Source organism: Oryctolagus cuniculus, chromosome 1, assembly GCF_051225735.1.
Source record: "Oryctolagus cuniculus isolate XC-2025 breed Fujian yellow rabbit chromosome 1, ASM5122573v1, whole genome shotgun sequence".
In the NCBI taxonomy this organism is placed as follows: Eukaryota; Metazoa; Chordata; class Mammalia; order Lagomorpha; family Leporidae; genus Oryctolagus; species Oryctolagus cuniculus.
The window spans coordinates 162,994,185-163,282,542 of NC_142867.1; the positions used below are offsets into that span (position 1 = coordinate 162,994,185).

Consider the following 288,358-nt stretch of genomic DNA (forward strand, 5'->3'; position numbering starts at 1 on the left):
CTTCCCAAGGTTAGCACTTGAGCACCCCAGCTTCCTGCTCAGGTACCACCAGGTCATCCTCCCTGCAGCTCCAACTTCTAGACATGAAGGAACAGCCGTCGAGGCTAAGGGTGAGGGGGGCAATGTCCTCAACTGGGCGTCTTTTTAAGCCTTCCTTGCTCCCCTGAGCTACCCTTCTAAGGAGAGGGTTGGGGATGCTTCACTTGAATTCACAGCGACAAACCTTTTTGGGTTGCATGCTTGCTTCCACGGCAGTACAGGGAAAAGGGGCCTAACTGTCGGGACAAAGGCCTCTTTGCGGCCGCGGATCTTACCTTGCAGCGGACTGGTATATGTTCTCACGGGGCATTCTAATCGTCCACACCCGCCAGGAGATGAGTTTATCGTAAGCTCTTAGGAGCAAGCGGGCAGATGGCTCCGGAGTGCCGTCTACCCTTTCGCACAGTTTTGACGGTTTTGCCTGTTGATGGAGTTGGGAACTGTAGTTGCCAGTGTGTGCACGTAGGGGTGGTATGCATAAGGCCAAACTAGGTACTCGCAGGACATTGGAAAAATGCAGATAACCAACTGAACAAAATTTTATGCCATCATCTTGTGCAAAGGCGCCTGCCACTACCCACGAAAAGAAGTCTATGAGTGGAGTCGACGCCCCCCCATCCCTCATAGAGAACTTAATCACTGAATCCACTGGGATTTTAACTGGAAGTCTTGGGCCTCTGATGGTTCAATGGCTGAGAAAGGGCATCAAGTCCCATAACTTTGGGAGGCAAATGTGACTTCTGCATCTGCTCTCTGAAAGTTTAGTTACTCTGGCCTTAAAAAACATCAGAAGGAGGGTTTGAAAAATTAGCTTGCAAAATGAGTTGTTACCGTTAAGTCTGCAGATTTTCAAACATTCATTTTCTTCTACAGCAACAAAAGAAAAAAAAATACGTGGTAAAAGGAAATTTAAAAACCCCCAAATGTTCCGAACTAATACCACCCACTATCCCAACTCCACCCGCCAGTGGCCAGGGGACGGGCTTGGCCCCACCTGAAACCCCTTGGGCCCGCTCCGGGTCGCGCGCGCACCCGCAACTCTCGGGTAGGCTCCGGTAATCCAAGAGTCGACTTTCTGCCGCCGAAAGTCTGGATAGAAGCGGCCCTGTGCTCCGCGCCGCCAAATCCGGGCCGGAGGGAGAAGGCAGCGGAGGGGAGCGGCCGCCTCGCGCACTCCCTGGCACCCCCACCCTCACTTCCGTGGGTCCTCCCCTTCCCCGCCCCCTGTGAATCGCCGCGTTCCAGAGCGCCGCAATCCCTCCCGCCGCGGGCAGGGGTAGCCGAGGATTTGGAGGAAGGGGCCTTGAGCGCCCCCGCGACAGTGGCCTGGCTGCAGGTGGCAAGGAAGGTGAAGTGCAGGGACGCAAAGGGGCGCAAGAAAGAAGGGGAGTGCCAGGAGACGGAGACCCGGGGTGGGTGGGGGCGGCGGTGGGAGGGAGGAGGAGTTGGGGGAGGGGGTGGAGGAGGTGTTGGGCCCGGCCAGTGAGCCCGGGAGCTGCAGACGAGCTGGCTCAGACCTTAATCGGAGCTCTGGCCGGCTCTTTGCCGCCGCCGCCGCCGCCGCAGCGCCTCGGCGAAGAAGGACGGGCTGGCCGGGCTTCGCTTCCAAAGCAGCAGCCAGTGGAGACGCGGCCGGCGCGGGGATTGGCTGGGCCGGAGTCGGGAGGCCGAGGCTGTGGACGCCGCGGGAACTGAAGAAGGAGCTGCTGCACTTCCTGCCGCCCCGGAACGCACGCGGCCGCCGGGGCTGCGGGACCAGGGGTTGCGTGCCGGGAGTCTGCCCCTGAGCGGGCCTCTTCAGCCCGGCCGTCCAGCGCCCCCTGGCCTGCTAGGGCCGCTAGCCCGCCAACTCTTCCGGGAGCCTAGGGCATGAACGGCTACGGCTCCCCCTACCTCTACATGGGCGGCCCGGTGTCGCAGCCGCCGCGGGCGCCCTTGCAGCGCACGCCCAAGTGCGCGCGGTGCCGCAACCACGGCGTGCTGTCCTGGCTCAAGGGCCACAAGCGCTACTGCCGCTTCAAGGACTGCACCTGCGAGAAGTGCATCCTCATCATCGAGCGGCAGCGGGTCATGGCGGCGCAGGTGGCGTTGCGCCGGCAGCAGGCCAACGAGAGCCTGGAGAGCCTCATCCCCGACTCGCTGCGCGCTCTGCCCGGGCCCCCGCCGCCTGGGGACGCCGCCGCCACTCCGCAGCAGCCGCCAGCCTCGCAGCCGTCTCAGCCGCCGACGCGCCCCGCCGCCGAGCTGGCCGCGGCCGCCGCACTGCGCTGGGCCGCTGAGCCCCAGCCCGGGGCGTTGCAGGCTCAGCTCGCCAAGCCAGGTAAGGGCGTCTTCGGTAAGACAGGCTGGCCGCGCGCTTGGGAAACTAATTGAGTCCTTGTTGTGGCTGTGCTTGGGAGGCCCGGAGGCAAGTTTCTGAAAAGTTGGCCTGGTTGGGCCTGCCTTCTCTATCGCCGGCAGAATGATTCTTAACTTTCCCGGGAGAAGTTGGTATTAAGTCTGGACCGCGCTCAGTGGCCGGGGAGAAAGCCTCTCCCTGGGCAGTCACCCCTCGGGACAGTGCGTCGGGGTGGCCTGGTGCCTTCCTCAAGTTAAAGGTGAGGTGTCAAGTGTAGCTAGGAGGCAAAAGATCAGAACGGGAGCCAATTAAAACCCACGCACGGGCATTCGCCACCGTGCTGCTGGCTCTTCCCGGCTGCGGAGTTTCGAGGGCCTCGCATCTGGCAGGGAAGTGGCCAAGGCCCTCCGACATGGGTGTGCTTTTCGCCAAGTTGGAGCAGGGACTCTAACTTGGGGGAACCTGTCGCCTTTAAGCTGCACTCGCTTTCGGAGGTCTCCAGTCTCTAGCAATCTGGTGGGGAAAAGCCCCATTTAGGAACAATAGTTACAAGGCCCAAGGCTCCCAAAACCGATAAACGGGACAGAGAATCTGATGAACCCACAATCAGTTCCTAGTGCGGAACCGCTTAGCTCCAGTAGCAGTAGTCGCCAGGCTGCCCTCAGCTGCCTTTGTATTAGATAACTAACAACAAAACTTAACAGTGAGGAGGGCTGCCTCTGGCAAACTCCTTCCCAGCTTCTATGCACATTTAGACCTCAGGCTGCTAATCGGTGGGCTGAGAGCAAAGGCTGTCTTCTCTCTGACTCTGCGTGCTTTAAGGAGTGTGGGTCTGAGCTGAGGTTTGGAGGGGGGCAGAAGCCCTTCCCTGACTCTTCTTTGGCTCTCTCACCTCCAGGCTTCCTGAGCAGGCCCTAGCATTCTCTCCAAGTCTTTCCTCCTGCGGAGTCTCTACCTTGCCATCTCGTCCAGCCTCAGCACTTCCTTGACAGCCCTGGGTGTTTGCCTTTCGCTGGGGCAGATGTGCAGAGGGAAACAAGCCAGGCTTCTCAGGAATATGGCTGACAAGGAGCGAAAGGCCCTGGAGCTGTCCTGTAGGTAGGGCCCTGGTGAAGCTGCTACCCCCAAAGGCAGTGCCCCTGAGTTCTGGAGGGAAGCTGTGAGGAGCCGCAGACTGTCCTGAGGAGCTGGGGACACCGTGCACACTCCCTTGCTGTGGGCCGGGTTCTGGTGCTCACACTCCCTAGACCTGAAAACAGCTTCGGGAATAGCAGAACTGGGCATTGTAGGGCAGAAGAGAGTTTGATGAAGTGGTCTCTGTGACTGTTTAAGGTGGTCTGTAAGCATTTCTCAAGAAAGGAGTCCCTGCACCCTCAGTTGTCTCTTTCGTCTGTGTCATCTCTTCACATTTATGAATTTGTCCCCCAGAATGGGAAAATAGAGGTTTTTGTTTGTTTTGCTTTGTTTCCCCTTCATTTTTCTCTCTTAGGTTAGAACAAGTAACTAGGAGAGTCTGGTTCCAACTCTAGAAGTGGATCTCCGTGGCAATATCTGTTCTTAATTTTTCTATTTCCAGTTTCCCTGGCTTGCTTTCTCTCTGGACCTAAGGCAGGAGTCTGAGTTCGTGTCAGCGGTGGCATTTTGTAACAGCCCCCTGCCCAGCAGCACCCCCTGTAGCAGGGCTTTCAGATCCCTTCCATATCTTGTGCTCTTCAAGCTATTCTTCGGGAGACGCAAAGTTCACGGTCTGTAGAATCACAAAACCAAAACAACCTGGGAGGAGGAGGAGTGAGGGCAAGACGGTGAGCCGAGCTGCAGCTGCTGCAGAGGCAGCTACAGGCTTTAGGAGAATGAAACAGGGTGAGGCGTTCACTGGGCAAACCATTTACTCCCAGCAAGTATTCAGGGATAGCCTGAGCCTTCCAAATTGAAAATAAGCAATTGCAAAGGAGAATGGGATTAGTACAAGGAGAGGGCAGAGTGATGACTTTGGGGAACTAAGCTGCCAGGGATGGGGGTGGGATAATTTCAAGCCATTCACCGCACATACCTTGTACACATTTACACAACTTTTGTTTTCTGTTAGTTTTATCCCATAATTTCATTCTTTAAAAAAAAATTACCAATCCTGTGGGGTGGGGGAGAGGACAGACCAGATAGTTGTTTTCCACTAAGAAGATGAACATACAAGTGGATCCCTTCTTATGCAGTACTTGTAAGGAGAAATTCCATGTGGGATTTATTTTTTTATTTAATTATTTATTAACCATGTAGGATTTAAATTCAAGAAAACTGCTGGATGAGACTGCCTGTTGCTGTGTGCTTTTTTCAGCTGCTCTTAGAATGTATTTCTATGTAATGTATCTTGTGTATTAAAAAGCATATCCGATATTTCTGCATAAGTAGCTCACCACTTGCAGAGTAAGGGAAGCTGTGATAAAATTGTAGGTCTACATATACAGTAAGTATAGAGACTCTCAGGAGTCTCTACATGTCTGCTGGCAAATCCTGTAGATCTGTTTGGTGTTTTTGGTGTGTGTGTGCACACACATGCACGCAGGTGTGCTTTGATTTAAAAACATAGTTGGTCTTTTTGTAGGGCAAGGAACCTCTTTTTTACCTAGTTTTAGAGGTTCTCTTCCCGCCCCGCCCCATTAGATACAAAGGTAGGTGCACCAGGAGCACAGGGAAGCTTTGCCCCCTGCAGATTTCTTTGAGAAAATCACACGCTTTAGGGAAGAGTGTGTTTGCTGGACTCTACTGGAGAAAAACCTCCGGGTTCAGGGAGTGACTAACACTGAAACTCGGTTGTGTAACTGGAAGAAATCTTTCCAAAATTTTGTTTCAGAATCTTGAAAAGAATGAGTTATTTTATCTAACAATGAAGTATATTGAACAGCCCTTTCAAAGTGGAGGTGGATTTAAGGAAAATTTTGTATTTTTATGGTTATAACTTCCAGTTATGGATTGAAGTATTCTTTCTTTTCTTTTTGATTGTAGATTTCACCTGCCCCCTGATTATCCTATGATTGCCTGGAATTATTCATTTTGACTGAGCCCCCAAATTCTAATTTAAGCTTCTTTATATGCTGTTGAAGTTATTTCTCCTAAATCTCCCCTACACCCTTCTCACCCTTGTCCCACTGCGGAAATACCACAGGAAGCATGGTGGACCTCTCCGCTGTTAGCTTATCCTGAGCCAGCAGTCTCAAGCAGCCAGGGGCCTGTCAGGACCTGGCTCAGGAACTGAAGGAGTTAGGGGTCACAGCCAAGGTGAGAAGCTGAAGTTACATTCCTGTGTCCCCAGCTCCCTTCCCCACCCCCAGTTTTTCCTTCCTAGAGGGTAACAGGGGCTCTGGACCCTGGAGAGGCAATGTCTTGTTCCTGTAGATTTCTTTCTAAGCCTCCATATGTGTATAAATACTTGTAAATGTTTTTGAAATGAAAAAAAAAAAAGATTGGTTAAGAATGGAAGAGAAGCTTTAGCTCCAGCTAGTCTACTTATTTTTAAATTTACTTAAATGCATTGTCAAAGAGGTGCACCTGTGAATAAAATGGGTGTCAGGGAGAGACTCGTTGTGGCCAGCGTGGGACACTGTGACTCTAGGATAGGCGTAGAAGATAAAGTGGGAAAGACTGACCAGCCGTTTATGAACTGCAAAATGCGGTCTGGTGTTACAGAGGCCTGATTCAGAGTTGCACTTAAAAGCACAGAAAACGGCCAAATCAAAAGGCAGAGTTTAAGGCATTACTGGTCCCTTCCAAACCCGACGCCAGAGCCGGCGCTTGTCGTAGGGACGCCGGGATGGATATTTCCAGCCGCAGGCCTTGCATTTGGTGGTCGTGGGGCGGTTTGTGCCCAATAAAGGGCAGAGAGCGGAGGACAACTGGCTCAGGACAGGGACTGTAGCCGCTGTGGGCTGGCCCTGGGGCTCTTCTCTCCCAGGGCAGAAATTTCGGGTTAAGCCAGAAAGCAAGGGGAGCGGTGCGCGCAGCTTCCCCGTGGCGCGGGCCCCTCGCACGGACTGCCGGGGCAGTGTGAGCAGTCGGGCGCGCCCGGCTCGGGTCCTGCTCAGCGCTCGGGCAGCGCCAGCGGCCCGGACGGTCGAGGCGCAGGCCTGCGGAGTCTTCCTCGTTCAGTCCCCTGAGGAAGAGCGCCCTCCTCGCTTGCTCCCGAGCTTCCCGACCCTCTCCTTCCGAAAGCAGAGTTGCGGGACTGAGCAACACTCGCACACACGCACGCAGCTTGCTGACTACGGCTTGGGGGCATAGCTGTACTCAAAAACCATTATTTGTTTGAAGGTCCAGTTCGACGGGGCACTGCGGTTTTAACAGGGGCACCTTAGCCTAGGCCTGCGGTCCCTGTCCCCCGCGCGCTCCAGAGCCACCCAGAACTGGCGTCCGGGGAGGCGCTGGTGTCGTGTGGCTCTGAGCCGCGGGCCTGGCCGGAACCAGTTCCACTGCCACAAGCACACTCCCTGGGGTTATCAATCTGGTGGGTAGCCCTGCTCAAGACTTATACAACCAACTTTTCTTTTCCCTGATGGATGAACTCCTGAGTTTAAAAGATTACAGTAATCACAGGAGGACAGTGTAAATCGAATCTGATAGCAATAACTTTCGGGGAAGGTCAGGCTCAAGTGAAATGTTACCAAGCAACAGGCATTTTGTTTGCAAAATACAATCAAAGAGCATTGATGAGAAATTCTTTGCTGCAGCCGGTCAGCACTTTCTGCTAACAGCTTACAGGGGGAACGGGAGTAAATCTTCATACATCAAAGTCCCCGAGGACGTTTCTGGAAATGTTGCACTTCTTCCTGACAGGGAGGAGGATGGAGCTCAGTAAAATCCATTTGCCTGCCTGCTGGCTGCCTCCTTCCTCCACTTCCCTTCTTCCTCCCTTCTCTCCTTTCATCCTTGTCTTCACCTTTGAACCTATTGCAGCCCTCTTGGCCCTGGGCTGCTCAGGTCCTGGGACACCTTGTGGAGTCCAGTGTGATTCTGATGGCACGGTGGGCTTGGAGCAGGCGCTCCCTGTGGACGATGGGGAGTGAGGGGAGGAACCGCTGGGCAACACAGCTCCCTCTCCTTGGAGGGTGTCACCTTGCTTCCCAAGGGTCCCACTTGGCTTCAGTGAGTCAAACCTCTGACCCAATAGTGCGCACTGCTGTTCCCAGAAGCAAAACTGAAGCATGACATGGTGCATTTTCCTTCTTCCATTACTATATAAACAGCTGTAAATAAGCACAACTAGCAAATACAAATATATTATGAAAAACTGAACATTCACAATAGCAGCTCTATGCAGGAGTTCCCAATCTCTTGATTACCATGACGAGGCAGACAAGTTTTATGAACTAAGGTCCGTGTTCCAGTTTTCCCACTGGCTGTTCCTTTGCTTAGGTCTGTGTGTGTATCTGCAGCACCCATAGTCTTTATGCGCAAATGTTTTACAACAGTATCCCCTCCCGTGAGGACATCATAGTTGGCCCAGCTGCCTGCCTTTGAGCTATGTGTTTTGTGCACACAGTAGAATGTGACCAACTCTGCGGATAACTTGGAATTTTGCAGACGATCAGCTGGTAAACTAAGCCTCTTGGTGGCCAAGAAGCAATGCTTTGAGCACTGTGTGAGTATAATCTCCCCTAGCACAGTACTTGGGAGGGTAGGAAGGCACTTAAGAGTGTTTATCAAGGAGATGGACACGTGACTAGACAGCTGCATCTTAGAAAAACCAATAAGCTTCTAGATTGATAGCTATATTCTCCCATGCTTCTTGAAAAGTACTCCTTTCTAAGAAGAGAGCAAAACTAAAATGTTTAAGACATGTAAAATCCGTAGTTACAAACCATATTCCCTTAAGTCCAGTGCTTTCCACACCCTTTGTATCCCAAAAATATTGGTCCCAAGGACCCATCCTGATTCCTTCATACATACATCATGAAGCCAGTGTTGTTAATGATTTTTTAAAAGCAAAGCATGACTTGTTACTGTTTTAGTTTTCACAGGGTCTTTCCACCCAGAAACAAAAGGAAAGTTTTTAGACTGAGATGCATTCCCTGGTGTACTTCAGATTTCTTACCATTTGGGTTTTTTTGTTTTTGTTTGTTTGTTTGTTTGTTTTTAATGATTCATTGCTTCTAGAGTGAGACAAAACAACAGAAAGGCAGTGGTCTCTTCTGGAAGCCTTATTCTACATGGACTGCCCTCCACATCCACCTCACTGCTGCAACATCTGTGTGCTTTGAAGAGGACCCCAAAGGGACCTCTTATTTAGAGGGTGTTCCCCAAAGCTGAAGTGAACAAAGGAGGACATCGCAATCTGTGTCAACGTGTATGACCTGATTGCAAAAGGGGCAACGTCCAGCATGCCACTGTTCTCGTGTCTTCATTCTAGATATAAGATATATTTTGTTTTGTAGACACAACTAAATACAATGGCTAAAACCCACCATCTGGGGGAAGTCAGAGAGATTTTCCATTTTTATGTGCCTTGAGCAGAATGTTTGTTTAACATATGTGGGAGGCTTTCTCTGAATGTTTGAAATGAATACATAGATTTTTTTTTTTACTAAACTACGGTTTCATATGAAAAAATCCTTTAAAGTAAGCTTGATTTTGCAAACTGTAGTTTTAGATTAAAAAGTCACTTTTTGTATGAATGCTGTTCCTTTATTTCTAAGTCATGTAGTAAAAAAAAAAAGCAGCCTTTAGTAGCTGCTTTTTAGCAAAATTTTGAGTTTGGTAGTGTTGTTATCCATAGAAGAAATTTCCTTCTTACTTAGATAGTTATTCCTTTTAAAAACCTTTACCACAGTGAAAAGTTTATTTTGGGTCAGAGATGGCAATGACTGTTTCTGTCTCAAGAAATATGAAATTAGAGCAAATTTATGGTAAGATATCTAGATATTTAGCATTAGAAGCAGCATATTCTGTCACTTCCAGTTACTGCTTTGTGCTAACATAAAATCTTTTTCACTATTTGGCTGGTAGTTTTGACTTTCTATACTTAGATTCTAGAGGTAAGCAATATTATTGGTTGAAATATACTCTTATTCTTTATGATCTAGGAATTAGAGTCTCAATTTCAAGAAGAAAGAAGGTCAAGTGTTCTGGGAGTATTTCTCACTTCATTTTGTTAGTTGGCAGTTTCACATTTCCATATCTAGAAAGGCCTTTGTGTTTTAAACCAACTTGAAAGACTTATAAAGTTCATTTGGGAAAAAACCTGGAGATGTAAAGAAATACCTGTTATTAAATTACACTTTATCATTGGACTCAAAACTCACCCTCTATAATTACTTGTGAAAGTCTATATTTATAACAGAGTAACTTACAATACATTTAGTGTAGGTACAGTAATACAACCGACCCTAGACACCAGCATGCCTCAGAAATGCAGGGACTGTATATTCTGTCCTGCAGAAATTATTGCTGGGTGAGGAGGAAATCCCGGTGCAAGGTGAGAGGCTGATCTTTTGCCCAGTTAGGAAAGCTCAGTGACCTTAGATGTTGACGGGGATTCTGCTCACCCAGCACTTTTCACAGGACTTGCTGTGCTGCTCAGGTGTGTGAGCCTCATAGGTGAGTCCCACTTCCTGCTTCTTTCTTCTCTACTGTCTTCCCTTTGAACACAGTGGGAACAACGCTGAGCTCAGTTGGTTGGAATGGTCTGAATTTGCAGGCCTGCTCCCTGTTAGCCTTTCTAATTTTTTTGGCCATAGAGAAACTGCTCAGACCAGACACCTATGGAGAGAGTGTGTGGATGATTCAGCACCATCTACCACAACTCCTTGAGAAGTAACCAGCAATACATGGTACACTGGCATGTCCCACTCACCAGAAGGAAGCTTGGTACAGCAAAATGAGGAAATGGCTTTTGCAATCTGGGGCCTCATAAGGTTCCATTGTAGTCTGTTGTGCAGAACTTAGGAAAATAGGCCGAGAAGTGAAATTTTTTTACTTATCAAACTTAGACTCCTGCCATCCGGCATCCGATGCATTGGGAAGGTCTATCTGTTGCCAGGTTGAAGATGCAATACCACATTTTTGTAATGGCAGGTGTGTGAAATTAAACATCATGTTTTAGTTTTTCTCTCACTGACCTGCTCTTTGAGTCACTCTCCTCTGGAGCCTCAGTTTTGCTGTGGGGGAGTGAATTTGATAGACCTAAAAAAATTTCTGAAATGTCTTCAGTGTTTGAAACTCATCCAAGGTGGAGAAAGCTAGGTTCACACATTTTTTTTAAACCACTGTGTTTTGACTTTCTAGCTGCATTCATGCACCTGTGTTGCTAAGAAGGACTGGCTGTTGCTTGTGCTTTAAACAGTCCTGTCATCCGCTGTACTGCTGTGACACTGTGTGTAATCCTTAATATACAGAATATTAAGGTTATGATTTTAACCATTTTTAGGTGTATGATTCAGTGGCACTAAGTATGTTCACAGTGTTGTACAACCATCACCACCTTCCATTTCCAGAACTTTTTCATAATTCCAAACTGAAACTCCATACCCAATAAACAGTAACTCTGCATTCCCTCTTCCCTACCCCCAGTCCCTGGCAACCATCATTCTACTTTTTGTGTCTATGAATGTGCCCATGCTATGTATCTCATGTGTGTGACATCATACAGTATTTGTCCTTTTGTGTCTGGCTTGTTTCATTTATCATCATGTATTCAAGTTCAACCGTGCTGTAGCATACATAAGAATTCCTTCCATAATATTCCACCATATGTATAAACCACATTTTATTTATCCACCCTCTGTGGATGGACTTTTGGGTTGCTTCCACCTTTTGGCTATTGTGGATGATGCTACAATGAAGAGTGTTGCACATTGTGCATCAAATGTGATGCTTAGAAAACCCTGCCTTATTAAGAATTTTTTTTGCCCCTGCCCATGTGTCTTGTTTCCCCAACTAGATACCAAGTTTGACAAGTTAAAGGTGGGTCTTAGACAATCCGATAGTTTCTGCCTTCTCTTCTGTTTCCCCCAGTACCTGGCACATTACATGGATATCAGTATTTGATACTGGTAATAATAGACAATGTGGGCTAAAGTCAAAGAAATAAGAAAATTTCTGAGAAGTACATAGTATTTAAAACATTATATTATGTCCGTGTGTATGTAGGGAGTGTATTTGGCTTGTCTTCTCCAGCTCCATTGAGCATGGCCGGGATGCAGTCCTGTGTCCCTTCAGGGCTGAGAGCAGACATTCACTGTCCACTCCTTTTCAGGTTTTCAGTAATCATGGAGTAACAGCTCAGTGGTATGTATGGGGTCTTGAGTCAGGAAACTAGGTAGATCTAAAGCTGAGCAGATTGTGAACCTGTAGGAGCTTTTTCATTGCAATTTTTCTCTTTTGGATTGAGGCTGTGGAGTTGAGATACTTGAACTCAAGGGATGAAAGCTGGGTCCCCTGTACTAGGAAGCTGCAGGAGAGAATGTTAAATAATCCTTTGTGCATCTCAGAGTTACTATAGAAAGAAAATATGTCTTCATATTTCTGAGCTGAAAATAACCCCCATGATGGACACTTTATATTTTATATTGGAAAAAGATGCAGTTTCATTTGGGATAAGAATCAGTTTCTATTAGACTCATAATTGAAAATTGCTCTGATGTAACTTAGACATATTTTAACACGTATGTATTTATGCTTGGCATGTATTTATTGCTTTGTAAAGAACCAAAATTTTATTTTTCCATTATACTTAGGATATATCTTGTGTTAGAAGAATGTTCACAAGCGAACCTTTGTTTAAGGTTTTAAGATAAACAAAAACAAATGGGAGGAGAGGGTTTCTAGAAGGAGCTTTGATGAAATTTCACCGGCTAGCTATCTGCACTGAATCAGGTGTGCCCAAAGAGACAATGAGGCTATTCAGGCCGGCAGTGGAGAACACAGGCAAACCAATTGTTTACAACCTGACAACTAGATCATTAAGAATTTTCATCTGCAGATCAGTTAACCTGGCTCTGGGTAACCACAGCCTGTTTGTGTTTTTAAAAGGATAAAAATCTATTTGCATATACGTTGCCACTAAACATATGTTCTTTTATTATAGAAGTATGTTAGATAAACTACTGCAAAACAAACCATTGTTACAGCTGGACACATGCTTAGTCCCTTTGGGTCAACATGTCAAATTTGTAACTGGGTTATTTCATGGCAAATCTCTGCTTTATTTGGAAGCCTTTTTCTTCCTTTTTAAATATAATTCAAAAAGGTGATTTTTAAGTCCTTTCCATGAACTTTACTAGCAAAACAGTATAAACCAATGTACCCACCACTTGCTGCCCATGGTCCTAGAGTTGTGATACATTGCTTCAGGAGTGGACAATGCCCCCTAACAGTCTCACAAACCTTTTCCAGATACTTCCTTTTCCTTCCAGCAACGAGGCCAGCCATCCAGAATGCACAGCTGGTTCTGTTTGCCCTTGGTTGCACGCAACCAAGTTTGACAGTTCCTCAAGTCTGTGTGTGTGTGTGTGTGTGTGTGTGTGTGTGTGTGTGTGTGGTGGTGGTGGTGGGAGTGGTGGTGGGAGTGGCCATTTGCCAATGGCATATTTTGGAGATATATATATATTTTTCAGGCTGACAGTGTGTTCTAAGCCACATTTCCCCTTCCAAAAGCCTGTGTGCTGTTCCCTTCTGAGCACATCTGTTCCTCTTTATGCACACTGGGAAAGGATTAACCCAGCTGTTGTCTGCTTTCCAGATGTGACTGAAGAACGACTTGGGGATGGCGGCGCAGCAGACACCACGGAGGCCTTCAGCGACAAAGACACAGACCAAAGGAGCTCCCCCGATGTGACCAAAAGTAAGAGCTGCTTCACCCCCGAGAGCCCCGAGGTCGTGGCTGTGGATGAAGGTGGCTACGCCGTGCAGAAGAACGGAGGCAACCCCGAGAGCCGCCCCGGCAGTCCCAAGTTCCAGGCCGAGCAGAGTCAGCTGCTGATCGAGGGCCCCACGGGCACCGTCTCGCTGCCTTTCAGCTTGAAAGCCAACAGACCTCCACTTGAGGTGCTTAAAAAAATATTCCCCAACCAGAAGCCCACGGTGCTGGAGCTCATCCTGAAGGGCTGCGGGGGGGACCTGGTGGGCGCCGTGGAAGTGCTGCTGTCCAGCCGCTCGTCGGTGGCCGGCGCCGAGCGGACCGCGGCCGAGCCGGACAGCCTCGTGTTGCCCTCCAACGGGCACATCTTTGAACACACCTTGAGCTCCTACCCCATCTCCTCGTCCAAGTGGTCCGTGGGCTCGGCCTTTCGAGTCCCAGACACGCTGAGGTTCTCTGCGGACTCTGGCAACGTCGTCCCCAGCCCCCTGGCCGTGCCCCTGCAGCACCCGTTTCCCCAGCCGCCCCGGTACCCCCTGATGCTGAGGAATACTCTGGCCAGAAACCAGTCGAGCCCCTTTTTGCCCAACGATGTCACCCTATGGAACACCATGACGCTGCAGCAGCAGTACCAGCTGAGGTCCCAGTACGTGAGCCCCTTCCCCAGTAACTCCACCAGTGTCTTCAGGAGCTCGCCGGTGCTCCCCAGCCGCCCCGCCGAAGACCCTCGCCTCTCGGTCCCCGAGGATGGATGTCCCATCGTGTCGAAGCAGTCCATTTACACCGAGGATGACTACGACGACAGGTCTGACTCCTCGGACTCCAGAATACTCAACACGTCATCCTAAGCCGGTGCCGGATGGGTGCTGACCAGGTGACCTGTGCTGTGCGCTTGAACCCTGGGGACCCCCAGGAGAGGCCACGTCTCGCACATACCCTTTCCTTCTGTCTGACAAAGTGACTGCTTGATTCTATACATTAGCAATAAAAACATAACTTATTTAATTTCTTGCACTTCACTGGAAAATGCCAAATAGCTTTGCTCTGTGGCTTTAGTGCTGAATGTCTGTTGTAAGAGAGTCTCATGCTAAGGGTAGTCTTGGGAAGGCTGGGTCACGATGTAAAGCTCAAGTCAGCCTTGCTCTAAGCCCAGCCTGGAATGTTACATAAAATAGTATACATGAATGCAGTTTTGCAAAGGAGGACCCCTCAGGATGTTCGCAACCTAAAGGAAGTGGTTCAGTTGCGAATGGACGATAAATAGGGACATTATGCGCCTCCTCTAAAAATCCTTGCATCCTAAAGAGAGACTGCACTTAAGAATAGAGTGAACTGCTTATATGCTTATTTAAGCTTGGACAGTTGTCAGAGTCAAGCTCCATTAGGAATTATTCTTTTCACATGTCTGAATTGAAACATGTGTAATGTCTATGTAAAACCAATCACAGCTGTGAGCTGCATGAAATGTGTTGTGAAATGAACACAAGAGTAAGCTTTGTCAGGTTAATGTAGCATGCTAAGGACTCTAGAAAAAAATAAACTAAGAAGATGATCTTGGTTTATGTCATTTCTACTTGTGAAAGATGGTCTCTAAAAATAGAAACGATGTGGGTTAAGAATCAAGGTATCAGGTAAATGAGACATGACTTGAGAGACAGGAATGGCTAACTTTTAGGGCTGTGTTCAAAAAGAACTTATTTAGGAAAAGACATCATTCATTCCTTCTTTCCATCCATTTGTTTCTTTTTCTTTAAAAAATTTTAATTTTGAAAGGGTTACAAAGAGAGAGAAGAGACAGAGATCTTCCATCTGCTGGTTCACTCCCCAAATCCCTTCATTCATTTCTTCCACAGATACTTACTGAGTGCTCACAATGCCTAAGACAGTGTGCTTTGTGTGCTGTTTTCCACGTTACCTATGGACCTCACCATGGTAAGCAGGAATTACCATGGAGAATCCCATTAAAAACAGAAGTGAAAACAGCCAACGATGCACAGCTGAGTGTGGGAAGGATGTGAATGCTTAGCGTGGTACCTGACATAAAAAGTACTCAGTAAATGAGGGCTATTGATCTTCAGTTCATTAAGTTCAGCAGCTTTGCATTCAGAATATAGATGTGGCTTTCCTCCTCCTCACTGGGAAAAGATTCTATTCTACTTTTAGGCTGAAAACACTGAAAATCAGAACATTTTTCCTTCATTTACCAAGCATTCTAGGATGTGCTAAATACAGCAGACTTCTTGCTGAGGTCTTTTTTTAGAGGGAATTTTCAAACTGTAGTGTTCAGAGATGCCCACAGCAACTACTTCCCTGAAGTACTGTTTCCATTCTTCAAAGTGCTTGAAAGTAGATGGCTGCTTAGGTCAGACAGTAAGCTTATGAATGTGGAAGGGAAACTGAATAAGCAAATAAATAAAAGCCTCTGCCTGACAAGGATGCAGAGAGAGAGAGAGAATTCCCAATGCAAGAGAGTCTTAGGCTCTGCAGTCCCTCTGCCTGAGGTGCTCTCCATCAGTGAATGGGTCCCAGGGGAAAGGGTGAGCTTAATAACAAAAGAACTCTCATTTCTACCTCCAAGGGCACTTTTGGAATGAGAAATATTTGAGGGGTAAATTCCTTATATGAGTCAAATTAATATGTATTTAATTGACATGGTTACATACCAGAGTGTTTAAATTGAGTTTGTTGTTAAAGGGTTTTAATCTTTTTTAAGAGACGGAGAGAGTTCCCATATGTTGGTTCACTCCCCCAGATGCCCACAACGACTGCCCAGGGCTGAAGCAGGAAGTCAGGAACTCGATCCAGGTCTCCCATGTGAGTAGCAGGGACCCAGTTCTAGAGTCACCACTGCTGCCTCCCACGGTGTGTGTTAGCAGAAAGCCAGAGTCAGGAACCAGAGCTGGGTAATGAACCCAGGTACTCCAGGGTGCGCATACAAGTGTCTTAACTAGCATCTTCACTGCTGTGCTAAATGCCTGCACTAAAGTTAACATTTGTTTTTTAAAATTTTTGTTTATTTATACTTTATTTGAAAAATAGAGAAAGATCTTTCATCTGCTGGCTCATACCCCAACCAAATCCTTGTAACAGTCAGCGCTGGGCCAAGCAAAAACAGGAGCCTAAAACCCAATCCATGTCTTCCACATGAGTGCCAGGGACCCAAGTACTTGAGCCATCACCTGCTGCCTCCTATGATGCACACTGGTAGGTATCTGGATCAGAAACAGAGCTGAGATTTGAGCCAGGGATTGTGATATGGGATGTGGGCATCCATTGCCGCGTGTTAACTGCTGAGCTAACACCTGCTCCTGTATTTAGTTTTAATGATTACTTATTTGAGAGATGGAGAGAGGGCCCACATCTTGTTCAGTTCCCAGCTGAATGGCCAGGCTAGGCCAGGCTTTCATGTGGGTGGCAGAGATCCAAGTTCTTGAACCACAGCTTGTTATCTCACATGTTGTACATTAGCAAGAAGATCAGGAGCAGACCCGGGACTCGAAGCCAGATACTCAGATACAGGCTGCAGGCAACACAGCCGGCATCAACCACTCCAATCTGAAATAATGCTGGTGTCCCAACTGGCATCTTAAACGCTAGGCCAAATACCTGCCCCTGAAGTTATATTTAAATATCAGTGTTTACACAGGAAAAGAAAGTGAAGGAGTAGAGAGAAGAATTTTCCCTCTAATTCTGAAAATGCACATCCTGAACATTTTATGTGGCTTTGATAGGCTAATGTCTGGGCCTACCTTCGACAAACGTATTTCCGAAGGCATTTGCACCTCCAAAGTGTACCTGCATTTAACAAGCAACAGTGCAAACCAAGATGCTACAAGGTCTGTCCTGCATCTTCTCCAGGTCAGATGACCCAGACTGAGCACAACATGGCTGACAAAACATCCTACCCTCTCCCCCAAAGGGAGGGCCTGTTCTCGGTGCTCTGATCCCTTCTAGTTTTCCCGTGATTCCCAGGTCACTAATGCCCTGGAAACTTTTGACTTTTAGTAAATATCAATATTTCTGATGATGAGGGGAAAAAAAGTAGTTTCATAGGTAAATTGAGAAGCAAGGCATTTGTGAATCAGGCACATGGCTATGTTTGAAACCAACACCAGGGAAAGGGGGCAGGTGCATCGCTGGAGCACTTGTTCAGGCCATTAAGTCAAGCGGCTTCTAAGAGGCTCCAAATATTTTTCTTAAATTTTTTTTAGTAAATATAAATTTTCAAAGTACAGTTAATGGATTGCAATGGCTTCCCCCCCTATAATTTCCCTCCCACTCACACCCCTCCCATCTCCCGCTCCCTCTCCCATTCCATTCACATCAAGATTCATTTTCAATTCTCTTTATATACAGAAGATCAATTCAGTATATATTAAGTAAAGATTTCATCAGTTTGCACCCACACAGAAACACAAAGTGTAAAGTACTGTTTGAGTACTAGTTATAGCATTACTTCACATTGGACAACACACTAAGGACAGATCCCACATGAGAAGTAAGTACATAGTGACTCCTGTTGTTGACTTAACAATTTGACACTCTTGTTTATGGCGTCAGTAATCTCCCTAGGCTCTAGTCATGAGTTGCCAAGGCTATGGAAGCCTGTTGAATTCGCCAACTTTGATCTTATTCCGACAGGGTCATAGTCAAAGTGGAAGTTCTCTCCTCCCTTCAGAGAAAGGTACCTCCTTCTTTGATGGCCCCATTCTTTCCACTGGGATCTCACTCGCAGAGATCTTCCATTTAGGTCTTCCTTTTTTTTTTTTTTTCCAGGGTGTCTTGGCTTTCCATGCCTAAAATACTCTCATGGGCTCTTCAAAAGGCTCCAAATAATAAACTTTATGGAAAAAAACTGGACTAGAGCCGGGCGAGGGGAGCAGTCATAGTACAGGGTTTTCTCTCCAGAGACTCAAGTCCTGAGGTCTGCAGCATGCCCTATGGACAGATCAGGTGAAGGTAGCAGGAGGGGTCATCTTGAGAACATTGGTTGGGTGCCCAGGAAACAGGCTCTGACTGCATCTGAACTGACACACTTGAAAAATGAACTTGATTTCACTGCATACTGTTTCAGTGATTCATTCTTTATATGGGCATTTACTCAGCAGAAGCGAGTGGAAAAAAGATGGATGCTAAATTTATATGTTAATTTTAATATTGAAGCTATCCTATATTTGAAGAATAAGATCAATGCTTCAATTTCATTTCTTATGTGGTACTGAACGTTGTCATTACTGGAAAAAAATTATTTCCAAATGCATCTTTTCCAAATTCCCATCTCAGAGGGCGGAGGAGTCCCAGAAGAGGCAGCCTTCCGTCTCTGATGTCTCCCCGGGCTGTGCATCACTGACCATCTCAGATTGAAGGGTAAACTGCAAGGGTGGTGGTGGTCTTGCTTTGAGTTACAGTGCAGTGTATTTACTAATTAGATCCTTTAGCGTTTGCTGTGTCAAGAGTTTCAAATATCCCACAAGGCGGAGCCCTTGGGCTTGGCCAGAAGTAAACTCAGCAGGGGTGGGGACAATTATCCCCAGCTGAAGACTTGGGTTTGCCTGCTGGTTTCAGACCACAGCCGCACACTTACGTGGGAATGAGTGAAGGATTCTCCGCAAGTTCTCTGGTGGAAACAAAGCAATCTCTGTCTTTTAGCATATGTGATGGAACCAGACGTGTCGCCACGTCTGTGGAAGAAGGCAGGTGGCTTGGCCCCAAGGTCTTTCTCAGCCCCAAAGGCTGCTATGGCAATACAAGTGCACGCTCTCTGCTTCTTCCAGGGCTGGGCCTGCCTCAGTACTCCTGCCTTCCTGGAGCACTGGGCTTCTGTGGTGACTGTGCATTTTGTGTACTGAGCAAGGGGTCCTGCCAAGGTAGCACATGGGTCTGAGCCAGAGTGGTGCTGTTCTCAAATTTGGCCAGAAGCATCACTGTTTGGGGAGGAGCCTTCTTTTCCATTTAGCATAAAGGTACATCAAAGCCTAGCAGAGACCCTAGGAAAAAAGATGGGGAGGAGGAGTGGGTGTGGAGGAGTGGGTGTTTGGCCTAGGGGTTAGGACGCTCATATCCCATACCAGAGTGCATGGGTTTGAATCTTGCCTCTGGCTCCTGATCCCAGCTGTCCTGCTAATGCACACCTTGGGAGGCAGCGGTGATGGGTCAAGTGGCTGGGTCACCCTGTCTCCCATCTGAGCTCCTGGCTTTGGCCCAGATCGACACTGACCATCGTAGGGTTTTTTTTTTGTTTTGTTTTTTTGTTTTTTTTTTTTTTTACAGGCAGAGTGGACAGTGAGAGAGAAAGACAGAGAGAAAGGTCTTCCTTTGCCATTGGTTCACCCTCCAATGGCCGCCGCGGCCGACACATCACGCTGATCTGATGGCAGGAGCCAGGTGCTTCTGGTCTCCCATGGGGTGCAGGGCCCAAGTACTTGGGCCATCCTCCACTGCACTTCCCGGGCCACAGCAGAGAACTGGCCTGGAAGAGGGGCAACCGGGACAGAATCCGGCGCCCCAACCGGGACTAGAGTCCGGGGTGCCGGCGCCGCAAGGCGGAGGATTAGCCTAGTGAGCTGCGGCGCCGGCCGTAGGTGTTTGAGGAGTGAACCAGCAGATGGGACCTATGTCTCTCTGCCTCTCAAATATTTTCCCTTAAAAAGAAGAGGGAAAGGGGGAAAAAGAGTGAAGGAGTTGCAAGACAAAAGCTTGAGTATTAAAAGGAACCACTGATAAATAAATCTATTGCCCTATGGCCTTTGGCCTGTCCTCTTTGAGAAAATAGGAAGTAGATTCAGTTCCTTTGAGTTTCCAAAAAAAATCTCCTCAGTGGAGTTAAGATGAGAAATAGAGGGGTGTTTTGGAAATGGAGGCAGGAGAAGCAGCTTTTACTGAGCATTCACTCCTTAGATTTGTTGGGTCAGCCCTACGTTCGTTGGCATGTCTCTGCCCTTACTGTACAAACAGGTCATACCACCCACAGATCTCTCTTGGGATTGCCTGAGTGGACAGCAGATTTGTCTGGAAGGCAAAGCAGGTGAAAGCAAATACTATGCAATTTCCTGTCTCCACGAGAGCTCTGGGAACCAACCATCTGCATATTTCTAATACCATAATAGCCACAACACGGGCTGACCCTGAATCTTCAAGAAACATTATGACTAATGAAGCTTGGTGTTAAAGATCTAGAGTTTTGAACACTGGAAATATTCTCTGGATATTGCTCTTTATACCCATAGAGAAAAATCTTATTAATCCAACACCAATTTAATCAAAGCAGCAATTTAAAGTGTCTATAAGGTATTATTTTGAAACATTTGATAATCTAAAACCGAAGCAGATGCTAATTAATTTATTAATATCCAGTTGGACCCAGAATCCCACATTCTCCAAAAGTGGAGTTCTGTGTGATGCAAGAGCAAGCATCTATACAACACTTGCTCTGTGCAAGCACTTACTCTGAGTGATTGACATCTATTAATTTATTCAATCTTCTCATCGCAGTTGGTAGATTTCTATTTCCATTTGATCTGCAAGCAGAGACGTAACTCGCCGAGTCCAGAGCCAGCAGAGTGGCTTTGGATGTCTCGGCGTTTTCCCTGGGCCTTCGTCCAGCCAGCTGGTCTTCCTCTGGGCCTGAGGACACCTCCATCAGCGGTGGGAATTTCAGCCGCAGCTGCTGCCAGCAGCCTCTGAGAACCAGAGAGGCTGCAGCATACTGCGCGGTGGAACGGCCATAGCCCTCCTTGTCCCGTACTGAGCCAGCCAACCAAATACTGCCAGACCAGCCACACGCCGCAAAGGTAATGAATGGTCTTCTTGGCTCTGCTGCCCCCTGGAGGTCACAGGCGGGAAAGGGGGTGAAACCAGCGTTCCCGATCTGCTTCCTGGTCATCATTAATCCCTCGGCCAAACAAGGAAAGTGTGAGGCCATTTCGTGGGCACCTTTGCTATATTTTACTTCTCTCAGATTCAAGGACCCCTCCCCCAGGACTGCCGTGACTGTAGACCCTGGCATTTTCACACACACACCCAGGCCCCACTCGGTACCTGCCGGGGATTCCTAAGAAACCGCGCCCACTGAGAGCGAACCCAAGCACCCAGAAGTTTCTCTGCCGCGGATAGATACGCGGGCGGACCTCAAGTTTCCCCAGTCAGCTGACGGTGAATGACGCCCGGATTAAACTCAGGTAGGCAGTATTTCATGCCATTAGGGAAGATGTAGAACTTTAGGTCACCACATCGTTAATCCTGTTAGATGAAAACCAGGAAGATCATTTCTTTTTATTTTTATTTTTAACTTCATGTATTTTGTTAACTTATATTAGCCTCTATAAGCTGAAACACAGGGCCTTCTGAGACGGACTGGTTCTTCAGACTTTGAAGGTAAGGCCGGGCCACTGTGGTACAGCTAGTACATTCTCTGTCCTCACCACCTGGTAGGGAGCACCATCAATCATGTCCACGCAGGTCTGCATGTTGGCCCCATCTATTTATCTGTTTACTTATTTGTTAAAAAATTATTCATTTATTTGAAAGAGTTACAGAAAGAGAGAGGCAGAGACGGATCATTCATCCCCTGGTTCACTCCCAAGATGACTGCAACAGCCAGGGCTGGGCCAGGCCTAAGCCAGGAACAGGGAACTCCATCCAGGTCTCCCACATTGGTAGCAGCAGTCCAAGCACTCAAGCCACCTTCTGCTGCTCTCAGGCACACTAGCAGGGAACTGGACTGCAAGTGGGTGCCAGCGCCTCAAGTGGCAGCCGAAACAGTTGTGCCACAGCTCCAGCTCCCTACTTTCGTGCATAAAAACATTGCTAACAAGCTGTCCTGTCTTTCCCTGGGACTCCCTGCTCTTGCTGGCTGATTCACCCGCTGGTTTCACCATGCCACCAGTGACTTACTGTCTGCCACACAGCCTTTCTTCACTTCTGCCTTTAAATCACTTTTTTTTTTTTCACCTTTTCATTCTTGCTGCTACAAATCACACACTCACTCACACCTGGACTCCTGCTAGCTTTACCTTCAGTTCCTACTGCCACAAAAAGTTGACTCAGGGTTGGTTTTCCTCAGGTGTATTTGTACTTTTTCTCGAGGCTTAATTTAAATCTTACTTTTTGGTAAAACCTCAAGAAGACTATTTCACCCGGAGCACAGCTTTCGACTCCTGGATCTGGGTTTCCTGGTGACCCTTGACAGTGTAGGTTGTGGCAGTCACCCTAGACCTTCGCAGTTGGAACTTCTGCAAGGGGACCCCCCGCTCTTCCAGGAACTCTCAGTTGCAGTGAGAACCCCTGAGGTGCACTCCCGCCCCGAGAGCACCTTTGGGACACCTGACCCAGCCCTTCATTGAGTGGAAGAGGTGGCCATCATGTTCAGTGTTTAATTGCCCACGCAGGTGAATAAAATGCGTTGTCATGGAAGGAGCAACTGTGACAGGCCCCGCTCCTGCCGTAAGGCCCCAGGGGAGGGGTTAAGGCCACGACCCAGAAGTGAGCAGCTACGCTGAAGAAGTTGTCGCAGACTGAGGTGAGCACACTATGTCACAGCTATGGATTGGTGTTTATCAGTTACAAGGAAATTTGAGAGTAAAGTCTGTGTTTATTTGTTTAACTTGTGAGTGAGACCCAGTTGGTGAGTGTTTTGAAACACAGGCAGAGGTGGGGGTAGGTGGGTATCCAGTGGCCTTACAGGTGGCTCCAGGGGACAGGAGGTAGAAGAGGGAAGGGTAGGAGGCCATGAAACGGAGACCTTGTGGGTGTAGAGGGGGCTTCCACCCTCCGCGGACTCTGACACTGTGGGCTGGGGGAGGGGTATGGCGGCAGCTGGGATCTCTGCTGGGAGCAGCACGGACAGCATGAGATGACCGAGTCCATGGGAAAGAGAGGGGCTGGTCTCTCTCAAGGGGTAAGAGAGCGGGGTCAACCCTAGCCGAGTGCCACAGCACCTCCTGTGTGGGGACCATGGGTGCAAGGAGCATTCAGAGGCAGAGCTGAGTGCACCTGTGCCCGGGGGTTCCAAGCATGACTGCAGAGATCTTGGGAGAGACAGGGAGGGAGTCAGGAAGGGGGTGGGCTTGGCCCCACAGGGTGAAGGGATGGAGAAGGTGTTGGACTGCCGTGGGTTCAAGGCCAGCCAGAAGGAGGGATAAGAGAGCCGGTGCAGTGGCCCCTTTCCTGGCAGGTGGGACTGCATCCTTTCTGCACTGACCCAGGCAGCCATGCGCAATGTGGGGCTCTGGTCACCTGCTGTGAGATCGGTTCATCCCAAACACCTGTGGTGTCTTCATTTCCTGGCTAATGATGCCAAAGGAAGGAGAGCTTGTGAACAAGACGCTTTGACCCAGACATAAGGCATTGGTTAAACTTCAATTTCAGAGAAATAATTAATATTTTTGGTGAATGTAGGTCCTAGGTTATATTTGTATAGCATCTAGTGGAGTTCTTCTTAAAGTTACCAGAAAATGGGTTTAAAAGAAAATTTATTTTGTTGCCAAAATTTTAAAATTCTAGTTTTTTTTCATAAAATACATTTTACATGAAGTTTTTTCGAAGATCCTTGTATAGATAAATTTCAAATTTTCATACCAAAATAAAAAATTTTAAAGCAAATATTTTTCATTGGAGAGACAGACAGAGATTAAAAATATAGACAGAGAGACATATGCACAGAGATGAATAGAACTACCATCACTGGTTCTTTCCCAAATGCCTGCAGTGGCCAGGGCTGAGCTGAGGTCAAAACTGGGAGCAGGGAACTCAGTTGAGGTCTCAAGTGGGTGGCAGGGATGCAATTTTTTAAAAGTATTTATTTATTTATTGCAAAGAGTTACAGAGAGAGAGAAGGAGAGGCAGAGAGAGAAAGAGGTCCTCCATCTGCTGGTTCACTCCCCAGTTGTCCCCAACGGCCAGAGCTGCGCTGATCCTAAGCCAGGAGCTTCTTCTGAGTCTCCCATGTGGTGCAGGAGCCCAAGGGCTTGGGTCATATTCTACTGCTTTCCCAGGCCATAGCAGAGAGCTAGATCTGAAGTGGAGCAGCCGGGGCTTGAGCCAGAGCCTGTATGGGATTGCTGGCACTGCAGGCGGTGGCTTTACTATCTACGCCACAGCTGGCCCCAGGAATGCAATTAGAGCCAGCACTTTGGCTTCCTGGGTCTGCATAAGCAGGAATCTGGAATCTGGAGTCAGAGTTGGGCACTGAACCCATGCAGGTATCTTAACTGGGAGGCCAAATGTTCATCCCCAAAATAAGCTTATCTTTTAATTCCATTGTTTTCTACATTTTTTTGAAGTACCCCTGTATTTGTGTGTGTGTGTATGTACACATCTATTAGTATAAGTATTTGTAGCAGATAAGTATATCTGGGCAATATTATGTAAACACATGTACACAATTTATGATATATAATCCTTGCATCTAATATACATGATAAGAATTAAAAAGTAGTGATCATTTATCTGAGGTTAGCTGGGCATCCTGGGATTTTTGCTAGCTGTGGTCACCTGGCCAGGAGAGGCTGTGTATCTGGGGCCCTCTGGGACCATCTCCGGCAGTTCAAGGTCACAGCAGAGGGTGGTTTTGGCTGGAGGGGCTTTTGGCCTAAACCAGGCCTCAGGGGTATTTTGCTTGGCCAGGACAGAGCTGTTGCTTTTATTTTCAAATGATTGTCAACATTTCCCAGCTGGGAGACACAAGCTGATTTTTCAGGTTTTTATGGACCAAGTGTTAGATCTGGTGATACTGTATGGAAATACGTCAGTTGGTACCTGCTGAACTTGCTATTTTGTGCCCCCCCCCTTTTTTTTAAAGAATTATTTATTTAAAAGGCAGGAAACTAGAGAGCAGGAGAAAGAGAGATAGCTTTAATCTGCTGATTCATTCCTCAAATGGCTGTAATAGCCAGGGCTGGCCAGGCCAAAGCCAGGAGCCAGGAGCTGCTTCTGTGTCTCCACATGGGTGCAGGGGCCCAAGCACTTGGATAGTCTGCTACTTTCCCAGGCGCATTAGCAAGGTGCTAGATCGAAAGTGGAGCAGGAGGGACTCGGACCAGTGGTCATATGAGATGCTGGTGTCCCAAACAGCAGCTTAACCAGCTGCCCCACAGTGCAGGCCCCTGTGCCTGGTTTCTGTAGTTGAATTTGAGACAGAGCCGTCTGCAGAACTCAATTTCCTGAATTTTGCCAGAGAACAGGGACGATTGTTTTTGTTTTTGTTGCTGAAATTCTTGAGGAACTGTTGGCTGTGACCAGGCTGATCTGAGATCTGAATCTGGTAATAAGATGCTCACAAGGGCTTATGTGTGGCATGGAACAGGTCATTGGCTGTGCCCTCTGGTCTCCAGTTTCATCTCTAAAATGAGGAAATGAGCATTCATGTTTCCCAACTTTTTTTTTTTTTGCATCAAAAGTTCTGCTTGATCACCCTTAAGCCACTGTGGATCCAGTGTTTTGGAGAAGGTCTGCCAACAGCCTGTGAGCTCTGACCAACCTCCCCACACTACATGGGTCAAATTCCCTCTAAAAGCAGCCAGTGCTGTGGCATAGCAGGTTAAGCTTCTGCCTGTGGCGCCGGCATCCCTTATGGGCACCTGTCCCAGCTGCTCTTCTTTCGATCCAGCTCTCTGCTGTGGCCTGGGAAAGTGGCAGCAGATGGCTTAAGTGCTTGGGCCCCTGCACCAGCGTGGGAGACCTGGAAAAAACTCCTGGCTCCTGGCTTTGATCTGGTCTAGCTCTGGCCAGTATGGCCATTTGGGGAGTGAACCAGCAGATGAAAGATCTCTCCCTCTCTCTGTAAATTTTGCCTGTCAAATAAACAAATTAATAAATCTTAAAAAAAAAATCCTCTAGAAGGAAAGTAATTTTGTGAGCTCACTTGGCTTAGCTGCAGATGCTTTTGGGTCGCTGTTGACATCTCTAGAGACACTAAGGGCTGGGTGTCAGCCAGGCAAGGCTGGGCCAGGCCGTGGTAACAAACTCCAAGCTCTCAGTGGCTGAACACTTTGAAGTTCATTTTAAAGACATGCAAAGTAAGCCCCGGGTTTGCAGCTCTCCAGAGAGCCGACAGCAGTGCAGCAGGATTCAGTCTCCTGCTGACCTGTGGCTGACCATCCAAACCTGGGCCTTTGGTCGGCAGGGGGAGCGTTTGCTGGAGGACTTTTCATGGCTTCACCTCTGCTCCCTTTTCACTGGTGGCATCCAGTCATGTGGCTTCCCCTGGGTGCATGGTGCCAGGAAGCAGTTTTCTGTGTGCCTGGGAAGGAGTGGAGGAAAGCACACAGGGAACATACCGCGTGGAGGCCCTGAGGTGGGCTGTGGGTGTGTAGTTTAGGATTTCTGCCTGACAGCTGAGCCGCGCCAAAACACACCGAAATCAATTTCAGAAACCCTCCTTGCTTTGCCTTATGAGACACGATTCAAGGCTGCCCTGCCTCAGTGTACCTGGATTGCTATTTTTTTTTAAGATTAATTTATTTATTTGAAAATCATAATAACACAGAGAGAGGGAGAGGTCTTCCATCCACTGGTTGACTCTCCAGATGGCCTAAACTGCCAGGGCAGGGCCTGCCTGAGGCCAGGAGCCCAGAGCTGCTTCTGGGTCTCCCACATGGGTACAAAGGCCCAAACACTTGGGCCATCTTCAGCTGCTTTCCCATACCATTAGCCGGGAGTTGGATTGGAAGTGGAGCAGCCAGGACTCGAACCTGTGCCCCTATGGGATGCTGACATCACAAGCGCTGGCTCCATGATTTGCAATTCTTTTTTCCCCAGATAAATGTCCTGCCCTTTGACCTCCATCGCAATCTTTTTTTCTCTTTTTTAAGTTACACGCTTAACCTACCAAGCAGTGTGGTTAAGTCTATCCTACTTTAAACAGGACACTTACATCAGCCTACAATTGGGCAAAAGCATCTAGCAAAGCCGGTTTTATAAGAAGATGTTGATTCTCTCCTGTGGTCTGTTGAATACCGCAGTCAAAGTGAGCAGCGGCAGGGTTGCCTGGGTGCTCACCATTAACTCGCACAGCTGAAACCGCTGAAGAATGCTGTAAGCACTGACCCAGAAGGGACTGCAGGGTGTTGAGGATGTTAGGGCAAAAGGGCTGATTTCTCCTCTGACAAGACTCAACCAAGGCTGGGAGAAGCACTGCTGAGAGTTTAGCTGGTGTAGTGTCCTTTCAGGAGTCACCAAGTTATGACTGTGTAACAAGTGTGTGCCTTCACATAGCTGGGAGGAGGGAGAATGTTCAAGGCCAACCCTTTTATGTCTTTTGACCTTTGAACCCATTTCCTAACAACAGAAAAAGAAAAGGGAGTCATTTGACTTTTAAACCAAGCTTAAAGCTTTTGAATTTGGGGCTGGGATGGGACTTGTAGCTGGAAATTGGGCCAGGAAGCAGCGAAAGGACCATGTGGTTAAAGCTCTCCTCAGGGGCAAAACAGAATCCGCTTTCCATGCGACTGAAGCAAGGCAGGTTTTGTGGCCCCGTGGGTTAAGCTGCTGCTTGGGACATCTGCATCCCTGTCACGGTGCCAGTCAAGTTCTAGCGTTTCTGGGACGCTGCTTGTGATTCAGCTTCCTGCTTATGCATCCTTGGAGGCAACAGAAGATGGCTTAAGATGCCACGCACATCGGAGACCTGGATGGAGTCCCAGGCTCCTGGCTTCAACCTGGCCCAGCCCTGGCTGTTGGGGGTATTTAGGGAGTGAACCAGCAGATAGGAAATCTCTCTGTTTCTGCCCCTCTGCCTTTCAAGTAGATGAAAAAACATACATAAACATAAAAAAACCAAGGCAATGTCACTGATCAGATTAGTGCCATAATACTGCAGCCCAGATGGTCTCTAGACACCCTCCTGCCAAAGCCCTGTGCCTGGTGCTCCTGGTGTCTGCACCAGCAAAGGCATTGAGCCAGGCTCTGCAGGCAACTCTCTGGGGGAAGGGAGATGTGCAGCTTCTCCCTGTGACCCTGAAGAAGCCATTGAGTGACTCTGGCCTTCTGCTGAGCAGTTGCACAAAGGAAGGAGTCCTGAAACAGTGTGCAGTGGAGTTAAGCTTGTGTCTTCCACAATCAGACAATACCTGTCTTATAAGTGTTCGACTCACAATTTTTCCACTTTATGATGGTGCAAAAGCAGCAGGGCTTTAGCAGAGAAGAATCTGGATTTGATCTTTTCCCCGGCCAGGGATATGTGATGCAGTACTCTCTCGTGATGCAGCTGCAGCTCCTGAGCAGCCCACGGCTCCGAGTGCAGACTGACTGCACAGTGTGCGGTGTGGCCAGCACTTTCCAGGTGATGTGTTTTCACATCCCATCCTGTCTCCAGAAGGCCAGTTGTGTCTGCTGCTCCTCGGATGAGACTCACACAGTTGCCCCATGTGAAGGCGGCATGTCAGTAACAGCCATCACACACAAGCTAGGATTTTTGCCATCCATGATCTCGATCACCTTAGCAGGTCAGAATTGAATCAATCATGCAGTGAAGTCATCAGGATCAGCTGAATCCATTGTATTTACAAAGAAAAGAGTTGGGTCAGTTGGTGAGCTGAAAAAAATTACTCATCATGTGGATGGAAAACAAGAGAGATTCCCAGAGCTGCTTAGCGTGCTGGAGATTCTGGCTAAGGCAAGAGTTCTTTCTGATGTACTGACCGTGTGTCCGTGGGCGTGAATGTTTTTGGTACAGTGGCTTAAGTGACTGGGATGCCCATATCCCCTATCAGATATCTGGTTTGAGTCCTGGCTACTCTGTTTCTGATCCAGCTTCCTGATAATGCATATCCTGGGAGGCAGCCAGATGATGGCTCAAGTACTTGGGTCCCTGCCACCACGTGAGCAACCTGGATAGGGTTCCAGGCTGGTGGGTTCAGGTTGGTCCAGCCCTGGGTCTTGATGGGTATTTGGGGAGTGAACCAGCACATGGAGATCTGCTATACTGCCTCTCTGTCCTTCTCTGCATCTTTACCTTTCAAATAAAATGAAAATAAAGAAATACATTTTTTTAATGAGAGTGGCTGTGGCCCTAAGTATATGCAGTTATTTATAGCATGTCGTGGGTGGTTCCGGACACAATTTTCAGAATGTGAAGGTCAGTGGGGAAGCAGCAGGTACCAGCACTGGCTGAAGGTGCCATAGCTTTGAAGGAAGACCTGTAGAAAAGGATTTTGTGTGAGTAAATGCATTCACAGCATTTGCTGGAATAGCTAATGTTCAGGAGCTGAGCTTGTCCTGGAAGCGTGTCCTGGCTATATATACATTCATTAGGGTCTAAGACAATGCTGGGATCCAGGCATTCAATGGTCACACGGTGCTACTTTTGGGGGAAAATTTTCAAGGTTCAAATTAAAATCTTTTTGAATCTACCCCTTGGAGACTCCTGGAGCCTTCCAGAAGGTGTCCTGCTTATTACTACCATAGCAAGGAAGGCTAATGACACCAGCAGTGTTTGAAGGCTGGCTTTTGAACTGCTTTATTCTATTTTTTTTTAAATTTTTTTTATTTTTTGACAGGCAGAGTGGACAGTGAGAGAGAGAGACAGAGAGAAAGGTCTTCCCTTTGCTGTTGGTTCACCCTCCAGTGGCCGCCGCGGCCGGCGCGCTGAGGCCGGCGCACCGTGCTAATCCAATGGCAGGAGCCAGGTACTTCTCCTGGTCTCCCATGGGGTGCAGGGCCCAAGCACTTGGGCCATCCTCCACTGCCTTCCTGGGCCACAGCAGAGAGCTGGCCTGGAAGAGGGGCAACTGGGACTAGAACCCGGTGTGCCAGCGCCGCTAGGTGGAGGATTAGCCTAGTGAGCCGTGGTGCTGGCCTGCTTTATTCTAAAGACACAAGAATGTTGTAGGCAAAACAACGTCCTATCCAGGATTCTTCCCATCTTGGCCAGGGCTGCAGAGTATGCACAGTGTGTTGGCACCATATGTCCCCACGTGATGGTTGTGGACATAACTATACTCCTTCAACCAATGGACCAAGGCATTGCAGCTGTGTCTGAAGCACACTGTTTATGCTGAATGTTGGCAGAGCTGTTGAAGGGGCAGCAAGTGGCTGACTGGTCGGTGAGTTTGAGGGGGGTTTTGCCATCGCTGGGCTGTGGAAAAGTCACACAGCCCTGTGTGGATGGCATTTGGAAGAAAGTTTCGAAGACAGATGTGAAGGTACTCAAAGGCTTTCGCAAAGATGCCGCGGAAACAGGGTTTCTTTCTTGGATGTCAGATGAACTTGCGGCTTTCAGCAGGACAGAACGCTGACCCAGGCTCACAGGTGCTAGAGCCCACTGGCAACCGAGTGTCTCCAGCAGGAAAGCTGTTCTCTGTGGTGCATTCCCGGCTGAGATGCTCAGGCACCGATCCAGTCCTAACTGGGCCGACGGCGCCATCTGTCTTCCTTAGACGGAGAAACAGGACACGTTGCAGTCTGATAAGAGACATCCCTCTGGGACCCAACGCTGACAAGGCTTAGCTCTGTGCTGCCAGTGTCTTCTGTCAAAGCTCAACATCATCTTGTTGACCTACTGTGTGTTCTTTTGTTCTACTTAGTATCACTGAAGTAAGCATAGCTTAGTTGACTATTATAAAGACATTTTAGGGGCTGGCATCATAGTGCAATGGGTGAAGCCTGACACTGGTATCCTAGATGACCGCTGTGGCTCTGTGTTAATGCGCCTGGAAAAGCAGTAGAAGATGGCTTGAGTACCTGGACCCCGTCACCCATGTGGGAGACCCAGATGGAGTTCCAGGCTGTTGCAGCCATTTGGGGAGTGAACCAGCAGATGGAAGACTCTGTGTGGGTTTTTCTAATGAGTGGAAATTTTTATAAAAATTATTATGAAAAATAAAAACTACACATACAGAATAGGAATATGGGGGATGGCATTGTGGCATAGTGGGCAAAGCTACCACATGTGATACTGGCATCCCACATGGGTACAGGTTCATGCCCTGGCTACTCTACTTTTGATCTAGCTCCCTGCTTAATGGCCTGAGAAAAGCAGTGGCAGATGGCTCAAGTACTTGGGCCCCTGTCGCTCCACATGGGAGATCTGATTGAAGCTCCTGGCTTTGGCCTGGCCCAGACCTGGCGATTGCAGTCATTTGGTGAGTGAAGCAGTATATGGAAGATGTTTCTCTCTGTCTCTGTCTCTCTCCCTCTCTCCTCCCTCCCTCTCCTTCTCCCTCTCTGTCTCTCCCCCCTCTCTGTAATTCTGATTTTCAAATAAATAAATAAATTTTTTAAAAAAGAAGAGAAAAATCAACATCAACCCCAATCTACTCATTGCTGACAGTCATCAATCAAGAAAATTATGCCACACTTGATTGATCTACCCCATTTTCTCTTTATTCCTTTAGGCTGAGGCAAATAATGTCATCCACCTTTCAGACTTCAGTAAGCATCTCTAAAATCAGGCATCACCATACATAACACTATGCTATTACCACCTCTAAAAAAGTACTATCATCAAATTACTAGTTCTTGGAAAAGTTCTCTATCTTCAGTCTCTCCACATTTTCTAAAATACAATTTTACTTTTTTCCCCATGTAGGTATCTTTATACAATTTAAAAAATTTTTTAATTTATTTTTATTTATTTGAAAGACAGATCTCTGCCATCCACTGGTCCACTCCCCTAAATGCTAGAAACAGCTGGGGGTGAGCCAGGCTGAAGCCAGGAGCCAGGAAGTCAGTATGGGTCTCCCAAGTGGGTGTCAGGGATCTCACTACTTGAGCCATCGCGGGCTGCCTCCTAGCATGCATGTAGCAGAAGGAGGCTGGAACCGGAACCAGGTTTAGGACTGGAACCCAGGCACTCTGATGCGGGGTGCAGGCATCCCGGTACCACACACCTGGTCCTTTTTCTTCCTTCCTCTTTGGTTGTTTGACTCAGGGGCCCACACACTGCATTCGGCTCTGAGTTTCTTCAGTCTCCATTACAGATGCTTCTCCTCTGTGAAGACACACAGCCCACTGCTCTGCAGCCTGGCCATCCATTCTCACTTTGGGTGTTTGTTTGTGTATCCTGCATGCCTTCTCGGGAGTGGAGCCAGATCTAGAAGCTTCTGGGATGTGAGATCAGATGTTCCATATAGCAGGAGTCCATCATGGGCATGGCTGGCCGCTGCCCACCGCCTCTCCCTAGAAGGCGCACTGTGGTCTTTGGTTTCCCAGTGCCGAAGCAGTCAGGTCAATGAAGTCAGGCAGACCCTCCACTGCACGTTTCCCCTTCAGTGTTTCCTCTCCAGACTTCTTGAAAAAACTACTTTTTTACCTACTTGGAAGGCAGAGTTACAGAGGGAGGGAGAGGTAGAGGTAGAGGTAGAGGTAGAGGTAGAGAGAGAGAGAGAGAGAGAGAGATCTTCCATTTGTTGGTTCACTCCCCAAATGGCCCAGCTGGGCAGATCCCAATCCAGGATCCAGGAGCTTCCTCTGGGTCTCCCATGTGGGTGCAGGGGCCCAAGCACTTGAGCCCATCTTCCACTGCTTTCCTGGGTGCATAAGCAGGTAGCTGGATTGGATGTTGAATAGCCGGGACTCGAACCAGTGCCCATATGGCACAACTTTACCTTCTGTTTCACAGTGCCCTGTGAGTTGGTTATTTCACTGGGCTTGGAAAAGAGGGGTCTTCCTACTCTCTTCTACCTTCTACCTTTCTACCTCTTCATGTAAAGAAAACAAGAGTTATGATCACCCCACAGTAGTCAGTGTCATCCATGACATGGCCAATTTTTCCTTGGGTTTCTTAACTAGCCTATCATTTTCCACTTAAAGAAAGTTTTTAAAAAGTAAGAAAATATTCTATCAGGTCAGACCATGGAGTTAGTCTAGGGAAGAGAGCGCTTTCTTCATTAACACCACTCAATGCCGAGTGTGTGTAGAATTTCAAAATTACCAATGGATTCCTCTTAACAGCTGGCCTTGTCCTTGCCCCAGCCCTTGGACTTTGCCCTGGATCTGTCTCCATGAAAAAGCCAAGTGGTGACACGTAAGCAAGCATGCAGACCGAAATATCAACACGCAGTATTCCTCTAAACACCTCTTACTTAGCTAACATCACAGCAGACATCAGGCGTGTGTGAGAACGAATGCAACTAGCCCACCTCCCATTCCACTGATTAGTTTACTGAGGGAAAATAAATTGGGAGTTAACTGCGGCGAGATGGCCTTTGGCGGGCGGCTGCAGGCAGAGGGGGTTTAACCACTGCCTGGGTGACTGTGCGAAGGCTGAGTTTCCGATCAGCAGTGGCAGCTAACAGCATTTCACGCTGTAAAGAAACAAGGAAGGAGAGAGGGATGCGGCTCAGGAATGGTTGGGTGCTCCTGTGATGGGCACCTGAGGTACCCATTCTCCCTCCACCACTGTGTTGGCTAAGATGCCTGTGTTGTGAGTCGCACAATGGCGGACCAAGACAGAACACTGCGTGGGCATGCGCATTTGTGAGCAAACGCTGACCCGGAAGCTGATCCACACCGTAGTTCCGGTCCCAAGCTGTGGCGGCAGTCGGCCTGGGGTCAGGGCCTGGCTTCGCGGTGTCGGTGGACTGCTTGGACCCCTTCAGCCCTCAGCTTCTTCGTCTGTAAAATGGGGGATAATCCTAAAGCTTCAGGGTCTTCGTGAAGATTAAGTGAAAGAACGGGCTTAAAGCGCTCAACACATTCCCATTCACGTAAGTTGTTGGTAAATAATAACGTTGAAAAACATTTGAATGGAAGCTTTTAAAACATTTTTTTATTTGCAGGAAAATTTCCGTTTTCACTCCTACACCCAGCACACAAACGCCTGCAGGGGCCTTTGTGTCACGCAAGCAAGATTGACCCAACAGCGCCCCCAGGTGGATGTCACTAGACATTGCAAGCGGGGGTTGCGAACCTCAGAGGTTCCTGGATTCAGTTTCCGGCGGTCGGCGTGCCGAGGGTTTCCGTGTTCCTCGAGCCAACAGCGCCATCGTGTGGTGGCTTGGCGCTAACACAGCTTGGCGCTGGTCCCGGGTTTTGTGTCTGCTCTAGTGTTCGCCAACAATCCTTGTTTTAGAGACCTCTTTCATTCTTACACAGACAGCGCATCCGAGTGCCTGGGCTCCCGTCAGCTTCTCAGAAGGTGCAGTATTGCTTGTGGTTCTTCCTGGCCCCGCCTCGCGGGTGGGCCCCTCTCTGGGGCAGCTGGAGCCACACGACAGGTGCTCTCTCTTTCTGCAGGAGGCATGATGCCGAATCCCAGGAACCAGGTAGAAACGAAATGCAGCCTGTCCTGGAGTAGGATGTCACGCGTCCTTCCTGGAGTCCTAGGAATGTGTGAGCCTCCATCTAACACCAGCGTCCAAGGTAGGATTCTTTCTTACTCCGTGAAGAGCAGACCTCCCTCCATGCCAGTTCCTGGCCGTTTGCAGTCTTCAGATATGTGTCAGGCGGGGCATGTGCCACACTAAGGGGAAGGGATTAGCTGGGTTAATTCCAGAATCCTCCTGTGCAGAAGAACCACACCCTAGCTCTGCTAATTCATGATCTGCACTTTAGCCAGGACCCCACTGATTTTAAGGGTGTTAGCACGTGGAAAGCCCTGAGCTGGAGCAATGGCTGTCGGCCCTGGTGGCCCATTAGTGTAACCCGGGGATGGGTTAAAGATCCTGCCCCAGACTGAGTTCACTGGAATCTCTGAGGGCGGGACATGCATTTAGAAGGGTGGTGGTTTGGAGTGGGGCCAATTAGTGATAGGCCTCTGTGTCTTAATGATGATCGGGCAGGAGAACTGGACCAAAAATCCTTCCTGGAGATCTCAGAAGGAAGATCAGGATCTCAGAGGAACAAGGGTGCTGAACACCACAGCGATTGTTCGTATCACACACACCAAGAGAAGTACAAATTCTTGCTGGAGGCTTAAAACATAATGGCCGACCAGCGCGGCAGCTCACTAGGCTAATCCTCCATCTTGCGGCGCCAGCACACCGGGTTCTAGTCCCGGTCGGGGCGCCGGATTCTGTCCCGGTTGCCCCTCTTCCAGGCCAGCTCTCTGCTGTGGCCAGGGAGTGCAGTGGAGGATGGCCCAGGTGCTTGGGCCCTGCACCCCATGGGAGACCAGGAGAAGCACCTGGCTCCTGGCTCCTGCCATTGGATCAGCGCTGTGCGCCGGCCGCAGCACGCCGGCCGCGGCGGCCATTGGAGGGTGAACCAACGGCAAAGGAAGACCTTTCTCTCTGTCTCTGTCTCTCACTGCCTGTCAAAAAACAAACAAACAAACAAAAAAAACATAATGGCCACGAAAGTAAACAGAAGATTTTGGTGTGGCTCAGAAAGGTTTCTCTCCTTCATGTCTCTCTTGTTAAAATGTCTTCTTAAGACATTTTTCTTATCGTTTAAATAGCTACTAACATAGCTAGATATAATGTGGTGAGCAACATTTAGAAATGGGCTTTGAATGGAACACATATGGAGGTAAGAGCCCCACCCCTGTGTGTTTTCACAAGCTAAACACAGCCCGTGCTCTTGGTCGTCAGCTCCTCCACCCCGTGTGCCTCCTAATGTGATCTGTAACATCAGACTCAGGGATCTGTTTTGCTGTTGCAGAAATGGAATTGTTTGGTTACCTCTGCGTCACACACTACTGAACGTGGTGGAGTGTGTTCCGTTTCTGTGTAGTTTTCTGTCTTATGAACATACCTTAGTTTTTTCCATCCTACTGACAGGGGACATTTGAGGTATTTCTGAGCTTTGGCTCCTTCAACCAGGACGGCTGTGGATGTTCTCACGTGTGCCTTTTGGTGAGCATCTGTGCACATGTGTGTCATGCGTGTTCGTGGAAGTAGAATTGCTCAGGCAGGGTCCACATCTGCCCCTGTTAAGTAGATGCTGCCGCGCAGTGAGCCGCGAGCCTGCAGCCCCGGGTGCTTCCGCCGGCACTGCGGGAAAGGTGCAGATGTTCCGTATCCTTGCCAACAGTTGCTGCTGTCAGTCTTGTTCATTGCATCCATTCTGCTGGGTGTCCCGCGATCCTCTCAGTGTTATTTTATGTGCATTTCCCCAAAGGCTAATGATGTGGAGCTCTTTTCCATGTTTATGAACCGTGTGTTTATTTTGTTTTACATAGTGCATACTCTTGTTTTTGTTCCCATTTCATTGGTTATCTGTCTTCTCCCTATTGATCTCAGTTTCTAAGTGTTGTGCATTTAAGGCTGTCATTGGCTCTGTCAGTAACAGAAAATGTTAATTAAGTTTTTAAGTTTTTATTTGAAAAGCAGAGCTGGAGCAGTAGAACGCAAACACGCCTACTCTCTGGTTCACTCCCTACGTGCTGATGGAGGGTTTGCGTAAGCTGAAGCCAGGAGCCCAAATCCAGGTCTCCCACGAAGGTGGCAGGGACCCAGTAACTGGTGCCATCACTGCTGTCTCCCAGGTGCTGCTTTAGCAGTATGATGGTGTCAGAAGCTGGAGCTGAGAATCAAGTGCAGGTACTGCAGCGTGGGATGCGGGCAGCCCACCTGTGAGTCTAAATGCCTACCCTGGACGTTTCTGATACAAGCAGAGGTTATGAAGGCTTTCTCCGAGGTGTTCATCCAGAAGCCTTACTGTTGCACATGTCGCAGTTAGAACAGCAGGGTTTTTCTCTGTGTAGATTGTACAGAAATCTTTTTGATGTGTAGATTTCCAGCTGACCCAGCACCACTTCCCGAAAGACTGCCTTTCCCCCACTGCACTGCCGTTCTGTGATGAATCAAGTGACCGTGTGAAGGTTTGTTCTGGACCATTTTAGGTCCATTGATTAGTTTGTTTATCCTTCTGCCAATATCACATCACTGTAATTACCATGCCTTTGTAATCAGTCTTATAAGTCTTTTAATTTGGTTAAAATTTAATTGACTTTTCTGGGTCATCTGTATTTCTATATACATTTTAGATTTAGATCAGGAAAGAAAAGCTTGCTAGAGTTTTGATTGGGAATAAATTTAATCCATATCTCAATTTGGGGGAAATTGGCAATTTTACAACATCAACTGTTTCAACTCAGAATGTCCCTGTCCATTTATTTAAGTTCTCTAATTATGCTCCGTAATATTTTCTTAAAAAAAGTTTATTTATCTATTTGAAAGGCAGAATTACAGAGCAAGGGAGAGACTGAGAGAGGGATCTTCTATCCGCTTTTCCCTCCCTAAATGACCTCAACAGCCAGGGCTGGGCCAGGCCAAAGCCAGGAGTTTGGAACTCCATGTGGGTCTCCCACATGGGTGGCAGGAGCCCAAACACATGGGCCATCTTCTGCTTTCCCAGAAACATTAGTGGGCTGAACTGGAAGTAGAGCAGCTGAGAGTCAGTTGGCACCCTTATGAGATGCGGGTGTTTTCAGGCAGCTGCTGAACCAGCTGTGCCACAAAGCCTGCCCCATAATTGTCCTCAGTAACATTTTTGTAGTTTCCGTAGAGAAGTCTTGCATATAATTTGTTGGACCTATTCCTAGGCATTTGATATTTTTATAATATTATAACTGGTATAAGCTTTTTAGATATAATAGTTTGTGAGGTGGATGCTGGTCACGGTGGCTTAGATTGCAGCTTGTGCATCCCATAATTGGAAAGCCTGGCTGGGGTCCCGGCTCCTCCATTTCTGATCCAGCTTCCTTCTGATGCACATCCTGGGGGCCAGCAGATGATGGCTCAGTGTGGGAGACCAAGATGGAGTTCCAGGCTCCTGGTTTTGGTCTGGTCCTAAGCCAGCTGTTGCAGGAATTTGGGGAGTGAATGAGCAAATGGATCATCTCTCTCATCTATTTTTCTGTGTCTCTCAGTTCCTATGCCTTTCAAATAATTTTTTTTCTTAAAGATTTATTTATTTATTTGAAAGGTAGGGTTTACAGAGAAAGAGAGAGAGAGGGAGGGAGGGAGAGAGAGGGAGGAAGGAGGGAGGGAGGGAGGGAAGGAGAGAGAGAGAGAGAGAGAGAGAGAGAGAAATGAATCTTTCATCTGCTGGTTCACTCCCCTAATGGCTGCAATGAGCAGGGTTAGGCCAGGCTGAAACCAGGAACCAAAAACTCCAGCCGGGTCTCTCAAGTGGGTGGCGGGAACCCAAGTCTTTAAGCCATCATCTGCTGCCCCCAGCCTGTGCATTAGCAGGAAACTGAGTTGGAAGCAGAGGCAGGACTCCATCCCAGGTACTATGAGACAGGATTTGGATGTCCCTTTTAGTAGCTTCATCTACAGCCCCACGTAGGCCTCATTTTCTTCATGGTATTTCTTGTAGCACAAAGTTTTACAGTTTTTTAAATTCTTGCAACTTAAAAATTTTTTATTTGTTTGAAAGGCAGAGAGAGAGAGAGAGAGAGAGTGAGGGAGGGAGGAAGGGAGGGAGGGAGGGAGAGAGAGAATCTTCCATCTGCTGGCCACAATAGCTGGGGCTGGGTCAAGCTAAAGCCAGGAACCTGGAACTCAACCCAAGACTCCATGTGAGGGCCGGTGCTGTGGCTCAATAGGCTAATCCTCCACCTAGCGGTGCCGGCACACCGGGTTCTAGTCCCGGTAGGGGCGCCGGATTCTGTCCCGGTTGCCCCTCTTCCAGGCCAGCTCTCTGCTGTGGCCAGGGAGTGCAGTGGAGGATGGCCCAGGTGCTTGGGCCCTGCACCCCATGGGAGACCAGGAGAAGCACCTGGTTCCTGGCTTCAGATCCGCGCGGTGCGCCGGCCGTGGCCGCCATTGGAGGGTGAACCAACGGCAAAAGGAAGACCTTTCTCTCTGTCTCTCTCTCTCACTGTCCACTCTGCCTGTCAAAAAAAAAAAAAGACTCCATGTGAGTGGCAGGGGACTCAGTGAGCTGTCCATCACCCTGCCTTGCAGGGTTTGCATTTGTGGGAAGCTGAAATGGAAGCAGAGCTGGAACTCAAGCCCAGGAACTCTGGTGTGGGATGCAGGTGTCCTGAGCAGCATCTTATCCATGGCACCAAATGCCTGCCCCATAGTTTTTTTTTTTTTTGTTTTTTTTTTGTTTTTTTTTCTTTCAGGGGAAAGCGCGAACGCAGTCCCCCACTACCACAAATTATGCAGTCGAGTTTCCCACATTTGGGGAAATCGCAGGGGTCAGCACATCCGGAGTGCAATGGATGAGCCTCGCCCTGGGAAAACCACCTTCGTGATCATGGTATCTCCCCTGCCAGGTAAGTATCCATAGTTTTGAAGTCCGGCTTGTCGTTCCCTTTGTTGTGTGTGCTTCTGGTGGTATATCTGAGACATTGCCTAACCCAAGGTTTCAAGGGTTGACTCCTGTGTTTTCTTGTAAGCATTTTATAGTTTTAGCTCTTAAACTCAGGTCTCTGATCCTTTTGAGTTGATTTTCATGTGTGCTGTCAGGATGGAGTCCAGCCCTATTCATTTGCATGTAGATAGCCGGTCGTCCTGTCACCTTCTTGCCAGGGACTCTGGGGTCTCCTGTTTGTTTGTGGGCCACTGACTTCTGGGGCCTTTCCCTCAGGCTGCAGGGATTTCTACTCGGTCTCTCCAGGACTTGGAGGAGAACAGAAGTGACTTCCCCCAAGTGTTGTGCTCAGAGTGTGTGTTGGGGTCTTCATGACTTACTACGAAGTAAGGAGTGGGAGAGTTTGGCGTGGAATACATGTAATTTCAGAGAAGACCTCAGGATCAGGCTGGGCTGCAAAGGAGCCCCATCCCGGGAGCCCCCATGTGCTCTGTGGTGCAAGAAAGCACACGGCCTGGAGAGCGGCACCTGCTCTTCCCTGCACCTGCACTTCCTCTGAAGCCCAGAGAGTCAGCTCGCCCCTCTGCCCCTCCCATGGGCTCTGATGGGGCACTGACTCTTGTCGCTTTGGTCATCAAAGCAAAATGACCTTTTCTTTCCCCAAAGCAGCCGTCTTGAATGCAGGCAGAGGCTGGACGTTTCCTGGGAGCCCAACACCTAGCCACAGGAGGTTTGCTTGTCACGCTGTGTGCAGCTTGCTGTGTAACGTTGAGCCTTCCATGGCTGCTTCTCTTTCTGTAAAGTGAGGATTTGTCATTCAGCTGCAAGTGTGGAGACAAATAGGCGGCCACCTTGACGGTACGAAGGGCTTTGTTCCCGCACATGACTTCCTCAGAGCCCTTCTTTCAACAGTCATGGACAGTCGTGGGGCTTTTCTGCGAGATTCACAGAAACTCTAGCTAGTGAGGAGGGACCATGCACCCTGTCCTGCTACGCTTTCTCAGAAAGCAGGGGCAGGCGTTTGGCCGAGGGGCCAAGTTGCTCACGTCCCATACTGGAGGGCGGGGTTTGGGTCCTGACTCTGGCTCCTGTTTCCAGGTTGCTGTCTATGTGCATTCTGGGAGGCAGTGGTGAAAGTCCGATTGGATCCCTGATACCCACATGGGAGGTCTGGCCCGAGTTCCCGGTCTCAGCCTTTGCAGGCTTTGGGAAGTGAATCAACAGATGAGACATTTCTCTGTCTCCATGTCTGTTTCTCTGCCTCTTAAATAATAATAAAAATATTTATTTTTGTTAAAAAAAGCAGAAAGCAGAGCAGGCACTAGGAGGGAGTGTTTAGCCACCAGAGGGAAGCCTTTCTGGCAAAAGTTTTTTGACTATTGTTGCATTTTTAACTTATTTCTGATCTATTAGAGAGAGAGAGAGAGAGAGAGAGTGAGACAGCGAGACAGCGTGCACACGCAAGTGAGCTACAAACAAAGAAAGACTTTCCAGCCACTGGTTCATTCCCTAAGTGCCTGTAACAGCCAGGGCTGGGCTGGGCTGGGCTGGGCTGAAGCTGGGAGCCAGGAAGTTAACCTAGGTCTTCCATGTGGGTGGCAGGGACCCAGCTACTTGAGCCGTTACCTACTGTCTCTTGGGGTACGCACTAGCAGGAAGCTAAAGTTGGAAGCAAAGCTAGGACTTGAACCCAGGCACTCTGATATGGGATGTGGGTATCCCAAGTAGATCTTAGCTGCTGTGCCAAATCCCTACCCCATTAGTCTTTGGTCCTATGAAGTCTCAGAGCTGCATCAGGCATGTGATCCAAGAGGTAGGGCCTAGATTCCATGAACATGAAAGGAAAGAACATGAAAGGAAAAATAATAAGAAATTTAGATAATGTATGAGTGACAAGTAGAAAAGATAAAGCAAAACTTGTATCATTTAGGAAATTATTCTATATTAGCATCTGATCTATTTTTTTTAAGAAAGATTTATTTACTTATTTATTTGAGAAAGTCAGAGTTAAAGAGAGGGAGAGACAGAGAGGTCTTCCATCTGCTGGTTCACTGTCCAGTTGGCTGCAATGGCCAGGGCTGGATCTGGTGAAGCAAGGAGCCAAGAGTCTCATCCAGGTCTCCAGCTTGGATGGCAGGGGCCCAAACACTTGGACCATCCTCCGCCGCTTTCCTAGGCATATTAGCAGAGAGCTGGATCAGAAGCAGAGCAGTTGGGCCACAAACCAGCACCTATATGGGATGCCCGTGTTACAGGTCGTGGCTTTAGCCGATATGCCATAATGCCACAGTGCTGACCCCTGATCTGCTCTTGAATGCCAGTGAACCTGTGGCAGTATGTACCTATTATGTGCCTGGAATGGTGCCAGGAACTTAAGATATCCAGGAACAGAAGAGTTCAGAGGTTGTGGATCTTACTGTTCAGTGGAGAAATCTGGAAGTAAACATAAACTGCAAACTGGAAACATCCTGAGGGCAAAAAAATGATTGCAAAGGACTGCTTTATTGGCAGAAGACTTTTTGCAGAATGCACTATTTAAGCACGAGTTGAGATGGGCAGAGGGGCAGGAAGAAGTCTCCAGGGAGAGAGAACATCAAGTGCTAAGGATCTGGGGTCTGTGAGAGGTCCGTGTACCTGAGGAACCGAGGAAAGCAGTGTGCCTGCACGAACACACAGAGAGCAGTGAGTTGGGACCAAAGGACTTTGTGAGACTGAGCTAAATGTTACCCTGTGGGAAAGTGTCCTGTGGTTTCCAGGGGCATGATGAGAGCCTGCCTTGTTAGCAGATACACCTGCCCTATCATCCTACCCTGAGAAACTGCCCATAGTCGCATCCGTTAATGCTTTATACCCATTAGCTCTGGTCAGCCACTCAAATGGCCCACAGCCTGTGTGCGGTCATGCCATTCCTGATTACCACTGTTCCTCATTCCTACCCCCATCTGAGCAAGCACTCCTGTCTCCTGTTTTGAGCGCTGGTTAGTCAATGATGGGTAAGATCCCCTGGGGGACAACCTAAGACAGGCACAGCTGTGTATGGAGACCACATGGAAATGGGGTCAACAATGGTATGGCCAAGAATCATGCCTCCCATTGCTCAAAAATAAATGAAAAGGGGGAAATGTGGTGGAATGAGAAGGCCATGCCAAGATGGCTGCTGGCAAGTGAGTGTCAGTTACTCAGGAATGGCTTTGAAACCCACCTGGCAAAGGAGCCTGCCTGGCAACAGGCTGTGATTGGATGGCTTTGGAAACCACATGGCAGTGGAGCCTGCCTGGTAACATGCTATGATTGGATGGCTTTGGATACTGCCTGGCAACAGGCTGTGACTGGTTAGGGCATAAACCGTCCCTTGACCGGATTGGCTGCCTTGGCTATTTAAGCTGCTGTAGCAACTGAAATAAAGGAGTCTGCAGGCTGCTCGCCTCTGGCCCGCTTTCACCCAACTCCCAGGGTCTGTGTGGTGACTCTGTGCCTCTTGCCGCCACCACGCTTCTCCTCTCAGAACAAATCCACCTCAACAGAATGAGAGAGAGAGAGAGAGAGGGAGGCAGGAAGGGAGTGGGGGAGGGAGGAAGGGAGATAGGTAGGTATTTTTCATCTACTGGTTCATTTCCAAAATGTCCACAACAGCCCAGCCAGCACTGGGTCAGGCTGAAGCCAGGAGTCCAGAACTAAATCTGGACCTCTCATGTGGGTAACAGGGACCCAAGCCTTGGAGCTGTCACCTGCTGCCTCCAAGGCTGCACATAAGCAGGCAACTGGAATCGGTGCAGGGCTGGGACTGAAACCCAGTCCCTCCAGCATGGGATGCCGGCGTCCCTAGCAGCGTGTTAACCGCTGTGCCACACGCCCACCCTGGGCCACACGTTCTTAAGCTCATCCAGCATGTCTCCTTGAGGCAGGGAGAGCTTCCGAGCATGGCTGGGCCTCCTGTTTCTCTATCTGTCCCACACAGCTTGCACTGTGCTGTGCATATCACACAGGCCTGGTGGGAATTTGTGTAAGAATCCATTCTGGCTCACAGGTTTGTTTGGTGGTGCTGTATGAAAATTAGCCTATCTGTGGTCCCTGTGTCGCAACGTGGGAGTGCTAGGGTTATTTTGTGTAATAAAAGGATAAATGCTTTCTCTTCGTGCGTACATGCATATATATATATATATATACATGCTAGTGTTTGTATATGTGCACATGGACATGTATGATGTGTGCGTGCATATATAAGGGTATTTCAAAAAGCTTATGGGAAAATGGAATTAGATAAACTTATTTTGGTGCAGATATATTTTTAAAATTCATGCATACAAGGGTCTTCAAAGAGTTCATGGAAATTGTGTATTATGGAAAAGCAATGCATAAATTTCAAAAATTTTGTACCAAATAAACTGATCTTTTAACTACATTTTTCTCTGAACACTGTAGAATACCCTCAAATATGTTAACTTTCTCAAGTGAGGCCATTTCTTACCACTGGAGATTCACCTATAATTTATAACTTTCCCTAGCCCTCTCTGTTTCTACTTGAAGATTATTTCTTTTTTCAGTTTGCCCTCAGAAATTGTTGGGCTAATAAATAGGTTCAAAGGCAGACAAAAGGAGTTTCCACAGGTTATGAGAAATACCGGGCTCTGGACAGACCTCCATGGGTACAGAAGCATAAATCACCACCAACTCTTTTGAAATGTCATTCACTTTTCTTTCCCATAGGAAATCAGGGTCCGGAGAGAAATTAGGCCACGTCACAGTTCATCTGGATCTTGTTACTTAGCTGGGGTGAGGATGTTCCAGGAGGATAGGCCCAGCAGAAGCAAATCCATTTGGAGTTTTATAGTTTCCCATTAAAAAAAAAAAAAAAAAAAAAAACTCCTGAACTTTCCAGTAAGACAAATGTATTTATCCAACATTTAGCACCTGGAAAGTATCACTCACCAATGACAATCCAGAGAGGGTTCTCTGTGAGCCAGGGTTGGGATGGCAGACTAACAGCATGGAAGCCAAAGTCCTCCTCACTTGGTTCTCAAGCCGCAGACTCTTAAAGACATAAAGCCATTGGGGGCTCTCTCGTCACTATGCCCGAGCCCGTGGCAGGCTGGAGGAGTCAGCTTCATGGTCCTATGGTAACTATCATTAGTATTTTTTTTTTTTTGACAGGCAGAGTGGACAGTGAGAGGGAGAGACAGAGAGAAAGGTCTTCCTTTGCCGTTGGTTCACCCTCCAATGGCCGCTGCAGCTGGCGCGCTGCGGCCAGCGCACCGCGCTGATCCAATGGCAGGAGCCAGGAGCCAGGTGCTTCTCCTGGTCTCCCATGGGGTGCAGGGCCCAAGCACTTGGGCCATCCTCCACTGCACTCCCTGGCCACAGCAGAGAGCTGGCCTGGAAGAGGGGCAACCGGGACAGAATCCGGCGCCCCTACCGGGACTAGAACCCAGTGTGCCGGCGCCGCAAGGCGGAGGATTAGCCTAGTGAGCCGCGGCGCCGGCGCTATCATTAGTATTTTTAAGAAAATGGAGGTCTTGCTCGTGTACTTCTTTGCTCATGTCCTCTCCCTTTGGTCCATCTGCTATGTTTATTGGCTGATGTATAGGAGATGCTGAGATGGATGCACAGAAATTCAAGCAAGGCTCCTGGCCTGTATAGAGATTCCATCCTTGTGGGAACTGAAGCTATGAAGTGTCTGCTAGGCAGAGCATGGAAAGTGCGACAAAGGAGTTCAGAGCAGGGACCACCAGCTCAGGTTGGTGGGAAGAGGCTATGAAGGGTGATGAGGCTGTGTGTCCAAATCCTGTTGGGAAGCAGGGGTTCCCAGGGGGTCCTTTGACATTTCCCTGTGCTCTGGGAGGGGCTGGTGCATCTTCACACATGGCTTGTGTGGGAAGACATCCATGGTCAGATGACTTTATAGGATGTCTGTAACGAAGGTTGGCACCAGGGCTGACCCTACTGCATCTCTGCCCTCAGTAGGCATCAGAGAGGGGCATTAGGCCTTGAGATTTGTTTTTCTTGTCTTTCTGCTGAATCTTTGGCTGCACATGTGTCCCCACATGTCATCTCTGTCCAGTGGGCTCTTGGCCTCACCCAGGGGCATGTGGTGAACTCTTCCTTTCTTACTGCTTTTTTCCCTCAGGTTTCTTCACATGGCCCTTGCTTGGGACTCAGTACATGGGCCCAGGCATGTGTCTTCTTTACTCACGGCACAAATAAGCCTTCTTACAAACTCCAGCAGAGACAAGGGCCGGCCAGGGACTGACAGATGTTATTCCAGCCTGTTCTGCAGAACATGGGGCCTGGTAAAGCCCATTCTCATTCAAAGAGCTTCCGATAGGAAAATCTACTGAACCTCCTTGGAAGTTCCCCCTCCTGCCATTTGGAGCTATTTCTAGTGTTGGCTGCTGTTCCTAGGAGACCTTTTTTAATTCTGGCAATTTAAACTCCCTAAGAGCAAAACGTGATCCTGTCCAAGAGATACGGTGATGGAGAGTGGTTAAGGAAGAAGGTTCCTGGGGCCACCCTGCCTGGCCTGATTCTACCTCTGTCCTGTGTTAGTCAAGGCCCCTCCTACCTGGGGCATCCTGTGTGCCTGGGTCTATGTAGCTCCCGAGAGGACTGACTGCCCGGGGTGTCTGGATCGGGGCCTGGCACGCAGTGAATGCCCTGTAAGCTTTCCCCATGACTGTGTCAGCTCAGTCACAGGAAGTAACTATTTGTAGGCTGTTAGCTATTCGCGATGTCTTTATTAGACCATTATTAGACTATTAGCTATTCTTAGTTTCTATTAATTACTGGGTAAAAGTGAAGAGGAACACTAATAATATATTTCAAGCCAAAGAAATACATGCATGGAGAAACATGAAATTTCTTTTTAAAAACTTTCGCATTTATTTATTTACTTTCATTTTATTTGAAAGAGAAATAGAGGCAGAGACAGACAGATAAATATCTTCCATCCACTGGTTCATTCCCCAAATGCGCGCCATGGCCCAGGCTGGGTGAGGTTAAAGCTGGGAGTTGACAGCTCCATCTTGGTCTCCCATATGGGTAGCAGGGGCTCAAGTACCTGGGCCATCATCTGCTCCCTCTTAGGTTCTGCATCAGTGGGAAGCTGGGATCAGGACTGGAGCTGGGACTCAAACCTGCATGTTCCCATATTGAATCTATCTCAAGCAGTAACTTAACTACTGTGCAAACCTACCTCCCCCTCAGCACTCTGCCTTTCAATTAAATAAATAAACTTAAAGGAGCGAGTAGTCCAACTCGAAGAAAATTAAGTAAATTTTTTTGAAAGATTTATTTATTTGAGAGGCAGAGAGAGAGAGAGAGAGAAAGAGAGAAAGAAAGAGAGGTCTTCAATCAGCTGGTTTGCTCCCCAGATGGACGCAATGGCTGGAGCTGTGCTGAGCCAGAAGCCAGGGACTTCTTCCTGGTCTCCCATGTGGGTGCAGGGGCCCAAGCACTTGGGCCTTCTACTGCTTTCCCAGGCCTTAGTAGAGAGCTGGATCAGAAGAGGAGCAGCTGGGACTCAAACCAGCACTCACGTGGGATGCTGGCACAGCAGGCAGCAGCTTTACTTGCTGCGCCACAGCACTGGCCCCTAGGTAAAATATTTTTAACAGAAATTTACTTGAAGAATATACACAAATTTATAATAAACCCCCAAAAATATGCTCAACAGAACTAGTTACCTGGAAAATGCAAATTAAATTCATAATGAGGCACTGCAGTACACTTATTATAATGGCAGTGATTAAAACAAAACCAAACCTGACAATACCAAGTGCTGGTGATGATGTGGAAGAACTAGAATTCTCTTACATTGTAGGTGAGAATGAAAAATGGCACGACTAGTTTGAAATCTGCTTATAAAGTAAAATATACACTGACCATATGACTTAGCAATCCTATTCATGAGGTTTACCCAAGAGAAGTAAAAAAGCATGTAACACATAGGGATTTCTACATGAATGCTCATAGCAGCTTTATTCATAGTAGTCCAAAACTGAATGCAAAACAAATGTCTATCAACAGGTGAATGACTGTTGCTGTAATAAAATATCTGAGACTGGGTAGTTGTAAAGAACTGTATGTGGCTTGTGATAAAGATGGCTGAGAGGTGCATACAGGATGATACCAGTGCCCTGGTGAGGGCTCTGTGGCAGAACAGAGGTGAGGTGGATCCCAGGCACTCCCATGTAGGACACCAGTGTCAAGAGCAGTAGCCTAACCTGCTGTGCCACAGTGCCCGCCCCTGCTGCCTCTTTTCAAGAATATGTGTGTTGTGTTTGTTTTCTTCCTGGCAGGCCTTTCTGGCTTTTACAGCCATTGTTCTTTCCCAGCTCTATTTGGTGTTGATGAAAACATACTCACCATCAGGTCGTCTCAAACCAGAGGATCCCTTAAAACAACACTGCGTAATTGCGTGCTCCTGCAACCTGGTATTTCTTCCACTTTTGGAGCTGTTTACATTTGGAGTTGAAAAGACACCCGGCGTGGGCACAGAAACAGCACTCCATCTAGTGCTGTCAGAAAAAACAGCTCCCAGACCCAGCATTCCCAAATCTGCAAGATGGAACAAACAGATGTCTTGTCTGTCCAGGAGGGGGCCCAGCACGTTTCTGAAAAGTTGCTGCCTCTCTTCTGTATCGCCCTGGCTTTGATTAGGGAGCCGTCTGTCCAGATGGGCCTGCCTTCCCTGGCCTCCCTGGGCTTTACAGCAAACACTAAACTTACTTAGTACCTGCAATGTGGGTCCTCAGCGGAGAGACGCTGGGGGTCACCCTGTGTCCACAGCAGTAAAACCTCAGAGGCAGCAGGAAGACACCTCTGAACCAAAAGCAACTGAAGGGAAAGTGGAGGTTTAGGCAGCCAGGCAGTTTCCTTTGTTAAAGAAATTATTTTTATTTATTTGAAAGCTAGAGAGAGAGAGAGGAGGTGGGAGAGCAAGAGATATCTTCCATCAGCTGGTTCACTCCCCAGATGCCTGCAGCAGCTGGGGCTGGGCCAGATCAAAGTTAGGAGCCTGGAACTCTGTGGTCTCCCAGGTTGGTGGCAGCGACCCAAGTACTGGCGCCATTACCCTTGTGCATTAGCAGGAGCTGGAGCAGGAAGCAGAACCGGAAATCAAACCAGGCACTCTTGATAAGGCATATTACCAGCTGTGCCTAATGCCTGTGCTGAGCCAATTTCCGATTTCCATTATTCCCTGATAGTAAAATCATACACAACCCTGCTCAACATTGGCAGAGTACTTACCGCTGGTTGCTAGGCACTGCACTCAGCAGTTCCCACACATCTCACTGAAACTGTATGGCAGCCAGGTGAGGGAGGAACTTGTATCTTTCCCAGCTTTAGATGAGCAAAGCAGGTTTGATAGAGATACTTTTGCCAATAATTGCAGAGCTGGGCCCTTAACCCATGTCTGTCACCAAACCTGAGCTTTTTGCGCAGACAGGTGTGCTCCCGTATCTGTCACTTGTCAAGCCCTCAGACCCTGTTTTAGCTCACACTTTGTCTTTCCTTCGCTGACCCTGCAATTCCCCAAGGAAGGGCTAAGACCACTGCCATTCTAACTCCTAGGCTGAGGACTGAGTTCCTGATGGGAATGGGGGTTGCATGTCCACACTGAGCCATTCAGGTGGCTCTGAGCACATAGCTCCCAGGACCAAATTCTTTATCCCCCCAACACACGAGGGGTCTGTTTCCTGATTTCTTTATTACAGAAAGTGGGGGCTGGCACTGCGGCTCACTTGGTTAATCCTCTGCCTGTGGCACCGGCACCCCAGATTCTAGTCCTGGTTGCTGTCTGCTGTGGCCCGGGAGGGCAGTGGAGGATGGCCCAAGTGCTTGGGCCCTGCACCCGCATGGGAGACCAGGAGGAAGCATCTGGCTCCTGGCTTCGGATCGTACAGCGCGCTGGCTGTAGCAGCCATTTAGGGGGTGAACCAACAGAAGGAAGACCTTTGTCTCTGTCTCTCTCTCTCACTGTGTAAAGAGGGGCCGGCATGGTGATACAGCATGTTAATCTGCCACTTGCAACACCTGCATCCCAGATCAGAGTGCCAGTTCAAGCCTCTGCTGCTCTGCTGCTGATCCAACTCCCTGCTAATGTACCTGGGAGGGCAGTGGACAATGACTCAAGTACTTGGGCCCCTGCCACCCACAAGAGAGACCTGGATGGAGTTCCAGTCTTCTGGTTTTGGACTGGGTCAAACCCATCTGTTGCAGGCATTTGGGGAGTGAACCAGCAGATGGAAGATCTCTTGTTCTCTAACTCTGCCTTTTAAATAAATAAAATCTTTCCTAAAAAATGGAAAAGAAGCTGAACCAGGGCATTCTGAAGTTACATTTTAAGACCTTCATGAGAGCCACATAGGCATCATACACAATCTAAAGTTTGAGAAAAGAGCCACAATGCTGGGCGGAGAGGTACATGCTGGGTGGTCAGCCAGGCTCACTCACTGTCAGTGAGGGCCTCATTTCCATACCACCCATGCAGTGGGTCTGATTCAGGCTTATGTTCCAGGAACATCACCAGCATCCACACCTCCTTCACCATCACTCGCAGAGAGATGGAGCTGTGGACGTCAAAGCAGGGAACACCAAGCATCCACACTACTCAGCCCACAATAGCCCTTGGTTTCTGTGCCAAATAACTTTTTCCGTGCCATGGAGTATTAAGTTAAAGAAGGGATGATGAGGCTGGCGCCGTGGCTCACTAGGCTAATCTTCCACCTAGCAGTGCCGGCACACCGGGTTCTAGTCCCGGTCGGGGCGCCGGATTCTGTCCCGGTTGCCCCTTTTCCAGGCCAGCTCTTTGCTGTGGCCCGGGAGGGCAGTGGAGGATGGCCCAAGTGCTTGGGCCCTGCATCTGCATGGGAGACCAGGAAAAGCACCTGGCTCCTGGCTTCAGATCAGCGCATTGCGCTGGCCGCAGCGCGCCGGCTGCGGCGGCCATTGGAGGGTGACCCAACGGCAAAGGAAGATCTTTCTCTCTGTCTCTCTCTCTCACTGTCCACTCTGCCTGTCAAAAAAATAAATAAATAAATAAATAAAGGGATGATGAAAGGTTTTTTTCAAAAGGGAAAAATAACCATCCAGAAGTGGGGGCTCATGGGGCCTTTCCCATGTGCCCAGCCACCTGCCAGCAGGTCCTCAGGGAAGGTGTGCTTTCAGAAGTGAGCGTGTGGAGCAGGAAGGCAGGAGTGAAGCAAACTGGAGAGGAGAGAGTATATGTGTGGGCAGGCAGGTGCATGCACGAGCAGTTCTGCTGGCTGGGAGGTGGAATGTGGTTTCTGTGCTCTTCCATTTGTGAGCAGTGGGCAGGAGGTGATGTGGGAGGCCGCTGCCGATGGCAGGCCCAGCCTGCCTGTGCTCTGTGCCCTGGCCTGGCCTCTGGCATGACTGACAAGGTTAGGGGTGCTGCTCAGCAGCCTGCAATCATGGTCTCTGCTTGGCTGCCGAGTAGCCCAGCCTGAGGTTTTTGGATCAAAGCCTATACCAAAAGCTGTCAACATGTTCCTTTTCAGAAGCCAGGCAGTGGATAGAAGGTTTGGTTTGGTTTGGTTTATGGCTTAGTGGTTCTAAGGGTTTGGAGAGGAAAACATGACACACACCCAAGTCAGGAACTAGATTAGTGTCTGCTTGCTTCTGGTTTTGAAGGGTAAAAAGGAAGATGTAATGAGTTTGATTCTGGGGATAAACAGGGGATCCAGACCCAGTACAGGCTAAACTGGTAAGTCAGCACCTACATCTTCTCCATCTCAAAACTGTGCGGGAGGGGCTCTGCACATGAGCCACTTGTGCACAGTGTAAAATCTGGTGATGTTATTGTCCTTCTAAAGAGGTAGAAGGATGTAGTGGTTGAGGTGCTAGAACCAGCCTGCCTGTTACACAATCGCGTAAGTAAACGAATACATGAATTAGCGCTTCTCCACCTGTTGCTCTTGTTTCCAGCTTTTTCCTGTGTTAAATAATGCCACCAGAAGTACATTTGTAGATAGAGATTTCCCCTCTTCTGGGTTGATTTACCTCTGGGTGACTGTGACCTGGCAAGTTACTCGGTGTCTCCATGCTCTGGTTGCCTCTCGCCCTGTGTGAGACGAGATTGACAGTGCCAGTGCTTTCCTCGCACTGTCCTGGACTTAAATGCATTGCTCCCTATAAAGTCCTTAGAGCAATATCTAGCACATAGCAAGTATTCCCCTGAATTCTAAATTTGTTATTTTGCCCCTCTTCTCTTTGCCAGGGGAGTCGGTTTTAAGCCTTATTTCTAATTATGAAATGAAGCCTCGCTGCTCACTCACTGAAAAAAAGGCTCAAGTTTTAGGGAGAAACGATTTTTTTAAAATTTCTGACACAGGTATCTCAGCTGAGATGCTGATCACAGCCTGGTGGTGGGGCCACAGCTGACAGCAGCACCAGGAGTGGCCACTTTCCCAAGAAGGTTCCGCTTTCCATAGCTTGGCAAGGCGAAGCCATTGTGCACAAGTGGCTCATGTGCGCAGCCCTTCCACAGCAGCCGGGGGCCCCAAGGCTGAACTGCTGTCTGTCTGCTGTCCTTCCTAGCACACGTGCTTCTCCCTGACTCTCTCTGGACGGACACTCAACGGGGCCTCCAGAGAGCTGGGGTGCAGGCCTTGGCTCATGGTCAGGCAGAGGGCATGTGTTTTGAAGAAAGGCACCCCCCTCAACTCTGGGAGGGTGAAGTTGTTTCACCACCTGCTTCTGCCTGTCCCCTCCGTGGCCCCCGGAGACCAGGTGTCCCGTAAACATTTATAGTGCTCTTTGAAGGCAACTGCCCGCCTGGCTTGGGGGCTGCAGGACACCGAAGTCTCTTAAAGCAGAGGATTCTGGGCTACTGGGAGCCTTTGACCTAATTGTCTACCCTGACTTTTACAAAGCTCATGTCTAGATGCCTTAAATAGAAAAGGGGGCCTTGCAGACAGTTGCCATCAATTTCCTTGATACTACACTGGGCCTTTTATTGTCTGATGATATGGCAGGAGGCTCACGTTGCCTCCACCTGCCCTTGATGCAGACCAGGAAGAAGGCAGGAGAGGAGACGGGCAGCTGGCTTGAGTGGTGCAGGAAGGAAGAGGATTAGTGCCCTGAAATGCATCTGGAGGAAACCACTACCTTCCAGATGAGAAACACGGAAAAGAGGAAGGATGGAGTCAGTATTTCTTGGCTCTTGGCGTAGCTGGCCTAAGAGGTTAGATGGGGGTCTGTGCACGGTGAGAATGTTTGTGCTGGCGCCAGTGTGGAGCTGTATTAAGTGAAAGGTAAGAAAGTTAGCCGTGAAAGCAAGCTGGAAATGTCGGGCCACTCCTCTTTTAGTTGTACCTGCCAGTCAGCACATGCAGCTCTAAATGCTCATGTCTGCGTGAGAGCTGAAGGCCCCACGTCCCCAGGTTTCCCACACTCTGCGGTGTTTCCTGTGGCTGCTGTGTGCAGGGAAGGGGGTGCTGCTGATACAGAACCAGGCAGGTCCCAACCCCCCAAGTGCCGGGAACTGCTGTCCAAGCAGTTCACATGGGAATGAGGGGGCTAAAAATTCTGTGTCTCAGTTGGTGAGCCCTACTTTCCCTTGTGTTATTTTAAGCATTAAGCTCCCATTACCTTGTGGCCTGACCCCGGAATGTGGCTTGTGTGATGTATTTTAACAAAAAACAATTACTCGGGTGAGTGGCATAACTGACCTAAAAAGCCATGAGGATTTAACCATTCCTACAACTCCTTTGGTTATGTTGTGGGCTTGGGACAATTAGGAATTGTAAATCAGAAGTTATTATAGGAAGGTACTTTAAAAGGTTTGTGGAAAAATGAAATCAAAGGCCAGTTTATTTTGCTGCAAAAAAAAAAAATCTGAAAGCCATGTGTACTGGAGAAGTCTTTTAAAAAATCCATAGGAAATGTGCAGTGTGAAAAACTAGATTTGAAAATGCTTTATACCAAAATAAACATATTTTTTCAAAAGAATTATTTATCTGAGAGGCACAGAGAGAGATGATAGACACACACACACACACACACACACACACACATGATCTTGCCCATGTGCTGATTCACTCCCCAAATTCCCTCAATGGCTGGGACTGGGCCAGGCTGAAGCGAGGAGCCAGGAACTCGATCTCAGTCTTCCAGGCGGGTGGCCGAGACCCTGGTGCTTGAATCCTCACCGCTGCCTGTCAGGATGTGCATTGGCAGGAAGCTGGAACTGGGAGCAGGGCCAGGACCTGAACCCAGGCACACCAATATGGGATACAGGCATCTCAACCAGTGGCTAAACTGCTAAGCCAAAAGCCTGACCCTCCCCTTCTTCTTTAACTTGACTATGCATGAAATTCTCGTGGTCCTCTTGTATGAGGTTACATTACTTCGGAGCTCCTTAGGTACAGTGTGAAACACACAACCGGGGATTCGCAAAGGGTTAGTGACACTGAACATGAATTAAGTCCACGTGTTTTTTCTCAAGGCCAATTATGTCTGATGCTCCAAGTCAGCGCCATCAGCTCCTGTGTCTCACGGGCCCCGGGGAGCCCTTCTGGGAACACACCTTTGTTTAGGCAGGGGCTGTGGTCTTCACAGTGTGATCTTTGTTTAGAGGTAATGGCCCTGGCCTCTTGGAACTGACTAGAATAGCTGATACTAGTAAATTCTAGGCAACATACTGAAGTCCTCAACGTAGTGGTTCTCCCAGTGCGGACTCTGCACCGACCACTTCATCATCACCTGGGAACTTGTTTGAAACGAAAACCCAGGCCCCCACCCAGGTCTGGTGGATCAGAAACTTAGGGGGTGGGGCCCAGCAAGCCGTGTAGGGAGCTTTCTAGGTGACCCTGATGGACCCTGCTGTTTGAGTAGCCCTGTTTGAGGATTTGATAAGAAAGTATTTCATCCTTACAACTTTCTTGTAGAACATAATCCTTTTAAAGCCTTTTTTTTTTTCCGTTGTATGTAGGTGCAATTGAAAAATAAAATTGCCTACAAAGGGTCCTCAAAAATCTCATGGGAAGTGGGTATTATGAAAAAAGAATGAATGAATTTCAGATATTTTTTGCACCAAAATAAGCTTGTCATGTAATTCCACTTAGTCTCCTGGCATATCTAAAGGGCACAGTGGGGGTGAGCTGATAGATGTGTACGTCCTCCATCGAGTTCATACACTGTCACATCGTACAGTTACCTTGTGGCGGGCTGGGGGGAGACTGCTTACGAGCCACTTCCCTGGCAAATCCCAAGTATGTAGTACCATACGGTTAAAATCAGTCTCCATGTTGTGCCTCAGGATCGCCAGAACGCATTCATCTCACAACCGAAGCTTTGTTCCCTCTGGCTGACGCCCCTTCATCTCCCCCACCCCGGCCCCTAACTACTCCTCTGCCCTTTTTTTAAAAGCCCCATGTTGTAGGCGAAGAAGGAAACGGAGGGATACACCTACAGTTTCTTACCAGCTCGGCTGGGATTTGAACCCAGATAAGCTAACTTAGGGCCCAAGATCAGAGGGGAAAGGAGGAAGACAAACTTCACAGCGAGAGAGGAACAGCAACGCTTTTCATCCCAACTTGTGCTGGTGTGCTGATCTGCTCCCACCAGCTTTTGGGGGTACATGGTAAACGTATCTTCCCTCCTCTGCGGTCAGTGATGTCGGAGTGGGGGTGGGGGTCGGGGGCGACTCCCAATGGGCCGTGGTGGGAATATTTAAAACACAGAAACTGGCACAAGCACCGCAACTTGGGGGTCCTTCTCACCCCCCAACCAGTTATTAAATATTGGCCAGCACAGCAGCACCTAAATGTATCTGCCAGTGGGTATATAGTTACAGACATTAGTAGGCTTTATATACAAATTACACTGGCTAATTTAAAGTCAGCACCATTCGTGGACTCGTTAATGTTTTAGCTACACTTATATTTTCTCACATTTACAAACATGTTTTGACAACAGGAAAATTCCAGCACCCTAAAATCAGAAAGGAGCTTCGAGCTTATCTTCCCTAAAGCCCTCAGATTAATAAGAAATACAGTCATTTTTAATGACTTCCAAGTGTTAATCGTCAATCGGGCCTTGATGACGCCTGCCTCTGTGGAGTCCCAGGGTTTGCAGTGTGCCTCGTGGGTGCTGGGTGCCCCCTACGCTGAGCACGGGGTAGATGCAGCTGGGCCAGGCCCCAGGGGCAGCAGCTGCTGGGAAATTGGTAAGAGGCATGGCAGAGTCGGAGTTCCCTTCTCTGAGGCCTGGCGAGGGTGTGGGAGCGAGGGGGTCGAGGGCTCTGGGCTTCTGGAACAGGGCAATGAATTGAAATGTCAGCCCTGAGCCTTCTCTGAACCTGGGTCTCAGAGGGATTCTCGTAGGAACAACTGAGGATTTGAGATTTCAGGGTTCCCAGGCCAGGGGCCCGGCTTTTCTGTAGTTTCCCGCCAGCCTCTAATTCCATCTCTGTCTTGGATGACAGGTTACACCCCTCGTGGCGGATGGGGTGTCCCTCTCCCCAGACGGTATCAGGAACGAATTAGCATGTTTCCCTCCTGTAAGTGATCCTCTTTTTGAGTAAACATCCCCTGGGTTTCTGTGATGTGTAACTAATGGAGTGCTAAACTCTCAGGGCTGGTTTAAGACTCAGAGCGCACACGTGTTGCCAATCCATCATGCTCCTAATACTAATTAACATAGCAGGGACACAATAAAGACACAGATCTTACACACATTACCCGGCTCGGGTTTCACTCTCATAACAATTTCACTATTGACCCAACCAGAGTACACGTTGGGAAAAGGAGCGCCTAGCCCCTTCTGCCTGGCTCGGTCTGTCATGCCCAATAGAAAGTGCTGTTGGGCATCATTCCTGTTGGGGCCACTGTCGCCTCCTCTGTGCTCTGGGTGACTGCATGAGCCCACACGGCGGCGGGCTGGCCGCCTGGAAGCCTGGGTCCCGAGCTGTGCCTGAGTGGGAGGTGGGAATATTTTTCTGATGTTCTGGGCTACTGGGCCTACTGGAGTTTCAGGCCCTGCCTGGTCCACAGCTCTCGAGTGAGCCTCACAAGGAGACTTCATGTCCGGAGGATTACTCAGAAAGTATTGATCTCCCAACCCAAAGTCAGCCAAATAGAGATGCAGGCCTCTATCTCTTGATTTGGACGTGGGTCATGTGAGTCTGTGTATTTATCAAAAATCACTGAATGGTACACTTCATATCTGGGCTTCCCCCTGGACGAGGGTACTTCAAAAAGTTTTATGGAAAAATGGGATTAGAAGTTTATTCCAGCCTGGAAATTTTGAAATCCATGTATAGGCATTTTTCATGGATGTTTTGAAGACTCCTTGTGTGCATGATTTTTCAGTTTTTTGTTCTAAACAAGCATGTTTTAGTTCCATTTTCCTCAAACTCTTTGATGTACTCTCATACAGAATTTTCCCTTAGTAAAAAAAGTTTGAAAAATTACCTTTTGCAGCAACTTTTCTGAATGAACCAAGAGTTTCTGAAAGTCTTATAATATATATATTTTTTTTTTGACAGGCAGAGTGGACAGTGAGAGAGAGAGACAGAGAGAAAGGTCTTCCTTTGCCGTTGGGTCACCCTCCAATGGCTGCACGCTGCGGCCAGCGCACCGCGCTGATCCGAAGCCAGGAGCCAGGTACTTATCCTGGTCTCCCATGGGGTGCAGGGCCCAAGCACCTGGGCCATCCTCCACTGCACTCCGGGGCCATAGCAGAGAGCTGGCCTGGAAGAGGGGCAACCGGGACAGATTCCGGCGCCCCGACCGGGACTAGAACCTGGTGTGCCGGCGCTGCATGGTGGAGGATTAGCCTATTGAGCTGTGGCGCCGGCCAGAAAGTCTTATAATATAAATAGTATATAGAAATGGGTGCTGACGCTAATGTGACACCCTTAACTCTGGATATCAAATCTTGTGGTTAGTCTTATTAATGTAAATGGTTATGGCTGTAAACATATATATATATATTTTTTTTTGACAGGCAGAGTGGACAGTGAGAGAGAGAGACAGAGAGAAAGGTCTTCCTTTTGCTGTTGGTTCACCCTCCAATGGCCGCCGCGGCCTGTACGCTGCGGCCGGCACACCATGCTGATCCAATGGCAGGAGCCAGGTGCTTCTCCTGGTCTCCCATGGGGTGCAGGGCCCAAGGACTTGGGCCATCCTCCACTGCACTCCCTGGCCACAGCAGAGAGCTGGCCTGGAAGAGGGGCAACCGGGACAGAATCCGGCGCCCCGACCGGGACTAGAACCCGGTGTGCCGGTGCTGCAAGGCGGAGGATTAGCCTAGTGAGCCGCGGCGCCGGCTGTAATATATTTTTAAAAGAAGTACATGTTCAAAGCCCATTCATGGTGGAGGATCATATTCTAGTCATGGTAAATATATAAAATACAGATTTAGCATCTCTAATCTGAAAACCCCAAATCTAAAATACTTAAAAAACTGAAAAGATTTGAGCGCTAACATGAAATCTCAAGTGGAAGATCCCACAGCTGACATGATATGATAGATTATACTCAGAACACAAGTGCACTAAGGATATTATATGAAATTACCTTCAGGTTATGAGCAGAAGTTGTACACAAATCATAAAGAAATCCAGTGCTTTGATTTAGGTGCTATTTCTAAGATTTATCATTGTATATATGCAGATATTCCAAAATCTGAAACATATCTGGTCCCAAGCATTTTGGATTAGGAATACTCAATGTGTGTTTAAAAGGTTTGCTAAAGCAGGCATTTGGGCTCCTGCTTGGGCCTGGCCCAGGATTGGCTGTTACAGGCATTCTGTAAGTGAACCAGCAATGGAAGATTCTTTTTTTCTCTCTCCCACTTCTTCCTTTCAAAAAAAAAAATTAAATAAAAAAATGCCTGCTTTAAAAGCCTTTCATTCAGGAGTAATCCAAGGGACCCATGATGAAGTGTTCATGGTCGGGTGTTGAAATGCTCAGCGAAAAAATCCTGCACAATACAGCATCTGCCTAAAGCTCACTTTCCTAAGTCCACTTCTGTGATTTAGGAAGCACTACCCTGTGCCAGGCTGGGGGAAGCAGGGAGGCAGCTTGGATGCCCACTCCTGTCTCAACTCAGGGTGGCTCAGAGTTCAGCTGCTTCACACGGGACCTTCTGGGTTACTTTCTTTTGTAGAAAGCATTCTTGGGCTAAGTGTGTTTGAAAGGCACTTGAGTATATTCTCTAATGTTGCCCTCGATTCTCAGTTTTATCCATCTATCCTTCTGTAGCATGATTAGAAGTTGTTTGCATGTGAGATGTTTGTTATTATCTTTGCAGAATCACACATCTTTTCATGTTGAAGTATGCCTAATATGTTAATGCAGAAAAAACATAGTTATGCGTAATGTAATATGTTGCAATATTTTAAGAAATCATGTACTGACGAGTTAGAAATAGGAAATAATAAGTGTGCATCATCCATGGTATTGCATTTTAAAAATTATACATAACAAATATTTCCAGAAAAAAAAGAAGAAAAAATAAAAATAGTTTTAAGAGTTGTATTGCCTGGTGAGAGAAAGGTAGTCTCAAAATGGTTTGTTTGTGTCTCTCTGCCTACATATTTTTAAAAAGATCAGGGTGTTGCTAAGTGATGGCTTTTTTTTTTATCATATCCTCAGCCTAAGGATTTATTTATTTATCCCACAGTAGGCATGTCGGAAAAATATTACAGCCAATTGGAAACAGGCCTGGGGATCAAAGTAACAAAAACAAAAACTAAAAAACAAACGATGTCACACTCACACTACCAGACTCAAAAGCCATCAGAGGAAGAAGCTAAAAGCCCCATAATGAACAGTAGTCAGCAGTTAAATAAACAACCCATTATATTAAGGAGACAGTGTCAGTGCAGTGACAATTTGATAGCTAGCTAATTGTTGACGGTCTTTATCCAATTGAAGGTTTCTGCTAAAATAGTCTTACAACCACAACATGCCTGGTAAACCACATGATAACTAAGTTTAGACTTCTTCTGACATATTTGCTTTATTAAGTAAACTAATAAGTAATAAAGACTGGACCTCCACTTGGGATTGCATACTGAATGCTTCCATGGTTGAGAATAGATGGAGTTTTACTTGCTAAATATAAATTTTGATGTTTCCTGCTGTTTAATTTCTTTTTTCAGTTAGAACAATGAAAATGCCTTTTTCTAACCTGATACCCTCCCACTTAACTCATATTAAGTGTGTTTCATCTGCACATCCACGGCAGGCATTGCTCATCAGCTGTTCCATCTTTCCTGCCCAGCCGCGGAATCCTTGCCATGGCACACGCAGTTAACCCACTTGCCTTCCTGCTACTGCTGTTTTCTGATTCACAGATACAGTTGGCCAGTGGGTCTCTCTGCAATAATAACACTTCCTACTCTTTTTTTTTTTTTTTTTTTTTGCTTTTTAGAGTACCTGCCAGTGTCTCTTCCTTTTACATATCCAGACCTAAATACTGAGTTTAGAAGTTCACCTGACTGATACAATGTTGTATGACTTTTGATGCAGAAAAGGGAATTTGTGGGATACATATTTGCCTAGTGAGCCTTTCAGGTATTAACTCAGCTGCCCCCATTCCCTGTATCCAGTAGCACAAACAGACTTCTTGACCTCTTGTCCACAATTTTTATTGTTTTTTTTTTTAAAGTATTTATTTATTTGAAAGTCAGAGTTACAAGGAGAGAAGGAGAAACAGAGAGAGAGAGAGAGAACGGCTGCAATGACCAGAGCTGGGCCAGTCCGAGAGAGAGAGAGAGAGAGAGAGCGAGAGAGAGAGAACGGCTGCAATGACCAGAGCTGGGCCAGTCCGAAGCCAGGAGCTAGGAGCTTCTTCTGGGTCACCCACATGGGTGCAGGGGCTCAAGCACTTGGGCCATCCTCTGCTGCTTTCCCAGGCATATTAGCATGGAGTTGGATCAGAAGTAGAGCAACCAGGACTTGGACCAGCGCCCATATGGGATGCTGGTGCTGCAGATGGTGGCTTAACCTGTTACACTACAGGGCCAGCCAGTTTTTACTCTTTGGTGGGCATCAACGTACATGATTCCCACTTCAAAGCTGCTGATTCAGTACCTGTGGGGGTACTGACCTTTCCCAAACTTCACAGATCATCTCCATGTTTTCCACAAGTTGAGGATGTGTGGCTTAGGGGTTAGGCAGTGTTTGCCCCTTTGGGCATTGTGCAGGCAAGTGGACCAGCTACAGTAAGAGGGTGCTGGAGCCTGGGTGCTGAGGAATGCTAGGCACAGGGCTCTTGGTCTCCAGACTCCACATGATTTAGAGCCATAGGAGAACTGCTGTCAGTAAGTTCACGGCAGTTAATGTGCCACTTGCCTCTGCAGTACCACCTGCCAACCATCTATGTGCAGATCCTCAAGGGCCAGTGATACTGAAGGGGCATGCACGCAGATGACGCTAACTATTTTATGTACGAATCATCTGTGCTCAAGTGTATACACACAGAAGCAATGTGTGTTTGAGGTTTCTTCTGTTTTCCCAGATGGTGGTGAAAGGCCAGTCTGGGGTTATGTGTGCTTGGGTTTGAATTCCAGGCCCACCACTAACTGATCAGATGTGTGATTTTGGGCACGCTTCCTAACCTCTGTAAATCTATCCATTCGTCTATGAAATAGGCATTATGCTTGACTCAGAGCACTTCTCTGAGAAATCAATGAGATAATCTGTTCTTGCATCTGGCCTAGGTGAGTGCTCTATAAATGTGGCAGTGTTTTTGTCTTACACTGAGAGCCTGAGTGCTGGTTTCATCTTGGACACTGATGTTCATGCTGAATGAAACAAACTGCTTTGATGTTTACGTGTCTGTTTATGTGGGAATTGACACTGCACTACTCAGCTGCAGTTCCCCAAGGATTCTCCATCTCCTTCAGAGTGACAGTGCTATGAACCATCCTTCCCCACCCCCAAACACTCATTCACCACTACTGTCTTCCTTGCTCACTCTGATACAAATGTGCTTAACACTTCCTGTAAAATGTTCATCATGTCAGACACATTCCTACTTCAGGGCCTTTGTACTTCTGTTTTCTCTAGGTAGAATATTCTTACATCTGATATCAACACCTCCCTGAGATCTTTGCTCGAATGTTCCCTAACTGGGGCTAGCATTGTGGCACAGTGGGTTAAGCTGCTGCTTGGATATGATGCCAGTATTCCATATCAGAGTTTCAGTTTGGGTTACTCATAGTCTTTTTTTTTTTTTTTTTTTTTTTGACAGGCAGAGTTAGACAGTGATAGAGACAGAGAGAAAGGTCTTCCTTCCGTTGGGTCAACCCCCAAATAGCCGCTATGGCCAGCATGCTGCACTGATCCGAAGCCAGGAGCCAGGAGCTTCCTCCTGGTCTCCCATGTGGGTGCAGGGCCCAAACACTTGGGCCATCCTCCACTGCCTCCCCGGGCCACAGCAGAGAGCTGGACTGGAAGAGGAGTAACTGGGACAGAATCCGGTGCCCCAACCAGGACTAGAACCCAGGGTGGCGGCGCCACAGGTGGAGGATTAGCCTAGTGAGCCACGGCGCCAGCCTGGGTTACTCATATTCTGGTCCAGCTTCCTGCTAATGCTCCTGAGAAGGGTGGATGATGGCCCAAGCACTTGGGCTCCTCCTGTGTGGGAGACTGGGATGGAGTTCCTGCTCTTGGCTTTGGCCTGGCCTAGTCCTTGCTGTTGTGGCCACTCAGGGAGTGAACCGGCAGAGGGAAGTGCTCTCTCTCTCTCTCTCTCTCTCTCTCTCTCTCTCTCTCGGTATATGTATGTCTCCCTTTCTCTTTGTTACTTTGCCTTTCAAATAAATAAATAAACTTAAAAAAATGCCCCAATTGGTGAGGCTACTCTGCATAAAACACCTTCTTCCACCCAGCCACCACTTCTCTCCCTTCCTCAGGTTTTCCTTTGTGGAACTTGTCACCATCTGGCACATTCTGTGATTTCTTGTTTATTTGTCTGTCTGTCCTGTATGAGGCAAGGAGACTGTGTCTGTTTTGTTCACTGTTGTGTCCCCAGAGCTTAGAACTGGCTCAATCCATAGGAAGTGCTTGATAAATGGGTGTTTCATTAATGAATGAAATCCTTTTCCTGGCCACCCATCAATTAATGACTTAATTAATAAACAAATATTCACCAATGACATATTTTCTTTAATGTATTATTCTCAGTACTATTGGGAGCATGATGAGTTTTAAGATGTGGTCCCTACCTTTAAGGAGTTTACAGCTTAGATTTTTGAAAATGACCGAAATGATAGAAACTAAATAAAATGATGTAAAAATATCTACATATACAAGGTGGTATATTTAAAGAGCAAGGACAGTAAGATAAACAAAGGTCAAAGGAGGAGTTTTTCATAAAATGTGGGATCTGAACAAAGCCTTCAGAGATGCTGGAAGTGCAAATAAAAACTACAGTGAGGTTCCCCATATCCCAGTTATAATGGTGCTCATAGAGAAATCCAAAGACAATAAATACAAGCAAGGATGTGGGTAAGAGGTACCCTAATATATGGTTGGTGGGAATGTAAACTAGTACAGCCATTGTGGAAGACAGTATGGAGATTTCCTCAGAAATCTGAAAATAGATCTATCATGTGACCCAGCCATCACACTCTTGGGAATTTACTCAAATGAAATGAAATCAGTATGTGAGAGTTATTTGTACCCCATGTTTATTGCAGCTCAATTCACAATAGGTTATAGAATCAACTCAGATGTCCGTCAACCAGTGATAACACAGATCACAGCAACTGATAAAGAAAATGTGGTATCTATACACTGTGGAAACCTACTCAGCCATGAAAGAGAATGAAACTGGAAACCTTTATATATAGTGAAATAAGCTAGTCCCAAAAAGACAGATACCATATGTTTCCCATTACCTGTGGTAACTAATAGAGTAGAAAAAAAATGTACATGAGTGAAATTAACACTTTGAGATTTGATTATTGTTTACAGTTCTTGTCTGTACTGTTTAGTAATGATTTTTTTTTGTTTCTTCTTACTATTTGCTGAATTCTTCATGAAGTGGAGGGTTCACCTTATGATTATAAAATAAACAAATTATGTCATTGCCAGAGTATGGGCAGGAGGGAGGGTAGAGTGCGAAGTATCACTATGCTCCTACAGTTACATATATGAAATATATGAAATTAGTTCACCTTATATAAATAAAAATATTTTTTAAAAGAAGAAAACCTGAGGGGTGGGCATTTGGCACAGTGGTTAAACTGTTGCTTGGGGCAACAGAAGCTTGGGGCATCTGCGTCAGAGTGCTTGGGTTCAGCTTCCTGCTAATCAATACCCTGGGAGATGGCCGATAATGGCTCAAGTACTTGGGTCCCTGCTGCCATGTGGGAGACCTAGAATGAGTTCTGGGCTTTTGGTTTCAGCTTGGTTTAGTCTTGGCTGTTTGCAGCATTTGGCAGTGAACCAGCAGATGGGGGATTTCTCTCTTTGCCTTTCAAATAAATACTTTTTAAAAAAGAGAGAAAATACACTTGATTATACAGAGGCTGATTAGAGAGTGTTAGAGAGTGTTGGACTTATCCAAGCTTATTGTCTTCTTTTGTCTTTCTTATTTTAGTTTTTAGTCTTTTGATCACTTCATAGCTCATCAGTGCCTTTATCTTGAAAAGAAGGGGGGAAACTTGTCTTTTAAAACCTTTCTTGGGGCCAGCACTGTGACATAGAATGTAAAGCTGCCACCTGCAGTGCTGGCATCCCATACAGGCGCTGGTTTGAGACCCAGCTGCTCCACTTCCGATCCAGCTCTCTGCTATAGCCTGGGAAAGCAGCAGAAGATGGCCCAAGTCCTTGGGCCCCTGCACCCACATGAAAGACCCAGAAGAAGCTCCTGGCTCCTGGCTTCAGATGGGCTCTGCTCTGGCCATTGCAGCCATTTGAGGAATGAACCAGTGGTTGAAAGACATCTCTCTCTGTCTCTGTCTCTGTCTCTGCCTTTTTCTCTGTAGCTCTGTCTTTTTGGATCTACAGAGTTTATAAACATCTTGAAAATGAGCATTAAAACAGTAATTTTTATGTTTTATAAATTTTATTATGTTCTATCAACATTAGTTACATCAGGAGCTTCATGCTTAGCGAGGCTGGTCCAAGCCACCTGTCTATCCCAACCCCAAGTCCATGGAGACAGAGACAACGGCCCCTCGTCCAGACTGTCTCAGCTGTCTCACATAGTGCTTTGCCAGGAAACCACTCTGCTGGCCTGGCCTAACAAAGGCATTGAGCAAGTGTTCTGCTGGTCCCTGAGGCCCCGTCAGGTCAGTGCATTACTGCTTGTGGGAATTGGCTCTTTCTGTCTGTGTGGAGATGGGGCCTGTTCCCTGCCTCCCCAGACCCAAGTGTGAAAAGCAGAGCAGTCTGAGTCTCTGAATTACTCAGCTTGATGTCACAACTGCCCTCTGGATGTGAATTTCTCAAACCCATTAGGATGATTTGGTTACTACTTGGAATCCTGGAGCACCATCATGCTATGGCCTTAAAGTTCTTCTTACAGTCTCAGGAACGTTGAATTAGAAATAAACAAAATCCCTAAACAACTTCACTGCGTACAAACGAAACACCTTTAAGTGTTTTTTGCTATTCAGGAGACTGAAGTGAAAACAACAAAAATGAGAGTGAAAATAAATGTGTTTGTACAAGTGTCCACACACTTTAGGCTCTGTTCTCACTGAGGAAATGAATTGTTGGATATCAAGGTTTTCACTCCATTTTCTGTAAGCAGCTGCCCCAGATTTCAGCATGACTCTGCTGTGGTGTAGGGCTATGTGGGTTGAAATGAATTACTTCTTGGTTGGATGAGACTCCAAACCAAGGTTGGATAGGAGCTGAGTCCCCAGAAATGGTTATCAAATAGCACAGTAGCAAGCAGCACCACCTGAAATATCACTTGTCCATCCCATGGAATAACTCTGGTGTGTGTGATAAATCACACTCCAAGTTCCTTTGCTAGAATGTCGTAATTATTGAATAAGTTGAAAAGCTACTTTGAACTTCTATTTCTGATTTGCATAAAGTATGATAAATTTGGCTAATAGAACTTTAATGCCTTGGCCAGTGCTGTGGCATAGTAGGCTAAGCCTCTACCTGTGTTGAGCGCCGGTTCTAGTCCCGGCTGCTCCACTTCCAGTTCAGCTCTCTTCTATGGCCTGGGAAAGCAGTAGAAGATGGCCCAAATGCTTGGGCCCCTACGCCCATGTGGGAGACCTGGAAAAGACTCCTGGTTTATGGTTTCAGCCTGGCCTACCCTCTGGCCATTGCATCTATTTGGTAAGTGAACCAGCAGATGGAAAACCTTTCTCTCTGTCTCTTTGACTGTAACTCTACCTCTCAAATAAATAAATAAATAAATAAATTTAAAAAAATAAATTTTAATGTCTTTTGAACTTATAGACAAAAGCAAATGTAACTTGATTATTACTAAAAAAAAAAAAAAAAAAAAAAAAAGCGAGCCGGCACCGCGGCTCACTAGGCTAATCCTCTGCCTTGCGGCGCCGGCACCCGGGTTCTAGTCCCTGTAGGGGCGCCGATTCTGTCCCGGTTGCCCCTCTTCCAGGCCAGCTCTCTGCTGTGGCCAGGGAGTGCAGTGGAGGATGGCCCAAGTACTTGGGCCCTGCACCCCATGGGAGACCAGGAGAAGCACCTGGCTCCTGGCTTCGGATCAGCGCGGTGCGCCGGTTGCGGCGGCCATTGGAGGGTGACCCAACGGCAAAGGAAGACCTTTCTCTCTGTCTCTCTCTCTCTGTCCACTCTGCCTGTAAAAATAAATTAATTTTAAAAAAAATTTTAAAAAAAGCAAATTTGAAGTCAATCACATTATCATGTAATGGGAACAAAATTTCTAGACAGAATCCCACATTTGAGAATAAAGAATAAACAACTTCCCAGAAAATGCTGTACATCCACAATATAATATTTTAGGTGAATATTCTAAAATGGACTCATTTTATATTTCTGTGTACAACACATATTAACCAAAGCTTCTTTTACTTCCTGTGTTTTTTTTTAAATAGAAAAGTTATTTCAAAAAAACACTAATAAAAATCTTTCTGTAGCTGTGATAACAAAATTATAGTTATTTATCAAAGTCTCCCAAATACATATGTGCCTGTAGCAATGAATACTTACAATTATTGGAATACTTTAGAGAAATGGAAATAATTCTGTCATCCTACATATTTAATATTGTTATGGAATCTGTAATCTAAAATGATCAACAAACCGGTTACTTTTGCTTTTACTCCTAAGTCTTTGGAGAGTCTTTCTTATTCCAGGCTAAACACACCACTATTTATCAACATATGCAAATTAGCTTAAAACTAATATGTGTATTAATTCCCTCAAGTAACTAAGGATTACTTTTTTCAAATTCCTTTAAAAAAAATCACTGATCAATCTGAGTTTATGCATGAAAAATTTCATCCCAGAAGGATAATATTTTTGGAAAGGAGTGAAAACAGGAGCTTTGAATGGAAGCGTGGGTATAACTCAATGTAGGGTGAACTGACAGTTCCCTTCCGTGATGTAAGAGACACCATTACAGAAACAGTAAGCTACATTCAATTAGGCGGTTGTTTCTACTTGTGTCTTGACTTTAATAACATCTGAAACTCAGGAACCATGATGCTGTAGCCAGAATGGAAAATTAGAACATGTGGTAAGCGAGGAAGTTCAGACTCCTACACTAATTTATCTTCAGTCGGGAACAGAGAGAAAAACTTATTTTTAAAAAATGTTTTAAAGCACCAACCATCCGCAGGGACAAATAAAAATTTTTTAAAAAATAGGAAAACATTATAATGAAACTCTGCATCTGGTTGACATTTAAATAAAGCTGCCAGAGTAGAAACCAATTTCAGGACAACAACTCCAGTGACATATTTTTAAAAGAGAGTGCAGGAAAAAAATTTGGTTTTGGCTGAGCAACTCTTAACACCACTTATCAGGGAACCATCAATATTTATTGCATTGTAGATATGTATGCCAAATAACACATCTGGGAATACGGAAGAGAAAGCCGCAACTGGAGACTTGATTATGTGCTTTCATGTATTGCACTGTTTCCTGAGGCCAGATCTAGTTCTTTTGGAAAAGATAAGCCAAGTCTACTGACTTTGTAATTCCTAAGTGGATGAAAGTTAAGTGCACAGATGTCTGCATGCATTGTGCAAACTGGGATGAAGAAAAACTGCAAGAAATAAAACACAACAGCAATGATAGCAACCCTGTTCTTTGAGATCCCAGGATGTGGCTGCTAACATGATGGAGTTGGAGAGGTCTCATGCTGGGCTCCAGAGGTGTTTTGCTCCGACCAAAGAGTAAAGCCTCTGAGTGCGGAGGAATCCAACAGGTTCACAGTTCTAAAACCAGGGTTGGATCAACTCTTTACTAACAGAGCAAACTCTAAGCCCTGACAGTGTAACAATCTCAAACCCTTGGAGGAGGTAGTTACTGTGTACTGTAGAGGAAAGCTCGGAGCTTGGTTAGAAAATCAAGCTGTGCAGAATTCAGTTTGTAGACTCTTTAGCCATCATTCACTTCTGCTACCTGTGTCTCTGTCCCCAGTCAACTAGCATAATGTTGGCGGCTCAGTTAATGAGCATCTCATCCATTTGATTCATGGCAAGGTGATAAGTTCTACCAGGTCTGAGGTCCCCGAAATTCCATTCCATTGCTATAACTAAATCTACCCACTCAGTCAACAGGGCTGTCAGTTTTAATTGACAGAAATGGAGTGGACTTTCTGAAGCATTCTTGTGTCCTGGGAGGGGCAGAAAGAATGACAATTGTTGAATCTGGCTAATGGATTATTATAAGAGATTATATATCCATATAGATATAGAGCGATAGTGGATATTTATTGGATTATAGTAATGGATAGTGTACTACTTGGCCTACATTTGTGCACTGTTTAAAATTTCTATAATTAAAAAATAAGGAAAAGAAAGAGGAGGAAAGCAGTGCAACTTATAGTTCCTACGGGCATCCAGACTTAGCCAACTAAGACAGGGAGAGCTGAGGCAGGGCCATTCCTTTCCTTCACAGGAACACCACACTTCTTTGGAAGAGAAACAAAACGCATTGGGATCAACCTGTTGACTCAGAAAGGTTTTGTTACCATGCTGCATCCCGCCTCCTCTTCCAAGTGGGAGTATTTCCCTCCCAGTCGCTTCCACAGTGCTAAAGAAGTCCATGCAAACATTCTACCTGAATCCTTGTTCCCCATTGGCCAGGAGGGAGGGGGTGCGTTGGATTTTCTGTTGGCCAGTGAAGGAATATAATGGCAACTTCATCTGAGGGAAAGGCATTGCCTAAAAGTCATTTATTAAACAGCACCTGGTATTCCCCTCTGTGGCCTCTCATGGACTTAATCTTATTTTTATTTATTAACCTGTTACATAATGGTCTGAACATGAAAGCCAACGGATGAAGACATGGAGACCTCGTGAATACCTTGTGCTCAAAATGCTTTTTAATTTTTTCAAGGGTTTATTTATGTATTTGAAAGGCAGAGTTACAGAGAGAGAGGGAGATAAATCTTTTATTTGCTAGTTCACTGCCCAAGTGGCAGAAGTGGCCAGTGCTGGGTCAGGCTGAAGCCAGCAGCCTGGAACTCCTTCTGGTTCTCCCACATGGGTGCAGGGGCCCAAGCAGTTAGGCCATCTTCCACTGCCTTTCCAGGCACATTGGTGGGGAGCTGGATGGGAAATGGAGCAGTGGGACTGGGATGGTTCATATGGGATGTCAGTGCTGTGGCATTACTTGCTGTGCCACAAAACAGGCTATCTTTCTGATTTTCAAAGAATTTCAATCACCCCCCTCCCCATTTTGACCTTAGAACCTTAGGAAACTATTGATGTAGGCAATGAAAAATATTTATTATTTCCATTTTACAAATGAGGAAACTGAAGCTTAGGTTAGGAATGTGCAGAAATTCTTGGGTCTCCAGAAATGATGTGGGGTCTTCCATGCTTTCAGAGCCCAGGCTGATCTGCACAGCTTCCTGTCACCTCTGCCACGCACCCATTTGTCTTTAGGGTCATTTGCTGCCGCCAAACTTTAAATCTCTCCTTGGCTCTAAAGTCCTGTTCAGAAAACCTGGTGGCCTCAGGAAAAGCGTTGTGTTCCTCAAAACCATTTCTGCACGGAGAGCTATGCAGGAGAGGAGGGTGTGGAGGGGAGAGCGTCGAGGCACCAGGAAATGGGGCCCCTGGGCCTGGCAATGGGGCGAGGACATTCTGCCGCAGCTGTGCGCTGGCGATGGGAGACGCAGGCAGCTTCTTCTGGAGGAGGAACCTGGGGGCCAGGGCAATCGGGGGTGGTATAGAGCTGAAGCATTTTCATCCGCCGCTCCAGTTGACTCCTGCTGGGAGTTGCAATCTGGGTTCTGTTGCTTCCAGAACCGTGCCTGCGACAGGACGGCTTCTCCGGACCTGCTTGGGTAACTGGAGGATGAAAGATGTGAAGGGTCGGGAATGCCAAGCTGGAAGGGTCTGGCTCCGAACATGCTAAACGGAGGGCCCTCAACGACGGTGACTGATGCCTTGGCAAAATCATCGCAAGACTCAGCTCGAGAAGGGCCCCTCCCCATTCCTTGGAGAACGCGCCAGAAGGCTGGAAGGAGCAGTGGTCTGAGCCTCCAGGCGCGCAGAACAGCTCCGCAATCTCCCCTCAGTCTACCGATGCCCCTCCGAACTGCCACACCGACCACCGCTCGCCGTGGGCCGTCCACGGCAAGCAGACCAGAGGGCAAGGGGCAGGCGAGACCGGACACCCGCCGCGGCTGCACCTGGCTCCCTAGTGCGGGTCTGCGGGTTCGCCGCACAGCGCCCCCGCGTGGCCTCTTTCCGCCGTTCGCGGCCCCGGGTTTAGGAAGTCGGGCCGGCAGCAGCGACCGGCTGCGGGGAGCCCTGGCGTTTGGCGAAGCTGTCGCCTGGGGACCGCTAGACTCTGGGGAAGGATCAAAGCATTCTTGTGGCGCCTGAAGTGCCCGAGGTTGCAGTTTTGTTAGCCTGGCTTCACCTCGTCAATAAATTTTCTGCGAAAGAAGGGGCAGGGGTGCAGGGCTCAGGGGGTCTTGGTGGCTGGGAGGAACAGGGGCCGGGTATTTCTTGCACCTGCACTCTAGCCGCGTTAAATCAGTGTGAAACAAGTGACATGTCCCCTTGCCCGCCCTCTCCCAACTGCACATCTCCCTCCTTTGGAAAACCCGCCTGCGCTCTGGGGTCAGCGTTTTCAAAGCGATTTCCTCTTGACAATCAAGTTTACATAGAGACTGGATCTAAGGAGCTCCAGCCCCAGCTGGTCCCTGCTTGTCCCCTCTGTCTTCCCCCACACAACCCTGGGGAAATGCCAGCCTGCAAGCCTTTTCCATTTTCTCATCCCACCTAGAAATAGGCTCCACTTCAGTTCCTTCATTTCGCAGAAGCTTAAGGGGGAGATAGCAGGGGAACTGCCCCCAGGTGAAGGGTTACTTTTGTTGGGAAACCCAAGAATAGAAGAGCAGGACCCCTTGAGGATCTCACTGCCTTTGCTGCTCATTTCACCACTGGACAGAATCCTGCCCTTCACAGATCCAGAACTCCATAAAGGTGTCTGTGTTCTTCCAACTGGCTGCAAGACACAGGCTCACAGTTTAGTCCCTGGAATTTCACATTCTGGACAGTCCCTGCTATCCAAAGACAGCCAAACACAGGGCGAGCCCCTACACACTCCCTTCCACTCCACGCCATTGGGACAGACACCGTGAAGCATCTGTTCTGCAGCTCTCTTCCCCAAGGCTGGGGTACGCCTTCAGCACAGGGATGTTTCTAGAATTTTTTTTTTTTTCAGAGAGCCTAATAGGCCCACTTCCTGCAGCTAACAACAAAGGAAATATTTTGGCCCAAATCGAAGCCCAAACTCAGGCCCCAGTATGAGCATCACATAGGACAGGGCTCAAGAGGCCTGTTGAATAGACCTGGTGATGTTTTGCTTAAAATCCAGCTGGAACAGGCCTAATCTAGAAGCAATAGGGTAGTGGAAGCTTTGAGATGCGTGGGTACCCACCCTGTTACTTGAAGGAATCTTTGCTGAATCTTTTGTGAAGAGCTCCATGTTTTCACTGGTAGGCAGATCTGGTGTGTTTTTCACATTGTTCACTGGGCTTCCGATGGGATAGGGTCAATGGCAGAACTACAGAGAAGCAGAAATGTCACCAAAGTGGCAGAAATTGCCTTTTTTGTCCCATCTGCCTCCTTTTTTCGTCCTCCCTGTGTCCCTGGACTTTCTTCGTGCCCTGGGTCTTGTTACCTGAACATGCAGCCCATTATAGAGAAAACAGCATTTTTTTAAATAATTTTTTTTATTTGAAAGAGTTACAGAGAGGTAGAGACAGAGAGAGAGGTCTTCCATCTGTTGGTTCACTCCCCAGATGGCCGCAACAGCCGGAGCTGAGCCTATCCGAAGTCAGGAGCCTCTTCCAGGTCTCCCACGTAGGTGCAGGGGCCCGAGGACTTGGGCCATCCTCTGTTGCTATCCCAGGCCATAGCAGAGAGCTGGATCGTAGGAGGAGCAGCCGGAACTAGAACCGGCGCCCATATGGGATGCCGCAACTTCAGGCCAGGGCATGAAGGCAGCATTTATTACAGATGTTAGTATTGGGCAGAGAACTTAGAAATTACTGGATCTTGGGGCTGGCGTTGTGGCGTAGCGGGTTAACACCCTGGCCCAAGAAGGTGGAGTGGTGTGCTCAGTGGCTGATTCAGGGAAGGGGTTAAATTGCCACCACAGTACCTGCCCAGCAACACCTGGCTTCCCTCTCCCTTTCCTGGTTCCCACCTGGTGGCTGGACTGTTGGGAAAATACGGAGAGTGATTTGAGAATGGGTCAGATCTGGCCCCCCCCCCCTCGAATTGTTACACGATGACCTGGGATAGGAGCAGGGGTGGAAAGTTCTCAGGGTTATGACCTTCTCTCTTCAGTTAGTCCTGAGGGGGCTGCGGTGCCCAGCGCATCCCCGGGTGCCTCACCAAGACAGTAGCCCTCTCACCACTGCCTTCTGGAACAAGACCACCGCCCCTGCGGTGGAACCCAGGTCCTGATAGCACCTCCCCCGAGGACCTCTTGGAACGGCTACTGAGAGGTTAAGGAAGTCTGCGGTTGCCTCATCTCCTGGCTGCCCCATGACCCCCAAGCGAACTGACCCGCGTTCCCCAGCGCGGAGGATGGGCCCGCAAGCTGGCAGGGTCTCCAGAAAGCTCTGGGCGGGTGGTCGCTCTGCACTCCCTGCATCTGACCGCGCGGCCCGCCGCAATGGGCACAGTGGGCAAAACTGAACGGAGGCACCGCCCTGCAGGGGAGGTTGCTGTGGACTCCTGGGACGGCGCAGCCCACTTAGTTGCCGTGTGCTCCCACATTTTCCCTTTCCGCTTGTAAACCACGGAGCGTGGACTACCAGGATCCCTTCCGGTCCTAAACAGCCATAACTTCAGCCCTGCCTCCGTCGGAGAGAGACCCAACCCGCCTCATCCTTTTTTCTCCCAGCGTCTTGGACACGCGAAGCCGGCCAGGGAGTCTTCTCTGAGCACGGAGGACAGCAGCCATCCCCCGCGAGCTCTCCTCCGCACCGCCCCTGTGGCTTGTGACAGGTCGTATATTTGATTACGCAAAGTACATTGGGAAATCATCTCTCGGTAGTCCCATCTGGGATTATTTATTTCGCCGCGTCCACCGCGAGTCAGAGTCGCGAGGCGGTACAACGCTGAGAGTAGCTTTCTGCAGAGGAGGTGTACCCGGGGTCATCTCTGGAGGAATCAGAGCGTAGCGGTCAAGGGAGAAGCGCCTTACCTGCCGCCTGCGCGCTCTCGGCAGGTGGTGAGGCGGCGCAGGGGTGGGGGGGAGGGGCGGGCAGGCGGCAGCGGGCGCAGCTCCTCGCGGCCCCCCTTCCTCATCTCCAGGCCCCAGGAGCTGGAAGTGCGGCGGGGCTGGGAGGAAATCGGGCCTCCAATTTCTCCCGCTCCGAGCTCCCCGCAGCCAGATGGCGGGAGTTAGAATGGCAACAATGGGAAATGGAATGTTCCAAGCTCCTGGCAGCTCGGCAATAGTATCTGAAAGCAGGAGTGCTTCATAGTTTGTCCCGAAATGGGGCACATGTAATTTAGGGACACTGACTTGTACACTTTGTCTTTTTTAAACAAACACGTGAAAGGCACACACGTTGAGGGAGAGAGAGAGGAGAGCGACCTTCCACCAACAGATCCACGCCTCCAAAAGTCCACATCAGCCAGGGCTGGGCCAGGCCGAAATCAGGAGCCAGGAACATCATCAGGGTCTCCCACGTGGGTGGCAGGGGCCCAAGCACTTGGACCATTACCAAGTGCATTACCACTATTGCTGCCTCCAACAGTGCGCATCAGCAGGAAGCTGAAATAGGAAGCAGAGCCGAGGCTGTGAGCAGGCACTGGGACCAACGATGCTCACCGCTTCCCTGTGCATTTTTAAGGGAGGGAATAAGCATGATGTGTGGATAATATCTCAATAAAGGCTGCTATAAAAATAAAAGCGCGATAATAGAAATACTACAATAACTCTCTGGTACTGAAAGCTCCCTACGCGCGGGCCAGGGCTCCAAGGGGTCATTGTTTTTGAGGTTAAATTCTCTTTGCAGTTGAGGCTAGTGAGGCACAAAGGATGATTAAGGACCCTGCTCGACGTTTTCCGGACGAGGCATGGCAAATCCCGCACTGTATCAAGCGGGTCGAACTCTGGGACGCGGAGCTCCGATTCCAGTTGAAGTGCAGCTTACAGAATCCGCGCTGGGCGACGGGGCTTAAAGGCGCGGGGTGCCGCGGGGCACCCAGACAGTTGCGCGGGAAGGATCCAAGCCTGTTGCATGGCCAAGCTGCCAGCCAGGTGGGATTGTCGCGAGGAATTGGATTGATGAGCAGGAGCCTACTTGAAACAGGTTTCCCTCCTTTATTTTTAGAGGGGTAGAGAGAGAGAGAGAGAGAGAGAGAGAGAGGAAAACCCTTAGCAAGAAAAGAAAAAGAATCATTCTGTTGGGGTTCCCTTTTTTAATTTGGCTAAAGGAAGGCTTCCCACTGCGTGGGTCTGCGCGGTGCCCTAACGGGAAAGGGTGCAGGATGAGAGACATTTAGGAGAGAGAGAGGGAGGCAGAGGGTGAACCCGCCCACACTACGCTCAGCGGCCAGCTAGGAGAGAAGCACACCCTGCCGGCCGCCCTCACCGAGCTCCCCGGGGCTGAGTCCTCTGCGGGGGCCCCCGCTGCTTTGTAATTTGCAAGAGGGACTCGGAATGGTACCTTGCAATTTGGTGTCGGTTTACAAGTCAAAAGAACTTCTCTGTTTCCCCACCTCCGAAGTCTTCAGTCCCACCAGATCCCTTTTAAGAGAAGGACCTGCGGAGAGCAGGATTCCCTGCGCCTTCGCCTGTCCGTCTAGCGGGCAGGGGCCTCCCTGGGCTGCAAGAAGTAGCACCCTCTCCGGAGCGGACTCAGGACTTAATCGGAGCTTCTAGTATGCGAAGACGTCCTAGTGTCGCGATTATTGAGTCTTCACAACGAGCTGGGTCAAGTCGTGGCTGGTCTCCCCATTTTGCAGATGAAGCATCCCGGGCGCCCGAAAACAACTGACCAAAGACACGTACTCCGTGGAACGATCAATTTGAACCCAGGTTCTTTGGCCCCTATTTCCTGAATATTTAGTTTACTGAGCAGTTTGGGCAACCGTGAATTCGTTTCACAATTCGATCAAAAGCTAGGATCATCCCTGCTGCCCCCACCCCAGAAAAATACACATAATTTCTCGATCAATTTCGGAGGTCTCGGGAGGACCTCCACTCCCTTATCGTCCCAGAGGTTGCTGGCCTCGAGGTTCCCTGGGGGCCTTCAGGGCAGCGGGCTGGAGTACAGTTCAGCTGGATCCTGACTGCAGCTGCAGATGGGGTGCGGGAAGGGGGCAAGTGGACGGAGGGCGCTGTGGGGTTGTTTCGCGCGGCTTGCCAGGGCTGGGGAAATGCAGGACGGCGAATTCTGGGCCCTGAACTCCTGGGAAGCCCTGGGGCGCCGCCCTCCCCACCTCCGGGCCCGAAGACGCGCTCTGGAGGAAGGCCCGCCCCTTTCCATCGGAACTTTGGGAAGGCCTGGTCCTCTCGGTCCAGTCCAACCTCAGGTCTTGCTTCAGCCGGCGTGGTTTACTGTACACAAACCCCACTTGTTTCCTTCTTTTTATAGTAGTCTTCGAAGCTCAAACTAGTTCCAGGGCGTGTGGGCTCCTGGTTTACTTTCAGTTTAGGAGATTCGGCCGTTCACACCCGTTTTCCTCTCCTGCTCCGTCCCCTCCCCCGGGCCCGCTTTCCCCTCCGTCTTAGTTACTCGGAGCTAGCAAACTCGCTGTCTTGATTTGATTCCTTAATATTTAAAAATCGCTGGTGAAGCGCTAATGACTTGAACTCCTTACCCCACGCCCGGCGGTATAAGCCATAAATAAAATAACAGAACAGCCTGCCCAGCGCCGTGCGCTCACGGCCCGCGCATGCATGGTGCGCGGCAGAGGCACCCAAACGCCGGTTTGTAAAGGCAGAAGTGTGGCTTAGCAGGGGGAGACGCTAGGAAAAACCAGAATGATTGATAAAAACGTGCTGAGTCTTGTTCCAGGAAGCCTGCGCCTAAGGACGGGTACTATCGTCAGAAAGGATGCTAGCCTAGTACAATTAATCCGCATACCCACAGAGGCCGAGTTAGGACTGTGGTGCTGGCCAGTTAACTGCTCCCCTCCGGACTACTGCGAGACCCCAGGCTCCCCTCTGGATCTCTGAAGATTTCGGGAGGAGAACACATTTCTGCTTTGGTCAAGAATTCGAGCTCTCCAACGTGCGTGAATACAAAGCACATTGATGAGTGGAGGAAAATGCAAAAGCTGAAGCGTGTTATTTGGTGGTGCTAAGGGGGAGACACCCACGGGCCGTGTGGCCCTTACTCCCGTGTCCCAGCCAGCACCTCTTCCAAGACGCCCAGAGACACTGAGGAGCCCAAGGGAATTAGCTTCGGTGGGCACTGCAAGCCGTCCTGAAGGAGCACTCCTAAGGATGGCAATCCAGTGCCGGGGCCCCAGGGGGAGAACTTCCCCACGCGGCTGCCTTCGTCTCTCGGTCATTCCTCCTCAATCGCCTTTGTCCCTGTTTTCCGGAGCATCGTTAACTTTTCACCTTTTCACGGGCTCAAAGAGAAGCAACGTGAGAACCACGGCAGCAGTTCCCTTCCTCCAGCAGACAGGTACAGCGGGACCACTGTGTGCGCGGTGCAGCCATGTGCAACTTCCTAATCTGTCTCTTAAACCCACCCTACGCGAGGGGCCGTGGGTACTTAAAACTGCAACTATGCCAGCGTCTATGTGATTGTAAATTTAGTTCAAGAAAGAGAAGGCAGCACTGAAACGCGAAAACGAATTCCTTTTTTCAGTATGTTGGAAATGGAACTTTGTTTTGAATGTTTTCATGAAGGATTTTTGAGGGAGACGCTTGAAGGGTCACTTTGTTTATAAATATATTCGTGCACGCTAAAAGCAATCTTTTTTTAAGAAAAAAAAATCTTGTTCACATGTAGTCTTAGAGCAAATATAATATACATAAGTCTCTTAATGGCGTGCATTTCCTTTCTTCCGAAAATGAACTGAACCAGCCGTTGATTGATGTAGAAAAAAAATAATAATGTGACTGGTGGTTGATTTGGCCACCTTCCTCACGAATCCGATGAAAGTTAAAGAGGAACCAGTTTGCGCTTCAGGGATGAACGGAACTAGCCGCACACACACAGCCACAGGTCGTTTGTAGGCTGAACGCAGAGATGCAAGGTAACGACCGAGTTACTCTATAAACAGGAGAAAGGAAGGAGCTACGGCGCGCCCATCAGAGGCCTCCTGTCCGCGCTCAACTCTGGGTTAATGATTGGGTCGCAGAAACACTGTTGGTGCTGATTTCAAGGGACCAACGATAGCCTTTCTGATCTCTGCCTCACTTTTAATTACCTTCTGCTGTGGACAGCGCGATTTCTAAGAGTGTGTCTCCGCGAGGTAGGCGACTCTTCAACCCGCAGCAGGCGCCTCACTCTTCGGGGTTAGCTTCGGCACGGGAGACCCGGTTGTAGCGAAGGCCCAGCGGGCGGACTCTGGCAGAGCGCGGCGGGGAGGAGCGCGTGGATCGATCGCGGGGAGGCGGAGGGCGGCCGGCCGGCGCGCGTCGGCCAATAGGCGTGCACACCGCCTGACGACCATCCAATCAGAGGGCACGGAGCTCGGAGGCCCGAGCGGATAATACTAGGGAGGGGCGCGGCGGCGGCTGGAGACTGCGGCGAGTGGCACTGCGCTGCACGCAGCCGCTCCCGCCCGCCCGCCTGCCCTAGGAGCCGGTCATCTGAGCTAGGCCCGGCACCTTCCCGGCCCGGCTTGGGTCAGAGGAAGCCGAAAGTGACCTCAGAAGCACGCGAGGCTGCAGAGGACCAGTTTCACCTTTGAAGAGCTCGGGATGTGTGTGGGGCTAGGTCACTGAGAACTTAAGTCGCCTACTCCCCGCCCTTCTCACCCCTTAAGTCCCCTGTACAGCTGCCCGCCCCCAATTTCGTGACCGGAGTGGCGAACTGGGTTTCCGTTTGCCTTTGCTGCTAGCAGCCTGACAGCCAGATCCCAAAGCTGGATATCCTTTGACGCGGCTGCTCGCCGGGGCTGCAAAGTCTTGGTGAGTGTTGTGATGCCTACTGGGGTCTCCGGGAGGGTCAAGGGCAGGAGCCACCTTTCCTTGCCGGTTGTTAGGCTTTGATACTTCAAGAAGATGTCAGTCGTAGGTCCCGTGCGGCGCAGCCCTGTGCGTCCAAGTGCTGTTGATGCTAGGCTGGCATCTGCAGCTTTGTGGCTAGCGTCCCGTGGGGCGCTGATGACAGTGGAACTTTGGTTACCAGTGGATTTTGGGGAGATTAGGGGAGAGTTCCAAGGAAGGTCCTGGTGGTGTGTAGGTGGATGAGGGGCCTTGGGAGGTACTGTGTTGTAATGAGGAATAATGATTTCATTGACATCGCATATTCTTCACGGCCGTTTAAGACGGCTGTGGAGAAGGCTGACAAGTGTCCTAGGTCAGCCTAGTTGAACACAAGAATTTTGCGTGTGTGCTCATGATTTATCTAGGAACTTGTACAATAAACCTGGGTAGAGTCACACGGGGCTCTGTTAAAGGTCAGGTGCTCACAAAACACCAATAATAATAATAATCCTTGTTGAGTTTGGATCCCTGGGCACGTGTGGTCTGGACATAAGGGGCATGGAGAGAATAAAGGGTAACTCCAGGGTGGAGGCAAGCAGGCCAGAAGCTCTGGGGCCCGAGGCTCGGTGACGGTTCCTGACGGCGGCCGATGGATCTTTGGGTCTCTGTGTCTCTCTAGACTGCGGTCCTAGATCGCGAGCCGGAGCCAGGCATTGCGCACTATGGCCGACCGACAGGCAGGCCCGGCCGCTGGAGACTGGGAGATCGACGTGGAGAGCCTGGAGCTGGAGGAGGACGGCTGCGGGGGGCCTCCGTCCACGCCGCCCGGACCCAGCCCGCCGCCGGCCGACGGCGAGGACGACGAAGAGGAAGACGACGCGGAGGAAGACGCGGAGGAAGAGGGCTATGGCGAGGAGGCGGGCACGCCGCAGGAGGTGCCGGGCCGGCCGGAGTCGCAGGGAAGACAGCTGCCCAGGCCTGCGCCGGCGCCGCCGGCCTTGCCCGCCGCAGCCGGGGCCTCGGAGCGCGCCGCGAACGCGGGGGGCGTCGCGGAGCCGCGCAAGCTGAGCCGCACGCCCAAGTGCGCGCGCTGCCGCAACCACGGCGTGGTGTCGTGCCTCAAGGGCCACAAGCGCTTCTGCCGCTGGCGCGACTGCCAGTGCGCCAACTGCCTGCTGGTGGTGGAGCGGCAGCGTGTCATGGCCGCCCAGGTGGCGCTCCGGAGGCAGCAGGCCACCGAGGTGCGTACCCGGGGAGCCGGCGGGGAGCGGGCCTGGCGGCGCAGAGTACGTCCCAGGAAGGGCGGCGAGGACGCTTCCCGGCCCTCACGGGCCTGCGGGGTCGGGAGGGAGAAAGCCGCGGGCGTCGCGGAGGGGGCGGAATTCGGCAGAGAAATCTTTTGTGTTAAGCAGGTCTTGAAAGTGGGCAGGCGCGTTTGGGACGTGTCGAGAACGTCGTTTTATTTTTATTTATTTATTTTTTAATCCTTAAGTTTATATTGGTGATGCTGGGGGGCTGGTGGAAGAGACGGCTTGGTCCGGTTCCCCGGGCGTCCAGCAGTACTGAGGCGCGCACGGTGCCCTCGGTGCTGCCCTGGGCACCGGGCCGTTGGGGATGGGCAGCACGTGCTGTCCATTCTAAGGATGGGTCAAGAGTGCGTGCGCAGCGAGGTGCCCTCAGCCCGAGGTCGCGCGATGCGCGCGGACGGCCCGAGTGGCGCTGGCGGGCGAGCTGTCTGCGGCTTCGCGCCGCGGCCTCCCACTGTGCGGGTTTCCTGGAGGAGATGGCTTTTTCTTGTCCTTCCCCGTGCTCCCCTGCGCGTCGACCGCCGAGAGGCTTCTCGGGGCCTCCTCCCAGACTCAGGGCGAGCGGAAGGGATCGCCACACAGGCTGAAGGACCCGCACGGAAAGCCTTGAGAGCCAGAGGGCCTCAGGCTCCTGGGCAGTCCCGCGCCCTGCGTCTGCTGCCGTTTCGGCAACCCGCTGGGTTGGATGGAGAATCCGCTCAGCCAGGTGGTGACAGCCAGGGATCCCTTTGTCCGGCGTGCCTGGTGGTCTCCAAAAGCCTTGTACCAGGAACAATGTGCAGTTTGCAGCCGCACCCAGAGACCCTTATGATTGTGCCCTCGCTGGCCAGCAGGCCAGCCCTCTGACCAATTGCAGGGGACCCCTGCCTACGGTCGCCGTCCGATAGGATCTGGGCTCCTTCCGCCCAACGCGTGAACTCCCGGGCCAAAACTGAGGGCCGCAGTCCTCTTCGCTCCAGGTGTCGCCTTGCTTCTGGTCCCAGACCCTCTGTGGGCGAGTCTGGGCAGAGGCCAGGGGCAGATGGAGGAGGGCCCTGCAGCTTGCCGCCCAGAGACGAAGGGGTGACATTACCTCATTTGGCGTCAGTTTTCACCAGGCATGGGGAAAATCAGTACATTCAAACAGGGGAGTGGTTTCAGACGATCTTCCGACGCCTCTCTTGTCTTGTTTTCTCTCACTGATTGTGTTTCTTATGTTTCCAGGACAAAAAGGGGCTTTCTGGGAAACAGAATAATTTCGAGCGCAAGGCCGTGTACCAGAGGCAAGTCAGGGCGCCCAGCTTGTTGGCCAAAAGCATTTTGGAAGGTAACGCGACGCAAAATCGATCCTTTGGTTGGTTTGGCTGAGTTGAACTGCAGTTCTCGTTTAGCCACATGGCGTTTCTGTTAACCTGTGAAGAAACCGTCTGAGGCTTCCACACTCTTTATTAGCGCCCTCCTCTTCAAAGGAGGTCAAGACCAGAGAAAATAGGGCTCAAACACCTGCCAAGGTTTTTGTCACCGTCACTTTGAGAATCTTGATGATTCTGTGGCCTCACAGTTAACCCGTCAGCATGAAGTGATGTGAAATTTGCCCCAGTAACTAACATACACTGCCAAGTGAGCCGGGAGCAGATGTCCTGGACAGAAGGAAAGAAATAAAAAAGGACAACAATAACAAAAAACCACATATGCTTTCCTTAGTCGTTGGCAGGAGCTAAATGAGTAGAGTTAAATGAGGAATTTAACAGCTGCTCTTGGCCAATAAAGACCTCTTAACTGAGTGTTCAACCTCAGACCCCATTCTGTTTCATTGTACTGTTTTCCTTCCTGCATTATCTAGATGATTGCTCTTGTTCCACATTTCATTTCACCATTTTTGACTATCGAGGTTGCAGAAGCCTAAAAAAGGTTTTAAATCAATCAAGAGAAGTGTAGATTAAATCTGAGCGCTGTGAAGTCTCAGTCCACTTTCTGTGAAGCCTGGTAATACATTAATTTTCCTTAAAATATTACTAACTCTTAAAAGCATCTCTATTTAGGAATGGGATTTATGTATTGTCTTGCTAGATAATATATTGACTACCTTTTATTGTTGTCTTTAAAATTTTTCTTACGATTAAATAAAATTTATGGTTGCTTTAATCATTGCCATTTAGTGAAATTCAGATTGAAAAGTGCATTTTTTTTAAGTTAGACATTTGAATTTGTTTTTTCTTTTGTGACTTTTAATTTATTTGGTTGGTTCTGGGAAGGTTTTAAGGTTTATTCCTGTCTCACCCTGTACTGTGTATGTACTTCTAACTCCACAGTTGTTTCTCATGAATTAAAAATTAAGTTGGTTATGAACTGGTAAACAGATTTATAGCCGTAGGGGCCACATTGATAAATTGAAATTGTGCCAAAGCATCTTGAGAAATACAAATACTAAATGAAATAATAAATTTAAGTAAATAACTTCCTGGCAAAAACTTACAGTAGAAATAGAAATGTTAGTTTTCACATTTTATTTTATTTGCAAATGAGTATGATGGGTTTGTCACTATATAAGCACAAATATAATGGATCCTTCAAACATTGATAGTGGTGAGTGCTTGGGTGTGATGAAATACTCAAAGTATTTCATGCCATCAGGAATTCTATTTAGGTTACACTAGTCTTTGCTTTTGATTTTGTCTCTAGTCATGAAAAGTGCAATGACTTAATCTATGTTCTAACGATAGCTGTTCAACCATATTGGCATCTGGCCAACCTGATTAGAGCTTGAGAAAGATGTTTTGGACTGATTATTTTCAGTATGTAGGGAATATCACCTCTCTTTGTTTTATTTGTAGCAGTAGCCAGGGAAGGGCCTGGTTAAATTGCTCACTGCAGAGTGTGACTGACTAGTTAACATCTCTTTTCAATTTTCTATGCTTCTCTGTTTCCTTAATCTTTTTCTTTTCCTCCTTGCCAGTTTTCTTTAACTCTCTTTCTCTTTTTTTCCTAGTTCTCCTTGGATTATTCTACAACTGTAGCAATGTGTACATAATGAGCCATCTTTAGAAAATAAGTGACATCAGATCTAGGTATAGATATCTTTTTTTTAATAATGAAAAGATGACTTGGATAATGAAACATTGATTGAAACTACATGAACAGCCTTATTGTACAGGGGCCGGGGAAGAACATTAAAATATTAAAATTTCAATCAATAAAATACCCTCATCAAAGCAGGCAAGCAAACAAACCTCTAGCAACAAAAACAACAATGACAAAGTTAAAATATGGATATTCTTCCTTCCAAAGGGAAATATTTAAAATTGTGCCTATACTTTTGCTTTCTGTATAAAAATATTCATAATATAGAACTGAAAATCGTTGCTCTGCACATTTGTAGTGTTTCTGTTGCCTGCTGGCTTTGGGATCTTTCTTCCCTAGATGTTAATCTCTTTCCTGTGCCATGTGTGCTCATTTTAGGCTATCGTCCCATTCCCGCGGAGACTTACCTAGGAGGAACTTTACCTCTGCCTCCCCCAGTTAGTGACAGGATGAGGAAAAGAAGGGCCTTTGCTGATAAAGAGTTGGAGAACATTATGCTGGAGAGAGAATATAAAGAGAGGGAAATGTTGGAAACCTCCCAAGCTGCTGCTTTGTTCCTGCCTAACCGCATGGTGCCTGGACCTGACTACAACTCCTACAAGAGTCCTTATAGCCCCACCCCGGTGGAACCAGCAAGCAAAGACTTCTGCAGTTTTTTGCCCACCTGCCTTGATCTAACCATGCAGTATTCAGGGTCTGGGAATATGGAACTAATTTCTTCTAATGTAAGTGTGGCCACAACTTACAGACAGTATCCCTTGTCTTCAAGGTTTTTAGTGTGGCCCAAGTGTGGCCCCATTAGTGACACCCTCCTCTACCAACAATGCCTCCTAAATGCTACCACCTCAGTGCAAGCCCTGAAACCTGGGACCAGCTGGGACTTCAAGGGGACACGAGTCCCGGATGAACACGGTGCAGACCATGACGTGATGCCGATGAAACTGGGAGGTTCCCTGGTGCTGCCTCACATGCCCGAGGTCCAGACCTCCAGAAGTGACCTTCAGGCTCACCAGGCTGTCCCCGATAGGTCTGCATTCTCCCCACCCCAGCGGAATTTCTCTCCAATTGTTGACACGGACTCCCTGGCTGCTCAAGGGCACGTCTTAACCAAGATCAGCAAAGAAAACAGCAGGCACCCTCTGCCACTTAAACATAATCCATTCCACTCGTTGTTCCAGCAAACGCTTCATGACAAATCAGGCCCCGAGTTGAAAACCCCATTTGTCAAAGAGGCCTTTGAAGAGACCCCAAAGAAACACAGAGAATGTTTAGTCAAGGAAAACCAGAAGTACACATTTACAATAGATAGATGTGCCAAAGACCTTTTTGTAGCCAAACAAGTTGGAACAAAACTCGCAGTAAATGAGCCGCTGTCGTTTTCTGTTGAGTCTATTCTTAAGAGGCCTTCATCTGCCATCACTCATGTCTCTCAATGAAAGCTGCTAACTGGAAAGCTGGATTTTCTGTAGTCTCAGAGGGTTCTTGCTATTTGTTAATGTTTTTTAAAAGTGAAGATGTTTGTATAAAGAAATTTCTAATGTAAATGATGATGATTTCTAGAAATTCTGTATATTCCTATGCATGTACTTTTTCTTACCAGTAAATATATTTAAACTTAAAGATGAAAATTGCCTAATGTACAGATTGTAAAGTTCTATGTTTTACATAGCATTTCAAAAAGCAATAAAGTTGACACTGTCTTCTAAAGGACCTAGATTTTGCTGAAGCAAACAGCTGTCTGTCTAAATGAAAAAGCTACTGTCTATGGAGTATGTTCTTTATTTTTCTGTGATTCTGTGCACTTTCAGGTGCTCTTACTTGTCCCTGGGGACCACAGGAGACCACTTATGATGTTTATGTTTTGTACTTTGGAAAGCATATAAATTTAGCTGTTCAAGACTAAGGCAAAAAATAGCTTTAAGAAGAACATAGAGCTATTTGCATGTTTACTGAGTCTTAATTTCATGACCGGACGAAGTTGAATTAATTTGAAAGGAAGTCAAGTGTAGTATTTGGATAATGGTGAGAGGTGGCAGTGTATGTGTGGGGGGCTCAGATCTTCTATCTGGAGATCGAAGCATTCCTTTGACCATTAATAATTCTTTTGGATATTCTAGAGTTTTAGCTTACTGGGACCAACAAAGCAGATTCCCTTGTAAGGTGTGGTCAGTTCTGCCCCGATTGTGCTCCCAGCTCTTGTCCACTGTTTTCACAGGACTGGTGGCAGTAGGCATTTAGATGCAGACCCAGTCACAGCTCGCAGGCGGTCCCTGAGTATCTAGCTTTTTGGCTCCCACATTTGCAGCAGAGTAAAACCTTTCAGTGTAGCTTTCTTCCGAGATAAAAACATTTACCATTCAAATTGTTTTGACTTACAGTTGCTGAAACCTGCAGATGTTTATCCCAGCTCCTTGATTCTTACAACTTTTACGAAAGGTACAAGATATCTGTTATACCTGTTTTACGTTCTTTGTCACTCTTGTTTTGCTTAACAAACTGTTAACTGTTGTTCCATCTGACTGACAGAATGAGTTAAGATATTTGTGAAGTTATTCATCCCTTAAGACCTCACCTGTGTACCCCAAATCCAGTCCTAATAAGTCATAGTCACCTCAATAGAGAACCAAGAGTCAAATAAATCACCTCTTTGTTATTTTAATTTCAATTTTAGTTTTTAACAGATTCAATGTGATTTATAGATACAATTCTAAAAACATAATGATATTACTTTTCTCCTCTCTCCCTTCTTCCCTACCCTCTTTCCTTCTCCTTCCCCTCTTTTTTATGTTTTTGAGATAACATTTTAAAATTAAATTATAGTAAAAAAGCCTAATACTTTAGTGAATAAGAATTTTAATTAGTAAAGAGCAGAAAGACCCTAGTTTAGTGGCATCTATAAACAATAATTGAATGGAAAAATGACCATTTCACCCACTTACAGTAAATTTTAAAGTAACCATAAATCATTAAAACTATAGTAGTATAACATTTTTTTAAGATTTATCTATTTATTTGAAAGTCAGAATTACATGGAGAGAGGATAGGCAGAGAGAGAGAGAGGTCTTCCATCCAGTGGTTCACTCCACAGATGGCTTCAATGGCTGGAGCTGTGCCGATCCAAAGCCAGGAGCCATGAGCTGCTTCCAGTCTCCCACATGGGTGCAGGGGCCCAAGGACTTGGGCCATCTTCTACTGCTTTCCTAGGCCATAGCAGAGAGCTGGATTGGAAGCAGAGCAGCCGGGATTAGAAATGGCACCCATATGGGATGCTGGTGCTTCAGGCCAGGGCGTTAACCTGCTGTGACACAGCGCCGGCCTTAGTATAACATTCTTAAGCACTGGTTTGACCTGGTTTGACAAAAGTATACAGTAAAGCTTTATAAAACTATTTGCAGCAATACTGGTACACACATTTCTTTGTTGTTTAAATTTTAGCTCCCACATCTAAGGGTGATTATGTGGTATTTGTCTTTTTGGGTCTGGCTTATTTCACTAAACATGATGTCCTCCAGTTATATCCATTTTGCTGCAAATGGTAGAATTTCATTAATTTTTATGGCTGAATAATATTCCATTGTAAATATATGCCACATTTTATTTATCCAGTCATCTGGTGGTGATGAATGCCTTGGTTCGTTCCAGATTTTGGCTGTTGTGAACGGTGCTGCTATAAACATGGTGGTTTAGATATCTCTTTGATAGATTGTGTGCAAGTCTTTTGGGTATATACCCAGTAGTGGAATTTCTGAAAATATCTCACCTTTAATCTGTTGTGGAGTGAGGTGTTATTTCTAGCTCTGTTCTCATCTGGGTAACAGGAATATTAGGTGGACATGTGGAATGTGGCAAATGAGTCAGCAGCTTAAAGACTTTCTTCCTTGCTCTTAAAAACATGAATAAATATTATTTTGCTATTGATGAGTTCACATAAACCTCTGGGGGGTGTCTCTGAATGATTACCTAAAATTAGCATTAATTTCAAAAACAAAAAGCCAAACCTTAGGTTGGGTTCACTCTGCACTTATAAAATAGTATTTGATTTTGTTGAGTCAGTTTTATTTATTTTTATGATTGCCAAATCCAGAGCTTTTGCAAAATGAAAGCAGGCAGAGATTCCAACAACTGTTGAAGATGTCATTAAGTGGACAAAATGTTTTCTAGCCAAGTAAGCCCTGGTGTCAGAGATAAACTTATTCCTTTTTTCCCTTCCAGTCATTTCTGCTTATCTGTACCGTCACTAGATTTTAATATCTCTATCACAAGTTTAGTTTTGGTTTCAAGTCTTAATTGTAAACAGTGCTGAATCAAACTACTTGAGAGGTAATGAGGAGAGATACATTAGAACAAAATCATATTGAAAAGATCCTACTGGGAAAGCCTTCTTATTCCAAATATGAACTCTCTCTTATTCCATTTTATATTTTGGATACTTAGAGATGTTGAATTTTTATGCTTTGTATTTAGTGAACATATTGGGACTTTTTTTGCTGTTCTAGTATAACATTATGTGTATTCAGTTTGCTGTACTGGTTTTTCTCACATTACCAGTGACCAGAATTTTCTTGTTAGATGTTTATGAGGGTCAATACTTTGTGTAGAAAATTTATTGTTAGGATTGTTTATTAGTTACGCTGAAATGATGAATTATTGGAATTTCAAACTTATCAAATCTGTCGCCATATACTTAATCAGAGCTTTGAAATTGGTCTCTGCTTTTCAGAACACTTCATTTCTATGAAACCTGCTGGATAACGTTTTCAAGTAATACTGTCAACAACATATTAATTCAGATATGTTGTTCAGTTTAAACATTTTTCAGGGTTAAAGGCAATAAATAAATAGATTTGGCTTTAATAATTTTTGAGAACTTAAAGTAAAGCATCGACCTTTTCTTAATTTAACTCACAGTACAATAAGGCAACTTTAATGACATGTTTTCTTTCCATCTCAGCTGATCAAGTGATTTTGTGTGTATATGTAATTTGTAATTCTTAAAAATGTGTTACAACAGTGCTTTTCAAACTTTGGTAGATGATTGAATCACCTGGGAATCTTGATAAACTGCAGATTCTTATTTTATCTGTGTTGGTGGAATTGAGAGTCTACATTTCTTTTCTTTCCTTCTTTTCAAGTTTTATTTATATAAAAGGCAGAGTTACAGAGAAAGGGAGGGACAGAGAAAGAAAGAGAGAGATATCTTTCATCTGCTGGTTCACTCCCCAAAATTGTTTGAACAGCCAGGGCTGGGCCAGGCTGAAGCCAGGAACCCAGACTCCATCTGAGTCTCCAGCATGGGTACATGACCAAAGACGGGCCATCTTCCACTGCTTTCCCAGGCACATCAGCAGGGAGCTAGATTGGGAGTCGAGCAGGCAAGATTTGATCCGGCACCCATTTGGGATGCTGGCATTGTGGCACTGTGCTTACACCACAGTGCTGGCCCCAAGAGTGCATTTCTAACAAACTCCCAGATGCTGGTGCTGCTGGTCCTCAGATCACACTTGGCAACTGCAAACGTTTCAAACATATCTGTTTTTTAATGCACATTTAATGGAATCTGCCTTGGATTTTGGGTTCTAATTCAATAATAGCATTCTTAACATGAATATTATACATGAATAGTTAAAAATCATTTCCCTTTGTCTTAATTCTTTGGTGGCAGAAGTAGGAGGAGTTGTAGGCAAAGTCATGCAGTATTGTTCTCTCTTTTCTTCCCAAAGGCAGCAATTGTTTTAACTTGGTTAAAACCATTTAAATAAGGGTACTTCAAAAATTCTGTGGGAAAATGGAGTTAAAACACAAGTTTATTTTGGTGCAAACGTATTTTTCATTATATGCATTTTTTTCTGTGAACTTTTTGAAGAACCCTTGTATGTACAAACTTCAAAATTTTTTTGTGCTTAAATAAAACTTGTCTTTTAATTTTTCACAAATTCTTGAAGTACTATATATATTTATAATATATATACATGTCCATACATATATAGATGCATATATTTCATATTTTATTTATACATTTACTCAGCCATCTGTTTGTAGACTCTTACGTTGCTTCCAGCTTTGGGGAATTGTGCATAATTCTGGTATGAACATGATGTTTATATTACTCTAGTTTTGGTTGCTATAACAAAATATCTGCAGCTGGGTAACATACAAAGGATATAGGTTTCCTTTGCTCTTAGTTTTGGAGGTTGAAAATCCCAAATTGGGTGGCCCCATTGGTTTGATTTCATGTGAAAACCTTTTGGCTCAATCACAACACAGTGAATGGTGTCATGATGGGAACACAGGTGAAAGAGGGACAGAGACAGAGCAATCATGGCCAAGACAGGAATCAAGGGATTCAGGGGCCAGGCTTGCTCTTTTGTAGCAGCCTGCTCTTGTGGTGAACTTCACTGGGGTCCTGTGAAAACTACATTAATCCCTTTCAATTGTGGAGCCTCCAGTGATCTAACCGCCTTCTACTAGATCCCACCTCTTAAAGTTTCTGACACCTCAATAGTGCCATTCTGAACCATATCCAGACGGTATCAGTGTGCAAATATATGTTTGAAATCCTGCTTTCAATATGTGTGGGTATATATGCCTCTCCACCCCGTCCTACTGACTAATTTCACTGGTGTTCAGGTTTCAGGAACTGAGTTTTCTCATGCATACATCTCTTCCACACCATCCTCCTCCCTCAGTGCATGGAACTTTCTACTCAGCACTGCTATTGCATAGTGAGGCTCCAGTATTTGTGTGTCTTTTAAGATGAATTTTAGCATCAGATCATCTGCAGTTAAAAGCTTAATTCTATTGTGTAATGAAAGACTCTAACTTGTATTAAGAAACTTTCCGGAATTCTTTCTGCAAAGTCTCAGAAGAGCTAAGAAATGCCTGAAGGTCAAGATGAAGAAATAAAGAGAATTCGCAATTCCCTAGCGAATAATAAAGACATCCTTTAGTGTCAACTGGGCTTCCAGTTGGAACTAGATTTTTTTTTTTATTTGAAAGGGAGAGAAAGAGAGAGGGAGTGAAAGAGAGAGCAAGTGAGAGAGAGAGAGAGAGTCGGAGAGAGAGATCAAGAGATGTTCCATTTCGTGGTTCATTCTGTAAATGGAGAGTCACCAGCAGTACTGGGTGAGGCTAAAGCCAGGAGCCTGGAACTCCCTCTGGTCTCCCACAGGGATGGCCAGAATCCAAGTACTTGAGCCATCATCTGCTGCCTCTTGGAGTGAATATTAGCAGGAAGTTGGAATTGAAAGCAGGGCTAGGACTCAAACCCAGGCACTCAGATACGGGATGTCCTAAGTGTGTCTTCACCACTTGGTCAAACACCCACTCCAGAATTAGAATTCTTACTGGTGTACCTGGGTTCATTAATTTTTTTCTACTTTTCTCTGTTCTTATTCTAGATGTATATGCTCAGATTTATTTCTATAAATATAGTATAACTTGTAGGACTGATAGTTCTTGAAATGGCTGGCCCTTGCTTTGTATAAACTGAGGTCTGTGGCATCCACTTACGTTTATTTTAATGATTATCTTAAGCTTTTTTTTTTTTTTTAATATCATGCTCCACTCTCTTTGTTCTACTTTCTGATTTGTGATCTCTGTGTTTTGGTAAAGCTGAACAGAGACACCTGAAAATAGTTGGCATGTGGTATAGTGGTAAATGTAGTAATAATAATTAACATGTGTCTAGAGATTTCCAATTTACACAGTCCATTCACTTGATTATCTTTTTTTTTTTTTTTTTTTTTTGACAGGCAGAGTTAGACAATGAGAGAGAGAGACAGAGAGAAAGGTCTTTCTTCCGTTGGTTCAACCCCCAAATGGCTGCTACGGCCAGTGGGCTGCGCCGATCTGAAGCCAGGAGCCAGGTGCTTCCTCCTGGTCTCCCATGCGGGTGCAGGGCCCAAGGACTTGGGCCGTTTTCCACTGCCTTCCCGGGCCACAGCAGAGAGCTAGACTGGAAGAGGAGCAACTGGGACAGAACTGGCGCCCCAACTGGGACTAGAACCCTGGGTGCCAGCACCACAGGCAGAGAATTAGCCTAGTGAGCCATGGCACCGGTTGATTATCTTTTTATTATTGATATAAATTATATAGAAATTTGGCAAGTGGCCATATCAGGAATTGAATCTAGGGCTGAGTATTTTGTCCCCTTGTTAGGATGCCACTTTGGATGCTCACATCCCATATAGGAGTGCCTGGTTCAAGTTCTAGCCTCAATTCCAATTCCAATTTCTTGCTAATGCACTACCTGGGAAGCAGCACATTGTGGCTCAGATAATTGGGCCACTTCCACCCTTATTGGAGATCTGAATTGAGTTCTGAGCTCCTGCTTTGGTCTAGTCCGGCATTGGCTGTTGCAGGCATTTGGGGGAGTGAACCAGAAGATAGAAGATCTCTTGCTGCCTGTCTCCATCCATCTCTTTATTTCTGCCCTTCAAATACATGAAAATAAATTAAGAATGTTGAATTTACATTTTTGTGAATGTACATGTATAGAAAATTTTTAAAAAGAGTTACTTATATGAAAGAGTTAGAGAGAGAGAGAGAGAGAGAGAGAGATCGATCTTCCATCCACTGGTTCACTCCCCAGATGACCACAATGGCCATGGCTGAGCCAGGTACAAGCCAGGAGCCAGGGGCTTCCTCTAGGTCTCCAACATGGGTGGCAGGGACCAAACACTTGGGTCATCTTCTGCTGCTTTCTCAGGCCATTAACAAGAGCTGGATCAGAAGTGGAGCAGCTGGGACACAAACCAGTGCCAATATGGGATGCTGGCATCTCAGGTGGTGGCTGTACCCACTGTGCCACAGTTCTGGCCCCCAGAAATCTTTTCTTGTAAACAAACTGACTTGAAATGAACCAATCTATCTCTAAAATTTTGTATGTAGATGTTACATATTTAGATGTTAAGTGCACATAATGATTACATGCATATATGATTCATTATATATGTATAATTTTACCTGTATGACTACATACATTTCCATAATTATGCTACCTTCATTATGTTGTACACACAGGCACACACACAATCACATACCCCCAGGTGTCCCACTGTTGTGAGACTAACTGAGGTAAAGAATGAGAAAGGGGCTGGTGCTGTGGTATAGTGGTTTAAGCTACCACCTGCAGCGCTGGCATCCCATATGGGTGCTCCTTTGAATCCTGGTTGCTCCACTTCTGATCCAGCTCCATGCGGATGTGCCTGAGAAAGGAGTGGAAGTGACCCAAGTCCTGGAGCCCCTTGCAACCACATGGGAAACCCAGAATAAGCTCCTGGCCCCTGGCTTCAGGCTGGCCTAGATCCAGCCATTGTAGCCATTTGGGGAGTGAACCAGCAGATGAAAGATATTCTCTCTCCCCCTCTCCCTCCCCTCCCCCCTCCCCTTCCCTCTTCCTCTCCGTATCTCTGCCTTTCAACTAAATAAATAAATCTTAAAAAAAAAAAAAGAATGAGAAAGCATTTACTTGTGAGACATTATTGATAGCTCTAGTTGTCACACCTTTGGATCCACTGTGGCATTCACACCAATGTCATACTTTTCCTGGGCTGCTTGTAGCACATAACTGAACAGAACAGGGTTGCTAGAAAGGAACTATTTCTGCTCCCAACAGGCTATGGCTGGGAAACTCCCCATCCAAATATGTTGTTAAAGTTGTTGAGTCTAAAAATTAGCACTTCAGCTCCATGTATAGGGTTCTGAACCAATCAAGAAATAATACTAAAACATTGGCATTTGGAGAATAGAACACTCTTACCTACCTTTACTACTGATTACTATTACATTGAGAGCATGGCTTGTATCTACGAGCAAGAGAACTTCGTAATACTGCACTCCAGAGTTACACAGGCTACCCGCCTGGAAACAGTGCTGGCCTACCACACCTTCCCTGCTTACACCAATGATTGAGAGTCTGGATTCTATGTGTGCAGATTGGATCTTGAAAGGAAAGGGAGAGGAAGAGAAAGAGCTACCCATGCCCCTTTCCCTATCTCCAAACCACTGTCAGGCAAGTTACTCTTATTTTCTTTCAAAATTTTATTAGGCAGAGAGAGCATGCCCATCCATTGGTTCACTCCTCAAATGTCCTAAGTGGCTGGATAGTATTGGGCTGGACTAAAGACAGGAGCCCAGAACTGAATCCATGCCATGTAGGTGGCAGGAACCCATTACTTGAGGCATCACTTGCTGCCTCCCAGAGCCTGCATTAACAGAAAGCTGCAGTCAGGAGCTGGAGCCAGGTATCAAACAGATACTCCAATATGAAACATGGGCACCTTAACCAATATCTTGACTGCTAGGCCAATTTCCTGCCCTTATTTTCTTTGTTTTGAACTGAGATCAATCCAAAAACCATATTCACTTCAATTTGATGACTACAGCCAGAGTTTAAGTCATTGCTGAAGATACAAACTGGGGAACAGGGAATGGTGTAATTTCTTTATTTGTTCTAATGAGATTGAAGACTGTGTGTATTACCTTTTAGTACAAACAAGAAAACTGGAGAAATGACTTCATCTACCCTAGTGTAGCTTGGTGGCAAGCTCTGAAGTATCATTTTACTGATGAATGCATCATTTGATGTTATTAAGTAGCACAGCCCCAAGTGGACTGCTGCTTCTATTAGTCATCACCAGATTGTTTAATGGAATGTCAACATGTAAGGTGATAAGAAGGTATCTGAGATGTTATGAAGCTGTGAATCCAAACTCACGCTATTTTCTCTTTTGTTGGAGTTACTGAAGAGATACCATGAGAATGTCATAGACAAGTTTTGGCTTGAACAATATCTTTTATGATAGGTATTTTAGGATGGGTAACAGTGAAATCAAGGATTTTGTAGTTTTTTGAAGTATTACTTTCAAAAGATATTGAGTAATCAATCAATATCAACTTCAAGGAAGGTAGTCAGTGTCATGATTCATGGATCCTCTTGTTTTGTACCACATCCTAGCAGGCAAATGAAGGCATAAAAGGTATGCTTATCACATCTGTAAATGGCATTAAGTTGGAAGGTCTGGCCAATATTGTTAATGGTAGAAGTGGTCTAGTCTAGCACTGTAGATCAAAGGCAAAATCTTATATTCAGATTTTAAGAACAGTCATACAATTATGAAACTTTACACTGAGTGAGACTTAAGGTTAGTTTCTGTGAAAATGATCTGGGAGTCATAGGGAACCATAAAGCTCAAAAGGAATCAAGAATGAGTTATGACTATCAGAAATTTCAAATATAAACTTGGACTCCATTAATCCAGCCTCCAGATCAAAGGAAATACCAACTACAGTTCATTTTCCTCTATTAGACTGTGTCCAGTTTTGAATATTGCATTTTCAGTGAGGACATTAATGAACTTTGTGATGAGCATGGGGAAAGGATAGCAAGACTTGCCTAACTATAAGCAGTTAAGGATTTTGTGGATGTAGTCTGGAGAAGAGATAGCTTAAAGAGAAAGGGCTTGATTTGTGTCATTATATATTTGAAATTTTGTCATTTTGAAGAGGGAATTACAGTCCCTTGAGAGTCTCTGGAAGATACAATCAGGACTAAGCAGAGAATGTTACAGGGGGTTAAGTATAGCATGACAAAAGGAAAACTCTATTTCATTTTGGTTTGTTCCATGTATGAACTTGTCTGCCTCGTGAAAGAGTACATTTGGAGGTCTTCATGTAGAACAAGCAAGGAAACTTTGTACTGAGTATGAGATTGAGTTAGCAAGCAGAAATGCCTTCATTTATCTTCATATGTCAGGACCTAGCACACAAATGTCAAGAAATATTTGATAGGTGATTGGTGCAGCTACGAATTGCAGCCTGAGGTGCACTCATCCCACATCCGATACCTGACTTGCGTCCTGGCTGCTTCACTCCTGATTCCAGCTTTCTGCTAATGTGCATCCTAGGAGGCAGCAGGTGATGGCTCAAGTATTTGGGACGCTGCCACACATGCAGGAGACTGTGATGAGGTTCTGAGATCCTGGCTTCGGCCTGGCCCCACCCTGGCTGTTGCAAGCAGTTGGGGAGTGAACCAGAAATTGGAAGATCACTCTATCTATGGCTATTTTTTTCCAAATAAAATGAAAATAAAATTTTTAAAAAAGGAATATTTGCTGAATGAGGAGAGTCTTACTCAATTCTGAGAATTGCTGATATTATGAAAAATTATCACAGGAAGAATTAGATGAAGTATTTTTTCCTCCCAGCCACAGTCTTTAGAAAGTACACCACAAATTTGTTCTTTTTATTTTTATTCCTTAAAATGTTATGTACATTTAAGGTACACATCATGATTTTTTTGATAGACATAGTGAAATAGCTAATATCATCAAGTAAGTTAATATAATATCTATGTTATATACGTGTCACTTTTATGTGGAATCTGAAAAGAAATGTCAAATACATAAAAACCAAGTAGAATGGTAGTTTCTAGGGGCAGGGCATAAGGAGGTATGGGGAGATGTAGTGTAAAGAATTGCAGTTCTGTGGAATAAATAAATCCAGAGATCTAATGCACAGCAAAAGGACTGCAGTTGACACTTAGCATTCATTAGTAGAAATTTGTTAAGAAAGTAGATTTTAGGTGTTTTTATTATAGAATTTATTCTTTTGAGGTAAAAGATGGAGTAAAGAAACAACACACTTAAGGTCTTAAGTCAGATGTCAATGTCAAAAAGAACATTGCACCTTTATTGAATATAATCCCAAATGAGTGATGAAATTCTCAAAAATGTCTGGGTAGACAAATGCCCTAACTTTGTTGATTTCCCCCAATTGTGATGTTCTCTGGGGTTTAGTGGCATGGAAGGCTCTATTATATTTAAGCAGTTGGTTTGTGTTTGAAAAACTAACCTTATATATGAGTTCTTAGAATTAATTAAATTAAGATCATTGTATGTTGATAAATATGGAATCTTGAAAATGGTTTCTCCTATGGTTTAGCTAATTTAATATCTGGTTAAATTTGATTGAAAATGATACTCAATATGGTTAAAAACCAAAATAGACTTAATTGAGATTATTAAGCTAGGTAAAGTCTGGGTCTGTTCAAGAATAGTGAAGTTGAACTTCGATAAGTCTGTCAATCTTGTTCTTGAGATTTGACTTACTGTTCTCATTTAATTCAATGAACATTTATAACTATCAGGCACCAAATATTGGCTGAGCAATGCTGAGCTCTGAAAGGTAGTGCCAACTGAGACATGGCTTTCAAAAATCTATAGTCAGAGGTTAATGCAGGTGATGTTGACTATTTTCTCTCCTTATGTGTTGTGAATACTCAGACTGTCAGCCTTTCTCTTTGCCAGCCTCTTCTGTCTCCAGCCTGGAGCCATTCCACAGCTATCTCCTGTCTCATCAGGTGTGGATCTCTGGGATGTGACTCAGCTCTCTTTTACTCTCTTTGTCTCCATGCTGATCAGAGTTTTTAAAACGAAACTTGTAGATTCAGAAATTCCCTGCAACAAAGTAGTGGATTTAGTTTCAGTTGTCCCAGTTGGTTATGAAACTTAAGGTTGATGACCTTCTCTATGAATACAACAAATGGCCATTATTTTTAATCCATACACTAATGCAACTAGTGACCCAGTGCAATCCTCAAGCCAGAAAGCACCTAAACACTTGGCATGATGAAAAATAATGAAAATATATTCTTTTTTTTTTTTTTAAAAAAACCCTCATGTTTATTTTCCATCAACCTTATTTTCATTTTACTTAAGAGCTAGCGGGAGAGCAGCTTAAGCCCACTCAGTGGTTGTGCCAATCCATTCAGTGACCTGAGCAGTGGAAGTTGCAGCAGTGGGAGTTCAGGGGTCCAGTCTTTGGTAGGAGCCTGCTCAGTAGGCATGGAGAGCACCTGTGTCTTCAGACCAGCTTGCAACCTTAGGGTGAGCTTGCAACCTTAGGTGAAGCTGGTGTGGTCCACTCACCTTGGAAATCCTCCTTGATCACAACTTTGTCACCAGCATTCTGCTCTTCCTTTTCTGTCACCTCAGGAAGCCTGGCTTCAGACTGCCTCAGCCGTTGTGGTCATTTGGAGAGTGAACCAACAGATGGAAGATCTCTTTTTCTCTCTGTCTCTTTCTCTCTCTGTCACTCCTGCCTTTTGAAAAAATAAATAAAATGTTAAATAAAAAAAAGACAACACTATGTGGACCATTCTTTGGATAACATGGAAAGATGATAATTTTGCACCAAACATTTGCAGAATTCACAAAGCCCCAGCACTGTCTTCTGTGATACTGTGTTTGGAGCTTCAGGGAAGGCAGAGAGCAGGTGTATGTGACAGAGCTGTCCATGTAAAATGGGAAGTTCAGGTAGTGGTTAGTTTCATGTTATACTTGAGGATAAGGACACAGGCTTACAACAGTGATGCAGCTTGCCCAGTATCATACATCTGCAAGTACTTGAGTAGAGAAGAATTCCAGGTCATCTGAACTTCAGAATTCATCTTGTGCCCTGCACCATCTCTCAGGCATGAAAAATGGCTCATGGAATTCAGCTCAGTTTAATGAACATTTATTGAGAAACTTCTGTGTGTTGAAAAACATGCTTGTATCTGAGCCATGTATTATTTAGGTTCTTTTAAGTAGAAAAAATATAGGCCCATTTAAGTTATTTTTTGAAAATAATGGTTTGGAGTCCACATTGTGGCACAGTGGGTTAAGATGCCACCTGTGATGCTGGGATCACATAAGAGAACTTGTTTGAGTCCTGGCTGCTCCACTTCTTCTTTTTTTTAAATTAATTTATTTATTTGAAAGTCAGAGTTACACAGAGAGAGAAGGAGAGGCAGAGAGTGAGAGGTCTTCCATCTGCTGGTTCACTCCCCAGTTGGCCACAACTGCTGGAATTGTGATAATCCAAAGCCAGGAGCCTGGAGCCAGGAGCTTCCTCTGGGTTTCCCAGGTGGGTGTAGGGACCCAAGGATTTGGGCCATCTTCTGCTGCTTTCCCAGGCCATAGCAGAGAGCTGGATCAGAAGTTGAGTATCCGAGACTGGAACTGGCACCCATATGGGATGCCAGCACTGCAGGTGGTGGCTTTACCTGCTACGCCACAGTGCTGGCTCTGTGCTCCACTTCTGATCAAGTTCCCTGCTGATGGGCCTGGGAAGGCAGCAGAAGATGGCCCAAGTACTTGGGACCCTGTAACCCTATGGGAGACCCATGTGAAGTTCCAGGATCCTGGCTTCAGCCAGACCCTTGCCATTGCTGCCTTTTGGGGAATGAACTGGCAGATGGAAGATCTCTTCCTACCTCTCCCTCTCCCTTTCATTGTGTAACTGTGCCTTTCAAAGAAATAATAAATCTATAAAAATAAATTAAAAACATAATGGCTTATTTTAAGGAGAGAGAATAGAATAAGGAAGATTGGCATGTCAGCACTCAGCAGGCCTCTCAATGACTAGAACATAGTCTGGGCACTAGAAGGGGGCTCAACCTCACTTCCTTGTTCCCTGGGCAGCTAAATGCTTGATCTAGGGAGAGGACCAGAAACTGCTGATTGCCTCTTCACTATCCATTCTTCTCTTCTTTAGTAATAGAGCCCTGGTTTTATTTGGACTGGCAATGCGCCATCTAAAAGGCTGCATTTCCCAGCCTAATTTGCATTTAGGTGTGGCTGTTGGTTGCAGGTGGACACCCATACACGAGGCTTCAGTAAATCTAGAAGGGACTGAAACAAGAGGGAGAAACACATTTTTTTTTTTCTTTTGCCTTCTTTCCTCCTGGAATTTGGACCTCTTTTATCATCTTATGACCTTGAGGTTGGCAGCCATGTTCAAAGGAGCTTGGAGCAGCGAAATCAAAGGAGGCTGGGTGCCTGTTCCCTTTGAGGATCTGCCATACCAGCCATGGATTGCTTTCTTCTGTTCCTTCCTGTTTCATAGGAGATAATAATTCTTCATGTGCATCAGCCATTGTCATTGGGTTTCAGTTACAAACAGCTGAGCATAATTCCTCCTGATACAGGAGGCCTCCTCCATTTGGATGAAGCATCTACTGACTTTATTTGCTTATCCTAAGGTTCTCACTGACTCCTCTCTAGTTTTCTTCCCCGTGTAGCTTCTTTCTATGTGTACATATTTGGGATTTTGTTACTACTCTCTACTGTCCCCTCCAACTGCAACTGTTTAGTAAAGTCTGGGAGTGAGATCTGATGAGTTCAGTTAATTCCTGTTACCTCCTTTGGGTGCACAGTTACAGGTAAAGGAATCTGTATTTGGCCGGTATGGAGAGTCCTGTGTTATAAGGCAGGGTAATCTCCCATATGAAATTCCTCACCGAAGGCCTGCCTTCGGTGGGTGGGTGCAGTGGGTTCTTGGAATAGGACAAATTCTTCTCTCAAGTTAGTTTCAAAGATGAATAAGAAATACACAGTACCTGCATTTTAAGAGCTCGGAGCCAACTGAAGGGGAAACACCCACGTATCTCAGGTGTTTTGCAAAATCTAGTTCCAACTGTAAGTTAGGTGGTAATAATAATATAGGTGTTAAATAACCCAATCAGAGTAATTAGCATATCCATCATCTCAAATATTTATCGTTTCTCTGTGTTGAGAAAATTTAAAATAGTCCTTTTTAGCTATTTGGAAATGCACAATATAGTATTATTAACTATAGTCATCTTTCTGTGCAATAGAACATGAGAACTTTCTCCTCCTATCTAATTATGAGTTTGTACCCATTGATCAATATCTCGCCTTTCCTTACCCCCACCTCCAGCCTCTGGTAACCACCATTCTACTCTGCAGTGAGATCACATGACATTTGTCTAACTGTGCCTGGCTTATTTCACTTAACAGAATATTTTTTCAGGTTTATCTGCACTGTTATGGACTAATTATAAAAGTGGAAAAATTCAGCCTAAATATTCTGCAGAGTTGTAACCTTTGTCATTTAATTTTTAAATATTATCATAAACATAAAACTATTATAAATGCAAAATTCATGATGGTAGAAATACACTGTCATGATAATTACCCATTTTGCACCCCCTTGTAGTGTGGGCCTCTTGTATAGATTTTAAATTATTATCTAAAAAAACAGGTGATGAATGCACATGGTATAGGACTGTGAAGTACACAGTGCAGTCAGTCTTCTTCTTGTGTCCTCTCCCCAGAGGACACCCCTTTGCCCAATCCTTATATATTCCTCCACAGAGAACCTATGGACATGTGAGCTATTTAGCCTTTTCTTTTTACATGACATGGAAGCGAAATCTCAGAAAAAAACAAAGAAACATCTGTGTTTTCTGAACAACCGGAACCAGGACATTTATTTCTCTGCAGGAGCCCCTCCCATCTGTCTCCAGTCATTCCTTCTTTGTTGCATTTCTCCATTTCTCTCATTGCAGACCAGGATTCTCTCAAGCACCATGTTTAATCATATTTATCCCTTATAATACTGAATTCCTGCTCTTGTTCCATTTAAAAATCCTGAAAAAGAACTCTGATTGGCCAGGATTGAGTAAAGTGTCATCTTTGGATCAATCCTTCTTGGCTGGGAAGGTGAAGACACAAGGCAGAGGCAGGGCTATTGGAGACCAGAAGAGACTGTTGAGCCAGGTGCACCACCATTTGGTCCCCCAGACTACTGTGCTGGTCCTAATTCTCTCTAGGTACTCAGGCATCTCCGCACTTCCTGAACTGGGTTGGAGGTGGGGCACAAAAATAAAGACAAAACTCCGTGCTCCTGATGGCCAGGTGTCTGTTGATTTCCAGGCGCAGAAACCCAGAGGCATTCTGAGTGATACACCTGGAGACCACATATAAATCTGTGGGACAGGGGGAGAGTTTTTCTTAGCTAAAGGAGAAAGCATGGGCAATATGCAGGAAATTCTGAAAGACCATGCCTTTCTTAGGGCCAGGGTGAATACAAGCATATTTACCTTTTCTTTTCCCTGTGAAATACAGATCAAACTAGTCAGTTATTCATTCACTTTGCAGTCCTTCAGAAAGACTCAGCCCCTCCCCCCATCTTCGAGATACTCATTGGAGACACTGGGTTTTACACCACAAATAATTTGTTCTTTCAAATGCAAGTGTTTGCTGAGGCAGCCGATTTCTTTCATTATTTGTGCTTAGTGTGTATAAAATATTTGTGCTTTAAAATATAGTATGTTTTAATCCTGGACCAGAAGAGGCATAAAAGCCCTCAGATGTCTGGTTCACGATGGTGCTCTCAGGGTCTTGGATAGATTGTTTCTGAATGGGTGCTGTTTGCCTGGAATTCGAGCGAGTGCTTCCGGGTCAAGGATAAACTCTATCCTGAGATGAAAGGACAATTGTTTTCCCCACAAAGCCTCATAAATCATTTTCCTTATTATTTATTTATTTTCTGGCACATCAGGGGAGTTCGAGGCATTTAACTAAAAATGTTTGCAGAACTTCGGCTTTTCCCTTGCAATGAAAAATATTACCTCAAACAAACGAGCCGATAAACTAAGAGGCAAAGCGAAGTCAGCCTCCCTTCAGTACCCTGCAGAGAATCCCACATCTGATTGTACTTAGTGGGGAGGAAACTTAAAAAAAAAAAAAGCAAAACCAACCAACCAACCTAACTTTCATTTCTTACTTCTTTTATCCTTAAGCTCAGCAATAAACTAGCACTCTCTGGTTAAAAAGTCAAGATCACAGATACTTAACTCTGATACTTCAGCATCTACGGAGCAAGTGCGGTACGAGAACGCCGCTCGGCGCCGGGAGCTGGAGAGCGGCCAGGAGCATGCGCGGCGCAGCCGTCAGTCATCCTGCAGCCCGCCCCTCTCGGGAAAGGGCGGCTCCCGCAGGCTGCAGGACTGCGTTACCGGAGCCCGGCCGAGGACGCTGTTGGTACCCCAGGAAGGAGGCAAGGGGGTGTTGAGCCGCGCAGAGCTGCGCCCCGGGGACTCGGCAGGCAGGTTGTAAGCAGAAACACGACACTGCTTCTAGCTAGGGACACACCTCAGAGCCTGTGGGAAAAGGCAACGGCCCGGGTTACGTTCCGGCGCTTTCCTTGTGTGCACTTAAAGTGTTCTGCCCTGAAAACCTCCCCTGGAGGACTGGGAGGGTGGACGAGGAAAGAACGTGCGTAATAAACCGCTTAGCCCAGTGTTCCAATGTAGGCGGCTACTCCCTATTTGACAAAAATCAAATCTACTGTTTAAACACGCGAACTTAGAATAGTGATTGCCGGAGGCTGGAAGGGCGCTCGTTTTTCAAAACCTTTCTACTACCGTATTTCAGTGCCACCAGGGCAGGGTCCCCAAAGGTGTGTTCAGCACCTGCTGCAGTGCCTGGCACTCGTAAAGATTGTGCTGTTGGCGAAAGAAAATAACGGGTTCTAGACATGTCAGCAGAAAAGATGAGTTTTTTTTTTTTTTTCCTTAAGATTTATTTATTTGAAAGGCGGAGAGAGAGAAAGAAAGAGAGAAAGAGAAAGAATCTTGCATTCTCTGGTTCACTCCCTAAATGGCTGCAGTGGGGCAGGCTAAAGCCAGGAGCCTGGCAATACATTTGGGTCTCCCACTTGAGTGCAGGGGCCCAAGTATTTGGGCCATCTTCTGCTGCCTTCTCAGGGAAATTAGTAGGGAGCCGGATGGGAAGTGGAGCAGCTGGGACTTGAACCCACACCTCTCCAGGCGGCAACTTTGGCCGTAAAGATGGCTTTTTGTTGTGTTTCAGGTTCTTTCTGAATAGTAAACGAACACAATTTTGCTTAATACATGGCAGGTGTTCAGCAGTTTAAAATGCGAACTAAGGAAACAAATGGGCTCCTTTTAAGAAAAACTGCTGGCCGGAGCCGCGGCTCACTAGGCTAATCCTCCGCCTTGCGGCGCCGGCACACCGGGTTCTAGTCCCGGTTGGGGCGCCGGATTCTGTCCCGGTTGCCCCTCTTCCAGGCCAGCTCTCTCCTGTGGCCCGGGAGTGCAGTGGAGGATGGCCCAGGTGCTTGGGCCCTGCACCCCATGGGAGACCAGGAGAAGCACCTGGCTCCTGGCTCCTGCCATCGGATCAGCGCGGTGCGCCCGCCGCAGCGCGCCGGCCGTGGCGGCCATTGGAGGGTGAACCAACGGGAAAGGAAGACCTTTCTCTCTGTCTCTCTCTCTCACTGTCCACTCTGCCTGTCAAAAAAAAAAAAAAAAAAAAAACAAAAAAAAACTGCTAATTGACTTGAAAATACAGTTCAACCCCCAGCTCATTGTTTAGCCATCAGAAAATGCTTTTTTTAGAGGCTTACTTTATACCTAAAATCGTATTATATTAAATGAGTCGAAGATGGTTACAGAATTACACATTTCCAGGTAACCCACAGAGATATACCCAAACAAAAGACCAAATATTTCTCTTGATATTCCCAGAATGCCTTTAAGAAGTGGTAGTGGGGGCAGGCTCTTTTTCTTCTTTTCTTTCTTCTTTCCTTTTTTTTTTTTTTTTTTTGAGCAGAAGTGCTTTTTGGGTAAAGTGCTGCTAGGAATGCCTGCATTGCTCTGGCTGATGCTGGTTTGAGCCCCAGCTACTCCCTGCTCTGGATCCAGCTTCCTACTAATGTGTTTCGGGAGGGAGCAGATGATGGCTTGGGCCCCCACCACTCTTCTGGGAGACCTGGATGGAGCTCCTGACTCTAGGCTTCGGCTTTGGCCCTGTCCCAGCTCTTGCAGCCATTTGGGGAGTGAATCAGCAAATGGAAGATCTCTTTCTTCCTCTCCTTTTCAAACAACTAAATAACTAAAAATAATTAGTAGTGCACTATCTTTTTCCTAAGAACTAGCATAAAATAAAGGCCCCTGTTTTTTCAAAAGTTTAAGGGCACTTCAAAAAGTTGGTGGAAAATAGAAATGAAAGTTACACTTATTTTGGTCGGCGCCGCAGCTCAATAGGCTAATCCTCCACCTTGCGGCGCCAGCACACCGGGTTCTAGTCCTGGCCGGGGTGCTGGATTCTGTCCTGGTTGCCCCTCTTCCAGGCCAGCTCTCTCCTGTGGCCCGGGAAGGCAGTGGAGGATGGCCCAAGTGCTTGGGCCCTGCACCCCATGGGAGACCAGGAGAAGCAACTGGCTCCTGGCTTCGGATCAGCGCGGTGCGCCGGCCGCAGCGCGCTGGCCGCGGCGGCCATTGAAGGGTGAACCAACAGCAAAGGGAAGACCTTTCTCTCTGTCTCTCTGTCACTATCCACTCTGCCTGTCAAAAAAAAAAAAAAAGTTGCACTTATTTTGGTGGAAAAATGATTTTGAAATCTATGCATAGTTTTTTCATACTATGCATTTTCATGAACTTTTCTGAAGACCTTTTTTTAAAAGGTTATAAATATTTATTTTAGTGTACATTTTGATTTAAATTTTGAAATTTAGAGGGAACAAATTTCATATATTTCATATATACAGTTTTTTTTTTTTTTTTTTGACAGGCAGAGTGGACAATGAGAGAGACAGAGAGAAAGGTCTTCCTTTTGCCGTTGGTTCACCCTCCAATGGCCGCCGTGGCCAGCACACTGCGGCCGGCGCATTGCGCTGATCTGAAGCCAGGAGCCAGGTGCTTCTCCTGGTCTCCCATGGGGTGCAGGGCCCAAGCACTTGGGCCATCCTCCACTGCACTCCCTGGCCACAGCAGAGAGCTGGCCTGGAAGAGGGGCAACCGGGACAGAATCCGGTGCCCCGACCAGGACTAGAACCTGGTGTGTTGGCGCCGCAAGGTGGAGGATTAGCCTGTTGAGCTGCGGTGCCAGCGTATATATACAGTTTTAAGAACATAATGATACTTCCCACTCTGCCGTTCCACTCTCCCTCTCTTGCTCCTATTCTCCCTCCCTATTCCTTTCTTATTTTTTCTCTTACTTTTTTCAATGACACATACTTTCAATTTATGATCACAAGCTTAATCCTCCACTAAATAAAGAATTCAACAAGTAGTAAGTGGAAAATCCACTGTTCCTCAGGAATGAAGACAAGGGCTATAAACAGTAATCAAATCTCAAAATGTGAAGACCTCTTATGTCTGTCTCCTTGCATAGATTTCATATTTTTTTAAAAAATTTTTTGACAGGCAGAGTTAGAAACAGAGAGAAAAGTCTTCCTTTTTTCGTTAGTTCACCCTGCAAATGGCCGCTACAGCTAGCGCACTGCGCTGATCCGAAGCTGGGAGCCAGGTGCTTCTTCCTGGTCTCCCATGCGGGTGCAGGGCCCAGGGACTTGGGCTATCCTCCACTGCCTTCCCGGGCCACAGCAGAGAGCTGGACTGGAAGAGGGGCAGCCGGGACAGAATCCGGTGCCCCAACTGGGACTAGAACCTGGTGTGCCGGCGCCGCAGGCGGAGGATTAGCCTAGTGATCCGCAGCACCGGCCCAGATTTCATATTTTTGAACCAAGATAAACTTAGATTTCAATTCCATTTTCCCATGAACCTAAAAAATATTTTTTGATGTCTTCAACTTATTTGAAAGGCAGAACAGAGAGAATGAGACAAAAGAGACAGAAGGTGTTGCTATTCCTTGGTTCACTACTGAAATTCTGTGATAGCCAGAGTTGTACCAGCCTGCAGCTGGGAGCAGGAGCAAAATGCAGCTCTCTCACATGAGGGCAGGGACCCAGTTACTTGAACTATCACCTCTGCCTGTCAGGTTCTATGTTTGCAGGAAGTTGAGAATTGAACCCAGGTACTCTGATATGGGATTCAGACATCTTAACTGCTAGCTAAATCCCTGCCCCTCCATGGGCTTTCTGGAGTACTATGGTACCCTTTTGTTTACTTGGCTAGCTTGCTTTGCTACCTTGGCAAATGCAGCCCATAGAAAACCTCTTTACCAACATCCACTCTTCCTAATTTTTCCTGCCACTTAAGGTAGGATGGCCAGATTAAGGACACAGTGAGACTCTGAAGGCCTGTCACATGCTGGGTGTGACATATGGGCTTCAACGTTTTAACATGGAGGATCTTCTGTCTTCCCTTATTTAGGAACAGATCCAGAAATCAAGAAATAAATAGGTAATACCCCCCACTCTCCCCACAGCCCAGTAATTTGAGCCTTTCTGGTCTTTTTTTTTTTTCTTTTCTTTTTCTTGCTGGTCTTTAAATATATATCTCCTAGTTACTTAGGCTGCATGGAGGAAGGATAGGAAAGAAGGACCATCAGCAGCTCGCTCAGCTAACCCTCTCTTCTCCCAAACAGTTCAACTCTAGTGTAAACCACACTTACTGGATTCGCAAAACAAAAGCCCTGCATTCTTGGTTGAGTGGGATATATGTTCACTTAATAGTTAGGTCACTCTCTGAGAGGCAGTTAAAACAGGGTCATCTGTAAAAGACATCTGCTGAGCTTGGGTACAACTCTGCATTGTGGCTTTGTGACCCTGTGTTTAAGTAACTTCCATTATTATTCATGTACTGACCTCAGAGAGGGGCCACACACAACCCCCCCACCCCCAAAATTTATAACTGGGTTCTTCTGAACCTCGCAAAGTGCTCTCGGTAACAGGCGTGCAAAGAAAAATAACTCTTTCCATCTTGCTATAATTCTGGTGATATTTTTAGCACCTCTTAAATACTAGCACCCCAGGCAACTCCTGTCTGACCCACCCTTTAGTCAGGCTCTGCATAGAACAGAGTATAAAAAAGAGGGAAGAAGAAATGTGTGGTAATGAGAGATTACTGGAACTATTTAAAAGCTCATAAAATGCAGATAAACTTCCAATGTGTGATGCTTAGCCAATGTGTAAATCATATTTGTCAGAATACTGTGAAGATCCAAGATATTAGGAATAAGATCTATTTTGGTTCATTTCACTCCTCTTCAAATGAAGGAAATAACAAAGAATAAACTATAAAACTTTATATCCTTTCAAAAGGTTTTCATGGGTATGATGTCATTTCTTTTTAACTGAAAATGCAAACTTCTCAGTTCGTAATACCTTATTGTCATTTGTCATTCGTCCATGTAATACTCTTACTGCATGATTTTTCCCTCTTTACTCCCCAACTTCCTTCCCTAGTTCCTTCTTCCCAATAAGTTTCTGAACTAATATGTTGGTAATGAATCTTTGCAGATGCATGCGTTCTAGTAAAATATGGGGTATTGTTTGTAACATGTTCCTGTTTTATGTTTATAATTCAATACTGTTTTAAAGATTAATGTTGCTACAACTACAGTTAGTTCATTAATTTTAACTCTTGTATGGTATCCCACAGTGTACATTCACTCTACTTTGTATGTCTTGTAAAAACTGTGGTAAAATACACAGAGGAAAACATTTACCATTGTACCCATTTTTATACATACAGTGTCTGGCATCAGGTACATTCATATTTTTCTATAACTGTCATTACCAGCCATCTGCAGAATTTTCTCATCTTTCCAAAATGAAACTCTGTTGAGCAGTAACTCTTCTCCTCTGTACGCTTATCCTTTGGCAATCACTATTGCATCTGTTGCATTTTACTGCTCCCCTCCTGATGGACACCTAGGTTGTCTTCAAGACACAATACCACAAAGCATACCACAACCAGTGACCTCATGCAGATCCCCTGTGAAGCTGTGTAGACCCAGAAGGGGGTTTGGGATCACAGGGTCCATTGCTTTCTAGAGTGACTGTACCAGTCCACAGTGTCCTCAGCAGCCTTACAGTGTTCCCATCTTACTCCTCCTGCCTTCTCTGCATATATCCCATTTTTTAAAATTCCGATAGTCTTTTCACTTGAAATTCTTTGTTTATTAGGGAATTTGGTATTTCTTAATATTTGTATTAGTCACTTGAGCTTTCCTTTCTGAGAATTTGACTATTTAATACTTTTGTTATTTTAAAATTCAGTTTTGTACGTTGTTTTTGTTAACTTTTTTTAAGATCTATTTATTTATTTGAAAGAGTTAGAGAGAAAGAGGGAGAGACGGAAATCATCCACCTGCTGGTGGTTCACTCTCCAGATGATCACAATGGCCAGAGCTGGGCCAAGCCAAAGTGAGGGGCCAGGAGCTTCTTCCAGGTCACCCACATAGGTGGCACAGAACCAAGCACTTGGGCCATCTTCTGCTGCTTTTCCTAGGCCATTAGTAGGGAGCTAGATTGAAAGTGGAGCATGGGGCTGGCACTGTGGCACAGTGGGTTAAAGCTCTGGCCAGAAGCACCAGCACCTCATATGGGCACTGGTTCTAGTCCCAGCTGCTCCTCTTTTGATCCAGTTCTCTGCTGTGGCCTGGGAAAGCAGCGGAAGATGGCCCCAGTCCTTGGGCCCCTGCACCCATGCGGGAGACACGGAAGAAGCTCCTGGCTCCTGGCTTCAGATCGGCGTAACTCCGGCCGTTGTGGCCATCTGAGGAATGAATCAGCGGATGGATGGAAGACCTCTCTCTGTCTCTACATCTCTCTGTAACTCTTTCAAATAAATAAAATAAATCTTAAAAAAAAAAAAAAAGAAAAAAGAAAGTCGAGCAGCTGAGATACCAACTGTTACCCATATGGGATGCTGGCATTGCAGGCTGTGGCTTTACCTGCTGTGTCGCAATGTCAGCCCTATGTTCTGTTAATTTTAATGAGATTTTGTACATTATAATTGGTAAGTTTTTGCTGGTTTGGGGTATTAAAAATGAGGGTGTTTCAGGGCTGGTGCTGTGCTACAATGGACTGAGCTGCTGCTTGTGGTGCCAGCATCCAATATGGGTGCTGATTTGAATCCTGGCTGCACCACTTCTGATCCAGCTCCTTGGCCTGGGTGCTTGGGTCACTGCACCCACATTGGAAACCTGGGTAAAGCTCTTGGCTCCTGGCTGTGGCCTGGCCTGGCCATGGCCATTGTGACCATTTAGGGAGCAACTAGTAGATGGAAGATCTCTTACTCTCTCTGCCTGTGCCTCTCTGTTAAAAGAAAAAAAGACGGCCGGCGCCGTGTCTCAATAGGCTAATCCTCCGCCTTGCGGCGCCGGCACACCAGGTTCTAGTCCTGGTCGGGCGCTGGATTATGTCCCGGTTGCCCCTCTTCCAGGCCAGCTCTCTGCTATGTCCCGGGAGTGCAGTGGAGGATGGCCCAAGTCCTTGGAACCCTGCACCCGCATGGGAGACCAGGAAAAGCACCTGGCTCCTGGCTTCGGATCAGCGCGGCGCGCCAGCCGTGGCAGCCATTGGAGGGTGAACCAACGGCAAAAGGAAGACCTTTCTCTCTCTCTCACTGTCCACTCTGCCTGTCAAAAAGAAAAAAGAAAAAAAAAAAAAAGAGAGAGAGAGGAGAGTTTCCCCCTGCAAATCATCACTTACCTGTTTGTTACTTTGTCTATGACAGTCTGCATCTTAACAGAATCAAATTAATTTTATTGTTAAGAGTTTGTGTTTTTTAATTAATTAATTTTTGACAGGCAGAGTTAGACAGTGAGAGAGAGACAGAGAGAAAGGTCCTCCTTTTTCCGTTGGTTCACCCCCCAAATGGCCGCCACAGCCGGCGTGCTGCGCCCATCCGAAGCCAGGAGCCAGGTGCTTCCTCCTGGTCTCCCACGTGGAGGATTAGCCCAGCGAGCCGCGCCACCAGCACCCCACGTTCTAGTCCTGGTTGGGGCGCCGGATTCTGTCCCAGTTGCTCCTCTTCCAGTCCAGCTCTCTGCTGTGGCCTGGGAAGGCAGTGGAGGATGGCCCAAGTGCCTGGGCCCCGCATCTTCGCCAACCTGCCCATCGGCATGCCCTACTCTGCCTCCTTCAAGAAGTACCATGTAGACCACCACCGCTACCTGGGCGGCGACAGGCTGGATGTGGACGTGCCCATGCGCCTGGAGGGCCGGTTCTTCTGCACGCCGGCCTGCAAGCTGCTCTGGCTGGTGCTGCAGCCCTTGTTCTACTTGCTGTGGCTGCTCTGCGCACACCCCAAAGCCATGACGTGCATGGGGTGTTCAACGCCCTGGTGCAGCTGCCAGTGGATGCCGCCATCCTCAGCCTCTGGGGGGTGAAGCCCATGGTCTGCCTGCTGGCCAGCACCTTCTTTTTTTTTTTTTTTGAAAACAAACGCTGGATTTAATTTAGAGCACGGGGCACCAGTGAAGTCAGCTCCATGGAGACCACGGGCACAGGGCCAGCAGGTCAGGGTGGGGGGTCTGAGCCTTACCTGGTAAGGCCCGGAAAGGTGCCCAGCGAGTCCACGAGCAGATGGGCTTCTCTGGCCACTGGGTGCGGCCTCCGATGGTTGCTCCCAGGGCTCCCTGGGGGCCAGATGCAGCCAAGCCTGCACTGGGCCTGAGGCGGTGGGGCGTGCGTGGCACTGGCTGTGCAGTGGGGCCGGTGGAGTCCAGGGCGCCCACTCAGGATGGAGACCCGGAGGCAGGGTCCTCTGCCAGCTTGCACACCCACTTCACCCTGGCGAAGGGCCTCAGGGAGTCCTCGAATACAAAGTCCCAGAGCACCTTCACCCACGAGTGGTGCCGTGGCAGGTGGTCGTAGTACTCCGGCGGTGGTAGTACTCTGGAGAGATCTTCCGCACCAGGGGCAGGTAGCAGCTGGGGATGCTGGGGAAGTCGTGGTGATCCTCGTGGTAGCCCATGTTGAAGGTGATGTAGTTGAGGGCCCCATAGTAGGAGTAGGTCTCTTGGCCCTTGAGGAACATGTAGTGCTCAGCAACAAAGTGGCCCGAGATGGGGTACAGCCCAGGCCCAGGAAGGTGCTGGCCTGCAGGCAGGCCATGGGCTTCACCCCCCAGAGGCTGAGGATGGCGGCATCCACTGGCAGCTGCACCAGGGCGTTGAACACCTCCATGCACGTCATGGCTTTGGGGTGCGCGCAGAGCAGCCGCAGCGAGTAGAACAAGGGCTGCAGCACCAGCCAGAGCAGCTTGCAGGCCGGCGTGCAGAAGAACTGGCCCTCCAGGCACGTGGGCACGTCCACATCCAGCCTGTCACCGCCCAGGTAGCGGTGGTAGTCTACATGGTACTTCTTGAAGGAGGCAGAATAGGGTATACCGATGGGCAGGTTGGTGAAGATGGCGAACCAGCGGTTGTGGGCGGTGGCTCCCGTGCTGAAGGCGGTGTTGTGTGAGATGTGGATGGCCAGCGTCAACGAGTGGTTCACGCAGCCGCCGAAGGTGTAGGCCCAGAAGAGCAGCCAGCGCCAGGCCAGCCCCCGCACCAGCCAACAGGCCAGCTGCTGTGCCAGCACCATCCCGAGCACGACCCACTTGAGGTGAGAGTCCGGCCGCATCAGGGCCTTGATGGCTGGGTACTTGGCGAGCATCTCCTTGTGCGGCTGCGTGTGCAGCTGGTCGGTGTAGACCCACTCGAAGTCACCGCGGCTCGTGCTGCTGCCCTCTGACTTTCTCTCTCTAACTCTGCCTGTCAAAAAAAAAAAAAAAAAAAAAAAAAAAAAGAAAAGAAAAGAGTTTGTGTTTTGAGTATGTTGTTCCAGAAGTATTTACCCCATGCCATGTGAAAAACATACCATTGTGAGTATATTTAAATTTTTTCTATACATTTATTTTAGTTTCTTTATATTTTCTATATATTTCTTTTATATTGTCACCTCTGCATTTATGTCTTTAATCTATCTGAGTGCACCTTTTTATAGTTTTATGTAAGTTAAAAGGTCCAGCCTTATTTTGCCTCATCATAGGGATCCACTTTCTCCTCAGAATTCTTAATCCATACTTTCTCCATTGTTTTGTGGTTTCACCTTTATCTTTTTTTTTTAAATATTTATTTATTTATTTGAAAGGCAAAATTAGAGAGAGGCAGAGGCAGAGCGAAAGAGATTGGTCTTCCATCTACTGGTTCACTCCCCAGATGGCCGCAATGGCCAGGGCTATGCCAATCTGAAGCCAGGAGCCAGGAGCTTCTTCCGGGTCTCCCACTTGGGTGCAGGGGACCAAGGACTTGGGCCATCCTCTGCTGCTTTCCCAGGCCATATCAGAGATCTGGATTGGAAGTAGAGCAGCTGGGTCCCCAACCAGCAGCCATACGGGATACTGCCACTGCAGATGGTGACTTTACCTACTATGCCACAGCGGTAGCCCCTCCACCTTTATCTTACAAGACGTTCCCATGGATGTGTGGCGCTATTTCTGAGAATTCTCTTCTTTTCCAGTGGTCCCTTTGCTGTTTCTGATTCTGTATCATGCTGTTTTTATGGCTTTGGCCTAGTTTCAGTGTCTGCTGGGGTGAGTATCCTCTCCATGTTTATCTATTCAAAATGACCTTTGCCATTTGTGCAATTTAGTTTTCTACATCAGTTTTAGAATGAGTTTGTGGAATTCTTTAAGAAGATCTTGGAAACAGGTCTTCAAAGAAGGAGGTACCTTTCTCTGAAGGGAGGAGAGAACCTCCACTTTGACTATGACCTTGTCTAAACAACATAAGAGTCGGAGAACTCAGAGGGCTTCCATAGCCTTGGAAACTCATGACTGGAGCATAGGGAGATTACTGATGCCATAGACAGGAGTGTCAATTTGTAAAGTCAACAACAGGAGTCACTGTGCACTTACTCCTCATGTAGGATCTCTGTCCTTAATGTGCTGTGCATTGAGATTTAATGCTATAACGAGTACTCAAACAATATATTTCACTTTGTGTTTCTAGGGGGGTGCAAACTGTTGAAATCTTTACTTAATGCATACTAAACTGATCTTCTGTAAAAAAAAAAAAAAAAAAGAAATTATCAATTCCCAACTTGACTCTCACTGGGATTAAACATGACAATAGGTCTGATCTGATTTCATCATCATTTAAAAAAATCATCTATTATTTTTCACTTTATGTTTCTGTGTGGGAGCAAACTGTTGAAATCCTTACTTAATGTATACTAAGCTGATCTTCTGTAGATAAAGAGAATCGAAAATGAATCTTGATGTGAATGGAAGGGGAGAGGGAGTGGGAAAGGGGAGGGTTGTGGGTGGGAGGGACGGTATGGGGGGGAAGCCATTGTAATCCATAAGTCGTACTTTGGAAATTTATATTCATTAAATAAAAGTTAAAAAAAAAAAAGAAAACTGAAAAAAAAAAAGAAAAAAAAAAGAAGATCTTGGAAACTTGAGAAGGGTTCATTGAACATATAGATTAATTTTGGGAGCACTGACACCTTTACTTTGTATGTCATTCTACACATGAGCAATTGATGTCTCTCCATTTCTCCATTTATTCAGGCTTTTTTTTTAATGTCCTTTAATGGGATATTTTTAGTTTTTATTTAAAAAGGCCAAAAGCATACTTTGGTTCATATGTAGATATGTTATCGTTTGTGTTACTTTTGTAAGTGGGATCTTATTTTCAAGGGTGTCATTTATATAGAAGAATACTTGTGTTTTTTGATAAATTATCTTATAATACAATAAGTTTGCTAAACCTGGAAATTCTAATAGTTTGATGAATCTCTTAATATTTCTGTGTGGTAATATAGTTGTCTGAAAATCATGTTTTACCTTTCCCATTGAATCTTTATATTTCTAACATCTTTTTTTTACTTATTGATTATTCTTTGTAATGCTATCTTAAATGAAGAAATGATAAGGAATTCTTATTTTGTGTCCAAAAATTATTTGGAGTAAGTTTTTCCCTTAGATGTGATGTTTAATGTAGGTTTTTGGTATGTAGCTTATTTAAAGCCAAGGAATTATCTCATATTCATAATTCTCTAGAGTCACTGAACTTTGTTAAATTCTTTGTCTGCATGTTCTTAATCAAGATTTTTGTCCTCCCTGCCATAATGACTCTCACTCTGGGGAATAAAAGGGAAGAAAGAGAAGGTGGGATAATTAAGCATCTGTCCCATGCCAAGGAATACTCATAGATTAATGTGAGAATAAGAGATCACGGACAGGCTCTATGAATGATATAAGGGCAGGGAGTCTGTGGTTCTTTAGGGCTTCATTGAAAGCAATGGAAGGGATTGTAAGAGAAACAAAGTCATATTAATTGTATAATGCTGTGATTAAAAGGAAAAGTAACCTGCCGCATAATCACATGCTGGGAACATTGCAGGAGGGTAGTGAAGCTAACCACTGTCCTTTGGTTTTTAGATTTTTTTTTTATTTTTGCTTAAGTAGTCCATCCTGTATAGATAGATGACTAACTGTGTATTCCCTTTGCCCGTATGGCTGCTATTGCAAATAAATTGCATCTCCCCATTGGTAAATGGTAATAATAAACAAAATTTAAAAAAAATGAAAAAAAAGGAAAGGTGGCCTAAATTTGTTATTTCCTATGTTCCTGGTTCTGAGTTTGGTGATTTAAAAATTTTTGTGCCCCTTAAGCCTCAGAACAACATTGTAAAGTGAACATCATTTATGCCATTTTAAAGATGAGGAAACAAAGGTTTGAAGAAGTTTAAACCTGTCCAAATTTTGGTGGCCAGCAAATGACAGAGCCACTGTTAAAACTTAGGTCTGTCTCCAAAGCTCAGATTTTCCCCTATCTGTTCCTTCAAAGGTTTCTAATGACAATACTAAAACCTAGCCAGTCAGCAAAACAAAATGTTTCACCCTAATATCTACAAATTTAGGGAAAAGAAACCCAGAGCTCCTTTGAGAGATGAATGATTCCAGCACTAGAACAAGATGAACTTGGAATATGTTGTTATTTCAGAAAGTAAAACTGCCCTTATAAAATGTGATGAAATCTGTCAAAAGGATATAAGAATCATCTTGAAAAGCCTCCAGCTGGCCAAATCTGGAAAAATTTGGACATCAAAAGAAGTAAGAATAGCAATTCATTGTAACTCATTGAATAAAATAAAAATATACAAGTCTACAGTGGTAAGAAAATAAATAAAAAAGAGAGGAGAAAAGATGTTTCTTCCTTGAAGTAGAATGCCAACCAGTAGACCTGGAGGGCTTGGTGTAATTGGAAACATCACAATTTTAAAATCATCACAAAAAAGATTGGTTTAGGCTTCAGTCATCAATGGGAGCCATATCTAGTGTGTAAATTTTGATATGCACCATTATGTTTTCATAGTCGCAAAATGTTTCTCCATCCATTATTTATTAGGTGCGAGGGAAGAAAGTAATAAATATACAGTGGATAAACTGGACAACACCTTGACAAAATAATAAAAATTAATATCACCAGTTTGAACTTATATGCCTCCAGATGTGATAGTTTGTGAAGGACACAACATCACTTTATGTAGTATTCTGGTCAAACATGTGTAACCTGAATCTTATCATAAGGAAACAGCCAAATCCAGATTGAGGAACATTCTACAGAGTAGCTGACCTTTGCTGAGACACCAAGAAACTGTTCCATATTTAAATAGATGAAAAATATATAACATACAACATCCAATACATGGCCCTTGACAGGATCACGTAGTGGAGATGGAACTATTTTGAAAGATGATATTGGTACGATTGACAAAACTGGATTGTGGACTGTAGACTAGATAAAACTATTATATTTAGGTTATATTTCCTGAATTAGATAATTACCAAAATATTATAAAAACCCATCTTCTTTAGAATATGTATCAAAGCATTAAGGACAAAATAGGCATTCTGAAATGTTTAAGAAAAGAAGTAAATAATAAAACGTATATAGATAGAAGAATAAGAAAGCAAATGTGGCAATATGGTAAAAAAAGATTAGTGAAACTAAGTAAAGGACATTTGGGGGTTTTCCAAATTGTTCTTACGTATTTCCAATCAGTTTGAAGTTATTTGAGAACTTTAAAAATTGAGCAAGAATTAGTAAGTGTGGCTGTTTGTTGAAAACACTGATGGATTTTGACAGTTAACATTTGATTCATATGTCTCTGTTTCTCCATAAGAATGGGTTAGAACTACTGAAGGGCATATTTGTACCAAGATTAAGTCATTGGAAGAAAAGTTGTTGGTTTAACTAACTTCTCTTGTTTGTAGGTTTAGTGATGCTATTATAGGGAAAGGAGGTATTTATTGGTGATTATAGGGTTTTGTTTTTTTCCTTGCTCAAAATGGGATATGCCAAGCTTAACCATTTCAATTTTGCCAAGATTCTTGCAGCTCTATTTCCAGCATGGTATATTTATATTAATATTCTTTATGAAATCAGCCCTCTATGACACCCTGCACCTTCAGAGACTGAAAATAACTCTTAGTCTGTATTTACTCTCTAACTGTGCTCCAAAGTTCTGTACAGAGTTCTGAGTAACTTTTGGGATATTTTTTAAGTGGCACCAAAGTTATCCTGATTGTATTATCTCTAATGTTTTTCCTATCAGATATGAATAGAGATTTCACAAGTTGAGTTATATATATATATTTTTAATTATTGTTTGACACACATTTAAAAATTGTGATGGGGCAGGTGGTTGGCCCAGTGATTAAGACACTAGTTAGCATGCCTGCATCTTTTTAAATTTTATTTATTTATTTTTTGACAGGCAGAGTTAGACAGTGAGAGAGAGAGAGAGACAGAAAGGTCTTCCTTCCATTGGTTCACCCCATAAATGGCCGCTACAGCCAGCGCGCTGTGCCAATCTGAAGCCAGAAGCCAGGTGCTTTCTTCTGGTCTCCCATGCGGGTGCAGGGCCCAAGGACTTGGGCCATCTCCACTGCCTTCCCGGCCACAGCAGAGAGCTGGACTGAAAGAAGAGCAACCTGGAAAGAATCCGGTGCCCCAACTGGGACTAGAACCCGGGGTGCCAGTGCTGCAGGCGGAGTATTAGCCTAGTGAGCCACAGCGCCGGCCAGCATGCCTGCATCTTACACCAGGTTCCTGAAAATGCAGATCCTGGGAGACATCAGTGATAGCTCAAGTAACTGGGTCCCTGCCACCCTTAAGGGAGAACTGAAATGATTGTCTAGCTATTGGCTTTGGCCCAACCCTGTTCTTAACAATGCTGGCATTTGGCAAGTGAGTAAGTAGATAGTAGTGCTTGCCTTCTCTGTCTCTCCCTTTCATATTAAAAAAAATAAATTATGATAAGATACACAGAATATGACATTTATTACCTTAACCATTTTAATTGTATAATTCAGTAGCATTAAGTACATTTCACATTGTTGTGCTACCATCACTATAATCCATCTCCAGAACTTTTCATGTTGCAAAATTGAAATTCTACCCATTAAACAATAACTCTGATATCCCTTTCGCCAGACAATGACGACTGTCTTTCTACTTTCTACTTTCTGTGACAGTGGATTTAGGTCCTCTCATATGTGTAATAATATTTATTCTTTTGTTACTGTTTTATTTCCCCTGGCATAATGTCCTCAATATTCATCTATATTATAGCATGTTTTAAAAGCTAAATGGTATTCCATTGTATGAATATACCATAATTTCTTTATTCATCCATCAATGGACATTTGGTTTATGTCCATCTTTGGCCTCTTGTGAGTGTCACTAAACATTGCTGCATAAATATCCATTTATGTTTCTATTTTTAATTCTTTTGGGCATGTACCCTGAGTGAAATTGCTTGATAATATGATAATTCAAGTGTTTTAATTAAACATTTTTAGATTAATTTATTTTCATTTCAGAGAAAGCAATAGCAAGTGAGAGATAGACAGAGTCCTACTGAGAGATCTTCTGTCTACTGGTTTACTATGCAAATGCCTGCAACAGCCAGGGCCAGGATAGGCTAAAGCCAGGGTCCTGGAACTCAATCCAGTTTTCCCATGTGGGTGGCAGAGACCCAAATACTTGAGCCATCATCTGCTTTCTAGGGTGCACATTAGCAGGAAGCTAGGTTGGAAGAAAAGATGAGACTTGAACCAGGCATTCTGATATTGATTGTGAGCATCTCAATGGTACTTACCCTCTGCGCCAACTCTTAGTGTTTAATTTTTTGAGGAACTACCATACCACTTGCTATGGTGGTTATAATATTTCATGTTTCTATCACCAGACATACATAAGGATTCGAAATTCTTCTCATTCTCACCAACTTTTTGCTTTTTCTCTTTCTCTCTCTCTCTCTTCCTTTCTTCCTCCCTCCAAGCCTACATTCCTTCCTTCCTTTCTCCCTTCCCTTCCCCTCCCTCCCTGCCTCCCTGCCTCCCTCCCTCCCTGCCTTCCTTCCTGCCTGTCTGCCTGTCTTCTTCTTTTCCTTCCTTTCTTTCTGTCTGTCCTAATGGGTGTCAGGTGATATCTTATTGGTTGAGAGTGTTTCTTTTAAATGCAAATTTATTTGAGAAGAAAACAGAAATATTATCAGTTATCAATACACTAGAGTATTAGTGCATAATAATATATATTTTTTTCTGAAAATAATTGCTCTCTTGAAAAAGGCAGCCAACAGATACATCTGTATGGGAAGCATCTGTGTGTGGTAGAAAGAGCCCTGAGCTTGAGGTCAGGGGCCTCTCTCTGACATATTACTATGAAGCTGTTGATCAGTCAATAGAATCCACAGTGCTTCAGTTTCTTTATCTGAAAACATGTGCATAATATGATATAGCAGTGGTTATCAAACTTCAGTGCACATCTGAATCACCTGCAGAGCTTGTTGAACAGATTGCGGCATCTACTCTCAATTTCTGATTCACTGGATTGTGGGTGGGCCATGAGAGTTGCATGTCTGCAGATGATGTGAGCCCAGGGACCACACTATGAAAACCATGGATCTACAGGCTTGTTTTAGGAGTCAGGTAATATAAGTGAAATAATTTCATGCAATTTTTAAGCACCATGAAATGCCGTAAATTGATTTCATCATGCAAGAATAGAAAGGTCCTCTGAAAAAGGCAGTGGAATCCAGAGCAGCACTTCTCAGGACTGCACTAAAATCTCTGGGACTTGAGCATTCTGAGAAGTGAGCCAGCAAGGAGAGAATTTCAAGAAAGATACGGGCTTTGGGAATGAAGCTGGGAAAGTGTTAAAAAACTAAGGTGCAAATTTCCCGAGAATCAATTCTGCCTCCTCTTTGAGGCCTCAGTAAGGAATTCTGTTTGGCTATGAGGAAGAGAAAGCCCAATGAACAGGCATAGTAACATCTCCTTAAACATGTAAGGTCTTTTTTTTTTTTTTTCTCATGGAACAATAATCTTAAAGGCAGAAAGTTAATGGTTCAGGGGCTTGAAGGTTTCAATACTGAGGTCTGTGATTTTCTTGTCCCTTTCATGTGTGTGTAACGTGGGTGCTGCAGGTCCAGCCATTACATCTGCTTTCCTTGAAGATATGAAGAGAAAATGACCAGGAGGAAAGGTCAGCATCTGTATTAGGGAGGCAAAGCTTTCCCAGAAATTCTTAGCAGTTTTCTTCTTATGCCTAAATGTCCTAAGCTGTTTCTTGACCATTCGTAGTTTAAGATTGGCTAAAAAATGTTGTTTGAGAACCTTGCTAACCCAAACTAAATTAAGATTATGTTAGAAAGATGGAATACGCTTGCAGTCTATCCTAGATTTTTAATTTTTCCTGCACCTAGTGAGACCAGCATGGGAAAAGCTGCCAGTCTGAGTTCTCTCATTCTTATTTTACATTTGAGCACTTTGTGTATGTGTGTGGCTGCTGCCATCAGTATTTTAGTGTTTGTGGCAGATTGAAATTTCAGAACACTTTCATTCATATTAGTGCATTTGCTTTCCTGAGTCACCCTGAGAGATGGCTTGGCCCTATTTGTAGGTGAGAGGATAGCGGTTCCTTTCCCCTTTGTATCTCTTTTGAGTTTTATTCCCTGCGTTTTTGTAGCCAGTCATCACATTGTGGGCTCTTCAAGTAGAAAACAGGGCATGCTTTTAATTTCTCAGGCAAAATCCCAGCCTTGTCTATGTTGTCACTGTATGGAAAATTTTCTTTTTATTTATTTATTTATTTATTTTTGACAGGCAGAGTGGACAGTGTGAGAGAGAGACAGAGAGAAAGGTCTTCCTTTGCCGTTGGTCACCCTCCAATGGCTGCCGCGGCTGGTGTGCTGTGGCCGGTGCACCGCGCTGATCCGATGGCAGGAGCCAGGTACTTATCCTGGTCTCCCATGGGGTGCAGGGTCCAAGCACTTGGGCCATCCTCCACTGCACTCCCTGGCCACAGCAGAGAGCTGGCCTGGAAGAGGGGCAACCGGGACAGAATCCGGCACCCCGACCAGGACTAGAACCTGGTGTGCCGGCGCCGCAAGGCGGAAGATTAGCCTAGTGAGCCGCGGTGCCGGCCAAAAATTTTCTTTAGTATGTGTTCTCAGCTAGGATTTATGATTTTCTCATCCTCTCAGTCCACTTCCCATGAACTTGAGGCACTAATGAAGTTGGGCACATGTGTTGTTTTTCCTTAGAAATGTACTTTGTAAATATCAAATAATATATTTATTGGTGATTTCTCTTTAAATTTTTTGTGAGCTTGAAGGAGAGTGGAGAATGAAATCATATCATTACAGGAAGTAAATGTTAACAGTGTTTTTGAAAAAGTGGATATTCAGGAAGATTTGAAAGGGGTAAGGGTGGTATTTGGGCCCACAGGATGGTGGCAGGCCGTGTGCCTCAGGCAGAGAGGCTCTATGGGGAAGAAGGACTGGAAGGAGGACAGGAAAGCAGATGGTCAGGTCTGGCCAGAGGACACAAGAGTGGGAGGAAATCAGAGCTGAGAACAACAGTCGTGCTACATAGAGCTAAAATGTGAGAATGTCAGGTAGGAGAAGCGTGCCAGCCATGGGTGCTGTGGTCCAGACAGGAAAATAGAAAAGGAGATACTGATGGGAGAAGCACTGAGTGCCTAGAAGGGAAATAACATTCCCGAGAAGGTAGGGGTGTGGGGAGAAATAAGCTACCATAGATAAGTCTTTTAAACTGAATTCTGCGAACATTTACTGAGTGTCATAGATAAAAATATAGACAACCCCCCAACACCCCAAAAGAATCCATATCCAGATCCCAGGAACCTGGGAATATTCTGTCTGACTTGGCAAAAGGGACTTGGAGGATGTGATTAAATTCATGATTTTGAGATGGGGGATTATTTTGGATTATTTATTTTGGCCCATAGTAATTACAAGGGTCCTGAGATGTTGAAGAGGTAGGTAGAAAGAAATACAGAGAGGAAGCTGGGGAGGAGGGGAGGAGGAGAGAAGGAGGTGGAGATTTGAGTTGAAAATGCTGTGCTATTGGCTTTGAAATTGCATAGAGAGGCTATGCCTGGGGATTGCAGGTGGCTTTTAGAAGCTAAATGGGGAAGGGAATATATTTTCCTATACAGCCTCCAGAAGGAATACAACACTGATTTTAGGCCAATGAAACCCATGTTGGATCTATGACCATTTGTTTTCATTTAAATACTAGGCATGTGGTCATTTGTTACAGTAAAAATGAAGAGCTAATACACTGAATTAGTACCAAAGGGTGTAAGGGGTGAGAAAACATAAAGATGAATGAGATAAATTCTAATGTTTTGATGGTTTTCATCCCAGGGGTCCAAGTCATTGATCTTCAAAGATTCACAAAAACCACCTGGGGGAATCCTGCACTTGACCCTTGATGTTGATATTGTTGGTCGTAGGAGCACACTTGGTTTAGCAGTGGTAAGGTGGTAGGTCTGCTGTACAAGCTAGGCAGCCAAGAACAGTAAAGCCTTTTAGTTGTCATAATAGACAAAATGGTTCAGATTTAGACGTTGAAAATGGTTGGAATGATCATCTGACCTTAAAGATTTGAAACTTCCTAGTGGAGGGAACTTAGAGTTCTAAGCTTTTTAAAAAATATTTTTTGTGTGTGATATTCCGACAAGAGGACATATATGAAAGCAATGGGTAATTTACAAAGCAGTATGTATTGACATTACTAAGACTGTGGATGAGAGCAGATTTGACAAAGCACAAGTGTTACTGGGAACTCATTCTTTTCTTGCCAAATTGAAATTGAATTGATAGAAAAATACTTGGATGAAAACAATCCCAATGTTTATTCCAGTCTTATTCTTTTCTGGCTCTGTTTTGTTATGACTGTAGTACACACAATTAGCTTAACAGTTGGAAAATAAATTGCATGCAAAGGAGAAAATAATAGTCACCTGTAACTCCGTAATTCAAAAATAACCAGAAACTAGATGTAGTTGATTGAAAGTCCTCTGAGGGTTTTTGCAGATTGTTGTTTCTCTTTGGTGTTATAGAAAAACACTTCTGTATGCTCTTGTGTTTTGCGCTTCCAATAATGGGTTCTTATAACTCTAATGTTTTAGACTGCTAAAATTCAACCACTTTTCTAGGAAAGTTTTTTTTTAATTACTTTCCCTTTGAATATTAAAAACGTTCTTTTTTTAAACTTTTATTTAATAAATATAAATTTCCAATGTATAGCTTTTGGATTACAGTGGCTTCCCTCCCCCCATAACTTCCCTTCCACCTGCAACCCTCCCATCTCCTGCTCCCTCTCCCATTCCATTCACATCAAGATTCATTTTCAATTATCAGTTTAGCATAAAGATTTCAACAGTTTGCACCAACACAGAAACACAAAGTGTAAAGTGCTGTTTGAGTACTAGTTATAGCATTAATTCACAATGTACAACACATTAAAGACAGAGATCCTACATGGGGAGTAAGTGCACAGTGACTCCTGTTGTTGACTGACAATTGACACTCTTGTTTATGACGTCAGTAATCTCCCTAGGCTCTTGTCATGAGTTGCCAAAACTATGGAAACCTTTTGAGTTCGCCAATTCTGACCTTATTTAAGGTCATAGTCAAAGTGGAAGTTCTCCCTTCAGAGAAAGGTACCTTCTTCTTTGATGGCCCGTTCTTTCCACTGGGATCTCACTCGCAGAGATCTTGGACCATGAATGTGCCAACACACTTTCATTCTAACATGTAAATTTGCAGGAGGGAGAGTGAACTTCTGCAGCCCTGGGAATTAAATTTGGTTCTATAAGACGTTCCCTTTGTTTTCCACATGACTGTGCTTGGTGACATGTGGGGAGCAACTCGGACTAGACTAAGTTACTGGAATTAAGACTTATTCTATGCATCTGCTCTCCCACAATATGGCGCTGAGAAGGGAGAAACAGCTTCTACACAGCTGCCTCCAGTTCAACCAATAAACAGCAGGACCTGCTCCTGATTGGAGGAGGGCAGCGTACTCGGCGTGTGGGTAGCAGAGTTGGGATTGGTGGAAGAGGACTATAAAGGAGGAGAGAGACAACATGCACCAAGAACATCTATCTGAAGGAACACCTGTGCAGCCCCCGGGAGAGCCGGCCGGCGGTATGCCGCTCCCCCGTGGAAGTGGGGAAAATGGCTAGGGGGAACCGCCCTTCCACGGAGGTGGAAGGGTCGGTAGCCAACCCGGGAAGAACCAGCAGCAAACCCGGGGAGGGCCGAGCAGACGAAAGAACAGCGCAGGGTCCTGTGTCGTTCCTCCACGAAGAGGGGGAGCGACAGTGACAGAAGCAGCAGCACACATAGGAAAACATCCTGACTCAACAGGCACACATCCTCCTGTGTAGAAGTCTCCTCTCTACCCTGGGAGGGTTGCCCCGGAGTTTCACATTAAACATCACTGTATCACCAAAGCATGTTCTGCCCTCTCTCTCAGGACTGGAGTTGAGTCTGAAGGGTGCCATAAAGCCCACTTTATGGCGCTGATGAATCATGGAGGAGAGGTCCTGGCGGCAGCTGGAGCCAACCACAGACCCAAAGAGGAAAGCTGCAGGTGGAGTCCACGGTTCAGGGGTCACACGGATTCAGGAGTTGCAGATTAATACCCACATCAGGATACCCTGGGGAATCATAGCATCCTAAAACATTAAGAACAAAGCGGAAAGCTCGATCTGGTGGGCTTTAAGGACACATGCTGATACAAAGCCAGGACTGCATCACTTGGCTACAGCAAGACAAGAGATGCTTGTCTTTATTTTGGTAATTCTTGCTCCTGCAACCCAAAAGCCGGGATGTGATGAACTTCTTTTTAAATTTGGTATTTGAAGTATGTTCCTTTTTTTCTTTTTTTTTTGACAAGCAGAGTGGACAGTGAGAGAGAGAGACAGAGAGAAAGGTCTTCCTTTTGCCGTTGGTTTTAAAGGTACTATTTCATCTTCCCAGTTCAGTTCTGAGCAGCTTAGCACCATTTGATGAGAGCCCCAGCCTCCCTCTGTGGCTAGTGTGGCCTCTCCTTTCTGCTCCTTGATGCTCTGATGCAAAACAAGGTCTATGTGGTTGCAGCAGTGTCTGTGGTGACCGCCTCCAGGATCCTTCCCTCTCAGCAGTGCCCACTAGGTGACGCCTGTGAATGGAACAGGCTCTCCGAAATATGAGCCCTCTTCTCTTTCCTTCCCAGGCTGATGTCTTGGGTAGATGTTGAAGTAGCCAGACCCGAAGGGACTCTTTAGTGCCTCTGCTTAGTGAGAGGGCATGTGATGTCAGCTCATTTCCTTCCAATGGGGGATTCTGTTGTCTCTGTGTAGTACCAGTATAGGCAGTGGTCAAATTATAAAAGCAGGAGAAAAAAAACTCCCTCAAAACCATGTATAACCTGAATAGCTTTAGATTCCTGGGTAGGTTTTAACTGCTTTACAAATGCAAACAGTTTCCCAAATGAAATTGACTTTCCATGATCCTAGGGTGGCAAACTGAATTACAAGGGCACATCAAAGAGTTCATGGAAAAATGGAATTAAAAGATAATTTTCATGCAAAAAATGTGAAATACATGCATAAGAATGATCTTGAAGCAGTTCATGACAAATGTATATTATGAAAACATGCATAGATTTCAAAAACTTTTTTCTAAAAATAAGCTTATCTTCTAATTCCATTTTCCATGAACTTCTTGAGGTATCCTGGTATGTGCAAATTAAAAAAAAAATTAGATGTATTTATTTTAAAGGCAGACTGAGAGAAAGAGGGGGTGGCAGAGGGCGAGGGAGGGAAGGAGGGGGGGAGAGACAGACAGAGAGAGAGATCTTCGTTCTGTCTGCTGGTTCACTGTCCTAATGGCTGTAACAGCCAGGTCTGGGCCTGACTGAAACCAGGAGCCAGGAACTGTATCCAAGTCTCCCACATGTGTGGCAGGGGCCCGAGCACTGGGGCCATCTTCTGGTGTTTTCACAGGTACATTAGCAGGGAGCTGGATCGGAAGTGGAGAGGTTGAGACTAGAACCGGCACTCAGATATGGGATGCTGATGATGCAGGCAGTGGCTTAACCCTCTGTGCTGCAGTGCTAGCTGTGATATGTTTGCTTTCTAGAAAGAACATTGTAGACAGGTGTGATGATCTTTCATGATAGCCGTGGTTCCCAAACTGGAGTGTGGATTGGAAAGGACTGGGAAACCAGGCATTTCTGAGGCCCACTCACAGTTTATGATTTCAAAGGCCTTGGGTAGGGCTGAGCATTTACACCTCTGACAAGTTCCAAGGGGATGCTGTTGTTCCTGGTTTGGGACCTCACCCAGAGAACCACAGCACAACAGTCTTTCTGTTGTAAATATGCCTGGGATAGACGCTGGTATGGAGAGAGATGTGGGGCTGGAAGGGGCATGGGACACACTGAGCTACAGCAAAAGTCAGTTGCTTCCTTTCTTCCTACAGCTCTTCCCACGTTCTCCTTGTTCCAGAGAATGTCTCCTATGTGTTGTGATTTTTCTGGATGAATTTTCTGGATGAATCCCTACCAGACAGGGATACATTAAACCTAATGGCAAGACAGGGACAGAGGCAGCTGGGCTATTGCTGGAGGTACATTGAAGTGATTTATTTAAATTTTCTTGTTTTTCTAGTAGGGAAATGAAATGGCATCTCTGTATCACAGGTGTTCAAGTGCTTTTTAAATGGCTAAGTGTTTAAAGTGACAGTCAAGGTTATGAAGGTTATACGAGAGCACATTCATACAGGTTTCTGAATGTCTTCAGTAAGCTCTTATGGTTCCTTAGGGGCTGAGAGAGTGGGTGTTGTCTGTTTGTGTGAAAATATAATTCTTCCCATTACTCCCAGACTGCTCTTGAAGTATGTGTTTAGTACACCTCAGTGTTTCCTTATGTGACATAGCCTCTTTGTATACATTTTTGGATGTTATGTCTTTTTTACTTTTTTTTTTATTTTTTAGGAAGAGACAGGGAGAAACAGAGAGAGAGGTTTTCCATCCTCTAGTTCACTCCAAAATGACTGCAACAGCTGGAGCTGGGCTGATTCAAAGCCAGGAGCCCAGAACTTCTTTTGGGTCACCCATATGGGTGCAGGAGCCCAAGCAATTGGGCCATCCTCCACTGCTTTCCCAGGCCATCAGCAGAGAGCTGGATTGGAAGAGGAGCAGCTGGGGCCCAAACCAGTGCCCATATGGAATGCCAGCACTGCAGGCAAAGGTTTAACCCACTGCACCACAGTGCTGGCCCTCTTCTTTTTTAAAATTAGATGTCCGTGTTTACTTTCCATCAACCCTGTTTCCATTTTGCTTTAGAGACTGTGAAGGGTGGCTTATGACTGGGAGGTGGCTGTTCCTACCCATTCAGTGGCCTGAGCAGTGGGAACTGCAGCCCAGGCGTCAGCAGAGGACTGAATGCCCTGGCCTTCAATGGGGGAACTGCTGAATAGGCACAGAGGGCCCCTGCATGCCTTCGGACCCCTCTGCAACTTCAGGTTGAGCAGCAGTAAACTCAGGATCTGGGGCACTGCATGAACCCTGAAATCCCTCCTTGGTCATAGTTTTCTCAGCAGCAGCCTGCTTGTCTTTTTCAGTCTCTTCAGTAGAAGTAGAGCTCAGTGACCTCCCATGGGTGTTTGTGGGAGGTGGCACCACACATGGAGAGAGCCTCCTGGGCCAGCAGCCACCACATCAGACTCACTGAGTAGGCTCTCTGGTAATTGCATGGGATGGCAATTTCCACATAGCCCAGAGGACTCCGTGTTTCACAGAGCAGTGGTAGGCAAGTTCACAGAAGATGGCTCTGTGAGGGCCTGGTGGTCAGCCCTGGGTTAGTAACCACCAGTCGATGTTGTTCCTAGAAAGCTGCCTGGATCTGCTTAGTGAAGGTCCCAGGCATGAAGTGACCAGCAATAGGAGTAGCTCCAGTGGCAGCAGCAAACTTCCGCTCAGCCACTGTGGCCAGTGTTCCTGGGGAATGAGACACTGACATCAGCAGGGTTTTTAGTGGTAGCGGTGGCACCAGGTCTTCTTCAGGTTTATAGTGTCGATGCTACCAACACTCTTCTTTTCATAAATGCCCTTTCCATTTGCAAGTCTGCATTGGTGCCGCCTAGGTGGGTTTCTATGGAAGGAATTTTTTTTAACTTTTATTTAATGAATATACATTTCCAAAGTACAGCTTATGGGTTACAGTGGCTCCCACCTCCATAACTTCCCTCTCACCCGCAACCCTCCCCTTTCCCGCTCCCTCTCCCCTTCCATTCACATCAAGATTCATTTCAGTTCTCTTTATATACAGAAGATCAGTTTAGCACCGATCAGGGAGAACATATGATATTTGTCCCTTTGGGACTGGCTTATTTCACTCAGCATGATGTTTTCCAGATTCCTCCATTTTGTTGCAAATGACCGGATTTCATTGTTTTTTACTGCTGTATAGTATTCTATAGAGTACATGTCCCATAATTTGTTTATCCCGTCTACTGTTGATGGGCATTTAGGTTGATTCCAGGTCTTAGCTATTGTGAATTGAGCTGCAATAAACATTAAGGTGCAGACCTTTTTTTTTTTTTTGTTTTATGGAAGGAATTTGAGGGCATGCTCCTTCTTCATTTGCAGGACATCAAGGGCTCTGGACATTGTGACAGCTTCCCTGTAAGTTATGCCAGGAACCAAGAAGAGCCTTGTATGGACTCCTCTCTGGGTAGTATGGAAAGGCCTTTTTCTACTTATTTATTTATATATATATATATATTTAAAGATTTTATTTATTTTATTTGAGAGGCAGAGTTACAGACAGTGAGAGGGAGCAACAGAGAAAGAGGTCTTCCATCCACTGGCTTACTCCCCAAATGGCTGCAATGGTCACAGCTGTGCCGATGCGAAGCCAGGAGCCAGGTGCTTCTTCTTGGTCTCCCACGTGGGTGCAGGGGCCCAAGGACTTGGGCCATCTTCCACTGCTTTCCCAGAACATAACAGAGAGCTAGACTGGAAGAGGAACAACCAGGACTAGAACTGGCACCCATATGGGATGCTGGTGCTGCAGGCATAGGATTAACCTACTGCACCATGGCGCCGGCACCTCCACTTCTTTCTAAATGATCTGCAGCACAAGATAGGATTAGTCTGATGATTTCCTTTCTATAAGTGAGGGCTATGGTTTAGGGAGGCTGGTTAGAAGGCAAACTAGCAAGACCTAGTCCCTGGATTTTAGTTTCCAGGCTCTGTCTCTATTTTTCAGCCCTGCTCTTCCACCTTGACTCTGGGCAAATTTCCACTTAGTTTCCCGTAGTTGTGTCTTGTTAAAATCGGGGTCCCCATCAGAGATGGTGTTCCCCCGGACACACTGAAATATTCATCTGTCGGGTTGATGGCAGGGTGGGCAGGCATTTTCCTGTCTATCTTTCAGACAATGACCGTGAAATCCCTTCCACAAGAACACAGAGATTTTGTTCTGCTCTGTTTCTAATTTCAGAACAATAAGTCTCCAATGCACCACCACCCACCGGAAAAAGAGCACACAGTGACTGACAAGGTGAGGTCTTTGTTTGGTTGTATTTCAAATCTTTTGCTTTCCGAAAACCTTAACACTTGGCTATAAATCACTGAAAGGTGGATGTTCTTTGAAATGAATTTTGCATGAAATGTCAGCCAGAGTCTAGGGGACAGCTATGATATTTATGACCGTTGGTGTTTCTTAGAGGAGGTAAAAGAAAATGAAGTCAATATAGTTTGGGTTAGTACTGGGGGCAGCAAAGAAAGGGAAGATAGAGAGCAAATCTCTTTCTCTTGCTCACTTTGTCTTCGCTATTTTCGGAGTGCCATACTCAAAGCAAAGGGTTCTTGAGTGTTTATCCATATGAGTAAAGTGTGGTTAAGAATGTGGGCAGCTGTGTAAAGGGAAAATAAACAAACCTGAAACTACTATTGGGAACGTAGTTGTTAGTAGGGAGATTGTTTTACTAAGTCCCCCATTTCAGAAAGACCATTCGATCCTACTCACAGCTCTCTGTAATTTGATTTGGAAAGTAAACTGTCCTGTTTGTTTGGCGAGGAAATGTTGCAGAGGTACTGTGGCATCCATGCATCCCCCTCCATTGACAGGAAAACACAGAACATCTTTGCTTGTCATTTGAGGGCTTCCACATCCAATACTTAATATAGCTAACGTTTTCTTCCACTAGTCTATTCTGCTAACTGGATTCCTGTCACTTGGGTCCCGTGGATATTTGTGCAAATGTGTCTTTGCTTGAAAACATCTTCTTCCCTTCTCTGCCGAAGTGGTTCTTGATCATTAAAAATAACTCAAAATTTCATTGAAATAATCCACATACCATATAAACGGATCAATTTGATATACAATTCTAGGGTTTTGGGTATTTAGGAGTTGTGCAGCCATCACCCAAAAAAGAAACCCTGTGCCAATTAACACTCTGAATCTAGGAGTATCTAAAAATAAATGTATAGTTTCTGTCTAGATTTGCCTATTTAGGATAAGTCCTTTAAATACAATCATTCAGTGTGCTCCTTTTTGTGGCCTGCATCTTTCACCAAGTAGCATGTTTTTTTTTTTTTTTTTTTTTTTTTGACAGGCAGAGTGGACAGTGAGAGAGAGAGAGACAGAGAGAAAGGTCTTCCTTTTGCCATTGGTTCACCCTCCAATGGCCGCCGCGGCCGGCACGCTGCGGCCGGCGCACCGCGCTGATCCGATGGCAGGAGCCAGGAGCCAGGTGCTTATCCTGGTCTCCCATGGGGTGCAGGGCCCAAGCACCTGGGCCATCCTCCACTGCACTCCCTGGCCACAGCAGAGGGCTGGCCTGGAAGAGGGGCAACCGGGACAGAATCCGGCGCCCCGACCGGGACTAGAACCCGGTGTGCCGGCGCCGCTAGGCGGAGGATTAGCCTAGTGAGCCGCGGCGCCGGCCCAAGTAGCATGTTTTTAAGGTTCCTAGTTTTTTTTTTTTGTTTGTTTGTTTTTTTAAGATTTATTTATTTGAAAGTCAGAGTTACACAGAGAGAGAAGGAGAGGCAGAGAGAGAGAAGTCTTCCATCCACTGGTTCACTCCCCAACTGGCTACAACAGCTGGAACTGCTCAGATTTGAAGCCAGGAGCCAGGAGCTTCTTCCAGGTCTCCCACTTGGGTGCAGGGGACCAAGGACTTGGGCCATCCTCTACTACTTTCCCAGGCCATAGCAGAGAGCTGGCTCAAAGTGGAGCAGCTAGGTCTTGAACTGGCACCTATATGTGATGCTGGCACTGCAGGAGGTGGCCTTAACCCGTTACACCACAGCACCAGCCCCAAATGTTCCTAGTTTTATCATGCCTCAGTACTTCATTCATTTTTATTGTTAAATAATGTCCATTGTATGGGCAGAAAACATTTGTCCACTCATCAGCTGCTGGGCATTTGTATTGTTTGTACCTTTTGGCTATTATGAATGCCACTGCTGTAGATAATGTACAAGTTTTTGTCTGGGCCTGTGTTTTCATTTCTCTTGGATGTATACCAAGGGGTGACATTACTTGGTTAGATGCCTCTGAGTAACCTTTGAGTAACTCCAGATTGTCCATAAAAACTACCATTTTACATTCCTACCAGCAATGGAAGGATTGTGATTTCTCCATCAATTTCCTTGCCAGCATAAGCTATTATTTGTCTTTTCTAATTTTAGCTATCCTAAAGGGTATAAAGTGATTTTGATTTGCACTTCCCTGAGAACTAATGAGATGACTTCTGAAAGCATTTTCCAATAGATGTACAAGGATTCTTCAAAAAGTTTTTGTAGGGGCATGCATTTAGCCTCATGGGTAAGATGTTCACATACCAAATTGAAGTGTCTGGGGTTTGATTCCCAGCTCTGGCTCTAGATGCCAGCTTCCTGCTAATGCTGACCCTGGGATACAATGGTGATGGCCCAAGTTATTGGGTGTTCCTGTCACCTACTTGGGAGACCTGGATGGCTTCCTGTCTCCTGGACTTGGCCTTAGCCTTTGTAGACATTTGGATAATTATCCAGAAAATGGAACTGCACTCTCTGCCTCTCAAATGAAAAGTTTGTGAAAGATAGAATTAAAAGATACTTGTTTTGGAAAAAAAAAATTTGAAATTCATGCATGGTCTTTTCGTAATATGTGTTTTCATGCATTTTTTGAAGTGCCCTTACATATTTTACTTGCATGATGAGAGGGTTTTTTTTTGAGAGAGACAGAGAGAAAGGTCTTCCTTTTGTTGGTTCACCCCCCAAATGGCTGCTACAGCCAGCGGGCTGCGCCGATCCAAAGCCAGGAGCCAGGTACTTCCTCCTGGTCTCCCACACAGGTGCAGGGCCCAAGCACTTGGGCCATCCTCCACTGCCTTCCTGGGCCACAGCAGAGAGCTGGACTGGAAGAGGAGTAACTGGGACAGAATCTGGCGCCTCAACCGGGACTAGAACCCGGTGTGCCGGTGCCACAGGCGGAGGATTAGCCTAGCCTCCGGTCTCAGCAACTGTTGGCTTAGGAGCTGGCAGGTCAGGGATAGTGTCCCAGGTTTCCTTAGGGGCTTCCCTTGGTGCAGGCAGGGCTGTACCTGTTGGAACAGTGTCTTGCCACCACATTTTTTTTAATTTATTTTTATTTTATTTATTTATTTTTTTTTGACAGGCAGAGTGGACAGTGAGAGAGAGAGAGAGAGAGAGAGAGAAAGGTCTTCCTTTTGCCATTGGTTCACCCTCCAATGGCCGCCGCGGCCAGCGCGCTGCGGCCAGCGCACCGCGCTGATCCAATGGCAGGAGCCAGGAGCCAGGTGCTTTTCCTGGTCTCCCATGGGGTGCAGGGCCCAAGCACCTGGGCCATCCTCCACTGCACTCCCTCGCCACAGCAGAGAGCTGGCCTGGAAGAGGGGCAACTGGGACAGAATCCGGCGCCCCGACCGGGACTAGAACCTGGTGTGCCGGCGCCGCAAGGCGGAGGATTAGCCTAGTGAGCCGCGGCACCGGCCTTGCCACCACATTTTTGAAAATTAATTTTAATTAGTTTTTAACAGATTCAATTTAGTTCTTAGATATAATTCTAAGAACATAATGATATCTCACTCCCACTCTCCCTCCTTCTCCCTTTCACTCTTTCCTTTTTTAGTTTTTGAAATAACATCTTTTAAATTTATACTACAGTTAAAAGAATTAATGCTTCACTGAATAAGAACTTTAACAAATAAAAAGCAAAAACCTCTAGTTAAGTGAGACTATAGACAATGGTTATATATAATAATTGAATGGAAAAATGACCATTTCACCCATATACAGTAAATCTTTTTTTAAAATTTTTTTTTTGACATGCAGAGTGGACAGTGAGAGAGAGAGGCAGAGAGAAAGGTCTTCCTTTTTGCCGTTGGTTCACCCTCCAATGGTGGCTGTGGCCAACGCACTGTGGCCAGCGCACCGCGCTGATCTGATGGCAGGAACCAGGTGCTTATCCTGGTCTCCCATGGAGTGTAGGGCCCAAGCACTTGGGCCATCCTCCACTGCACTCCCGGGCCACAGCAGAGAGCTGGCCTGGAAGAGGGGCAACCAGGACAGAATCTGGCGCCCCAACCGGGACTAGAACTGGGTGTACCGGCGCCACAAGGCGGAGGATTAGCCTAGTGAGCCGCGGCGCCGACCATACAGTAAATCTTAAAGTAATCATGGATAATTAAAATTATCTGGTAAGTTTACAGATAATTAAAACTATAATTTTGCACCAGTACTGATACACATAGGCATTTCTTTCTTTGTTTTGTGGGTTTTTTTTTTTCTTTTAAAAAGGGAGAACATGTGGTATTTGTCTTTCCATGTCTGGTTTATTTCACTCATTGTGATGTCCTCCAGTTGCATCCATTTTGTTGCAAGTGGTAGAATTTCATTCTTTTTTATAGTTGAATAATGTTCCATTTTGTGTGTATACCACATTTTTTTTTATCCCTTCATCTGATAGCAGACACACTGGTTGATTCCCAGTTTTGGTTATTGTGAGCATGTTGCTATAAACATGGTGGTGTAGATACCTCTTTGATACAACATGTTCATGTGTTTTGGATATATACCAAGTAGTAGGATTGCTGAATCGTACAGCAAGTCTATTTCCAGTTTTTTAAGAAATCTCCACAATGTTTTTCACAGTGGCTGCACTAATTTACATTTCTACCAGCAGTGTATAAGTGTACCCCTTTCTCTACCTCCTTGCCAGCATCTGCTACACTTTGCCTTTGGGACTTTAGCCATTCTGACAGGGTTGAGGTGGCATGTTATTGTGGTTTTGATTTGCATTTCCCTGATGGCTAGTGATACTGAGCAATTTTTTCATATATTTGTTGGCCATTTGTATTTTTTTGAGAACTGTCTGTTGAGGTCCTTTGCACATTTCTTTTTTTTTTTAAATATTTATTTATTTCAAAGATAGAGTTAGAGAGGCAGAGGCAGAGAGAGAGAGGTCCTCCATCCACTGGTTCACTCCCCAACTGGCCACACAGCCGGAGCTGTGCCCATCCAGAGCCAGGATCCAGGAACCTCTTCTGGATCTCCCACATGGGTGCAGGGTCCCAGGACTTTGGCCATTTTCTGCTGCTTTCCCGGGTAATAGCAGTAGGGAAGTGGAGCAGCTGGGACTTGAACTGGTGCCCATATGGAATGCCAGCACTGCAGGCGGCAGCTCCACCCATTATGCCACTTTGCACCGCTCCCACTTTACACATTTCTTAACTGGATTGATATTTTTTTGTTGAGTTTTTTATGTTGCTGTTACATTCTGGGTATTAATCCTTTGTCAGATAGGTAGTTTGCAAATCTTTTTTCTCATTCTGTTGCATTTCTTTTCACTCTATTGATCATTTCTTTTGCTGTGAGGAGGCTTCTGAGTTTGATGTAATATTATTTGTTTAGCTTCTTTTTAAGATTTATTTATTTATTTATTTGAAAGTCAGAGTTACACAAAGAGAGAAAAGGCAGAGAGAGAGGTCTTCCATCTGCTGGTTCACTCCCAGATGGCCGCAATGGCTGGAGCTGTGCCGATCCGAAGCCAGGAGCCAGGAGCTTCCTCCAGGTCTCCCACATGGGTACAGGAGCTCAAGGACTTGGGCCATCTTCTACTGCTTTCCCAGGCCACGGCAGAGAGCTGGATCAGAAGTGGAGCAGCCGGGACTTGAACCAGCACCCATATGGGATGCCAGCACTTCAGGCTAGGGTGTTAACACACTGTGCCACAGTGCTGGCCCCTTAGCTTTGCTTTTGTTGCCTATGCTTTTTTTTTGACTTTTATTTAATAAAATATAAATTTCCAAAGTACAGCTTTTGGATTACAGTGGCTTTTCCCCCCATAACTTCTCTCCCACCCACAACCCTCCCATCTCCTGCTCCCTCTCCCATTCCATTCACATCAAGATTCATTTTCAATGATCTTTATAGACAGAAGATCAATTTAGTATATATTAAGTAAAGATTTCATCAGTTTGCACCCACACAGAAACACAAAGTGTAAAGTGCTGTTTGAGTACTAGTTATAGCATTAATTCACAATGTACAACACATTAAGGACAGAGATCCTACATGGGGAGTAAGTGCACAGTGACTCTTGTTGTTGACTTAACAAATTGACATTCTTGTTTATGGCATCAGTAATCACCCTAGGTGTGGGGAGCAACTGAGACTAGACTAAGTTACTGGAATTAAGACTTATTCTATGCATCTGCTCTCCCACAATATGGCGCTGAGAGAGAGACCAAACAACTTCTACACAGCTGCCTCCAGTTCGACCAATAAACTGCAGGAGCTGATCCTGCTCCTGATTGGAGGAGAGCAGCGTGCTCGGTGTGTGGGCAGCAGAGTTGGGATTGGTGGAAGAGGACTATAAAGGAGGAGAGAGACAACATGCACCAGGAACATCTGAGGGAATACCTGAGGAACATCTGAGCAGTCCCCGAGAGAGCCGGCTGGCTGTGTGCCGCTCCTCCACGGAAGCGGGGAAAGCAGCGGGGGGTGCTGCCCCTCCACGGAGGTGGAAGGGCTGGCAGCTAACCCGGGACGGCGTCATTCCTCCACGAGTTGGGGAAGGGCAGCTAACCCGGGAAGGGCAGGGCAGAAAGAACAGCCCAGGGTTTGGTGTCGTTCCTCCGCAAATGGGGAGCAACACCTAGGCTCTTGTCGTGAGTTGCCGAGGCTATGGAAACCTTTTGAGTTCGCCAACTCCAACCTTATTTAAGGTCATAGTCAGAGTGGAAGTTCTCTCCTCCCTTCAGAGAAAGGTACCTCCTTCTTTGATGACCTGTTCTTTCCATTGGGATCTCACTCACAGAGATCTTTCATTTAGGTCATTTTTTTTTTTTTTGCCAGTGTCTTGGCTTTCCATGCCTGAAATACTCTCATGGGCTTTTCAGCTGGATCTGAATGCCTTAAGGGCTGATTCTGAGGCCAGAGCGCTGTTTAGGACATCTGCCATTCTATGAGTCTGCTGTGTGTCTCGCTTCCCATGTTGGATCATTCTCTCTTTTTTAATTCTATTAGTTAGTATTACCAGACACTAGTCTTACTTATGTGATCCCTTTGACTCTTAATCCTATCATTATGATCAATTGTGAACTGAAACTGATCACTTGGACTAGTGAGATGACATTGGTACATGCCACCTTGATGGGATTGAATTGGAATCCCCTGGCATGTTTCTAATTTTGTTTGGGGCAAGTCGGCTTGAGCATGTCCCAAATTGTACATCTCTTCCCTCTCTTATTCCCACTCTTATATTTGACAGGGGTCACTTTTCAGTTAAATTTAAACACCTAAGAATAATTGTGTGTTAATTACAGAATTCAACCAAAAGTATTAAGTAGGACAAAAAAATACTAAAAGGGATAAAGTATTAAGTTTTTCATCAACAGTCAGGACAAGGACTGATCAAGTCACTGTTTCTCATAGTGTCCATTTCACTTCAACAAGTTTCCTTTTTGGTGCTCAGTTAATTGTCACCGATCAGGGAGAACATATGATATTTGTCCCTTTGGGACTGGCTTATTTCACTCAGCATGATGTTGTCCAAATTCCTCCATCTTGTTGCAAATGACCGGGTTTCATTGTTTTTTGACTGCTGTATAGTATTCTATAGAGTACATGTCCCATAATTTGTTTATCCCGTCTACTGTTGATGGGCATTTAGGTTGATTCCAGGTCTTAGCTATTGTGAATTGAGCTGCAATAAACATTAAGGTGCAGATAGCCTTTTTATTTGCCAATTTAATTTCCTTTGGGTAAATTCCAAGGAGTGGGATGGCTGGGTTGTATGGTAGGGTTATAGTCAGGTTTTTGAGGAATCTCCAAATTGACTTCCATAGTGGCTTTACCAGTTTGCATTGCCACCAACAGTGGGTTAGTGTTCCTTTTTCCCACATCGTCGCCAGCATCTGTTGTTGGTAGATTTCTGTATGTGAGCCATTCTCTAACAGGGGTGAGGTGAAACCTCACTGTGGTTTTGATTGCATTTCCCTGATTCTAGTGATCCTGAACATTTTTTCATGTGTCTGTTGGCCATTTGGATTTCCTCTTTTGAAAAATGTCTATTGAGGTCCTTGGCCCATCTCTTAAGTGGGTTGTTTGTTTTGTTTTTGTGGAGTTTCTTGATCTCTTTATAGTTTCTAGTTATTAATCCTTTATCGGTTGCATGGTTTGCAAATATTTTTTCCCATTCTGTTGGTTGCCTCTTCACTTTCCTGTTTCTTTTGCAGTACAGAAACTTCTCAATTTTATGCAATCCCAATCGTTGATTTTGGCTTTGACTGCCTGTGCCTCCAGTGTCTTTTCCAAGAAGTCTTTGCCTGTGCTTATATCTTGCAGGGTTTCTCCAATGTTCTCTAATAATTTGATGGTGTTGGGTCATAGATTTAGATCTTTAATCCATGTTGAGTGGATTTTTGTGTAAGGTGAAAGGTAGGGGGTCTTGCTTCATGCTTCTGCACGTGGAAATCCAGTTTTCCCAGCACCATTTATTGAATAGACTGTCCTTGCTCGAGGAATTGGCTTTAGATCTTTGATCAAATATAAGTTGGCTGTAGATGTTTGGATTGATTTCTGGTGTTTCATTCTGTTCCATTGGTCTATCCATCTGTTTCTGTACTAGTACCATGCTGTTTTGATTACAACTGCCCTGTAGTATGTCCTGAAATCTGGTATTGTGATGCCTCCGGCTTTGTTTTTGTTGTACAAGATTGCTTTAGCGGCTGGCACCGCGGCTCACTAGGCTAATCCTCCACCTTGTGGTGCCGGCACACCGGGTTCTAGTCCCGGTCAGGGCGCCGGATTCTGTCCCGGTTGCCCTTCTTCCAGGCCAGCTCTCTGCTGCGGCCAGGGAGTGCAGTGGAGGATGGCCCAAGTGCTTGGGCCCTACACTCCATGGGAGACCAGGATAAGTACCTGGCTTCTGCCATTAGATCAGTGTGGTGCGCCGGCCGCAGCGGCCATTGGAGGGTGAACCAACGGGAAAGGAAGACCTTTCTCTCTGTCTCTCTCACTGTCCACTCTGCCTGTCAAAAAAAAAAAAGATTGCTTTAGCTATTCGAGGTCTTCTGTGTCTCCATATGAATTTCAGCATCATTTTTTTTCCAGATCTGAGAAGAATGTCTTTGGCATTTTGATTGGTATCGCATTGAATCTATAAATTGCTTTTGGGAGAATGGACATTTTTATGATATTGATTCTTCCAATCCATGAACATGGAAGATTTTTCCATTTTTTGGTATCTTCTTCAATTTCTTTCTTTATGGTTTTGTAATTCTCATTGTAGAGATCTTTAATGTCCTTGGTTAAGTTTATTCCAAGGTATTTGATTGTTTTTGTAGCTATTGTGAATGGGATTGATCTTAGCAGTTCTTTCTCAGCCATGGCATTGCTTGTGTTTACAAAGGCTGTTGATTTTTGTGCACTGATTTTATATCCTGCTACTTTGCCAAACTCTTCTATGAGTTCCAATAGTCTCTTAGTAGAGTTCTTTGGGTCCCCTAAATAAAGAATCATGTCATCTGCATAGAGGGATAGTTTGAGTTCTTCCTTCCCAATTTGTATTCCTTTAATTTCTTTTTCTTGCCTAATAGCTCTGGCTAAACTTCCAGAACTATGTTGAATAGCAGTGGTGAGAGTGGTCATCCCTGTCTGGTACCAGATCTCAGTAGAAATGCTTCCAACTTTTCCCCATTTAATAGGATGCTGGCCATGGGTTTTTCATAAATTGCTTTGATTATATTGAGGAATGTTCCTTCTATACCCAATTTGCTTAGAGTTTTCATCATGAAAGGGTGTTGTATTTTATCGAATGCTTTCTTTGCATCTTTTGAGATAATCATATGGTTTTTCTTCTGCAATTTGTTAATGTGGTGTATCACATTGATTGATTTGTGAACATTGAACTATCCCTGCATACCAGGGATAAATCCCACGTGGTCTGGATGGATGATCTTTCTGATGTGTTGTTGCATTCTATTGGCGAGAATTTTATTGAGGATTTTTGCGTCTATGTTCATCAGGGATATTGGTCTGTAATTTTCTTCGAATGCTGCATCTTTTTCAGGCTTAGGGATTAAGGTGATGCTGGCTTCATAGGAAGAATTTGGGAGGACTCCCTCTTTTTCGATTGTTCTGAATAGTTTGAGAAGAATTGGAGTTAATTTTTCTTTAAACGTCTGGTAGAATTCAGCAGTGAATCAATCCGGTCCTGGGTTTTTCTTTGTTGGGAGGGACTTTATTTCTTATTCAATTTCTGTCTCAGTGATGGGTCATTTTAGGTTTTCTGTGTCTTCCTGGTTCAATTTAAGTAGATTGCATGTGTCCAGGAATCTATCCATTTCTGATAGATTTCCCTGTTTGCTGGCATACAACTCTTTGTAGTAATTTCTGATGACTCTTTTTATTTCTGTGATGTCTGTTGTTACATTTCCTTTTTCATCTCTGATTTTATTGATTTGGGTCTTTTCTTTTTTTAGTTAGTTGGGCCAATGGGGTGTCAATTTTGTTTATTTTTTCAAAAAACCAAATCCTCATTTGGCTGATTTTTTTTAATGTTTTTCTTGATTCAATTCTGTTGATTTCTTCTCTGATTTTAATTATTTCTCTTCTCCTACTAGATTTGGGTCTGGTTTGCTGCAGTTTTTCTAGATCTTTGAGATGCATCGAAAGCTCATTTATTTGGTGCCTTTCCAATTTCTTGATGTAGGCACCTATTGCTCTAAACTTTTACTCTTAACACTGCTTTTGCTGTTTCCCATAAGTTCTGATATGTTGTGTTGTTATCCTCATTTACTTCCAGGAAGTTTTTTATTTCTCTTTTGATTTCTTTTATGACCCATTGTTCATTCAGGAGCATGTTGTTCAGTCTCCGTGTGTTTGCATATGCTCAAGGGATTCCTGAGTTGCTAATTTCCAGCTTCATTCGACTGTGGTCTGAGAAGCTACATGGTATGATTCTAATTCTTTTGAGTTTGCTGAGACTTGCTTTATGGCCTAGTATGTGGTCAATCCTAGAGTAGGTTCCATGTACTGCTGAGAAGAATGTAAATTCTTTAAGTGTAGGATGAAAAGTTCTGTAGATATCTGTTAGATCCATTTGGGCTATAGCATTAATTAAATCTGCTGTTTCCTTGTTGATCTTCTGTCCAGTTGATCTGTCTGGAAATGGAGTATTGAATTCCCCCAATACTATTGTATTGGAGTCTAAGTTTTCCTTTAAGTCCCTTAACATATCTTTTAAATAAACCGTGCCCTGTTATTAGGTGCATATACATTTATAATAGTTACATCTTCCTGTTGAATTGATCCCTTAATCATTATATAGTGCTCCTCTTTGTCTCTCTTAACAGTTTTTGTGTTAAAGTTTATTTTGCTTGATATTAAGATGACTATGCCCACTCTTTTTTGGTTTCTGTTGGCAAGGAATATCTTTTTCCAGCCTATCACTTTTAGTCTGCATGCATCTTTGTTGGAAAGATGTGTTTCTTGTAAGCAGCTAATAGATGGGTTTTGCTCCTTAATCCATTCAGCCAATTTGTGTCTTTTAACTGGAAAGTTGAGGCTATTAACATTCATTGTGACTATTGATAAGTAGTGACTTTGCCCTGCCATTTCCCCAAAGATATTTCTAATATATGCTTTGAACTTCCTGTGATCTTTTACTGGGAGGTTTTCTTCCTTTACCTTCTTTCATATTGATGGCCATGATTTTGTGTTTCTGTGTTTAACACATCTTTAAGCATCTTTGCAGGGTTGGACAAGTGGTGACAAATTCTTTCAATTTCTGTTTGCTATGAAAGGTCTTTATTTCACCTTCATTCACAAATGAGAGTTTTGAAGGATATAATATTCTGGGCTGGCAGTTTTTCTCTCTTAATACCTGGGCTATATCTCGCCATTCCCTCCTAGCCTGTAAGGTTTCTGATGAGAAGTCTGCTGTGAGTCTGATTGGAGATTGTCTGAGAGTAATCTGATGTTTCTCTCTTGCACATTTTAGAATCTTTTCTTTATGTTTCACTGTGGTGTGTTTGATTACATCGTGTCATGGTGAGGATCTCTTTTGGTCATATTTACTAGGGGTTCTATGAGCTTCCTGTACTTGGATGTCTCTGTCCTTCTCTAAACCCAGGATGTTTTCTGCTAGTATCTCACTACAAAGGCCTTCTAATCCTTTCTCCCTCTCCATGCCTTCAGGATCTCCTAGAACCTGAATGTTGGTTTTTTTAATAGTATCCTGAAGATTCCCAACAATATTTTTTAGATTTTTAATTTCCTTTTCTTTGGTTTGACTGTATACTTTCCTGTGCTCTGTCTTCTAAGTCGATATTCTCTCTTTTGCTTCATTGAATCTGTTTTTAAGGCTCTCAAATGCGTTTGTCATTTGATCTATTGAATTCTTCATTTAATTTTGATTTCTCTTCAATATCACAATTTCATGTTATACTAGATTTTTCATTCATTTTGATTCCTCCTTAAGATTTCATTTTCATGAGAGAGATTTTCTATCCTGTCCAGTAAGGATTTCTGTAGTTCAAGAATTTGTTTTTCAGAGCTTTATTGTTGTTATAAATTTTTTGAAATCTTTATCTTGCATTTCTTCTATCTCATCTTCATAATCATTTTTTTACAGGCAGAGGGGACAGTGAGAGAGAGAGAGACAGAGAGAAAGGTCTTCCTTTCCCGTTGGCTCACCCTCCAATTGCCGCCACGGCCGGTGCACCACGCTGATCTGAAGGCAGGAGCCAGGTGCTTATCCTGGTCTCCCATGTGGGTGCAGGACCCAAGCACTTGGGCCATCCTCCACTGCACTCCCAGGCCACAGTAGAGATCTGGCTTGGAAGAGGGGCAACCAGGACAGAATCCAGCACCCCGACTGGGACTAGAAACCAGTGTGCCGGCGCTGCAAGGTGGGGGGATTAGCCTATTGAGCTGCGGCGCCGGCCCTTAATAATCTTGAATTGGAGTGTCATGTTCATTTGGGGGTATCATAATGTGTTCCTTGTTCTTATTTCCTCCGTTTCTGCGTTTGATGCTTGGCATTGTGAAGATATTCTTTGGTTTCTTTTTTTTTCCCTCACTGTGGTGGCTTTTCTCATTATACTATGAATCTAGATTAAGTGGACTGTCTGCTTTTGGTGGATCTTTAGAGGCTTGTGATGGGTGTGGCCAGAGAGCTCTGTTCAATTCTTCAGGGTTAAGGGTGTGCCAAAGGTGAGACACCCAGGTTTGGCATGGTAAGTCCTCTCTCTCTCTCTCTCTCTCTCTCTCTCTCTCCATCTCTTTTATTCAGAAGGGAAGTAATTCCGCACAGCTGAGCTATTCTCCTTGAAGGCAACTAGTGTCTGAGCGCTGGCCCCTCCCTTTCCATCACTGGTGCATAGGCTCTGCAGCTGGGGTCCTGAGCCAGGTCCACTGCGTCCCACTGCTTCCAGAAGAGTTTCCTCTGCAGTGTTTTTCCTAACTCTTTCCTGAAACTACAGTATCTGCACTTTTATTAAACTATATTTTCCCGGACTATCAGTGCACTCCCTCCCTATTCTGCCATCTTGGAGCTCTCCACTTGCTTATGCTTTTGGGGTTTATCCAAGAAGTCATCCCCTATATCATTGTCTGGAATGTTTCCCCTACATTTTCTTCCAGCAGCTTCATAGTCTCTGGTCTTAAATTTAGGTCTTTGAATTGGTTTTTGAATGTGGTGAGAGGTATGGATCTGATTTAATTCACACACACACACACACACACACATACACATGCATATGTGTATATCTATATTCAGTTTTTCTAGCACCATTTGTTGAAGAGATTATCCTTATTCCACTATATGGTCTGAGTAAATTTTTTAAAACTCATTTGGTTGTATGTACATGGATTAGTTTTTTGGCTCTCTGTCCTGTTCCATTAATCTGTGCTATGCCACAGCACCAGTCCCGATATGTTGTGTTTTCATTTTAATTTATTTCAAGAAAGTTTTTGAATTCCTTTTGAATTTCTTCAATGACCTATTTTAGTAACATGTTAATTTATAAGTATTTATGAGTGCTCTATTATTATTTTTGTTGATTTCTAGTGTTATTACTTTATGATCTGTTGCTGTGGGGGGAGATGTGCTCTCACAAATGCAAGCGGTCCTTACTACAGATCACACATCTCCACAAGCCATCAGCTATAATGGAGAGCCTATAAGTAAGATTCACCCCCAATTCTAGGGACCATTGCTCACCTCATACAAAAGCCAGGCCCAATCCCCATTGAGTGGGAAAAAACAGGAAACATCTGGTCAAGATTGAGAGTCCGTTTTGTTAGCAGACGCACCTGCCCTATCATCCTACCCTGAGGAACTGCCCATAGCCACATCCACTACTGCTTTATACCCATTAGCTCTGGTCAGCCACTCAAATGGCCCACAGCCTGTGTGCGGTCATACCATTCCTGATTACCATTGTTCCTCATTCCTACTCCCATCTGAGCAAGCACTCCTGTGGTCTCCCATTTTGAGTGCTGGTTAGTCAATGACAGGTAAGATCCCCTGGGGGACAACCTAAGACAGGCACAGCTGCGTACGGAGACCACATGGAAACTGGGTCAACAATGGTATGGCCAAGAATCATGCCTCCCATTGCTCAAAAATAAATGAAAAGGCAGAAATGTGGTGGAATGAGAAGGCCATGCCAAGATGGCCACTGACAATGGAACCTGCCTGGCAACAGGATGTGATTGGATGGCTTCGGAAACCACATGACAACAGAGCCTGCCTGGCAATAGGCTGTGATTGGATGGCTTCAGAAACCACATGACAATGGAGTCTGCCTGGCAACAGGCTGTGATTGGTTAGGGCATAGACCGCCCCTTGACCGGATTGGCTGCCTTGGCTATATAAGCTGCTGTAGCAACTGAAATAAAGGAGTCTGCGGGCTGCTCGCTTCTGGCCTGCTTTCACCCGACTCCCGGGGTCTGTGTGGTGACTCTGCACCTGTTGCCCCTACCATGCTCCTCCTCTCAGAATGAGTCCACCTCAACAATGATCTGAGATGATACATGATATGATTTGAATTTTTTCAACTTTGCTGAGACTTAATTTGTGGCAAAATATCTTTTTTTAGGGGGCAAATATGTTGTTTATTTAAGAAGCCTTACCATTTTTTTAAAAATTTATTTGACAGATAGAGTAGACAGTGTGATAGAGACAGAGAGAAAGGTCTTCCTTCCATTGGTTCACTCCCCAAATGGCCACCATGGCTGGTGCTGCGCTGATCTGAAGCCAGGAGCCAGGTGCTTCCTCCTGATCTCCTGTGCAGGTGCAGGGGCCCAAGCACTTGGGCCATCCTCCACTGCCCTCACGGGCCACAGCAGAGAGCTGGACTGGAAGAGGAGCAGCCAGGACTAGAACCAGTGCCCATATGGGATGCTGGCACCTCAGGCAGAGGATTAACGAAGTGAGCCATGGCACCAGCCCCTAAGAAGCCTTACTTTTAAATACACAGTGGCTTAACTTCCACACCATTAACAGTACAAACCCCAATTAATTACAAAGCACTAAAAGTCTAAAACTGATCATTAAAAATATAAAAAACAGTAAACACTAACCGTGTCTTTTCACAGATGCATCTCTTGGTTTCCGCATCTCTTGTTCTGTTATTCTGCTTTACTCCAATATCTAGGTGCAGTTAGCACGTATCAGTGTGCCCCAGTTTCCCTGTTTTATCAACATCAGTTATATTGATAGTTTTGTACGAGGGGTGAAATGTTTAAATCTATATTACATAGATTTAATTTATATTATTTAATCTATATTACATAGATTTAAACATATACATTTATATTTTTTACTATGTGACAAAGGTTGTTTTGAAATACAGTGACAGATTCAAGATTGTACATCTTTATGTAGTGTAATAGATAGCAACTGAAATCAAACATAAACAGGGCACAACTGTTAGATTTTCTTATAAATAAAAACTGTAACAAACATTCTAGATGATAATATGGAAAAATAATAGGTTGCTTAACTGATTTTAATTACATAACATAAAGCCCCTAGACTTTATATAATTTTTATGCAAAATACATAGATGCATACTATCTTCTTTTAAAAATATAAAATAAATAAGCAAGATGTGAAAATAGGCAAGTTTCCATTGAATAAATGAAAAATTTTAAAAAGGAAAATTTCCTTTCCATGTCATTTGAAGAACAGAAATTATAATTTTAAACAATATTCAAGTTTATTAAGCAAATTAAAAAGTTTTATAAAATATTTAACTTTAATCAGCTTCAAGGTTTATGTTGCTCCCAAATTTTGCATATAACTGAACTTTCAAATCTGCTAACATCCGTTGAATTGATTCCACTCTGGATTCTAAGGCGTCAGTTTCTTCGTGCAAATTTTTCTTTGCCTCTTCTAACATTTCCTGTGTTTCTTCTTGTGAGGGGCTGATGAAAGCATCACCAGTCTGATAAGGAATCATTAAGCAGTCATCTGCAAGCATGATGTCATCACAAGCATCTTCTAAATTTTAGAGTTGTTTCTTTTTTACTTCTATTTCTTCCTTTAGCTCTGTAATTCTACTCATATTCCTTGAAACTTTGTTAATCTTTTGTTAATCTTGAAAAGTAGTATTGACATCTTCTGCAGCCGCCTTCTTCATGGTGGCTGCCATCTTGGGACTGGGGTAAAATATCTTGTCCTACAGAATGTTTCGTGTACTAAATATGTATTCTGTAGCTGTTGGGTGAAATGTTCTGTAAAAGTCCATTTGCTTCATAGTATGCTTCAACTCTGAGGTATCTTTATTGATTTTCTCTCTGGATGATTGGGGTGTTGAAATCACCCACTTATATTGTATTGGAGTCTATCTCTACTTTTAGGCCTAATTGTATTTTCTGTATATTTCTGGGTGGTTTTGTGTTGAGTGAGTATATATTTATGATTGTTAAGTCTTCTTGCTGAATTGAACCTTTTATCAAAATATGATGTTCTTTATCTTTTTTTTTTACAGTTTTTGAGTTAAAGTCTGTTTTATCTTATATCAGGATAACTATGCCTATTCATTTTTGTTTCCATTTTTCTGGTTTATCTTTTTCTAGCCCTTTTCTAAGTCTGTGTGTATGTTTGTGAGCTAAGTTTCTTATAGGCAGCATGTCATGGGTTCTTGTTTTTTATTATTAAAAAAATTTCTTTTAATCCATTCAGCCAACCTTAATCTTTTGGCTGCAGAATTTAGTCCATTTATATTCAAGGTTAGTATTGATAATTAAGAACTAACATCTGGGGCCGGTGCTGTGGCATAGTGGGTAAAGCTACTGCCTGCAGTGCCAGCATTCTATTTAAGCACCGGTTCGAGTCCCAAGTGCTCCATTTCCAATCCAACTCTCTGCTATGGCCTGGGAAAGCAGTAGAAAATGGCCCAAGTTCTTGGGGCCCTGCACCCTCATAGGAGACCTGGAGAAAGCTCCTGGCTCCTGGCTTTGATTGGCTCAGCTCTTATTGCTGTGGCCATCTGGGGCCATTGGCTCAGCTCTGATTGCTGGGCCAGCAGACAGAAGACCTCTCTCTCTCTCTGCCTCTGCCTCTTTGTAACTCTGCCCTTCAAATAAATAAATCTTAAAAAAAATTTAACACCTGTCATTTTGTTATTGGATACTGATTCTACCTTTGTTAGTGAATGTAGAGGTATCACACGTTTTCATGATGTTTCATTATAATGCAGGATGCTCTTCAGAATTTTTTTTTTTTGACAGGCAGAGTTAGTGAGAGAAAGAGAGACAGAGAGAAAGGTCTTCCTTCCGTTGGTTCACCCCCCAAATGGCCGCTACGGCCGGCGCTGTGCCTATCCGAAGCCAGGAGCCAGGTGCTTCCGCCTAGTCTCCCACACAGGTGCAGGGCCCAAGCACTTGGGCCATCCCCCACTGCCTTCCTGGCCCACAGCAGAGAGCTGGACTGGAAGAGGAGCAACAGAATCCGGTGCCCCAACCGGGACTAGAACCTGGGGTGCCGGCACTGTAGGCCGAGGATTAGCCTAGTGAGCTGTGGCGCTGGCCATAGAATTTCTAATAAGGCTGATGTGTAGTGGTGAATTCTCTCAGTTTTTGCTTATTTGGAAAATATTTCTCCACTTTTAAAAGATAGCTTTTCTGGAAATAATATTCTTGGTTCAAAGTTTTTTCTTTTTTCTTTTAAGACCTTAAATATCTGATTCCACTGTCTTCTGGCTTATAGGGTTTCTGCTGAGAAGTCTGATATTAATCTAATTGATTTTTTTTATTTGTGACTTGAGATTTTTCTCTTACTGTCGTAAGGATTCTTTACTTGTCCCCCTTTTTTTTTTTTTGACAGGCAGAGTGAACAGTGAGAGAGAGAGAGACAGAGAGAAAGGTCTTCCTTTTTGCCATTGGTTCACCCTCCAATGGCCGCCGCAGCTGGCACGCTGCGGGCGGCGCACTGCGCTGATCCGATGGCAGGAGCCAGGTACTTATCCTGGTCTCCCATGGGGTGCAGGGCCCAAGCACTTGGGCCATCCTCCACTGCACTCCCTGGCCACAGCAGAGAGCTGGCCTGGAAGAGGGGCAACCCGGACAGAATCCAGCGCCCCGACCGGGACTAGAACCCGGTGTGCCGGCGCCGCAAGGCGGAGGATTAGCCTAGTGAGCCGCAGCGCTGGCCCTTTCCTTGTCCTTAACATATTTTTTCCTATTTTTAAAAAATTTTATTTAAAAGAGTTACAGAGGGGGAGAAAGACAGTGAGAGAGGGAGAAAGAGAGGCAGAGAGTGAGAGAGGGAGAGAGGGAGAGAGAGAGAGAGGGAGAGAGAGAGGTCTTTTACCCACTGGTTCACTCCAAATGGCTGCAATAACCTGTGCTGGGCCAGGCCGAAGCCCGGAGCCAGGAGCTTCTTCCAGGTCTCCCATGAGGGAGCAGGGGCCCAAGGAGTTGACCATCTTCTGCTGTTTTCCCAGGTGCATTAGCATGGTGATGGATTGGAAGTGGAGCAACCAGGACTTGAACAAGTACCCATATGGGATGCTGGCTTCACAGGCAGTGGCCTTACCTGCTACCCACTACAGTGCTGAGCATGTTCTTAACTTTTTACAATTTGACTACAATATGCCTTGGAAAAGATCTTGTTTTGTTCAGTCTGCTTGGATTCTTTGAGCTTCTTGTATCTGGATGTCCATGTATCTTTCAAGACACAGGACATTTTCAACTATTATTTCATTCAACAGGTTCTCAATAAAATTTTCCCTTTTCTTCTCCTTCAGAAATACTTTAGAAATATTTGGTCATTTCATATTATCCTATATTTTGTGTATACTTTCTTCATTCTTTTTAATTCTTTTTCTTTATTTTTGTCTGATTGGGTTAATTCAAAAGTCTTATTAAGGTCAGAAGTTCTTTCCTCCACTTGGTCTCTTCTGCTGTTGAAGTTCTCAGTCGTTTTATTTTACTGATTGAAGTTTTCATCTCCAGAGTTTATATTTGCCTCTTAATGAGGACTATCTACGTAGTAATATTTTCATTCATGTTATTCATTGATTTCCTCATTGCTTTAATTTGTCTGTATCCTCTTGCATCTCACTAAATTTCCTTACAGTCATTTTTAATTCTGTATCTATCATTTTATAGAGTTCCTTCAGTTCAGGATCTAATTCTTGAGGATTGTTGTGCTTTTTTGGAAGCATCCTGCTATCTTGCGTCTTCATTTCTCTTGCGTGCCTACACTGACATCTGTGCATCTGGTATAATCATCTCTTCTTCTTTATGGAGGAGATTTTATTGGAAAAGAGTTTATGGTTTAGCTGGAACGCAGGATATCACTTGACTTGTTGCCTTGGCTTTGGTTCCAGGTGAGCCAAGGAGTATAGTCTCTGAGTGATTTCTTTTGTCTTAATCAGTGTCAGTTGTGTCTATAAGTGACACAGTGGTCTAGTTAGCTGCAGTTTATAGGGATAGAAGTGTGGCTTTGAGTTGAATATGAATTTCCTAGAGTGGGAATCTTTGGTCCACAGAGAGTTCAGTGTCATTCTCCCTGGTGATTGTGATGGCCAGGTGCTTGTTCTTCATGCTGAGGGAGACAAAGGTGGCTGACTCCTTATCCCACTGGCAGGTGATGCCAGGGCTTGTGGCACCAACTGCTGTATCTGTAAGACTGTGTGATGCAGATGGACTCTTCCTCAGGTGATGCTGGGAGAGTCCAACTCATGCTGTGGCTTATATCACTGACAACCCTAGCATTGGGACTAGGGGAGGTGAAGTTAACCCTGCTCCTGTCCTGTAGGGTGGCTACAAGGTATACAGGAGATTTTTCTCTGGAGGCTCACATAGAGTGCATGAGTGTAGCTCTGGAGCTAATGCTCAGAAACTCCTACAGTTGCAGGTTACAGGGAATCTGTGCTTTGCTGCACAAGTTGCCTTGACTCTGACCATGATTGGTTCTTGTAGGAGGCCTACTGCATGACTTTTCCCTGTCAAGTCTGGCACTCTATGGGTAGGGGAGGGGGTGGGCAGCAATGTGGCTTCCCTGCTCCAAGCTCAGACCCCAGGCTGAAGCAAAAGTCAGTGGGTAACTTAGGAATTCCCAATAAGCTCAAAGTATGAGTGGCAAAGCTCAAAGCATTTTCTTCCTGCCTTGATTTGGTAAGATGGTACCTCGCAGATGGCTATAGTCTCTGTCTTCTTGGCTCTTGTCCCATGGAGTCTTCATTTTTTTTTTACTTTTTGGCCAAAAATTTCAGTCAGACCCTGGAAATGTGGCCTTTTCTTTACTCTTTAGCAGCTGAAGTTAGTGCAGCTATAACCCTATTCAGCCATCTTGGACCCCCTTCACCTGCCATCACTTTTGGATGCCCTTTCTTGGAAGGTATCAGCAACTGCCTATGGACTCAAGAGAGTGAGGAGGGATGGAGTCAAGACTCATAGAGTAATTTATAAAACTGAGATGGGCTCCATGGCCCATTTGCCCCAAGTGCCAGAGGCTTGAATCTGGGGTGCCAAGGAAGAGGCGTTGAGAGGTCCACAGGACACTGGTTTCCATGCCTAACCTACATGGAAACTGAGGCATGTCAGGAAGTCAGGGCAGGGTAGGAGACCCTTAATGGAAGCTCACACCAGCTGATGGGAACAGCAAGGAAGTGGCAAGGAAGCATAGAGCCACAAGGCCTGATAATGCCTTTCCACAGCATGCCCAGCATCAGGAGCAGTGGGCCTGGGCTGTGGCTGCCATGGGAAATGCAGCTGCCAGAGGCTAGGCTTGCCTGGGAGTTTGAATATTGCCATTCAGTCCAGAAATGAGCAAGGCAGCAGTGGCTCAGTGCATTCAGATGGCATCACACGGGGAACTCTCTGAAGTGGTGGTACACAGGCCTTGTGTATGCCCAGCCTCCTGGGAGCCCTTCTGGTTGCCATGTACCCAATGCTCTGTGGGGAAATCTTGAGAGTGTCTTGAAAGGAGGCTGAGTTGGGAAGCTGCCACTAGGTCTGTCTGCTGGGGCCTGCCCGTAACAGGGATTCCCTCTGGGTTCTCTTCTGGCAAGGGCTCAGAAAAAAAACTTTGGCAGCTCTGTTTGTTCCTCAGTGGTTGATGTAGCTCTTCCAGGATGGCCTCTTTGTCTTCATATGTGAAGCTTCCTGCCAACAGCTTGCATGTGCCCTGGTATTCCATAGCCTCCTGTGCTGTCCAGGATCCTCAGCACTTCCTCTGTGGCCCTCACGTGGTGCATCTTAGTCAGACGTCCCTTCCCATCTGCAGCCTGGGCATTGCTTTCGTTTCAGTCCAGGCACACTTGGTCCTCTGAAGCACGGCCTGCAGGCTGCTGACACCCAGTCCTCTGTCCTGTCCAGGGGCTGCCCCAGGTACTGTGGCCACTTCAGCAGCACCTGCGCCCTCGTCCTCCAGCCGTTGCAGTGCTCTCTGCTGCTGCTGCTGCTTCAGGTGCTGAATGAGTCCACGGCACCCAGAAGGTTCCCTGGAAGAGGCACAAGAAGTCAAGTCTGTCAAGAGAAGAGAGGGACCAGCGTGGAGGCATGGGGTAAGCCCGTGTTCTCTGCAGTCCGAGGCTGTGCTTTCTCCAGGGACAGACATGCCCATCATGAATTTCACCTGGACTCTTAATCAGGAACTTTATGGATCCTAGGGTTTCAGAAGGCAGGTTGGAAAACACCTTCCCTTTGTATTGGTTTCCCTTTCAGTACAAAAGTAACTTGCTTGCTGGGCAGGTGGTATAGATGGCCCAAGGACAAAATATGTAGATGTATCTGCTGCCCAGCCCTAGGCCCTGCTTTATGGTCATGGGGGCCAGCCCAGTTAAGCCCACCTGAGGTTGCTCCCAGGGATGCTACAGCCATGCCTCAAGAGTGTGTGTGTGTGTGAGAGAGAGAAAGAGAGAGAGAGAGAATACATACATATATATACACACACATACATATATATGTATATATGTGTATGTATGTATTCTGCATCCTGTCCAAGCACCATTTGTTAAGAAAATTATTCTTTCTTCATTATATTATTTTGCCATCCTTTTTTAAGATCAGATGGGCGTTGTGAGAGCTCATTTGTGGACTCTATTCCTTTCTGTACTCTATACTTACGTTAATAACACATTGTTTTGATTACTATTTGGGTGGTAGGAAGTTTTGAAAATGGGAAGTGTCTGTCTTCTAGCTTTGTCCTCTGTTTCATGATTGTTGTGGCTATTCTGGGTCACTTGTACTTCCAGATGAATTTAAGGATCAGCTGTGAATCTCTATACAGAAACTAGGGTTTTGATAGGGACTCTATTGAATCTGTAGATCAATTTGGAGAGAACTACCATCTTAACAATATTATGTCTTCTGATTCCATTTATTTAGGTCTTCTTTTTTTAAAGATTTTATTTATTTATTTGAGAGGTAGAATTATAGACAGGGAGAGGGAGAGACAGAAAGAAAGGTCTTCTACCTACTGATTCATTTAGTCCTCAAATGGCTGCAATGATTGGAACTGGACCAATCCAAAGCCAGGTGCCAGAAGCTTCTTCTGGGTCTCCCATGCGGGTGCAGAGGCCCAATCACTTGGGCCATCTTGTACTGCTTTCCCAGGCCACAGCAGAGAGCTGGATCAAAAGTGTAATGGCTGGAACATGAACCAGTGCCTGATTGGGATGCTGGCATGGCAAGTGAAAGCCTAGTCCTCTGTGTTACGGCACCAGCCCTTATTTAAGTCTTCTTAGGTGTGTTTCACTAATATTTTATAGTTTTATAGTTTTCAGAATATGTTATGAATATATTTTAAATTTGTTCTATTCCTAAAGGTTTGTTGGATTTATTTGAAAAGCAGAATGAGAGTGAGAGTGAGAGTGAGAGTGAGAGAGAGAGAGAGAGAGAGAGAGAATATGAATGAATGAGTGAGAAACTTCCATCTGCTGGTTCACTTCCCATATGGCTTCAATGTCCAAGGCTGGGCCAGGCTGAATCCAGAAGACAGGAACTGCATTCGGATCTCCCATATTGGTGGCAGAGGCCCATGGACTTAGGCCATCCTCCATTGCCTTTCCAGGTGCATTAGCAGGGAGCTGGAACTACAGAGGAGCAGTTGGGACTTAGACCAGTGCTCTGATGTGGGATGCCAGCATTGCACATGTGTGCCAGCATTTTATCTTGCTGTGCCACACACTGGCCCCAAATTTGTTATGTGTTATTTTTAGTACTATTATAGTATTGGTATAAGTGAAGTTGTATTTTTTAATCTCATGTTTGGGTTGCTAATTACTTCTGTATTGAAATAGAATTGATTTTTGTACATTGATCTTGTGTACTGCAGTCATGCTGAACTCATATTTTCTAGCAACTTTTTAGTGGATTATATAGGATTTTTTAACATATAAAATTATGTCTTTTGTGAGTAAAAAATAGTTCTATTTCTCCTTTCCAGTGTGTGCCTTTAATTTTATTGTCCAATTGCCCTGGCTAGAATCTCTGGTCAGTGTTTTGTAGATGTGGTAAATGTGAACATTCTTGCCTTGTTCCTCATCTTAGAGGAAAAGCATTTAGTCTTTCATCACCAAGTGTGGTTTTAGCTGTGTCTTTTTTCAGTTTTGTGGAATTCCTTCTTACTCCTAGTTCGTTAAGCATTGTTGTGAAGACACATTGAATTTTGTCCGTGCTTTATGTTTGTTGAGATGGCCTAGGGCCATTGCTGTAGTGGATAAAGCTGCCGCCTGCAGTGCCAGCATCCCATATGGGCGTGGTGTTCAAGTCCTGGCTGCTCCACTTCCAATCCAGCTCTCTGCTATGGCCTGGGAAAGCAGTGGAAAATGGCCCAAGTGTTTGGGCCCCTGCACCCATGTGGGAGACCCAGAAGAAGCTCCTGGCTCCTGGCTTTGGATCAGCACAGCTCCGACTGCTACAGTCATCTGGGGAGTGAACCAGTGGATGGAAGACCTCTCTCTCTGTCTCTTTCTCTGCCTCTTCTTTCTCTGTGTAACTCTTTCAAGTAAAAATAAATAAATTTTTTTTTTAAAAAAGAGAGAGATCGGCCTGAAGTTTTCTGCTTTTGTGTTGGGTTTGACTAATATTTGCTTTGTCTGATAGAATAAGCTGGGAGGTATTTTCTCCTATTGTTGATTGTTGGGAAGAATTTCTGAAGGGTTGGTGTGACTTTTATTTTTAAGATTTATTTATTTATTTGAAGGGCAGAGTTACAGAGAGGCAGAGGCAGAGGCAGAGAGAGAGAGAGAGAGAAAGAGAGAGAGAGTGAGTCTTCTATCTTCTGGTTCACTCCCCAGATAGCTGCAATGACTAGAGCTGTGCCAATCCAAAGCCAGGAGCCAGGAGCTTCTTCCAGGTCTCCCACACAGGTGCAGGGCCCCAAGACCTGGGCCATCTTCTGCTCTCCCAGGCTATAGCAGGGAGCTAGATTGGAAGTGGAGCAGCTGGGACTCGAACCAACGTCCATATGGGACGGTGGCACTGCAGGCAGCAGCTTTACCTGCTACGCCACAGTGTCAGCCCCATGAATATTTTCTTTAATGTATGATAGAATTAATTCACTGTTGAAGCAAAATAGACCTGGATTTTTCTTTGTAAGTTTTAAAATTAATAGTTTACACTATTAATTTGAATTTAGTCATTTTTTCTTATGAAGGTTTTAGGAGTCTTTGTTTTTCTAGAAATTTATTGTCTGAGTTGTCTAATTTGTGACATACATTTGTTCATACCTTGTATTCCTTTTTATTTCTGCTGATAATGATTCACCTCTTTCACTTCTTTAGTAATTTAATTCACTCTTTATTCTTGATCAGTTTAGCTGAAAGTTTGTCATTTTTTTGTTGATCTTTTCAAAGGATTAAGTTTTGGCAGCATTGATTTTCTCCAATGATAAAACTCCCTATTTTATTTATTTCCAGTCTACTCTTTTTTATTTATTCTGCTTGATTTGAGTTTTGCTTACTCTACCTCTAATTTCTTGAGATATACATTTGCTGATTTGAGATCCTTTTTCTTTTAAATGCAGTCTGTTACAACTATGTATTTCCCTCTCTGCACTGCTTTACTGGTTTTGAGTAAATTTTGGTAAGATGTATTTTTATTTTCATTCATATTAAAATATTTTCTATTATCTTATAATTCTTTGACTAATTGATTAGGAGCATGTTTAATTTCCACATATTTGTGAATTTCTCAAATTTATTTTTATTGTTGATTTTAATTTAATTTAATTTTAGTTCATTGTGGTCCAAGAAGACACTTTGAAAGGCAGAGAGAGAAAAAGAGATCTCCCATTTCTGAGGAGTGTCCACACCTTTATGGTTGTACTAGTTTACTATCCCACTGATAGTATAGTAGAGTACCTTTTTCTCCACAGCCTCACCAGCATTTATTATGTTTTGATGTTTGGAATAATACCCATTCTAACAGCTGTGATGTGAAGCTTCATTGTGGTCTTTATTTGCATTTGCCTGATGGTTAGTGATCTTGAACATTTTTTCATGTGTCTGTTGGCCATTTACAATTCATCCTTTGCAAAAAGGCCTGTTCATATCCTTTGCCTATTTCTTAACTAGACCATTCATTTTGCTGTTGTTCAGTTTCCTGAATTCCTTATATATTTTGTATATTAACCTTTTATCAGATGCATAGTTTGAAAATATTTTCACTTCTTATGTCAGTTACCTCTTCAGTTTGTTAAGAGTTTCTTTGCTGTGTAGAAGCTTCTCAGCTTGATGTAATCCCATTGTTTTTTTTTTTTTTTTTTTTTTTTTTTTTTGCTTTTATTGGTTATGCTTCTGGGATCTTAACCAAGAAATCTTTGCCTATTTTAATGCCTTGTGATATTTCCCCTTTGTTTTCTTCTAGAAATTTGATGGTTTTAGGTCTTAGGTTTAGATCCTTGATGCATTTTGAGTTGGTTTTTATATAGGGTGTAGAGTAGGGATCTTGTTTCATACTTATACATGCAAAGATCCCAGTTTGCCAACATCATTTGTTGAACAGACCCTCCTTTCTGCAGGGAGTGATTTTAGCTAGCTTATCAAGGATTAGTTGGTTGTAGGTACATGGATTAATTTCTGAAATTTCTTTTCTGTTCCACTGTTCTGTTTTTGTGCCAGTACCAGGCTGTTTTGATTCTAACAGCCTTGTAGCATGTCTTGAAACCTAGTATTGTGGTGCCTCTGACTTTGTTTTGATTGTTTAAGATGGATTTAGCTATCTGGGGTCTCTTGCGTTTCCATATAAATTTTAGGATTGTTTTTTCTAGATCTGAGAATGTCTTTAGTATTGGGATCATATTGGAATCATATTGAATCTGTAAATTGCTTTGAGTGGCATGGGCTTTTTAAATTTTTTAAAATTTATTTGACAGGTAGAGTTATAGAAAGTGAGAGAGAGAGAGACAGAGAGAAAGGTCTTCCTTCCGTTGGTTCACTCCCCAAATGGCCTCCATGGCTGGCACTGCACGGATCCGAAGCCAGGAGCCAAGTGCTTCTTCCTGGTCTCCCATGCAAGTGCGGGGGCCCGAGCACCTGGGCCATCCTCCACTGCACTCCCGGGCCACAGCAGAGAGCTGGACTGGAAGAGGAGCAACCAGGACAGAATCCGGCACCCATATGGGATGCTGGCAACGCAGGCAGAGGATTAACCAAGTGAGCCATGGCACTGGCACCCGGACATTTTGATTATGTTAATTATTCCAATCCATGAACATGGAAGATTTTTCCATTTTTGGTGTCTTCTTCTATTTCTTTCCTTAATTTTTTAAAGATTATTTATTTTACTTGAAAGTCAGAGTTACACAGAGAGAGAAGGAGAGCAGAGAGAGAGGTCTTCCATCCACTGGTTCACTCCCCAGTTGGCCACAACGGCCAGAGCTGTGTGGATCCAAAGCCCGGAGCCAGGAGCTTCTTCTGAGTCTCCCAAGTGGTTGCAGGGGCACAAGGGCTTGGGTCATCTTCTACTGCTTTCCCAGGCTGTAGGAGAGAGCTGGGTAGGAAGTAGAGCAGCTGGGACTCGAACTGGCGCCTATATGGGATGAAAGCAGCAGCTTTACCTGCTACACCACAGCGTCAGCCCCTCCTTGATGTTTTGTAATTTTCATTGTATAGAACTTTCACATCAGTGGTGGAATTTATCCAAATGTATTTTATTTTTTCCATCTATTATGAATGGGACTGATCTTACAAGTTCTTTCTCTACAATAGCATTGTTGGTGTATAATAATGTTATTGGTATTTGTGTGTTTATTTTCTTTCCTGCATCTTTGCTGAATTCTCTTCTGAGCTGGAATAGTGTCTTAGTGGAGTCTTTTGGTTCCCCTAAATAAAAGATCATGCCATCTGCAAACAGAGAGAATTTAACTTCCTCTTTTCCAGTTTGTATCCTTTTCATTATTTTCGTTGCCTGATGACTTTGGCTAAAACTTCCAGAACTATATCCAATAATTTTGATGAGAGTGGTCATCTTTGCTTCCAGATAGTAGTGGAAGTGCTTCCCTATTCAATATGTTGCCTAATGTGGGTTTGGCTTATATTGCCTTGATTGTGTTGAGATGTGTTCCTTCTGTACCCAATTTGTTTAAGGTTTTTTTTTTTTTCATGAAAGGATGTTTTCTATCAAATTCTTTCTCTGCATCTATTGAGCTAATCATCTGGCTTTTATTCTTCAATTTATCAGTGTGGTGTATCACATTTATTGATTTGTGTGTGTTGAGCCATCCCTCATCCCTGGGATAAATCCCACTTGCTCTGCGTGAATGATCTCTCTGATGTGGTGTTGGATTCAATTAGCTAGTGTTTTGTTGAGGGTTGTTACACATATGTTCATCAGGGATATTGGTCTATGGTTCCCTTTCTTTGTTCTGACTTTTTCTGGTTTTGAAATTAAGGCGATGCTGGCCTCACCTTAGGTGTTTGAAAGAAGGAGTTTGAAGGAATTCCCAACCTTTCAATTGTTTTGAATAGTTTAATATTGAGATTTGTTTTTCTTGAAAAGATTGATAGAATTCAGCATCGAAGCCCTGTGATCCTGGGCTTTTCTGTTGAGAGGATCTCTGTTACTGATTCAATCTCTGTATTGTTTGTTGGTCTATTCAGGTTTACTATGTCTTCCTGCCACAATTTCGGAAAATTGTGTCCCACAATATATACATTTCTTCTAGATTTTCCAATTTGTTGTCATATAGCTGTTTTTAATAACTCTTGATGATTCCTTTTATTTCTGTGGTATCCATTGTAACATCACCTTTTTCATCTCTGATTTTATTAATTTGAATCTTCTTCACTTTTTCATTATTGGTTAGTTGGTTCAATGGTTTTTTGTTTATTTTAAAAAGTTTTAATTTTTAAAAAAGATTTTTATTTATTTATTTGGGAGGTAGACTTACAGACAGAAAGAGGGAGAGAAGAGAAAAAAGTCCTCCATCTGCTGGTCCACTCACCAAATGGCCACAATGGCCTGAGCCAAGCTAATTCGAAGCCAGGAGCCAGAAGCCTCCTCTGGGTCTCCCACGAAGGCACAAGGGCCCAAGTACTTGGGACATCCTTTACTGCCTTTCCAGGCCATGGCATGGTGCTGGATTTGAAGAGGAGCAGCCAGGACAGGAACTGGTGCCCATATGGGATGCCAGAGCTGCAGGCAGAGGCACAGACTACTGTGGCCACAGTACCAGTCCCAGTGTTTTTTTTTTTTTTTAAAGATCGGTTTACTTATTTGAAAGTCAGAATTACAGATAGAGAGAGGGAGAGACTGAAGGGGGGGGGAGGGAGGGAAAGAGAGGGAGAGAGAGAGAAAGAAAGAAAGAATGAATCTCTCTACTAATCACTTGTTTACTCCCCAAATGGCTACAGTGGTCAGGGTTGGACCAGATTGAAGCTTGAAGCCAGGAAGTTCATCCAGGACTCCTACATGGGTACAGGGACCCAAGCACTTCGGATGTCTTCTGCCGCTTTCTCAGATCATTAGTAAGGAGTTGGATCATTAAGTAGAACAGTTGGGATATGAACCAGTGCTCATGTGGGATACCAGTGTCCCAGGTGCCAGCTTTACTCACTATGCCACATTGCTAGCCCCCCAAAAAGCCATATCCTCATTTCACTGATCTTTTATGTGGTTTTAAAAATAATAATTTTGTTTATTACTTCTCTAATTTTTATTATTTCTTTCTCCTACTAATTTTGGGTTTGATTTGTTCTTGTTTTTCTAGGTACTTGAGATACACTTGATACCTTTCCAGTTTCTTGGTGTAGGCACTGATTACTGTAAACTTTCCTCTGAAAACTGCTCTTGCTTTATAAGTTTTTATGTGTTGTATTGTTATTTTCATTCATTACACGGAAGTTTTTGGTTTCCATTTTGGTTTCTTCTGTGACCTGCTATTCATTCAGGAGCATGTAGTTCAGTCTTCAAGTATTTGTATATTTTCCAGAGTTTCTTTTTTTTTAAAGATTTATTTATTTACTTGAAAGTTAGAGTGACACAGAGTGAGAAGGAGAGGCAGAGAGAGAGAGGTCTTCCATCCGCTAGTTCACTCCCCAGATGGCTGCAATGGCCAGAGCTGTGCCGATCTGAAGCCAGGAGCCAGGAGCCTCTTCTGGGTCTCCCACGTAGGTACAGGGGCCCATGCACTTGGGCCATCTTGTACTGCTTTCCCAGGCCATAGCAGAGAGCCAGACCGGAAGTGTAGCAGCCGGGAGTCGAACCAGCATGCCTATGGGATGCCAGCACTGCAGGCGGTGACATCGCCTGCTATGCCACAGCACCTGCCCCCAGTTTCTTATGTTGTTAATTTTCAACTTCATTCTATTGTGGTAAACAAAGATACATGGTATGATTTAACTTTTTAAAAAAATGTATTGAGGCTTATTTTATGGCCTAGTACATTGTCTATCCCAGAGAATGTTCCATGCATTGATAAAAAGAATGTGTATTCTGCAACTGTGGAAAGACATATTCTATAGATGTCAGTTAGATACATTTGGTTAACAGTATAGATTAGCTCTGTTGTTTCTTTGTTGATATGTTGTCTAGTTGATGTGTCCATTGATGAAAGTCCCCAATTATTATTGTATAGAAGTACATCTCTCCCTTTAGATCATTAATATTTGTTTTAAATAGCTTAGTGTCCTAGCATTAGGTGCATTATACATTAACTATTGTCACATATTTATGTATAATCAATCCCTTAATCATTACTTAATGATCTTCTTTGTCCCTTTTAACACGTTTTATGTTAAAGTCTATTTTGTCTGATATTAGGATGGCTACACCAGCTCTTTTTGGTTTCTCTTAGCATGGAACACAGAATCTTTTTCCACCCTTTCACTTTCAGTCTATGTGCATTTTTGTTGGTGAAATATGTTTCTTGTAGGCAGCAAATAGTTGGGTCTTGTTTTTTTTTTAACTTTTATTTAATGAATATAAATTTCCAAAGTACGACTTATGGATTACAATGGCTTCCCCCCCATACCGTCCCTCCCACCCACAACCCTCCCCTTTCCCACTCCCTCTCCCCTTCCATTCACATCAAGATTCATTTTCGATTCTCTTAATATACAGAAGATCAGCTTAGTATACATTAAGTAAAGATTTCAACAGTTTGCTCCCACACAGAAACATAAAGTGAAAAATAATAAATGATTTTTTAAATGATGATGAAATCAGATCAGACCTATTGTCATGTTTAATCCCAGTGAGAGTCAAGTTGGGAATTGATAATTTCTTTTTTTTTTTTTTTTTTTTACAGAAGATCAGTTTAGTATACATTAAGTAAAGATTTCAACAGTTTGCACCCCCCTAGAAACACAAAGTGAAATATACTGTTTGAGTACTTGTTATAGCATTAAATCTCAATGTACAGCACACTAAGGACAGAGATCCTACATGAGGAGTAAGTGCACAGTGACTCCTGTTGTTGACTTACCAAATTGACACTCTTGTTTATGGCATCAGTAATCTCCCTATGCTCCAGTCATGAGTTTCCAAGGCTATGGAAGCCCTCTGAGTTCTCCGACTCTTATGTTGTTTAGACAAGGTCATAGTCAAAGTGGAGGTTCTCTCCTCCCTTCAGAGAAAGGTACCTCCTTCTTTGAAGACCTGTTCTTTCCACTGGGATCTCACTCACAGAGATCTTTCATTTAGGTTTTTTTTTTTTTTTCCAGAGTGTCTTGGCTTTCCATGCCTGAAATACTCTCATGGGCTTTTCAGCCAGATCCGAATGCCTTTAGGGCTGATTCTGAGGCCAGAGTGCTGTTTAGGACATCTGCCATTCTATGAGTCTGCTGAGTATCTCGCTTCCCATGTTGGATCACTCTCCCCTTTATTTATTCTATCTGTTAGTATTAGCAGGTACTAGACTTGTTTATGTGCTCCCTTTGACTCTTAGTCCTTTCATTATGATCAATTGTGAACTGAAATTGATCACTTGGACTAGTGAGATGGCATTGGTACATGCCACCTTGATGGGATTGAATTGGAATCCCCTGGTATGTTTCTAACTCTACCATTTGGAGCAAGTCAGCTTGAGCATGTCCCAAATTATACATCTCTTCCCTCTCATTCCCACTCTTATGTCTAACAGGGATCACATTTCAGTTAATTTTCAACACCTAAGAATAACTGTGTATTAATTACAGAATTAAACCAGTCATATTAAATAGAACAGACAAAAAAACTACTAAGAGGGATAATGTATTAAGTTGTTCATTAACAGTCAGGGCTATGCTGATCAAGTCACCGTTTCTCATAGTGTCCATTTCACTTCAACAGGTTTCCTTTTTGGTGTTCAGTCAGTTGTCACCGATCAGGGTGAACATATGGTATTTGTCCCTTCGGGACTGGCTTACTTCACTCAGCATGATGTGTTCCAGATTCCTCCATTTTGTTGCAAATGACTGGATTTCGTTGTTTCTTACTGTGGTATAGTATTCTAAAGAGTACATATCCCATAATTTCTTTATCCAGTCTACCGTTGATGGGCATTTAGGTTGGTTCCAGGTCTTGGCTATTGTGAATTGTGCTGCGATAAACATTAGGGTGCAGACCACTTTTTTGTTTGCCAATTTAATTTCCTTTGGGTAAATTCCAAGGAGTGGGATGGCTGGGTCAAATGGTAGGGTTACATTCAAGTTTCTGAGGAATCTCCAAAATGACTTCCATAGTGGCTTGACCAGTTTGCATTCCCACCAACAGTGGGTTAGTGTCCCTTTTTCCCCACATCCTCGCCAGCATCTGTTGTTGGTAGATTTCTGTATGTGAGCCATTCTCTAACCGGGGTGAGGTGAAACCTCATTGTGGTTTTGATTTGCATTTCCCTGATTGCTAGTGATCTTGAACATTTTTTCATGTGCCTGTTGGCCATTTGGATTTCCTCTTTTGAAAAATGTCTATTGAGGTCCTTGGCCCATCTCTTAAGTGGGTTGTTGGTTTTGTTTTTGTGGAGTTTCTTGATCTCTTTGTAGATTCGGGTTATTAACCCTTTATCTGTTGCATAGTTTGCAAATATTTTTTCCCATTCTGTCAGTTGTCTCTTCACTCTCCTGACTGTTTCTTTTGCAGTACAGAAACTTCTCAATTTGATGCAATCCCAATCGTTGATTTTGGCTTTGACTGCCTGTGCCTCCCGGGTCTTTTCCAGAAACTCTTTGCCTGTGCCAATATCTTGAAGGGTTTCTCCAATGTTCTCTAATAACTTGATGGTGTCAGGTCGTAGATTTAGGTCTTTAATCCACGTTGAGTGAATTTTTGTGTAAGGTGTAAGGTAGGGGTCTTGCTTCATGATTCTGCATGTGGAAATCCAGTTTTCCCAGCACCATTTATTGAATAGACTGTCCTTGCTCCAGGAATTGGTTTTAGATCCTTGATCAAATATAAGTTGGCTGTAGATGTTTGGGTTGATTTCTGGTGTTTCAATTCTGTTCCATTGGTCTATTCATCTGTTTCTGTACCAGTACCATGCTGTTTTGATTACAACTGCCCTGTAGTATGTCCTGAAATCTGGTATTGAGATGCCTCCGGTTTTGTTTTTGTTATACAAGATTGCTTTAGCTATTCAAGGTCTCTTCTGCCTCCATATGAATTTCAGCATCATTTTTTCTAGATCTGAGAAGAATGTCTTTGGTATCCTGATTGGAATTGCATTGAATCTATAAATTGCTTTTGGGAGAATGGACATTTTGATGATGTTGATTCTTCCAATCCATGAACATGGGAGATTTTTCCATTTTTTGGTATCCTCTTCTATTTCTTTCTTTAAGATTTTGTAATTCTCATCCTAGAGATCTTTAACGTCCTTGGTTAAGTTTATTCCAAGGTATTTGATTGTTTTTGTAGCTATTGTGAATGGGGTCGATCTTAGCAGTTCTTTCTCAGCTGTGGCATTGTTTGTATATACAAAGGCTGTTGATTTTTGTGCATTGATTTTATATCCTGAAACTTTGCCAAACTCCTCTATGAGTTCCAATAGTCTCTTAGTAGAGTTCTTTGGATCCTCTAAGTAAAGAATCATACCGTCTGCAAAGAGGGATAGTTTGACTTCTTCCTTCTCAATTTGTATTCCTTTAATTTCTTTTTCTTGTCTGATGGCTCTGGCTAAAACTTACAGAACTATGTTAAATAGCAGTGGTGAGAGTGGGCATCCCTGCCTGGTGCCAGATCTCAGTGTAAATGCTTCCAACTTTTCCCCATTCAATAGATGCTGGCCGTTGGTTTTTCATAAATTGCTTTGATTATGTTGAGGAATGTTCCTTCTATACCCAATTTGCTTAGAGTTTTCATCATGAAAGGGTGTTGAATTTTATCAAATGCTTTCTCTGCATCAATTGAGATAATCATATGGTTTTTCTTTTGCAGTCTGTTAATGTGGTGAATCACATTGATTGATTTGCGAATGTTGAACCATCCCTGCATACCAGGGATGAATCCCACTTGGTCTGGGTGGATGATTTTCCTGATGTGTTGTATTCTATTGCCGAGAATTTTATTGAGGATTTTTGCGTCTATGTTCATCAGGGATATTGGTCTATAATTTTCTTTCAGTGCTGCATCTTTCTCTGGCTTAGGGATTAAGGTGATGCTGGCTTCATAGAAAGAATTTGGGATGATTCCCTCTTTTTCGATTGCTCTGAATAGTTTGAGAAGAAATGGGATTAGTTCTTCTTTAAATGTTTGGTAGAATTCAGCAGTGAATCCATCTGGTCCTGGACTTTTCTTTGTTGGGAGGGCCTTTATTACTGTTTCAATTTCTGTTTCAGTTATGGGTCTATTTAGGTTTTCTGTGTCTTCATGGTTCAATTTTGGTAGATTGCATGTGTCCAGGAATCTATCCATTTCTGATAGATTTTCCTGTTTGCTGGCATACAACTCTTTGTAGTAATTTCTGATGATTCTTTTTATTTCTGTGATGTCAGTTGTTACATTTCCTTTTTCATCTCTGATTTTATTGATTTGGGTCTTTTCTTTTTTTAGTTAGTTGGGCCAATGGGGTGTCAATTTTGTTTATTTTTTCAAAAAACCAGCTTCTCGCTTGGCTGATTTTTTGTAGTGTTTTTTTTGGATTCAATCCTGTTAATTTCTTCTCTGGTTTTAATTATTTCTCTTCTCCTACTAGATTTGGGTTTGGTTTGCTGCAGTTTTTCTAGGTCCTTGAGATGTGCTGAAAGCTCATTTATTTGGTACCTTTCCAATTTCTTGATATAGGCACCTATTGCTATAAATTTGCCTTTCAATACTGCTTTTGCTGTATCCCATAAGTTCTGATATGTTGTGTTGTTATCTTCATTTACTTCCAGAAAGTTTTTGATTTCTTGAATGACCCAGTGTTCATTCAGGAGCATGTTGTTCAGTCTCCATGTATTTGCATACTTTCTGGGGTTTCCTGAGTTGCTAATTTCCAGCTTCATTCCGCTGTGGTCTGAGAAGCTGCATGGTATGATTCTAATTCTTTTAAATTTGCTGAGACTTGCTTTATGGCCTAGTATGTGATCAATCCTAGAGAAGGTTCCATGCACTGCTGAGAAGAATGTGAAGTCTGTAGATGTAGGGTTGAAAGGTCTGTAGATATCTGTTAGATCCATTTGGGCAATAGTGTCGATTAAATCTGCTGTTTCCTTGTTGATCTTCCGTCCGGATGATCTGTCTATTTCTCAGAGTGGAGTATTGAAGTCCCCCAGTACTATTGTATTGGAATCTAAATCTCCCTTTTAGTCCCTTAACATATCTTTTAAATAGACCAGTGCCCTGTAATTAGGTGCATATACATTTATAATAGTTACATCTTCCTGTTGAATTGAACCCTTAATCATTATATAGTGTCCCTCTTTGTCTCTCTTAACAGTTATTGTATTAAAGTTTATTTTGTCTGATATTAATATGGCTACACCTGCTTTTTTTTGGTTTCTGTTGGCATGGAATATCTTTTTCCAACCTTTCACTTTCAGTCTGCATGCATCTTTGTTGGAGAAATGTGTTTCTTGTAGGCAACAAATAGTTGGGTTGTGTTCTTTGAGCCAATCAGCCAATCGGTGTCTTTTAACTGAAGAATTCAGACCATTAATGTTTAATGTGACTGTTGTTACGTAGTGACTTTGCCCTGCCATTTTCCCAGAGATATTTTCTAGTATATGCTTTGAGCTTCCCATGCTCTTTTACTGGTAGGTGTTCTTCCTTTACTTTCTTTCATATTGATGGCCGTGTTTCTGTGTTTCTGAGTGTAGCACATCTTTAAGTATCTTTTGCAGGGCCGGACGAGTGGCCACAAAGTCTTTCAATTTCTGTTTGCTATGAAAGGTCTTTATTTCACCTTCATTCACAAATGAGAGCTTGGCAGGACATAATATTCTGGGCTGGCAATTTTTCTCTCCTAGCACCTGTGCTATGTCTCGCCATTCCCTCCTAGCCTGTAGTGTTTCTGATGAGAAGTCTGCTGTGAGTCTAATTGGAGATCCTCTGAGAGTAATCTGACGTTTCTCTCTTGCACATTTTAGGATCTTTTCTTTATGTTTCACTGTGGTAAGTTTAATTACCACGTGTCGTGGTGAGGATCTCTTTTGGTCATGTTTATTGGGGGTTCTATGAGCTTCCTGTACTAGGATGTCTCTGTCCTTTTCCAAACCTGGAAAGTTCTCTGCTAGTATCTCACTAAAAAGGCCTTCTAATCCTTTCTCTCTCTCCATGCCTTCAGGAACTCCTAGAACTCGAATGTTGGTTTTTTTAATAGTATCCTGTAGATTCCCAACAATATTTTTTTTTTTTTGACTGGCAGAGTGGACAGTGAGAGAGAGAGACAGAGAGAAAGGTCTTCCTTTTGCCGTTGGTTCACCCTCCAATGGCCGCCGTGTCCGGCGCGCTGTGGCCGGCGCACCGCGCTGATCTGATGGCAGGAGCCAGGAGCCAGGTGCTTTTCCTGGTCTCCCATGGGGTGCAGGACCCAAGCACCTGGGCCATCCTCCACTGCACTCCCTGGCCACAGCAGAGGGCTGGCCTGGAAGAGGGGCAACCGGGACAGAATCCGGCGCCCCGACTGGGACTAGAACCCGGTGTGCCGGCGCCGGTAGGCGGAGGATTAGCCTAGTGAGCCGCGGCACTGGCCCTCCCAACAATATTTTTTAGATTTCTAATTTCCTCTTCTTTTCTTTGGTTTGACTGTATGTTTTCCTGTGCTCTATCTTCTAAGTCCGATATTCTCTCTTCTGCTTTACCCATTCTGTTTTTAAGGCTTTCTAATGTGTTTGTCATTTGATCTATTGAGCTCTTCATTTCATTTTGATTTCTCTTCACTATCACACTTTCCTGTTCTACTAGTTTCTGCGTTTCATTTTGATTCTTCCTTAAAATTTCATTTTCACGAGAGAGATTTTCAATCCTGTCCAATAAGGATTTCTGTAGTTCAAGGATTTGCTTTTGAAAACTTCTAAATGAAATCAGTATCTTGCATTTCTTCTATCTCATCATCTTCATAATCTTGGCTTGGGGTGTTTTGTTTATTTGGAGGCATCATAGTGTCATCGTTGATCTTGTTCCCTCGATTTCTGTGTTTGTTGCTTGGCATATTTAATTCTTCTTTCGTCACTGTGTGTTTTTTTTTTAATTTTTTTTTTTATTTTATACTATGTCTGTGTTAAGTGGACTGCCTGCTGTTGGAGGAGCCTTGGAGGCTTGAGATGGGTGTGGCCTGAGAGCTCTGCTTGGTTCTTCCGGGTTACGGGTGTGCAAAGGTGACACCCTCAGGTTATGCGTGGTAAATCTCTCTTTTTATTTATTTATTTATTTTATTTATTCAGGGGGTAAGTAATACCGCACGGCACGGCTGTGCAGAATTGATGGTATTTAACTTCCAATCTCTGGCTTCTACCCAAAGAGACTGTGCAGGCTCTGTTTCTCCTCTGGACTCCCACTGGGTTGCCTAGGCTACTGAATTGTAGTGACTCAGTTCCTTAGCTCTCCCCTGTTGTTATGTAAATCCAGAGAGGGGGCCTGCTCTCTGTCTCTTGCAGACTCTTGGAAACTCTTGCAAGCCTTGCCGCCTTGCAACCTTTGCAAGGTTGTCGGAGAGAGAAACCCCCCACCTTTTTTTTTCCTTCTCTCCGGTAGTGAGTCTGGTGCACTTTCCGGCTCCCCTCTAGATTCTGACCCCCGTTTCCCTGCCAATGTCTCGGGTTATTGAGCTCACCTCCCCTTCCAGCGCCGATGTGTGGACTCGGAGCCCTGGGCGTCCCAACTCTCCCCGCTGGTGTCTGTGTGACATGCACTCCCCTTCCTGCACTGGCGCGCAGACCCTGCGGCTCCCGCAGCTCAGCTTCCGCGCGGTGGGCGACCTTGTTCTCCCAGTAGGTCCTCCGATTCACAGCCACTAGATCCAGAAGAGTTTCCTCTGCAATATTTTCCTGGTCCTTTTTCTGAGGCTACCGTAACTCCCCTTTTATTAAACTAAATTTTCCCTGACTATCGGTGTGCGCCCTCACTATTCTGCCGTCTTGGCTCCTCCCGGGTCTTATTTTTTTAATGCATTCAGCCAGCCTGTATCTTTTAATTGTAGAATTTAGGCCATTGCCATTCAAGATTATTGTTGATAAATAATGACTTGGTCTTGCCGTTTTTTCCATAAATATTCCTATTATTTGTTTTGGATCAGCTTAGCACTTTTACTTGAGTTTTTTTGCCTTCACTTTCTTTGATGATGCTTGTTATCTTTCTGTTTCTAAGTGCAGTACATCATAATTATCATTTGTAAGGCTGGCTGGGTAATGACAAATTTTTTAATTTTTTCAGTTTTCATTGATTTTGGGAGGTCTTTATTTCACCTTCATTTATCAATGAGAGTTTCACTGGGTATGGTATTCTGGGTTGACAGTTTTTTTCTTTTAGAACTTTGGCTGTATTTGTCCATCTCTTCTAGTGTGTAGGTTTCTGATGTGAAATCTGTTATCAGTTTAATTGGACATCCTTTAAAGTTAATCTGGCATTTGTGTACATTTTAGGGTAGTTTCCTTATCTTTTACTTTAGAAAGTATGACTATAATTTGTCATTGTAAAGATCTTTTCTAATGGTCCCTATTTGGAGTTCTGTGTGCTTCCTGTACTTAGATGTTACTACTGTGTTTATTCAAATTGGGGGAACTTTCTGTTATTATTTCACTGACTAAATTTTCTAAGCCATTCTGTTTTTCCATTCCTTGAAGAACCCCTATGACATGTGTGTTTTGTTTGTTTGGTCCTATCCCATAGATCCTGTTTTCAGTTTTTCTATATTTTCTTTGTGTTTTTTGTTTGAGGTGTTTCAAAAAGTTTGTTTGCTAGCTAAGATCTTATTTGTTTTGCCTGACCAAGTCTGTTCTTAAGGCTTTACACTTTAATTTTTTATTGATATATTGGAAGTAAAGCATCCAGGACTCGAACCATGCCCATATGGGATGCCGGCACTGCGGGCAGTGGCCTTACCTGGTATGCCACAGGGCCACCCCATTGATATATTGAATTCTTCATTTTAATGTTTATGTTTTCTTTTTATTTTTTAAAAAATATTTATTTATTTATTTGAAAGGGAGAGTTAGAGAGAGAGGGGGCGGGTATCTTCTATCTGCTGGTTCACTTCCCAAATGGCCTTAACAGCCAGAGCCATGCTGATCCAAAGCCAGGAGCCAAGAGCTTCTTCCAAATTTCCCACATGGGTGCAGAGACTCAAGAACTTGGGGCCATCTTCCACTGCTTTCCTAGACACATTAACAAGGAGCTGGATTGGAAGTGGAGCAGCTGGGACTTGAACTGGTGCCCATATGGGATGCCAGCTTTGCAGGCAGTGTCTTTACTTTACCTCAGCACTGGGCCTAGATTTTTCTCTGCTATCTGTCTCTCTGCAGAATTTCTCCTCCATGTTATGTACTGATTTCTTCATTTCATGTAACTGCTTCTCTGTGTTTTTGAGTAATCTTGCAATCATTCTTTTGAATTCCTTTTCAGGCATTTCATCAATCTCTGTCTTCAGTCTGTAATCAACGTATAATTGTATTCCTTTTGGGGAGTCATATTATCTTCCTTATTCATGTTTCTTATATTTCTACTTTTATGCATCTATGGAATTACTTGTTGGTATCTCCTCTAAAGGCTTTGTTCTTAGACATGTAGCTCTGTGGCTTGCTGGAATCCCTGTAGTTTACAGTGGATATCCAGAGGGGTGTGCTGTGTGGGGCCAGGGAGTTCTGGCCAGCATTTGGGTGTGGTGCAAGAGTCCACAGAGACACCCAAGTTGGCCATGGTCTGTCTCCTCTATCAGTAGGGAGAGCAGGTGATCATGCTGGCTTGCATGTTCACAGTCTTAGCCATTTTCTGTACCTAAGTGGACCAACTGACTCATTGTTTAGGGTGAGCTCACAGTGCATTTGCACTCAACCCACTCAGGCTCACAGATTGCATGTAGCATCTGCGTATTCCACAGTGTAAGTGCCAAGCCCTACATGAGGTCCCTCCACAGCATTCATGGACTTCTGAGCTCTGGAATCAGATTGGGCAGCTCTCCTAGACCCCATCACACCCCATGCCCTTCTTAGTTTCCTTGCCCATGCAGAAGTTGCACCGTCACAAATTTCCTTCAGTAATAGGGCAAAGGACTCCCATAGTCAGAGGGTTCAGGGGATCATTCCTGGAGTGAGCTGCCCACTCCACAGGGTAGAACTCTGCCTCAGCAACTTGAGTCTGGTGCTTTAGTGGGAGGAGCAGAGGGAGGCAGTGTGGCCTCCTTTCATGGAACTAAGTGAATGTTCTGCGCCTGTCAGCTCTGCAGGCCAGATTCAAAGTCAGTGGGGACTGCACAGTTCTCCCTCAGACAAAATCCAACAGTGGTGTGCTGGTGACTGCAGCCTTCTCTCACCTTGCTCTGGGAAGATGGTGTTTCGCCACTAGAAGTTGCTAGTAACACACTTCTGGATGCTGTGTGTTTGTTCGCTGTTATTGCTGCTTCATGGAGTCTTATATCTGTTCTATAAGTTTTCTACTGAAAAATTCTCTCCAACTTTACCCTGGAAATGTGGTCCTTCATTTGTTTTTTTCTGATATCTTCCTGTGTTTAAAATCAGAGTGTCTTTTCCCTGCTCAACCATCCTGGATCTCCTCCTAGATCTTAATTTTTAATCCAACTTTATAATATCTATCTTTTGTTTAGATTGTTTAATATAATTCCATTTAATGTTATTACCATGGTCAGATTTCTGTATGATATTTTCTTTTTGATTTCTGTGTGCCTTCTGTCTTCTCTTTTCTTGTGTTCCTATTTCACTCCTTTGTTTTGTACCAAGTGGATTTTTTCTAATGTAACATTTTATTTTCATTAATAATTCTTTTTTTTAATTTGTTTGACAGATAGAGTTAGACAGTGAGAGAGAGAGACAGAGAGAAAGATCTTCCTTCTGTTGGTTCACTCCCCCAAATGGCTGCCACAGCCAGGAGCCAGGTACTTCTTCCTGGTCTCCAATGCGGGTGCAGGCACTAAAGCACTTGGGCTATCCTCCACTGCCTTCCTGGGCCAAAACAGAGAGCTGGACTGGAAGAGGAGCAACTGGGACTAGAACCCAGTGCCCAAATGGTATGCCGGTGCCTCAGGTGGGGGATTAACTAAGTGAGCCACGCCGCCAGCCCCATCCATTAGTAATTCTTTATGTATAGTTTAAAAAACTGTGGTTTATTATTTACATGTGCAATGATTAAATATACTTTATAGTAACCCAATTCTAGTGAAGTATAGAACTTTACTCCTATGTGAAATTATTGTTCTCTCTCCTTTTAACACTATTATGCATATTATGATTATGTCAAACTCAAAAATACATTGATAGAATTATTATTTTATGTCTTTGAAAAGGTTGACAGAAAAAAGGAGAGTAAATATACACTTGTTAAATTTATTATGTTAACATTCTCCTGTGACTTTCTTTCCCCCATTTTCCTTCTCTTCTTTCACTCTTTGCTTTCCTCTCCTTCTGCCGAATTATGATTCTCTTCATCTCTTTCTCTGAATTCATTACTATTTGGTGCCAATTCTCAGTGTAGTAGAGCTTTGATGACATCTACCTCCTTCACTATATTACATTCTTAGAATAAGATTTCAAATTTAGTTTTCTGATTGACCAAGAGCTACCACCTTTTATTTTATAAGTTTGGGCTTAAAAATATGCAGCCAACTGTCGTGTACTAATATTATTTTGCAAAGAGAAGGATATTTTTTACCAATCCTCCCCTGCCCAGATGGGAAGGCTGTAATCTTAGAGAAATAAAATGCTTCCTAAGGCAGTTGGAAATGTTGCCCTAATGATTTTGCAGCAGATTGGTGAAAACCTCATAACTGATTAGCATTTGGGAACTTTGGATTTTTGTAAATATCACCTTCTTCTTCAACAACAAGAAATTTTACTTAGTGCATGTCATGTGTAGGCAGGAATGTGGTAAGTGCTTTATATTAGCTCATTTATTAACCCGTGAGATGGATGCAATCATTATCATCATTTTACAGTAAAGGTGACCAAGGCAAGGTTCTAGCTGCAGGTTTCTGTCTGATTCCAGCATCTCTCCCTAAACTGATGCATTAAGCTGTGGTAGGATGACTGAATGTGGTCCTAGACTGTGATGGATTAATAGAAGGAAGTTATATCAAACATTGGATTTGCTAGAGACAGTAGAAATGAACTTCACTGGAATTTCTCAGACAGGGAAGCTTGCACCTTGATTGCATGAGCAATACATTGAATTGGATGATAGTGATGGTTATCTTATGTGCACTGAACCAAATTAGAAAATAGTGATAGAACAAAGTACGTTTGCTGCCCTACTCAAGTGTATCATCAAGTCCAACTATCAGGGACCTTCACTGCCTTATCTACAAAAAGTTATTCAACAAGTGCTACAGGGGCTGGATTATTCACACACCAAATACCATGTCAGCACCACTGACATTAAACCAGAAAACATCTTGTAGTTAGTGAACAAACTGAACAAACAATACATTCACAATAGAATGGCAGTGGTCTGGAGCATCTCCACCTTCTGGATCAGCACTTAGTACTGCTCCCCAGCCTAAACCAGCTGACAAAACGTCAAAGAATAATAATAAGAAGAAATTGAAGTAGAAGCAGAAGTGCCAGGCAGAATTACTAGGAAGTGAATTTAGGAAATGGAGAGTTGGTCCCTGGGCAAAAAAGACCTGAAAAGAAGAATCAGAGACTCTTGTTGAAATACCTTTGAAAAAGAATCCACCTAATAAAATGACCCAGAAAAGTTGAAGAGGTGAACACCAGGATCAAACGCCTAAGGAATGGGCTTTAGAGGGTGTTGTGGCAGAAATTAATTGCAATGGAATAATTAAACTCATGAATTATTCTGAGAGCAGTAGTAATGAAACATTGAGGCTTAATGCTAGTGGCTGTGATGTACACAATTTGAAGGAAGAACCTAGTTTCCTAAGCTCCTGCAATGGAGACAGCATCACATCTTAAGAAACAGACTCGTGTACACATGTAACCTCTGAGATGTCAAATACTATGGTATGCCAGTCTCCCTGAACTGCAGAACAGTCCTTTAATGAACAGGACACCAGCCACCTTCAAGAAAGCATTTGGGCAGAGATATCCTGTGATGATGAATAAGAGCATGAACAGACCCCACTGGGCCATAAAGGAAAATCTGCTGGAAATTTTCTTGTTAATCCCCTTGAGCAAAACAAAAAAAAATGAAGAAAAACTCAAAGTGAAAACTGCTGGTCTTGGAAATGCCTGTTGGGTACACAGACATTTCACCAAAGGCATTGGAACAAGGCGATGTTGTTCCTTAGAAATTCTGATGAGATCTGGATATAATCCCCCTGCTGACATTCAGAGCACAGTTTGCATGGCCTTTGCACTAGCCATCAGCAGCTATTTGTTTGGGCCTCATTCAGGGGAAGGGTATACTCGAGATGATCACATCATGTTGATCGTACAACTTCTGGGGTAGGTGTCCCACAAGCTCATTATGACAGAAAAATATGCCAAGGAATTTCTCACCAAGAAAGGTGACCTGAAACACATCACAAAGCCGAAATCCTGGGGCCCTTTTGAGGCTCTGGTGGAGAAGTGTGGGTGGTTTCAGCAAGAGGCAGCTGGTTTCATAGCTTGCTTTCTTCCCTGAGAAGAGAGCCACCACTGCTGAGTCTGTAGCATCCTTTGCTCAACTCCAAGCCCTTGCCCAGTACTGTAACAGAGATCACCACACCACCCTACCCCTCCCTCCAAGCATTGCCCTCTTAGCTTTTCAGGGTTAAGCTCTTCCTTCAGGGGCTTCTAGGTTTTATTTTATAAGGCCGTGTGTTCATTTGAATTTGCTTAGCTGACCTTGTGGAGGTCCCCAAAGCCACTGGACATCCTTGCTGAATTTGGCCAAAGACAAATGGACAAAAATGTGAAACAGCCTCTTGCCTTGTACTCTTGCCTTTCCCTTAGTGCATCCTTTAAATTATAATCATGGGTCGGCGCCACGGCTCAGTAGGCTAATCCTCCGCCTTGCGGCGCCGGCACACCAGGTTCTAGTCCTGGTCGGGGCACTGGATTCTGTCCCTGTTGCCCCTCTTCCAGGCCAGCTCTCTGCTGTGGCCCGGGAGTGCAGTGGAGGATGGCCCAAGTGCTTGGGCCCTGCACCCGCATGGGAGACCAGGATAAGCACCTGGCTCCTGCCTTTGGATAGGTGTGGTGCACCGGCCGCGGCAGCCATTGGAGGGTGAACCAACGGGGAAGGAAGACTTTTCTCTCTGTCTCTCTCTCTCACTGGCCACTCTGCCTGTCAAAAAAAATTATAAACATGCTACTTCAAAAGAGCTATGAAGATGTATGTACCCAGCCTTTTATTCACTGACTGTGAGAATAGAATTTTCTAATGCATATCCTATTGCCAGCATAAGGATGTGGAAACTAAGTGTGTTTATTCTGTGTACAGCAGAGACATTCAATATGCTCTGTCCAGGCTGGGTTGTCTTCCTGGATTATTTCTGTTGTTCCTTATGTTCACATTTTTTCCTGCAACTTCTAAGCTTTATATAACTTCTAAAATGAGCTTTATAAGCATTGAATTTAGGTACCATTTTATCACTTTCCAAAGCACTGTCATATTATTTTCATCCTTTAATAATGAAGATCCTTGATTCTTCAGTCCAATTTTAATATAAACAAAAATGGAAAGATTGAATAATTTCTTGAGAACTTTATGTGTTCTGCAGACAGCCCTTTCCTACCTGTCTTCTGTTACCTTAAGAGCAGAGTTATTTTGATGGGTTGCTTTGTTTCTATCTTTTTTTTTAAAAATAATTCTTGGCTACCTTTACTCAGTATACTCAGTTTATTGCCCCATAACTAAAGAATCAGGATGACTCTAGACAAGAGATCAGGTTTTCAGATCTTTCCCATCTAGGAAGGAAATGTCCTAGAATTCTAATTCTTTCCCAAACAGTCCTGTGATTTTTTTTTCCCAAATGGCTTTTTCTCTTTTTTTTTTTTAGATTTATTTATTTATTTGAAAGTCTGAGTTACACAGAGAGAAAGAGAGGCAGAGAGAGAGAGAGAGAGAGAGAGAGAGAGAGAGATGATTAAGATTATGATTAAGATGCACTTGAGGCTTTTGTTTACGAAAAAAGGATTAGCTTCTCCTAGACTTTCCCTAGACATTACATATTCCTCAAGTGATACTGAGAAAAAGCACAGAGGGGCAGGATGGGGATCACTGTTGCTTATTGAGCACCGACCGAGTGGACCTTGGCTTAGAGCATCCCGTGGAAGTGGCTATAGGACTGTAATTCCCAGAAAGCAAAGAAGTGTAACTTGAAATTCTAGCAGCAGGCTATCATGGGAGACTGTTGGGTATCTTTCTGTGTGGGAGACTGAAATTTTTTTCTTTTTTTTTCTTTTTTAGATTCTAATTTATTTGAGAGGCAGAGTTAGGGACAGTGAGAGGGAGAGACAGAGAGAAAGGTCTTCCTTCTGTTGGTTCACGCCCCAAATAGCCACAACGGCCAGAGCTGTACCTATCTGAAGCCAGGAGCCAGGTGCTTCTTCCTGATCTCCCTTGCGGGTGAAGGGGCCCAAGCACTTGAGCCATCTTCTACTGCTTTCCCAGGCCACAGCAGAGAGCTGGATTGGAAGAGGAGCAGTCAGGACTAGAACCGGTGTCCATTTGGAATGCTGTCGCCACAGGTGGAGGATTAACCTGCACCACAGTGCCAGCCCCTGTCATTTATCCACCAGGAAAAAGTGGTGCCATTATGTTATCCACTTAACTATAAAAACATTATTCTGAATAACTGTCCAGCCAGTCATTGGATCCCTGATTGGGTACTCCTGAAATCAGACATGTTCCTGTAGAAAGAATTTTAAGTCTCACTGTCAGTGCAGCTATCAAGAATAAATAGAATAGATTGCATCAAATGACAGCAGAGAAATCCTTTAGCAATTGAATCTAGTTTGGGTTTTCAGCTATATTTACATGTAAAGCAACAGTGCACTAGCACTTAACTCTTTTCTACATTGTAAAATTACAGTTGTGGGGTAACAAAAATTCTGGTGAGGATGATAAGGAGGAATAACTAAAAAAAAATGAGTAAACAGAAGGCCTGATTTTAACAAGTGAAAGGAACTTTTAATAGGAGAGAAAACCTGTGACTTCATTTTGGAAATGTTTCCCACCAAATAATTTTTTCTCTTGTCATTTAATCAGCCAAATGAGTTACAGAATATGAAAATAGGGAGCTGTAGAACTCAATCTTCTAAGTACCCTGTGTACCTTTACTGAGCTTAACCTCATGCTGTCAAATTGCCAGAATCTCACTAAAGGATTTCTGTTGGCTGTTACTTAGAAATAAAACTCTGAATACATTTTTATTATTTATACTGAATGCATTGTCTATTTTCTTTATAGCAGTTAAATAAACAAATTATTTAGTAACCTGCAAAAAAGATTTTGGTGCAAAATAATTTTTCATGACACACATTTTCCATGAACTTTTTGAAGACCCCTTATATGCATGGACTTCACAATTTTTGCTCCAAAATGTACTTCTTCCATTCCATTTTCCTGTGAACTTTCATTGTAAGTGCTCTCATATTTGGATACTTAGTCTTTTAGTTCTTCAGAGAATATGTAATAGGTTGTTGTCAACAGTAGCTTTCCTGTGGAATTTTTTTCTCCTGTCTCCCTGTACTTTTTACCCATACTCCATCGACCTTTCACTGCACCTCCCCTACTCACCTCTAATTATCACTCTTCCTCCTCTTTTTCTTTGAGATCATCTTTTTTTTTTTTTTTTTTTTGGCTTACACAAGAAAGAACATGCAGTTTTTGTCTTTCCACGTCTGGCTTATTTCACTGAACACAGTGTCCCAGTCACTGAGTCATATTGATTTAACCTCCCAAATATTCTTCCTATTCATCTCTTCCTCTTCTTTTTCTTTGGCCCTGTCCCATCTACCATCATGGCTTGTCCAGATCATGTTTGCAGTCCTCTAACTGCTCTCTAATCCCTTCGGTCTGCACACTGATAGAGTTCCTAAAACACAGATCTAACGTCATACTTTTTATATACCCATTTAAAGTGTTTTCTTCTGCACATAGAACACTCTTAATACACATAACATGGCTTTCTTCTTTTGCTGTTTGTCCATTCTCCCTTTCTTTTTCTAATCTATAGTGATAGCAAATAGCTTTCTCAAGATGGGCTTTCTCAATAATTGTTATTTGTGAAAAAATTACATCAAAATCATCTTTACCAAAACTTAAAAATTAATAATGAAAGTTATAGCAGTTTTCTTGGGCTGCCACAACAAAATACTACACACTGGGTGACTTGGAGCACCATCACCAGCTTTTCTGTGTCCCCAACTTGCAAGTGGTTTATGGTGTATCATGGGGCATCTTGAGCATCATAATCCTGTGAGCCAATTCCTTTCATCAGTCTCTTCTGTCTGTATGTATCCTGTTTGTTTTCTTTCTCTGGAGAATCTGAATAATACATCATCTGTGTGTGGGCTGGACCTGGAAGCAACAGGATGTGGTAGAAATGAAGCTGTGCGACTTCCAAGGCTAACTCAAGACGGGCCTTGCAGCTTCTGCTATCATTGCTCATGTAGCGTACTTTTAGGATGCTTTCCTCTAAGAACTTAACCACGCTAATGTGGGAAACTCAGGCTGCTTGAAGAGGTCCTGTGTAGTTGGTCAGCCAACAGCCACTGACAATTGCCCAGAAGAGATTATGTATGGAATCTCCAACCAGTCCACCCTTCATATATAAGTACGCTCAGTGTTGGGGTGGTTTGCAGGCAGCAATTGGTGATAACAATAGCTCTTCTCTTTTTGGCCATTAAGGCTGGGTATATGACTTAATATATTCAGGGTTGGCCAACCAGACACTCCAGTCTAGGACTTAAAACCTAGAACAAATGATGCAGAGATGAAAGGACAGGGAAGAAGTTGCAGTAGAAGCAGTGGAGGCTGCAGCAACATGTCCGGAGCCACGGAGGCAGGGATGCCAGCTGCAACATTGTCCTTCTGGAGTGGCTCCTGCGTTGTGCTTTTGGTTCTGTTCTGGCTTCCCAGGCTCCTTTCTTCCTGCCTATTATCAGAGCCTGATTCTTTGGACTTAGTAAGAGTTTTCTGAGCTATCCTGTATCAATTTCTCTTCTGCTTAAATCAGGCATGGCCAGTTTCTGTTGCTTACAACTGCTTATCCTAGTTGATAGACAATTATATTGTTGACATTTGCTGCCCTGTTTGGAAGCAACTGTACAAACAGAGGCATGATATTTTAAATCTCATGAGTATTTTCACCCAGCAAGTACAGACTTGGTGTTTAGAAGTGCTGAAAAACTAATGGAAGGAGACATTTTGCTGAATTGGGACAAAACAAACTAAAACCCACTGAACTTGGTAGGAGTCAGGACCCCTGTGTCTTGTAGCCCCAGAGCTGCTGCTAATTCATGGTGTGGGCCTGGAGCATTTGCTTCCCCTTCCTGGGCCTCAGCTTCTTTATCTATGAAACAAGAGTGGGACAGCATTGGACAATTGCTAATGCTCCTTTCAGCTCTGAAGTTTCCTGATTTCCCTTGTTAATTTTAAGTAGCTGTTCCTCTAAACATTGTCAGGAGGAGGAGGTCTTTGTGATCTGCTCTGTCCATCAGGATATCCCTAAGGAATGGGAAAGACACCTTACAGATGCTTAGTAAGTGTGTTTGTGCAGATGACCGAGCGGTGCTCTGCTGGATTCTGGGCAAATGAACTGCGATTCCCAAGAGGTACAGACAGATAATTAAATCTAGTGTGAGGCAAAGGCTTGAGACAAAGGATGTTGCAATACAGAGGAAGAGAGTGCTCAATATGAAAGGCTTGCGTGCATGCAGGTGAGTGTGTTCCAGGAGGAAGAGTAAGGGAAGGCTTCAGGGAGGAGGCAGTATTTACACTGAAGAAGCTGTAAGCAGGGGGCTGCAGGCACTGGGCAGAGAGAAGAGCAATGACAAAATCCCAGGGATCATGGGGGTGTTGCAGGGAATAGAGCATCTACTGTGACTGCAAAGAAGGATCCCATGCAGGATGCAGTTGGGAAACCCTGGGAGGTAGGATAGAACCTTCTAGAACAGGCTAAGGAGGTAAAACCATCTCCTCTGGCAAATGGGAGCTGTAGAAAAATTTCAAGTTGGGTGTTACGTGACTAACTCCCAACCCGAGGGCTGATTTTTACATGCCAGCAGCTAATGGAAGCTTCTTCTGGGTTGTGTCTGGTCAGAGGTTTGTAAAATGCTCCCAGTCTGCTTCTTCAGGAAGTGGAGTTCAATTCTGATGCTTGGAGGGATTATGGGCTTCAGGGAACAAGATAGCCAATTTCTGTTGGCAAAGGCTTGTATTTTACTGGCTCTTTGCAAATGTGAGGTGAAGAATGTGAATGAAGGTATCAAATATTCTAAAGCACATGTGTATGAAGTTGGTGAAAGGTGAAATTTCTCTCCTTCATGAACAAATAATGTCCTCTTTTTAAAAGAAACTCAGAGGTTTTTAATACTTAAACATCCACATGCACATAATCAAAGTGATAAAAGATGTGTTTTCGCCTCTGAATGCAGTGACATCTTAAAAGGCTTCCTTTGTTATATTTAAACTTGCATGTCAAAAAATTATTCTCTGTGTGCAATTTATTCTCTGTTTAGTCAATGTTACTGTACAACAGTGTTGATACAGAGCGAGACAGTACACTTTTAAATTCTAAACTATGATTGTTGGACAAAAATGTTGACAATGCCAGACTAATCCCTTCTGATTGGTGCTTTATTGATAGGGGCTGACAACATAAGCCCCTGCTGGAATATTCTAATCCTTCACCTGGTGTAGGACATTTTTTCTTGGACTTCATGGGAAAAGATATTTACATTTGTGTTTTCCCAAGAGTGTGAATGTCCCAATCTGCCGCCCATCTCTGTGAGGAGGGGATCACAAGCAGGCAATCTTGAAATGAAAGAAACAGCACCAAGTTCCTGTCGAGATGTCACACTTCAATTCAGAACCACCTTTCTCTTTGTTGTCTTCAAAACCTTTGTGTTGTTTCACCATTTGATCTCCATCACGTGGAAGAATGCGGGCCTAGATGAAAGCACCATAACTCACGGCTGAATAGGGCGTATCTAACATGCATGTTCTCAGTGTGAGGCACATCACAGCCTTCCTGTGTCTAGGAAGGCTAGACAGCACTTTAGCACTTTGCTTGGGAATATTTTTAATAGCAGAGTCATCAACAAAAGCACACAAAAGAATGAGAAAAGTGTATACCATGAAAAGGACACTTGTTTTTCATCTGAGAGCTGAAATAAGAAGCCTTTTAAAAAAGCTTTACTTATTTGTGAGGTAGAGGGAGAAGGAGAGGGACAGTGAGAGGGAGATCTACCCACTGTTTCACTCCTCAGATGGCTGCAACGGCTGGACCTGGGCCAGGTTGAAGTCAAGAGCCCAGAACTTCATCTGGGTCTTCAACATGGGCAGATGCTGACATCACAGGTGGCAACTGAACTCACTTGCCACAACATAGGCCCTCTTGTTTGACCTCAGTTGGGAATATGGGCTTTGAATGACTCAGGTTTTGAGCATTTTATGCATGCCCACAAATGACTATGGAGATGTTAAAGTATTGATTTTAGGGTTACAAATAAATTTTAGTGAGTAGTTGCATTTTCGTGTGCAGAATCTTCAAGTAGTGAGTGTGACTGTACTTACAATGTCATTTGGTTCTTGTCATAGCTGTATGATGTGGGATTAGATGCTTATATTCTTGAGTGTCCCATAGTGCCTTTCCACCTCTACATGTTTAACTTTTTGAATGCTGAATGAGATGATATGTGTAACAGAAAATTATTATTTAAGAAATCTGATTTTCTGTTTTGTACTTCTTTGGGCGTGACTTCTGTCTGTTTGCCAGAGAAATGCGTTTGTGTTAGAGGACTGAAGTTACAGCAGGTGTGCTAAGAGAAAGAGAATGCCGATAATAACGGCCACCATATTTATTGTACATAGTAGTTGCCAGATACTGTTCTCTGTGTTTCCCGTATGTTATTCTGGTCTTCACCAGATCCTGACAAGGGAGGTACAATTATAATATTATAATTGTATTATAATATTATCATAATAAATTATAATATGAACTGAACCCTCAGTCTAGGTCTCCCATATGGGTTGTAAGGGATCAACTACTTGAGGCATCAGCTGCTGCCTCCCAAGTTGTACATTAGCAGGAAGTTGGAATCAGGAGTGAGATCAGAACTCAAACCCAGGCCCTCTGATATGAGATGCTGGTGTCCCAACCAGTGTCTTCACTGCTGTGCCAAATACTCCTCACACCTTTCCCTGAAAAGTCTTAATGTTACCTTTGAATTTATGTTTGTAATTAGAGTCTGTGGCATGATGGAGCACATGCAAAGGTGTTGGACCCTTGGCTCACCAGTAGTCCTGCTCTTGGGGAAGCAAGTCTTGGCTGCCTGTTTCCTGCCCCTTACCCCTAGGCTGTAGGCCCTACTGTCTCCCCATCGTTTGTTCTTCTTCCTCCCAGCCAGAAGCCACTGCTGTCCTCTTCCTTATTGGAGGCCTGGTTGTGTGAGAGTGCCAGGATGGGTAGGGTGCATGTAGCATCTTGGAGTTGGGCATGACAATGGCCATTCCTGGCCTTGGATGGCAACACACAAAAGTACATTCTGCAGGTGAGTTGGAGGGGCCTGGCCTACTCTCCACCCCGATCCAGACATCAAGCATGTCCTTGTGCAGAGCTTGCAATGCCTATAGGGTTTGCTCATCCACAATGAAATGGGGTATAAGGTCATGGGAAGGAGAAGAGATGACTTGATTTCCCTGATCCAGGTTGGGTGAATAAGGAACTGGCAACCAAGGGCAATATGTGTGCAGAGTCGCCCTGGCATCTGAGGACTTGAACTCTGCAGAAATTCCGGTGTCTAAGGAAGCGTAGCATTAAATAGCAAGTGAAAAATATGGAGATGGGCAGGTGGTCCAGTGGTTCAGATGCCTGCAGTTTACATCCGAGTGCTTGAGTTTGATTCCTGCCTTCAGCTCCTGGTTCCTGCTTCCTGCCAAAGCAGACTCTGGGAGACATCAGTGATGGCACAAGTAGTTGGGTTTTTGACACTCACTTGGGAGATCTGGATCAAGTTCCTGACTCCTGGCTTCAGCCCTGACCCAGCGCTGACTGTTGAGGGCATTTGGGACATGAACCAGCAGGTTAAAACTCTATCTTTCCCTCTCAAATAAAAAAAAATAATAAAAAAATTAATGGCAGGTCATGTGAAAGTATGTGGAAGATGTTTTCCATTTCACAACATTTAACAATACCTACTTTCTCTCTCTCAAACAAGTAAAGATCCTAAGCTGCCACATCCCTCTGTTCCCCACTTGAATGTTTAGTAATTTTTCATTACTTAACAGGAGCCCCAAGTCAGATGCCTCCTTTCAAATGAGTAAGGCATAGAATTATGATGAGGGAACTGGTGTCAGAGGTCCCAGCTCCAGGATTCACCCTGCTGTTAACCCTGGAGGCACCTGTCTTTTGGAATTCTCTGTGGCCAGCATAATGTAAAAAACGCAAGGTTAACATAAAGGGAAAGGAGGCCTGTTGATTTATTGCATCAGGAGTGTGTTAAATGGTACCCCAGTGGCCCCAGAGAGTTAATGCATCTTCCAAAGCAGATATTCTTCCAAAGCAGGTAATTAATTTACTGACCAGAAATATGGAGTCAGAGATATTAGGGTAGAGGTGGGCAGGGTGTCCTTGGGAATCAGATAGTCCAGTTAATCTGTCTTAACCCAGAATGCAACTGGGACTCAAAGGTGATGTGACTCACCTATAGTCAAAACATATTTACTTTCAGAAGTGGTCTTGACCTAGGTTCTCTGACCTCAAGGCATTATTTTTGCTTATGTGGCTCTCTTGCCTAAGATCTAGTAACTAATAAAAATGATCATAAATCTTGTGGCAAAGCATTCATTGACATTTGCATAGCACTTTGTGTTTGTGAGTTCACAGTAGTGGTTTTCCCCCTTCTTGACAGGAAACATCAATGACCTAGTATTGTGCTGCATGATGTTTGTTGAGGATGAAATTCTTTGTGAAGCATGTGAAATTGGGCCCCCATTAGCATAGTTTCCTAAATTGGATCTAAATATAACCAAGAAGAATCCTAGCATCCCTGTGAGACATGTTTTACTCTTGCAAAATTGACACAATAAGCTGTGCTGCCTAATTGCTTGAAATTGAATGCAGTGTGAGAACTGAGCAAAGCAGACATCTCCCTGGAATGGTATTGCAAAGAAGAAAATGTTCTGGGAAATAACCCCACCCCCAAAATAGTGTATTTATTATAATCCACAATAGTTTTGCCACTGTTTAGGGTCAGTGTTTTCCCCTATTAGGTCAAAATGAATTTTGGGAATTATGAAAACAGCCTCAGAAATCCCTACTAAAGAGAATGGTAGTGTATTAGTGTATTAGGCTTGGCTAAATCCTGAGATGAGAAGTAGAGTATAATGTATTATTTTTTCAACCGAGTAACCTTCTTCTACAAAACTGTCAGTGAATTAGGCCCCAGCTACTGCTGGGCTCCTAAATGTAGTTTAGACCCAAGAACACTGCTCCATTATTGGACTCACTTCTGGGATGAGACTTGGCAGGAATTATGTGTCATACTCTGGGCATGACTACATGTCTGTGGCACAAATTATGGAGATGCTGGGAAAAACTCTTGAAGTAGTAGAATGGGCCTTAAGGAATAGTAATTCACATAATGTCTTTGGAAAACTGCTTCTAATAATTTCATATGAGCTAAGGTACCCAATAGCCATAATATGTTTGGATTCATGTCATGATATTCCTGTTATGTGAAATGGGCACATGGCTTGGCCTATCAGTTGTTCAGTTAATAGGAAGAACTGCCTTCTCAAGGGCAGGACCTAATCCTATTTATTATTCATGTCCCAGTGTTCAGTATCATGCCCAACATCAACTAGCTACCCAAAGTTTCATGAATTTCTAGGTTGTGTTAGCAGAAACTCTTGCTGGTGCCTTCCAAAGGGGTTCTGAGTTACGTCGCCTTATTTTCCACTTCATTTAAATGTCAATCAGAGGACGCACTGTTGACAAGAGTACCCTAGAATCAGAAGAACTTCAGAGAAAAGATGATCTTGCTGCCTTTTCATCTTTGAGAATTCATCTAACTCTTGTGATCCTGAGTTTGTTCATTTGTGAAACAAGGGAACAAGTTACTTCCTTTGCTGACATTATACGATCCGTTGGCCCTACCATGAACTTTTCAGTAATATGAATTTTGATGGAAGTATGTGTGTGGGGTGTATGACTTGCTTGACGGACATAATATGTGAGAAGGTGATTTTACAGTTCTGAAAATCAGATAATATGGGTTGTGGTGACTTTTCTGTTGTATATAGCTGATTTCTTCTTGGCTTATTGTACAACAGTAATAATAACTACTATAAAAGTAAAAAGCTTATTAATGGTCTCTAGAAAGAGAAAAAGCACAAAACTAGTTCTCAATTAAATTAAAATGAAATTTGAGGAAAGTTCTTACTTAGTTTGAAAGATAAATAAGTATGCATGTTTATGTTAATGTGGAAACCTCACAATTCTATTTGTCATAAACCACTATGCAGTAACAAAGATACTAATGGCTTATTGGGTTAAGGCTGAAGATACTGTAACTCACATTCAGGGTGTTTGATTGTCTCAGGCTCCAGGAATTGATTTATAACTTGAGATGAAACCATGAAACCACATGGACTGCTGTCTGAGAATAAGTATGACCAATTGCACCTGTATTCCTCAAAGCAAATGCTACTAAAATCTCAACTCAGCATTCTTTTACTCTCAGTAGTATTCAAAAGATATTAATCATGCGCTGCTCCATGGAAAAAAGTTACTTAAGGGGAATTGACAATGGTCTTATATATTTCTCCGAAGTTCAAGCAACAGGGGGTCCTGGAATCAGACTCTTAGGAGTAAAAAGAGACCATTTACTATAACTTCCTCATTTTATAGATAACAAAATGGAGACACAGGGAGGTTAAGGGACTTGCTTAAGGGCACACAGCTAGTTTAAAACATATGTAGAAATAAAAACATATGTCTCCTTTACTCCCAGTTAGGCACTTTTTTGTCTTTACTTGAATTCCCTTGTTTGACCATTAAACCCTAAGATTTGCCTCCCATTTATTGTCTCCTATGTGCTGAGCATTTGGCATTTTTAGATAAGTTAATCCTCAAAATAACTCATTTTTAGGAAAACTGGGTATAGAGCTGTTACTAACTTTTAGGGAAATTGGGCATAGACCAGTTACTAACATGTTAAAGTTACATGGCTAATAAGAGGTGGGAACAGGATAGAAATTAAGGCACGTTAACTTGGAGCCCGAGCTAAGGTAAATAGAGAACACCATTTCCTCAGATATGGAACACTTGTTTATTTTTAATAATTTATTTGAGACACAGACATACGTACACGCACACACATACACACAGAGAGCTCTCATCTGCTGTTTCACTCCCCAAATGACCACACTGGCTGGGGCTGGACTAGAAAGAAGTCAGAAGAGGGGAGTTTGATCCCTGTCTCTCATGTGGATGGAAAAAGCACAATTACTTGAGTGATTGCTGTTGTATCGCAGGCTCTGCATTAATAGGAAGCTGGAATCAGGTATCAGGGTTGGATGTTGAGCATAGGCTTTCCAATATAGGACACAGTTTGCTTTTTTTTTTTTTTTTGTAAGATTTATTTATTTATTTGACAGGCATAGTTACAGATTGGCAGAAGCAGAGAGAGAGAGAGAGAGAGAGAGAGACAGAGACAGAGACAGAGAGGTTTTCTATCTGCTGGTTCACTCTCTAGATGGCCACAATGATTGGAGCTGTGCTGGGTCATCTGCTACTGCTTTCCCAGGGCATAGCAGAGAACTGGATTGGAAGTATAGCAACCAGTACTCCAACTGGCATGGGTGCCCATATGGGATTCTGTCACCTGCACAGGTGACCGTTTTACCTGCTGTGTCACAGCACTGGGAACCTACAGAAGTGCTTCAATTACTTACTGTCTTAACCACTAGGTTAAACACTTCACCAAGTACTTTCTTTAAAAGCAAAAATATGTGCCAAATCTTATGTGAGAAAATTCAAATTTAATTGTGCACCTTGTATTTTCAAATTTCTGGCAATTTTAGTCCAAGTTATCCTAGCATTGTTGACCCCTTGATTGCATGTCTTCTTAATTTTAACAGGTATGTTAGGATCATCATTCTGCTGGCATTTCTCTGAACCTATCAAGTCTTGAAATTAAAAGTATCCATTATTGCTAGTTTATAATTTTCTTATGGTTCAAATTTCATCTAAAGTCCCCTGGGAGCATAGTGCTGAGAAAAGATCAGATTGTAAGTAAAGTGGGTTAAAATGTTTCTGGGTATAGGGTTACACAGGTACCAGCCACAGTGCCAAAGGCAGCTGTTCAAGCAATGTTCTAAGTTAGGTAGTCTTTTTTCCTTGGATATGATTTCTTTTGGTTTAAGTTTTCTACTGGATTTACTATTTCCCCCTTGATAACACTATTTAATGACAAACTAGGCCCATGACTTGATTTGTTTCTTAGTGTTACATCAGGGCTTGGAACCGGGAGAGTATTATAGCTCTGCTCCTTTTTTTGTGTTCTCAAAAATACATCTTCCCAAGTATGGAGAAGAATCTTCCCCAGATTTCCTCTATTTAAGAGTTCACCTTGTATTTCTATTTGCATTGAGTTAGAACCCAATGCAAACATATCCCAGGAATGTAAGGAGGATTCACTATTTGTAAACCTCTTGATAGAATTCACTATGTTTTCCACATGAGCTCATCTTGTGGACATAAAATAAGAATTTGATAAAATTCAATGCTCATTCCCATTGGAACAAATGGGTATCTAAGAGCAAAAGCAAGATTTCTAAACTTGGGAAAAAAAGAATATACAAAAAACCAATAGTTGGTTACATACTTAATGATGACATATTAGAAATTACCATAAAATTAAGAATGCCCGCTGGCTGCAGCAGCCATTGGGGGCGGTGAACCAATGGAAAAGGAACACCTTTCTCTGTCTCTCTTACTATCCATTCTGTCTGTCAAAAGAAAAAAAAAAAAGAATGAAGTTATTCTACTTATACTGAAGTAGAACAATCTTTAAGACAGTGATAATGAAAAAGGTAAGTTTCAGAATGATCCCATTTATGTTTGAAATACCTATGAATATAAAAAAAGATTGGAATGAAATCCCTCAAACTGAAAATTCTGGGAGTGCAAGGAAATATGGAAGAGGGTGAAGGAAAATGTTCCATTTTTTATTCATGTATTTCTTCGTTGGAAATGTTCATGAGGATTCATCTATGTATTTTCTTTTTTGTAGTTCTTTAAAGAATAATTTATAGGGATTTTTAAAAGGAAACCTAGGCAGTCTAAAGTCTGAAATGGTAGTGAGTAGTTGACATGGGAGAAAAAAAATGAACAGAGATGACTCGGATAATAACATTCAAAACTGTGTATACAATTGTGTGTATACAAGATGTGAAAATGTATACACACCCATGAGTAAGTATGTAGAAACATTTTGAAAAGATGCATTCTAACTATTAGTAGTGGTTATTCTAAGAGCACGAGTGGCTAAAGTGATGGGACCCCAGCTTTCTTTATATGTTTGTAGACTGTCGTAATTTTTGGTCTCATTTGTAAAAATATTAAGAGTAGAACTGAGCCTGAAGTTGTGGTTTCAAACTTGAAGTGGGTGTGAAGTAAGGGGAATAGAATTAACATGGGACTAGGCTCTTTCAAAATTTCTCTATGATCCTTGAACAATGAGAGAGGTGTAAAGAATGAACCTGTTTTAAGCAGAGATCATCCATTTGGTATCAGCTTTGCCTCTTTAGTGATGATTTCTTGCCAGAGTCAGGTAAACAAATGGGGGTTTCATGGTTTCTTCTAGAATCAGAAAGAAGAGGGATCAAAGTTTCCCACAAACTCTTGGTGAACCTTATAAAATCTTGGCTATTCTGCAGGTTGAGGAAGATGTGACTTCCATTTGTCTTTCATATTCTAAATATTTTCCATGATTTACAGCATTCATTGCTTCCTTTTGCTGTCAAGGAAATGAGGGAAACACATTTCAGTAGCACTTTGCTGAATGCACTTATCTCTGGCTACTGCTATAAATATGTGGTGATCAGATTCTCCCAGTGTCCCATAAATCAAGATCTTTGGCCAAAACTTTGCTTGTGGCTTATGAAGAAATAGCCTCCCCCCCATAATATTGTGAATTCTACAGTAACTCTCTCCCCCAGGGATAGAAAGTAACCAAAGGAAAAAGTGGGTTTAAATAATGCTAATTTCATGGCTTGATTTACAACAGGCTGTGGAACATCCGTGTGAACTGGCGACTGGTGGGTGCAGTGATGTTTGAGAGTCACTTAGCATTATGAGCAAGGCATGGTTTTTTGTGCAGAGGTACAAAGAAAAACAAGTCAAGGTTGCTGTTCTCAGGGAGCTCAAGTCTTGAGAGAAAAAAAGGCAAAGTGGGGTCAAAGTCAGAGGTCTGACAAGGGTTGGACTTAAAAAGAGAAAACTTATTAAGGACATAGGGGTTTGATTTTGAATTTTGAATATTTCATGACTTTCCTCAATTAAAATGCTAGAATAACATTGTTACTGTTGATACTTTGTTTTGTGGAGTTTTATTGATTTGAACTCTAGGTACCTTAAAAGTTCATTGAACACTGATGGGTAATGAGTTTCAGTTCCACCCATTCTAGAAGACAGGATTGTTAACTCCCTCTTTTATCATCCATAGGATTTCTCTCTCTCCCTCCCTCCCTCTCTAAAGATTTATTTATTTATTTGAAAACCAGAGTTACAGAAAGAGACTTTTCACCCACTGGTTTACTTCCCAAATGGCCTCAAGAGCTGGAGCTGGGCCAGACCAAACCCGGGAGACAAGAACACTGTCCATGGGCCCAAGTACTTGGCCATCTTCTGCTGCTTTCCCTGGTGCATTAGCAGGGAGCTGAATTGAAAGTGGAGCATCTGGAACTCCAGCTGGCACCCATATGGGATGCTGGCATCACAGGTGGTGACTTGTAGTGCCACAACACTGGCCCCAAACCCTAGGATTTCTATGGAAAATCCTTTGCTGTGGTCTGAATGATTTTGTCCACCTGAATTCATGTGTTGAAATCCTAACCTCTAAGGTAATAAAGCCCTCATTAATAGGGTTGATGCCCTTCTGAAAGAGACCCCAGAGAGCACGTTCATCCTTCCTGCTGCGTGAGGCCAGAAAAAAAGGGTGGTGATCTGAGTCAGCCAGTTGGCCCTCAGCATTCACTGGCTCTGCTGGAGCCTTGATCTTGGACTTCCCAACCGCCAAAACTGTGAGAAACAAATTTCTGTCCTTTATAAGGTATTTTGTTATAGTGGTATTTTGTTATGTCAGACCAAACAGATTGAACAGACTGAATGCATGTAATCTGTTTCAAGAACAGGTTCCAAGGTTAGTGGGATAAGGATGCATGCCTATATGGCCTTGATATATGAGCTAAGCACTCTCAGAGCAACTGTTCTCATACTTAAGTTTGCATTGGAATCACCTGGAGGATTGTTAAAGCACAGATGGCTGGACCTCTTCCTTGGAGTTTCTAATTCAGCAGCACTGGGGTGAGATGGAGAGTTTCTCATTTTTAACAAGTTCTTGGGGGATACTGGTGTTGCTGGTTGAAGGACTGCACTTTGAGAATCATAGCCTTCCAGCAAGCTGTCTCAAAGAGACAGCTGATGAGTTTCAGAGAAAAAGATGATAGTATGAAGTTGATCAGTGAACTTTAACTGATGTACTCTGAGGATTGTCTATGGTCAACTCAACACTCTCCTTCCTTCTGAAATAGAGGCAGAACACACAGGGTTGAATGTGCAGCATCAGTCATCTTGTGGTCACATCTTAGCTCTGACCCTTTCTGGTTCTGTGACCTTGAGGAAGTAACTTGACCAAGACTCTGTGTCTCAGTTTCTCCATTTGTAAGATGTGGGCTATAATAGTACCTATGTCAAACACACTAGTGGGAATTGTATGAATCCATGGATATGAAGCATCTAGTAAAAACATTGCCACATGATAAACTCCTGACTTGTATTAAATGTCTTATACAGAGGCTAGGTTTTGCTGTGCATTATGATCCAGGAGCTTTTATCTCTTATGTTTTATGTGAATGTTTGTACCTCTGCAGGCACAGCTTTAGTTACTGCCCCGAATTGATTGGATTGAGATCTAGCCATATACTAGAGTACTTCAAAAAGTCTTTGGAAAATGGAATCAAAGGATAAAGTTTATTTTGGTACAAAAATTTTAGAAATTCATGCATATAAGGGGATCTCCAAAAGGTTCACAGAAATGCATGTTATGAGAAAAGCACATGGAATTCAATTTTTCTTTGTGCCGAGATAAAGTTGCCTTTTGATTCTGTTTTTTTTTTTTTTTCTGTGAACTCTTTGAGTATCCTCATTATTCAACATGGTAAGGAAATCTCTTTTCAAACCTTTTAATTCCATTCAACACGGATGCGGTGCCACAGGACCTCTGATATTATTGAGGAACCATGTCTTAAAGCCTTTACAAAAACCCACATTCACACGTGGGGGCAGGTTTGCACAGGTTCTCCATTTCTTTTAGGAGAACCCTTTGCTTTCTGTGACTCTCCTCACAATCCAAGGAAATGCTTTTCCAACTTCATCTGATGTTTTAAACTTTCTAACTTATTGACTGTTTTCCCCAGAGGAAGAACATTTTCTTGTTGTTACATTTTATCATTACAGGGAGATTTCACAGTAACCCTAGAAGAGTGTTTTTTTTTTTTTTTAAATTATGTAAAGGAAACAAATTTCACATATACGATTTTAAGAACATAATTATACTTCCTACCCTCCCAATGCACCTTCCCTCCCTTGCTCCTACCCTCCCTCATCTTTCTTATTTTTTTAAAATTTTTATAGTAACATACTTTCAATTTACTGGATAATCACAAGCTTAACCCTCCACTAGATAAAGAATTCAACAAGTAGTAAGTAGAAAAAACATTGTTCCTCAGTAGTGCAGATAAGGACTATAAACAATAATCAAACCTAGACTATCAAATTTACTCATTTACATTACTTTTTTGTACTCTATATATTAGCACAAATCAGAGAAACCATTTATCTTTTTGGGACTGGCTTATTTCACTAAGCATAATAATCTTCAGTTACATCCATTTTGTTGTGAAAGACAGGATTTCATTCTTTTTCTATGGTTAGTATTCCATCGTATATATATGTGTGTGTGTGTGTGCGTATATGTATATACATATGTACACATATATGTATATGTATGTATATATGTGTATATGTGTATATATGTATACACATATATGTGTATGTATGTGTGTATATATGTACATATATATGTATATATGTGTGTATACACACACACACATATATACACACACACCAGAATTTCTTTATCCGGTCATCAGTTGATGAATATCTGGGTTGATACTATCTTAGCTATTGTGAGTTGAGCTGCTATAAATATAAGGGTGCAGATAGCTCTTTCATTTTATTTCTTTCATAACTGATTTCATTTCATTTGGGTAAATTCCAAGGAGTATAATTGCTGGGTCATATGGTAGATCAATTTTCAGATTTCTGAGGACTCTCCATACTGTTTTCCATAATGGCGCCCAAGCACTTGGGCCATCCTCCACTGCCTTCCCGGGCCACAGCAGAGAGCTGGACTGGAAGAGGAGCAACCTGGACTAGAACCCGGCGCCCACATGGGATGCTGGTGCTGCAGGTGGAGGATTAAGCAAGTGAGCCACAGCGCGGCCCCCTCATAGTAGTTTTTATTTGCATTTCCCTGATGGCTAGCATCTTCATATGTCTATTGACCATTTGTATTTCATCCTTTGAAAAGCACTGTTCGTATACTTAGCTCATTTCTTAACTAGATTGTTTGTTTTGTTGTTGAATTTCTTAAGATTCTTATATATTCCAGATGTTAGTCCTTTATTGCTTGTAGAGCTTGCAAATATTTTGATCATTCTGTCAGTTTCCTCTTCACTTTGCTGTGAAGAAGCTTCTTAGCTTTATGCAGTCACATTTGCTTATTTTTGCTTTTATTGCCTGTGCTTCTGGGGTCTTATCCAGAAGTCCTTGCCTATGTTAGTGTCTTGCAGTGTTTCCTCTATGTTTTCCTCTAGTAATTTGATGTTTCAAGTGTTAAGTTTTGATCCCTAATCCACTGTGTATTGCTTTTTTTTGTATAAGTGTATAAGTTATGGAGTCTTGTTTCATACTTCCAGATGCAGAGATTCAGTTTTTCCAGCAACATTTGTTGAAGAGACTGCTTTTCTCCAGGGAGTGATTTTAACTCATTTTGTGCCAATACCAGGCTGTTTTGATTACAACTGCTCTGTAATGTGTCTTGAAGTCTAGTATTGTGATGCCTTTAGTATTGTTTAAGATTGCTTTAGCTATTTGAGGTCTCTTGTGATTTCCAGAATTTTAGGGCCTTTTTTTCTAGATCTGAGAAAAACATTCTTAGTATTTTTTATTGAGATTGTATTGAACTTGTACATTTCTTTGGGTAATATGAACATTTTGATGATATTAATCTTTCCAATCCATGAACATAGAAGATTTTTTCCTTTTTTTTTTTTTGGTGTTGTGTTTTCTTTCTTTCCTTAATGTTTTGCAGTTTTCATTATAGAGATATTTCAGATCCTTGGCTAAATATCCCAAGGTATTTGTTTTTTTTTTGTGGCTATTGTGAATAGGACTGATCTTACAAGTTCTTACTCAGCAATGAAATTTGTTGTGTATACAAATTCTATTGATTTATTGATTTATGTGTAGTGACTTTTATACCATGCAACTTTGCTAAACTCTCTTATGAATTCCAATAATCTTTTAGTTTAGTCTTTTCTTTCCCCTATGTAAAGGATCATGTCACTTGCAAACAGAGATAATTTGACTTTCTGCTTTCCTATTTATATCTCATTGATTTTTTTTTGCTTGTCTAATGACTCCGGCTAAGACTTGCAGAACTGTATAGAATAGTAATGGTGATAGCAGGCATCTTTGTCTGCTTCTGGATCTTAAAGAAAATACTTCCAGCTTTTCCCAGTTCAATATGATGCTGAATGTGGGATTGACGTTTATTGCCTTGATTATGTCAAGGTATATTCCTTCTATACCCAGTTTCCTTAAGGTTTTCATTATGAAAGAAGCTTGTATTTTGTCAAATGCTTTCTCTGCATCTATTGATATAATCATATGGCTTTTATTTAGTGGGATCTATCACTGTTATTGATTTGCATATGTTGAAAACAGTATTTTGTTGAGAATTTTTGCTTCTATGTTCATCAGGGATATTGGTCTATAGTTCTTTTACTTTGTGTTTTTCTTTTTTGGGGGGATAAGGTTTGTAATTAAGATGATGCTGGCCTCATAGAAGGAGTTTGGGAAAATTCTGTCCCTTTAAATTGTTTCGAACGGTGTAAGAATAATTGGGATTAGTTCTTTAAAAGCTGCTAAAATTCAGCAGTGAAGCCATGCATTCCTTGGTGTTTCTTTCTTAGGAGGGTATGTGTTACTCTTTCCATCTCCATCTTGGTTATTGGTCCATTTAAATTTTCTATGTCTTTAAGACTCAATTTTGATAAATTATACATCTAGAAATCTGATTCTTCTAGATTTTCTGATTTGTTGGTATATACTATTTGTAGTAATTCCTCAAGATTCTTTTTATTTTTGTGGTATCCATTGTAATATCTTTTTTTTCATCTCTGAGTTTATTAATTTGGGTCTTCTCCCTTGCTTTTTCCTAGTTGATCAATGGTTTATCAATTTTGTTTGTTTATTTCAAAGAATCATCTCTTCATTTTACTGATCCTTTGTATCTTTTTTTTGTTTCAATTTTGTTTATTTATTCTCTAATTTTATTATTTCTTTTCTACTTGGGTTTGTTTTGTTCTTGTTTTCCTAGATCCTTGAGGAGCATTGTTAGAGCACTTCCTTGATGCCCTTCCAATTTCTTGATGTAGGCATTGATTGCTATAAACTTTTCTCATAACACTGTTTTTTTCTGTATCCTGTAAATTTTTATATGTTGTGTTGTCATCTTCATTCATTTCTAAGAATATTTTGATTTCCTTTTTGATTTCTTCTATGATCCACTGTTCATTTAGGACCATGTTTTTCAGCCTCCATGTGTTTGTATATTTTCTAGAGTTTCTTATGTTGTTAATTTCCAGCTTCATTCTGTTGTGGTCAGAAAAGATACATGGTACAATTTTAATTTTTTTTTGAAATTCTTGTGACTTGTTTTATGGCCTAGCATCTGATCCATCCTGAGAGAATTCCATGCACTGATAGGAAGAATGTTTCTGCCACTGTGGAATAAAATGTTCTGTAGATTCCAGTTAGGCCCATTTGGGCATAGTCTAATTAATTCTGTTGTTTCTTTGTTGTTATTTTGTCTAGATGATCCAGCTATTTTCGAAAGTGGGCTGTTGAAGTCCCCAAATATTATTGTATTGGAGCCCATATTAGATCCATTAGCATTTGTTTTAAATATCCAGGTTCCCTAGCATTGGGTATATATACATTTATTACAGTCAAATATTCCTGTTGAATTGATCCCTTTAATCATTACACATTGCCCGTCCTTGCCTCTTTTAACAGTTTTTGTGTTAAAGTCTAATTTGTCTGTTATTAGGATGGGTACTTCACCTGCTTGTTTCTGCTTTCCAGTAGCATGTGTTATCTTTTTCCATCCTTTGACTTTTAGTATGTGTGGGGAGCAACTCGGACTAGACTAAGTTACTGGAATTAAGACTTATTCTATGCATCTGCTCTCCCACAATATGGCACTGAGAAGGGAGTAACAACTTCTACGCAGCTGCCTCTCGCCAATTTGATTGACTGAGCTGCAGGAGCTGATCTTGCTCCTGATTGGAGGAGAGCAGCGTACTCGGCATGTGGGTAGCAGAGTTGGGATTGGTGGAAGAGGACTATAAAGGAGGAGAGAGACAACATGCACCAGGAACATCTAGGGGGAACACCTGAGGAACATCTGAGCAGCCCCCAAGAGAGCTGGCCGGCGGTGTGCCGCTCCCCCGCAGAAGTGGGGAATGTGGCAGGGGGAACCGCCCTTCCACGGAGGTGGAAGGGACGGCAGCCAATCCGGGAAGAACCAGCAGCAAACCCGGGAAGGGCCGAGCAGACGAAAGAACAGCGCAGGGTCCTGTGTCGTTCCTCCACGAAGACGGGGAGCGACAAGTATGTGTGTACCTTTGTTGGTGAGAAGTATTTCTTGTAGATAGCAAATACGTGGATCTTGTGTGTGTGTGTGTGTTTTCCATTCAGCCAGTCTGTATCTTTTAATTGGAGAACTTAGGCCATTTACATTCAAGGTTATTATTGATAAATAACAACTTAGCCATGCCATTTTTTTTCCATAAATATTCCTATTGTTTGCTTTGGGTTTCCTTTGTACTTTTACTTGGAGATTTCCTGCCTTCAAATTCTTTCATGATGCTGACGATCTTTCTCTGTTTTTGTGTGTAGCACATCCTTAAGTGTCATTTGTAGGTCTGGATGAGTGGTGACAAATTCCCCCAATTGCATGTGGGCCACAGAATCCTCCACTAGCCTTATGAAGTTGATGCCTCCTCCCTGCTGGTCACTGGGCACGATGGGAGGAGGGAAGAAAGCAATGTGTTCTCCTTTCACAGGGTTAGGTGGACACTCACTGCCCCCACTGAGCCCCCTAGTGCTACAGGATACACTGAAAGTCAGTAGGGACCCTGAGGGTCTTCTTTAGTCAGTATCACCAGTGGCATGGGGTGCCACAAGTTCCTCTCACCTCGCTGCAAGAAGATGGTGTCATTTCTAGCCATGGGCTGAGGGAGTTCCCAGGGTGTCCCGGTCACTGCTGTGTGATTTGACTGTCCCTGGTGCTCCACAGAGTCTGTCTTCTTTCTGTATACTTTCTACTAGAGAATTCTCTCTACTTTCCTGGGAATGCAGTTCCTCCCCTTTTCTTCTGGTCTCTTCTTGTGGTCAAAAATCAGCATGTCTTTTTCCTATTCAGCCATCTAGATGAGTGCTATAATATATAAGTTTTGTTATTATTCAGGTATGGCGAGGCACATGGATCAGAAATGACTGCCATTGAAAAGAGAGTTTGTTACAATTCCAAGAGGAGGGGGCAAGATATGTCATATAGGATCACACAGAAAGCAATGGGGTTTGTCAGGAAGCAGAGGGTAAAGGAAGAACATGGGTCAAAGTTTGTATTATGGTTTCTTTGCAGGCAATGGAGACTAGGTGAGCAGGCCTGTGGTTGGTTGGTTTGAGTACTTCGGCAGGTTCTGGGGTATAGGGGGTGTCTGTAGTTATTTGATATGTGGTTCTGGTGGTAAGAGTGTGGTATCTCAGCCCCACAAGCCCTGTGAGAGCTCCAGAAAGGAGACTAAGGGGTCTTGGGCTTTAGGTTGCTTAGTTTAACAATGGAAGATGTTCTCCCAGGTGAGTTGCTTGCTGTCTGTAGGAATTAACTAAACTTGTACTCAGTCAGGCACCCCAGGTGCTAGAATATCTGAAAAACAGAAGATAGGAACATATGATTAATGCAAAGAAGAAATGCCAAGGCTTCCTTAAACAAAGCTGGTCTGCTGATGTCCCTCCCTGACTGGTGACTCACACCTGCTCACAAGTGCCTAGTATCTGCTCATTTTGTTATTCACTTTTACCAAGTTCCACATGGTACCCTGGGTCTCTGAAACAACTAAAATTCATCTGAAACCGATTACGCTTATTTACTGAAGTTCAGCAGGAAAGTGATAATGTTGTTGTTTTCTTTCCTTCTAGTCTAGGATTTCCCAGTGAAAGACAGGACAGTTAGTTAGCTTTGAATTTTGGAATCTTACCACATATACAAAAATACTAGTGCATGTTCTAAATACTGAGAAATTATTCCTTGTTTATTTGAACTTCATATTTAACTAGGCATCCTGTGTAGTATTTGCTAAATCAGACAAATTGACTCTATTCTGTCACCTATTCCCCACTTGAAGTATTTGTTGCATTAATTGGCCCTTAGATATGATTTTGGACTGAGAAATTTTGTTTCATCTGTGCCTCAATTCTATTCTCATGGAAAATAGACCATTTATATATGTCTTCTTTTCTTCTGTGCCTGTGCAATTGCAGACTTCCTTTGGTGTCCTTTCTTTCATATTTGAAGAAACTCCTCAGGCCCCAGCTGCCCCTGATTTGGTACCAATTCTGAGTTCAGTGAGGATTGGGGATTGTATCTCCCAGGCTCTTCATCAGCAGGAAACTGGAATCAAGAGCTGGAGCCAGATATTGAACCCAGGCACTCTGATAGGGAATGGGGATATCTTAGCTAGTTTCTTAATAACTAGGCCAAATGCCTGCCCTAACCCTTCTTCTTGAAGCATTATCTTGTTTCTCAAGGCTTCTTGAATGAATGCTTATTATTTATAAGGTTGCTCTCACAGTTATCCTTTCCTGAAGTTTCCTCATTTACTAAATCTCAGTGTTGTCTGTGTATTAGAATCACCTGTTGTTCTTAAGAAGCTCTATTTGAGATAGGCTTTGTGGCATAGTGGGTTAATCTGTCACTTGGGACAGCCACATCCCATACCACAGTGCCAGTTGGAGTCCTGGCTCCTCAGCTTCTGATCTAGGTTCCTCCTAGTGCATCCTGGGAGGAGGCAGATATTGGCTCAAGTGCATGTATCCCATGTGGGAGACTGGATGGAGCTCTTAGCCTTACCCAGCCTCTGCTGTATGGGCATTTGGGATAGAAGAGTCTCCCTCTGCCTCCTTCCCCGTCTTTCTTCTTCCCTCTCTCCCTCTTTCTCCCTCCCTCTCTCCCTCTTCCCCTCCTTCTCTTGCTCTCCCCCTCTCACTCTCCTCTGTGTTGCTCTACCTTTCAAGTAAATAAAAATAAAATACAAATAAAAAAGAAGCCCTATCACTAGCCCATACCTCTCACCTGAGGTCCAGGTTCACACAGATCTGTCTACTCGGTATTTCTGCTTGAAGGCCTTACAGACATCTCAAATGTAATCTATTTATTTTGCCCTCAAAGCCTCCCCCTTGTCTTTCTAGAGTTGACAATTGCAGTTATCTAGTTCCAGAATGGAGTCCAGAAATCTCTCCTACTTTCCGCTTTCTGTATTTCCTCACCCACCTTCAGGGATAGGTGCCTGCCGTCCTTGTGTTCCTAGGGCTCTCCCAGTTTTATTATGGTTGCATCACCATTCAGTCCTGGACAGAGCAAGAATGCTGCAGCTTTACTGGATAAAGAACTGATAGATATGTGAGAAAATGGAAAAGTAGGCAAAATGGACACCATTATCCCTGCCCAAATTCTTTTTCTTTCTTTCTTTTTTCTTTTTTCTTTTTTTTTTGACAGGCAGAGTGAACAGTGAGAGAGAGAGACAGAGAAAGGTTTTCCTTTGCTGTTGGTTCACCCTCCAATGGCTGCCGTGGCCGGCGCACCGCGCTGATCCGATGGCAGGAGCCAGGTACTTCTCCTGGTCTCCCATGGGGTGCAGGGCCCAAGCACTTGGGCCATCCTCCACTACACTCCCGGGCCACAGCAGAGAGCTGGCCTAGAAGAGGGGCAACCGGGACAGAATCCGGTGCCCTGACCGGGACTAGAACCTGGTGTGCCGGCGCCGCAGGCGGAGGATTAGCCTAGTGAGCTGCGGCGCTGGCCAAATTCTTTTTCTATAAAACATCCTTCACCTTCCCATCCTCTATTTTGTCTCAGCTTCTTATAAAAATAAAATATGAAATAATATAAATGAGAGGTATGTGTTTTCCACAGTGGTTGAGCCTCCACTTGAGGCTCCGATATTCCGCATAGGATTACTTGGATTCAAGTCCCAGCTCTGTTCCTGATTCCAGTTTCTTGCTAATGAGCACTCTGGGAGGCAGCAGATGATGGCTTCACAAAATGGCAGGTATTGATGACTTATCATTTTTGAATATTGAATGTTATCATTTTTGATGGATTGCTGAGGTGAAAATCAAATTAGTAATAGACTGAATTGGGGCCAGCATTTTGGCTTGGTGGGTTGAGCACCTATCTGTGATGCCGACATCCCATCTCAGAGTGCCAGTTTGAGTCTCTACTGCTCTGCTTTTGATCCAGTTCCTTGCTGCTGTGCCTGGGAGATCAGTGGAAGAGAGCCCAAGTGCTTGGGCCCCTGCCACCCATGTGGGAGACCCAGATGAAGTTTGTGGTTCCTGGATTGGCCTGGGCCCAACCCTGACTATTGTGATCATTTGGGGCATGAACCAGTGGATGGAGAGGATCTCTCTCTTTGTGTATTTCCTCTTAATCTCTAACTTTGCTTTAAATAAATAGATAAATCTTTAAAAAATGGAATGGACTGAATTGTGAGTATGCAGTGCAGAAATGGAGGTCATAAATATAAAATCCTTCCAAATATAGGTGGTACCTAAAAGGATGTGATTATGAGATTTGAGCTTAAAAATTCAGTGTTTTGGAAATGGCATACAGGCTGCTTTAAACTACATTTCCACTTGAGGCAGCTAGAAAGGCTGAAACAGATATTTTAAAAAATCTGTTTTAAGGCATTGTAAATCTATAAGGAAGGCACAGACATACTATAAGGCCACAGTCTTGGAAAGACGGCCTGGGACACTGAGTCTAGCATGTGTAACTGATTTTCCCCTGGAGGCACTTCCTTATTTTATTTGATGATAATGGGCTGAGCAGAGATTTAAACAGACTCATGAGCCTTTAAGGTCAAAAACTGGAGTTTAGAGTCCTTCAAAGTCTAGGCACTGTAGTAAATGGCAGTTCTTTGGGTTGAAATCACAAAGGGTTGGGATTAGAGTCAGAATATGAATAAATGTGGACCAAAAATAGACCAGCCCTCTCTGGAATTCAAGTTTATCTCTGACTAATCTCAATCTTTGATTGGATTATGGTAATCTGGATTTGTTTGTGCCACAGCCTATTTGCCTCCCAGAAGTAAGTTAAATCCTTTCTAGGAGGTTAACGTATAAAAGAAAATTAAAATTGTCTCAAATTTAAAAGCGCAAGCAAGAACAATCAGGCATAAAATCAGACAAGACTTGCCTTTAAATAAAGGTGGACAGTAGATAATGGAACAGACTTTGAGGTATCCAGATAATGAGATTTTCGGAGTCAGAAATAGCCATTATTAAGGAATTTAATAAGTAGGATAAAAAATTTTAGTGATAAATTGGAACTGTGGGAAAAACATAGGAAAATTCTAGGAATAAAAATGCACAATTATTGCAATTAAGAATGCAGCAAATAGATTTGACAGCAACTTAAAACCATGCTGGGCTGGCGCCCCGGCTCAATAGGCTAATCCTCCGCATTGCGGCCCCGGCACACCGGGTTCTAGTCCCGGTCGGGGCACTGGATTCTGTCCTGGTTGCCCCTCTTCCAGGCCAGCTCTCTGCTGTGGCCAGGGAGTGCAGTGGAGGATGGCCCAAGTGCTTGGGCCCTGCACTCCATGGGAGACCAGGAGAAGCACCTGGCTCCTGACTTCAGATCAGCGCGGTGCGCTGGCTGCAGCGCGCCGGCCCTGCCGGCCATTGGAGGGTGAACCAACGGCAAAAAGGAAGACCTTTCTCTCTGTCTCTCTCTCTCACTGTCCACTCTGCCTGTAAAAACAAACAAACAAACAAAAAACCCACCATGCTGAACAGTGCTTCAGTGTACTGAAAGAAAAATCAGTCCAGCTCAGGCATGAAGAAATAAAAAGATGGTAAATAGATACAGGAGAATAAGAATTATTTGAAATGTCATGAAAACTTCCTGAAATTGAAATTCCAAAAGGAGTAGAGTGAAATAATGTAATTGGAATGATATTTAAAGGGTACTGGCTGTGAACATTCCAAATCTGATGAAAGACAAGAATATACAGAGAAAATAAATATTATGAATATTAAGCTTGATGAGTGAACACCAAACCACATTTTGGTACAGAAGAGAAAAACTGGAAACCAAACAGAAAGATAAAAATCTTAAAGGCAAGCAATGACAGACTTTTCACCATAAAAGGAGCAAAAAGTACCCTGATACCAAATTGTTTTTTTTTTTTAAGATTTATTTATTTATTTGAAAGAAAGAGTTACGGAGAGGGAGAGAGAGAGGTCTTCCATCTGCTGGTTCACTCTCTAAATGGCTGCAACAGCTAGAGCTGGGCTGATCCAAAGCCAGGAACCAGATACTTTTTCTGGGTCTCCGACATTGGTGCAGAGTCCCAAGTACTTGGGCTGTCTTCCACTGTTTTTCCAGGCCATAATAGAGAGCTGGATTGGAAGAAGAGCAGCCAGGACTTGAACTGGTGCCCCTATGGGATGCTGGTGCTGCAGGTGGATACTCAGCCTACTACATTGCAGCGTCAGCCCCGATACCAAGTTTCTTAACAAAAAGGATGCAAGTCAAAGAACAATGGAATGATTCCTTCTAAATGTTAAAGGAAAATTTTGCCAATTTAGAATTTTATATTCATTTTATTAAGGGAAAAATTACAGATGAAATTTGTGAGTAAATTTAAATGGATAATCACTGACTAAAAGAATCAAGCAAAGCTGTCCACCCCTCTACCCCAAATCATAAGATCTACTCTCTTTACAAGATTTTAACTGCACAACAAAGTGTTGTTCAAAATACTTACAATGTAGTACAGCAGGGCTCTAAAACTTACTCATCTTACATCACTGAAACCTATGGACCAGGAACTCCTCATTTCCCCTCCATCCAGCTACTGGCAACTACCATTCCACTCTTTGTTTCTAGAAGTTTGACTGTTTCAGGTAGCTTAATGTTGGACAAGTTATGTTATTATAAGGAGTGAAGTTATTTTAGATAAGGAAAGTGATTTACTATTGTTCCTTCTGTGATTGGCTTATTTCACTCAGGTTAATGTTTTCCGTGTTCATCCATGTTGTTCAATATGCATGGTAAGCTTTCCTTTTTTTGGAAAAGCTGAGTAATATTTAGTTACATGTGTATATTACATTTTCTTTATCCATTCATCCACTAAGGGGCATTTATGTTGTTTTCATATCTTTTCTATTATGAATAATGCTGCAGTAAGCATAGGAGTACAGATACTTTGAGATTCTGGTCTCGGTTCTCTTGGATATGCACCTAGAAGTGGGATTGCTTGATCACAGGTAGTTCCTTTGTTTAATTTTTTGAGGAATGTATTTTCCATAATGGATGTAACATCTTATATTCCTGACAATGTGCAAGAGTTGGATTTTCTCCACATACTTGTGAAGATCTATTTTTTCTTTTTCTTTTCCATTAGAATCATTTTTAAAATATTCTTTCTTTAAAAGATTGATTTGTTTATTTGAAAGGTAGAGTTACAGAGAGGCATAGGGAGGGAGGGAGGGAGGCAGAGAGGAAGGGGGAGGGGGAGAGAGAGAGTGAGTGAGAGTGTGTCTTCCATCCACTGGTTCACTCCCCAAATGGCTGCAATGGCTGGAGCTTGGCCAATCTTAAACCAGGAGCCAAGAGCTTCTTCCTGGTCTCCCACATGGATGCAGGGGTCCAAGGACTTGGGCCATCTTCTACTTCTTCCTCAGACCATAGCAGAGAGCTGGATTGGAAGTGGAACAGCCAGGACTCAAACCAGTGCCCATATGGGATGCTGACACTGCAGGCAGTGGGTTTACCCACTGCAGCACAGCACCAGCCTTTCTGCCATAGCCATTATAACAGGTATGAGGTTGCTATCCCTTGCATATTGTTTGAATACATCCCTGAGGAATTTTATGTAGGGGGTTTGGGCCTCAGTGTGATATTGTTGGGAAGTACTGTGGAACATTTAACAGATGGGGCCTAGAAGGAAGTGAATAGGTCATTGAGGGTACTGCCCTCAAAAAGAATTGAAAGGGCTGTTGAAGCAGAGTGCACCTGATCCTTGAATCTCTCACTGGTTTCTTGTCTTGCCATGTGATAGCTACTTCTCCTACACACTGCCACCATGATGCTGTGTAATGCTCCCGGGGAGGCCCGAGCCAGTACAGTGCTATTTGGACTTCCTGCCTCCAAAACTGTGAGCTAAACCAACCTCTTTTCTTTATAAAATATGCTTCTATAGGTGTTTAATTGCAGCAACAGAAGATTAATTTAATACAGAGGTGATATCCCATTGTGGTTTTGATTTGAATTTCCCTGACAGTAATGTTGAACATCTTTCCATAGGCCTATTGGCCATTTGTATGCATCTTTTTAAATAGATTTATTTATTTGAAAAACAGAGAGAGCAAGCGAGAGAGAGAGCTAGATAGCTATTGAGGCTTATATGCCTTTTTATGAAGAAATATCTCTTCAAGTCTTTTGCCCTTTAGTCAGATTATTATTGTTATTATATTTGGCTATTGACTTGTAGGAGTTCAATATATTCTAGCTATTAACCTCTTATATATATAGTTTGAAGGTACTTTATACCTAAGGAAATATTTTGTCTCTTTCTTTGTAGGCTGCCTTTTTTGTTGATTGTTTGCTGTGCAGAAACTTTTTCATTTGATGTATTTTACTTATCTATTTTTGCATTTGTTGCTTATGCATTTGAAATCCTATCCTAGAATCATTACCAAGATTGATGTAATGAAGCTTTTCCCCTTTGCTTTCTTCTATGAGTTTTACAGTTTGAGGTATTATGTTTAAATCTTTAATCAGTTTTGAGTTGACTGTATGGTATAAGTTAAGTGTTCGATTTTGTTCTTTGGCTTGTAAATACCAGTTTTTCCCAGCTCCATTTGTTAAAGAGACTATCCTTTCCTCATTCTGTATTCTGGCACCCTTGATGAGTATCAGTTAACTTAATATGAGATTTATTTCAGGGCTCTCAATGCTATATGACAATATTATGTTATTTTGATTTCAGCTGCTTTGCAGTTGATTTTCAAATCAGATAGTGTGATGCCTCCAACTTTGTTCTTTTTGCTCAAGACTTCTTTGGTTATTTGGAATTCTTTGTGGTGCTATATGTATTGTAGGATTCATATTTTATATTAGTAAAAAATGCCAGTAGGATTTTTATAGAGATTGCATTGACTCTATAGATTACTTGTAGGTAGTGTGGACCATCCTTGAATCCCAGGGTTAAATCCTACTAGGTCATGGTGTATTATCCTTTTAATGCATTATTTAATTAAGTTTGCTAATGTTTTGTTGAGGAATCTTACTTCAGTTATATACATGCATAAACACACACACAGACTTCCAGAAAGTGTGTGGAAAAGGGAATTAAAAGTACATTTATTTTGTTGTAAATATTTGAAAGCTGTGAGTGGTTGCCTCTTCGTTTTGCTGAATGTTTCCTTTTCTGTGCAGAAGCTTCTTAGCTTGATGTTATCCCATTTTTATCATTCTGCTTTTTTTTTTTTTTTTTTTTTTTTTTTTTTAGCTAATGCTTCTAGGGTCTTATCCAAGAAGTCTGCCTATGCCAATGTCTTGCAATGTTTCTGATATGTTTTCCTCTAGTAGTTTGAAGGTTTCAGGTCTCAGGTTTAGGTCCTTGATCCATTCTGAGTTGGTGTAAGGTAGAGGTCTTATTTTATAAATCTGCATGTTGTGATCCAATTTTATCAGCATCATTTGTTGAAGAGACTGTCCTTTCTACATGGAGTGTTTTTAGCTCATTTGTAAAAGATTAGTTGGTTATTGATGTATTAATTAATTTCTGGGCTGTTATGTTGCATTGGACCATATGTTTATTGTTGTGCAGTACCAGGATATTTTGGTAATAATAGCCCTGTAATATGTCTTAAAATATTTTATTGTGTTGCCTCCAGTTTTGTTTTTATTATTTAAGATTGCTTTGGCTCTCTGAGAAGAATGTCTGTGGTATTTTGATTGAGATTGCAATTAATCTGTAAATTGCTTTGGGTGTTATAGACATTTTGGTGATATCAATTCTTCCAATCCATGACCATGGAAGCTTTTGCATGTTTTTGTGTCTCCTTCTTTTTTTCATTAATGTTTGTAATTTTCATTGTAGAGATTTTTCAAATCATTGGTTACATTTATATCAGGATATTTAAGTCTTTTTGTAGCTCCTGTTATTAGGATTGATTTTACAAGTTCTTTCTCAGCCAGAACATTGTTGGTGTATAAGAATGCTATTGAGTTTTTTAGAAAACTATTTATTAATTTGTTTGAAAGGCAGAGAGAGAGAGAGAGAGAGAGAGAAAATGTCTTCCATCTGCTGGTTTACTCTCCAAATGGCTGCAAAGACCAGGGTTTTGCCAGGCTGAAGCCAGGAGCCAGGAGCCAGGAGCTTTATCTACGTCTCCCACATAGGTGCAGGTGCCCAAGGACTTGGGCCATCTGCTGCTGCTTTCCCAGGCACATTAGCAGTGAGCTGGATCAGAAGTGGGGCAGCTAGGTCTTGAACTGGCACTCATATAGGATGCCAGCACTGAAGGCAGAGACTGAACCTTCTGTGCCACAGCACTGATTCCTATGTGTTGATTTTACATCCTGCAACTTTTCTGAATTCTCTTATGAGTTAGAATAGCCTCTTAGTGGAGTCTTTTGGTTTTCCTAAATAAAGGATCATTCCATCTACAATCAGAGATAATTTGACTTCCTCCTTTTCAAATTGTATCCATTTGATTTTCTTGCCTGATGGCTTTGGCTAAAACTTCTGGAATTATATTCAGTAATAATGGTAAGAGTGGGCATCCTTGTCTGGTTCTGGATGTTAGTGGAAGTGCTTCCAGTTTTCACCATTCATTTTGTTGAAGGGATATATCATGTTTATTGATTTGCATATGTTGAACCATCCCTGCATCTCTGGGATAAATCCCACTTGGTCTGGTTGGATTTTTTTTTTCATTTTAATGTAATATTAATACAAAGGGAACAGAATCAATGTAGCTCATAGCTACAATTCCAAGAATATAATGATATACTTTCTCCCTCTCTCCCTGTTCATTCGTTCATTTCTTCTTTTCTTCCTTTGTCTCTCTTTTTTTAATTTTTGATATATCATATTTCTAGTTTACATTGCAGTTAAAGGCTTAATCCTCCACCAAATAGAGTTCAGCAGGCAAAAAATAAAAGACCTTGGTTTAGCAGGAATACATGAATGGAATATTGTGGTTAGTGGGGAATTAAGCCTGTGATTATAGAATGGATTAAAATTTTGTCTTTGCAAAAATTAATGAAAAAAGGGAGTGAAAGAGGGATTGGGGGAGGGAAAGAAGCATGGTTATCTTCTTGGAACTATGCCTATGAAATACATGAAATCTGTACTCTTTATATTAATAAAGAATGGGAAGATGACCGTTTTACTCATATACAGTAAATTTTAAAATTATCACAGATCAGCAAAACTATAGTAGCATTACATATTTAACCATTGTTTTCCCAAAGGTATAAAAACATTTGACAGAACTGTATGTGCAACAATGCTGATAAGCACAGGCATTTTTTCTTTTTTACTTATGTTTTGATTTTTTTATATTTTAGTTCCTGCGTGTGATATTTTGACATGTTGGAGTCAATTTGCTAGTATCTCTTGAAGATTTTTGTACTAACATTCATTAGGGATATTGGTCTGTGGTTCTCTTTCTTTGTTGTATCTTTCTTTGGTTTTGAAATTAGGGTAATGTTGGCTTCACAGAATAAGTTTGGCAAAGATCCTACCCTTTCAATTGTTTTGACTAGTTTAAGAATACTTGGGGGCCGGCACCACGGCTTACTAGGGTAATCCTCTGCCTTGCGGCGCCAGCACACCGGGTTCTAGTCCTGGTCGGGGCACTGGATTCTGTCCCGGTTGCCCCTCTTCCAGGCCAGCTCTCTGCTGTGGCCCGGGAGTGCAGTGGAGGATGGCCCAAGTGCTTGGGCCCTGCACCCGCATGGGAGACCAGGATAAGCACCTGGCTCCTGCCTTCAGATCAGCGCGGTGCGCCGGCTGCAGCGCCGCCAGTCGCGGCGGCCATTGGAGGGTGAACCAATGGCAAAGGAAGACCTTTCTTTCTGTCTCTCTCACTGTCCATTCTGCCTGTCAAAAAAAAAATACTTGGGATTAGTTCTTCTTTAAAAGTTTAGTGGAATTCAGCAATGAAGCCATGTGGTCTTGAGCTTTTCTTTTTTAGGAGGCTCTTTATTACTGCTTCAATCTCAGCCTTGGTTATTGGTCTGTTCAGGTTTTCTATGTCTTCATGCCTTGATTTTGGTAAATTATATGTGTCAAGAAATCTATTTAGTTCTAGATTTTCCAGTTTGATGGCATATAGTTGTTTGTAATAATTCCTGTTGAATTCTCTGTTTCTTTGGTATCAGTTGTAACATCTCCTTTTTCATCTCTGATTATATTAATTTGGGACTCCTGCCTTTTTTTTTGTTAGTTTGGCCAGGTTACCAATTATGTTTATTTTTGTTTTTTTTGAAAAGCTAGCTGTGGCGGCCGACGCTGTAGCATAGTGAGTAAAACTGCCGCCTACAGTGTCAGCATCCCATATGGGCACTGGTTTGAGTCTGGCTGCTCCACTTCTGATCCAGCTCTCTGCTATGGCCTGGGAAAGCAGTAGAAGATGGCTTAAGTGCTTGGGCCCCTGCACTCACATGGAAGACCTGGAAGAATCTCCTGGCTTTGGATTGGTTCAGCTCCGGCCCTTGGGGCCAATTGGGGAGTGAACTATCAGATGGAAGCCTACCCTCCCTCCCTCCATTCCTCCCTCCTTCCCTCCCCTCTCCTCCCATCTCCTCTCCTCTCCTCTCCATAAGTGTATAACTCTGACTTTAAAATAAATAAATCTTTAAATAAAGCCAGCTCTTCATTTCACTGATCTTTTGTATAGTTTTTTTAAAATTCTATTTTCTTTATTCCTTATCTAATTTTTTAAAGATTTATTAATTTATGTGAAGGTCAAAGTTACACAGAGAGATTAGGAGAGGCAGAGAGAGAGAGAGAGAGAAAGAGAGAGAGAGAGAGAGGTCTTCCATCTGCTGGTTCACCCCTGCGCTGATCTGATCCGAAGTCAGGAGTCAGGAGCTTCCTCTGGGTCTTCCTATGTGGGTTCAGGGGCCCAAGGATTTGGGCCATCCTCTACTGCTTCCCCAGGCCATAGCAGAGAGCTGGATTGGAGGTGGAGCTGCCGGCACTTGAACGGGTGCCCATATGGGATGCTGGCACTACAGGTGTAGTTTTACCCGCTACACCGCAGCACTGGCCCCCTCTAATTTTTATTATTTCTTTCCTCCTACTAATTTTGGTTGTAGTTTGTTCTTGTTTTCCTAGTCCTTGAGATGTACTGCTAGATCATTTATTTGATACATTTCCAATTTTTTTGATATAGGCAGTAAATGCTGTAAACTTTCCTCTTTTTTTTTTTTTTAAAGGCTCACATACACAGAAACAGGGAGGGAGGGAGGGAGAGAAAGAAAGAAAGAGAGAGAGAGATCTTCCATCTGCTGATTTACTCCCCAAATGGCCATAACAGCTAGTGCTGATTCAGGCCAAAGCCAGGAGCTTCTTCTGGGTGTCCCACATGGGTGTAGGGGCCCCAGGACTTAGGCTATCTTTCTCAGGCACATTAGCAGAAAGCTGAATCAGACATGGAGCAGCTGGGACACAAACTAACACCCTTATGGGATGCCGGTGTCATAAGCAGCAGCTTTACCTGCTGTGCCACATGCCAGCCCCATAAACTTTCCTCTTAGTACTGCTTTTGCTGTTTTAAGATGTTGTGTATTCATTTTATTTTTTTAAGATTTATTTATTTATTTGAAAGACAGAGTTACATAGAGAGAGAAGGAGAGACAGAGAGAGAGAGAGAGAGAGAGAGAGAGAGAGAGAGAGAGAGAGAAGTCTTCCATCTAATGGTTCATTCCCTAATTGGCCCCAAGGGCTGGAGCTGTGCTGATCCGAAGCCAGGAGATTTTTCCGGGTCTCCCATGTGAGTGCAGGGGCCCAAGCACTTGAGCCATCTTCTACTGCTTTCCCAGGCCATAGCAGAGAGCTGGATCAGAAGTGGAGCAGCCAGGATTTGATCGGTGCCCATATGGGATGCTGACACTGTAGGCGGTGGCTTTACCCACTATGCCACAGTGCCGGCCCCATGTATTCATTTTTATTCATTTCAAGGCATTTTTAAAATTTTCTTTTAATTTCTTCTATGGCCCACTGTTCACTCAGGACCATGTTGTTCATTGCCATATGTTTATTTGTTTTCTAGGGTTTCTTATGTTGTTAATTTCCAGTTTCATTCTGTTGTGATCAGAAAAGATAGGTGATATGATTTCAGGTTTTTTGAATTTTTTACTTGTTTCCTGGCCTAATAAATGATCCATTCTAGAAAAATGTTCTTGCACTGATAAAAAGAATATGTATTTTACAGCTGGGGGGTGAAATTTTCTGTATATATTAATTAGGTCCATTTGGCCCATAGTGTAAATTAGGTCTCTTGTTTCTTTGTTGACCTTTTGTTTGGTTGATCTGTCCATTGGTGAAAGTCTCCCTTTAGATCCATTAACATTTATTATAAATAGCTGGGTGCACTAGCATTGGATGCATATACATTTGCCACAGTCACATCTTTCTACTGAATTAATCTCTTAATCATTACATAATGACTTTTTTGTCACTTTTAACAGTTTAGTCTTAAAGCCTATTTTATTTCTGACATGAGTATTGCTATTCCTCCTCATTTTCAATTTTTATTAACATGGGGTATGTTTTTTCTGTCTTTTCACTTTCAGTCTATATGTATATTTTTTTGGTGAACTGTTGATGGTTTTTTATTTAATTCATTCAGCTGATCTATATTTTTTCCCCAAGGATCTATGTATTTGAAAGGCAGAGTTACAGAGAAAGCAGAGACAGAGAGGAAGAATCTTCCATCTGCTTGTTCACTTGCCTAGTGGCCACAGTGACTGGGATTGGGACAGCCCATGCTCGGGATCCTGGAACTTCATTCCTGTTTCCCACATGGGTAGCAGGATCCTAAGCACTTGGGCCATCTTCTGCTTTCCCAGGTACATTATCAGGGAGCTGGATTGGAAATGTAACAACTGGGACTTGAACCAGTGCCCTTATGAGATGCTGTCAATGCAGGGGGCAGCTTTACCCCTACTGCGCCATGGCACTCACCCCAGTCTTGTATCTTAATTGGAGAATTTAGTCCACTTACATTCAGGTTTACTATTGATGAATAATAACTTGTCCTGCTACTTTTTCCTTAAATATTTTTACTGTTTGTTTGGAATCTCCCTTGTTGTTTGACTAGGAAATTTCTACCTGCACATTCTTTCATGATGCTGATTATCTTTCTCTGCTTCTGTGTGTAGTACATCCTTAAGTATCATTTGACGGTGGTGACAAATCCTTTTATTTTTTGCTTATCTTGGAAGGTTTTTATTTCACCTTCATTTATGAATGAGAACTTTGCTGGATAAAGTGTTCTGGGTTGAGAGTTTTTATCTTTTAGGACTTGGACTGTCTTCATTGTCTCTTGGCTTGCAGGGTTTCTGTTGAGAAATTTGCAGTTAATCTGATGGGAGATCCTTTACCGGTAACCTGGCATTTCTCTCTTGCATATTTCATGATATTTTCTTTATGTTTTACTTTTGGAAATTTGGCTATAATGTATTGGTATCAAGATCTTTTCTGATCGTGCTATTTTGGGTTCTGTGTACTTTCTGTATTTAGATGTCCATTTTTTTTTAACCAAACTGGGAAAATTTTCTGCTGTTATTTCACTGAGTAAGTATTCTAAGCTGTTCTTTCTTCCACATACCTGCAGAAACCCCCAAGACTTACACATGTGGTGGTTGAATGTGTCCCGTAGATCCTGAACAGTTTCGCATCTTTCTAATTTGTTCTTTTTTTTTTTTTTTGTATGACTGAGATATTTCAAAAGACTTGTCTTCTAGAATGGATATTCTTTCTTCTCCCTCACCAAATCTGTTATTAAGGTATTTTTAAATGTAATTTATTGAGTACTTTATTTCTAGTATTTCTATATGAGTTTTCTTCAATAACTCTATCTGCATAATTTGTATCTGCATAATAAGGAAATGTATGCATTTCCTTATTTCATGTAACTGGTTTTTCTGTTTTTGAGTAATCTTACAATAATTTTTTGAATTCCTTTCCAGGCATTTTTTTTTATTTGACAGGTAGAGTTACAGAAAGAGAGAGAGAGAGACAGACAGACAGAGAGAAAGGTCTTCCTTCCATTGGTTAACTACCCAAATGGCTGCTACAGCCGGCACTGTGCCAATCCGAAGCCAGGAGCCAGGTACTTATCCTGGTCTCCCATGGGGTGCAGGGCCCAAACACTTGGGCCATCCTCCACTGCCTTCCCTGGCCACAGCAGAGAGCTGGACTGGAAGAGGAGCAACCGGGACTAGACTACAGCGCCCATATGGGATGCTGGTGCCACAGGCGGCGGATTAACCAAGTGAGCCACGGCGCCAGCCCCACAGGCATTTCTTATATCTCCCTACCTTTACAGTGCGATATTAATGTATTATTATGTTCCTTTTGGGGAGTCATATTGCCTTCCTTGTTCATATTTATTGTATTTCTGCATTGATTTTTATTCATCTAGGGAATCACTTGTTACTATCTCCTCTGAAGGCTTTGTTCTTGGAAGTGAGCCTCTATGGCTTGGGAGAATGGCTTAGGCCTGCACCAGAGTTCCAGAGGTGTATGTTCTGTTCACCGTTTGTGGCTGGGACAAGACTCCCCAGTGATACCCAAGTTGATCATGGTGGATTTCCTCTGACTATAGTCAACACAGGGAGGGGATGTTGATGCTGGCTGGTGTGTTTATAGCCCCAGCCTCCCTCTGTGCCAAGGTGAACCAGCTGATTCGCTGCCCAGAGTGAGCTCACAGTACCTGCGCAGCCCATTCACTCAGATATGCTCTGTGTTCTGTAGTGTGACCCTGGACTGCTCTGGGAGGCCCGTCCCCAGCACTCATGGAGCTCTGAGCTCCTGGAGTTGGACCAAGCATGTGCCCAGAATCCCAGCCACAATAAGCATCTCTCTGAGCTCTGTGGCATATACCCAGAACTCCTATAGTCACAGGATATAGGAGGTCAACTCTGTCTTGTGAGCTGACCCATCCCTGGAGCAGGTCTCCTAGCATTTCCTGAGTCAAGACAGTGATCAGTTGCAGCTCCACTTCAGCAAACTGAGTCTGGTACTTTGGTGCAGGCAGGAGAGGACCGGCCCCTCTTCATGGAGCAGAGTGGATGCCCTGCTCCCTGCCAGTTCCCTAAGCCAGATTCAAAGTCAGCAAAAACTCTCTCAGTCAAAACTGCTGGTGGAGGTGTCAAAGGCAGACTCTTTCATCTTGCCCCGGAGATGGCACTTGCCAGTTGGGCACCAGCTGCAGGAGATGCTCAGAGCATACAGTCAGCTGCAGTGTGTCTGTCCTCTCTTCTCGCTGCTCCTGGAGTGTCTGTTCTGTGTATTCTCCACTGAAACTTTCTCAGTCTCCTGGGAATGTGGTCCTTTCTTTGTTTCTCTGATATCTTTCTGTGGCTTAAATCCATCTGTCTTCTCACTATCCAGTCTTCTTGCATTCCTCCTCCATGAACTTTTTGAAGTATCTGTATTATTTGGTCTCCTTATTGTGGAACTGTATGTACGTTCTAATTAAAAGATTTGCTTTGGGGCTGTCAATGTGATGTAACAGGTTAAACTGCTTCCCACAATGCACTCATCCCATATGGGCATGGGTTCAAGTCCTGGCTGTTCCACTTCCGATCCAGCTCTCTGCTCTTGTGCCTGGGAATGCAGCAGAAGTATGCCCAAGTCCTTGGGCCCCTGCACCCACATGGGAGACCTGGAAAAAGCTTTTGGCTCCTGGCTTCTGCCTGGCCCAACCCAGGTTATTGCAGCCATTTGAGGAATGAACCAGCGGATGGAAGCTCGCTCTCTCTCTTTTCTCTTTCTCTGTAACTCTGCCTTTCACATAAATAAAATAAGTCTAAAAATATTTACTTTGAGAAATTTATTAAACATCTTGTTCCCTCAGTTTTCTCCTCTACAAAATGAAGAAAATATAATGCTCATGTTCTTTTTTTTTTTTTTTTTTTTTGACAGGCAGAGTGGACAGTGAGAGAGAGAGACAGAGAGAAAGGTCTTCCTTTCCCGTTGGTTCACCCTCCAATGGCCGCCATGGCCAGCGCGCTGTGGCTGGTGCACCGTGCTGATCCGATGGCAGGAGCCAGGTGCTTATCCTGGTCTCCCATGGGGTGCAGGGCCCAAGCATTTGGGCCATCCTCCACTGCACTCCCTGGCCATAGCAGAGAGCTGGCCTGGAAGAGGGGCAACCGGGGCTCATGTTCTTTTTAAGCTTATCATGAGAGTTACACAGAGAAATGAATATTAGTGTATTTTTGAGTATTTTAGTATTGTTGATGTATGCATGGAAGTCTACTGTGAAAGCACAGATTTTCATGATAGACTAAATGAAGGTGTATAATATTTTTTATTTTCTGTTTGTTACACCTACAATGATAAGGTATTTCTGTTTCCTTGTGAATGAGAGATTTTTCTGAGGCAAGGCTTTCAGTTCTAAAGGTGATGCATTTCCAGAAAAGCATGTGAGACTTTCAGTGCTAAACCCAACCCTGGTCCCAGGAAAGCTGGAAAGAGTTAATTATTCTTGTCGTAACATACCAACTAGAGAAGTTCCTTGAAATAAATGATAATTCTGATTTTGAATTAGCAATATCGCAACTCTGCCTCTGGCTGGAATTTAACCTTCAGATGCCTGCCCTACAATTTGTATCACTTCTTTTTCCTCCAGACACTTACTGTGATAAGAAATACTTGTTAATACCTCTGCCATTACTCACTAACTCACTGTTACTCCGAAGATTTTTTTCATTCTTTTGTCATAAGGAAATATAGGTTATAGTGATAAGCCTATGTAGGCTATAGTATTAAGCAAATGACATATTCATTGGATCCCTTTGGGTAACTTTATGAACAAATATAATCCACTACTGGGTGATCCCATTGATTGGTTCCATGGGATGACCTTCTGTGTTGGAGAAATACTATTCTTTGGGGGTCAGCATCAAGTTTGGAGCACTGGGGTATAAAGGATACTCTGATAGGTAATGAGTCTAATGCAGTCAATAAGAATGAACATCATAGTCCTACAGCTTCTGTGTACTTCCATGTGTTGGGAAGGTGACTGATGTATTTGTTTACTTTGCTGAGGTAGATTTGATTACACATATGAAGAAAGATTCATTCAAGGAGTAGACATAAGAGTATAGCTTAATTTATCCCTCATTGCTGTACTGACCAGGCTGTTGTTCTTCCTTGCTGATGTTGAATCTTAAATGGATTTTGAATTTATTTACTAGCATTTTGGCTTGTTGAATTTTGGTTTTGAAGTGTTGAAGACTTAGAGAATAAAATCTACTTGAATTTTTCTTAATGTTATTTTCTTCAGATTTTACTCATTTTCATCCTTCTGAGTATGAAGATAATTGCAATTCTGTCCTAGGTCAAATCTGAACTCATTCCTTCAAATATGACTTGGCGTCCCTGGTGGTCACCTAAATATTAAAGTTGTGTATCTTAGATTCTGGAAGAAGAATGTGCCAGGGAAGTGATGCAGGCCAGGACTGTGTGTCCTCTGGAATCAATATTCACCTTTGATTTTGGAACTTTTTTTGTTGGTCTGCCTTCTATAAAAACTTGATAGTGATATTTTCCAGGATTTGCTGGCATTATCTCTAGAAGTACCTGGAAGAAATCTTCATTTTAAGTGAAATCATATGTGAGCAATAGTCCCTTGGGCAGCAGTAACAAATAACACAATACTCACAATAGACAACATTGAATGCAAAGCCTGAGTGACTGCAGGACTATGATGGTCACTCTTATTGACTGCATTAGACTCATTACCTATCAGAGTATCCCTTATACCCCAGTGCTCCAAACTTGATGCTGGCCCACAAAGAATGGTATTTCTCAACACAGGAGGTCATGCTTTGCCAAGGATATAATGTTAGTGTGGTAGGCAGGCAGGCAGTCCAATTCTTTCTAGGGAAGGAGTTATCTAGCTTCACAGACAAGATTGCATTTTTACTACTAAAAGCGATGTCTTTCTTATCAAAGAGTTATCTTGGCTATCTTTGCCCCCCCCCCCCAAAAAAAAAGTCAACATGATGAAGTGTTGCATATTTTACAACGTTTTTCTCTACTATCTTTGCGTTGATCTTTCTGTGTCTACTGACAATAGTGTACCTGTATAGTTGGGAAAGCATCATGGAGAAAACAAGACTCTTGGCTAGACCTTGAAAGATAAGAATTTAGATAGAATGAAGGGGAAGCAACTGCCTAGCAGATGGGAAGAAGGTGCACAGTAAACACAGGAGAGAAACACAAGTGTCTGGGATGCAAAGAGTAGATGCCGGGGAATTTATGTAGGGAGAGATACAAATGATAGGTGAGCTAGAGGGATGTGATGGTCAGCTTCAGTGATCAAGTGTGGGTTTTATATTTTAAGCAGAGGAAATACTGGTAAGTTTGAAGTTTCATCCTTCCCCCTTCTTTATCTTTTGTTAAACCAAACACACTTATCTGTCTTCCAGGTTGTTGAAGTGGTGGGTCTGACATTTGCCATAATAATGTCTGTGAAAATAGCTATTAACTCTAACACTCTGTTCATCTGAAGGCCACTTGCAGTAAAAATGACTAATTTTCCCAGTGTCTCTTACTTATAACATTTTAGGACAGCTGACTTCCCCCTCTTTAGGGGGAAAAAGACAAGGATAAACAATAAAACATTTAGAGGCAGGTTTTCTATATGAAATGTGATTATAGGTAAATTGTCCTTCTTTCTTTTGCTAGTATGATGGCTGAAAAAAATTGATGTTACTTTTTTCTTTTAAAAATTAGCCTGCAGAGCTTTGTGTTTTAATTGGAGCATATAGCCTATATTTATATTTATTGTAATTAGCCACAATTTGAGTTTTTATCTATCATGTTATTTTGTTCTATTAGTCTGATTTTTTCAGCCTCTTTGTTCTTTACTGACTCATTTTTTTCATTTAATCCTCTTTTGCTGGGCCCTGTTTCTACTGTTTCAGAGTATTATGATATGTACTTATACTTATGATATTAGTACATGAACACCCAGTATATCAAACTCTGAAATCAATATCTTTACTTTGAAACAAAACAAGGTCCTTAAAAACCACTTTTATCATTGAAATATATGCTAGTGCTATGTATTTGATTTTTGTTTATTTTTTGCCTCACAAGACTTTATAATTTTTATTTGATATGTGGTGTAGGTCTATTTAACTTTACTCATGTATTAGTCATATTCTTTGCTCCTCATTCTTCCTGTATCTCTTAAGTGCCATTTGGAATAATTTCTTCTGCATTTAAAATTTCTTTCTTGTGGTTTGTCTGGGTATGTCTTTGTTTCTCCTTCCTTCTTGAAGAATACATTAAAGCTGGCTGTGTAACTTGATGCTAGACTTAGCTTTCTTTCAGCACATTGAAAATACGTTACTTTTTTCTCCACCTTCCATTATAACTTCCTATCTAACAACCTCTCTCTTGAATATAATCCATATTTTTTCTCTGGTTATTTTTTATTTTATTTATTTTATTTTTTTTTGAAAGGCAGAGTTAGAGAGAGAGAGAGGTCTTCCTTTTTCCATTGGTTCACCCCCCAAAATGGCCGCTACAGCCAGCACGCTGCGCCGATCCGAAGCCAGGAGTCAGGTGCTTCCTCCTGGCCTCCCATGCGGGTGAAGGGCTCAAGTACTTGGGTCATCCTCCACTGCCTTCCTGGGCCACAGCAGAGAGCTGGACTGGAAGAGGAGTAACCGGGACAGAACCGGCACCCCAACTGGGACTAGAACCCAGGGTGCCAGTGCCGCAGGTGGATGATTAGCCTAGTGAGCTGCGGCACTGGCCTTTGGTTGTTTTAAGATCTTTTAGATATCTAAATATAATTTCAGTATTCTTCAATGTCTAAGAGGAGTTTCCTTTCTGGTTTTCCTTTTTGGTTTTTGTTAACTTTCAGTTTTTTTTTTTTAAACTTTTATTTAATGCTTATAATTTTCCAAAGTACGACTTATGGATTACAATGGCTTCCCCCCCATACCGTCCCTCCCACCCACAACCCTCCCCTTTCCCACTCCCTCTCCCCTTCCATTCACATCATGATTCATTTTCAATTATCTTAATATACAGAAGATCAGCTTAGTATACATTAAGTATGGATTTCAACAGTTTGCTCCCACACAGAAACATAAAGTGAAAAATAATAGATGATTTTTTTAAATGATGATGAAATCAGAGCAGACCTATTGTCATGTTTAATCCCAGTGAGAGTCAAGTTGGGAATTGATAATTTTTTTTTTTTTTTTTTTTTTTTTTACAGAGGATCAGTTTAGTATGCATTAAGTAAGGATTTCAACAGTTTGCACCCCCATAGAAACACAAAGTGAAATATATTGTTTGAGTACTCGTTATAGCATTAAGTCTCAATGTACAGCACATTAAGGATAGAGATCCTACATGAGGAGTAAGTGCACAGTGACTCCTGTTGTTGACTTTACCAATTGACACTCCTGTCTATGGCATCAGTAATCTCCCTATGCTCCAGTCATGAGTTTCCAAGGCTATGGAAGCCCTCTGAGTTCTCCGACTCTTATCTTGTTTAGACAAGGTCATAGTCAAAGTGGAAGTTCTCTCCTCCCTTCAGAGAAAGGTACCTCCTTCTTTGATGACCTGTTCTTTCCACTGGCATCTCACTCGCAGAGATCTTTAAGGATGAACTAAAAACCCTCTTTCTCTCTGCCTGCTCATATTTCCACAGTTGAGACTGGAAAGAAAATGTCTAGTGGTAGAGAGGAGAAAGGCAAATAGTAGCTCCCGAAGAGCTATAACCACAAGCCCACCTGAACTGTGTGTTCAGCCTGAATACACACCACTTGTGTGGCTTGAGAAAATCCTAAAAATTTAGTTTGAAAGCTGGTACTAATACATGCAATCCTGTCCCATGGCTCCTGGTGAGAGAAAATGTAAAACCATACTGATGGAAATGGCTTTCATCCCATTCAGGAAAATAAGAAACTTATTGTCATAATTCACTGAACATATAAGGGGAAAAGTTATCATGAGTGGGAACCAATAGAAACAACATATAATAGAAGTGGATCCACAAAGGCTTCAGTAATTGGCATTTTAGGTATAAGGTATAATAGTGTTTATCATACTTAAATGAACTTATAAATTTATGGCAGAATAATGAACCACAAAGAATAATTACATTGGGACTTAATCTGAAAAGTGAATAATTTTTGGGGAAAAGTCTTTTAATACGTTGAATAGAAAATCTGACTACTTTCTTCAAAGCACATTTGTGTCTGGTCTACTTACCTGGATTATCAATACATAGTGTGGTGACAGTGGTATTTGAATTTACTTCTGTGAATGTCCCTTCAAGAATTCAGCTAGTTAGATATTACTTGGATAAGGGATTCATTATCATTTCACACTCTCTAATCCAACTTCAGAAACCCTTGACAGTCCTATTTGGACAAAGCATTGTGCTAGGCATATTTAAAAATATATATACATGATTTGTGCTTTTCTGACTTTCTCAAATAATGAAGAAATCAGACTCATATAAAATATGCAGATAAAACAACAGACTATGCATATATTCTTATTATATAAGAATCGGCTGCATATAGGCACTAAAGTGGGGGTTTATGAGGGAAGTTAATTCTAAAGGGAATATAACTGGTGAATATTGTTTTCAAATAAATTTTATTTGGTGTAACTGCTGTGACTTTTTCTAAATAAATTTCTTGACAAATTTGTTTGGCTGGATGTTGAGATCCCAGGTGTCCTAAATGAGTTGCCCTACTGGGTACAAGCTTGGTTGTGGTGGAGAGGACAGAATAAGAGGCAGGCACGATGAGAGGGGGAAAGGAGAATGAGGGGAAAGAGAGGAGGTGAGAAGTTGACATGAAATTAGGAGATGATGTAGAATGGCAGATGTCCTAAACAGCACTCTGGCCTCAGAATCAGCCCTTAAGGCATGCAGATCTGGCTGAAAAGCCCATGAGAGTATTTCAGACATGGAAAGCCAACACACTCTGGCAAAAAAAAAAATGACCTAAATGAAAGATCTCCACGAGTGAGATCCCAGTGAAAAGAACAGGTCATCAAAGAAGGAGGTACCAATTTGGGACATGCTCAAGCTGACTTGCCCCAAATGGTAGAGGTACAAACATACCAGGGGACTCCAATTCAATCCCATCAAGGTGGCATATACCAATGCCATCTCACTAGTCCAAGTGATCAATTTCAGTTCACAATTGATCATAATGAAAGGACTAAGAGTCAAAGGGAGCACATAAACAAGTCTAGTACCTGCTAATACTAACTGATAGAATAAATAAAGGGGAGAGTGAACCAACATGGGAAGCGAGATACTCAGCAGACTCATAGAATGGCGGATGTCCTAAACAGCACTCTGGCCTCAGAATCAGCCCTAAAGGCATTCCGATCTGGCTGAAAAGCCCATGAGAGTATTTCAGGCATGGAAAGCCAAGACATTCTGGCAAAACAAACAAAAAAACAAAACAACAACAACAACAACAACAAAACCTAAATGAAAGATCTCTGTGAGTGAGATCCCAGTGGAAGGAACAGGTCTTCAAAGAAGGAGGTACCTTTCTCTGAAGGGAGGAGAGAACCTCCACTTTGACTGTGACCTTGTCTAAATAAGATAAGAGTCGGAGAACTCAAGGGGCTTCCATAGCCTTGGAAACTCATGACTGGAGCATAGGGAGATTACTGATGCCATAAACAGGAGTATCAATTTGTCAAGTCAACAACAGGAGTATATGTGCACTTACTCCTCATGTAGGATCTCTATCCTTAATGTGCTGTACATTGAGATTTAATGCTATAATGAGTACTCAAACAGTATATTTCACTTTGTGTTTCTATGGGGGTGCAAACTGTTGAAATCTTTACTTAATGTATACTAAACTGATCTTCTGTAAAAAAAAAAATAAAAAAAGAAGAAATTATCAATTCCCAACTTGACTCTCACTGGGATTAAACATGACAATAGGTCTGATCTGATTTCATCATCATTTAAAAAATCATCTATTATTTTTCACTTTATGTTTCTGTGTGGGAGCAAACTGTTGAAATCTTTACTTAATGTATGCTAAACTGATCTTCTGTATATAAAGAGAATCGAAAATGAATCTTGATGTGATTGGAAGGGGAGAGGGAGTGGGAAAGGGGAGGGTTGCGGGTGGGAGGGACGTTATGGGGGGGAAGCCATTGTAATTCATAAGCCGTACTTTGGAAATTTATATTCATTAAATAAAAGTTAAAAAATGCAAAAAAAAACCCCAAAAAAACAAAAAAACAAAAAAAGAAGGAGGTACCTTTCTCTGAAGGGAGGAGAGAACTTCCACTCTGACTACGACCTTGTCTAAATATGATCAGAGTCGGTGAACTCAAAAGGCTTCCATAGCCTTGGCAACTCATGACAAGAGCCTAGATTGATTACTGATGCCATAAACAAGAGTGTCAATTTGGTAAGTCAACAACAGGAGTCACTGTGCACTTACTCCTCACATAGGGTCTCTGTCCTTAATGTGCTGTACATTGAGATTTAATGCTATAACTAGTACTCAAACAGTATTTTTCACTTTGTTTCTATGTGGGTGCAAACTGTTGAAATCTTTACTTAATATATGCTAAACTGATCTGCTGTATATAAAGAGAATGGAATATGATTCTTGATGTGAATGGAAGGGGAGAGGGAGCTGGAAAGGGGAGGGTTGCAGGCGAGAGGGAAGTTATAGGGGGGGAAGCCATTGTAATCCATAAGCTGTACTTTGGAAATTTATGGTCATCAAATAAAAGTAAAAAAAAAGAAATTAGGAGATGATGATGCAAGGCAGTGTGTTTCTCTGTAACCCTCCCTATGAAGGGCTAAATCTTCAATAAATGTTACCAAATGCTTAACCTACATACTTGTTCCTGGACTGAGATCCATGTTCTGACTCTAATTAGCTGAATGAAGACAGTTTGGTTGCAAGGGACATGTGGCACAATGAACCAGTATACAACTCACAGGAACTTGTGGCTATCAGGAGGAAAGCTTCACACCAGCCCAGGGTGAGGCACTGGAAATTGGCCAAGTTTCACTGCATTTTTTTTTTAATTTTTTGACAGGCAGAGTGGACAGTGAGAGAGACAGACAGAGAGAAAGGTCTTCCTTTTCTGTTGGTTCACCCCCCCAATGGCCGCTGTGGCTGGCGTACCATGCTGATCTGAAGGCAGGAGCCAGGTGCTTCTCCTGGTCTCCCATGCGGGTGCAGGGCCCAAGCACTTGGGCCATCCTCCACTGCACTCCCTGGCCACAGCAGAGAGCTGGACAGGAAGAGGAGCGACCGGGACAGAATCTGGTGCCCCGACCGGGACTAGAACACGGTGTGCCGGAGTCACAGGGGAGGATTATCTTAGTGAACCAAGGCACTGGCCAAGTTTCACTGCATTTCTGAGAAGAAAGAGACAGCTCTTGAGAGAGACAGAATTTGAACTGAGACCTTGGAGTATGGGTTGGATTTCAGCAGGGGTGAATGTGTGGGGTGACGAGGATCTTCCAGGAGGAGGAATGAGCATAAGCAAAGGCACCAATGAAGAGGGTGCTGGGTGCCACTATTACCTGGGTCCAGCCACTGAACATGCCTATCTTATTCTACAAACCAGGCGAGGGGGTTGAACACCAAGTCTACTTGAAATGCACCAGCCAGTACAAAACTTTGGACTTGAGGTCCCTTGCAGTCCTAATATGTAGCTAGCTGACTCTCATCTTTCCTGCTGCATTTGGAGCCCGGATCTTTGTGATCCTGCTTCCTGTTGGGCTTCTCCCACCGGAACAGACTGAGTCTGGGGGATGGGGTGCCCACTGTGGCCAGCTGCACAATGCTTTGTCTCCTGGTTGTGATTAAGTCATGGTTGGCACATTTTTTTGCTGGGTATAACTTTCTTGAGCACCTCAGGAGATGTCAAACTCCATAACCGAGCCCTAGGACCAAAGCATTCATGCACAAGTACATGAAAGCAGATCCGTCACCAGGGTCTCCCCCTGAAATGTGGCTACGCACATCTTTGAAACTTACAAACTTCACTGTCCATCATTCCCTCAATGACTCTTCATTGCTGATGCTTGTCAGCCCATACACAACCTGAATCGCTTGACATAGGGGAAAAGGTGAAGTAAAAGTGCAGTAAAACCCACTGTAGGCTGGCAGTGCACTTGAGTATGAAACTCGAGTTCAAAGGACAATGCTGGAAACAAGAGTCTCTGACAAACATGTAATTGATGACCATCAAATGTTTTTGATGGAAAGGAATGTGAATGTAAAGGCATGTGGAAGGCCAATTTCCCTCTCTCCCTCTCTCTTTTTAAAGTAAAGAAATTTCTTGCATCTTTGAGGGCTATTTTATGACCATAGGACTTTAGTTCAAGAAGTTGGAAATTTTCCAGCGCTGCATCACATTCTATATTTGATTTGCAAACAGAGTTTCTCCTTCAAGAGACCACTCAACTGAAGGCAAAAGTTATCTGATTACAGGAAAATAACTTGATCATTCTGGTTACTGTAAATATTTTTGTAAGCTTGTCCTAACCAAGCACCCTCAGAAAGTTTCCATGTTTTCATCTTACTGTGTATAAACAACTTGGGTAGTGTTCCTCTAGTTTTGAAAAGAGCTGCAGTTCAGAAGATGGCTTTGAGGCTTTCAAAAAATACTTGTAGTTTTTTCTTCTGTATGAAAAATCTGTAGGCCATCCCAATGTGTCCCTAGTTTAATATGATAAATTAGAGATGCCTATTGTGTTTAGAGGTAAGGTACAGAAGGAATTCCTTCATGCTAATTTCCTGCCTATTTGTAATCATTAGTTCTTAAAATTCCCCATACATCTCTGTCAGATAGATAAAAGGCCCTGATTACTTAACTGCTGCTCAGACATTTCACACACCTGGCTTTAGGTAACTTTTTTTTTTTTTTTTTAGTAGGATGAGAGGAGGGTCTAAGGAAACAAAACAGGGACAATGCTTCCAGGGTGCAACATCAAATTTTATTGTACCGGGTCATAAACAACCCCAATTAGCAAAGTGTGTTCACCAAGTTGGCTTTGGAAAAGCCATTGTGTGAGCATTGCCCTGGGAGCCAATGGCATTTGTGTTGAATTCCTGCACTGTCCATAGTTTTGGAGATTTATAAGGATGAGTAGGGCCATGTTTACCATGCCTGCTGCTTTCTTCACCAAATCAATTCCTTGTCAGGGTCCAGCCAGACCTCTGGAAGGGGTTAAGTAGGAGTCCAGGGGGACCACTTGACATCTGCTTCCCTTACTCCTTTTTGATCTTGTTTTTTGGCCTTTCAAGTGTAGGCTCATCTTAAAAAGTGTGTGTGTGATGAGAGGCCTCGGTGTGGGAGAGAAGCAAAACAATAAAATGAAGGTAAAATAAAAATGAAAAAAACTTAAAACTGGGGTGTTATTATGAACTGTGAAATGTTGATGATAATAGGAAGGAAGGAAAACACTGGAGTCTCTGTTGTGATGTAAAATCCTTTGTGAATAGGAATGCAGAGTATGAGGTGTTTTGCTATCATTAACCAACACTATGACCTGAGTCTCCAGGAAAACGAAATCAGGTACTTCACTCTAAACTATAGCTCCTCAAGTTGACAGAACCTGCCAGCATGGAGCTGTGTTTTTTTTTCTTCAGAGAACAAAATGAGCATTGCCAAGAAGAATATGGGGCAGCTCAGGCACAGGTGGCAGATACCAATGCTCGTGGCTCAGTGACTCACAGGTTTGCCATTCACATCCGAAACTTGGGTCCTCATCTCTGTGGGGAGCAACCCGGACTAGACTAAGTTACTGGAATTAGGACTTATTCTATGCATCTGCTCTCCCACAATATGGCGCTGAGAAGGGAGTAAGAACTTCTATACAGCTGCCTCCAGTTCAACCAATAAACAGCAGGAGCTGCTCCTGATTGGAGGAGAGCAGCGTACTCGGCGTGTGGGTAGCAGAGTTGGGATTGGCGGAAGAGGACTATAAAGGAGGAGAGAGACAGCATGCACCAGGAACATCTAGGGGGAACATCTACCTGAAGGAACACCTGAGCAGCCCCCGAGAGAGCCGGCCGGCGGTGTGCCGCTCCCCCGCGGAAGTGGGGAATGTGGCAGGGGGAACCGCCCTTCCACGGAGGTGGAAGGGATGGTAGCCAACCCGGGAAGGACCAGCAGCAAACCCGGGGAGGGCCGAGCAGACGAAAGAACAGCGCAGAGTCCTGTGTCGTTCCTCCACGAAGAGGGGGAGCGACATAATGGTGCCGTGACTCGGATAGGAAACTTAGGAGGGAAGAAACGGGAAGAAGTGGAAAATACTGGAGAGAGAGACTAGAAGAGCCTAGGGGAAAGCCGGACGGAAAAGGTGCCGGAAGAAGCTATTGAAAGCCTAGGCATAGACTTGGATACGGACTGTGGGAAAGAAGTTAGGATTTAAAGTGAAAGCAAGAAGAAACTTAGATACGGACTGCAGGTTGAAAGTGAAAGTGAAACCTATAAGAAACTTAGACTTGGATACGGACTGTGGGGAGAGGCCAGGAGAAATGAGGGAGGAATATTGTTGGAAGAAAACTTAGGGAAACATACCGGGTAGAGAAAAATGTTAGGGAGGATGAAGCCGCGAGTGCAGGCCGAGGTGGAGACGTAAGCCATCTTGGAATTCTTCAGGTCAGCCCGGGGAGCAAGAGGCGAAGATCTGGAACCAGAGGCAGAGACGTGGGCCGCCAGGTTGGAATTCGCCAGGTTAGTCCGGGGAACTTGGATTGAATGCTAGTGGCGGAGACGTAAGCTACTCTGTGTGACTCGTGGAAGCCGCCGCGTGCAGAGAGAGCACGGGGTGTGAATAGATAGGGAACGCGGGGCTGGCGCGAGGCCGTGGTGCGGACGCGAAGGGGCGTGGAGACCGCGAGTGTGCGCGCGAAGCCGAGCCTCGCAGAGCCGGGAGCCCGCCGGCGGGGCGAGGCGCCGGGAAGCCGCGCAGAGCGTGAAGCTGCCGTGGGGCGAGGTGCCGAGAAGCAGCCTCGGGGCAGGCACCGGGAAGCCGCAGGGATAAGAGAAACAGAAGTTTAGAAGTAAAATGAGAGAAATAGGAATGCCCGGAGATAGAGAAATAGAGAAATAGAAAGGCCTCCCCACAACATGGCAATGAGAGAGCTTGGATTCGTTCTGCCTGATTAGTGAGGCGATGAGCACCTGCGGGCGGCTAGCAGCTTATGCGCCGCAGGTCACCAAAGACAGGCACGTTATCAACACCAATAAGTCTCCCCACAATATGGCAATGAGAGGGTTTGGATTCGGTTTGCCTGATTGATAGGACTTGTAAGCACCTGTGGGCAACTCTAGCAAGCAGAGCAGAGTGTGCGCTGCGGGGCACCGAAGACAGGTGCGTATCAACGCCAAAAAATAAAAAGAAAGGGGGATCTGTGGGGAGCAACCCGGACTAGACTAAGTTACTGGAATTAGGACTTATTCTATGCATCTGCTCTCCCACAATATGGCGCTGAGAAAGGAGAAACAGCTTCTACACAGCTGCCTCCAGTTCAACCAATAAACAGCAGGAGCTGCTCCTGATTGGAGGAGAGCAGCGTACTCGGCGTGTGGGTAGCAGAGTTGGGATTGGCGGAAGAGGACTATAAAGGAGGAGAGAGACAGCATGCACCAGGAACATCTAGGGGGAACATCTACCTGAAGGAACACCTGAGCAGCCCCCGAGAGAGCCGGCCGGCGGTGTGCCGCTCCCCCGCGGAAGTGGGGAATGTGGCAGGGGGAACTGCCCTTCCACGGAGGTGGAAGGGACGGTAGCCAACCCGGGAAGGACCAGCAGCCAACCCGGGAAGGACCAGCAGCAAACCCGGGGAGGGCCGAGCAGACGAAAGAACAACGCAGGGTCCTGTGTCGTTCCTCCACGAAGACGGGGAGCGACAATCTCTATTGGTGGAAAGTAGGGAGAAAGCTGAGGGAAAAGAAAAGGGATGGGTAAGGAGGAATTTTCTGTCATTTAAAACCCTGAAAGGTTCTGAAGCTCCTTGGAGAGGAAGAAATGGAGAAGGTGCAGGAGATGTCATTGGTGGACAATAGGCAGCAGCCACCTCCTATTTTGTCTGAACTAATAGTGCCTCTGGTTGGCTGTGCTCCTGCTTCTTGCTCTTGGGAGGATCCTGGGATGAGGTCTGGGTATCTTGAAGATGGCCTTGATCAGGGATTTTCAGTATTGATAGGCCTCCTCTTCTGGCTCTCTAGTCTTTGGCTAAGTTTTGTCTTTGATATCCCTGAAAAAAAAAATGACATAGCAAGAGCTTCAGAAAGCTGACATGAATGCCCTGGTGTCCCTTTCAGTGTCCTTCTCCACCTTTGGTTCAGTACTGAAACTATGTACTCATTTTTTGGAGGGTGGGGTGAGGTTAAGACATCCTCTTGGTCCACTGCACATCCTCTTTGGCTTTTCTGAGATATATACAGAATAGGTTTATCTAAGTCTTTTCAATATAGCATCTATCCAACGGTGTGGGTTCTGGTTTGGCTGTGGGAAGCAGGGATGGTCAGTCTGGTCTGGCAACAGAAAGGGTAACACCACAGGGTTATGACATGAAGACATGCCAGTTCAAATTGTGAGGGGCTGTGGTTCATGGTTGCACATTGTCAGTGAAAGGAATTGTCATTTGTGTGTTGGTTTAGAGATCATGAAGTTGGTTTGTTCTTGGTCACAAGGACAGGTGAGATTTCTCTAAGTCTGGGAATAGATATCCTAAATTCTTTTTCTTGGTCTTAAGGGATTTGGTGGCTAAAGATTTTCTCAGTGTATGCTTAAGAGTTCAGGTCCCAGCCAAGGAGGGGGCCAGCTCTATAATGACAATTCCATGCATAGCTAGAGATGAAGAGTTTTTGTTTTCCAGTGAATTATTTTTAGAGGGAGGTGTGTCACACGTGGCTGCTGTTAGGTGGAACTTGCCCAGCTACATCTTCATGATTCAGCCGTATGCCCTGGTTTCTGAGTTTGGCCATCTGGAAGGCTGTACAGGGCCAGGCCCCCTGCTGCCCTTGGTCTGCCTTTCATGTTACCTGGAGCCTGCTCAGCAAGGTCTACTGTGAGGGCTTAAAACTAATCTCCCATAGTTTATGAGCCCAAATCCATTTGCAATGAGGAAGACCCTGCTGACCAGAAGCTTAAATAAATGTCCTTCTCTATGGCGTTCCTATGGCGAGACTTGAGTTCCACACACATGATGTAAGTGAGGCCTTTCTTCCACACATGGCTCAGAAATCATTTACAAAGCCAACAGAAAAGACAGCCCTGGGCAGGTGACTTTTCCTTTTGCTCTGGGCCAGGCCTGCACTCCCAGGCCACTCCTAGCGGGTTCGTCTGTCTGAAGGTGCAATTGAAAACAGGTGTTTACCTAGTGCCTATAAAATATATACTGGCAATGGGGGAGATCCTTGGAGATTCTTTCAACTGGCAGAAATATGGAGACAATTCCCAAATCTGATTCTGCCTAGATCTTACCCAACTTCCAGGCCCATCTCTGTTTGAAAAAAAAATAAAAAATCTAAAAATCTTTCAGGGAAACTGAGAGCATATGGTTCCACTACCCCCTTCCATAGGAAGAAATGTGAAAAAGATTAGAGAAACTCTGTTAAAATGTCAGACTGGGCCTGGTAAGGCCAGGAAAGTGGCTCTTGTCTGCTGCCTTGCCTCTTCCCCTCCATCAAGGCGACCTAAATGACCTTGGGCTGGGGGAACAACGTGGGGACTGATTTGGATGCCAGATTTACCCAATTTCTATTTAGCAAACAAATTGAATGTACTGCTGCTCATGTTTGGGATAAATACCTGGTTAGGTTCTCTTAAAATATGATGACTACTGCCCATACAAGAAAGGAATTTCAGCTGGGCCATGACTAAGTGGGACGTACGGATTGGGTTTCTCTTTATTTGTTGTCAGCAAGTGCTCCTGATCTTCCCTACCTTGCAAGCTCATTAGGTGTGTGCTTGAGTAGGACATACCAACAATGCAGCTGTATTTCATTTGTAGATAATTGATGCAATAAATGTAATAACCAAATGAAATGTGTTGACTCATGAGCTAATTTGGGTGTAGATGTTACAGCACTCATGCAGCTGGAAATGTTTCCATCACACAAATCTGTTTCAGATAAACGCGCTCTGTTCCTGTCCTAAGACAAAAAATCCATCCTGTGTATCTAAAAAATACATGTTCATAAGTCACAGGCAGTCTACTGTGTGAAAGAACACTACCATCAGCAATTCATCACAGAAACAGGGGACACTTCTTACCCACTGGGGGTGCCAAGTAGAGGTGCACAGACCTGGTTTCATCAGGCTCTTGTGGTCTGGAAACCTGAAGAATCTTAGTAGAATGGTGTGGATACATTGTTTTCTTCTGCAACTTTTTACTGCAGGCAGAATGTCTTTTTTATAGTCCATATTTTCTCAGAGTCTCCTCAACTTTTATCTTCTATTTTAGTGCAAGCAATCGGATTGTCTGTGTGTGAGAAGAAAAGTTCTATGACTTTAAAACAGAAATCTTGGAGTGAACATCTTTAACAGAAAGGAGGCATAGAAAATAGTAAGTGAATGAATGTGGCTATTAAGCAAGTTAAGATAGTTTGTGATACAGGAGAGACTCATACTTCAAAGAACATCTTGTTACCCACTAAAGGCCTACACCAGAGGTTGATAAGCTATAGTTCATTCATCACATCTGGCCTACTGACTGTTTTTGTACATTTCTTGAACTGAAAATGGCTTTTACATTTTTTAATGGTTGAAAAAACCAAAGATTTTTGTGACGCCTGAAAATTACATGAAATTCAAATTGAATGTTCATAAATAAAGTTTTATTAGAACACTGCCATACTCATTCATTTACTGTTTTCTATGCCTACTTTGATAGATAGCTGTTAACAGTTACCATCTAATCCTTTAAAGAAAAAGTTAACCTCTGTCTTGGACTAAAACATCACTAATTTGTACAAATGAGGAAAAGCTAGACTCGAATACAGTATTTTCTAAAATGAAGATTTCTTCAAGTGCACAAAGAGGACAGGTTAACCACTTGTCATCTACAGAGCCACCCTCCTCCACTCTTACTTTAAGATTTATTTATTTGAAAGGCAGAGTGACAAAGTGGTGGTGGTGGTGGGGAGAGTGAGCAAGCTTCCATGTGCAGTTCACTCCCCCAGTGGCTGCAAGGGCTAGGGCTGGTGCAGGCTGAAACCAGGAATCCAGAACTCCACCTGGGTCTGCCATATGGGTAGCAGGAGCCCAAGCATTTGGGCCATCTTCCACTGCTTTCCCAGGAGCATTTGCAGGGAGAGAGCTGGATCAGAAGCAGAGGAGTTGGGACTCCAATGTGTGCTCTGATATGGGATGAGGCGGCTGAAACCACTATGCAGTTACCCAGTTCCCAGAGGCCCTTGTTAAAGGACCAGCTAGGAGGCATTATTGTTCACATATCTCAGTAGTGGCCCAACTTTTTTTTGGTTACACTGACATTTCAGTTGGTTACATTATTGTAGGCAAATCTTGTTTCCAATCTGAAAAATTTGACTTTTTCATTGGATAATCTTTTATAATCTTACTTTTGTACTAAAACTTTAACAAATTGTTTTTTAGGGGATGCTTTTTAAAGCCAGGTGTATTGAGGTATAGTCCCAGGACATTATATAGGCTTTTAGTTGTAAGATTTTTGACAAAATATACAAAGACATAAGCACCATCACAGTCAAGATCTAGAAGAGTCCCATCACCCCAGACAGTTCCCTCCTGCCCCTTTGTACTCAGTAATCTTTCCCCTTCCTCAGCTTCTGATGAAGACAGATAGGTTTTCTGTTCCTACAGTTTTGCCTTTTCCAGAATGTCACATATGTAGGATCTTACAGGATGTAGTGGTTATTTCAAGAGTCTATTCCAGTTCTCTCAACCGAAATTTAGAAACTAACAAGCTCTCACTACATGACTTTCAACTGTATGTGCAATGAACAGTAGAATAAATCTATTTTCAGTTATCTAGAAGAGGAATTAAAAGTTTGTTGTTAATTTGTTCACACAAACAGAAAATTTATGGGACCAGGTTTGGAACTGCTCCTTCTTTTTTTTTTTTCTTTTTTCTTTTTGACAGGCAGTGTTAGACAGAGAGAGAGAGAGAAAGGTCTTCCTTTTTCTGTTGGTTCACCCCCCAAATGGCTGTTACGACCTGCGCACTGTGTGGACCCGAAGCCAGGAGCCAGGTGCTTCTTCCTGTCTCCCATGCGGGTGTAGGGCCCAAGCACTTGGGCCATCCTCCACTGCCTTCTCGGGCCACAGCATAGAGCTGGACTGGAAGAGGAGCAACCAGGACTAGAACCTGGAGTGCCAGCACTGCAGGCGGAGGATTAGGCTAGTGAGCCGTGGTGCCGGCCGGAACTGCTCCTTCTAAAAGCAGAAAGAAAATGTTGTTATCAGCTACACAGAATTTTCCAAGATATATTTTATTTTATATAATTTTAGACTTTTTATGTAATAGCTCCCAAATGGTTTCTAAAATAGGTTTATCTATGATAGAGAAGTAGGAAGAAATCTTGTTTTTGTACTCATAATCTGTTCATCTAAATCTTTCTCCTTGCTTCTTAAGTTTTATATTTACTCAAAACCAAAAAATATGCAAAACCATAAAATTTCCACTGTGTTACTTATTTCATTGAGTCCAGGATTATTCTTTCAGAATGGGGAAAAGGGACAGTCTTGTTCATTATATATGTAAGCAAACAGTGACAGAATGTGCATGTATGTTGTAAAAAATGTGTATTTCTTGTGTTTTCATATTGCACTGATTTTCTAGTAAGTTGACTGTGTTCTATAGAGGTAGTTGTTAATCTGCTATTTTTCTTTCTAGACAATTTCACTACTGAGAGAGAGGTGCAAATAAGCTTTAAGAAGTATGTGCTATTTCCTCCACCTTCTTTCTTTCCTTCTGTATTTGCTGTCTCAAGTGATTTATGCCCTTTTGGCTGTTGGTGTCTCTTTTCTTTTTGTCTAGGTTCCTCAGAGCCTCTTTACTGGAAACCAAGCACATACTTAAATAACAAAATTAATATTGAAGTACACGAAAAGTCTTCCTCAATCTTAAGGTAGGCTTTCTACCTTAACATTTTTTATATCTGTGTATTTTCCCCCAGCTCCCAGGAGAGTATATTTAAAAAAGATCAAATGCATATTTCTTAGTTGTAGATTTTAATCCAATAGCACTAGAATTTTGCTCTCTGTCTACACAAGGGGGTTTTGGATTAAAACTCAAGGTAGCAAGTTCAGAAATTGGTCTGAAATTTTCTTTAAACTGAACCCATGTTACCCCTGTTGAAAATTGTACTGACAGGCCTATACATATAATTTATGATATTTCGTATCAAGATGTTTAGCTGAATTAGAAACATTTGTGAACAGGTCCTCTTGCAGCCAGTTGAAAGGCATTTTTCTACTAGGGAAGGGAGGAGGATGTGTAGCACAGAGGCACAGAAGGGAACTCAGAATTCCTTTTATTTCATCGACTGTTGATTAAGTAATTGACTGTAAACTGTTTACAACTATGAACCTTGTTGCACCCACAGAGGAGGTGTTTATAGATAGACATTAAGCTTTTTCTTAAGTTGTTCACAAAGTGTGCTGTTTACAGAGCAAACTTTCTCAAATGCTTTACTTTTTCTGGAACATTACAGAAAGTAGATTGCATGATTGGGTAGACAGCATGGAGAAGGGATTGAAGTAAACAAGTAAAGCTTTGCCTTTGATTTTTGGAAAACTGGAGTTTTTCAACAATAATTCCATTTATACATTTAAGATGGTAGAAAAGGAAAACCTATATACAGGATCCACTGGAAGCATTAGAAAAAAAATGAAAAAAAAAAAAACACCAAAGAGAAACTCAACATTTTAGGAGGTTTTATACTGTTATATTGAACTGATGAAAGGAAAAAAAAGATTCTGACAGCATCAGTTCATATGCAGAACTGAGAAAAAATATCATTGAAGAGAAATATTGGGAAATGTCCGAGAGAAAACATATTTATTTCAAAATATTGCAGGAGTTCTGGTGTTGGTGTTGCAGTAGTGGCAGCAGGGAGGCACTGTAGCTTCCATTGCTCTGGTCTGTGTCTTGTCCCCAATAAACGTAGCAGGCTCTTCTCTTTCCACTGGGTTCTTTAGGAACCGCACAGGTCCTGTGTTAAACAGCTCTTTGTGCTTCAGCCTCTCTTCTCATATTGGGTCACTGCTTCTCTGTGCTGGGTTAGTTGAGTGTTGTGGTCTTTTGTGCTACAGCTTCTCTTCTCTGTTGGGTTCTTTGTATTGCAACTCATTGTTGAATGAGGTGCACAGACATGGAAGAAGCAAGAAAAGCAAAGGACATTTACTGAAAGAGGCAGAGAAACCCCTCCTAGCAGCTGGGAGAGCTACCCCAAAGGCACTGCCCAGCTTGGCTTCCTGGCTTAGGATTTTTAAGTGTTTCTAAAGGAGGACGTTCACCTGATTGGTCAAGGTATGAGCAAAAGTCATATGTGAACCAATCAGTGAGTTGTCAGAGCCTGAATGTGACAGATTCAGCCAGGAACCAATCAGCAGTGGTCTAACATAGAGCTCATATTACACAGGAAAGTTAAGAGTGTGCTCACAGGGGCGGCACCATGGCTCACTTGGTTAATCCTCCGCCTGTGGCGCCGGCATCCCATATGGGCACTGAGTTCTAGTCCTGGTTGCTCCTCTTCCAGTCCAGCTGTCTGCTGTGGCCTGGGTGGGCAGTGGAGGATGGCCCAGGTGCTTGGGCCCCTGCACCCACATGGGAGACCAGGAAGAAGCACATGGCTCTTGGCTTTGGATCGGCACAGCACTGACCGTAGCAGCCATTTGGGCTGTGATCCAACGGAAGGAAGACCTTTCTCTCTGTCTCTCTCTCTCACTGTCTACATCTCTACCTGTCAAATAAATTAAAAAAAAAAAAAAGAAAGAACTTGAAAAAATAAAAGGGTGTGTTCACAAAGGTCCATGGTAGCTTGCACAGTTGTCACATGCAGCAGCATCTGAAGGTTATGTTACAAATGTTTCTCTCTTTTCCTCCCTCAGGACTAAAAGATGGTTATGGTTATGTGTATTTCTTCCTTTCCTCTTCAGGTGCCCTTGGTTTCCCTACCAAAAGTACACTTCCAGAGAATTAAAGGGAGACACCATCAGTTTCAGTTAGATGCCCCCCTATTCTCTTTTCGATTGTTGTGATAAAATGTAGATAATATGAAATTTACCATTTTAAGAATTTTTAAAGTGAAGTTCTGTGGCATTAAGTACAAGTTACATTGTTGTGTGGCCATCACCACCATCCACCCCCATACTGTTTTTATTTCATCCACTGAAACTCTGTACCCATTAAATAAGACCTCATTCCCCCTTCCCTGGGTCACTAGCAATCAGTGTTCTATTTTATGTCTTTTTTTTTTAAGATTTATTTATTTGAAAGTCAGAGTTACACAGAGGAGAGGCAGAGAGAGAGAGAGAGAGAGAGATCTTCCATCTGTTGGTTCACTCCTCAGTTTGCCGCAACTGCCAGAGCTGCGCTGATCCGAAGCCAGGAGCTTCTTCTGGGTCTCCCACGTGGGTGCAGGTGCCCAAGGACTTAGGCCATCCCCTACTGGTTTCCCAGGCCATAGCAGAGAGCTGGATCGGAAGAGGAGCAGCCGGGACTAGAACCAGTGCCCATATGGGATGCCTGCGCTTCAGGCCAGGGCGTTAACCCGCTGCACCACAGCAGCTTTATGTCTTTATCAATTTAATTGCTCTGTGAACTTCATCTAAGTGGACTTGATATGATGTGAATAGGCAGGCAGCTAGTCAGGCCTAAGTGAGCTGGAATTCTTGCAGCTCTGCAATGTAATGTTTATGCCTTTACATTGCCCATCTTCTCAGTATGAACTTGTGTCATCCAGAACCAGGGCACATGTGCAGAACCTACCGTATTTGTATATCTGATTTAGGTAGCACCCCTTACCACATAAAAGAGACACATAATGGTGGTGGTGGTGGGGGAGAGTTTTTTTTCTTTTTTTTTTTTTTCAAAGATTTATTTATTTTATTTGAAAGGCAGAGTTACAAAGAGGCAGAGGTAGGGAGAGAGAGAGAAAGATTAGATCTTCCATCCACTGGTTCATACCCCAAGTGGCCACAGTGGCCAGAGCTGTGCCAGTCTGAAGCCAGGAGCCAGTAGCTTCTTCCAGGTCTCCCATGTGGGTGCAGGGGCTCAAGCGCTTGGACCATCCTCCACTGCTTTCCCAGGCCATAGCAGAGAGCTGGATGGGAAGTGGAGCAGCCAGGACTCAAACTGGCACCCATATGAGATGCTGGCACTACAGGCTCCAGCTTTACCCGCTATGTCACAGTGCCAGTCCCTCCCCCCCCCCCGCCCCCTACAGACTTCACTTGGATGTACTGTTCTCTCTTTCTCTCATGGGCAACCCTCTGGCCTATTCCTGATGTGATGGGTATTTCTGCGTGTGCGATGGGCCCACAATCGTGAGTGAATGTTTGCTTCCTCACTGTTAAATAAATCCTTTTCTCACTTATGCTATATATATATATATATATATACACATTCTTATATATATGTATATATATTCTTATATATATACATTCTTATAATATATATATATCTATATATATATCCACTTTGAATTCTTATTTCTGCGAGGGCAAGCACATGAAGCAGAAATTAAGCTACTCAGGCCCACAAGAGAATCATGTGATATTTGTCCTTTTGTGATTGGCTTATTTCATTTAGCATAATGTCTTCATTCGTTATCCATGTTGAAACCTATATCAAAATTTCTCACTTGGGTGGTGTTTAGCCTAGCAGTTAAGATGCTTGTTTGGATGTCTGTGTCCTATGTTAGAGTACCTGGAGCTGATTTTGGCTCCAGCTCCTCATTTTTTTTTTTTTTTGACAGGCAGAGTGGACAGTGAGAGAGAGAGACAGAGAAAGGTCTTCCTTTGCCGTTGGTTCACCCTCCAATGGCCGCCGCGGCCGGCGCGCTGCGGCCGGCACACCGCGCTGATCGATGGCAGGAGCCAGGAGCCAGGAGCCAGGTGCTTTTCCTGGTCTCCCATGGGGTGCAGGGCCCAAGCACCTGGGCCATCCTCCACTGCACTCCCTGGCCACAGCAGAGAGCTGGCCTGGAAGAGGGGCAACCGGGACAGAATCCGGCGCCCCGACCAGGACTAGAACCCGGTGTGCCGGCGCCGCTAGGCGGAGGATTAGCCTAGTGGGCCGCGGCACCGGCCCCAGCTCCTCATTTAAGCATTCTGTTAACAAGGACTGCGTGTGGGTGGTAGTGGTGATAGCTCAAGAAATTGCCTTCCTGCCATCCATGTAATAGAGACCTGGATTGAGTTTCTGTGTCCCATCCTCAGTTTAGCCGAGTCCTGGTCGTTTCAGCCATTTGGGGCCTGAACCAGCAGAGGGACCTTTATCTGTCTGTGCCTCTCAAATAAAAAAAAATCATCACATTTTTTGCCAAAGAAAACAGTTAATATAAATTAAGTTCATATAATTGCTTGCTAGATAAAAGAATTACAGTTATTTATTTGTTTATTTTTGCTAGGCAGAGTTAGAAAGTGAGAGAGAGAGAGAGAGAGAGAGAGAAAGGTCTTCCTTCCATTGGTTCACTCCCCAAATGGCCACTACGGCTGGTGCGCTGCGCTGATCCGAAGCCTGGAGCCTGGTGCTGCTTCTTGGTCTCCCATGTGGGTGCAGGGCCCAAGCATCTGGGCCATCCTGCACTTCCCTTCTGGGCCACAGCAGAGAGCTGAACTGGAAGAGGAGCAACCGGGACAGAATCTGGTGCCCCAGCCTGGACTAGAACCCGGGGTGCCAGCACTGCAGGTGGAGGATTAGCCTAGTGAGCCGCAGTGCAGTCCTACAGTTATTTTTAAACAAATACATGTTTGCGAGATGTGATTGTGGCCTAATGAACACATGGTATCTGCATGGTGTAGATAGAAAGCCCTACTCCATTTCCACAGGACAGCTTCCTGGCTGCAATGTCTAGCTGACCTCATCCAGATTAAATAATGATGCCAGACGATCTGGTATTTTGTGCAGACCCATGTGTATCTGTGGTCTCTGTTGGTTGCAGAACAGAGGTGCAAGTCTCATTCCTCTCCCTGGGAAGGCTCAGGGACATGAACATTGGGAAAAGACAGCTGTGTAATTCAGGTATCATCATAAGCAGAATGGTTCAGAAGATTTTGCAACACTCGAGATCTGAGAGAAAGAGAACCAACACTTAGGTGGTAACCAAGGGAAATGAACAGAATGGATAAGTAGATGAATGTCTTTACCGAATTCATTATCATGGGTGGGACTCAAAGTGCTGAGGAGCTTTTGCAGTGGGAGATATCTTTATGGGAAAAAATAGGTCCAGGAAGGCTTCCCTGCACGTTTGGGATTTTAATGTCATCTTTGTGGCAGAAACTGCTTGCTGCCTACACTATATCTTTGTTCCCGGTCTCTCTTACCAGTCAGACTCCAGCTGAAATATTAGTGCCCTTACAGCTTGGGTGGAAATGTTGTATATTCCTTGCCAATAAAATTAATGAGGAAGGGTTCTCAGGAAGTCTTTTCTTCTTTTTCTAATATAGAGCCTGAGCTCACAGCTTAAAGACTTGCACCCTTTCCCTTTGCCTCCTTCTTTCATAGGGGATGCACATGTGATGCCTAGTACACATCTTAACATCAAGAGAACCAAAGCCACATGCCAGGGTGGAGCAGGAGGAGGGAAAGAGCTGAGGCCTTCAGTGATATCCTCAAGCACCTGTGCTAGCCTAGGACTTCTTGTTAGATGAGAAAAGTGAACTCCTGTTAATGACTGTCATTGGATTTCTACTCAGTAAAGCCAAATCCTAATTCCTAGAGTGTTGATGAAAAGGATCCAGAGAAACAGGCAAGACAGAGGAGGGCTGATTATGAAAAGCAAAGGGTATTCAGGCATAGGTGTGGAAATGCATGTGACATAACCTGGGAAAAAGGAATAGAACAGTCTCAAGAGTCACTGATCCTGGCTGCTAAATGTCCAGTGGAAAGATGGCAAATACCAAGGAGGTATCAGAATGATTTATTATTTAAGTTCTATATTTTTAAGATTCTGGGAAGGCTAAAAAAACATGTGTAGTGCTACCTGGGATAATCAACTTTCACTGATGATAGATTTTTCTATGATAAGAATGAATTGTTACACGTTGTCAAATAAGCTTTCCTAATGAAGATTCCACTGTATTATCCAACAGGCTGAGAGATTGATAGGCGTTGGGACAGCAGATATTCAGTAAATTGTCATATGATAATAAGTTCTATCCACATGATAGAAAGCAAAGTATAAACCTCGTGATGGTTCTGATTCACTGAATTTTTCATTTTCTACTGGGTTATGCTTTATTGTTCATTTGGGGTCATTAAAGCAAAATTTGGTGAATCCTCCAAGAAGCTACATCTTTCCCATGATTTTTTAACTTAAGCATGCATCACTTTTACTGGGAGACCTTGTTTAATGCAGATTCATGGGCCTGATTCTCTGAAGTTTTAGTGTAACAGGAATGTTAGTAACAGGTTGTTAGGAATCTGCATTTTTAGTAAGTTCCCCTTGTGTTGCAGTTGGTTTTCTGAGTGTCAGTTAAAAAGCACAGATCTAGAGTCTAGGCCTTGTATTTCTATTTCCCCTGCATCCATGTTCTAGTGCTTTCCACAAGGAAATGAGCTTTGGAAGTAGATGATATCATTTCATCTCCCATGACTTTCTGCTTGTGGTAGGGAGGATTCTTTCCAGGGTGTGCTGTTTTTAGATTTTTTATCCCTCTTAAAATGTTTTATGTGTTTGAATTCCAAAGAAGTACTTGCTTGTATAACTACAAAACTTGTGAAAATCCAGGAAAGGATGAATGAGAAAATAGACACCATCATCAGTCCTCTATCTAAACAGAACAATTGGTTAATGTTCTGGTTACACACCATCGCCAGTCTTCCGTCTAAACAGAACCATTGTTAAGGTCCTGGTTATTCATATTTCTTCCTCTTTTTATTGCATAAAGATTGGAATCAAATGCATTTAAAGATACTAGTGCTGCTTTTCCTATGCTTCATGTTTGAACTTCACAGACATATTGGTGTAAGGTTCTTATTATTACCATGGAGGTGAAGGTATTCTACTCTCTCCATGAATCTCCTGTTCATTACTACCTTATAAGCCTGTCTTACAGAACCAATCTGAGATCAGTTGCTCATGCATATGGGAAAGCCAGACACCAAAGCCACAGTCTTTTGCTGAGAAATTTATTGTTAAGCAGTCAATAAGGAGTTGGGACCTTTGCTCAAAACCTAAATCACCAGACAGCTTCTGCAAAAGATGTTTATTAGAAAGGGATGGGAATTGTTTATGGGAAGGGATGGAATGAATTTATTGGTAGAATGAAGGGCATTCCTGGTATTTCTGATCAGGTAGTACTTCTCATACAACATGTTTAACAGTAGTCTTAGTGCGGTCTGACTGTGTTTGTGGGTAGAAATTTTGGTACAAAATGTCAAGTTCAACCAGTGGTTAGTAGCCCAAGTGCTGTTTGCCATCCCATAGCCCTGACAAGGTTTTAGGCAGTTTGAGGACTTTTATTTTTTAATTTTTTTAGATTTATTTATTTATTTATTTGACAGGTAGAGTTACAGACAGTGAGAGAGAGAGAAAAGAGAGAAAGGTCTTCCCTCTGTTGGTTCACTCCAAATGGCTGCAATGGCTGGAATTGTGCTGATTTGAAGCCAGGAGCCAGGAGTTTCTTCCTGGTCTCTCATGTGGGTGCAGGGGCCCAAGCACTTGGGCCATCTTCCACTGCTATCCCAGGCCACAGCAGAGAGCTGAACTGGAAGAGGAGCAACCAGGGCTAGAACTGGCGCCCATATGGGATGCTGGCGCCACAGGCAGAGGATTAACCTAGTGCACCATGGTACCCCATTTTGAGGACTTTTAACAAAAATTCCTGTTGCTCTACAACCCTGTGAGCTCAAAGTTGTAGGTAGTTCCTGGCTCTTAACCATGTAGAGTACAGTTTCCATTAGAGACTGTCAGAGAGCAAGGGCAAGACTGGGGAAATTCATAAGGGATCTGAATAAGTAATTGAGTAAAAGATGTGTCTTCTACTCAGTGAAGATATAGAGCAAGGATTGGCAAGAGTGGGCCACAGATCAAATCAGGCTTTGAGCCTATTTTTGTGTACCTTAGAGCTAAGAATGGTTCTCACACTTAGAAGGGATTGCGGAAGAACAAGGAGTGAAGGAACTGCCTAAGACCCACAGAACCTAACTGCCAGTATGTAAAGCACCTTGCTAGAAGTAGGTCCTCAACAAAATTGAGGGGAGAACTGCATGAGTAAATGTGTCACTTAAAATACTGCGATGTGAGAGCATCCCAGAAACATCTAGGGCTTTCTCCTCAACCTTCAGAAACAATATCATGCATTTTCATTGAGCTGTTGAAATATACAGTCTGGTGTGCAGAGCGCTTTTTCATCCAGTGTTATAAACAGCTGCCAGGTAAAGTTGATATAACAACAAATAAAATAATTGCACAAAGCATTTTTTAAAGAGCTTCATATTTTACAAAGCATTTTCATGTTCATTATCTAATTTAATCTTCAAACCAGTTCCATGGAATAGGTATTATTTCCCCCACTAGAAATAAACATGTCATAAACTTTTTTTAAAGATTTATTTATTTATCTGAAATATTTGAAAGTCAGAGTTACACAGAGAGAGAAGGAGAGGTGGAGAGAGAAAAAGAGGTCTTCCCAACCGACAGAATGGGAAAAAATATTTGCAAACTACGCAACAGATAAAGGTTAATAACCAGAATCTACAAAGAAATCAAGAAACTCCACAAAAACAAAACCAACAACCCACTTAAGAGATGGGCCAAGGACCTCAATAGACATTTTTCAAAAGAGGAAATCCAAATGGCCAACAGGCACATGAAAAAATGTTCAAGGTCATTAGCAATCAGGGAAATGCAAATCAAAACCACAATGAGATTTCACCTCACCCCGGTTAGAATGGCTCACATGCAGAAATCTACCAACAACAGATGCTGGCGAGGATGTGGGGAAAAAGGGTCACTAACCCACTGTTGGTGGGAATGCAAACTGGTCAAGCCACTAAGGAAGTCAGTCTGGAGATTCCTCAGAAACCTGAAGATAACCCTACCGTTCGACCCAGCCATCCCACTCCTTGGAATTTACCCAAAGGAATTTAAATTGGCAAACAAAAAAGCGGTCTGCACCCTAATGTTTATTGCAGCTCAATTCACAATAGCTAAGACCTGGAACCAACCTAAATGCCCATCAATGGTAGACTGGATAAAGAAATTATGGGATATGTACTCTTTAGAATACTATACCGCAGTAAGAAACAATGAAATCCAGTCATTTGCAACAAAATGGAGGAATCTGGAACACATCATGCTGAGTGAAATAAGCCAGTCCCAAAGGGACAAATACCATATGTTCTCCCTGATCGGTGACAACTGACTGAACACCAAAAAGGAAACCTGTTGAAGTGAAATGGACACTATGGGAAACGGTGACTTGATCAGCATAGCCCTGACTGTTAATGAACAACTTAATACATTATCCCTCTTAGTAGTTTTTTTTCTGTTCTACTTAATATGACTGGTTTAATTCTGTAATTAATACACAGTTATTCTTAAGTGTTGAAAATTAACTGAAATGTGATCCCTGTTAAACATAAGAGTGGGAATAAGAGAGGGAAGAGATGTATAATTTGGGACATGCTCAAGCTGACTTGCCCCAAATGGTAGAGTTAGAAACATACCAGGGGATTCCAATTCAATCCCATCAAGGTGGCATGTACCAATGCCATCTCACTATTCCAAGTGATCAATTTCAGTTCACAATTGATCATAATGAAAGGACTAAGAGTCAAAGGGAGCACATAAACAAGTCTAGTACCTGCTAACACTAACCGATGGAATAAATAAAGGGGAGAGTGATCCAACATGGGAAGTGAGATACTCAGCAGACTCATAGAATGGCAGATGTCCTAAATAGCACTCTGGCCTCAGAATCAGCCCTAAAGGCATTCGGATCTGGCTGAAAAGCCCATGAGAGTATTTCAGGCATGGAAAGCCAAGACACTCTGGCAAAAGATCTCTGTGAGTGAGATCCCAGTGGAAAGAACAGGTCTTCAAAGAAGGAGGTACCTTTCTCTGAAGGGAGGAGAGAACCTCCACTTTGACTATGAGCTTGTCTAAACAAGATAAGAATCGGAGAACTCAGAGGGCTTCCATAGCCTTGGAAACTCATGACTGGAGCATAGGGAGATTACTGATGCCATAGATAGGAGTGTCAATTGGTAAAGTCAACAACAGGAGTCACTGTGCACTTACTCCTCATGTAGGATCTCTGTCCTTAATGTGCTGTGCATTGAGATTTAATGCTATAACGAGTACTCAAACAATATATTTCACTTTGTGTTTCTATGGGGGTGCAAACTGTTGAAATCTTTACTTAATGCATACTAAACTGATCCTCTGTAAAAAAAAAAATTATCAACTCCCAACTTGACTCTCACTGGGATTAAACATGACAATAGGTCTGATCTGATTTCATCATCATTTAAAAAAAATCATCTATTATTTTTCACTTTATGTTTCTGTGTGGGAGCAAACTGTTGAAATCCATACTTAATGTATACTAAGCTGATCTTCTGTATATTAAGATAATCGAAAATGAATCTTGATGTGAATGGAAGGGGAGAGGGAGTGGGAAAGGGGAGGGTTGTGGGTGGGAGGGACGGTATGTGGGGGAAGCCATTGTAATCCATAAATCGTACTTTGGAAATTTATATTCATTAAATAGAAGTTTAAAAAAAAAAGAAAAAGAGGTCTTCCATCTGCTGATTCACTCCCCAATTGGCCACAATGGTCAGAGCTGTGACTATCCAAAGCCAGGAGTCAGGAGCTCCTTCTGGGTCTCAGATGTGGGTGCATGGGTCCAAGGACTTGGGCCATCTTATACTGCTTTCCCAGGCCATAGGTGAGAGCTGGATCAGAAGTGGAGCAGCCAGGACTTGAACCGGCGCCCATATGGGGTGCCTGTACTGCAGATGGTCCCTTTACCCGCTATGCCACAGCACTGGCCCCAGCATAAACACTTAGTGATTGCATAATATAAATTGAATCCTTGAAAGTTACATCTATTTATGCTGTGGTTGATTTACTCCTATGGGAATGCTACAATCAACAGCAACTTTGAGTTCAAGATGCCACATCAGGAAAACAATTCATTTGGAAGATTTACTTATTTAAAAGGCAGGGTGACAGAGTCAGAGAGAGAGAGAGAGAGATCATCCATCTGCTGCTTTATTTCCCAAATGACGCTACAGCCTAGGGTAGGCCAGGGCAAAGCCAGGGGCCAAGAATTTCATTAGGGTTTCCCACACATGGATGGCAGAGCCAAAGTACTTGGGCCATCTTCCAACTTTTTCCCAAGTGCATGTGCAGGAAGCTGGCTTGGAAGTGGAGAAGCCAGGACATGCAATGGTACTCTGATATGGGATGCTGGCATCTCAAGTGGTGGCTTAACTGGCTGTGCCACAACACTGGCCCCCAGGAACATGTTTTGACCTCGTGCTTCCCCTGAAATCACACTTAAATGAATGTGTGGAAATATCAACATTAGTAGATCAATAAAAGCCAAAATTGGTAAATTTTTGGAAATCAAAAGTGTATAGGAAAGGTGATTGATAAAACTGTAAAGAAGAGACCACCCCAAGAGGCGGCTACACAAAGCCAGTCTGTTTTTGCTGAACCCTGAATATTGTAGAGGATATGAGAGAAAAGGGACTAACACTAACAAGACAAAAGATATTTTAAAGAAAAGTTTCATTTAATGAGTCCCATAGATCATGAAATATATCCCCACACATTAATGCCACATGATTTACGGTGAATTGTTGGTGGTCAAGAGGAGATAACAGGGACTGAGGGGACGCAAAGATAGGTGGGCAGCTGTGATTCTTGTCACTGCCAACATCTCATCTGTTGCTGGCTACTCTCATGTTTATTCATTTTGATTGAAGATTGATGCTGTTTTAAAGTTGTCAAATCTGGTCATTTGCAACAAAATGGGGGAATCTGGAAAACATCAGGCTGAGTGAAATAAGCCAGTCCCAAAGGGACAAATATCATATGTTCTCCCTGATTGGTGACAACTAACCGAGCACCAAAAAGGAAACCTGTTGAAGTGAAATGGACACTATGAGAAACAGTGACATGATCAGCCCTTGTCCTGACTGTTGATGAACAACTTAATACTTTATCCCTTTTAGTATTTTTTTTTGTTTTACTTAATACTATTGGTTGAACTCTGTAATTAACACACAATTATTCTTAGGTGTTTAAATTTAAATGAAAAGTGATCCCTGTTAAATATAAGAGTGGGAATAAGAGAGGGAGGAGATGTACAACTTGGGACATGCTCAAGCCGACTTGCCCCAAATGGTAGAGTTAGAAACATGCCAGGGGATTCCAATTCAACCCCATCAAGGTGACATGTACCAATGCCATCTCACTAGTCCAAGTGATCAGTTTCAGTTCACAATTGATCATAATGATAGGATTAAGGGTTAAAGGGATCACATAAACAAGACTAGTGTCTGCTAATACTGATAGAATCAAAAAGGAGAGAATGATCCAACAAGGGAAGCGGGATACACAGCAGACTCATAGAATGGTGGATGTCCTAAACAGTACTCTGGCCTCAGAATAAGCCCTTAAGGCATTCCCATCTGGTTGAAGAGCCCATGAGAGTATTTTAGGCATGGAAAGCCAACACACTCTGGAAAACAAAAACAAAAACAAAAACACCCTAAATGAAAGACCTCTACGAGTGAGATCCCAATGAAAGAACAGGCCATCAGAGAAGGAGGTACCTTTCTCTGAAGGGAGGAGAGAACTTCCACTTTGACTATGACCTTGTCTGAATAAGATCGGAGTGGGCGAACTCAAAAGGCTTCCATAGCCTTGGCAACTCATGACAAGAGCCTTGGGTGATTACTGACACCATAAACAAGAGTGTCAATTTGTTAAGTCAACAACAAGAGTCACTGTGCACTTACTCCCCATGTAGGATCTCTGTCCTTAATGTGTTGTCCAATGTGAATTAATGCTATAACTAGTACTCAAACGGTACTTTACACTTTGTGTTTCTGTGCGGGTGTAAACTGTTGAAATCTTTACTTAATGTATACTAAACTGATCTTCTGTCTATAAAGAGAATTGAAAATGAATCTTGGGTGGTGCCGCGGCTCAATAGGCTAATCCTCCACCTAGCGGCGCCGGCACACCGGGTTCTATTCCCGGTCGGGGCACCGGATTCTGTCCCAGTTGCCCCTCTTCCAGGCCAGCTCTCTGCTGTGGCCAGGGAGTGCAGTGCAGGATGGCCCAAGTGGTTGGGCCCATGCACCCCATAGGAGACCAGGAGAAGTACCTGGCTCCTGCCTTCGGATCAGCGCGATGCACCGGCCACAGCACGCCAGCCGTGGTGGCCATTGGAGGGTGAAACAACAGCAAAAGGAAGACCTTTCTCTCTGTCTCTCTCTCTCACTGTCCACTCTGCCTGTCAAAAAAAAAAAAAAAAAAAAAAGAAAAGAAAAGAAAAGAAAATGAATCTTGTTGTGAATGGAATGGGAGAGGGAGAGGGAGCGGGAGTTGGGAGGGTTGTGGGTGGGAAGGAAGTTATGGGGGTGGGGGAGCCACTGTAATCCAAAAGCTGTACTTTGGAAATTTATATTTATTAAATAAAAGTTAAAAAAAACAAAGTTGTCAAATTAAAAGTAATCTCACTTATAAAATCTAAATTACTGTTGTTAAAAATTTTTACTATAAATTAAATTTTACTTTGAAAGGTCACACACACACACACACACACACATCTTTTGTGTGCTGGTTCACTTCCCAAGTGCCTGCCAAATCTGCAGCTGGGCCAATCTGGTGTTTTTGGTTTTTAATAGAAAAATTTATTTAATAAATATAAATTTGTAAAGTACAACTTTTGGATTATAGCAGTTCTTCTGCCCATAACCACCCTCTCACCCACAAACCATCTCATCTCCTATTCCTTCTCCCATCCCATTCTTCATTAAGATTCATTTTTAATTATCTTTATATACAGAAGATCAACTGTATGCTGAGTAAAGATTTCAACAGTTTGCAGTCACACAGATACACAAAGTATAAAGTACTGTTTGAAGACTAGTTTTACTGTTAATTCTCATAGTACAACTCATTAAGGACAGAGATCCTACATGGGGAGTAAATGCACAGTGACTCATGTTGTTGATTTAACAATTGACACTCTTATTTATGATGTCAGTGATCACCAAGGCTCTTGTCATATGCTGCCAAGGCTATGGAAGCCTCTTGAGTTCACAAACTCCAATCTTATTTAGACAAGGCCATCAAAGTGGAAGTTTTCTCCTCCCTTCAGAGAAAGATACCTTCTTTTTTGATGGCCCCTTCTTTCCACTGGGATCTCTCAGAGATCTTTCATTTAGGTAATTTTTTTTTTTTGCCACAGTGTCTTGACTTTCCATGCCTGAAATACTCTCATGGCTTTTTAGCCAGATCTGAATGAACTGGGCCAATCTGAGGCCAGGAGCCCAGAGCCTAGTCTGGGTCTACCATTTGAGTACAAGGACTCACATAGTTGAGCATCACCCCATGCCTCTTAGTATGCACATTAGCAGGAAACTGAATCAGAACCAGAGCCCGGACTCCAACCTGATACTCCTATGTGGGTTGCATGTGCCCCAAGCAGTGTCTTCATTGTTGAATCCTATTTATGTGTTTTGTCTTGACAAATTTTATCTTATCATGTTTGCTATTGCCATACCAAATTATATCAGAATAACTACTTAGAACCTATTGTTATTTTTACCTTACAAAAACAAGTCAGAATATTCTAGATCTCAAAGAAAGCATCTGGGGGCTGGTGCTGTGGCGCAGCGGGTTGTTGCCCTGTCTTGAAGCACCAGCATCCCATATGGGCTCCAGTTCAAGACCCAGCTGCTCCACTTCTGATCCTGCTCTCTGATATGGTCTGGGAAAGCAGTGGAAGATGGCCCAAGTCCTTGGGCCCCTGCACCTATGTGGGAGACCAGGAAGAAGCTCCTGGCTCCTGGCTTCGGATCAGTGCAACTCTGGTCCTTGCGGCCAATTGGGGAGTGAACCATCAGATGGAAGACCTCTCTCGCTCTCGCTCTGCCTCTCCTTTCTCTGTGTAACTCTGACTTTCAAATAAATAAATCTTTTAAAAAAAGAAAAAGCATCTGGTCCACCTATATCCATTTGACAAGAAATATTGATAAGTGGTTTTGTGTAATTCTTTGGTCCAAATTAGCTATTATTGCCCCAGATTCCCTACATTCATCATAAGTTGGATGACTTTTTTCTTCTTTTGTGAAAATATAAATAGCATGACTGTAATTTATTGTTTTCAAATATATGTGGCATATAATCCTCATTTTAGAGTTCCTGTAGGAAATAATGCTAAAATATGTATTAACATGTTCTTATCCAAACAAAATCATGTTCCTTATTGAACCTTCTCAAATGGTATCAAGGAGTTAAAGTTAAGGGCCATAAGTGTACATAATTTCTGTTCCAAGGGGTTATAAAGGGCTTGTAGTATAATTCTCTTTTCAAAAAGAATTTGGGTGTTAGTAAAACCTATGCAAACTACCAACATCCAAGAGTATTGGGGGTAGATGTTCCAATTTGTTCTGATGCTACTATGAAAGGAATCTATGAGCAGAAGGCTAAAACAAATTTTGTAATTCATAAATTATGTTCAGTGCCATTGTAAATGGATTTTTATATTCAAAGATACAGTGGGCCAGTGTTGTGGGATAGCAGGTTAAGTTGCCACGGCCAGCGTTGCTGTCATCCCAAATCTGAGTGTCATTTCAAGTCTCATCTGCACTGCTTCCCATCCTGCTCCCTGATAATGTGCCTGGGAAAGCAGTGGAAGATTGTGCAACTGCTGGGACCCCTGCTACCCATGTAGTATACCTGCATGGAATGCCAGGCTCCTGGCCTTGGCTCAGCCTGGGCCTTTGTGGCCATCTGGGGACTGAACCAGCAGATGGAATATCTTCCTTTCTCTCTCTCTCTCTCTCTCTCTCTCTCTCTCTGTCACTCTACCTTTCAAATAAAATATATATCAAAAATAAACATGATTATTTTTAATATTCATTGTTCTCAAACTTCTGCATGTCATATGACTGACACACATCAGCCCCATGAGAGAGAAAAATGCTCTAATGAAGTAAAGCAAAGAAATGAGGATTAATATGGTCCTTAAACGCCATGCTGGAATTCCAGCTTCTAGGAGGGTTACATGTTTCCCTTATGCTGACATCCAGCAGTATGTTTCCTCTCTTGGGCATAAGAAAATCTAAAGTGACAGAGGTGACACTACTGTACACTGAAGTAGATGCACATGGACCAAAACATGTTCACCTGACCGTAATCCAATACAGTGCTCCCCTGTGGACTCATGAATAAATCATCTTTGCTTTCTAGACTTAGACCACGAAGGTCAGGGAAACTGGCCTTGCCTTTTATCTGCACGGACTAATCCACTGGCACATTTCCATCAGGAGAGACCAAACTGGATCTAAAGTATAGTCTTTACATATTTTCTACACTTCCACCTAGGCCAAGAAGAACATTTGGGCTGCAAGGCTCCTTTAGTAAAGAGACATGGGATGATAGCATGTGCAGCTAGTGATGCTGCCCCAGCGCTTCCAAGGAGATTGGAGCCACACGTGCTCATGATAGGTCTGTCATGGCACCAAGGACCCTAAATAGTATAGAAACCCCAGCCGTGCCTGATGCATAAAAGACAAGGAGGCAGCACATTTCAGAGTGCATGCTCTGCAGTCACAAAGCCTGGGGTCAGAGCCATCTGGGTGACCAACCTCTGTGTGACCTGAAGGACAGTGTGAGGACATGTGTTCAACCTCATTGGTAGATAACAGGGAGGAGAGCCTGCTTGCCAGCAACAGCTGTCAAGGGTGACAGCACCAAGTCAGGTCAGCGCACCACATCCCCTCCCAGGAGACCCTGAAGCCAAGCCTGTTGATGCAGGCAGCCAGGGTGGCCATGGTGAAGGTGCAACTGTGTCCTGTGGGTGCTGAACAGGACACTTGGATGAGTCTGGTGGGATATGTGGTGCTCCCAGGCTGTTTTCAACTGGTTCTTCCCTTGGTGGCTAGGGGAGGGAGTCTGCAACACGTGGCCAGTAGGGGCTCGGGCTGGGTCCTGGGAAAATAAGAAGTCCATGGAGGCCAAGCCCAGGTTGAAGCCCAGGCTCTGCAGTGGCCCTTGTAGCACCAAACACCAGCAGCCAGCAGCAGGACGGCCCGCAGGTGCAACAAAGTCATGATGGGCCTAGAGCCAAGCCTGGTGTTTTGCCTTTTGGTGCCTTCTGTTGCATCCCCACCCCCAACCCCTGGGCTGCTGTTGCGCCCCTCCCTCTTGTGCCACGCCCCCTCATTGTCACTTCTGATGTGGCTTCACAGGCACTTATCTCAGCATTTGTGCACGAGGTCTTCCACGGACAGCACAGGACAGCACGTGGAGGAGAGCATCTCCTCCACAGGGCATCCATCAGACCTGTGAGCGTGTCTTTCACGATGGGAAATTGTTTTCGAAAATGTCACTGCAGCTCCTGCTGCGTGGCACCTGCGGCCCTGGATGCGGTGGCTCTGGGAGAGGATGATTCTGTAGCTCCTCTGCTTGAGCCCGCGCCTGCGTCTGCGCCCACGCCCACGCCCACGCCCTTGCCCGCTCCAAAGCCTGAGCCTGAGCCCCAGCCCCAGCCGGAGGCCACACCCGGCTCTGTCCTCCACCACGACCTCTCTGAGGATCCAGATCCCCTGGGACCAGTGCAACAATTCCTAGCCCGATTTTTCCCGGAGTACTTCTCTAAGAAGCCAGTCCGCAAAATGCGGAAGTTCCAGCGGCTACGAAGCAGGCGCGTCGGGGTGACTCTGCCGCCCCCCGTGGCCAACAAGAGGTTCCGGGTATTCAAGTCTCCCTTGCCACCTGCTGAGGCGGAGGAACCGCCTCAAGAAGGGGTGAACAATAAGAAAGAGGAAGAGAAAAGTGGTGCCCCTTGCCTAGGAGATGAGCTAGCCAGACCCCTGGAGACAGAGGGCGGCCTCCTTCCCCCAGAGAGCACTCCTGGGACTCTTGGGGGACAACTCCATCCCAGCCATTCGGTGGACACTGTGAATGAAGAGGCCCAGAGCCTGCCTGAGTGTGGTCATGGTGGTGCTAGTGGTGAAGATCCTGCACAACATTCACTCTCTCTTGCAGGGCCGAGTGACACTGAGGGCCCTGCCAGTGAGTATCTGAAGGAAGGGGAGAAAGAAGAGGAAGAGGAGGAAGTGGAGGAGATCGCCCTCCTAGACCCAAGAGAGGAAGCAGCCAGGCCCCTGCAGGCCCAGGAAGACCTCCTTCCCACAGCAGGCAGGCCTTTGGAGGGACATCTCCGTCCCTGCCATTGGGTGGATTCCCCCATGGAGGAGGCCCAGGGCAACACTGGCAATGAAGAACCTGGATCAAGTTGTGTCCTGCTGTCTGGGCCCAGTAATGTTGAGGGTGAGGCCACCCAGTGAAGGAGACCAGCAGCCAGGGGAAGGGAAGGAAAAAGAAGAGAAGCAGATCAGATCTCCTCTTCCTGGGAACAAACCAGCTGGAACCCTGGAGACCAGGAAGACCTCCTTCCCATGCAGGTGCCTCTGGCCTTTGGAAGGGAAACCTGCAGCCTTGCTACTCCATGGACAGCCAGAGAAAGGAGGCCCAGTGTTGTCCCGGAAGTGGCCACCCCAGTGACTATGAGGGGCCCAGAATAAGTCGTCAGCACCTTCCTGAGCCCACAGAGACTGAAGAACCGAAGGGAGATGGCAGAGCAAGAGGAGAAAACCAGCCCCTCTCCCTTTGAAGAAAAACCGTCTAGACTGTTGGCTGCCCAGGGAGACTGCGCTCCCTCCCTGGCATAGCAGGCCTGGCTGGGCCTATCCAGGAAAGCCTCCAGGTCTGCAGTGCAGTGCCTGCTGGTCCTGTGGCCACACAGCCTCACTGCAGGGACCCTGCCTCAGGCACAGCCCCTTCTGCAGCTTGGCAGTGCTGCCAAAGCCAGCTGCAGGCTGTCTCTCGCTGCCCTAAGAGGGAATGCCAGGAGCCCCTCTCTCAAGGCCTATGGACAGAAGGCCAGACCATGCAGGCAGCAAACTTCACAGATGGTCCATCTGACAATAGCACTGTGCCACCTGCCTCTGCTGGTCTTCAGTTGAGCCTGGGGCCCACAGGGATGCCTCTTACTCTGTCACTTCTGACACCTGCAGGACTCCTCTCCTGTGTCACTCATGTGAGTTGCCCCTGCCTCCCAAATAGACTTCCATTGCTGTTGAGGGGGAGAAGGCACTGAACACTAAGGCCATGGAGGATAAAATAGAGGCCTTGGGATGGGACAGTCACTGGGTAAATTAAACTGTCCTTCCAGTTTCCCCTCCCCTCCCCTTCTCTCTCTCTATCTCTCTCTCTCTCTCTTGTCTCTCTCTCTCTCTCATATTTGCTTATCTATTTGAAAATCAGAGTTACTGAGAAAGAAAGAGGCAGAGATATCTTCCATATGCTTGTTGTTGCCACAGATGGCTACAACAACCAGCACTGGGTCAGGCTGAGTCCAGGAGCCAGGAGCTTCATCCAGGTCCCCCACATGAGTGTAGAGGCCCAAACACTTGGGCTATCTTTTACTGCTTTCCTCAGGTACACTAGTAGGGATCTGGATCAGAAGTATAGCAGCTGGGACTTGAACCAGTGCCCATATGAGATGCCAGCATCACGGGTGGTGACTATCTGTTGTGCCACAACGCCAGCCGTGGTCCACCAGTGGCAGAGAGTGTAGACTCCCCATCCCCACCCACATAGACACGGCAGGTCCCGAGTGTTGCTACCACTGCTTGGCTTGGAAGAACTGCCTGCCCCACCCCAAGCTTATCTGTCCCTCTGCCTTCCCCCCACTACATTTTCCTAAGGAAACTACATTTTCCTAAGGAAACAGCACACATAACTCACAAGTCTGCTCCTCTGTCTCTGCTGACCCTCTTCCTCCCCTTAGTTCTAGTCTCAATGTAGGGGTTGTATCTTCATCCATACTTTCAACCCCCATTTCTGATCCCATGCTCCACCTTCTCTTTCAGGTGGTTCCGGGATCCAGTGAAAAGAGATAAGGCACCAGCTCACTTAGACTAAGGGTTCCCACTGCAATTTTTGACCATCCCTTTAGCCCAGAAACTGCTCTTCATTCCAACCTTAAGAACCCTGAATAACTAGAACAAAGAGACTCTCATCAATGCTTCTGAATTTATAGGCCATCCCACGGCCGGCGCCGCGGCTCACTAGGCTAATCCTCCACCTTGCGGCGCCGACACACCAGGTTCTAGTCCCGGTCGGGGCGCCGGATTCTGTCCCGGTTGCCCCTCTTCCAGGCCAGCTCTCTGCTGTGGCCAGGGAGTGCAGTAGAGGATGGCCCAAGTGTTTGGGCCCTGCACCCCATGGGAGACCAGGATGAGTACCTGGCTCCTGCCATCGGATCAGTGTGGTGTGCCGGCCACAGCACGCCAGCCGCGCCAGCCATTGGAGGGTGAACCAACGGCAAAGGAAGACCTTTCTCTCTGTCTCTCTCTCTCACTGTCGACTCTGCCTGTCAAAAAAAAATTAAAAAAAAATTATAGGCCATCCCACAATGTTTCCTGCAGTCCCCTCCACCCCAACAGGCAGTGCCTCTGCAGCATCGCTGTCCAAGCCTGTGGGGGCATCACTAATTTGAAGGATGTTGCCCTCCTTCCAAGTCTGTTATCTTCTATCCTCCCTCAGTGTCCAAGGAGACCTGCCTCCCATTCTCTATGGTGCTTGCTGGTGCTGGGAACACACCACCATTCATAGCATTGCCTTAGTCAAGTCGCTTACTGCTGGTTTGCCTGCATGGTCAGCCCAGGAACTAACTGTAATACCAATCATCCCTATAATCCAGGAGCTCCCACTCTGCTGACACATGGGGTCACATTGTGAGAGCTCTTTTTTTTTTTTTTTGACAGGCAGAGTGGACAGTGAGAGAGAGAGACAGAAAGGTCTTCCTTTGCCGTTGGCTCACCCTCCAATGGCCGCTGCGGCCGGCGTGCTGCGGCCGGCGCACCACACTGATCCGATGGCAGGAGCCAGGTACTTCTGGTCTCCCATGGGGTGCAGGGCCCAAGTACTTGGGCCATCCTGCACTGTACTCCCTGGCCACAGCAGAGAGCTGGCCTGGAAGAGGGGCAACCGGGACAGAATCCGGCGCCCCGACAAGGACTAGAACCTGGTGTGCCGGTGCCGCAAGGCGGAGGATTAGCCTAGTGAGCCGCGGCGCTGGCCAGAGAGCTCTTTCTTTTGGAGGGAGACCAATGATCTAAGCATGAGCAGTTGAACTAACTTCTGCTGCTCAGCCACCTAGGGCCTGCCTGATGCTATCAGGTATGTGGGTTTGACATGCTCTGCATGTGTTGTACCAGACAAAGCCTGACTGGCTCACCCTATCAGGACAGAGACTTTTTTGGCTTTGTAGTTGCCACCAGACTTCCCAGCACTGTGGACCATACCTCATTGTTTGGCAACTTCCTCTAGAGCCAGTAGTGTCTTTGGAGCCAGCAGTCCCTCTGGATGGTGGGAGTTTGGGTTTTCTGTCTCCCTTCCAACCCCCCTCCCTCCCTACCCCTTCCAATTCCAGTGCTTAGGAACAGGGACAGTTAGCACCATTCCTGTCCATGCTTTGGGTCAGTAACTTTGGAGCCACCTTGCCAGAGCATGGCTGTTGCAAGGGGAGGGGTCAGCAACATTGCTATGTGTGGACTCACTTCCAGTGCTCCTCACATTCCAGGCATCTGTGGCCCTCCTGCCCTATACACACACACACACACACACACACACCATACTTTGTAGTGGATGGCACCCATGTCTATGCCCTTCTGCTTGCTTCCCAGCAGTGCAACTGGGGTTTATCTAGATAGCAGATACCTACACTTAGAAGATCCATGACTTTGGTGAAACAAAATGTGTTAGGAGACTTCTTTCCACATTCCATCCTAGCACTTGGAGCCTGTGTGGCCATGTCAGAGTGCTGCAGTTGCAAACTCCAGCACCTGCCCTTTGTATGGACACCTGTCTTGTTAGATTTTCATTGAGAGCACCTGGAACCTATTTCTGTAGCACATAAGTGGTGCAGCCGGAGGAATCAACACCTTTCCTGTGGTTGAAGGCCCTTTTGCTCTGTCTTCATATCAGTAACCCTGGGGCGCAGAGAGGGCCAGGACTCAGGCAGTGCATTTTTCTGGGACCACTGCCATAACCTCTGATAGGCAGCCCTAATGGACCTTCTTACCACCAAGGCACCTGGGGCCAGGTGGGCCCTGGGCTTGTGGGTGATGCCATGGAGGCCAGCACTGTAACTGCTCTGACTGGAAATACTTATGGTCTGATACATAGCACCTGGGCCCACCTGGGCAAAACACAAGGGGGTTCTGTGATCATACACTTGCAACAGGAAACTGGGGTGGGATCTCTCTCTGCCTTGCAAATTTAAAAAAGTTAAACTATAGCTTCCCTTTCAGTAAAAATGCCAGGGTTCCAGGCAGCCAGTGTTAGATGTCCCTTTTGACTTTGGTGAAACCAGCATTGTTGACTAAGTGCTTGGGTTTGGGAGCAGCTGTGCTCTGTGTGTTCTGTGGGTACAGTCAGCAGCTGCTGGAGTACTCCCCTGTGCTTGGCTTCATAGTAGATACCAAAGCATTTCTTTTTTCCCTATCATTCCCTTTAAAATTTATCCTGCACTCTTCTTAGAGAAGCCAGAGGCCCCAAAGCTTATTGTGTGTGTGTGATGTGCATGTGTGTATGTTTTAAGTGTGTGTATGCTGGAAGGCATGGGGCAGGCGAGCCTAATGAGCACTGCAGTGGATGTGAAGGCCCCCGTGTGGACTGTACGGGACCTCTGCGTAGATCACCGGCCGCACCCTCCCTGACTTCACGTGGTTGCCTGAGGACCCAACTCTGCACAGCGTCTTCACTGTTAGAGCCTGGAGGACTCGCCCTGCTGCCCACCAGCACTCCCTGTTCCTTAGACTTTCCCAGCCCTGTTATCAGTAAAACCATGTTCTTGTTCTGCCTCTGCTCCTCTTTCTTTGCTTTGTGACTCACCGTGGATTAAGAGTCCACATGGGCTAGTGGTGATGCGTCAGGCCAGGCTGTGCCAGTTTGCAGTGAGAATAGCATGAGTAAGTAGCTTTCTGTTATGATTGCACAGGCTGACTCCGGAAGTCTCTGTGTTTGAGCGTCAAGAAGGAGGAGCCAGGCGTAAGTGAGTCCCAGAGGGGGAATGACCAGGGACCCCCTCCTCCCGCTCGCCTCTTCCCTCTGCGTTTCTCTCCCAGCACTGTGGCATCACTGAAGACTAGGTTCTATCTGTCCTGTGTTAAGATGCTCTGCTTTTTAATTTTAGTGGTTTATAAAACTGCTCAAATGTCCTCTGTAGGTACATTTTTCTTTATACTAAAGCCAGACATGCTCATGCATTCCTGATTCTCCCAGAGCAGATGGGCTTGGTATCTAGCTCCATGTATCTAATGTGACCAAGAAAGGAAGAGCTCATGTCTGCATTGTCATTACTGCAAAATTAAATTTAAATTTAATTTAAAATTTAAAATTTAAATTTAAAATGCAACTTGCTTGATATGAAAATAGAGCCAAAAATATCCCATGATTGAGCAATATTCTATGAAATACAATATTCTGTTCTGTTTAATTGGGAACCCAGGCAGATGTCCTTGAACTCTTCCTCTTGCACTTTCACCAGGTTCTGACCACAGGGAAATAAGAGATATGATCCTCTGTCCTGTAAAACTGTACAGGTCTTGGCAAGATTGAAATTAGAGCACTGAGTATTAACAGATATCTGGCATAGGATGAAAACTGAGGTACACATCAGGTAAGAAAGGGGTAGTACCTGAAGATGATTCTCTGGAATGAGTCTAACCAGTAACTGAAGGGTTTGCAGCTTGCAGATCCCAAATAGGATGCGTGATTTTTTTTTTTTTTACTTAAAGATTCTACCTTACCAAACAGCACTAAAATATTATAAACATTTGGGCTTAATTGCATTGAATTCTGCTGTTCATGTAAGTCAACAAAATATTTCCTGTATCATTTAAGTTATCATTTGTTTATCTTGACTTTTCACTTCTTGATTCCGTCCAAACACAAAACAGAGAAATATGTAAGAGGTCTATAAATGAAACTGATTTCATTCACCATGAAATTCAGAACCAAAAAACTGCTTTGTAGCTGAAAGTGTTCAGACAAACTATTTTCATTTTATAGGTGAAACTTCTGGGAGGATAAGACTGAAGAACTCCTAATTACCCAATTGTCCGTTTTAGTTTAAGTAAGTATAATTGCATATTATGGGAATTATTCTGAGTGAAAGAGAGAGGCAGACTTTCTGAACACCTCCATGACCATAATGCTGCTATGATGATCTCAACTATCTTACTGGTAGAGACACCTACTTTTCCATCACTAATATTAGCAGAGAATAGTATTTAATATTGCCTTTACTTTGTGTGGCTAAATCTCTACTTCCCTTTGTTAAAGTGGACAACATGTAATTGGGTCTGCAGTGTGTGAATTGTTGGATGCTGAATGACTCTTGTAGGTTTCCAGGATCTTATTAATAAGTTGTAGGTTTCTAGGGAGGATCTGAGTTACATCCTGAACTAAATGATGATGTACTTTGAGGAAATGAGGTCGTCTGTCAAATAAGGATACTGATACTTATCTATCTCAAGGGATTTTGTGAAGCATTAAATAAATCAATGAGCAGACATTTATATGCATGTGTATGTTTTCAATATTTGTATTTACTTAAACAGAATTCTAAAGAATGTACAGTAAAATTGTTTGTGATGTATTTTCCTTAACCAGTTCTGAGTTCCTCTCTTAAGCTGACTTAAATGAACAAACACATATATGTATTAGGTGTGTGAAAACTCCAAATACTGCTTCTCACAGAACCTTGTTCAAAGCCTCCCACCTCCCCCTTTGCATCAGTCCTTAAATCAATAAACTTGAGGATGCCTGGGTTTTTGTACACATTTATTCAATCCGCAAAATTTATCAACCTCCACCAGATGCCAGCTACTGTTCTTCTGTTTGCTTTACAGTTTATATTTAGGTAATAGATCAATGACAGAACAAGTAGTAAAAAATAAGTGATTAAATTAACCAGCACATCAAGGAGGTGCTACAGAAAACTTCATCCCTGGTTCCATCACCTCCCTTTCTGATCTCCCCCAAACCCCAAGACTTAGCCACTCCTCTCTGAATCCCTCCTCCTACAGATGAGAATCTCTGCATCATTCAAGCCTGTAAAGGAGGAGAAAAAGGAATCAAAGGGTCGATCAATTATCTGGGAAGCTCTCGTCATGTGACCGGGCACACACATGTCAGAGTCGTGGAGCTTGTAGACTCTCTGGACCGCAGAGGTCATGGGTGCCCGTGACCGTGGAGGTTACTGTGGCTGCAGACATTGAGGTCACCTTCACCATGGACAGAGGCAGTCACAGACCGAAGAGATCGCAATCCCTCCAACCCGGAGGGCGCACTCATTCCAGACCAAGAGTGTCCCAGTCAGTACAGACGATGGTCACGTCCCTCAGACCAGAGAGGTTGATGGCTCCAGTGTGTGATGTTCATGTCCCTCAGTTGGAGGAGATCACATCGCCGCAGACTAAAGTGTCTGAATCACCGCAAATTGTGCTGGCCGCAATGCTGCCCACTGCGGTGGTCGCGTCGCTGCATATTGTGGTTGGTGCATTGATGCAGATTGTGGCCTCACAGCATAGAGTCATGCATTGCTGCACACTGTCGTGGTCGCAATGAGCAGATTGTCGTGTTGCATTGCTGCAAGCTGGTGGTCGCTGTGCAGCAGGTTTTGGGGTGCACTGCTGCATGTTGTAGGGGCCGCATCGCTGCACGTTGTGGAGGTCGCCGTCCCTACAGTGATTGGTTGCTGAGTCGAGGTCGCCGTCCCTACAGTGATTGGTTGCTGAGTCTATTGGAGGCCACTTCGGGTGGAATTGTCTCCTCATTTCAACTTCAGATCTCTCTCGTCCGATACCTCTCTCCTTTAGGACACTTGGAACAGTCTCAGTCTGGATTCCCGGAACAGAACCCTACACCGCTGTGCTTGAAATGTTCTTCACGATGTTGTCTACCTTAGGCAGAACTATCCCATTTTACAGTTCACAATGGACTCACTTTGGACAGTCTTTCAAGAAATTTATCTGTTAATATTCAGTTTCTCAGTTTTCTTTGAAGGTCTTAATTTTATTTTATATTTTTCATTTTTATTGAATTTTGTGAATTTCCATTGTAACTAATTATTTTTAGTTTTCATTTTAGTTTTAAATTTTAATAAATTTTTAGTTTTTATTTTATTTTAAATTTCACTTCTTAGTTTTTATTTTGTTAAAAGTTTTAAGTAATGGTTTTTAATTTTAATCATATTTTATCTTAACTTTTTTAATTTTAAGATTTCATTTCATTTGTTTCAAATTTTATTTTTAAATTTTTAAATTTTTGATTTACTTTTTAAAATTTTGTTCCCTTAAAGAAAAACCATCTCATGTATTTAATTTTATTAGTTTCATTGTAATTCATAACTTTTAGTTTTTATTTTATTTTCAAATTTTAATTTCAGATTTAGTTTTTAATTTTAAATTTAATTTTTAGTTTGTTAAAAGTATTGTTGTTTTTAATTTTAATCATATTTTATCTTTAGCTTTTTAAATTTCATTTGTTTCAAATTTTTATTTTTAAGTGTTTTTATTTTATTAGTTTTAAAGTTTATTTACAGAAAACCTATCACATGTATTTCATTTATATTTTATTCATATATTTTTCATTTTTCTTTAATTTTTGTAATGACATACTTCAATAAAATTTATAATCCGTTTATTTTCATCTAATTCTTAAAATTTTTTTAAGATTTATTTAATTATTTGAAAGGCAGAGTTGCAGAAGATAGAAGTGGAGAGAGAGAGAGAGAGAGAGAATGGGGGTGGGGGGTGGACCTGAAGCCTTGCCACTGTACGCCTCATCTTTCTGGGACTGCTTGAGGATGCATGGGTTTTTGTAAACATTTTTTCAATCAGCAAAATTTATCAACCTCCACCAAATGCCAGCTACTGTTCTTCTGTAAGCTTTACAGGTTATATTTAGGTAATAGATCAGTGACAGAACAGGTAAATGTTCCAAGAAGTGATTGAATTAACTAGCGCATCAGGGAGGTGCTACAGAAAACTAGACACCAGGGACCGGAGTTCAGGTGCTGGAAGGTGAGGGAGGTCGCCATTTGACAGTGATCACCAGGGGCGGTGCTGTTACACAGTAGGCCAAGCCTCTGACAGTGATTCCAGTCCTGGCTGCTCTTCTGATCCAGCTCACTGGCCTGAGAAAGCAGCAGAGGATGGCTCCAATCCTTGATCCTCTGGACCGGCCTGGGAGACTTGGAAGAAGCTCCTGGCTTGGAGATACAGAAAGGTATCCGCTCCCCAACTGGCCACTACAGCCAGAGCACCGATCTGATGGCAGGAGCCAGGTGCTTCTCCTGGTCTCCTATGCGGGTTCAGGGCCCAAGCACTTGGGCCATCCTCCACTGCACTCCCTGGCCACAGCAGAGAGCTGGCCTGGAAGAGGGGCAACCGGGACAGAATCCGGTGCCCTAGCCGGGACTAGAACCCGGCGCCCCTATGGGGTGCCGGTGCCGCAGGCGTTGGATTCATCTACTGCGCCGCAGCGCCGGCCCTTCACTGACACTTGTAGGGGAATTTTTTTACTTTGAAGCCGCCAACAAGGAACCGGCAGCTGTACTGCCGGCATTATGGCGTAGCAGGTTAAGTCACCGCCTGCTCCTAACCCGCAGGAGCCGCTTATTAGGAAGAGGAAGGCCGTGCGTGCATTTGCGTCAGGCGTGGAAGTTGATTGGTCAGCTGAAGTAGGAGCGGGTGGGGGGGGGCCCGGCTGTGTGCGCAGGCGCGGATCTTCAACAGGCCTCTAGAGGCGCATGCACGTCTTCGGTGGTTGGAGATCTTGGCCTTAAAGCTCGTTAAGTTGACAGAGCGGTCGGTAGCTTACATTAGTGTTTGCTGTCCCGTCGTCCTGACGAGTTCTTCTCCAAGTGAAGCTTCCCGGAGTTTCCTGGGATTCGGCAAGATAAGCCCGAAAGTTTCAGTTCGCTCTCCCTTAGCCCGCCCGCGTGTGGTTTCGCCTCTGTAGGCTGTGGAAATATTTTTGTTTTCTGAAGAAAATTTGTATGTGATAAGTGAACAAGGTGTTGCTGGTTTAAAATAAGCAACAGAGTGGTCGTTTTGTGACTGGGTAGGTGAAGTAATAGGCGGTTATTTCTGTCGGAAGAAAGATCAGTTAATCGCATTTAGTTTTATCAAGGCTACACATTTTGGTAATCCTGGCCTTCTAAATAGCCCTTAGTTTGCTCCGGCCCTGATTGGTTAAATCTGTGTCTGGTTTTGAGGAAGGAGCCAATCAGACGGAGCCAGCTAATGTTTATAAAGAGCAGACATCGGGAAGCTGCTTTGGCAGCTCCTCCCTTGGAGCCCCCCTCGTGACTGCTGTGGCAAGGGGTTTCTCACCTTCAGAAATCTCACTTTGCTCACTGCCCTGTCCACGTGGAAATTCTTTGACGTGAGGTAAGAACCGAGACTCCCACAGCATTTCAGGAAGGGTTCAGAGTAATTTATTAATATTATTCTCAATGAACTTAAATTACTCTTCCTGGGCCTTTGCAGTTAAAATTGTTTTCACATTGTCACAGGATGACGGTGTAGTAAGAAACTGTCTAAATCAGCTAGGGATCTTTAGCAACAGAAACTGACCCTACCTACTGTAAAGGGGAATTTTCCTGGGTGGATATGGGCAACCATAAAACTGATGGAAGAGCAGAAGTGGGCCTCAAGGAAGGTGGGGCAGCTCAGCAGATCCAGGTGGTCAGTGTCAGAGTGCGGTCTCTAAATGGGTGCTGGTGCTAGAATCAGTGTGCTTCCCCCATTTTCTGTTAGTGGTCCCCTCCTTTAAGAGAATACCATGTTTTTTCCCCCACTCATCCAATTCTTCCTCACATATTTATCTAGTGCAAGGGACCCTCTTAGATGCTAGGGTCACAGTAGAGAAGCAAGCAGACATCCCTGCCAGCATGGTACTTCCATTCTAGTGAGGAGAGGCTGGTAATGGCTCACCAGAAACAGTGAATGAAATCTGTTCATAAAGATGGAAATGCATGTTATGGATGATAAACAAAGGAGGGAAATGGAGATGGTGCTGCAGGGTTAAATTGAGCATCCAGAAAGGGTCGACCTTAGGAGGTGGTGTTTGTTTGAAGACCTGGCAGAGGTTGATGTTTGCGTGGGAGTGACTTTCCTGGTAGGGGGGCTGGTGCTGACTTGCGTTTTACAAGGTTCCCTCTGACTGCTCTGTTGAAAATACACTAAAGGCCACGTAAAGCAGAATCAAGGCCAGCCATGAGAAGGTGTCTGCAGTCATCCACGTGGGAGGTGATTTGGGCTTGGGGAGAGTGATCCCAGTGCAGGGGAAGAGAAATGATTGGGTTCAGATTTTTTTTTTCTTCAAGAAAGAACTGAGAAGATTAGGTAGTAGTTTGGGTTTGAGGCTGAAACGAAGAGATGGATTCCAGATTTTCTGGCCTGAATAACTCTGAAGATGGAAAAGGCTACAGGAAACAGCAGGTTTTAGTAGAGACTGAGAGCTTGGTTTGGGTGTGTTAAGGGTGACACCAAGTAGAGGTGTCAGGAGTAGGCAGGTGGACATGCTGGTTAGGCATGTAGGGAGAGTCTTGTACTGTGAATATCATTTGGGAGACATCAGTAGATGCCTGATATTTAAAGCCACAAGATTGGCTGAGATCAACATGAGAGTGAGTTTGAAGAAAAGAAAAGAGACATGAAGCTGTGACTTGAGGAGAGAAACTAGAGAAAGGGAGATTGGAATGAGTGACCTAATTAATTAATCAAAATTGCATCTTGTGGTCTTCCCTGTGTCTAGGAATGGGAGTACCATGTTTAACTGGCTCACAACACTAGTGGGCAGTGGTGCAGGTGGTTCCCCAAGTCATTATCGGAAGGAATGGACCTTGTAGAGGCATCAAAACATGTGACTGCCTCACCTCTCTTTCCACACCTCTCTTTTCTTTTTAATATTCATTTACCTATTTCACTGAAGTATATGAAAGTAAATTCCTTATGGGATACCAAGGCACACTGATCTGGATTGTATAAAGTTACTGGGTTCTTGAGCAGATACAGACTGTTCTATTTCTTAATACTAATAAACTCAAACATCCCCAGTGCACATTAAACTCCAAACACTTGGTTACCAAATTGTATAATATATCGAAGACATTTTAGGGAAGGATAGTGTCTTACTTATCTCCAAGTCTCTAATACCAAACATGGAATCACCATAGGTTAAGTGTTCAGTATCTGTTTATAATAAATCAATTCATGAATCATTTGGGAAGTTGATGCATTTATTTCCTTTCTGTTTTAGAGCAATATCTTTATCAAAACCTTTATCTTCAAGATAAAAACCAGATAAAACTATTTTTTAAAGATTTTATTTACTTATTGGACAGGTAGAGTTACAAACACTGAGAGAGAGAGAGAGAGAGAGACAAAGGTCTTCCTTCTGTTGGTTCACTTCCCAAATGGCCGTAACAGCCAGAGCTGTGCCGATCCGAGGCCAGGAGCCAGGTGCTTCTTCCTGGTCTCCCATGCGGGTGCACGGACCCAAGCACTTGGGCCATCTTCTACTGCTATCCCAGTCCATAGCAGAGAGCTGAGGTGGAAGAGGAGCAACCAGGACTAGAACTGGTGCCCATATGGGATGCCGGTGCAGCATGTGGAGGATTAACCAAGTGCAACACGGCGCCAGCCCCAGATAAAACTATCTTAAATAAGAAAATAAATGTATTAGTCTTCATGAATTTACATGTGAGAATGACTTCAGGCATGACTGATTCCAAGTATCAAGCCACAGATTCATGTTTATGTCTCACTTTTGACAGTGCTTTGTTCTTTTTTTTGTTTGTTGTTGTTTGTTTGTTTTTGATAGGCAGAGTGGACAGTGAGAGAGAGAGACAGAGAGAAAGGTCTTCCTTTTGCCGTTGGTTCACCCTCCAATGGCCGCTGCAGCTGGCGCGCTGTGGCCGGCACACTGCGCTGATCTGATGGCAGGAGCCAGGTACTTCTCCTGGTCTCCCATGGGGTGCAGGGCCCAAGCACTTGGGCCCTCCTCCACTGCCTTCCCGGGCCACAGCAGAGAGCTGGCCTGGAGGAGGGGCAACCGGGACAGAATCCGGCGCCCCGACCAGGACTAGAACCCGGTGTGCTGGCGCTGCTTGGCAGAAGTGCTTTGTTCTTAAAACACACCATTATCACATAGTAAGGATCTTCTCCCTGACTCTTGCTTGGTGGCAAAATGTCACGAGATGTCACCAGATCCAAGTTAAGTTAGAGCTTAGCAAAACCAGTGGGAAGGAAAACTTCTTTTTTAGTGGTTGCTAGAGAAGTTCTCAGACCAGTGTCACATGTCTGTCTCTGAATGAATCACGATGGGCAGGATGATGGATTCTTCACATTGTCTAGAGCTGGGCAAATGTTCACCTTAGGTGGACATGGGCATACTGTTCCCACTTTGCATCTACTGAGACGTGATCCCCCACGAAAAACCGAGGTGGTAACGGCACATGACAGAGAATTCTGGGCAGGTGGAAGGCACAGATGGCCTCTACAAGTACAAATATATCAAAGAAGTGTGTGGTGGAAGCAGTCACATTCTTTGACCCTTCTCTCTTTTTTTACAAAAACTGCTTCATCTGGTTGTGTTTGGTCTAGTCATGGTTTGGAATCAGTTTACAAATAACAAGCAGTTGTGCTTGAATTTCTTGAGCTCCAGAACAACTAGGACAATGCTGACAATGTGTGCCTCCTTTCTCTGTGCCTTGGGCCTGGGAAGGCAGCTCCAGGCATTTCCTTGCCCTTCTGAAGGCTGAGAAGGCTGAGACAGCCTGGAGCTCTGCCCAGAGGACACCCTGTTAAATACAGAGATGAAGATATCATGGGGCTTGGGGAATTCTGCCCTGGCTGTTTCATGATAATACCTGCAGCCAAGGAGATGAAGCTGGCTGTGGTGCCTCAGGACAGTGAAGCCCTTTGGTGCAACACCACAGACCTTGGAAGAAAGAACTTTGCTTACCCCTGGGGAAAGTTGCTGTAATTTCGAAGGTATTTCGCTGAGGAAGGGAGTCTGTGATTTGTGAAGCAGGACTAATCTGCTCGTGGGAAGCTGCAGCATGAAATGAGACAAGGTGCGATAACCTGTCAAGTTCCAGAGAGAGATGATTTAGGGGGAGATAGCGGCTTGAAAACGTGAGGATGGGTGTTACTAACTTAATCCATATGATGCCTTCAAAACAAAAAGTATATTAGGGCAAAAGGCATGAAACAGACATTATTCATCGTCTCCAGGTGAGATTTCTCCCGTGAGTTTACAGGCAAGTGTTGGCATGCTGTGTGCAGACATTTGTACAATAGATTAGAACCCCCAGATCCCCACAGATGAAAAGTAGGGGAAACACCTTTGACTCTTTCCCTTCCCCCGCCTAATTTATCTATCTCATTTATTCCAGACAAGAGCCCCTTTGCTTTGTGAAAATTAGAGACACCTGTAGTTACACAGCCGGAATCAAGGACTATCAAAGCTCATGCAGCCAGGTGTGAACAGATTGCTTGTAGAGCCGGGAAGGTGACTCTTTTCCTCCTCCTTCTCCTCCCCTCCTCCCCCCCCCCTCCTCCTACTCCCCCTCCTACTCCCCCTTCCTCTCCCCCTCCAGGATCCAAGAACTTCTTCAGGGTTTCTCGTGAGTGGCAGGGACCCAGGGCAGGGAGCATCTTCTGCCTTCTCAGGCTTATTAACAGAGAGTTGGATTGAATGCAGAGCAGCTGCGACTTGAACCCTTGCACTCCAAATGTGATGCCAGTTTGGCAAGTGGTGGCTGAATCTGCTGTGCCACATTGCCAGCTCCAATCACAGGGGAGGAGGGGGAGGATCTTTAAGTAGCTTGTAATCACTTGAGTAGGTGAGCCTACTTTTTTATTTTTAACAGATATTTTTAGAGCTTTTTTTTTTAAAAGATTTTTTTTTAATTTGAAAGAGTCACAGAGAGAGAGGGAGGGAGGGAGGGAGAGAGAGAGAGAGAGAATCTTCCATCTGCTGGTTCACTCCCCTATAATGGCTGCAATGGCAGATGTTGGGCCAGGCCAAAGCCAGGAGCTTCCTCCAGATCTCCCACATGGGTGCAGGGACCCATGAAATTGGGCCATCCTCTGCTTTCTTCCTGGGCACACTGACAGGGAGCTGGATTGGAAATGGAGAAGCTGGGGCATGAACCAGCACCCATATAGGATACTGGCATCACAGGCAGTGACTTAACCTGCTACGCCATAATGCCGGTCCCTTCAGAGCAGTTTTATAAGAACAGTATTGATTTCTCTTGTGTCCTGTACTTCACCTGTGCATAGCCTCTCTCATTATTAATATCACCTCCAGAGTGGGCCGTTTGTTTTAAGCCATGAGCCTACACTGACACATCATTATTACCTGAAGTCTTGACACTGTTCTTCCAGTGGATTTTGACAAATGTAAAATGACATGTGCCCCCATGATAGTATCAGACAGAGTAGTTTCACAACTCTAAAAATCATCTGTAGTCTGCCATAGCATCCTTGGCCCTAATCCTTGATAATCACTGATCTTTCCATCATGTATTTGGAATCGCACAGTATGTAGCATCTTTAGGCTAGCTTCTTTCATTTAATAAGATGTTTTTAAGGCTCATTTCTTTTCAGTAATGAATAAGATTCCACTGTCTAGCTGTATCAGTCCCACATGATTTTGAAATAGGATTGTACCTTGGTGACAAGGGATGTCTCAATAGTGAGGCAGTTCTTAGGGGCTGCATGAGCCTTGAGTCCCCAAGGGCTTTCTTCTCTTTGTTGACACTGGAACATCACTTTTTTTTTTTTTTTGCAGTGGTGTAGGGAGCAAGGGAAACCTTTTCTGTCTTTCCCCCTCTAATTTTTGTTTAGAGTTTGCTACCATCAGAGGGGAGCAGAGATACCAGTTGGCAGGAAAGGAGAAAGAATGTGGAATTTAGAAAAGGGTTTGTGTTTGGGTATTGGTTCTGCCACTGAAGAACTCGAGGTTCTTGGCAAAATCATTTTACCTCTGCTTCTGTACCATGGTTTCTCCATCTTTACAGGGAAGAGAGTGATACCCACTTGGGAGAACTAAATAGTGCAACTGATACTGTTACTCAAGTCACACAGTACAAGTCAAATGATCACTTTCTCATTGTTCTAAATGAAGTGACTGAGTCCTTCATATTATTGTCCTTGGATTGCTTCCACTCTGTCCTCCAGCTCTCTGGTGATGGAAAACTTCACAGCCATTTTTTTCTACACTGAAGGTCAGTTTTTGCTGAGTGTGATCAAGTTCAGGGGTCATATTTGCTCTGCACTTTTAGCTTATGAATGAATTTTCCTTTATTCTCATAAATTCACATCTGTCCCCCAAATCACACATTGAATCCTAGAGATCTCATAGGCTGGCCTAAGTTGAGAGTGCTCCAGTCAACTTGCAGCACCCCCACATTCAATCTGAACTGACCCTTGATATCCAAAATTCCTGGTTTGGTATTATACAGTTGAATTCTAGACCATGTAACAAGTCAGGGAGTTTTAGAGGTAAAGTCAGTTTAGGAGCAAATTTGAGAGACTCTCAGGAATACAAACCATCCACATTTCTCAAGTTAGGCTGTGAATGGCAGAGGTTGAATCTTGTCATTGGTGCTTGAAGGTCTAATAAGCCTATTTATTACTTATCTCTGACAGAGGTTATTGTAGCCTTGTCCTGTCCCCTTGAAAATGGAATCTGTCAGTCACTCCAAAAATTGAGAGAGACCACCAGATCATTGTCACTGAGTTTGCTAGTTCTGAATCTCTGTGGTTCTTGCATGATTGTAGGTTCACATCCTCCAATATGTGATAAGACCATGAGGTCAGAGGCTGTGTATTTTTTTACTATCTTTGCATCCCTTAAAACTCATAGAGCAGTGGTTGGAATAGTTTGACCCGGAGAGGAATCAAATGGCCCAGGGCTTTCAGAAAGGGAGGGGGACTGTTCGCTTGATAGTAATGGAGAAGAGGTGGCCATTTAGGCAGAGTATGTGGACTTTAAGAGCTTCATCCAGGATCAATAAGGGGATGCCAGTGCTGGCCTTAGAAGTTTTGTGCTGTATTTGGAAAAGGAAAGGCAATCCAGTAAAAAGGAAAGGGTAAAAGTGTTATAGTTTCATGACCCCAGAGAAATGACTTTCTTTGATCCAGTTAACATTTACTTCAAAAATTTTTTTTGGAAATCAAAGTGGGTATAAATGGTGAGCAAGTAAATATTTTGAGAAACAAGATTGGAAACTCTTACAAGAAAATGTTTCCAGACATACCAGGTTAAACCAAGTTGGCGTGTTTTTGGTGCCATTGATAGGCTGATGTATGTTGCAGATTTCCAAGAGATTTCTATAGTGTGTATTATTTCTCACATTTATCCTGGAAGCCTTTTTGTGCAGAACACTTTCTATGATCTCTAAAAATTTATGAAAACTGTACGTATTTTTGGTGTCCCATGAGACATTTTGATGCATCTGTACGTTTTATAGTCTCATTACACTTTAAAAAAAAAAAACTATCTGAAAGGCAGAGTTAGAAAGAGAGAGGGAGGAATGGAGGGAGGGAGGGAGGGAAGGAAGGATAGAGAGATAGAGAGAGAGAGAGAGAGAGAGAGAGAGAGATCTTCTACCTACTGGTTCACTCCTCAAATGGCTGAAATATCAGGGGCTGGACCAGGCCGAAGCAAGAAGCCAGGGTGGCAGGGACCCACCTGTTTGGGCTGTCTTCTGCTGCTTTCCCAGGCACATTAACAGGGAACTGGATTCTCTGTGAAACAGCTGGGACTCATACTGGCACCTATATGGCATGGTAGCATCACAGGCGGTGGCTTAATCTGCTTTGCCATGATATTGGCCCCTGTCTTCAAACATTTAACATTTCTTTATGATGAAAACACAAAAAATCCTTTCTTCTAGTTTTTTTTTTTTAACGGAGGAAGTTATAGTAAATTAATATGATCTGTAATCACCTTACTGTGCAATAGAAATCTAGAACTCCCTTTTCCTATCTAATTATAATGGCACTCATTAATCAACCTTTCTCCATCTCTCTTCCCTCTCAAGCCTCTGATAAGTACCATAAATGCTTTTAACATCTATGCAATTACCTTTTTCTTTTATACTCTACATGCATGAGATGATGTAATACTTGTCTTTCTATGCCTGACTTATTTCACTCAGCATAATGACCTCTTGTCCCATCCATGTTGTTGTGATTGACAAGATTTTATCATTTTTATGGCTGAATAGTATTCCATTTTGTATATGAACCAAATTTTCTTTATCTGTTTATCAGCAATGGAACTTAGGTTGTTTCCATTTCTTGGCTATTGTGAATGGTGGCACAATAAACATGAATGTACTGATGTCTTTTTGGTAGATTTCATTTCACTATGATATATACCCAGTTATGAGTTTGCTGGATCAAATGGTAGTTCTGTTTTTGGTTTCTTGAGGAAATTTTATACCGTTTTCCACTATGGCTTTGAAATTTATATTCTTACCTATAGTATACCAGGGTTCTCTTTTCTCAGCATCCTTATCAACATGTGTTGTGGCACCTCACTGTACTTTTGATTTGCAGTTCCAGTTTATGAGTAATGTGAGTGTTCATGATCTGTTGACCTTTGTGTCTTCCTTTGAGCAGTGTCTGGATTTGCTGTCCATTTTGAATTGGACATTTGTTTCTTTGCTACTTGAGTTGTCTGAGTTCCTTATATATTTGTTATTAACCCTTTGTCAGATGTATAATTGCAGGTATTTTCCCCCATCCTGTGGGTGATCTCTTCACTCTGCAGGTTGTTTTCTTTGCTGCACAGAAGCTCTTTTATTTGATGCTGTTCCATTTGTCTGTTTTCACTCTTTTGGGGTCTGATGCAGAAATTTCTTGCCTTTCTAATGTCCTGAAGACTTCCTCTATGCTTTCTTCTAGTAGTTTCAAAGTTTCAGGTCCTATATTTATGTCTTTAATTGATTTTGGGTTGACTTTTTTTTTTTTTTTTGACAGGCAGAGTGGACAGTGAGAGAGAGAGACAGAGAGAAAGGTCCTCTTTTTGCCATTGGTTCACCCTCCAAAGGCCGCCACAGCCGGCGCGCTGCGGCCTGCGCACTGTGCTGATCCGATGGCAGGAGCCAGGTACTTATCCTGGTCTCCCGTGGGGTGCAGGGCCCAAGGACTTGGGCCATCCTCCACTGTACTCCCTGGCCACAGCAGAGAGCTGGCCTGGAGGAGGGGCAACCAGGAAAGAATCCGGTGCCCCGACCGGGAGAGAGAGAGGGATTGAACTTAATTCTTCAGAAAATATACAATTTTTCCAGTATCTTTTATTGAAAAGAATGTCTTTTCTCTAATGTATTTTCTTAGCCCCTTTGTCAAAAATCAGTTGGTTGTAAATGTAAGGGTTTACTTTTAGGGTCTGTATTGTATTCCATTGGTTTATGTATCTAATTTTATGACAATACCATGCTGCTTTAATTGCTGCAGTTTTATATGTATGTTTATTATATGTGTATGATTATGTATATGTGTAGATGTATATATGTGTGTGTATATATATTTTAAAGATTTATTTATTTTTTTCACAGGCAGAGTTACAGAAGGAGAGGGGGATAGCGTGAAAGAGTGAGAAAGCAATATTCCATCCACTGGTTCATTCTCCAAATGGCCACAGTAGCCAGGGCTAGGCCATGCCAAAGTCAGGAGCCTGGAACTCCATCGGAGTCTCCCATCCGGGGGGCAGGGGTAAGAGTACTTAGACCGTTCCCAGGTGCTTTAGCAGGGAGCTGGCTTGGAAACAGAGCATCTAGGACTTGAACTGCTGGTCATATGGGATGCAGGTGTTGTGTATGGAGGCTTACCCTGCTGTACCACAACGCTGGTCCCTGTAGTCTTTTAAAGTCAGGTTGTATAATGCTTTCTGCTTTGTTCTTTTTGCTCAAAATTGGCTTGGCTTTTTGGGTGTTTTGTTGTTCCACACAGATTTTAATAATGTTTTTACTTAGCTATGTAAAAACTGTCCTTGGTATTTTGATAAGGATTGCATTGAATCTATAAATTGCTTTGGATACATATTGTAAACATTTTAACAATATATTTTTGTAAAAGTTTTTATTTTTAATTAATTTTTAACAGATTCAGTGTAGTATATAGATAGTTTTAAGAACATAATAATATTTCCTTCCTCCTTCCCTTCCTTCCTCTTTTTCCTCCCATCATCCTTTCTTATCGCTCTCCATTTTTTTGAGATAACACATTTTCAATTTATTACCCAATCTATGAACATAAGATGTCTTTCCATTTATATTTATGTTTCATAATTTATAGTTTTGATTGTAGAGGTCTTTCATCTCTTTGGTTAATCTATTCCTAGTTTTTTTTTGGGGGGGGGTGGGTAGTTACTGGAAAATGTATTGTTTTGAAAAAGCAAATGCATTAGTTTCTTTTTAAGATAATTCTCTATTGACGATAACAATGGTACTGATTTTTGTACTATTTGCTGTTTAAAAGACTGGTTCCCAAATTGCTGCTGTAGGATAATATTGACCACTTGGGATTCCCAAAAAGGGTACCTTAGAATATCCTTCCAAGTATAGCTTCATAAGTTTTGGGTGCTTACTAACTGCTAGGCACTGTTTTAAGTGTGTCATATGAGGCTATGCCAAACAGTTTGTGGAGGGAGGTATCATTATATGAATAACATGAAATTTGTTCCCTTTTTATAAATTAAAAAAATAAAAAATTAAAAAGTTAAAAAATGTGATTAAAAGATAATGCAAAATTTCCATGAAGCTGTTTGAATCCCCTTTGTATGCATTTATTTGTTTTTTCCTCAAAACCGCTAATTAGGTAAGAATATTTTTAATATGAAGAAATTAAGATCCAGAGATGTGAAATAATATCTTTTTTTTTTTTTTTGACAGGCAAAGTGGACAGTGAGAGAGACAGACAGAGAGAAAGATCTTCCTTTTGCCGTTGGTTCACCCTCCAATGGCCACTGCGGTTGGCGGGCTGTGGCCGGCACACCGCTGTGGCCGGCGCACCGCACTGATCCAAAGGCAGCAGCCAGGTACTTCTGGTCTCCCATGGGGTGCAGGGCCCAAGCACTTGGGCCATCCTCCACTGCCTTCCCGGGCCACAGCAGAGAGCTGGCCTGGAAGAGGGGCAACCAGGACAGAATCCGGCGCCCCGACCAGGACTAGAACCCGGTGTGCTGGCACCACAGGTGAAGAATTAGCCTAGTGAGCCATGGCGCCGGCTCAGAGATGTGAAATAATTTAGAAATAAGTGAGTTACCTGGTGCATGAGCCAAGTCATTGTTACTCAGAGTCCATGCTGTTAATTGCTGTGGTCTGCAGCCATAGCCAAAGCAAAACAGAACAAAATCAAGCAAACTCCTTCTATACTTTGTTCCATACAGTGCTTCAGTGATTATTAGTACTTATTCCAGTTTCTGGCACAGTATTTTAAAATAACTAACATTTGAATCTTTTTGGGTGGTGCCCAGACTCGCTAGTTCTGCAGTGGGCTTTCCACTCTATTGTTTGAATCCCCATCTGATATGAACTATTAGTTACTTGTCTGTTCCCTGAAAGGATTCAGATTTTCTATTCTTGATATAGTTCATTGTGACTGGTTCAGAAAATAAGGGCTTGTGGTCTGTGGGTGTTAAAACTAAATGACTGTATTTTTTTATCATCAAGGAAAATCCTGGATCCTTTACTATCAGCAAATGAAGCAGCCAAGAAGGTGGGCCTGCTCAGTGTGGCATCTCCTCAAGGTAGGAATCCTTTCTGAAGCAGTCCTGACCCAGACCTGTAATATCCACTCCAACATTCTCAATACTTGGGGAATGAGTATTTATACATGGTTCATACATGCACTAAACTAGGAACATTTGCACCCTTCATCTAAAATTTTTATCTGCTGGTTCTACCCCATAGAAGACACAGAACAAATCTTTGCTTCACAAGAGTGTCCCTTCTATTGGACAGGCCTCTGAACTTACTGGCTTCTACAGTGAATTTTCACTTGTAGTCATTTCTGTATGCTGTTCTCGGTTTTTGTCCTATTCCCATGGGTGATCAAGAGCTTGACCATGTGGCACACGCCATCTGAACAGGGTACTTGGGATGTGCCCAAGTCATTGCAGGCTGCCTTGGGACCTGTGTTCATCTGCCTCTTCTAACATGAGCCCAGATTGCTTTAAATGTGTTAGATTTTTAAAGTTGCTATGCCTTTCACATGGTTCACGTAGTTTGTGGTCCAGCATTGGCCAAGGTCTCTTTCACACAGGGTCAGATCAACCCAAGCCTCTTGTTTCAGGAAAATTGTCTTCACTTCATTCACTTTAAAAATGGGTGTGTTGACTAGGCCTGAATACTGGGTCCTCTGTGAAAGGTTTTAATGTGAAATTTGTATAATCAAGAGGAAACAGTGTCATTGATCATTTCATTTGTAAGTCTGTCTTGAGAAATAATAAATACGGTATTGATTTTCAAGAAGTGTATCATTCATATGGAAGGCAAAGATCAAGAATTGGCAATTGATGAATAGTATGAGGAAGTGACAAATTATGTTCAGCAGACCAAAAGAGCTTGTCAAAGCAAAATTAGGGCAGTGGTGTTGGAAGACATAAAATAAGGCTTTGTGGAGATGTTGGGACGTGCCCTGGTACCTAAACATTGATATAGATGAGACTAGTGAAGACTGTTGGGGTGAATTTTGTTGGTGAGAGAAATGGTGTGAGTAAAAACCCAGTGGAAGAAATGTCTGCTGTTGTAAATGTGGTAGAGGTGGTCTCGGTTTTAGGGTGAAAGGTATCTTTGAGGAGTACAGAAGGATAGGTGGGGGCAGTTATAGGTGGTCTTGCTATCTAGGCAGAGGAATTTAGCCATGAGATTGTAGGCCTTGGGGAAAGTATGAAATGACAGGAGCACTGCTGAATGAAGTCTAACCTGGAAGTGGTCTTCAGGGTAGTTAATAGGGGTGGGAGATGGAGGCAGGGAGTACAGCTTGAAGGTAACGAGGAGGTAATGAGTGACAGGACTGAAGGAGCATTTTGAAGGAGAAAAGACAGGGTTTATTTGACTGCATGGAAGTGAGGAAGAAGGATTAGGTAAATATGATTTCTAGTTTCACACCTGGTTGATGTGGATTGTGGATCCATAGAGCTGAAGGAGGAAATGCTCTGGATAAATAATTGTGATTTTTCTTTGGGCCATATGGGGTGCTGTTATTGATATGGGGTCAACCTCCCAATAATGTGGCCCTATAAAGCACATGTAGTTAGGAGATGCGTAAACTGGTGATGAGAAAGAAGAGTATCAGCTTGATAATAACTTGAGAGTGTGCTTGTCTCCTCTTCCTGTAATGCCCTGGTGTTGAGCCTTGAGTGAGCAGGCAGGTGTGTGCCTGGCACCAGTGCTTCAGAGTCAGATCTGTTTTCAAGCTTCAGCACTGCCACTTACTAGCTATGTGACCTGGGCAATCAGTGTAACCTCCCTGAGCCTCAGTGTAATCATCTGTAAAGTGACCAATAAATTAGCCTCCCAAAGAGACTAGGATCAAATAAAACCATGTACTGTCATTCACCAGGATACAGATAATGGCACATAGTACTCCACACGGCACAGATCCTGTCACAGTTGTTGTCTCGGCTACCTGGCTGCTCACAGTGACTGCTGTCTACTCATCAATGGGTTTGGGACTCTGAGGACTTGGGGCTTCAGGACTGAAGTTGTTCAGAGTGTGGGGTCTCACTGATAAACTTTTCATCACTCTGGAGCTGTTGAGCAGAGATAAAAGCATTCACCCTTCCTGAGAGCCTGGTTGGAGAAAGACACCCTCTCAGCAGGGATCTAGAGTGTTTTCTTTAAGAAGCCCCCCGGAGTGCCTGTGTGCCTCCCTGACCTGCATGAAAGGTCTTCCTTTGTCCAGCTGCCATAACACAGTCATTACCAGCTGTCCCTTCACTCAGCAACTGTCTCTGAACTCTGACAGTGATGACCTAGTGCACAGCACTAGGACATTTCTACAGACACCCCAGATCCAGCACAAACAGGGATTTGAAATAGGCCACCATGAAAGGGGCTCAGGATGCATTTCAGAAGCTTGTAGGTCACTTGACATTGGCCGTGATAATACTGCATTGGAAAAAAGAGGCCAGCTGTTTCACAGGCTGCTGTGTTAAAAAATTGTGCATATGAACAAGCTGGGTTTGGATAAGCCTGTGTATGGCAGTGTGAGAGAGGGCAGCCACGCCCATTCTGATGCAAAAAACTCTGGGAAACAGGAATGGAGACTACTGGCAGCTTTTGAAGGAGCCAGAATCCTTAGCCTTGGGCTTGGGAAGCTGTTTACACTTAGTGAAATTGTTTTTCCTGAGTGAAGTACGAGGTGTCAACTCTTGATGGTGGAGCACCCCAGGACTATGAGGTGTGAAGGACGTCCATCATTTGTCAGCCTTCATGTCAACTTCTTAGGGAATGATGTGACCTGGTCGATGTTCTGTCAGGTCCCCCAGTTCATTGAGTGCAAGTTCTGCTTTCTACTCTTCAGGACAAATAACTCAGGCCGTAAGGCACTAGGCTTCAGGCTGGCACCCAGAAAATCCCAACCGCTACAGAAAACACTGACATTCCCATTTCTTGTTCAGTGAGTACAGTAGTCCTTTTGTGGATTTAGTTTTGATTGTGGGTAGCATTTTGAAAAGTAGATTTGCATCAATAACTATTTTATAAATTTTTTTATTTTTTTTAAGATTTTATTTATTTGAGAGGTAGAGTTACAGTGAGAGGGAGAAACAGAGAGAAAGGTCTTCCGTCTGTTGGTTCACTCCCCAGAGGCCTCAACGGTCAGAGCTACACCGATCCAAAGCCAGGAGCGGGGTGCTGCTTCTTGGTCTTCCACGCAGGCTGGGGGCCCAGGGACTTGGGCTGTCTTCTACTGCTTTCCCAGGCCACAGCAGAGAGCTGGATTGGAAGAGGAGCAGCCAGAACTAGAACCGGCGCCCATTGGGATGCCAGCACCGCAGACAGAGGATTAACCTATTGCGCCACAACGCCGGCCCCATATAAATTTTTTTTTCTGAAAGAATTTATTAAGCAAGCCCAAAGAGGGAAGGGAGCTGGGGGAGGGTGTGGAAGGAAAGAAGGTAAGAATCAGGGACCTGAACATGTGCTTTTCAGCTGCCCTGGGCTGCCTGGAGCAACTCGCTCCTGTGGGAAGGGAAGCTCTGCAGATTGCAGTGAGGATTGGAGAGATTTATGCCTTGCACACTGAATACATATCCATGACTCTCCACGGCACAATTTAGAAAAGGTGGTTATGTGTCTGACATGAAGGAATATTTTATATGAAATTGCTGAAAGATCTCTGGGCACTAAGCAATAATCACCTTAATGCTTGAGAAAGTGTTCCAATTTGTTTCCCAGGGGCTTCTTGGCAGTTGGGATTTGCATGCTGTTCAGCATCCATTCTTGGGCATTCTCCATGCCACCACACTGAGCACAGGGACTCCCCTTGAAGGAAAATGCACTGCAGTCTAGGGACAAGTCTCAGTAGCTTTCAAAATGTGCAAAGACTTGGAATCTGCAATTCTACTTCTTGAGATATTTCAAAGAAAATAAATCAGAAAGAGGATGTCATTGAAAAGATGCCTGTTCACAGGGAAAGGCAAGACACTGTGGCAAAAAATGATCTAAATGAAAGATCTCATGAGTGAGATCCCAGTGGAAAGAAGGGGCCATCAAAGAAGGAGGTACCTTTCTCTGAAGGGAGGAGAGAACTTCCACTTTGACTATGGCCTTGTCTAAATAAGGTTGGAGTTTGTGAACTCAAAAGGGTTCCATAGCCTTGGCAGCACATGACAAGAGCCTTGGCTGATTACTGATGTCATACATAAGAGTGTCAGTTTTTAAATCAACAACATGAGTCACTGTGCACTTTCTCCCGATGTAGGATCTCTGTCCTTAATGTGTTGTACTATGCGAATTAACGGTAAAACTAGTACTCAAACAGTACTTTATACTTTGTTTGTCTGTGTGGGTGCAATCTGTTGAAATCTTTACTCTGTGTAGAGTTGATCTTCTGTATATAAAGATAATTAAAAATGAACCTTAATTAAGAATGGGATGGGAGAGGGAGTGGGAGATGGGATGGTTTGAGGGTGGGAGGGTGGTTATGGGGGGAAAACTGCTAGAATCCAAAAATTGTACTTTTGAAATTTGTATTTATTAAATAAAAGTTTTTAAAAAAAAAGATGCCTGTTCAGAGCATTTTTATCTTACTCTGGTATCTTCCAGAATATAATGTCTTGGAAATGTATGTACAGACACATTTTTACAAATAAAAGTGGGAAACAACTTAAATGTGCCAAAGTTGGGGATTTGGTGTTTTAAAAACCACTATAGAATGTTATGGTTTACCAAGGCAGAAAAATATTTATCTAGTTTGACTTTCAAAAAAATAAATAAATAAATATTCAGAGTCACAGAGGCAGTGGGAGGGAATAGAGCGAGATCTTCCACCTTATGGTTCACTCTGCAGATGCCTGCAATGGCTAGGACTGGGCCAGGCCAAAGCCAGGAGCTTCATCTAGGTCTCCCACATGGGTGGCAGGAGCCCAGTTGCTTGGGCCATCTTCTGCTGCTTTTCCCAGGCTGTAAGCAGGGAGCTAGATCAAAAGTGGAGTAGCTGGGATTTGAACCAGTGCCCATGTGGGATGCTCGTGTGGCAGGCAGTGGTACCTGTTATGCCACAATGCTGCCTCTAGCAGAAAAATATATTTTTGGTGAATGAATGAATACAAAAAATTTGTAGCAAATGGTTTACTTTGGTATAAAAATAGTGGAATTCATACAGTTTTTGTCATAAATGTATTTTCTATGAAATTTCTGAAGGCCACTCATATGCATGGATTTTAATTTTTTTGCCAAAGTGAACATCTTCTAATTCTACTTTCCCTGAACTTTTTGAAGTACTGTTGTGTATTAGAAAGGATTCTTGAAGGATGTATACAAATATGAAAAAGTTGGTTATCCTTAGGAGGTTAGAATATGAGTGACTTTCTAAAACATTAGCCCTCCTGTATTTGCTGTAATAAACATGGATTATATGTATTGCAAAAGGAGTCTTGCCCTTATCTTCTGTCGTCCTTGGTGCATCTGGGTTACTGCCCTGAACCCTGAGACTCTATTTATTTGACCTGCATGGAGGGTCCAGCAGAATCAATTCTGTCATGGCCCTGTGGTGTAAGACACAGCCTCCTGTGCTAAATGGAACTGCCTGAAGTAGGGTTGGACTTCAAAGAACACGTTAGTCAGTGCCTCTTAAATTCTGTTTATTGATGTCTTTCATCTAATGATCTTGGGCTATTGTTTTGGATTTATTGGGAGAATGTGGACTACTTCACCATTGCTGCAAATGACACTTTCTTACCTGCAACCAAGGGTACCAGTTGGCTGTCTTCTTCTCTGTTGGTCTCTTTCTCTGTCTTTTAAAGATTTATTTATTTATTTGAAAGTCAGAGTTAAACAGAGAAAGAGAGGCAGAGAGGTGGCACAGAAAGTTAATTTTGACATTGTATGGGTGATATCTAAAATCAGCCTCTTTGAAATTTTGCGAGTACACTGTAGATCTGTGGAACAGTTGTGTGCAGGGGAGATAAGATTTACTGGGGCTCATTTTACATTGATAAGTCTATGTCTCACTGTAGAGTTAAGATTGCAACTCAGCCTTTTCAAAGTCGTCCACCATGAACAGACCTAACATGAAAAGGGAAGAGATACTACCTCTCCCAGGGCTACCAGTTTTTTAGTCTGTTTTTTAAAGGAGAACCTTCTTTTCTCTTGGAATAAATAGTTAAAGGAGTTTAAGCAGAAATCTAAGTATTTTATCTTTACCTAATCCCATGAATATTTGAAATAACTGGACAGAGTGCTCAGCTTAGAAAGAGATCGTTTAGTTGACCTTATAGTTTTATAGATGAGAAAACAGAGATGAGAAGGATTAAGGGGCTTTTCAAGGTCCCAGAGAGAGGTGCTGATTAGACCCTGGAGCTCTCGTGTGCTGCTCTTCCCCTACTGGCTGGTGTCATCTGAGAACAGTTTTCCATCCACTTGGCTATCATCCCATCTCATCCTCATCCCAGGTCAGCTATTCTTGGGTGGAAAGTAGTTAAGAAATCTTTCCACGTGGATTCAGCAGAAAGTGCAAGAAGAGTCACTCTATTTTCAGATGGCAAAACAAGCATGAATCTAAATTCCTGTTTCTTTCATTAGATTCATGCCTATGTTGAATCCTGAATGGATGGTTCAAAATGGAAACTCACTACATATGGCCAGGAAAGTGTTTGGTGTTCTCCAGATCCTTTGGAAATCACCAAGTGAGAAGACATAAGGGCTACAAAAAAGTGACTCACCTACCCTCTGAAAAGTGGGAAGGTGAATCAGCATACCTTTGTGTGTGTGTGTGTGTATGAGAGAGAGAGAGAGACAGAGACAGAGACAGAGACAGAGATTGATTGAGAGAGTAAGAGACATGTCCAAATGGCTGCAAAGGCCAGGGCTGGGCCAGGCTGAAGCCAGGAGCCAGGAACTTCCTCCAGTTGTGCAGGGGCCCATGCAGTTGGGCTGTCTTTTGCTGCTTTCCCAGGCTCATTAGCAAGGAATTGGCTTGGAAGTGGAGCAGCTAGAACTCAAATCAGAGCCTACATGAGATGTTAGTGTTGCAGGCAGTGCCTTACCCCATGATGCCACAATGCTGGCTGCAGGATTCTTTTTTAGCTGAATTATTCCCTTACACCCTGTCTTGATATCAGGATTGGTTAAAATTCTCAGCTGTGTCATTTACTAATTATGTGGCATTAGGAAAATTCTCTGACACCTGTAAGCCTCAGTTTCTTTAAACAGAAGGGAAACATCTACTTTGAAAGGTTGTGAGACAAACTCATATAAGCCACCTTGCATATAACCTGGATAAATAAATATGAACTATTGCTTTTGCTGTTATTGACAGTTCTAGAGTAAGATGATGACATACGTTATGCAAAAAGCTGTCAAATAATTTTTAAAACACTGGAAATCACTGAGGTGGTTTATTACCCAACAGTGTACATCTTTGAGAGATTTTGAGGTATTGAGCCTTCTCTCAGTTCTAGTTAGAGTAGAGAGAGTATTTTATAAGATTTTGCTAAGAATTCTGTGTGGTGTTACAATGCCCATTTTATGATGAGGAAGCTGAAACTTTTAGGAGTTTACTACCAGATAGCACATTGGCTAGCAAAGCATATATCATCAATTTTAATTTGATAATACCTGGGCTGGTGGTATAGTGTAGTGGGTAAAGTCTCCACCTGTGATGCTGGCATCCTTTGTGGGCTCCTGTTCGAGACCTGGTTGCTCCACTTCCAATCCAGCTCTCTGCTAATGCTCCTGGGAAAGTAGTGGAGGATGGCCCAAGTGCTTGGGCTCATGTACTCATATTTGAGATCTGAAAGAAGTCCCTGGCTTCTGGCTTTGGTCTGGCCCAGCCCCAGCCATTGTGGATATTTGGGGAATGAACCAGAGGGTAGAAGATTTCTCTCTCTCTCTCTCTCTCTCTCTCTCTCTCTCTCTCTTTGTCTATATAACTCTGACTTTCAAATAAATAAATAAATCTTAAAAAATTTGATAGTACCCTAAGTACCTCTTATGCCACCTGCTTAAATATCTCTGTGATACCAAAAACAGAAGCCCCAATAATCCCCCTTGATATTTAAAATATTTATTTTGGTGGACATCAAGAAATCATGAAGTAGATTCATTTGTTTAATAGAATGTAATTCCATTGAGTTTTTTAAAAAAATTTATTTACTTATTTAAAAGAATTACAGAGAGGGAAAGAGAGAGATCTTCCATCCACTGGTTCACTACCCAAATGGCCAAAGTGGCTAGGGCTGATCTAGGCCAAAGCCAGGAACCAGGAGCTTCTTCTGGGTCTCCCACGTGGGTATAGGGGCCCAAGGACTTGGGCCATCCTCTGCTGCCATCCCAGGAGCACTAGCAGGGAGCTGGTTTGGAATTAAGGCAGCTGGGACTTAAACTAATACCCATATGATGATGCTGGTGCTGTAGATGGTGGCTTAACCCACTGCGACACAGCGTCAGCCCCTCCACTGAATTTTTAAAAGCCCCTTCCCCCCCTTTTTGGCAGCATTAGGAATCCTTTACATTGATTTGAGAGTGTTGAAGATTCATAAGTCTTTGGTTTATGTATTTTACAGCATTTACAAGTAAGATGCAAATTATATGCAAATGAATGAGTTACAGAGAAAATGAGTTACAGAGAAAATCCATTATCAAAATCTCATTTTTTGTTATGATGCTTTACCATCAATGTAATAGAATGTGGGAGGGATTTTTGACATCAGGAAAGCATATTCTAAGTTACCTTTTGGGTTGCATTCACGGTAAATAGCTTTGTGATGACTGTCCTGAGGAGCTCTACTTTCTCTTTTAATGATGACCTCACCTCCCTAATCCACATTTTACAAATAACTTTCCTCTTCCCATCTCTACCTCTTAAGATTTACGTTTGTTTTCCCCAAAAATTAGTATTATATAAAAGCCCTGATTAGTCTTAAAGACATTTTCAACATGAGGTTTTCTCCCTTTGGAGATGGATTGTTTTTAAATTTGTTCTGCATCCTGGTATTCTTGTTACATTGTAGGAAACAGCTGTATTCTCTGTTAGCCAGACATAAAGAATTCCTTTGCAAAGGACCAGAGATAGAGAGAAAGAAAGAAAAAAGGAAAAGACAAGAGAAGAGTGATGAAGAATGAGACCAAGAGAGACAGATGTGGAGGAAAGATGCAGTGAGAGAGAGGTGGAGAAAGAGACAGAGAAGGAATGAGAGAGAAGGAATGATGGGAAGAGAACTGTAAAGATGGGGATAGTGGGGAGTGAGAAAGGAGAGAGATATGGAAATCAGAGAGAGAAGAAAAAAAAAAAAGAGAAAGCAAGACCCCTAACTCCTCGTGAGCCCAGCAGGAAGCTGGCAGGAAAGAATTTGAAGCCAGAGGGACATATTATCCAGAACCAGGAGTTAAACTTAATTGTAAGCAGACCCTGCCTACCCCCTTCAGATGAGTGATGGGCTTTTGACATGTGACTTGGCTTGGCAGTCTCCACCCCCTGTCCGGGCTGCCATAAGGAGATACGTAATGTCTAGAGTGATGGGAAAGTCATGCCTGCAGATGGTACACATGGAGCTGCCTCATAAAATGACTCACTGTGAATCCTCACTGAAATATCTGCTGTAAAAATGATAATGGAAAAAGCACAAGAAAGGCTGAATGGGCTTGAAAGAAATTTGTTCCAGCTTTTGTAGCTCCCCTTCAAATTTTGAAAAAGACCCTACTAGAAAATGCCAGGAAAGTAATGTATCTTCTCTCTGCTAGAGCCCTCCTCTGCCACTGACCCCCAACATCAGTATGTCAGTGAGCATGGCAAGGGAGGAAGAGGTAGGGGTGGGAATTATTTGTTAAGCAGAAGGGCTGATGCCAAGGAGAAGGTTCTTTCAGAAGAAAGGGAGTGGCATTTTGGGGAGTGAGGAGGTGGACTCTCACTGAGCGGGGGAAGTGGTGTTTTGTTTGCCTTTGGGGTAGGATATTGCCATGTGGGGGTGCTTCCTAGAGAGTGAGGTCAAGACCTGGGTAAAGGCGTCATACAGAAGAGTTAGTCATACAGACCTCTGTTGCAAGTTGAGGAAGCTTTTAGGTTTAAACATCATGGAATTCTAAAAGTAGCTATTATTAGCTCCTTTAAAGTCACTGAGGACCATACTGCTTCTACATACGATCCCAAATATAGCTCAGTTTGGCAGACACAGGATCTTCCAGAAATTAGAGATACTATTTAATGGCAAATCTTATGGCTACCATCTCTTTTTGCCCCTCCTGGAAGAACTGGGAATGCTCTAGGTACTAGCTGGAGCAGGGTTAAAGGATGGATGGGGCAGATGTGATGGCATCCTAAGTCCCGAGAGTACTTGGAAGCTGGTGGTCAGGGTAAAATTGGGCTTCAGTACAGTGGAAGAGCCCCGAGTGTGGTACATCTGCTGTACAAATGGGGGGGCTTCATGGTGATTCAGGAGCAGGGTGGACATGAACAGTTGCAGGTCATAAGTGGTCCAGATAAACAGTGAAGCCATGAATGTCTTGCTAAGGTCTGAGTATGCAGAGATCTCCATGCAGTGTCCAGGATAGAGCAGAGCCCAATGCCTAGCGTATGTGGCATGGCTGGCACATCTGATGGCATGCAGACACTAAGAATAACTGCACATTTCAGAGTTGGCTTAGGTAGAGGATAGGGAAGCTGGTTGGTGGGATAGGGTGGCAGCAAGGACATGGTGGTAGGTGTGAGTTTGGGAGTTTGCAAGAAACAGAATATAATTCAGATGGTTCATGAGGCGATGAAAGGATATCCTGGAAAGATGTGTACAGAATTCAGGGAGCCAAGAAGGGATGGTAGGTACTCAAGGGCTAGCAGCCACTGGGAGCTGTTGCTACAGTAGGTCTGAGGGAGGAAGCAGAGCATGGTGTATCTGCACCCCAGTGAAAGTAGAAGCTGTTGAAGACAGTCTGCCTGGCCAGTGGTGTGATCTTGGTGCTGGGGAAGGGATAGCTACTGTTAGACAAAGGACCACATGAAGCATGGGGTGGGGAAGAAGTGCCCTGACCTCTTGACTTTCCTTCCCTCCCATTTTCTCCTGGTGTTCTCCCCTCCCCGCCACCCTCCCCCCTCAAATCGTTCAAAGCTAACTTGAATCTACCAGTGAGGGAATCCATGAGGCCAGCCCTGCAGGGCACAGAAAAAGGCATAGAAGGCTGAAGGGTAGATGGGGTTGAGGGGATTAACAGAGGGCTGCCAGCATATTTGGAAACCTACTAGATGCAGTTGTGCAGAGCGAGGTGCAGTTTGTCTGTTTGTGACTACAGGTAGTCAGAGAAGTTTACTCAAAATTAGGCTCTTGGGCCTCAGACTATGGATGGGTATCACTCTAGTGCTGATGAGCAATGAGAATGCTAACCAGGGAAACTGAGGCACAAACTCTGCCCTTTGGAGAATTCTAGTGTGATGAGAGGTGGGGGCAGAACTGAGAGTGTTGTGATTCAGAGCAAAGCTTTCCAGGGTCTCTGGCTGCAGATGGCTGATTTAGTTCTTGATTCCATCAGGTGAAGCTGGAGCCGTAGGTGCTGATGTGCTTGTTGCCCCCATCCTGATAGGTTCAGAAATTGTGCTGGGTCTGTGGCCTCCCAGAGTTAATCCTTGTTGGAGTTGCTTCGGGGTAGGGAGAGGGAAAGAATGCCTTGATCTCTACAGGAGGATGGCTGAAATGGTGGTGGCCTTGTTAACAGACACAGAATTCAGAAGTCTAGGAAGAAAAAGGCTGAGCATGATCAAGAGACTGGAGTGTTAGTTTCCTGGGGCTGCAGGGGGCATGTTGCACAGATTACAGGCCACAGTGGTATCCTCATGTAGAAGGGCCTTGAAAACATCATGAATCTCTCACAGAGCCAGAGCTCTTATTCAGCTTCAGTTCAGGAAGTTCCAGTCTCCATGATATCACCTGGGTCCTTTGGGGGGGAGTAAGAATGGGGAAGGTGTGCTGAGATGTGTGGCAGAGTGGAGATGAGAAGTGGTTGTTTTGACTTCTGGTTTTCAGCCCCCCATTTTCTCAGATTTCCTTGGAAAATGTCTTTTAAGCATGTCTTCTTGAATAAGAGTTACATGTGGCGCTGGTGCCATGGCACAGTAGGTTAATCCTCTGCCTGAGGTGCTGGCATCCCATATGGGTGCTGGTTCTAGTCTCGGCTGCTCCTCTTCAAATCCAGCTCTCTGCTGTGGCCTGGAAAAGCAGTGGAAGATGGCCCAAGTGCTTGGGCCTCTGCACCCACATGGGAGACCAGGAAGAAGCACCTGGATCCTGGCCTCGGATCGACGCAGCTCTGGCTGTTGCGGCCATCTGGGGAGTGAACCAATGGAAAGAAGACCTTTCTGTCTCTACCTCTCAAATAAATAAGTAAAATCTTAAAAAAAAAAGTTACATGCAAAAGAGGGACCTTTCTACTTCAGATGAGATTGAAAGAATCAAGCTGAGTGTATTTCTCTGTTAACTATGAAATAATTAATTGACTGTATGATGTGTACATAGAATGGATATTTATTACATATGTTAATAAGTAGTACTAAAGTGGGATTTCAAAGATGCATAGACTATATCTTGAATTATACCTTACAATCTTTTTGAATAGTTATAAAGAACATGAGGATTGATTATTTTCTAGTTATATGGTAGGGTAAATTTTGGCTCTTTTGTATTTAATTTGAGAGGCAGAGAGAAGGACGCACACACACACCACACACATGCACACGCACACACACATGCACACGCACACTGCAGCCCTGTTCTTGTAACAGAAAAGGGTGACACTGCTATGCCTTCTTTGCAGGGAGCAGTTTCAGACCACAAAGTCTGCTTGTCTCCATGTGTCCATCTTGCAGCTTCACCCACGTCCTGCTGCTCGTCTTTGCATCTTTGAACCCCTTCATCCCTTGACTGTTGTCTTTCTCACATTGATGTTCTGTAGCATCTTGAATATGGTTGACTTCCAGGTCTCAGTTATCTTAAGAAGCAGATATGAGACAGTTATAAATGGGGACTAAAATTAATAATTTGTTAAAAGTTTTTGAAGAAGTATCTGAAATTTCAATGTAAAATTCTTGAGATAAGTAAATCCCAACTTTAAGTGATTGTGCTGACACTATTCATGAAAATTCAGATGAGGGCCATTCTTCTGTATTGTACTGTATACATGAATTATGTCTAATTGCTGCCTCCAGAACTTGTTTAGCTTAAGTTAAATTTTGACTCTTACTCTCTAGCTTATTATTTCTGTGGTTGGGACTTAACCAAGGCAGAGGCTGTACACTGTGGGCACCTGAGTAGTAGAAAATATTCTCGCTCACCCTTGAAGCTTAGACCCTATTGGAGTGCCATATTGTAAGTATGGAGGAGGTATCAGAATTGTACAGGGACCATGAGACTGAATGATCTGGAATAGTTCCTAAATGATCAGTATTATAGTCAATGTAAGTACAATGCCATCTGTTAGATTGCATGTCCCCAATTTTAATTTAGAAAATAATTCATATTTCTTCTCTGACCTTCCTGAACTCTTTGGCTGGGCTGGGTGTGGTGTTGCAGGATAGCTGCTGACCTGCCTGGTCTGGCCTAAGCTGGCTGTACCCTGACAACCCTGTGGTTTTTTTGACCCTCGAATTCTAGTTTGTTTTCCGGCTGCATTTGCCATCAGCTTTCAGGGTTAGATTGCCTTGGCTTTCATTTGGAATGAATGGCTTTAGGTTATTGTGACTATTACCTCTTTGTTTTTCAGTGACTTTGGTTAAGTTTCTTTCTGGTATTTTTTGGTCAGTGTAGGTTACATACACACAGCCTAGGACTGAAGGAAGCCCCCAGAGAGATTTAGCCATTCCTTCTTTTCCCCTTGCACCCTGCCCAAGTCACAGAGGCATCGGAGACCCTTGACTGTGCCTTCTTTCTCTGCTGCTTGAAAGAGAGTGTGTGGTCACTTCTATGGACTTTTTTCTGGTCTTTTTTTTTTCTTTGACAGGCAGAGTTAGACAGTGAGAGAGAGAGAGAAAGGTCTTCCTTTTTCTGTTGGTTCACCCCCCAAATGGCTGCTACGACCTGCGCGCTGCACAGACCCGAAGCCAGGAGCCAGGTGCTTCCTCCTGGTCTCCCATGTGGGTACAGGGCCCAAGCACTTGGGCCATCCTCTACTGCCTTCCTGGGCCACAGCAGAGAGCTGGACTGGAAGAGGAGCAACCGGGACTAGAACCTGGCGCCCCAACCAGGACTAGAACATGGGGTGCCGGCGCTGCAGGCGGAGGATTAGCCAAGAGAGCCACGGCGCCGGCCTAAATGTACCCTTCTTTAGTTTCATTCATTGACATGTAATGTTAAAGATTTGGGTTGGGAAGTATTATGTTAAAACAGTTTTGCTAGAGGATTTCCTTGCAGACTCTGTTTCCATCAAACCTTTATATAGTACCTTTGTTTTATTGCTTAATAAAAGTAATATGGAAAAGTATAAGTAATTTAATTCTTTAGGCAACTTCCTAGAAGTAAAAGTGCTGACCTTATATAGAGCATAAATATTTTAAAGACCTTGAATATACGTATTGTAGAATATTCCAGAAAGTTTACACCAGTTCACATTCCTGCCAATTGAACAAATGAACGAATTCTTATTAGAATTGAGTATTATTATTACTAATAAAACCATTGCTTATGATAATTGAAACTGTTGTTATTTTTACTCCACTTTTTAAATTACTAGTGAGCTTTATAAAAATATATCAGCAAGTAACAAATGAATATTTAGTACCTTTTTGTGTCCTTACTTGTAGGGACAGAAATGTCACATTTTGAAGTACTGAAATGTATTTGTCTTTCCCTTGTTTTCTTTTTAATTTTCTCTCTAGAGGGTCCTTTTTCCTTCGGAAGTCATCCATATTTTTCTCAGATTTTTTAAAAATGGTTAAGTGTTACAAATTTAGTTTTTAATGGGCATGAAATTTATTTTACTGTGTGTGGGAAAATGGAGTTAAAAGATAAGTTTATTTATTTTTAAAGATTTATTTGAAATGCAGTATTAGAGGGAGAGACAGAGAGATAGAGGAAGATCTTCCATGCACTGATTTGCTTTCCAAATATTCACAATGGCCAGGGGTTGGTCCGTGGAGAACTCAGGATCTTGGAGCTCCATCTGGATCTCCCATGTGGCTGGCAGGGGCCCAAGCACTTGCACCATCTTCTGCTGCTTTCCCAGGCACATTAGCAGAGAACTGGATTGGAAGTGGAGCAGCCAGGACTGAATCTGGTGCTCATATGGGATGCTAGCTTTGGCCACAATACCAGCTCCATAAATTTATTTCAGTGCAAATTTTTTTTTTGAAATCCATGCACATTTTCTTCATAATACATATTTTCATGAACTTTTTGAAGACTCTTTGTATGAATGGCTTTCAAGCATTTTGTACCAAGATAAACTTACCATTTAATTCCATTTTCCGTGAACTTTTGAAGTGCCCTCATTTTGTTAATCTAAATAGATTTCTCCTGTTTTTGCAGTTGGGCAGGAAAGCTATTAAATTGTGCATATGTATTTTGTGTTAGACACTTCATTTTAAGAGGGTTTCAGTTAATTTGGGGCTATGAATATATGCAAATAACTAATTTTGGCATGTGCAAAGGCAAACAACTAAAAGAAAAGACATGAAAAATGATTTATATATAATTAATTCAATAAGCTAAGTGTAAAAATACCTTGAAGGGGAGATGGTTTTAATATTGCAATAATGCTTGAATTCCTTCTGTACAGATATTCTAAGTAACATGTGTAAAGTTGGTGATTTATAACTTCCAGATATGCTCTGTAAAGCCAACCACAGGCCTCAGTTTCCCTGTCAATCTGCACAGCATACCCAGACACACATGGCACTTTCTCCCCAAATGCAGGTTTTTATGCTCACCATTCAGAATCTGGGCAGCAGCGTATTATTTCAAGCAGATTGATGCCTCCAGCAGGCTCTGTTGCCTTCTGTCTCCATACACTTGCTGGTGGGGAGGGGATTTCATAAATGAAAACAGGCCAGGCCTTACTCAGTACAGTCTTCCTGCCCAGAGCCATTTTTTTCCTTTCAACAACTAAGTCAGGTGTTTGGAGAACAGTGTTGGTGGTATCTCTGGAATGTTACACTTAGAAAGTTTTTTTTTTTTTTTTAATTCAGTAAATAAGCCCCAACAAGTGGAAAGAATTTGGTAAATGCCTGCTTTTTAGACTTCAGAAACTCAAAATGATCCTGCCTCTCCCAGACTAGCAAATGACTAAAAAAGGCATCAGTTACATGAACTTAAATAAAAAGGCATGGGAAGATTAGTGCCTTGGGTTTATAACAAGCATTGTTGGATTTGTGGCATCTAATTCCTTAGAGTGCAAGGGTTAGAGACAGAGAAACATCCTGAATATGGAAAGGACTGGATTCTGCTTTAGATTTTCTTTAGAAATAAAAAAAATTTAATACATATTCATTTAAAATTTTGATTTACTTGTTATTTATTTGAAAAACACACACACACAGAGACAACACACAGAGAATAATTTTCATTCTGTTGGTTTACTCTCCAGATGTCTGTAATAGTAGGGGCTGGCCAGGCAGAAGCCAGGAGCTTGGAACTTAATCTGTGTCTCCCACATGGGTGGCAGGGACACAAGTACTTAAGCCATCACCTGCTACCTCCACAGGTGTGTCATAGCATGACTGGAATCGGAAGCAGAGCTGGGATTTGAACCCAGGCATTGTGATATAGGATGCTGGCATCCCACTGCTCTGCCAAACACCTGCCCCACTTTGATTTTTATTTGTAGCATTCACAGCAGTTAATGGAAGTCCCATTTCTTGGTTGCCCATTGGGCATCTGGCCACACTCAGTAGTATCTGCGCTTGCTGTTTAGACAACCAATAATGAGGATGAGCAAAGTTGACTTGATTTGTTTACCTGGCTCTGTCCTTTCTGAAATCCACGGAAGAGGGTGGCCATCTGGGGATGTTTTTGCCTCAAGACAAGCAAAAGAGCCTTTTTATTTCTCTAGGTTTTTTACTTCTGGAACTCTCTTGTTGTGACTGATCATTCTAGGATGGTTCTTAATGATCTTGGAATTTGCATCTCAGCTTAACCCAAGCACAGCTTGTATTCTGCTGTTTCCAGTCAGAAACAGAACAGTGAGATGGTTTGGGGGAGGCCTTTTGGTGACAAGGAGGTGTGTTAAGTAAAACATGAAAAGACCAGGGTATGTTGCTGGCGCCGCGGCTCACTAGGCTAATCCTCCGCCTTGCGGCACCGGCACACCGGGTTCTAGTCCCGGTCGGGGCGCCAGATTCTGTCCCGGTTGCCCCTCCTCCAGGCCAGCTCTCTGCTGTGGCCAGGGAGTGCAGTAGAGGATGGCCCAAGTGCTTGGGCCCTGCACCCCATGGGAGACCAGGAGAAGTATCTGGCTCCTGCCATCGGATCAGTGCGGTGCGCTGGCTGCAGCTGCCATTGGATGGTGAACCAATGGCAAAGGAAGACCTTTCTCTCTGTCTCTCTCTCTCTCACTGTCCACTCTGCCTGTCAAAAAAAAAAAAAAAAAAAAAAAAAAAAAAAAAAAAAGACCAGGGTAGGAGCTTTCTAAGTACTTGAAGGATTCAGGATATTTGAGGTTGAGGGAGGTTGCATTTATAGCTGGAAATGCAAGGAGTCTCATCACATTTTGAAGGAGCTCAACAGGGTTTGTAACATTCTCCAGCTGGGCTTAAATATTGGAATCCTCCCGCAGCCCTTTCATGCTAACCTTCAAAACCTGCCTGTCCTGGCTTCAGTGTGGAGCCACCAAACACGGCTGCTCACATTTCTTGCCCGCCTGGCAAAGACAGCATGCACGGTTGCTGACAAGTTAAAAATAATCTGATGTTGGAGACGGGTCATAACTTGTGGTGATGTCTTTTTAGAAAATCTGTATAGTTGACCAGTTTTGCTGTTTAAAATAGTTGGAAACTTATCTTTAAAGAAAAAAAAAAAAAAGGCCACAGTCCCCTTGAAGCTTAAAGACCATTTTGGAAATGAACTAGTAGAGAAATGATTAAGAGGCTAGTTATTCAATAATCAGTTATTTTATTGTGACAATCAGTGTCATGAGGGAATTCTGCATTTTTGAGAAGAGAAAACATCTTACTTCTGATTGAAGAGGGGCTTATAGGATTTTTGACATCAAGAAAATTAGACCAGTTTTTTAAGGCCTGCATATCTAGGGTTTCCTGCCTTTGAAATGTTTTCTTGAGGGCAGCACTCTGGTGCAGTGGGTTAAGTGGCTGCCTGTTAAACTGACCCATGTAAGCTATGCTCCGCTTCCAGGCCAGCTTCTTGTTGAGGAGCCTGGGAAAGCAGCAGAAGATGGCTCTGGTGCTTGACCCCCTTCCACCCACTCTGGGC

General features: G+C 44.0%; 2 protein-coding genes, 1 long non-coding RNA gene, 1 other non-coding gene and 3 pseudogenes across 21 annotated transcripts; 3 read left to right on the forward strand and 4 right to left on the reverse strand.

Annotated features, from left to right (window-relative positions):
• The first annotated feature begins 1,473 nt into the window (after positions 1–1,473).
• On the forward strand, positions 1,474–14,786 carry DMRT3 (doublesex and mab-3 related transcription factor 3). The gene is made up of 2 exons (XM_002708187.6): positions 1,474–2,359; positions 13,104–14,786. The coding sequence occupies exons 1-2, from the start codon at positions 1,909–1,911 to the stop codon at positions 14,066–14,068; spliced, it is 1,416 nt and encodes a 471-aa protein (XP_002708233.2). The 5' UTR covers positions 1,474–1,908; the 3' UTR covers positions 14,069–14,786.
• A 6,759-nt stretch (positions 14,787–21,545) lies between these two features.
• Positions 21,546–150,164, forward strand: DMRT2 (doublesex and mab-3 related transcription factor 2). Of its 16 annotated transcripts, XM_089316400.1 has the most exons (8): positions 77,648–78,109; positions 78,807–79,368; positions 80,638–80,740; positions 84,873–84,930; positions 111,508–111,580; positions 127,019–127,054; positions 127,875–127,934; positions 149,729–150,164. In XM_089316400.1, the coding sequence occupies exons 2-8, from the start codon at positions 78,850–78,852 to the stop codon at positions 149,828–149,830; spliced, it is 951 nt and encodes a 316-aa protein (XP_089172526.1). In that variant the 5' UTR covers positions 77,648–78,109; positions 78,807–78,849; the 3' UTR covers positions 149,831–150,164. The 16 variants fall into 16 exon arrangements, 14 of the variants coding, with proteins under 14 accessions (XP_089172490.1, XP_051714380.1, XP_089172500.1 ...); XM_089316406.1 differs by lacking the exon at positions 149,729–150,164 and having other exon boundaries at positions 77,684–78,109; positions 127,019–127,103; positions 127,875–127,924; XM_089316408.1 differs by lacking the exon at positions 111,508–111,580 and having other exon boundaries at positions 77,690–78,109; positions 149,729–149,863.
• On the reverse strand, positions 39,172–39,335 carry LOC127485322 (U1 spliceosomal RNA). The gene has a single exon (XR_007912429.3). It is a non-coding gene; the product is annotated as a U1 spliceosomal RNA (small nuclear RNA).
• On the reverse strand, positions 85,473–101,272 carry LOC149128733 (uncharacterized). Of its 2 annotated transcripts, none has more exons than XR_016223365.1 (3): positions 101,139–101,272; positions 96,423–96,595; positions 85,473–95,951 (listed from the first exon to the last, which is right to left on the reverse strand). It is a non-coding gene; the product is annotated as an uncharacterized LOC149128733 (long non-coding RNA). The 2 variants fall into 2 exon arrangements; XR_016223366.1 differs by having other exon boundaries at positions 96,423–96,591; positions 101,139–101,259.
• Positions 109,457–110,838, reverse strand: LOC100354493 (sphingolipid delta(4)-desaturase/C4-monooxygenase DES2 pseudogene; annotated as a pseudogene). Its single transcript, XR_016227479.1, has one exon. The product of XR_016227479.1 is annotated as a sphingolipid delta(4)-desaturase/C4-monooxygenase DES2 pseudogene (transcript).
• LOC100339037 (prefoldin subunit 4 pseudogene) lies at positions 144,093–144,396 on the reverse strand (annotated as a pseudogene).
• Positions 150,165–170,262: 20,098 nt separating the features above from the next.
• Positions 170,263–172,044, forward strand: LOC100353991 (SRSF protein kinase 1 pseudogene; annotated as a pseudogene).
• The last annotated feature ends 116,314 nt before the right edge of the window (positions 172,045–288,358 follow it).

Excerpts from the sequence above, each read along its gene's own strand:
- DMRT2 (XM_002708186.6), top strand. The coding sequence starts at position 78,850 with ATGGCCGACCGACAGGCAGGCCCGGCCGCTGGAGACTGGGAGATCGAC. Across the intron at positions 79,369-80,637 it reads GGAGGCAGCAGGCCACCGAG|GACAAAAAGGGGCTTTCTGG; the intron begins GTGCGTACCCGG and ends TTATGTTTCCAG. Across the intron at positions 80,741-82,872 it reads GGCCAAAAGCATTTTGGAAG|GCTATCGTCCCATTCCCGCG; the intron begins GTAACGCGACGC and ends TGCTCATTTTAG.
- DMRT3 (XM_002708187.6), top strand. The coding sequence starts at position 1,909 with ATGAACGGCTACGGCTCCCCCTACCTCTACATGGGCGGCCCGGTGTCG. Across the intron at positions 2,360-13,103 it reads GGCTCAGCTCGCCAAGCCAG|ATGTGACTGAAGAACGACTT; the intron begins GTAAGGGCGTCT and ends TCTGCTTTCCAG.